General features: G+C 34.5%; 30 protein-coding genes, 2 long non-coding RNA genes and 1 other non-coding gene across 44 annotated transcripts; 26 read left to right on the forward strand and 7 right to left on the reverse strand.

Annotated features, from left to right (window-relative positions):
* Nucleotides 1–5,559: 5,559 nt before the first annotated feature.
* On the forward strand, nucleotides 5,560–11,827 carry LOC132164521 (splicing factor PWI domain-containing protein). Of its 5 annotated transcripts, XM_059575041.2 has the most exons (15): nucleotides 5,560–5,726; nucleotides 5,935–6,024; nucleotides 6,201–6,323; nucleotides 6,568–6,735; nucleotides 6,824–6,907; nucleotides 7,047–7,177; nucleotides 7,956–8,003; nucleotides 8,092–8,148; nucleotides 8,345–9,088; nucleotides 9,380–9,568; nucleotides 9,658–9,795; nucleotides 9,902–10,105; nucleotides 10,200–11,096; nucleotides 11,447–11,519; nucleotides 11,652–11,827. In XM_059575041.2, exons 1-13 carry the CDS (start codon nucleotides 5,706–5,708, stop codon nucleotides 10,840–10,842), a joined length of 2,640 nt encoding a protein of 879 aa, XP_059431024.2. In that variant the 5' UTR covers nucleotides 5,560–5,705; the 3' UTR covers nucleotides 10,843–11,096; nucleotides 11,447–11,519; nucleotides 11,652–11,827. The 5 variants fall into 5 exon arrangements, with proteins under 5 accessions (XP_059431024.2, XP_059431022.2, XP_059431026.2 ...); XM_059575039.2 differs by having other exon boundaries at nucleotides 11,447–11,827; XM_059575043.2 differs by having other exon boundaries at nucleotides 10,215–11,096; nucleotides 11,447–11,827.
* A 2,257-nt stretch (nucleotides 11,828–14,084) lies between these two features.
* On the forward strand, nucleotides 14,085–17,365 carry PTAC16 (plastid transcriptionally active 16). Its single transcript, XM_059575045.2, has 5 exons — nucleotides 14,085–14,722; nucleotides 15,215–15,667; nucleotides 15,793–15,861; nucleotides 16,178–16,236; nucleotides 16,420–17,365. Exons 1-5 carry the CDS (start codon nucleotides 14,294–14,296, stop codon nucleotides 17,114–17,116), a joined length of 1,707 nt encoding a protein of 568 aa, XP_059431028.2. The 5' UTR covers nucleotides 14,085–14,293; the 3' UTR covers nucleotides 17,117–17,365.
* Nucleotides 17,366–18,105: 740 nt separating this feature from the next.
* On the forward strand, nucleotides 18,106–21,569 carry LOC132164677 (uncharacterized). The gene is made up of 3 exons (XM_059575223.2): nucleotides 18,106–18,999; nucleotides 20,468–21,007; nucleotides 21,240–21,569. The coding sequence occupies exons 1-3, from the start codon at nucleotides 18,172–18,174 to the stop codon at nucleotides 21,348–21,350; spliced, it is 1,479 nt and encodes a 492-aa protein (XP_059431206.2). The 5' UTR covers nucleotides 18,106–18,171; the 3' UTR covers nucleotides 21,351–21,569.
* Nucleotides 21,570–24,547: 2,978 nt separating this feature from the next.
* LOC132163096 (uncharacterized) lies at nucleotides 24,548–25,063 on the reverse strand. Its single transcript, XM_059573293.2, has one exon. The coding sequence runs from the start codon at nucleotides 25,061–25,063 to the stop codon at nucleotides 24,548–24,550; it is 516 nt and encodes a 171-aa protein (XP_059429276.2).
* Nucleotides 25,064–30,218: 5,155 nt separating this feature from the next.
* Nucleotides 30,219–32,499, forward strand: LOC132164478 (tropinone reductase homolog At5g06060-like). Its single transcript, XM_088519300.1, has 5 exons — nucleotides 30,219–30,556; nucleotides 30,648–30,855; nucleotides 31,151–31,367; nucleotides 31,453–31,559; nucleotides 31,991–32,499. The coding sequence occupies exons 1-5, from the start codon at nucleotides 30,342–30,344 to the stop codon at nucleotides 32,177–32,179; spliced, it is 936 nt and encodes a 311-aa protein (XP_088375426.1). The 5' UTR covers nucleotides 30,219–30,341; the 3' UTR covers nucleotides 32,180–32,499.
* Nucleotides 32,500–33,459: 960 nt separating this feature from the next.
* Nucleotides 33,460–37,079, forward strand: LOC132163339 (tropinone reductase homolog At5g06060). The gene is made up of 5 exons (XM_059573590.2): nucleotides 33,460–34,661; nucleotides 34,824–35,031; nucleotides 36,111–36,327; nucleotides 36,431–36,537; nucleotides 36,689–37,079. The coding sequence occupies exons 1-5, from the start codon at nucleotides 34,573–34,575 to the stop codon at nucleotides 36,875–36,877; spliced, it is 810 nt and encodes a 269-aa protein (XP_059429573.2). The 5' UTR covers nucleotides 33,460–34,572; the 3' UTR covers nucleotides 36,878–37,079.
* Nucleotides 37,080–39,416: 2,337 nt separating this feature from the next.
* LOC148584253 (tropinone reductase homolog At5g06060-like) lies at nucleotides 39,417–41,287 on the forward strand. The gene is made up of 5 exons (XM_088518881.1): nucleotides 39,417–39,597; nucleotides 39,718–39,925; nucleotides 40,094–40,310; nucleotides 40,396–40,502; nucleotides 40,938–41,287. The coding sequence occupies exons 1-5, from the start codon at nucleotides 39,527–39,529 to the stop codon at nucleotides 41,124–41,126; spliced, it is 792 nt and encodes a 263-aa protein (XP_088375007.1). The 5' UTR covers nucleotides 39,417–39,526; the 3' UTR covers nucleotides 41,127–41,287.
* Nucleotides 41,288–43,513: 2,226 nt separating this feature from the next.
* LOC132163229 (tropinone reductase homolog At5g06060) lies at nucleotides 43,514–45,476 on the forward strand. The gene is made up of 5 exons (XM_059573437.2): nucleotides 43,514–43,650; nucleotides 43,779–43,986; nucleotides 44,449–44,665; nucleotides 44,872–44,978; nucleotides 45,172–45,476. Exons 1-5 carry the CDS (start codon nucleotides 43,574–43,576, stop codon nucleotides 45,346–45,348), a joined length of 786 nt encoding a protein of 261 aa, XP_059429420.2. The 5' UTR covers nucleotides 43,514–43,573; the 3' UTR covers nucleotides 45,349–45,476.
* A 6,332-nt stretch (nucleotides 45,477–51,808) lies between these two features.
* LOC132163230 (tropinone reductase homolog At5g06060) lies at nucleotides 51,809–53,793 on the forward strand. The gene is made up of 5 exons (XM_059573438.2): nucleotides 51,809–51,966; nucleotides 52,112–52,319; nucleotides 52,823–53,039; nucleotides 53,143–53,249; nucleotides 53,407–53,793. The coding sequence occupies exons 1-5, from the start codon at nucleotides 51,875–51,877 to the stop codon at nucleotides 53,584–53,586; spliced, it is 804 nt and encodes a 267-aa protein (XP_059429421.2). The 5' UTR covers nucleotides 51,809–51,874; the 3' UTR covers nucleotides 53,587–53,793.
* Nucleotides 53,794–56,418: 2,625 nt separating this feature from the next.
* LOC148584254 (tropinone reductase homolog At5g06060-like) lies at nucleotides 56,419–57,981 on the forward strand. The gene is made up of 5 exons (XM_088518820.1): nucleotides 56,419–56,507; nucleotides 56,739–56,946; nucleotides 57,115–57,331; nucleotides 57,427–57,533; nucleotides 57,793–57,981. The coding sequence occupies exons 1-5, from the start codon at nucleotides 56,419–56,421 to the stop codon at nucleotides 57,979–57,981; spliced, it is 810 nt and encodes a 269-aa protein (XP_088374946.1).
* Nucleotides 57,982–62,386: 4,405 nt separating this feature from the next.
* Nucleotides 62,387–64,974, forward strand: LOC132163231 (tropinone reductase homolog At5g06060). The gene is made up of 5 exons (XM_088518821.1): nucleotides 62,387–62,475; nucleotides 62,705–62,912; nucleotides 63,082–63,298; nucleotides 63,408–63,514; nucleotides 64,786–64,974. The coding sequence occupies exons 1-5, from the start codon at nucleotides 62,387–62,389 to the stop codon at nucleotides 64,972–64,974; spliced, it is 810 nt and encodes a 269-aa protein (XP_088374947.1).
* Nucleotides 64,975–66,787: 1,813 nt separating this feature from the next.
* LOC148584255 (uncharacterized) lies at nucleotides 66,788–68,049 on the reverse strand. Its single transcript, XR_015913034.1, has 3 exons — nucleotides 67,646–68,049; nucleotides 67,415–67,537; nucleotides 66,788–67,071 (listed from the first exon to the last, which is right to left on the reverse strand). It is a non-coding gene; the product is annotated as an uncharacterized LOC148584255 (long non-coding RNA).
* Nucleotides 68,050–73,852: 5,803 nt separating this feature from the next.
* Nucleotides 73,853–75,650, forward strand: LOC148584256 (tropinone reductase homolog At2g29290-like). The gene is made up of 5 exons (XM_088518882.1): nucleotides 73,853–74,002; nucleotides 74,187–74,394; nucleotides 74,556–74,772; nucleotides 74,867–74,973; nucleotides 75,283–75,650. Exons 1-5 carry the CDS (start codon nucleotides 73,914–73,916, stop codon nucleotides 75,475–75,477), a joined length of 816 nt encoding a protein of 271 aa, XP_088375008.1. The 5' UTR covers nucleotides 73,853–73,913; the 3' UTR covers nucleotides 75,478–75,650.
* A 17,715-nt stretch (nucleotides 75,651–93,365) lies between these two features.
* On the forward strand, nucleotides 93,366–95,502 carry LOC132163099 (tropinone reductase homolog At5g06060-like). Its single transcript, XM_088518822.1, has 5 exons — nucleotides 93,366–93,454; nucleotides 93,585–93,792; nucleotides 94,394–94,610; nucleotides 94,755–94,861; nucleotides 95,320–95,502. The coding sequence occupies exons 1-5, from the start codon at nucleotides 93,366–93,368 to the stop codon at nucleotides 95,500–95,502; spliced, it is 804 nt and encodes a 267-aa protein (XP_088374948.1).
* A 12,045-nt stretch (nucleotides 95,503–107,547) lies between these two features.
* LOC132163507 (tropinone reductase homolog At5g06060-like) lies at nucleotides 107,548–109,155 on the forward strand. The gene is made up of 5 exons (XM_059573817.2): nucleotides 107,548–107,700; nucleotides 107,863–108,070; nucleotides 108,289–108,505; nucleotides 108,614–108,720; nucleotides 108,932–109,155. Exons 1-5 carry the CDS (start codon nucleotides 107,597–107,599, stop codon nucleotides 109,106–109,108), a joined length of 813 nt encoding a protein of 270 aa, XP_059429800.2. The 5' UTR covers nucleotides 107,548–107,596; the 3' UTR covers nucleotides 109,109–109,155.
* A 5,428-nt stretch (nucleotides 109,156–114,583) lies between these two features.
* LOC132164654 (uncharacterized) lies at nucleotides 114,584–115,447 on the reverse strand. Its single transcript, XR_009438400.1, has 2 exons — nucleotides 114,978–115,447; nucleotides 114,584–114,752 (listed from the first exon to the last, which is right to left on the reverse strand). It is a non-coding gene; the product is annotated as an uncharacterized LOC132164654 (long non-coding RNA).
* Nucleotides 115,448–115,821: 374 nt separating this feature from the next.
* Nucleotides 115,822–117,856, forward strand: LOC132163508 (tropinone reductase homolog At5g06060-like). The gene is given in 6 exon segments (XM_088518894.1): nucleotides 115,822–115,910; nucleotides 116,044–116,113; nucleotides 116,116–116,253; nucleotides 116,822–117,038; nucleotides 117,154–117,264; nucleotides 117,678–117,856. Coding segments are annotated over 6 exon segments (804 nt in total).
* Nucleotides 117,857–125,695: 7,839 nt separating this feature from the next.
* LOC132163409 (tropinone reductase homolog At5g06060-like) lies at nucleotides 125,696–127,641 on the forward strand. 4 transcript variants are annotated; one of them, XM_088518886.1, is made up of 6 exons: nucleotides 125,696–125,777; nucleotides 125,855–125,957; nucleotides 126,190–126,397; nucleotides 126,578–126,619; nucleotides 126,708–126,794; nucleotides 127,262–127,641. In XM_088518886.1, the coding sequence occupies exons 1-6, from the start codon at nucleotides 125,717–125,719 to the stop codon at nucleotides 127,448–127,450; spliced, it is 690 nt and encodes a 229-aa protein (XP_088375012.1). In that variant the 5' UTR covers nucleotides 125,696–125,716; the 3' UTR covers nucleotides 127,451–127,641. The 4 variants fall into 4 exon arrangements, with proteins under 4 accessions (XP_088375012.1, XP_088375011.1, XP_088375009.1 ...); XM_088518883.1 differs by adding an exon at nucleotides 126,905–127,032 and having other exon boundaries at nucleotides 125,697–125,777; nucleotides 126,578–126,794; XM_088518884.1 differs by adding an exon at nucleotides 126,905–127,011 and having other exon boundaries at nucleotides 125,702–125,777; nucleotides 126,578–126,794.
* A 3,001-nt stretch (nucleotides 127,642–130,642) lies between these two features.
* On the forward strand, nucleotides 130,643–132,238 carry LOC132163410 (tropinone reductase homolog At5g06060-like). Its single transcript, XM_059573690.2, has 5 exons — nucleotides 130,643–130,731; nucleotides 131,005–131,212; nucleotides 131,382–131,598; nucleotides 131,693–131,799; nucleotides 132,050–132,238. The coding sequence occupies exons 1-5, from the start codon at nucleotides 130,643–130,645 to the stop codon at nucleotides 132,236–132,238; spliced, it is 810 nt and encodes a 269-aa protein (XP_059429673.1).
* Nucleotides 132,239–139,634: 7,396 nt separating this feature from the next.
* LOC132163359 (tropinone reductase homolog At5g06060) lies at nucleotides 139,635–142,560 on the forward strand. Of its 2 annotated transcripts, none has more exons than XM_059573621.2 (5): nucleotides 139,635–139,814; nucleotides 140,516–140,723; nucleotides 141,318–141,534; nucleotides 141,663–141,769; nucleotides 142,192–142,560. In XM_059573621.2, exons 1-5 carry the CDS (start codon nucleotides 139,732–139,734, stop codon nucleotides 142,375–142,377), a joined length of 801 nt encoding a protein of 266 aa, XP_059429604.2. In that variant the 5' UTR covers nucleotides 139,635–139,731; the 3' UTR covers nucleotides 142,378–142,560. The 2 variants fall into 2 exon arrangements, with proteins under 2 accessions (XP_059429604.2, XP_088375013.1); XM_088518887.1 differs by having other exon boundaries at nucleotides 139,726–139,814; nucleotides 140,349–140,723.
* A 6,369-nt stretch (nucleotides 142,561–148,929) lies between these two features.
* On the forward strand, nucleotides 148,930–152,034 carry LOC132163360 (senescence-associated protein 13). Of its 3 annotated transcripts, none has more exons than XM_088518857.1 (6): nucleotides 148,930–148,943; nucleotides 149,879–149,932; nucleotides 150,951–151,158; nucleotides 151,246–151,462; nucleotides 151,567–151,673; nucleotides 151,782–152,034. In XM_088518857.1, exons 2-6 carry the CDS (start codon nucleotides 149,895–149,897, stop codon nucleotides 151,962–151,964), a joined length of 753 nt encoding a protein of 250 aa, XP_088374983.1. In that variant the 5' UTR covers nucleotides 148,930–148,943; nucleotides 149,879–149,894; the 3' UTR covers nucleotides 151,965–152,034. The 3 variants fall into 3 exon arrangements, with proteins under 3 accessions (XP_088374983.1, XP_088374982.1, XP_088374981.1); XM_088518856.1 differs by lacking the exon at nucleotides 148,930–148,943 and adding an exon at nucleotides 149,442–149,451 and having other exon boundaries at nucleotides 149,854–149,932; XM_088518855.1 differs by lacking the exon at nucleotides 148,930–148,943 and having other exon boundaries at nucleotides 149,841–149,932.
* Nucleotides 152,035–153,668: 1,634 nt separating this feature from the next.
* LOC148584257 (tropinone reductase homolog At2g29150-like) lies at nucleotides 153,669–156,399 on the forward strand. Of its 2 annotated transcripts, XM_088518890.1 has the most exons (5): nucleotides 153,669–153,848; nucleotides 154,376–154,583; nucleotides 155,536–155,755; nucleotides 155,847–155,953; nucleotides 156,038–156,399. In XM_088518890.1, the coding sequence occupies exons 1-5, from the start codon at nucleotides 153,766–153,768 to the stop codon at nucleotides 156,218–156,220; spliced, it is 801 nt and encodes a 266-aa protein (XP_088375016.1). In that variant the 5' UTR covers nucleotides 153,669–153,765; the 3' UTR covers nucleotides 156,221–156,399. The 2 variants fall into 2 exon arrangements, with proteins under 2 accessions (XP_088375016.1, XP_088375015.1); XM_088518889.1 differs by lacking the exon at nucleotides 153,669–153,848 and having other exon boundaries at nucleotides 153,862–154,583.
* Nucleotides 156,400–159,659: 3,260 nt separating this feature from the next.
* Nucleotides 159,660–160,524, forward strand: LOC148584258 (tropinone reductase homolog At5g06060-like). The gene is made up of 3 exons (XM_088518888.1): nucleotides 159,660–159,879; nucleotides 159,992–160,098; nucleotides 160,185–160,524. The coding sequence occupies exons 1-3, from the start codon at nucleotides 159,729–159,731 to the stop codon at nucleotides 160,365–160,367; spliced, it is 441 nt and encodes a 146-aa protein (XP_088375014.1). The 5' UTR covers nucleotides 159,660–159,728; the 3' UTR covers nucleotides 160,368–160,524.
* A 3,179-nt stretch (nucleotides 160,525–163,703) lies between these two features.
* On the forward strand, nucleotides 163,704–168,826 carry LOC132163361 (tropinone reductase homolog At2g29170). The gene is made up of 5 exons (XM_059573623.2): nucleotides 163,704–163,866; nucleotides 167,197–167,404; nucleotides 167,490–167,709; nucleotides 167,782–167,888; nucleotides 168,404–168,826. The coding sequence occupies exons 1-5, from the start codon at nucleotides 163,775–163,777 to the stop codon at nucleotides 168,584–168,586; spliced, it is 810 nt and encodes a 269-aa protein (XP_059429606.2). The 5' UTR covers nucleotides 163,704–163,774; the 3' UTR covers nucleotides 168,587–168,826.
* Nucleotides 168,827–173,509: 4,683 nt separating this feature from the next.
* Nucleotides 173,510–175,652, forward strand: LOC132163544 (putative protein phosphatase 2C 24). The gene is made up of 4 exons (XM_059573864.2): nucleotides 173,510–174,192; nucleotides 174,298–174,603; nucleotides 174,951–175,056; nucleotides 175,147–175,652. The coding sequence occupies exons 1-4, from the start codon at nucleotides 173,686–173,688 to the stop codon at nucleotides 175,470–175,472; spliced, it is 1,245 nt and encodes a 414-aa protein (XP_059429847.1). The 5' UTR covers nucleotides 173,510–173,685; the 3' UTR covers nucleotides 175,473–175,652.
* A 4,150-nt stretch (nucleotides 175,653–179,802) lies between these two features.
* Nucleotides 179,803–185,309, reverse strand: LOC132164527 (methylsterol monooxygenase 2-2). Its single transcript, XM_059575049.2, has 7 exons — nucleotides 185,060–185,309; nucleotides 183,467–183,604; nucleotides 182,307–182,452; nucleotides 182,025–182,144; nucleotides 181,709–181,921; nucleotides 181,525–181,605; nucleotides 179,803–180,213 (listed from the first exon to the last, which is right to left on the reverse strand). Exons 1-7 carry the CDS (start codon nucleotides 185,273–185,275, stop codon nucleotides 180,132–180,134), a joined length of 996 nt encoding a protein of 331 aa, XP_059431032.2. The 5' UTR covers nucleotides 185,276–185,309; the 3' UTR covers nucleotides 179,803–180,131.
* A 7,229-nt stretch (nucleotides 185,310–192,538) lies between these two features.
* LOC132169092 (zinc finger BED domain-containing protein RICESLEEPER 2-like) lies at nucleotides 192,539–194,904 on the forward strand. The gene is made up of 2 exons (XM_059580177.2): nucleotides 192,539–194,755; nucleotides 194,857–194,904. Exons 1-2 carry the CDS (start codon nucleotides 192,539–192,541, stop codon nucleotides 194,902–194,904), a joined length of 2,265 nt encoding a protein of 754 aa, XP_059436160.2.
* A 3,740-nt stretch (nucleotides 194,905–198,644) lies between these two features.
* LOC132164413 (uncharacterized) lies at nucleotides 198,645–202,264 on the reverse strand. Its single transcript, XM_059574920.2, has 2 exons — nucleotides 201,832–202,264; nucleotides 198,645–199,294 (listed from the first exon to the last, which is right to left on the reverse strand). Exons 1-2 carry the CDS (start codon nucleotides 202,163–202,165, stop codon nucleotides 198,759–198,761), a joined length of 870 nt encoding a protein of 289 aa, XP_059430903.1. The 5' UTR covers nucleotides 202,166–202,264; the 3' UTR covers nucleotides 198,645–198,758.
* Nucleotides 202,265–204,051: 1,787 nt separating this feature from the next.
* LOC148584259 (disease resistance protein RUN1-like) lies at nucleotides 204,052–206,256 on the forward strand. Its single transcript, XM_088518823.1, has 3 exons — nucleotides 204,052–204,128; nucleotides 204,245–204,757; nucleotides 205,971–206,256. Exons 1-3 carry the CDS (start codon nucleotides 204,052–204,054, stop codon nucleotides 206,254–206,256), a joined length of 876 nt encoding a protein of 291 aa, XP_088374949.1.
* Nucleotides 206,257–208,975: 2,719 nt separating this feature from the next.
* LOC132164341 (myosin heavy chain-like protein) lies at nucleotides 208,976–215,801 on the reverse strand. The gene is made up of 15 exons (XM_059574838.2): nucleotides 215,630–215,801; nucleotides 215,398–215,485; nucleotides 215,260–215,306; nucleotides 214,578–214,667; nucleotides 214,399–214,452; nucleotides 213,859–213,936; nucleotides 213,699–213,767; nucleotides 213,471–213,623; nucleotides 213,263–213,389; nucleotides 212,405–212,445; nucleotides 211,688–211,777; nucleotides 211,500–211,604; nucleotides 209,731–209,880; nucleotides 209,394–209,503; nucleotides 208,976–209,287 (listed from the first exon to the last, which is right to left on the reverse strand). The coding sequence occupies exons 1-15, from the start codon at nucleotides 215,663–215,665 to the stop codon at nucleotides 209,212–209,214; spliced, it is 1,314 nt and encodes a 437-aa protein (XP_059430821.2). The 5' UTR covers nucleotides 215,666–215,801; the 3' UTR covers nucleotides 208,976–209,211.
* An 88-nt stretch (nucleotides 215,802–215,889) lies between these two features.
* On the forward strand, nucleotides 215,890–215,963 carry TRNAV-CAC (transfer RNA valine (anticodon CAC)). Its single transcript has one exon. It is a non-coding gene; the product is annotated as a tRNA-Val (tRNA).
* Nucleotides 215,964–216,372: 409 nt separating this feature from the next.
* Nucleotides 216,373–218,663, reverse strand: CRR2 (Tetratricopeptide repeat (TPR)-like superfamily protein). Its single transcript, XM_059574064.2, has one exon. It carries the CDS (start codon nucleotides 218,486–218,488, stop codon nucleotides 216,518–216,520), a length of 1,971 nt encoding a protein of 656 aa, XP_059430047.2. The 5' UTR covers nucleotides 218,489–218,663; the 3' UTR covers nucleotides 216,373–216,517.
* Nucleotides 218,664–249,469: 30,806 nt separating this feature from the next.
* LOC132163101 (uncharacterized) lies at nucleotides 249,470–252,766 on the forward strand. The gene has a single exon (XM_059573298.2). The coding sequence runs from the start codon at nucleotides 249,539–249,541 to the stop codon at nucleotides 252,587–252,589; it is 3,051 nt and encodes a 1,016-aa protein (XP_059429281.2). The 5' UTR covers nucleotides 249,470–249,538; the 3' UTR covers nucleotides 252,590–252,766.
* The last annotated feature ends 22,211 nt before the right edge of the window (nucleotides 252,767–274,977 follow it).

A 274,977-nucleotide genomic window follows, 5' to 3' on the forward strand; every position in this document is an offset into this window, starting at 1 on the left:
CACAGGGACCTCTTGTGATAAAAATGAAACCCTAAGGGGTAAAAACAAAGTTTCAAAACCCAGAGTATTTAGTATTTAACCCAAACAAAAAATATTAACAAATAATTTAAACACAAAATACTTTTCAAAATATATAAATAGTCCTTTTAAAAAAAAAAAAAAAAAAAGTAAGAAATGCATTCACAAACAAAACTAATATCTTTTTTTTTTTTTTTACAAAAAAAAAAATAGAAAAAGCGATGGTTAATTTGCTAGGGCGGTTCTTAGAATTAGGGGTGAAAATGCAGTTATGGTTAGTGGTTATTGGCCAAAACCGCTAAAGGCGGTTAGTAAAATCGATTAACCGCCTCTACTAACCGTCTAAGCGGTTAACCGGTGGTTAACTGTTAGTAACTCTAATAACTGCTAACCTTTTTTAAAAAAAACAAAAATTTAAAATTTAATTTTGAAATATATATATATATATTGTTTCTATAGTAATACAATAATATCATACTACATACGTACGACATCATTTCTATATATATATATAAAATTTTAAATACAAAAGCGATCATTTTCTCTCTCTCTCTCTCTCTCTCTCTATATATATATATATATATATATATATACTAATCACTTTCAAAAGCAGCTAGCAGATGATTATTAACCACTCGCATTTTTACCCCTAGTTAGAATTGGCCATTCCTTTTAGTTAAAGAAGAAGATCAACTATAAATTACAAGTTACTTTTCTTTCTCTTCATTTAAAATAAAAGAAATGCTATAAATATTCTCACTCTCATACTTTTAAGTAAATATAATATATATATTTTTAAGTAACTTCTAAAATTATTGTTAAATTTTAAATTAAATAATAATTTAAAATGCCTTGTCAGAACGTGGACATTTGAAAGTGTGAAAATATCATTTTTCTTAGAATAAACAGCCTAAATGTTCGACTGAATATCGTTATGTGTGAATTTACTCGACATCTGCTTGCTTATGCCGGAGGCAAATGATTCATGGTGGCATCTTTATGACGTAATAGAGACCATCTGGAAAAGACTTAATCTAAAAAGTGTGTAATATAAATAATTTATTGCAGAAGGCATGTTTCTTAAGGAAACCAAATCAACTCATGCACTAGCAAAATCAAATTAAGCAAACGGATAGAGAATTTAAGAAATGGGACATTTTATTCAATCGTGTAATTCTTTCCAAAACTGTAAATTCAAACACTTGTATATAAACCTAATGAACAACATCAATGGAAAAGTACTGTGCAACAGGATCAGTTCCTTATAAGCATGTCGATGTCCACGGTCCCTCTCTTGCCGTGCATCAAAACCATTGGCACCAACCTTGCCGCCGCGGGACAACTACTCAATGATTTTGAGTTCATCTTTGGCTTTTTTGTTAGTCTGGGGTTGAAGTATGAGAGCATTTTTAGCAGACTCCTTATATGAGGTTCTCTTTTCTAAGTTTCAGCAAAACATAAAAAAAATCGCAAAAAATTACTCACAGCCGACTCCCTAAATGAGCCACAAACATGAGGATCGCTACAATAGAACCCAAAATATAGGGTTCCACCGTAGCGATCCTTGTAATTATTAAAATAGAAAAAAATTATTCTCTCTCCTCAATCATTAAAGAAGTAAAAAAATAAAGAAGTTTAAAAAAAATAAAGAAAAGTAAAGAAATGATATTTAATTAGTATAGGAAATGATAAAGGAAAGCTACTGTGGAATATATTAAAATAGGGAAACAAAAAGTAATTTGAATCCTTAAATGTAGAAAAAATAACAAAAAAGCTGCTAGGAATGCTCTGACTTATTAATTATCACTAGTGACAATCTCTTTAGTCACCTCCTTGCCCACAAGATGAGGCTTGTGAGCATCATGCTTAGTTATGGGCAGATTCCACCACCATGGTGATAGAGGAAGATAGATCTTCTCCATTTCATTAAATAGAGAGATCAATTTAGTTGTTTTAAGATGGTATTTTTGTCTAAATAAAAAATAAGAAATTCAAAAATGACAAAATGATAAAATTACCCTAAAAAAATAATTAACTTGTTACTCTTCATTTCAAATGATCCGAGTCCCTGGCAGAGGAGACAACTGCGGCTTAAGCCACTCCTCCAACCAAAATTCTAGGCCACTGTGGCGTTGGTTTCCCACCCAACCCCCTTTCTCATTTGACTTTCCACTCCTAATAGGCATAGTACTCATTCGGGCTAAAGGCCCACATGCCAAGTCTATGACACTATTAGACAATATTTGACCACATATTGACCAATCCTACCAAGCTACGTACCTAATTTCACTTCTTACATTGTTGCCTCGCCAGTCGCCACACTCGGGGAAACTAAATTGGTATCCAGCCAGATATTTTATTCACCACCTCACTTCTGATCTCAGCAATTTGATTATTCACTCAGAGGCATTTGATGGCACTAACAAGATCTAAGTGGGCAATGGTACCCGCCTTCCCATCAACAGTACCGGCATCTCTAAAGTCTCTCGTAATTTTATTTATATGACATGTTCTAAAAATTACAAAAAAAAAAAAACTTTTTATTCAAAAATTTACTTATGATAACAATGTTTTTAGAAGTTTCACCCATCTTTTTGTTTTTTTTTTTAAAGAATCGCATGTTCAGGAAAATTTTGTACCACAACCCTGGTAGAAATGGAATGTATCATCGGTTCTCTCCCTCAACTGCACCACATAGTGTCTTCTCTAGTGAACGTGCCTCTCTTATGGACTAGCATGCACGTCTTATTCATCCCACTGATTGCATTGTTTGGCATGTTTTATCCAAATTTCAACTTCATGTCACATCCAATAAAAAATTGACTCGTTATCCTGCATGCTAGACTGCCAACGAGGAAAAAGTCCTTCGCTTCCTTTTTTCGCTGTCCGAAAACAAATCAAGTTCTCCACTTGAATCAATCTTTCCTGATGTTTGGGGAGCTTCCCTTATTGCCAAATAATGGTGCACAATATTATGTTGTTTTTGTTGATCATTTTAGTAAATTTACTTGGTTATATTGTATTTCCTGCAAATCTGATGTTTTCTTAATTTTTACAAAAGTTCAAGCTTATACCAAACACCTTTTTCACAATAAGATTAAATCTATCCAAACGAATCGAGGTGGTGAATATACAAAATTGTGTAACCTTTTTTGCGTCTCACGGAATTCACCATTATATTACGTGCCCCATACCAATAAGCAAGATAGGTTTGTAGAGAGAAAGCATTGCGATATTGTCAAAATGGGCCTCATATTTCTGGCACATTGCTCTGCTCCCCTCACATATTAGGTTGCGGCTTTCCAAACAGTCAACTTCCTTATAAACAGATTACACACACTTGTCTTAAACAATGATTCCATTTCAAACACATTTTAACCTCTACACAAATTATACCTTTATGCGAGTTTTTGGTTGTGCTTGTTGGCCCCATCTCCAGCCTACATCTTCATCAGATACAATTCTTCTCATTGTGGCCCACCGTCTTCCTACTAGACAAACTTACATTACGAGAATGTCATCTTTGATGAGTCTTTCTTTCGCTTTGCTACTAGACACACTGTAATGAAAGGTTTCATCAAGCTAAATAACTATAAAACAACACATGTTTTATAGGTGGAAAAACGCAAACGTAAGTCCATGACTTACTAAAATTAGAAAAAAAAAAAAAAAAAGTCCATGACTTACTAAGTAATAATATATGTGGTGTACTTGTTATCATGGATTGAACTCAGTTATTCAACAAAAGTTGGTAAATCACAAATAGTAATAAAGTGGGGTTCAGTTCAACGATGAAATAACATGATGATGCAGTATAGATATAATACATGATAGTTTAATCCCTTATGGCTTATTCGAGCCTTTAGCCTATTTTCAATAGAGTTAGCACTATCTTAAGAGACTTGTAGAATAATATCGATGCTCCAGATATTGATGCATATCATCATATAGTAGTAGTTTGATCGAGTCTGACCTTAGATGGTCTATGCTCCTAACAAAGCTGTCGTGGTGACCCATTTTTAAATGGTGCATCGATCACAAAAAACCATTGAATCAAAGGTCAAACAATAATATATAGTAAATATCTTTAATGATTGGGCCAACCCGTATAATAGTAGCTGTGGCCGTTATCTCGTTACACAGTGTATCATGTCATACGATGCAATTATTCATTATCTTTTTACACGCATGCATTTACAAAACTCATATATTTCATATTTTCATCATCCCATTGATCATTTTCACAATTATAGTTTGCATCATTCTAAAATGTATTTCATGTGAGTTATATGCATATACATTTGATACGTAAAATAATTATGTCATGAATAGTTGAAATAACAAGTAATCGCATGAGATATCTATTTATTTGTGGCAGTATTGCTATTTCGTGGGAATCTATAAAGCAAACAATACCATAGTTCCTCCTAATTTGTGGGTGGCCACTCTCCAGTCGCCCACAGCATAACCTGGGGTGGCTTGACATCCTCCTTCTTTTTTTTTTTCTTTTTTTTTTTTTTTTTTTTTTTAATTTATTTATTTTTAAGTTTAAAAGAAAATTTAAAAAAATGGGGTTTTTATTTTATTTTTTTTAAAAATTGTTTATTCTCTCAAAAATAGCTATTCATCTTATTTTTCAGACGAATAGGTATTCATTTCCATAAGAGAATAATTTTTTTTTTTTTTTGGACATATCCACATAAGGGAAGAGGGAGAGAGATTCGAACTAGTGACCTCTGCTTCATTAGACATGGTTCACAGCTGATTGAGCCCCCTTGAGGACGTAAGAGAATAGTTATTTCCATGGAATAAGTATTTACCAAATAAATAAATGACTATTTCATAAAAATACTCGTTATATTCCAAGGGTTTATTTCATAAATCAAACGAGACTTTAATGTATAATTATGAAAGGGGAAATGTTATAAATGCATTCATACATTAGGCGGATGAGCATTTAATTTCCATCTCTTGAGATTTGTACATGTAACCTCTTGATTCATGCAATAACCCTTTCATATTCCTATCATCCTATTGTGATTCTATTTTTGACCAATATTAGATACGCACAACAAAGGAGATAAATAATATAGAGAACTAGTTTCATATATTGCAATCGATCTAGAGTAATGTTAGGTACCATCTTTTTATTCTCCTAAAGTTGATGTGACTTTCAAAATCACCATTGGATCAAAATTCAAGTATGATTTATCTAAAATTTAATGGTGATTTTAAAAGGCACATTAGCTTTAGGAGAATTTTAGGAGAATAAAAAGATGATACCTAACATTACTCATCTATCTATGACCTTTTTTTTTTTTTTTTTTTTAATTATTATTTTTTATATTTCACAACATATTTCATCTTTTAAAATACTAAATAACTTACAGAAGAAAGAAAGAAAGACAAAAAAAGATAAATACAAGAAAACAAAAACGACACAGGGGGTAAAAAAGGAAATTTAATTGTACAACGGGTATGCATGTAATTGCCGCATATAACTAGGGCACACAAGTTCTTTCTCAATTCATTTTTAGCTGTAGAGAAGAATCCAGCAAAGTACTCTCGCACGCTAATCCATGGCCTAAGCGCAAAGTCTTCGAGGCCCCTCTCTATTTCATCGCAAAGATTTTTCCCATCACCGTCTCGGCTAAACGCTTCCTCCAGTCCCTCACAAACCCTAGAAAATGTCGGGCGGCTTCTTCCGGGTAAGTTTGTACGCAATAACCAGTCATTTACGCATATAACTTGCGCTTTCTTTCTCTTAGATCCAAACTTAACTGCCTGTGGATTACTCAGATCCTCGCAATTGAATGTGTTAATTACTGTTTCTTCTGGTAATTATTGTAGTTTAGGTATGTGTATATGTATGTGTATAGACGCACAGCGAAATCATAGTTTTGTGTGTGTGTTCAGGGCACGTCGGCGGACCAAGACACTCGGTTTTCGAACAAGCAAGCGAAGCTTATGAAATCGCAGAAGTTTGCTCCTGAATTGGAGCACCTGGTTCGTTTTCTTTTACTTTGATTGGATATCCGTCTCTTTTTGTTAAATGCTTAGAATTTTGCGACAACAGGAAGTGCACAATGCCAGGAATTGGCGGGTTTTTGGCTTTAAATGTGGTTGTTATATCGTTTTTTGTCATGGTGATTATGCATAGGTGACTGTGATTTGTGTTTTAGGTGGAAATGACGAAGGTGAAGATGGATGTTATCAGACCGTGGATTGCTAATAGGGTGACCGAGCTTCTTGGGTTCGAAGACGAAGTTCTTATTAACTTCATTAACAGTCTTTTGGAGAAAAAGGTAATCTTGTAGACTAGTATTGTTTTTTGTTAGCAATTTCATCTCAACAAGCGATTCAAGTTGTTTATTTATCATAAGCACTATACTACTTGCCATGGAGATGTAAACATCGAGATAGCTAGACCCATTACCCCGGTTACCAACTGAGCTAATAGTTTATCAGTAAGGTTTTGTTGATACGAGGGCTTCTTGTTAGTTTGCATGAGTATAGTGTTGGAATCACGTGTTGTTTGTTTGGATGCAGGTAGTGAATGGGAAGGAGGTTCAAATTTCACTTACTGGATTCATGGAGAAAAATACTGCGAAGTTTATGAAAGAGCTATGGACGCTTCTTCTCAGTGCACAGAAGAATGCAAGTGGTGTTCCTCAGCAGTTTTTGGATGCCAAAGAAGAAGAAACTAGGAAGAAGAAGGTAGAAATATTTGTCCAGTCATGACATGCTTGTTGTTTGTCCATGTGATGTCTCTTTCTTGACAAAGTTGTACAATGGCTGGTTGCAGGCGGAGGCAGATAGGATAGCCTTTGAGATTGAGAAGAAGAAAGATAAGGAAAGAGAACTTGAGCAAGAGAGGTCGAAGAAAATGGTAAGGCCTACATTTTTCATGCTGGAGTTGCATTTCTAGATCTAAGTGTTTGGTTTTAACTTTCGTTTGTGTTTTTCATGGCATTCAGCTAGCTTCTGCAATTATTTGGGTTCATGTCCTTTACCTCAAACTACTGTAGGACGGCATGGTTGATGCGAGGGCAACTAACTCTGGTTTGGAGCCAAACTCAAAGCCTAGGGCTTCGAGTCACCGTCCTGAGGATGAGGAAGAAGCTGGCAAGAGGAATAATGGCGTGAGAGGAAGGTACAGGTAAAGAATAGGAAAACATTTAAATACCAGCTCTTCCATCTGGCATTTTTTATTCTTCCTTTTTTCCCCTTTTCCAGTTTGTGGTTACAGTGTCATTTCTTGATATACACATCATATGTCTCGACACTTTATCCGCATGCACTCATATGTTTTGAGTAAGCATGTATTTAGTACATATCTGTTGTGCATACAAACATGCACACACATACACACACATATTTTCCCTAATTTTTTTTTTTTTGGTTTAACTTTCCTCTTGCCTTTCCTCCTATTGGTTTGCAGCTGGCTCCTTATTTTCCTTCAATATGCTACTTTCTTCACTAGCATTCATACTGAACTATCTTTTGGTGGTGTTTCTTGTCTTTTGCTTTCTTTGTTTTTTCTTCTAGGGAAGAGAGGTCAGAGTCAATTTTGCTTTGTCTTCAGCAGATTCCCTTAATACTTAACATGTTACTGTTTGTGCATATTGGAGTTTCTTATGTTAATGATGTAGCTCTATTACTTCTTTCCATGCATGATATAGGTCGATATAGGTGTTATTAAATATTGGAGTTTGTGAAACTGCAAATACAGACACCTACTATTTACCATGGTTAGCCTTAATTAAAAAAAAAAAAAAAAAGAGAAAGGGAAATATACTTCTTGTGATGGCTGACTATGATCGGTTGAAGATTAGTCTTCGATTTGTCGCTAAAATGGTTGCTAGGTAGAAAATAACTTCAGAACTGCTATATTGGATGAAGATGTGGAAGACTGTTGATGTATGAATCTCTTGCAGGGTTTCCAGATCTCCTCATTCAGCCAGACATTCCCCTTCATCCCCTCGGTATTTGTCCTCACTATCAGATGCTATCATTATTTGAATTGTGTTGCTTGGTGATAGAATTGTTTACATCATGGTTTTCTAAGTGCAGAGGTTCTCCATCTAGGTCAATGAGCAGGTCGTTATCTAATCCCAGAAGTTATTCAGGGTATTTTTCTATATTTACTATACTAGCAGCAGTAATACACTTCCATTATTCAGTTTGTCATAGCTAGACTACACTTTTTTGTTTTCCTGTTTAGTGGGGGCTTGCATGTATAACTTGATTATTTTCAATGATTATATTGTTAGTTTTCTCTTTCGTACTTGAAGTATAATTTCTGACTCAATTGTAATTTTCCTAGTGGCAGACACCAGTCAAGAAGTTTATCTAGGTCACCTGGAGCTCAAGGGCGCTCTGTTTCTTCAGAAAGGGTGTATCGCTCCCCACGAAGACGGTCTGTGACGCCTCGTCGAAGGAATTCGCCTTTGCATTCCCCATCTCCTTCTAGACGAAGATCATCTTATTCTAGGCGAAGATCTAGGTCACGCTCACCTTATAGATCACCTTCTCCGGTGAGGCGTCGGCCGCGTTCTCCTTTTCGTCGTAGGTCACCTTCTCCTGTGCGACGCCGTAGATCACCTTCTCCTTTTCGACGCCGTAGGTCACCTTCGCCTATCCGACGCCGTAGATCACCTTCGCCTGTGCGACGGCGAAGATCCCCATCACCTTTTCGACGCAGATCCCCACCTCTTGTGCACCGTGGATCACCCTCACATGTTCGGCGCAGATCACCCTCACTTATTCGGCGCAGATCACCTTCACCTATTCGACGTAGATCACCCTCTCCCTTACGAAAAGGACCACTGTCTCCTGTTCGACGGCGGTATAGGAGATCTCCAACTCCACGGCGCAGCTCTCCTTCACTTCTGCGGCATAGGTCACCTATTCCTAGTCGCAGGAGATCACCAATTCCTCCCCGGCGTAGGTCTCCACCCTATGGATCAAGTTCTCCATCCCCCATACAACATACATCTCCATCCCCAATTAGGAGGAAATCTCCAAAGCACCCGAGGAGCCCTGTCCGATCATCCAAAGAAAGGATCAGGTATTTAGGACAGATCCTTTCATAATTTTTTTTTTGGTCGGGTTATTGGAAAAAATTGGTTGCAAGTTGGTGGTGCTGTGTGGCTAGGTACAAGGAACTTGAATAGAGGTTGTGTATTTACACTTCAATTTTGCAAGTGGAAGAAATTGCGAAGCCTAACCACTTGTAGCATCTCCTATTGCATGTCAAATGGTTTCATTGCTTTCTGTTTGCCTTAATTGATTTTATACTGATACCTTGTAGTTTCAATGTGTGAGGCAGCTCAGTATTTTGTGTAAATATGCGTTTCAGGGCACAGGAAAAATTGTCTCCTTTGGCACAGCGATTATCTAGTTCTTTGAGATCACCGCAGAGAGATGCACGGAATCGGAGTGAAACCCGCAATAAAGTGTCAGTTTCGATGTCTTCACCAGAGAAGTCTCCAACTCCCTCAAAATCTCCACCACCGGCAAGGAAAAGGGTTCCCAGTGAAGATAGGAGGTATATGTCTCACCTGACTCTTATATTGTTATAATCTTTTGAATTTTCCATTTTATTTGTATATTTAGACCATTTTGGTGCTTGCAAAGGTCATTTAGTCCATACCAGAGTCCTGTGAGGCAAGCAGGGAAGCAAATGATTCGTGATGGAAGCTTCAGTCCTGCACGAAAACCTCGTCATGACAGTCTAGAAATTAGTGAAGAGGGGGAAGAACCTAAATATGCCAGGTTCAGTTTGAATTTAACTAGTTTCTGACTGTTTATTTTGTTTCTTACTATAATGGAATGGGTTGATTTTGTTAGTTAAATTACCCAAGTGATGCTGGTTTTGTAGGGAGGAGGATGTGGATCCTAAATCTAAGCCTTCGCATAAAAGGTCCATGCATTCATCTGCTGTCAACAAGCAGAAAGATTCACCTGTGAAGGTTCATCACAAGGAAGGACATTCTCCTAAAAGATTAGCAGATTATCGGGCTACTGAATCCCAGGCTCGTTCTGATAACATGGAATTGAGAAAGAAAGAAGAGGAGACAAAAAGGTATACTTTGTCTTTATAATGCATATTTTCATGTTAATCAGACACCCATACTTATGATGCATGAGGGTCTGACATCATGAAACATTTCTGACAGTGAGAAATCTTCTAGGAGGGGGGTTCGTCCTGAATCTCCTGGTCAACAAAAGTCACCCTCATTGTATAAAGAATCTTTAGTAGGTGATAGGCAACATCCAGCATACCCTGGAGATGGTAAAATATCTGATGAGAAGAACCGGTCTCGTTCAAATGATGTGGATAACAGTAGACGTCGCTCAGAAACTGTACAAGATTCTGTTGGAAAAGTTTATCATAATAAACAGGCTGCTCCAGACGATTCCAGTTCTGAGGAAAGTGATAAGCACAGAACTGAAGAGAAGAAAAGGAGAAAGCATAAAAGATCTGAGAGGAAAGAGCTTGCTTCAGATGATAGTTATGATTCTGAATTAGAGGATAGGAAGGAGGCTAAGAAGAGAAGGAAGGAGGAAAAGAAACTTCGGAAGGAGGAAAAACGTCGACGGCGTGAGGAAAGGCGTCGGAGAAGGGAAGAACGGCGTGCAGAGAAGCTGAAAGTGAAGAATCAGGATGGTGCTTATGCTTCTGATGGTGAACGTACTGCAAGGAGGGAGTCTCATCCAAGTGATGATGAAGACATGCAGACTGAGCAGACAAAGCTTGAGATTGAGTTACGGAAGAAGGCTCTCGAATCACTTAAAGCTAAGAAGGGCATCAGTCACTAAATTTTTTGCTGCCTCTGGGACCTTGAGCCGTTCCTTTACCTTAAATCAATTTTTTTTTTTTTATTAAATTCATGTTGAACGTTAGCAATGAAGTTTTATGGGATGTTTATGTCTTAAATGGAAGCATTTTTATATATTGGTTACTGTTTGATGTATTCTATGTTTACTGCTGGCAGCTGAAATGGATAAATGAGGATTTCCTGAGCTATTCTCTTGAGTGCAACTTTATGCAGGACTTGCTGCTAGATTTTCTGGTAATAATTGTCTTCCCTTAGTTGGGAATCTTTTTTTATTTTTTTTTGGTTTTTTAGGATATTGTTGTCATATGGATGAAAGAAATCTCACTTCTGTGACCAATGCTTGTTTTATTTGTTTGTTGCTTTAGAATTTAATTTTTTTTTATTTTAATATAAGCTTAAGTGATGCCAATTGTTATTTAAAGTAATTGCAAGCGAAATCTAACCATGTTGGTAGGATTCACAATCCTTTTTTATTCTCTTTTTCTTCCCTTGTGTGTGTTTTGAAGACAAGAGTTAAGCCTAAAGGTCCTGTATTTTCAATAATTTTAAGTTGATACTAAATTTGGTTTCTGGTCAATTGGTAGATGAAAATAATGTCAACTAGATGATTTGGTTGAGCAGACCATGTGCAGATCCACATTCTGAACATCAATTCAGGTGAAGTTTTTCATTCTTTTATGTTCTCTTTAAGTAGAGAACTCTGTAAATCACTATAGGTGAATCCTCTTTGTATGCGTGTAATAGTTCCTTTCTCACTGTATTTTGGTTTGACCTCTGTATGGTTGGCAGCTTGAGAGTTGTTCCTTGGACTTTGTTATCTGAAATACTTCATTGTTGTTGGACTCATCCTGACCTGATGATGTCTGCTGTAAAGTATAGAGATGGCATCGTGTATGTATATATATGATAATTAGTTCTGTATGAGAATATATGACTATCTTTATGGGCAGTTGTTTTCAGGCTTCTATGGCTTGTGCAGATATTTCATTTTAATAGAGATAGGAAAAGCTCAAGTACTTGTTTAATTGTGGCATGTATATGCATTTCATTTTGGGTCTATATAATATATAGGTCATTTTTAGCTGTTTCTTTCTCCTGTCTCATCAATGATTTCATAATTACCCAAACTGATGGACTGCAGTTTCTTGGTTTAGCTTTCTTAAACCTGATGTTGGTGGTATAAATTCCTATCTATACAGCTTTTTGTTTTACTAAACCTCCCTTTCTGTCTCTTCTTCCCCCCCACCTCCTAGTACTATTGATGCCATAGCCATTGGTGAGGGTTTACAGCTAACGAAGAAGTGTATCAGAATGAAGTTTAGCCGAACTCTTAAGATAGATTTCCAACTTATCTTTTTCCTGTACCTTCTGTTGTGGGTTATACATCTATGTGTCGTTTCTTATTAAACTTCTAGGTTATTCTTTTATGTCTCTTATGTAAAATGGCTCTCCCACAACTTCTTCAGTCCCAATCCCAGGTTTGAGGCCCAAGTATATGTAGAAACTAGAATCTAAATTTGCTGAATTCTTTTGGGAGGATATTGGAGGCGTGGAAGCCAAGGAATTAAGAGGTTGTGCTGAAGAGGATATACATGACGATATATTCTATGGGATTGCTGGCTAAGAGGTTTCTAGTCAGCTTCTCAAACTTTAGCTAAATTTGAGGTTCGCTTTTCCTATTTTAAGTAAACACTTTTTAAAAACATCAATCATTCAACTCTCTACAATATTTATTTATTTATTATTTTTTTAATTCTTTTTGTGAGTTGCACCACCGACGATAACCTCGTGGAGGTCAACGATGTTCGGGTGCTTCACTATCTCCACCAAAATCTCCCTCTTGATCTATTCCATCATGCCCACCTTTATCACCTTCTCTTTTCCTACCACCTTCATCACCTCCACGCTCCTCCCGGTCTGCAAGTTTTCGGCGTGGTAGACCTTAGCGAGAATAATGAGACCCAGAAGTGACCAAATATGTACTTTTTGTGGAGCAATGTGCAGTTGCCATCTTTGCCGTTCTCACCCATTTTTAGCTACGTCTACTTGCAAAAAACAAAAAAGCCAACAAAATTTGAACTTGGGCAGGTGAATTTACAGATTAGGGCTAGTCGAGATTGCTGCGCTGCCTTGGCAAACAATGGAAGGAAAAACAGAGATAAAGATCAGACGGTTATTTGTCTTCCACGTGTTTTTGGTGGCAGGTCTATGCCGAGGCACAGCTCGGCATTGTTAGCTAAGCTCTTGCCATCTCTCAGCTTGGCTATTTGACGAAGATACATGGGAGAGAGAACGAAATAACATACCTAAAATGGCTAAATGTTTTGGCTCTTGATATTTAGGGAGGGTTTCTAACAAAAACTAAAATGGAGAAAGAAAAAAAAAAAAAAAAAAAACTTGATAAATGATTGTTTCTGTGAGTTTCCTTTTAACTTAAGTTTTAAGAAAAATTTAGGGTTGAATTCACTTTATACCCATGAAGTTTTAGAGGGTTTTCAATTCGAACTTCAATGTTTAAAAATTGGCAATGTGCCCCCTTAATGTTTCAAAAAATTTCAATTAAGACCTTCCGTTACTAATTTTCGTCTAATTGGACAGAAATCACGTGAAATTTTGATGTTCTTTATTCTAATTTTGCCTTCATTAAAACCTATGAAATGATGTAATTACCTTCAATTTCATAGGTTTTAATTATGGTAATTACGTAATTTTATAGGTTTTAATTTGGGCAAAATTGGAATAGAGGGCATCAAAATCTCCCGTGAGACACACGTGAGATGATTTCCGTCCAATTAGACGAAAATTAGTAACAGATGGTCTGAATTAAAAATTTTTAAAACATTAGGCGAGTACATTGCCAATTTTTAAACATTGGGGTTTGAATTGAAAAACTCCTAAAACTTTAGGGGGATAAAAGTGAATTTTCCCCAAAAATCTAAAAACAAAGCGATCACTTGAAATGTTCTTCTATGTATAGTCTTACACTCCCATCTATTCAAAGAGTACATCGCATCTCATTCATGCCATGGTCTAATGGCAAATACTTGAAGAATCTTTTTTTATGTCCATGTTTTGGAGCAGTTGATTCATCCGTTCCTTACCATATCCTTTATTTGAAATCGTATTGGCTTCTCGTGGGCCATGCAAATTGAATTATGTGGTAACCTGGCGGATAGACTTCGATAGACTGGTCCTAGCAAAAGAGCGCCCATGTCATTTTCTGGCGCCCAAAAAACGTTTGGTTCCCGATTTCGTTTAGTAGATAAACTGATACTACGTGGCTCAATTCCATTCGCTAGCCTTCCCTTACCTCCCCCATCCAGATAATACCAACAACCAAACAAAAACTAATATTCTTTTAACAAAAACACCGAGTAATCGAATTGGAGCCAAAACGGTGGCCTTCGATAATTCCTCCTCCTTCTCCGTCGATGGCTCCTACGCTCACCTCCAATTCCTTTATTCTAACCCCTTCGCCGCACTCCTCCAGGCTAATTCTCAAGAACACGCGGCTCACAATCTTTGCCAAGCAGGCCGGCCCTTTCCCTTCGCTGCGCTTCGGCAAGAGCAACGATTCCTCCGCCGGAGAGCCCCAGCCAGATGATTCAGCTAACGGCAATCCTTTTCGTTTTGACTTTGGGAAGATCCCGGACGTCAAGTCTTTGATCCCGGCCGTGAGTAATCCCTCTTCCGGCTTGTCAAGGCGGAAGGACCCCAGCACAGTGTTCGTCGCCGGCGCAACCGGGCAGGCTGGTGTTCGCATTGCACAAACTTTGCTGCGTCAGGGTTTCAGTGTCAGGGCTGGTGTTCCCGAGCTTGGTTCTGCCCAAGAATTGGCTCGTCTTGCTGCCAAATACAAGGTTGGTTTCTTTAGCCTTATCAGTATGGGTTACATTTTAAAAAAAATATTTTTCTATTTTTTTTTTCTTTGATTTTTTTATTTATTAATTTGAACATTTTTTTTTTTTTTTAAATTTAAGGGTATAATTTTATAGAGTAATTTTAGGTGGCTTATTTATATTCTAGTAAGAATGATGTGGTTATTAAAATTACCATTGGACTTGTGATTGATCATTATTGAATTTTGATCGAATGGTGATTTTAATAGCCACATCATTCTTAGTTTTACTTGTGTCTCACTAAGAATGATGTGGCTATTAAAATTACCATTAAACTTGTAATTGATCATTATTAAATTTTGATCTAATAGTAATTTTAATAGATATGAAAAAATATATTTAGCCATGGAATAACCACATAATAACTAATTAAAATATTCTAAGAAATAATATTCCATTTGGTCATATCCAAAACAATAATTTTCCCTGCTAACAATTGCATCAACACCGTAGATCATATCCAACGAAGATTCGAAACGCCTCAACGCCGTTGAATCCACCTTCCAAGGTGCTGAATCAATCGCCAAGGCAATCGGGAATGCCAGCAAGGTAGTCGTCACGATCGGCCCCGCAGAAAACGGTCCCACATCCGCGGTCTCCACATCGGACGCCTTGCAAGTGATCAATGCTGCCCAGTTGGCTGGAGTTGGCCACGTGGCCATCATCTATGATGGGAATCCGGCAGGCGCATCCACATACAATGTACTGGATGGCATCTCCTCGTTCTTTGGCAACCTCTTCTCAGGATCACAGCCGTTGAGTGTTCCCGAGTTTTTGCAAAAAGTAGTGGAAACGGACGTCGGCTACACTTTCATAAAGACGAATTTGACCGAGGACTTTTCGCCTGAGAGTTCGTATAATGTTGTGGTGTCAGCCGAAAGAAGCCCAGGTGCAAACGACTACAAAGTAATGTAATGTATGCAATAGTATCTGCATTTTACTGTAAATTTCATTTTATTTTTGGGCATCAAATTTCTTTGCTATACTAAATTTGTTTTTCTTTTTTCTCTGTGTTTGAAAACTAATACTAGGTAGCCAAGTCTAAGATAGCATCTCTAGTGGCCGATGTTTTCTCTAACACAGCAGTGGCAGAAAATAAGGTACATTTTTACTCTACCTATATCTATATATATACATATATGCATGTTGATAGGAAAAGGGCAAAATGTATGTGAGTTTTTTAATGATCACGTACGTTTTTAATAGGGTGTGTAAGATTACTGGGTGTGAGAATTTTAAGGTGTGTTCAAAATGCATGCAAGAATATATAGAAGATGTAATTTTCACGTGTATTTTGGATGCATGTTAGTTAAATAGATTGAATTGGAAGAATTGGTTTGGAGGAAAAGAAAATTGACTTGTGAAGTTTTGTTAGTTGACATGCTGATTGAACATTTTATTCATTTGGGTATTTAGGTTGTGGAAGTGTTTACGAATCCTTCAGCCCCATCAAGGCGTGTAGTTGAGCTTTTCAGGTAATTTAAGTTGCAGGGGACTAGCCATATGAAATATTTAGAAGAATTTTTTTTGTTTGATATTTTTTTCCCTTCTTAAATAAATTGATATTTTGCTTGAGTACAAAATATGCTCATTCAGTTAGGTAAACAAAAAGAAAAGATTGATTTTCGTTTGACTAGTTTGAATGAAATTGCTTTTAGTGCCATTCCTGAGGATGGAAGAAGAAAAGCTTATGCAGAATCGCGTGCAAAGGCCAAAGCAGAGGAAGAGGCACTGGAAGCAGCTGAGAAAGCTCGCGCAGCCGCTGAAGCAACCAAGAAACTGGAAAAAGAGGTGAAGAAGCTGTCGGAGCAAGAGGCTCGAGCTACTAGTCTAGCCGAAGAAGCTCAAGAGAAGGCGGAGGTCGCCGGAGCTTCGGTGGAGACCCTTTTGAACAAAGCCAAAGACTTCGGCTCAGGGCTGTCTTGGGAAAAGCTTAGTTCCCAGGTCTCAACTGCAGTTCAAAATTCTGCAGAGAAACCGAAAGTGCAGGTTGCAACTGTCAGAGGACAGGCCAAGGCACGGTCTTTGCAACCAAAGAATGCTGTTGTTAATAAACAACCAAGCTTCAAGCTTCCTTCTTTCAAACCAAAGGAGGAGCCATTGCAACCAAAGAATGCTGTTGTTAATAAACAACCAAGCTTCAAGCTGCCTTCTTTCAAACCAAAGGAGGAGCCATTGCAACCAAAGAATGCTGTTGTTAATAAACAACCAAGCTTCAAGCTTCCTTCTTTCAAACCAAAGGAGGAGCCAAAGCCAAAGCCAAAAGGCAAACAACAGACAGAGGAGAAGCCAGAAGTCAGGAAGGTGTTTGGCGGGCTGTTTTCACAAGAAACTATATATGTTGATGATGAGTGATGATCATGAGATGATAATTTGTGACCCCTGTCGTCTCTTTGAGGCACTTTTGCTGCAGATCATGTGGTGTAATATTTGTAGTTTTATTATTGTTGAGAGGTGGTTTTATGAGTTTCAGCAAGAAGCATTTACTGGTTTAAGGCCTACATTAAACTTCTTTAATCTTGTTGAGTGCTGCATTTGCCCCGCAGTTCTGTCTCCCTTCTTTGTTTATTAGAATGAAATTGCTGATTTCTTTGGTTTCTCTTTTATCTTGTTGATATTGCCCTGCTTCATATGAAGAAAAACAAGGTTAAGTGGTGAATCGAGGCTTTATGCGGCCATCATGCTACTATTAGCTAGGAATAAGAAATGAAGGCCAAGAATTGGGTTTATGTAAACCGTTGCCTTAAATATGTTAAATCGTTAATTATCCCAAAAGCGTGAATTCATATATATAAAAAAAAAAGATAGGATTTTCCTCAACATGTCCCAACACGTAAAATGTTTAATTGAAATGAGAAGATGAAGACACAATTCAAACTTATAACCTTTACTCTATACTTAAATCATTAATTATTCAAAAAGCTTAATTATTTAAATTAATATAACTTTGTAGAGTGGAAAGAGAATCTCAACAGCTGCAGCAGAATATCAACATTTGAAAAGATGGTAATTTAAAACCTTTAAACTAAACCTCAAGCATGACATGACCTTTGTGTCACGAGGGCCAGAGGGCCACTCAACAGGCCAGACATCACTTTTCTCGTGCCCTTCATAATGATGAGCAGCATAGCATCTCTGATGCATGCAAGATGGCCCCAACTTAGAACGAAACTTTTGGATTAGGGTGCCAAACACCAAGAGTTATAGCCGTTAAAGCAATTCCAACATTGCATGTAAAACGCAATCCAAATGATTACCTGCACAACATAGTTCAAAAAGCAACTGAACATTCACATTAATTAGCAGCTTAAGGAAGAGAAATCCTACCACAGATTCCTCCTCCATGTCATTGAAAAACCAGAATTGAAAATTTTCTTTTGAGTTTCCTTCATTTTAGGCTATTTTTCACAATGCCATTAGTCATTTCTTCCAAGTCTGGTGTAATGCAGCAAAGATTAACATTTTTATGCAATAAATTTGCAGTAAGTTTATGCAAATCACTAGCCATTTCAGGAGTAGTCTTGTACTTATTCTACATTATCCTCTCCAACCATCCCTGCTGCCGGTCCTCTATGCTCATGGCAAACTTGAGATACACATCATGGCCTTCATCTTCATCTTCCATTGTAGATTCTCCAACCAACGTTACCCACCTTGTGTTTGGAATAGCAAGTTCTGCAAAAACATGGGAAAGTAAAAAACCCTACATGGAAGCCTGGTGGCTGCCAAACAAAACCAGGGGATTTGTCTATTTGGATAGAGCTCCCAAAGAGACACCCCATTGGCCTTCATCTTCTCCTCCTTTTCGTGTCTCACAAGATACCTCTAGATACAAAGAATACAACAAACACGCAAATCCACATGCAATTCGAATGGCACGAATAATTTTTGAATTATTTAGAGAGGAAAACAAAGGGGTTAGATGGTATATCTTGGCGGATGATGACACAATCTTTTTTTTGGATAATCTTGTTGAGGTTTTGGGAAGATATGATCATAATAAATACTTCTATATAGGGTCAAATTCAGAGTGTGTGGCATCGAATTTTGATCATTCTTTTGGAATGGCGTTTGGTGGGGCAGGGTATGCTTTGAGTTATCCTTTGGTAGAAGTGTTGGTGAAGAATTTAGATGTCTGCATAAAGACATATCCAGCATTGTATGGGAGTGATCATATTTTGCAGTCCTGTATTGCTGATTTGGGAGTCTCTTTGACCCAGGAAATGGGTTTTCATCAGGTAATTTTGTTTTCTAAATACTCTCATTTCCATATTTGGAGTATCTGATTGACCAAATGGAAGTTTACGTTAAATCATCATTCATCTCAAAAGCTTAAGTTGATAAAAAAATAGTGAATTTAATTATCTAATTAATGCCTTAATATTCCTCTTCACTTGTAAGCTTAAACTAGGGGTGTTAACCCGGTCCGGTTACCGGCCGGTTCCGGTAACCGGTTTTTTTAAAAAATTAGTTTTTGGGCTTATTTTAGGTATTGGGCCTAAAATAAGCCAATTTTTTTTTTCATAAGTTAGCCCATTTTTTTTAAAATCTATTAATTTCTTTGTATAAATTAAAAGGGCTTTGTTGTGATTGTTCCAAATAATTAAAAAATAAACTTAAAAAAGTCCAAAAATCCTAAAAAATCAATGTTTTTGCCTATTTGTGCCTTAGAAATAAAAATTTAATTTTTTAAAATACCCTAAACCTAAACCTAAGTGTGTATATATATATATATATATATATATATATATATATATATATATATATTATTAAATAAAATGGAAACCCGGTTCCGGTATTCTCGGTAAAAACCGGGTACCAAAAAACGGTACCGGAACCGGGGTACCTGGTTTTTGGACTTTTCAAACCGGAACCGGAACCGGGACCCCGGTTTCCCGGTTTTCAAGTTCCGGTTCCGGTTTTCCGGTAATTTTTGACACCCCTAGCTTAAACTCCCATTTAAGAACATCTCTAGCTAGCAATGTTATGCTTTTAGCTAATCAAAATGCACAAATTTCTACTTCACATACTACTTTTTCAATACAAAATCTAATAATTTTTTTTTATTTCATTCTCTATTTTCTTTAAATATTATTTCTTAATTTTTTTTTTTTCTTAAACCACCATGAGAGAAGAGAGAAAGATAATTGAAGCAAAAAGAGAGAGAGATAAGGGAGAAATAATTAAAAAAAAAAAAATACATAAGTTATTGTACTTACCTAAAAGTAGCTGATAAAAAAGCAAAATATATGTTTTAAATAGGCAGAACACAAGCCGCTCGACGTGATTTTTGGCTTATATTAACTAAATATACATAATATGGAGATTGGTGAAACCCAAAATATGAAATATTTAATTAATTAAAATAAAAGGTAAATGATAATGTTTTGATAAGAAGTAATGATTTTTTATTTTTTATTGTTCAACATTATTAAGAAAATATTTCTTCATGCCATGATCGTAGTGATCCATGGGCATTTAATGCTTAAACATTTGGCAGTGGTTTATAAAAGAAAAAATGAGTCGAATATTAATTTTTTATCAGATTAATCTTTGCCATATGGTCAACTTGAAAGTGAAAGATAGCAACGATGAAAGCAATGAAAACAATGTACAATTACAATCAACAAGACAACAAAAATTAACAGCCTTTTTTATTTTTTTATTTCTTTTTATGTATCTAAATATTTACATTTTCCATGACAGATTGATCTACACAGTGACATTTCCGGATTTCTATCAGCTCTTCCACAGTCTCCATTCGTTTCCCTTCATCACTTGGACGTAGTGGACCCAATTTTCCCTTCAATCACCAACCGCCACGAGTCACTGAAACACCTAATGGAAGCAGCAAAAGCTGACCAGTCACGACTACTGCAGCAGACCATTTGCTTTCACAAGCAAAGCAACTGGTCTCTTTCCATATCATGGGGCTACTCTGCTCATATCTATGAAAACCTTTATCCACCAAGCATTTTGCATAGACCCCTCCAAACATTTACGCCATGGAAGAAGACAGCTAAACCACCCTACATGTTTAACACTCGAGTTCCCTCAAATGATCCCTGTGAGGCTCCTCATGTTTTCTACTTTGACGCCATAGAAAAGACCAAGGGAAACCAAATTCTTACAAGTTATGTCAGAAGATCACCTCGTAGGTTAGCAGCTTGTTCATCAAGTGGGAATCACTCTGCTGATTTCATATCCAAAATTCAGGTCCTCTCAACCTTGAGGAGACATGGTGAGGTGAGTGGTTTGCATTTTCTGTGTCTTGTTTTCTTACCCGAAAAGTCCGTTTGGATTTTGCGATTTCAAAATGTCTGAATTAGAAAAAGAGTTTAAAACGTGTGATTTGAAAACGTAATTTTTAAAAACTCTTACCTTGCTCGCTATCGCAATTTAAAAAAAAAAAAATTGGGTTGTCCACAAAATATCTAAAATTATATCTTGATTCTATTGTTTATTTATTTATTCCCAGGCTGGTAATAGAAGAGAGTGCTGCGATGTTCTGCGTGTAGCTGACAATCTGAACTTCACGGAGGTCAAGATTAGGGCTTGCATGAAGGATGAAATAGTGGCCTATATGTAATACTAGATATTCAAATTGTTGTATGTTTATTTCTTTTTGGGTGGATTGTCATAGTCATTTTATTATTGGGTCCATAATGAGCTAAATCATTCTGTAAGGGGTGAGGGATGCACTCTTACCCTAAATATAAATGGAACGAGTCCATTTGACTTCATTCAAGGTTATAAGAGAAATTAGGACTAAGAGACAAGTCTCCTCTCCACACACTCATAAATAGGATGCGGCTATCAATATCATAGATGAAAAACTCGTCATCTAATAATGGAGGTACATACATTTATCTCTTTCATTTGTTCACCACATGTTATGCAGAAAGACTGATTTATTTAGCTAAATTCTAACAATTGGTATCAAAATCATGGTTAGCTAGTGCTATTAATACGAGCTTCTTGGAATGACGTGTTTGGTTTGACTCTGGTAAAATGAGTGTGGTGATGACTCTTGGAATATATATGACACTCTTGTATAAAGGACTTACACGTAAGTGTGAGTTGGGTCAATGTGAAAGAGATTTGTTATAAGTGTGTTCGTGAGTGTTGTGTCCCACGTTGATAAAGTATATATAAAAAGAGAAGTTAATATACTTAAATGGACTCAAGCCTAATATCTTAAGTTTTTGGGCTAGAGTGGTGTCTATATCTAAGATATTGGGCTAGAGTGGTGTATATGTATATATATATGTGTGTAGTATTTTTCTTTATACTTTAAACAATAGTCACAAGTGTACTCACAACACATAACACATATGAATATGAGTTGTATGGATATGTTGTTAATATAAGAATAATATTTTCACAGATATTACGATTTAAATTGGTATGCATGTCTGGCCCAATATTTGTTGGGAGGAATCCAATATTCAACTTTTGGGGAAGATTTCTTTTTGACTTTGTGGTCAATTAAGTTGATGCTTCCAGCAGCGGTACATCATTAAAAAAAGACACAAAATGCCCCCCTTTTTTTTTTGGTAGTGTGGTGGCAAGACGACATTGTTAATGTTCTATCTGATATCCTCTTCTGGGTTAAATCTAGGATCATTTCCTTGTCTAGTTTCCAGCTTTCTTCCCTAGCTAATAGATGGATGTTCAGGTCGTGATGATGAGGATTCTTCCGGGATGTAATTAATTAAGTATTGATTTCTTTTTTTCCTGTTGTTTGTTTGTTTAGGGTCAAGCGTGTGTGTTTTTTCTGTGTGCATGCTGTTTTTTTCCCATTGTTTGTAAGTTAGGGGTTAATTGTCTGGTGATCCCTTGTGTTTTGTATTTGTGTACGTTTTTATGCATGCTATCAATAAATTATTATTTATCCCCTCACGTATTTAATTTAAAATGGGGTAGGGGAATGATGAATTCTGAAGTTTCAATTCCTCCATCCAAACAGTATAACCTCGCACCGTTTGGCAAATAACTCTCTCTTAATCTCTTATTTCCATTTCTCTTAAAAAGAGTCAACATTATTTCAAAACTATTATCAAAATTTTCACTGTCTTCCTCACAAAAAAAAAAAAAAAAAAAAAAAAAAAAAAATTCAAAACTCATTTTTACTTTATATCACATCAATCACTTCTTATTATTATTCAAACAAAAAAAATTCACAACAAAACTCTTTACCAAATGATCCACTTATGTGAATCTAGGGTTTTGCAAATAAATAATTGCAAAAATTATAGGTCATAAGAAAAATTAGTGCTTATATCCCATTAATTTATTGAAATTCAAAAACTAGTAGCATTGATGAACCAAATAAAAATTTTCAAATTTCAAGTGCTAAGAACATGTATATATATATAGAAGAACGAAGTCATGAATTCAAGGCATGCAGTTATGTGTGTGTATATATATATATATATATATATATATATATATATATATATATATAGCCTTCGCTTTCTAAGTCACCTGTTTTATAAATACCTAAACAAGCCATTGGCATCCCAATTAATCATATCAAAACAGTAACTAAAATAATTAAGCTAACAATGATCATAACTTACTTTTACCCTTTCAACTGTCAGAATGATATTGGAAAAAGAACCACTCTTTCCCTAAGTAATTGTGAAATTAAGGAGACTGAAGTTAGATATCCATGCTATTTGGGTTCATAATTCAATCATGTACTTAATTTATCAAACGTTTATCAGCAATGTGAAGAAATCAAAGTTTGAAATGCATCTATTTAAAGTAATTCTGGTGGGAGCTTGTTTTCATAACATGAATTTTTTTTAGTGCAATGGTTAAAATTTCATGCCGGCAAGTATGTTACGTGAATAATTTCTTAAACATGTAATGGTATATATAATTATTAGGTTACGAGAAAACCTAAACTTTTTACAAACATAAGGTTTGTGGGATTAAACTTTTCATACTTTTAATTAGTCAATCGGGCTTAAATAAAAATACAATTAACCGGAAGGATATATATCAACTGAAATAGAAAAGATCGAAACAACTAACAAATAACAAAGTACAAGTTTGTGTACTTGATTGTCGAAGGTGGTCACTTCATGCAAACAACTTCCAAAATTATTTTCCTTCCTGGATTCTGCTTTCTGGAAAAAAAATGGTTCTTATAATCTACAATAATAGAAAATATTTACTTCCTCTTGGAGTTCTTGAGGCACTAGTGAAGCTAGTATTAGATGCAGCACAAAGATAGAAGAAAAAAACGTATATATAGAGATCATCTAATTAGGTCACCAAGAAGATTATCTTCGTTGGTTCTTGTGCATGGAAACGCGAAGGAGATAGAGGTAATCCAATTATAAATCCACGCTTCATTACTTTTAAATGCTATATATATATCTAGAGTTTTGTTTTGTTTTGTTTGTTTGTTTTTTTTTTGTGAATCTGCAATTGTATTGATTGAGAAGATTGAGATTTGTCTGTATAGCTTTGTTTGGTTATTGTTGTTGTTGTTTCAGCAGGTTCGTGCCGGAGGGATTTTGTAATCTTTGTCTTTTTATAAAAAAATTCACTATTCAAAAAAAAAAAAAAAAAAAGAAGGTATCTAGGGTTTGTGAACATATCCCTGTTCAACCCTAATCAGTACCGTACAATCTGGGCTTAAAATTACACCACCAAAATCCCATAAAACTATGAAAATTACATATGTGAACACTCAGAATTGGTTTAAATTAATGAGAAAACTTGAAAACAATATACCATGCAATTAGAGGAATATTAAATGTTGGAAATTGATCAGAAGAACTTTTTAGTACCCGTTGGTGCTGATGGGTCCTGAGGCTCAGGCCCAAGTCTAAGCTCAAGGTCTATCTCCGAACCAGACAGGTCAAAGGTAGATGATGACGACAAAACCTTTTCAGTTTTCTGATGAAGTTGACTGCTGCTGCTGCTGCTGCCTGGAGGGTTTTGATCTTTTTCTGATGGTGTTTCGACAAACAGACGAAGTTGGTTGACTTCACCGACATGGGTTTCCAGCAGCCATGAAGAAGTACTCCCAGGTGGTGTTGGAGGATACGAGGGAATTATGAGCCTTGGGATGTCCGAAGATGGTTGATGAGATTCATGATCTTTTTCTTTTCGGTGGATGTTCATGTGGCCACCTAAGGCTTGTGCATTAGAGAAGCCTCTCCTGCAATAGGTGCAGTCGTATGACCTGGCGGCTGTTTGGGTTGCCACGTGCTCATCTGATGAAGTCATGATCACCTGCTCGATATTTTCTTGGGGTGGTGGTGGCTGATGATCAGACTCCATTTTTGCAAGCAAATTAACCACAGAGAGAGAGAGAGAGAGAGAGAGAGAGAGAGGAATTGTGGAGTGGGCGGTAGTGGTAGTGATGATGGTTTTGTGGAGGGGGGAAAGAACTAGAAGGCCTGCTTTTAAGCTTCTAGATATATATATAGATATATATGATCTGTAACTTCCTGGATGTTATATATACAATTTAAATTGTATGAAAGGACAAACCTTCTAATTGGTCATGGTAGAGCTAGCTAGCTAGACTCGTAGTAATATTTTATGTATATATATATATATGTGTGTGTGTGTGTGTGTGTGGTGGGTATTAAGTAAGTAATTACATTGAAAGAACTTTCTTTCCATGCAAGCCTATATATAAACCAAAAAGGATTGAAGGGTAAATTCAGAAAACCTTCAAATTTAAAAAATTATAGATCTATTTATGTATGCATGCATGTATATATAATGGATATATAATTACATTGAAATCTCTCCCTTTTCTCCTCCCTCCCATTTTTCCTTTTTTTTTTTTTTTTTGTTGGGGTCTTTTTGACTCAAACACAGTGAAGGTATCTTATTTCAATCTGTTTCCTACTAGTTTTTTCTTCCTTGGTTAATATGTGTCCTGCCATTTATATGTACGACGAAGGATATATATTTGCAATATAATGTACAAATATATACCTTAAAAGATGACATCAATTTTGTTGATGAGAAAGATAAATAGGCCGTATTTTTTATTTGTTGATGGGGGTAGATTGACATTACGGGTAGCCATAAATGTTTGGAGTGGTTAATTCCAATTCCTTGTACTCATGAAAACGTTATTTTCAGAAATTGATATATATAATGCTTTTCCCCCAAGCATCAATAAAAAAACTAGAAAAATAGAGGTTTTTGGCGAAGAGTTTGATTAACATGATTATTAATATGTTCATATGTTGGCGGCAATGCTATAACTCATCCACATTGGTCGATCGTCACCCTTATGATATGAACAACGTTGTGTTGAATAAAAAACAACTATGAAGAGATGACTTCTTGTCAGCATTAAGTATTTATACAACTCTTAATTGAAAAGTTTCAAGTAGATCCAAGGCTTTGCTGTACTTAATTATTCTGAGTCCACTAGGGCATAGACTAATTTATATTAAAGAGATTCTTAATTATTATAATCGGAAATTGAGAATTAATTGACCCTAACCCAGATTTTTTCAATTCAAAAGATCGAGAATGAAATAAGAATTGTCTTTCATGCAATAAAAATAAGAAAAAAAAAAATTGTGTATTAATTCTTAATGACACATTCTATTATAGATGCGGGGGTCAAAAGCTAGTTAAGGTAACAACTTTTATAGGATTTCATTCTTAATGATGTGCCATCAAATGCCTCGCGAGGAAACCAAAAAGGATAATCCATATATATACATATATATACTACTAATATACAATGAGCTAAGATTTTTTTCTTTTTTTCTTAATTTCTTATAGCAATAAGAGGGGAAAGGGGGAGGGGACGATTACACCAAAATAGAACACAAAAAAAGAGTTGAGAAACCCAACAATAAGCTCCCAATAATATAAGCTAAGATTTATTGGAGATGAAGTCTAGAATATATGAAAAAGAAAATTATGACTTTTATTTTATTTTCTGGGTTATTGACTTCTTTGAATTTCACTACACGGAGAAAAATAAGACAACTTTTACAAGACAATTTTTTTTTTTTTTTTTTCCTTTGGTATTATTGTGATAATAATAATAATAAAAAAAAGAGAGTAATTTCAGCACATCTAAGAGCACTAGTAACAGATGCCCTATATGCCATTCTCTTTTTTATGTTTAGGAAAAATTTTTTTTAAAAAAAAACCACAAGAACCTACTCACATCAGATTCCCTATATTTAATCAACCCTCAATGGTTGCTACACTGTTTCCTAATGTGTAGGGAACCAAATGTGGTTCCCTATACATTACTTTAATATAAACATTTCTCTTTACTCTCTCATCTTTCATCTTTTTGTCTTTAATTAGGGATTGTATTGAAATTTTATGAAAAAAGTGAAGGTAAATAGGGAACTTGTATTTTGTAAAGAAATAATATTTTAATGTTACAGGAAAAATGTTGATACCGTGCATAGAGTCGAGACACAGATTTACGTAGTTCGACAATGTGCCTACGTCCACAGAGAGACGGCTATATTTTATTCTTAATAATTCAGGGTTACATCATAACATATATATAGGAAAAACCCTAAACCCTACTTGTACGGATGTATTAAGGAAATTTCCAAAATACCCCGTACCGTACCGTAAACTTAGGAAAATCCTGCTCCGTGAACGTTTACTCCGCTCCTGTCTACTTGGCCTTCCACCGGTGTTAATATGAGCCACCAATTCCAACAGAAAAGTGAGGAAAGCTATTGTAAAATATATTTTCATAGAGAAACAAAAAATAGTTTTGTGTCATAAACTTAGGAAAAATCAAAGAAAAACTGCTGCTAGTACTCTAACATGCATATAGCTCACAATGCTAGTCATGTCAAATTGAATATTTATTATCCATTTTATTTATCTTGCCCATTTCAATATATATTCTAATGCCATGATGTCCAACTTTCAAATTTTATTTCACCGGCACCATTTAAGTGAAATAAAAAAAAGATTCATTTTATAGTTTATATTTTGTTTTATTACATTTAATAATGTATATGCATGCTAATACCACAACATTATTTAAAACTTTTTAAAAGACATGACAATGTATTTATCATGCAAACGGAGAAAATCCCCTATTTCATTTTGTTGATAATCCCAACGTTCACATTCAACGTTTTCTTGCCAACGTTGGCCACCTTAGCAGCCAAGGCAGTCCTACAACAACTAAGAACCAAGTGACAGCCAAACCCTAGCTAGTTAAGAGTCACTCCCGACAGAGGGGTGTTTTCATCATCATATATATTTATATTAATTTATATATAATACGAAAACAACAAAGTACCAACTTGCACCATTTTATGATCTCTAGACGTCTGCCATGTGGAAGCTCAAGAGACATAGTGAAGATGTCATCCAGTGGGCTTATCTTATAAACTAAAGGGTTTATATATATATATATATATATACTCACAAAATCAAAATGTTTGTGTCAGCATTACCAGGAAGAGGAAAAAGAAAAAAGAGTATCTCTCTCCCCGACAAAAACGCGTGGACAGCTTAGTACTGGTCTTACTAGAAACTCATCACTTGTGCTAATTCTATGATTTGCCTGTTAACTCATCTTGGGAGACAGAGTCATTAATTAATTGCTTTCTTATGTCCATACGTGGAAATAGTCAAAAAAAAGTTTAAACTTCTGGAAATTATATATGCTTTTTCAGGTGATCATCAGTGTACGTGGTGATTCCGCCCCATTTTTATAGATATACTCTAACATTAATTAAAATTATTAGCTATTAATTAATAGTTAATCAAGCTTTATCCGTAGCTATGTCATTTGATATATATTGGAGATCATGCATTTGATGTCACTCGCGGTGCTTAGGGAACAGGAGACTCATACCCATAATTTATATACCACCGACTTCTCACCACTATACTCTGGATAGGGTTAGATTAGGTTATGGTTTGATCTTGTTTGAGGGAACATTTGTGTGTTTCCCTATGTTTCATATAAATACTCAAGGTAAATATAAGTTAAATTAAGAAAAATAGAAATTTTGAGATAATAATATAAAATAGTAAATTAAGCAGAATTAGGGATGTTCTAACATTTTAGGAGGAGAAAAGGGTGGATTTTGTCTTTTGGGCCTCTGAAAAACGACTTACACCGAGCATAGCTAGGTATGCATGCCGAAAAGAGCTTTTCGAATTAGACTCTTATATGTAATTATATCACATGCTCAAAATTATATGCCGGCCATCTTGTACTTCCATGTGTCAAAACCCTGTGTTATGCTGTCACGTGTCAATTATGATGCCACTCTTGCATCCACGTCAACACCTTGTGCCGTTATGTGTCAGCTGCTATATATGCCACCTTCTTTTTCCACATGTCAACACCTAGTGCTGCCAAGTATTAGATGCTATGCCATCTCGTGCTTTTACAACACCTTGTAAGATATAACTATAAGTATGATAAATATGCTAAAAATTTAAAGTTTGAGAAATGAACTAAGATAAAATCATTAATCATATTGCATAGCATTCAAAGTTGAAAAGAAGATAGAATCAAACTAATATTTGAAATAATATTAGCAAACGAAAAAAAAAAGCCTTATTAATAACGAGTATAACAATAAGTGCATCCCCAATTCTAAACAAAGTGACTTAAAGCCACAATAAGTTGCAGTTTGAGCAGCCAGCAAGGCTGCTTGAGCTTCACCTTTAGAAAGCATCACTTGATGACATAGAAGTGATTTTTTTTTTTTTTTTTTTTTTTTAAATTGAGAAAAAAAAAAACAAAAAACAAAACAAAAACGTTAAGGGTTAAATACTTAATACCCCATGGGTTTGATAACTTTATTTTTTCCCCCATGGGATTTGGTTTTTATCACAGGAGGTTCGTGTGGTTTTGATAAATGACCAAGTTAGTTATTCCGTTAGTTGACCTAACGGAATTCCATGTGTACCAATCAAATGTTGACACATGATATTTACTTAATTTTTTTTTAAAAATAAAAACAAAAAGAAAAGAAAAAAAAAAAGATCCAAGGGGGTGGCCGAAACCACCCCCAACGGTGGTTGGGGGTGGTTTCGGCCACCCCCTTGGGTCCAACGGGGTGGCTCGGTGCCCATGGGGGTGGTCGAAACCCACCCCCAATGGGCATTGGTGGTGGCCGAAACCCACCCCCAATGGGCATTGGGGGTGGCTCGGCCACCCCCAGTGGGTACTGGGGGGTGGTTTCGGCCACCCCCATTTTTTTTTTTCCTTTTTTTTTTTTTTAAATATTTTTTTAATTTTTTAAAAATTAAGTAGGTGCCACGTGTCAACATTTAATTGGTTAATGTTAAATTATGTTAGCTCAACTGATGAAATGACTAACTTAGTCATTTATTAAAATCACAAAAACCTCTTATAATAAAAACCGAACCCTAGAAAAGAAAAAAAAAAAAATTTATCAAACCCCAGGTATTTATTATTTAACCCAAACGTTAATTGGCAATGAAGAACAGCAACCTAAGAGGCGCGATTTCAAAAAGCGTTCTCTAAAATCGCGATTTCAGTCTCTCAACTTCTCTTGGAAATGACCGTCTCTAAACCTCAAACTCTCACCCTGCTCACTTGGCCACTGAAATGTCTCAGACCCTCGTTCCACCTCCACCATCACCGTCTTCTTCCTCTTCGCCAACCCTTTACTCGAAGCTCAAAATACGACAACCCACCAGCATAAGACCCGTCCGTAGCCAGCCCATGTTACATTCAGGCTCTAACAGTAGCCCAGTGGACAATCCTAGATGGTCTCTCCGCGGAATGACCGCTCTTGTCACCGGAGGCACTCGCGGAATTGGGTATGTAAACACATAAATTATTGGAAGTATATTTTGGATTTTGTTTCTCTCTTATGGTTTGTGAAAATTTGGAACTTGGTTTGATTTTCAGGCATGCAATTGTGGAGGAACTTGTGGGGCTTGGGGCGAGAGTGCACACGTGTTGTAGAAATGGGAGTGAGCTGGATGGGTGCTTGAGGGAATGGGATAGTTTAGGTTTTGGGGTTACTGGGTCGGTCTGTGATGTGTCGGTTCGAGCTCAGAGGGAGGAGCTAATGGGGGCTGTGTCCTCCGTGTTTGATGGGAAGCTCAACATCCTCGTAAGTAAGCTCCTGCATTAAACATATTGATCTGTGTGTTTGCATATGTATTATGTTCTGTTTGTGTCCCCCTCTTGGCCTTTTGGGTTTAAATATTGATCAAGTGATGAACTTCATATTTCCTATCAGTTTTGGCTGAGTTTGACTTGAAACCCTCTCTCCAAAGTTAATGTGCGAAGGGGGAGTGTTAGAATATCCATTTAAGCGATTGAATTTACCTTTTTTCTATTAGCGTCACTTTTGAACTGCTTTCCCTGTTTACTGAACTAGACAACTTACTTGTTTTGATCCGTAGATAAATAATGTTGGGACAAACATACGGAAACCAGTGGTGGATTTCACGGCTAAGGAATTTTCTACTCTCATGGCGACCAATTTTGAATCTGTTTTCCATATCTCCCAACTTGCTTATCAACCTTTGAAGGCATCGGGAGTGGGAAGTGTTGTGTTCATGTCCTCTGTATCGGGTTTTGTCTCACTGAAGTCTATGTCTGTTCAGAGTGCAACAAAAGGTAACATGAAAATATTCTTTCAAGTTGCTATAAAGTTTGAACTTGAGGAGCTTATCAAAAACAACTTATTGTATGTGATTCCCAGGAGCTATTAATCAACTCACAAAAAATTTGGCTTGTGAATGGGCAAAAGACAATATAAGAAGTAATGCTGTTGCACCTTGGTACATCAGAACCTCAATGGTGGAGCAGGTAATTCTTTTTTCACGGTTTTGATGTGATTATCGGTTGGATTGAGCTTCTCCAGATTGTTATTTAATCAATAATGTTTTGCGGCAACATGGCAGGAAGGGCTGTTAAACGACAAATTCTTTGTTTTCAAGTTGTTTGATCAATAACTTGAAAAGAAGCATTCTTTGTTAGATTTTTTTTTTTTTTTTTTTTTTTTTTTTTTTTTTTTCATCTAATGAGTTGCAAAAATGAAATTTCTCCGCTACTTTCCACATTTTAAAGTTTTGTTCAAACTCAAGCTTCTCTGTCATCATAGCAACATAGCTGCACCTTAATAAGTTCATAGTTTTAGAATGTTAGGATTTGCACCAGTTGATGTATGGCATGTAAAAGGTCGATATCTAATTCAGTATGAGAAGTCAAAGTTGATCTTGAATTTTTCTTTATTCTAGGTGCTCAGCAATGAAGAATACCTAGAAGAGGTGTATTCTCGAACTCCTCTTCGGCGTCTTGGAGAGCCCAAGGAGGTCTCATCTCTTGTGGCATTCCTTTGCTTACCTGCATCATCCTACATCACTGGCCAGATTATTTGTGTTGATGGAGGGATGTCTGTAAATGGTTTCTACCCAAGACATGACTAGAAGTGGCTACTCAGCCATATTCTCTATTTTCTCTTACTGTTCATTGACCCCTTTCCGTCTAATCTCCTCTCAAAACAACCTAGCCTTAGCATTACCCTCCTTGTCTTTTGTAGTATTGAAAGCAAACCTTTTATTTTTTAATTCTTGTACTTTGTATTCCTCAAAAAGTGGAATCTTTTCCTCCTATCTCTAAGCCTTCTAATGGTTTATGAGCCCATTGTATTACTTTTCAACCATTCCCAGTTGTTTCATCACAACATCTTGTTATCATGAAATGCTTCGAAATAAAAATGTTGTCTCAGATGTAATATTTGAAGACTTATGAAGAGCAATTCTTGGTCATGTTCTCATTTAATTTTAGAGCAATTCTTGCTAAATGGTGTGGTTCTGCAGTAGGTTAGTGTGATAGTGCAACGTAAGTTAAACTGCAGCTTAAGTCAAGCTTATTGTATATAGCGGCGAAGAGAGGGTCGACCAGGTTTCCTTGATTCAATAGATTAGTGCCCATTGATTGTTTACTAATCTTTATACGTATGTTCTTGAATTAATATTTGATCTCTGGGATGCACTTATCATATTCCTACCTTATCGGGAAAGTATAATCGAACAGAGTGGACATGGCTGTGAGTCTTCTTACTATCGGAGTTGCTTAATTGCTGCATTCCCAAACACAATCTGCACCCCTAACTTTCATCCTAAGATAGCTGATGCAAATAACTCGAAGCTTATGTACTTTTGTCTTTTATAAATCTTCAAGCCCCTGTGAATAACTTTAAAATTGTAATTGCTCGACATACTGGAGGTATATCAACATTTTAAATTAATTAATACCCAACTCCTTTGGATTTTGTTCTTATATTTATCAACAAACTCTCAAAGTCCAATGTGTTGGCACATGAGACCCTCATGGGACTTTGTTCTTATATTTATTATTGTCATCTTCCTCTTGTTTTTTGTTGTTGTCTAATTGCACATGCATCAAGCTAGGAGGCATCTCTTAGGTATATTTCAGCTCAAACAGGCAATGGAATAAGTATTGCTCTTTTCCTCAAATTTCACTGTCAGCAACTCCTATGTTTGAAGTAATGTTGTCTTATTAGACTACATAATGAATGGCTGGAAAAGCTCAGGAGAGTCTCATCATATTCTTCCCACTTTTCCTTTAATTACATTCGACTTATAAACCTTATTAAGTTATTATAGTGATCCTTCGTTTCTTGTATATGGCCGGCAGAGTGGTCTTATTTCTTATTTCATATTCCAGCCTATCATTTTTCCTCGGACAGATAGAACTTTAAATGAATTATTTTGAGTCAACCTTTGATTCTTTCGACTTGCCCACATTAAGTTATACACCAACTAATATAGTAAAAAGTGATGAAACATTAAAATCAATAGAGGTGGGAGAGATAGACAGAGTGAGTGGACATCATGGTACAGGCAGGGAGCATTTGTGGAGATGGCAGATGGTCGCTTCTGGGAATGACTGCTCTTGTAAATGGTGGAACAAAAGGAATCGGGTCTCTCTCTCTCTCAAGTTAATAAGTTTTATGGATAGCTGTTTATAAAGAAGTCTGCCATGGCGCCAGCAACTCTTCATACTTTTCTTTTTCTATTCTTTTAAGCACTGCGGCGCTAACTCTCCCAGCCACAAAAATTCATAACTCCTGCGGCGCCAACTCTCCTTAGTTATACATTGAAAGAACCCTTTTTGTTAGCGCCGCAGGAGATTGTTAATATATTTATTAACAAACTCTCAAAGTCCAATGTGTTGGCACATGAGACATTCAATATGGGACTTTGTTCTTATATTTATTATTGTCATCTTCCTCTTGTCTTTGTTGTTGTCTAATTGCACATGCAGCAAGCTAGGAAGCATTTCTTAGGTATATTTCAGCTCAAACAGGCAATGGAAAAAGTAATGCTCTTTTCCTCAAATTTCACTGTTAGCAACTCCTATGTTTGAACTAATGTTGTCTTATTAGACCACATTGAAATGGCTGGAAAAGCTCCATTGCTATTTTGTGAGGCAATCCATCTCAATGCAATGAAAATAAGGGCTTTGCAACAATAACAAAATGAACTGAATAATCAGCCTGTTTGCCATGGAGAGTTTCATCATATCTTCCCACTTTGCCTTTAATAACGTACGACCTATAAACCTTATTATAGTGGTCCTTTCTTGGTTTCTTGTAGGCAGCCGGCAGAGTGGCCTTATTTCTTAGTTCATGGTCCAGGCTATCATTTTCCCTCAGAAAGAAATATAGCTTTGAAGGAATTATTTTGAGTCAACCACATTGATTTTTTCGACTTGCCCACATTGAGTTATACACCAACTAATTATAGTTAAAAGTGATGAAACAGAGGTGGGAGAGATAGGCAGAGTGGACATCATGGCACAGGCAGGGAGCAGTTGTGGAGATGGCAGATGGTCGCTTCTGGGAATGACTGCTCTTGTAACTGGTGGAACAAAAGGAATCGGGTCTCTCTCTCTCTCTCTCTCTCTCTCTCTCTCTCTCTCAAGCTAATAAGTTTCGTGGATAGCTGTTTACAAAGAAGTCTGCCTCCATGGCTTAGGGATAAACAACACTAATCGTATAAAATCCAATAAAAGCTTTTTACAATGTTTTGTAATTGTTGTCAGGCATGCTGTTGTGGAGGAATTGGCAGCGCTAGGGGCAAGAGTACATACATGCTCAAGGAATGAATCCCAGCTCATTGAATGCTTGCATGATTGGGAGATGAAAGGTTTCCAAGTCACAGGTTCAGTTTGTGACATGATGCATCCGGGTCAGCGAGTCAAGCTGATGGACAAAGTCTCCTCAATGTTTAATAGGAAACTAAACATTCTTGTAAGTTGTGAATACATTCGGTTCATTGCGTTCTACATAGCATTTTAGCTTACACACAAGGTTGTACTGTAACTTTGAAACATCAATGCCATTCTGGGACTAGAATAGAAGTGAGGTTATACATACAATTCATCAACAGCCCTTGAATGGGTTTATCGGGATGAAACAGAAAACAAGCTTCAATAGATTGTGAGCACCTTTATGGTACTCCTTGTACTCCACATTAAGTGGGGAAGACATAGGAGAAAATAAAAAAGTTGGATCTTATAATAGGTTGGTTCTAGTTGGTTGTGATAAAAACGTTGTTCTCCTCCTATTTTCCTAAGGCAACTAAGCAGACTGAAAGAATTTGAAGGGAAAAGAAAATTTTGGATAACCGGTTCAAGAGAGGACTCATGATTCATACGGAAGTTACTTTTCTGAAAGATTAGAAATTTTTCCCTTGTGGATTCTTAGCTTGAACTTAGCAGGTTCTTAGCTAGGTACAATAAAACCCAATAAAACTAAGCTTATCTGTAACAATTTTCAAAGATTTGTTTCTGCAAATGAGGTTTCCACATATTAGAGCATTCAAATCTTCACTTGCTGCATTGAATCATTGTGGATTCCGACATGAAGTAGCAGCCAATTGTATGACTCCATGTTATGTTATTATTTGGGCTTTACCAAATTCTGTATGGTTTCATGTATTTTAGACATTGTTTAACCAGCCTCACTTTGTTAGATAACATGTAATCATATGACACAAATTGTGGTGGCATGTACCAAAAATATGACTGTTTCTGTTTGAGAAGATAATAGAAGGTTCACCCAAGGTTCTGGTGTAAACAAGTAGCATATACCACAGTCATCCTTTGCAACCTGATTCTTTGTAGACTGGAACAAGGAGCGGGGGAGTTCATTGTTTAGCTTCTTGCATAAGTTCTTAATTGAATTCGACAAATGTCGTATTTTTGAATCCTCCAGAGTTCCTGATTCTGATTTTGCTTCTAGAAAAGTTCGAAGTTAGTAGTTTTCATACTCTTGGAATGGTTTTCTTTTTCTTTAACTTTTAAATCCTGTTCTTCCTAACTTTCTAGATAAACAATGTGGGAACGAACATCTGGAAACCGACTGTAGATTACACAGCTGAAGAATTCTCTGCGCTTATGGCTACCAATTTTGAATCCATGTACCATTTGTGCCAGCTAGCACATCCTCTTCTGAAAGCATCAGGAGCAGCTAGCATCATTTTTATTTCTTCTGTTGCTGGTGTTGTGTCACTAAATGTTGGATCTATTTATGGAGCAAGTAAAGGTAATTACTTATGCAATCTGCATTTTATTCATAGCTTTCGGGTTGTAATCTCTACATAGTGACTCTAAAGGCAGTGAATTCTGTCTATTATTTCTCAATGTAGGAGCGATAAACCAGCTTGCTAAAAGTTTGGCATGTGAGTGGGCGAAAGACAATATTAGGAGTAATTCTGTGGCACCATGGTTCATCAGAACCCCCATGGTTGAACCGGTAAGGCCATGACATCCTTTCACCAAGCTTCTGCTTTTGGCTAGTTGGCATGACCATGATTGCATATATCCATTCATTTGTGCCACATGCAACTCTTGAGTTACATAAATATGAAACGAATCCTTAATGTGAGTTATTGTTACTATTGCAGTGTCTCAGTGACAAACAATTTTTGGAAGCTGTAAACTCAAGAACTCCTCTAGGATGGCCGGGAGAGCCGGAGGAGGTTTCCTCCTTGGTGGGATTCCTGTGCCTACCTGCATCCTCTTACATAACTGGGCAGATTATTTGTGTGGATGGAGGGTTCACAGTGTATGGCTTCGATCCAGAACTTGACTGAGAAACAAAACACCTGCCGAACTCCTTACTTATGGTTTTTCTAAATGAGACATTTCCATTTGCTCTCTTCTGTCTTTGTGTGTTTTTTCTTTGTTTAGACCCTCCATTTGTCTATCTTGCATGCTTAGAATAGAGTTCATTTTCTTTACTATCCTTGTATATATATATTTTTTTCACTGATAAATAATGTATATTCAAATAGCACAGAGGGGTGCAACCATTTACACAAGAAGTATACTCTTGTACTGTTTGATCATACTGCCCTTGTAATATATGATCATTCTATTCCAACTCATTCCTATTCCTAAAGGAATGACCATTCCTTTTATCGAACATGCCCCAGGGGCTTAACCCAGAAAGTATTTTCTAGAAAGTCTAGGCTTGTTTAGTTTGGACCAATGCTCGATTAGATTATTGCCGCTATTAGTTATGCCATCTCCACATGACCCTAACATGAAGTGTTCAGATAGCTTTAGGTGTGCAGCTCGTCTCTTTGAGTGGGTTGGCTCTATTGCCTCCTTTGTCGCCCAAATGGTACGTAATTTAAAAAATTAATTATAGAAAATATCAAATCTATTGAAGAATGATCAAATTGGGTTCTACAATAATCAACTGTCCAAATTACTAATAATTTGAACAATAATTATGAGAAAGCTTATACGAAATTCACTTATTTAAATAAGTTTTTAGTAGGCGAAGTCAACAATAAGTGATGCCAGCGACTTAACGATTTCAATGACTTTTGTCATCATAATCCAAGGAATTTGGCATCCCAATCTTTTAAAGATTTTATAGAGCAATTTGTTTGCATTTTGAGCGTTGACTTTCATGTAGCTACTAGACCAAATTGAAGTAAACAATCCCCAATAATGTATGTAATTGTACCTATTATTGGTGCCAAACAATATATTTTATAAATAAAAAAGAAAAAAGAAAAACGCACCTTATCTACAACATGTGTGAATGCCCAAAGGCCAGATAAGGGCCGGCCCCATAGGCCTATTAGGCGGCTACCTAGACTCTTTAATTTATAAAGGCATTTTATTGGCCAGAAAGGTCGAAGGCCGCCTCAAGGAAAGTAGAGTGTGAAGATGACATTTGATATGTTATATTTACTATCGGACACGGTTGATTTTTGTCGGTGGTCGTTGTTACAAGTTTCAATTGCGTGTAGTTTCTTTTAATATATAACTAATTAAATATCTTACTAGAAAAATAAAATCGATTAGTCATATTATCTATTGAAAATCATATATTAACATAATTTAAACATGACAATTTGATTAGTAATTTAGCATTTCAAAAGGTTAGATTTAATAAAAATTTATTATATTAATATTTTAAAATTAAAATGCCCCTATTTTAATGGTTTAAACTTCAATTTTTACTAAGCCGACCAAAAAAGAAAAAAAAATGAAAAAAGAAAGTACATCAGTATTATATTTCTGAAATTTTTGACTGTTTTATACATAAATTTAAGGGAAAACTTTATTTTAAATATCTGAATTTCTATGCGATTTGACATATACTCGAACTTAAAAATCTCTTAATTTGGACCCTAAACTTTCAATTGCTCTCAATGTGGACCACTCCATCAGATTTTAAACTACTAAAATTGACGGAGGGATTCACATTGAGAGCAATTGAAAGTTCAAGGTTCAAACTAAGATATTTTAAAGTTTGGAGGATTTGTTAAATTGAGTAAAAATTCAGGGGGCTAAAGCAAAGTTTTCCCTAAATTTAATTTAGAACAAGCAAAAATAAAAATACAATAACACCAACTTCCAACTTATCTAGTCAGAGCATTCTTAACAGTCTCACCGAATTAGTTTTTTTGGTTATTTTGTTGAGTCAAATCACTAAAAATTTCAACAAAAAACAAATATTTCCCAACAACCTCACTGAAATAGTGATTTTGGTTTGGTGAATAAATAATAGGGTTAAATACTATTTCAATACCTGTAGTTTGCATCAAAATCAAATAGCCATCTATGTTTTAAAAAATATCACAAATGGTACCAAATGTGCTTATTGGCTTACCACATATACCATTTGAGATACTTTTAAAAATTCAGGTGACTATTTAATTTTGGTGCAAACCACATGTACTATAATAGTATTTAACTGTAAATAATATCTACTAAAGATAATGAGTAATATTCACTCACTAAATAAATAAAAAATAATATAACTTTTCTCCTTCCCTTTCTATTGTTTGCAAAAACTTAAAAAATAAAAAAATAAAAAACTTTGAAAAAAAATATTCAAATAAAATAGTAAAGTTTAATAGTTAAAATAGTAAAATTGCTTAGATTCTTTTAAAAAAAAAATAGTAATTAAAATAAATAAAAGTGTTTTTTTTTTTTTCCGACTATTTTAACGAGTAAAATTTGACGAGATCCTAATAATACTCTTAACAGGTCTAAGGTGACGGGCGGAAAAGTCATCAACAACCAGCGCTCGGTGCAAAGGAGAATATGTTGACAGAACAGATCCCATGTGCTTACAAAAGACAAGAAAACTAAATTAATTTGCATTTCATCTTTATCTACCTACCACCTGCAGCCGGTGGGCAGTCCAGTATTACTCTATAATATAACCCATCTGGTAAACTTTGGTGGCAGACAGTTGTAGGAGACTAGCAGGAGAAATGGCACAAAACAGTAGATGGTCTCTTGAGGGAAAGACAGCTCTTGTTACCGGTGGAACCAAAGGAATCGGGTTCGTTTCTCTCTGCATGCTTTCTCTTTTCCTAGCTTTTATTTTCAAGAATTTTGCTGTTTTTATAGCTTCTGCTTCACTAGTTTTGAGACAAACGGATGGGTGTTTGTATATATATAGGTATGCTATTGTGGAGGAATTGGCAGGGCTTGGGGCCGCCGTGCACACGTGCTCCCGGAATGAAGCTGATCTGAATAAGTGCTTGCAAGAGTGGGAGGCGAAGGGCTTCCGAGTCACTGGTTCCGTCAGTGACCTTTTTTCTCGCCCCCAACGGGAGGAGCTTATAAACAAAGTTTCGGGTCAATTTCACGGCAAACTCGATATCCTTGTAAGTCCTCCATTTCCTGACTGAAATAATTTTGTTTAATTTCCCGTCAATTTCATGGTACCCAATCACCTTCTGTGCTTTCTCAGTAACATTCTGCTTAATTTCACAAGAGCTTTTATTAGTTGCTAAGCCTTTGTTGGGGTGGTTCTGCCCATTTTCTGCCTCTAGATAAACAATGTGGGAACCAACTTTATGAAACCAACTGTTGAGTACTCAGCTGAAGATTTCTCCTTCATCCTGGGCACCAATCTTGAATCTGCTTACCACCTGTCCCAACTTGTACATCCTCTTCTGAAAGAATCAGGGGCAGGAAGCATCATTTTCATTTCTTCTACTGCTGGATCTGTGGCAACGGGAAGTGGCTCTATTTATGAAGCAAGTAAAGGTAATTTGGTTATGCAATCTGTTTTTATTGACAGCCTAATGCTTTATTTGAATTAAGTTTCTGACTTTTGTCTTGTTTTATGCAGGAGCAATAAACCAACTTACTAGAAGTTTGGCATGTGAGTGGGCAAAGGACAATATTAGGACTAATTGCGTCTCACCCTGGTGGATCAGAACTCCCCTGCTTGAATTTGTAATATCCTCTCACCATTTGCTTCTGCTTTTGGCTTGTTGGCATGATTTCATCATTCTGCAGTATGCAATGAGTCTTTCACATGTTTCTCTTCCATAGGTGGATTTAGATGATAGCCAAAATGATGAGATCTGAATATGCTCTGTCTAAGCGTTTCACTGGAAATGAAGGGCTTTTTTAGCTCTGTAATGTTTAAAATTGGTCAAGATGGATGCCTAGATCAATACATCTCAGAAGCAAATTAGTTTGATGAATAATGTTAAGGCCATAACAAAATTTATATCTAGAGCAATTTCCAAATATTATAGTTCCCCGCCTGCCGGAGGTGGTAGGAGACTGCTTCCAAATTCACGGCGGGAAGTGGCCCATTTATTGTTTTTCTTAGTTGTATCTTTTAACTACTCAATCTTAATGTTTGCTGTGACTTCATTGCAGGTTTTTGCAAATGAATTTCTTGTGAAAACTTTAATTTCACAAAGTCCTCTTGGACGGTGTGGTGAGCCGAAGGAGGTGTCATCGATGGTTGCATTCCTCTGCCTACCGGCATCCTCTTACATAACCGGACAGACAATTAGTGTTGATGGTGGTCAGACCGCCAGTGGCTTCTTACCTCCACGCCCTTAGAAACAGCACAAAACCGATCTCTTTGCTTGTAATTGCCCTTCTAGTAAAGGGCCAGGCCATTTCCCAATTTTATTTTTCCCAGTATCGCAAATATGTGTTAAGTTGAAGACAGAGGAAGAAGTGTGTTGAAATCAATAACTAATAAGCAATGGCACTTCACACGTTTCTCGTTTTTCCTATAATGAGAGTTTTGACTCCAAGGCTCTGTTCTACGAATGGCAACTCTTAAATTCTCTTTGATTGTGGGGGTAAAATCACTCCTATCCACTTTGTCAGTGGGCATTTGTCATGTCACGTGTGTCCAAAAATCAACTGGTCCAATCATGTTGCATCACATGAACTATCTCCACATAAGCATTTTCAAATAATCACATGGTGCCAAATTAGTGCTCCACCTTGTTTAGCATGTCCACATCACCATAGCTGTGTTTGTCCAGGGAAAGCTTCGCACTGTAGCTGGAATGGTGCACTAGGTTGACACATGACTGACTTTTTTAGCTTAAATTTTTTTTTAAGAAAAATATTAAAAAAAAAAAAAAAAAAAAGTAGGAAAACGCTGAGGTGGTTCCAGCCACCCCTTGGCCAAAATGGGGTGGCTGAAACCACCCCCAGCCCCTTAGGGGTGGCCTACCCGTTCCCCTATTTTTTTTTTTTTTGGCCAAGGGGTGGTGGCCAAAAAATGTGGAGGAAGTTGATCAACGTAGATGATGGATCACGTTGTTGTGGCAGTGCAATAGACGATATTGCCCATTTCTTTTTCTACACCCTCCACAACCCACATTTTTTAATTGTTCTTAGACCATTGGTCGTCAACAAGGGTAGGTGAAGAAGTGTGATTTGGATGGATTGGAATCTCCAAAATTTGTTCTCATAAATTTGGACAATAAAATGCAACAAATTTTATTTAACTTTTGTTATTAAAAATTCATGTACATCTTACATGTTAAAGGAACACATGTCACTTTTATAAACTAAGTTGAAGGAAATTTCTCTAATCCAGTTTGAAGAAAAACTTTGTTCAATTTATATTGCTAGTAATTTGTTGTTAAAATTCATAGTAATTTAAGCAGCAAACACCAAATTTCTTAAAAAGCCCACCTATTACGAATCTATCTTTTTTATGGAACTCATTTGTCCAAATATGAGGTTCATTCATTCAAGTAGGTTCGAACACTTGTTAAGACAAGTAATTCAGCCTCGATGAGAATTTACAGCAATTGATTGTTTTAAATTGCTAGCAATTTGAGCTGGTATAATATATGGACAATTATTGTGAGACTCTGGTCAAATAAATTTTAAACTCCCCGACCACTTATTCAAACAATTGAGTATCACACAAACTATAGATGCCAATCAAAGCTTAAGAGCCTCTCACAATTATTTGTCGGATTACAAATAGACTCTCAGTCCTAAAAAGTATCTTAGACTATCAACTACAACACATAGTGGGCTGGTTCAATTTATTGACCCATTTCTACTGGTTACTCTGGTCTTTGCTTGCCGAACCGTTTTCTGATTATATCGCGACAAAGTTTTTCTCCAAACTGGGTTAAATGAACTTTCTTCAACTCAATCTATAAAAATGATATGTGTTCATTTTTTTACTAACATATGAGATACACATGAGTTTTTAATATTATTTATTCTAACTTTATTACTGCTATTAAAAAAATGTGCATATCCTATATTTAAATGACACATATCATTTTTATAGATTGAGTTGAAGGAAGTTTCTCCAACCCAACTTGAAGAAAAACTTTTTCCTTATATCGGGGCTGTTGTTTGGGTTTTCCACTAATTTTTTGCTTATTTCTTTGTAATTCTCCTTTTCTCTCTTTGAATAACAATAATAATAATAATAATAAAAACCTAAAGCACATTATATAAAAATCTAGTAGGAAAAAGTCAACAACATTAATTATTTGTAGAGCAGGCTGTCAATAGTAGATTATCACCTACTACCACCACTAACCTTATTTTTTAATTTAAAAAATAATAAAATAAAAAATAAAAAAATTTTGAAGCAATAATTTTTATTTTTATTATTCTTTTTTTGTATTTTTTTAAAAATAAAAACTGTATTTTCCTTAAAAAAAAACATTTTTCTTATTTTTTATTTTAAAATAGGACAGTCAAAATAAAATTTTTTATTTTCAGTTTGACTGTCCTATTTTCAGTATATGTCCTATTTATTTAAAACTGTATAATGTATATGTCCTATTTTCAGTATATAGAAACTTTTTCCTTTTTCCTTTCAGTCATAATAATAGACATCTATATACTAAAAATTGTAAATTAATTAATCCAAACGACTTGAAGGATTTTGGACAACATCGTGGCCGTTGGTGTATGATTGATTATTATATAACCCGCTTCCGCTTGGAAAGCTGAAAAATAAAGTAGCCACTAGCCAGAGGCGTCGGTCGTCATAGACTCATAGCAGCGATATGGCTCAGCTCAGAGATGGTAGATGGTCTCTTGAGGGGAAGACAGCTCTTGTTACCGGTGGAACCAAAGGAATCGGGTTCGTTTCTCTCTGCATGCTTTCTCTTTTCCTAGCTTTTATTTTCAAGAATTTTGCTGTTTTTATAGATTCGCCTTCACTGGTTTTGAGACAAACGGAGGGTTGTTTGTATATATACGTACATATAGGCATGCTATTGTAGAGGAATTAGCAGGGCTTGGAGCGACGGTGCATACATGCTCTCGAAATGAAGCCGATTTGAACAAGTGCCTGAGCGAGTGGGAGGCGAAGGGCTTTCGAGTCACTGGTTCGGTCTGTGACCTTGTGTCTCGGCCCCAACGGGAGGAGCTTATAAACAAAGTTTCCGGTCAATTTCACGACAAACTCGATATCCTTGTAAGTCATCCATTTCCTGACTGAATCCATCTATCGTTCTTCAAACTTGTAAGAGTTGAATTAGACTAGAGTGTACTTTTGTCACTCCAATTTTTAGGTGGTTCCAAAGTTCAATAAAATCAATTTAATTTATTAAATTGGAAGAAATTTCAGGAAAATTTTGTCCATTAAAGCAATTGTGGACCGATAATTTGGCATTTGTGTAATCATTTAGATGATGTTTTGATGTAATAGTATTTTCATCTCTCAATATTTATTATTATTTATTGAATTTCAAAGATCTGATTCCTTTTGAAGTTAATTCATATATAAGCATATCCCATGTTTTCATAGATCGTACAGGATATTCAAAATTTTACCATATTGATTCTTGAATCCCCTGTTTTTTTATTTTATTGTTGATTTTCTTGTTTCTTTCTTTCAAAGACTCATCGTTGAAGAATAAATGTTTCAACATTTCAGATAAACAATGTGGGAACCAACAAAAAGAAACCAACCATTGAGACAAAAGCCGAAGATTTCTCATTTGTCATGGCTACCAACCTTGAAGCTGCTTATCACCTTTGCCAACTTTCACATCCTCTTCTGAAAGCATCAGGAGCAGGAAGCATCGTTTTCATTTCTTCTGTTGGTGGATTGCAGTCAATATTTTGTGGATCTGTTTATGAAGCAAGTAAAGGTAATTTACTCTTTCAAGTTTATTTCCATGGACAGCTTTAACTATTGTAAATTTTAATGACCCAAAGGGAGTTTGAACCTACACCGTGAAGGAGAATATTAAAATATTGATTCAGTTATTAAATTTACATATTCTTACAAACTTAAGCTTTTAGAACAAGTAGTTGTTTAACAAATTGAGTGTAAAACTATCTTTGTTTTATGCAGGAGCCATAAACCAACTTACTAGGAGTTTGGCGTGTGAGTGGGCACGCGACAATATCAGGGTCAATTGCGCTGCACCTTGGGCGACAAGAACTCCTTTAATCGAAGATGTAATATTCTTAACAATTCTGCATGGTTATGTGCTTCGGTTGTTTATTAATGTTTTTTTTAGAACAGAAAACAAAAAAAGGAATCTCTTAACAAATGGATTATTTTAACAAAAAAACAAAAGACAATATAGAAAAAAATATGAGATTGGAGACCCTGCTAAATGGTTGATGTTAGTTCTTATTACTATTGCAGGAACTTAAAGGCGTACTTTTGGATACTATAAATGCACGGACTCCTCTGGGACGACCTGGAGAGGCAGAGGAGATGTCATCCTTGGCGGCTTTTCTCTGTCTGCCTGCAGCTTCTTACATAACAGGGCAGACAATCGCTATAGATGGAGGGATCACTGCGAATGGATTCTCAATGTAATGATGACAAATAACATGTAATAAAGCAAAGCTCAGATGCATTTCCAGTTCCAGTTGCTCCTGTAGTTTTTTTTTTGGTTTTTTGAAAAGAGAGTTCATTTATATAAGATGAATTGAGCTTGTTTGGAATTGTGTTAAAAAAACTTCAAAAGTAATTTTGATACATAAAAAAATTGTGTCAAGTAAAAAGTCAGGGTCAGGAATAATATTTGTACTTTGGTGATTGAAAAAAAAAAAAAAAAAAACATTTTACCCCATGAAGTATTCACCCATTTTTGTTTTGACCTCTAACGTTTAAAAAGTAACACTTGATCCCACAAAGTTTTAGACATTAACAAAAAAACCCATCAGTTTATTTTGGCCATCACTTTTGACGGAAACTAAGTCATGTGCATGGCACGTGACACTTTTCAATCAAAAAGTTCGAAAATGCCCTTGGGGTAAAGTGTAAACATAAATTATTTCGGGGGTAGTAAAGTGTTAAAAAAAAAAAAAACACTTTTGTTGGTCTTTTCCCATAAATCATGTACCACCTATTATATGATTTGTAATCTAAGTGAGAAACACAAAGAAGTGAGAATCTTAGTACTAAAAAAGTAATTAACCCGAGTTTTTTTGTATTTTATTGGCCAATTTAGAGTCAAAACATGGGATATGGGTTGTATATTTGTAGGTTATCCTGCTAGGCTTTTTTTATTGTTGGGTGTTGAGTTGGCCAAATTTAGAGTCAAAACATGGGATATGGGTTATATATTTGTAAGTTTTGGATTAAGGTTGAGTCGGTGTTATAAAATGCAGTTCAAGAGAAGGTTAAAATTGAAGATTTAAAAATTTTGATTGCAGTTGGACTCAATCGAAGAGGTGCATAAGTGTCTCATACAAATTCTTGAGAATTTTGAGCGTAGTTGGTTCGATCGAAATTAAAACCCAAGAGTTTCAATCGTAGTTCAATCGATCAAATCAATGTGATCTTTGAAACCCTAAAGTTTGATCGATCAAACTTAATTCTCCTTCGAATTGGTTGTAGACAGATTTAATTTTTTAACCGACTTAACTATTAAAACTCAGGTTTTGCCTTACCTATATAAGTCTAATGAGCTAGAATTTTCAGAAGGGGAGAGAGTGTGTTGCTCATTACTCTTGAAGACAATTCTAAACACATTTGAGCGTTGACAGATACAAACCTCCCCTTTGTTTGTTTACAGTTAAACTACAGATCGACAAATGTGCAACCACCACAGTTTTGGGTTGTAGTGAATGTGTTTGTTTTTTAAAGGATGCCAAAAGTTTTAAAGCCATTGTGGTGAGAGGTAAATAGGTCGTTTGTTGGAATTGATATAAGTCTTCTATACTGTATTCCTTAGGGTTGGGCGGACCCAGAGTAAATTATTATTATTTTTTTTTTGAAAAGTTCTTTTTCACTTTATTACTTAAAGGGAAAAATATAAAAAAGCTCCCTAAACTACCAGTCGTTTTTGATTTAGCCCCCTAATGTTCCAAAAGTGATAAAGTAGCCCACAAATTACCAAACTATTGCATTTTGGCCACTCCGTTAGTCAAAACCGTCAGTTTGGACGGAAACTGCAAAACAACGTCGTTTTGTTATGGGTAAGTTACTACAATGCCCTTTTATGAAAAAAAAAAAAATTGGAGAAAAATATAAAAAAAGCCCTGCAAACTGCCAGCTCTTTTTTATTTTAGCCCCCTAATGTTCAGAAAATGATAAAGTAGCCCTCCAACAAAACGACATCGTTTTGCAGTTTCCGTCCAAATTGACGGTTTTGACTAACGGAGTGGCCAAAATGCAATAGTTTGGCAGTTTGAAGGGCTACTTTATCACTTTTGAAACATTAGGGAGCTAAATAAAAAACAGCTGATAATTTGAGGGGCTTTTTTATATTTTTCCCTTTCTAAAATCCAGTGTTAATTTATTTTCTGCTTGCTTTAATATTGGTAAATTAATCTATAGTATTTGGCCAGCTTGACCCAACCAAGCCCAAATAACCTATACCACCAGTAGGGTAATAATACAGAATATACCGGCGTATATGAACAGTTATATACATCTGACTTTTTTTTTTTGTTTTAAAAATAATTATAATAATAAAATATTATATTTTATTATTTTTAAATATCACATCAGGCGTGATGTATAACATTACTCCCACCAGTAATGCCCCACTTCATGTCCCACCATTTAGCAGTCTACTTTTTGCTTTTCATTGCAATTTGCACACCTGATTTCGTACATCCATTATTAGCTGTCTTTTCCTTGTCATCGTTCTCACAAAGCCGAAACATTCACGTGAGTTGCGAGTATAATGTCCCAAATTTCTACACATAAAGATAACTTATTTGAAATAAAAAAAAAAAACTACTTATTTGATCCTATTTACACAAACTTTCGTGTACAAATTGTGCAAATTATTTTTTAGTAAGGCTCTGTTTGTTTTGGTATAAAATTATTTTTTTAAAATATTTTTATATTTTCAAGTGTTTGATTCGGTGGAAAATAACAAACGAAAAATATTTTCGGTTCGACAGAAAAAACTTCTTTAATTTCCGTAAAATGATTTATATTTTTAAAAATCGTAAATTATTTTTCAAGTTTAACTATTTCATTCTCAAATCAACGGACTCAATTAGGACGTCGCCAAAGCCCCGCTAGGACTTCACCGTGCCATCGTTGAGATCTCGTTGTGACACCGCCGAAACTCGACCAGGACACTGTCAAAATCTCTTTGGGACACTGCTACGACCTCTTTGGAACCTCGCTGGTACTCAGCTAGGCCATGACCAGAACTTGGTCAAGACCCCGTTAGGACCCGCCGGGACTTTATCAAAATCTGGTCAAAACACTATCAGGACTTGGTCGGGACACCTCCCCTCGCCTGGGCGGAAGACAGGAAGGTGCACCTAAAGATAGTGCCACTTGGGCCGAATGATAGGGTCGCTTAGGTATAATGATAGGGCCAACTTGGATTGAAAGACGAGGCCACTTGGGGCAAAGAACTGAGCTGACTTTGGCCAAAAACTACACCCATTCGAATTGGTTGTCGGATCAGGTAAACCGGGTCCGATGTATGCTTGGAGTGCGTGACAGATTATAGAGGTGTGTCGGCTGGGAGTGGAGGTTGCTGACGGCATGCAGAATCTTCGAACTGTGCGTGTTGTCGGTGGCGTTACGTAGATTAGCCTCCAAACAATCAATTGGTTTACTCATAGGATGCTTAGAAGACAGTGATTCGAAGCTAACATTGGCTGAACCGTAGTGAGAAACGCTGGGAGGGAGGCACCACCAAGAAAGAGTTTTGAGTCCACAAAAAAGTTGCTCTTATACCTTGTCGAAATTTGTGATATAATGTAAATGAGAAAGAATATAGCAGAAGTTGGTAAACAAAAAAAAAAAAGATTTGGGTGGTTTAGGGCACGTTTGAGATTTCGATTTTATATATAAAAAAATGCAATTTTAAATCAAATCTTAGAAAATAAATTGTTTAAAATTGCGTTTTTAAAAAATTATTATTTAAAAATGCAGATTTTAAAGGCTAAACTAAACCGTGATTTTTTCAAATACTTAACTAGGTTTTTAAAAATCACGTTTTTAAATCGTATTTTTTAAAATCACAAACCCAAACGAATCATTAGCCTTAGAGGCCTAAGTCCATTACTAATAAGAGCCGTAAATGCTACATCTTTATTACATTGAACTGTGTAATACATACAACTGAGTTGCATCCTCTATTATATGAAAATTGTAGTAGGTAAAACAGACTGAAAAATTAAAGATTTAGGGACAGACCTACAAGAAAACTAAATCCAAGCTTAACATGAAAATTTTTCTAACAATGCTAACAGACGATTAAAATCCTGGTGGTTTTGTTTCATATTTGTCTGAATTAGTTATCATAACACACAGGATATCTATACCCTCACCTACCACTATAAATATCATCATTGTGATATAATTATATTCGATTCAATATAATCAAAATGTAGCCCTAATGGACATAGCTTTCTAATTAGGCCAAACCACTACACCTTGATGGTGCTAGGGAGTTTTTAAGATCACACACGTGCTCCACGTGCCAATGTGAGTTTTTTCTCACGTGTCAACATGCACTGTTGTATATTCTTCTAGCATTAATCTTCCTGCTGCCCATGCTCGAGCTTCTCAATCCAAGCATCATAAGTGTTAGGGATGGACACACCCTTGAATCAATGATTGTGCAAACTCCACAGAATAATAATGGAATGATAAATGTAAGAGATCAACACACAATATTTACGTGGTTCGGCAGTGGGCCTACATTCACGGGACTAACTTCGATCAATCCACTATAAACAACTTGTTACAGTGGTGTTTACTCAAGTTATGCAACACATGAGTTAATACAGGAGTAAAATAATACAGAGATAAACAACATTTGTTGAAACTAATATACACTCTCAGTGGTGTATTAAAACACTATTTTCTTAACTCTTTTTCTGGAGTATAACTGAAGCTCTCTTTTCCTGGCTTCTCTTATTGTGTGTTATTGTTAATCTTCCTCAATCATCAATCATCATTTGAGGCATAAGGCCCCTTGGCTATTTATAGTCAAAGTTAGAACCATCTAGATGATGAACTTAGCCCCCAAGTTATAACCATCTAGATGAATGAACTTGGTCTCCAAGGTAGAACCATTTAGATGATGAAGATAAATTGAGAACCTTCTAGATGGATAGAGAACCATCTAGATAAATCTTTGAAGAGAACCTTTTAGATGAATTGATAACCATCTAGATAAATTTTTGAAGAGAACCTTTTAGATGGATTGAGAACCATCTAGATAAATCTTTGAAGAGAACTTTTTAGATGGAAGGAGAACCATCGGCAGCCAACAATAAGCACTTTGACGCTGCTTATGCCATCAAAAACTGCAATCCATTCCCTTCTCATCATCATTGAATTTGATCAGAGAGAGACAAATTTTCAAGGAAAAAGACTTTCCACCATTCCAAATTGGCTCCAAATATATGACTTCCAATTTTCTTTAGTTTTCTGAAGTACTTCTACAAATATTGCGGCTTATATCTGCCAATAGTTTTGCCTGGAGGGCATAACTGTTCAACAAAGGGCGGCTGTCTAACCAAACTGACCTTTTTCAAAAACTCTAAACTTCTTTCTAGAAGAGTCAACCTTTTCTTTCTAGAATATTTGACTCTCAACTCTCAAACTTCTATCGATTACTGCCACGTGTGATAGAAAAATTACATAGCTGTTGTACGAAAGATCAACGTACCGGATGTAACCAAATTCTTCTTTTGCTTTCTAATTTTCTAAAATCATACGTCATCATATACGTGCGTGATAAAAAGGTGTGCCAAAGGAAGAGTCCTCACAACAATTCCATCAATTGCTGCGACATTATATAAAAAAAAACTGGTGGGAGCTGCCTATTGATAAAAAGGTGGGAGCTGCCTGTTCGGGATTGGGATCCCCAGCAATGCATGGAAAATTGCTCATAAAAAATGCCTGAAATCCTAGTCATTGAATTTCATCTAATAGTTTATATACTGCAACATGTCAATTTAATTAAAAAATATTAAAATAATATTTAAGTTTTTTTAAAAAATATAAAACAAAATAATAAAAAAAATCAAAAATTATAAAAAAAAAGTATTGAGACTTGGGGGAGGCCGAAGCCTCCCCCAAGTGCCGGTTGGGGGTGGCCGGAGCCACTCCCATGGCCCTAGGGGGTGGTTCGGCCACCCCCTAGGGCCATGGGGGTGGCCGAAGCCACCCCCAAACCAAAAAAAAAAAAGAAAAAAAAAGGGGTTTGGCCTAGGGGGTGGTTCGGCCACCCCCTATGGCCATGAGCCACCCCCAACCGGCACTTGGGGGTGGCTTCGGCCTCCCCCAAGTCTCAGATGGGGTGGCCGGCCACCCCATACTTTTTTTATAATTTTTTGTAATTTTATTATTTTATTTTATATTTTCTTTTTAAAATTTAAATAATATTTTAATATTTTTTTAATTAAAAGGGTATGTAGCAAACTAGAGGCCATTATCGGATGAAATTCAATGGCTAGGATTTCAGGCATTTTTTATGGGCAATTTTCCATGCATTGTCGGGATCTGATCCTTGATAAAAAGGTGTGCGAAAGGAAGAGTCGTCACAGCAATTCCATCAATTGCTGCGACATGATATAAAAAAACAACTGGTGGGCGCTGCCTATTGACCTGAGACACGACAAATCAACCAGATAGTATACTGTATACGTACAATGTTCTTACAATTATCTATTTGTTGACTGGGATTTTAAGTGTCAAAATAAAGTACGAATTTTCTAGATTTAATCCTTGAATGTCAAACAAGAAATTGAAAAGAGTTTATTTATTTTTATTTTTTTATGGCCCCCTGCAAAGCTATAAATAGCTACACCGAGCAGTAGGAACTGCATGCAATCGAGCTAATTATATCATCATATATACAACCTGTTTGAAAAGCTACAAAAATTAGTGATACTCATTAAGTGGTGAAATGGCTCAGCTTGTAGGTAATGGTGGCAAAGATGGCAGGTGGTCACTTGAGGGAAAGACAGCCCTTGTTACCGGCGGAACCAGAGGAATCGGGTTAGTTTCTTTCTGCTTTGTATTAAAATATAAATTAAATAATTAAATTTATTTTTTCTTATCAACTTACTTTTTAGAATAAATAATTATTTAAGATTATAATTTTCACTAGTTTTGATACAAATGGACGAGTGCTTGTACATAGGTATGCTGTTGTGGAGGAATTGTCAAGGTTTGGGGCGACTGTGTACACGTGCTCTCGAAAAGAAGCTGATGTGAATAAATGCTTGCGGGAGTGGGAGGCAAAGGGCTTCCGAGTCAGTGGTTCAGTTTGTGACCTTTCTTCTCGTGCCCAAAGGGAAGAGCTTATGAACACAATTTCTCATGAGTTTAAAGGCAAGCTGGATATCCTTGTAAGTATACATTAGAATGATTTGCATGTTGTATCTTTAATGACCAAAGAAAAAGCGCTAGTCACATCTGCGCTATTACCTCAGAATGACTAGTAAATTTGGAGCTTTCCTAAAATTCATTATAAAGCCTAGTTTCACCTAGCAACTAGACAATGTGAGACTTAGCATACATGACTATCTTTATAAATCACCAACTCTATGTGAGTTTCTTCTCATCTTCCCAATATAAGACCGTAATGACCAAGAAAAAAATGCTAATTACATCTGCGCTATTACTCTAAAAAGACTAGTCAATTTGGAGCTTCTTTAGAATTCATTATAAAGCTTAGTTTCACCTAGTAACTAGGCAATATAGAACTTAGCACCCATGGCTATCTTTATAAACCATCCACTCTATGTAGACTTCTTCTCATTTTCTCAATATGAGATCAGGCTGTTAAAGTATCAAAAAAGGTTATATATATATTACGTATTTATTAAGCTTTTGTATGGGGTGATTTTAGATAAACAATGTGGGAACCAACGTTAAGAAACCAACCTTAGAGATGACAGCCGAAGATTTCTCATTCGTCATGAGTACTAACTTTGAATCGGCTTACCACATGAGCCAACTTGCACATCCTCTTCTAAAAGCATCAGGAGCAGGAAGTATTGTTTTCCTTTCTTCTGTTTCTGGACTGCGGGCAATAGGTTGTGGATCTGTTTATGAAGCCACTAAAGGTACAAATTTACTCATGCAATTTTATTTTCATTGACATGTAGCTTAATTATGAATTGTAAATTAATTTTAATTATGTGTGAATTCATGTCTTGTTTTATGCAGGAGCAATGGACCAACTTACTAGAAGTTTGGCACGTGAGTGGGCAAAAGACAATATCAGGACCAATTCTGTTGCACCTGGGGCGACAAGAACTAGTTTAATTGACGATGTAAGGTTCTTTTATGATGCCAGCTTGTCTATTTGGCTTGTTGCAATATATATAAGCTAATGATAAAATAAAGAGATGAGACAAGAAATTATATATGTAGTCATCAATTTCATAATATCAAATAAATCCCTGATATTACTTTTTATTCCTATTGCAGCTTACAAGCAATGAATTGGAAGCTATATACTTACAGACTCCTCTTCGACGACTCGGGGAACCAAATGAGATGTCAGCTTTGGTAGCATTTTTATGCCTTCCTGGAGCTTCTTACATAACCGGACAGACAATCTATGTTGATGGAGGGATGACTGTGAATGGATTGCCTACAAAATTCTGATCGAGAAACAGCATATAATAAAATGTTTTTAGGGTCTGCTGCAACTTGTTCTGCAGATGTTTGTCTGCTGGTTGGTTTTCTGTGTAGTTGCTGCTTCTTGTTTTGTAGTAGTGAAAATGTTAAGACACACGTGTAAGTGTGCTGTATGTGTATAGGTGCTCTGGCTTGGTGTTGATTTGATACTGGTTTGTAGTATCTTTGTGTTTCAGCTGATTTCCTAAAGGGTTGTACATGTGAAAATTCTAAAACGACTCCAAATGACACCTATTCAAATGCCTAAGTGATTCACAAATATTAAGCGAAATAAGATCTGACGTAATAACCAATAATCAACCAAATACAGATATGAAATAAACATTCAAGAACGACTCCAAACGACACCTATTCAAATGTCTAGGTGATTCATAAATATTAAGCGGAATAAGATCTGATGTAACAACCAATAATCAACCAAATACAAATATGAAATAAACATTCAAGAATACAGATATTTGGTTACGAAGAGGAAACCATTTAGAGAACTCTCTAAATGTAAAACCTTTCTAGGGCAGCTAAACCTAGGAAATCAATCCACTATAAGAAAAATAAGGATTACAAGAAGGATTACAAAACCTTTGTAATTGACACTTCCTTGCACACGACAAGCGACCCACTTGACTTTTACCGCAGTAGCCATTTCCAGAACATCTGGCACAATTCTTCTATATGATTTCCTTTTACCGGAACTCCGATAGACTTCTTAACCGTAGATTTATCATAAGAATAACTAAAACTCTAAGAGATTCAATTTAACGCTCACTACATATGATCTCTCTTAGTATAGCCTCCGACGAACTCTCTGGGGGTGAAAATTCGTGTCTCTCTCTTTTATAAAGATGTATATATACCCCCGACAAAACTCTAGATCTAACCCACTTAAAATCACGTTTTTTGGCCTAAAACTTACAGGGTGTCCGGACAGGTTGATGGGCTGTCCGGACACGGCCTTGCGGAGCAAAAATGTAGTTTCTGGAAATGCGGTCCGGACTTGGGGAAGGCCTGTCCGGACCGGGCATGCAATGGTGCTGTCCAGCTTTGATTAACAACTCCGATTGATGGACGTTTGTGGTTTGATTGAGCTGAAATTTTGCAGGGACGTTCATGACACATGAATCTACATTATGAACGGTGAAAATTTGATTCTGAGCATTCTAGATCAGTGTTTGAGTCTGTAAACAGTAACCTCTGTATTTTGGAACTGAATTAAGCTAACACAAGAACTAACAACATGTATTTGGTTGTTATGGTAATAAAGTACTTACTCATAAAATGTTGCCCAAAATATTTTGATGCAATTTTAATTTAATTAGACAAAATGTTTTTATGAATTTGTATTTACCCGTTCAAATGGGACTGTAAAAAGGGAAAAATCAAGTTTTTTAGAACCATTCCTTCCAAGTTCGTCCTAATTGCATTTGAATAAATTATATTTCAAGCTCAGACAAAAAGTCTCGTCTTAAGCGCATTACAATAGCATTGGAATAGAGAAGCATGAAGAACGTCCAAAGTAGTTCTAGTATAATGCTATGTGGTACTTGAGCACTACATAACGTGACCCTAATTGAGACGTCTGATTAGGGGTTTAAGAAGGAAGTTTGTAACACTCTGGTCCCACATTAAAATATGATGAATAGTTCACATAGAATGATTGGTTTATAAAGATAGTTATTAGTGTTAAGTCTTACATGGCTTAGTGTTTATGTGAAACTGAGCTTTATAAAGAATTTTAGGAAAGCTCTAAATTAACAAATCATTTTGGGGTAATAGCGCAAATGTATTTTATTTTATTTTTATTTATAGATTGTTACACGACACGTGATTGACCTGTTTATTAAACGGGTCAAGCATGCATGTTAGACCGTTTATAATCCTAACTCATTTATGTCAAAGCCAAATCCTTTAATGTTGTATCGGGTTCGCAAGTTGTATAAAAAATTGTCAGCCTTACCTAAAACATACTTTTCCCGGAAATTATTTATTTTTAGGAAAATTTCACTTTAGGCCCCTGAAGTACAACGTTAACGCATTTTAAGAAGACTCCCCAAATTTTAAACTCTTAATTTTACCATCTGAACTTTCAATTTGATGCAATGTACCCCTCTTCCATCAGTTTTTAAATGCATTGTGACTCACGGGTCCTTTGTGAAGTTTCTCCTTTATTTTTTTTAGTAGGGTTTTAACTAAGAAAATAATAGATACGATTGTATGAAACATAAAATTTTTAGACAATATAAAAAAGGGGAGACTTTTTAGGGGCATATGTATATTTAACCAAGAAATTAATCCTCGAATGTCCAGCAAGTTTAACTATTATAACATAATTACTAATTAAAGGATAAGAAGACTACACAAAAGTCCAAGGTCTATTACACTTTATCCGTTTCAACTGTTACCAAAGTCAATTTCACTTCACGTTCTAATGGTTACAGAAAATGAATAGTCTTTGGGGTTTTATTTAATTGTTATTTAATACACATGTAAGAATATCTCTATTTAAATTAATGGAGAAGTTTCCAATATATGAAATGTGAGAGACAGTTAGAAGCAGAGTTTGTTTGAGTTCTATTATTAACAACTTCCTTTGATAGGGGATGCATGGCCCCGTCAAACTATAATCTTGGATCTAGTAGCTATTTTCAAGGAATGTATGCTTAATTTGAAGTATACATCTACCATTTCTCAACTATAAGTATCTCCACCGAGCTATTATCATCGTATAACCATTTTAAAAATCTTTAAAAAACAAAGCAGTGATATTTAGTACGTAGCATTCGTTGTGGTCATTGTAGCGATATGGCTCAGGCAGATAATCGTGGCAAAGATGGCAGATGGTCTCTTGAGGGAACCACAGCTCTTGTCACTGGTGGATCCAAAGGAATTGGGTTCGATATATCTTTCTCTCTGCTTTCTCTTTTACTATCTTCTACTTTCAGATTATGGAAGATTTGATTGTGTGAGATGATGTAATATGGGTGTATCACACGACTTGACTGTTGTAAACTTCATTGCTCATCATAGTTTCCTGTTTATTAGTGAATTCTCTTGCATTATTCTATGTGATAGAAAGTTCTGCTAAGTTTTTTTATTCTCTATATATGTATTGTGATAATTAGGTATGCTATTGTGGAGGAATTGGCAGGGCTTGGGGCGACAGTGCACACGTGTTCTCGAAATGAAGCTGATATTAATAAGTGTGTGAGTGAGTGGAAGACGAAGGGCTTCAAAGTTACTGGTTCAGTCGCTGACCTTTCTTCTCGAGCCCAAAGAGAGGAGCTTATCAACACAGTTTCTCATGAATTTAATGGCAAACTGAATATCCTTGTAAGTCTTTGACGGTCTCCTTTACTCATTAAGAAAAAAGAACCTGTGCTTCTATTCAAATAATAATCAAATTTAAGACATTTGTGTTGTTCTTATGTTAAATTGTTAATTATTTCAAACAATTGCTTAACTTTTGTGGGGCGGTTCTGTCCTATTGATTGGTTTTAGATAAATAATGTGGGAACCCAAATTCCTAAAACAACCCTAGAGATGACAGCGGAAGATTTTTCATTCCTCATGACTACTAACTTTGACTCTGCTTACCACCTGAGCCAACTTGCACATCCTCTTCTAAAAGCATCGGGAGCAGGAAGTATTGTACTTATTTCTTCCATTGGTGGATTGTTGGCAATAAGAGGTGCATCCCTTTATGGAGCAACTAAAGGTAATATATATATTATGCAATTTTATTTTCATTATTGACAGGTTCTGGATTGTCAATTTGCTAACTATGTGTGTGAATTTTCATGTTTTATGTAGGAGCAATAAACCAACTTACTAGATGTTTGGCATGTGAGTGGGCAAACGACAATATCAGAACTAATTGCGTTGCACCAGGAGCGATAAAAACTCCTTTATTTGAGAAGGTAAATGCCTTTATCTTATCTCTTAAAATATTAATGAAATGATTAAATTTATCATTTTTTTATAAGCTTAATTTTTTGGGATAAATTAATGGTGCTTTAAGATAGTATTAGAGCCCAAGGTTTCAAACCTGGTCTCCATCAATTGATCTCTAATTTCAATTAAATATTCATTGTATTGGCTCTATCGATGCAGTCTGTTTGTATTTCTTTTTTTTTTTTGCTTTAAAATCCTTCCGCTTACTTCCTATTACTATTATAGGCAACCGAAACCAAAAGCTTGAAAGTTACAAATGCACGGACACCTCTTGGACGACCTGGGGAGGCGGACGAGACATCATCCTTAGTAGCATTTCTCTGCCTACCTTCAGCCTCTTTCATAACTGGACAGATAATCTATGTTGATGGAGGAATGTCTGCATTTGGATTTGATCCTCTTGCCTATAACTAGAACAATGACAGATGATCAGATAAAATAATACCAAGCATCTGAATAAATTTCCCAACTCCAAATGTTGTTCCTTCTATGTCGTCTTTTTTTTTTTTTTTTTTTTTTTTAAAAAAAAAATTTATCTTAATGTTTCTTTTGAAACATCATGCATGTATCGATATCTCATAATAAAAAGATTCACCAGAGCTTGTCTTTGATTTTATCCGACTTCGACATTATTGCATGTTCGACCGATATTAAGAGTAGGGGTGGAACTAAAATTTTTAACGGAGATCGAGGTAAAGTATAAATGAAAACATATTAAGATTGGAGGATAGGATCAAAGCTTGAATGATAAATATATTAAGATTGCGATTAAATTAAAATATAACATACAAAATTAGTGCTTATTTAGTGTTAGAAAAATATAAATAAAAGCAAAGACACAAAATAATTGTTTCTTAATATATTTTAATTTTCAACGCAATTACCTATGAAAATAGAATCCGACGTTTTAGATTCCGAAAATCATCTATAATTGAATTAGTACTAAATTCTGCATCTATAATATTCATGCCTAAAAATGCTCTTTATATAGTTGTTGTAGAAACGGGAGAGTAAACACAAGTACAATAATTCAAAAAGCAATTTGGTGGACAATTGATCTTCAGGTGCTTACTAAACCGTTAACACAAATTGAGAATCTATTGCGCCACAAAAATTGGAATATTCAAGATTGACGATGATGTATCACCAACATTGGCTTATGAACATTTTGAAAAAGTAAACTATTATAGTTAGTTTTTCCATCATGTACAAATAAATTTATATGGTAATAGTAGGGTCCCTTAAGTAAAGAATTCGGGCAAAAATAAACTTGTGGACATATAAAGAATTATATTCATTGTTTTATGAAACTTTGAAAGTCGCTAATTTTAAATATCATAAAGTACAATTTGTAACATAAAACTCATTTAACCAAACACCTATGAATGAAATATAAAGAGCATATGAATTTAGGATTGAGATCCCTAAGAATTTTCTTTAAATTTGAAATTTTGAAATTCATAAATTTCAACCGTCTATCTCATCTAAGCATTTAAAATAAGCAATGCTTCAGAATTTAATGAGGAATTAAGCTACCTTATTAAATTTTTGTCACTTAGTAGCTTCCTCACTAAATTCTGAAATATGACTTATTTTAGACTTTTAGATGAGATGGACGACAGAGATTTATGAATTTGAGAATCTCAAATTTAAAATGAATTTTAAGGAATCTCAATCCGTTAATTTAAGCCCTTGCAACCCCATATCAAACAATTGACAATCCTCCAAAGCTTCTTTAAATTTGAAGTTAGTTGGACCACGAATGAAGAGTGCATGGCGTGGAACCCAAATAGAATTGTCACAGGTGAAAACTCAATGACAAGAACCCAAATAAAATTGGACAATTCTTAGAGTGAAATTGACCAGATGGAGCTAAAAAAAAAAATTGGGAGATTCGAAGAAGTTCTTAAGGCGAAAACAAAATCTTTCGCATTAATTTTTCCTCAACTTTATTTTTAATAATTTAATTTTGTTAATTTGTTCACTCTATTGCTCCACTTCTTAGTGGAAAAACAACAACCAAGCCATTTTATTTTTCGGGACAATAATAGAATTTTTGTGTAGATCGACTTTGGTCTTATCCAAAACTTATCATTTACAATAGCCTGCAATTGAGTTTGCAATCTTTTTAATGCTGCAATGCACAACGTTGATTACTTAGAGGAAGGACAGGACCATAATTTTATCCAAAGGGCAAAGAATAAATGAAAAATATATTAAGATTGAAGGGCAAAAGCTTGATTCAATGAGAAATATATTAAGACTAATAATTAAATTAAGTATCCGTTTAGTGTTGACAAAATATAAACAAAATAATTATTTTTTATTATATTTCAATTTTCAACTCAATTACTTATTAAAATGAAATATGGACTAAATTTCATAATAATTCCTCTTTCGAGGAACACAGTTAGAAACTCATATTTAATTTTCTTGCAATGCATAGTTTTGATAACATTCATGTCATGGCTAAACATGCACTTTAACTTTATGTAGTGGATCCGGATCTCTTGAAATTCTTAGGGAAATTTTAGTTTCTAAAATTTGAAATCGAAGTCATTTATTTTTATCCAAGAGCCATTATCTAGCCGCGTGTCCCACTACTAATAAAATAATAATAAAATTTTAATAATGACTCTTGGATAAAAATGAATGGCTTCAATCTGAAATTTCAGAAATTAAAATTTTTCTAAGAATTTCAGGGGATCCAAATCCTTATGTAGTTGCTGTAGATTCAAGACGAGTAGGTATAAGTACAAAACAAGAGTTGATAGACAGTTGATTATCAAGTGATTACCAACCATTAGGACAATTAAAAATGTATTGCAGCATAAAAATTGGAATAATTTAGAGGTGGGCGATGATGCATCATTAGCATTGAATACTTACGAACTTGTGCATTTTTTCTTTTCTAAAAGTCAACAATTGTTGTTGGCCTTCTCATTCTCGATCTGAAGGCTAATGATGAATTAGAATTCCTTATGAACTACATCTCATACTTAAGAACTAGAATTTCCTTAGAATTTTTAGGGAAATTAGTTTCTGAAATTTTAGATCGAAGCTATTCATTTTTATTCAAGAGCCATTATCCAGCCACATGTCCCACTACTAATGAAATAATAATAAAATTTTAATAATGACTATTGGATAAAAATGAATGGCTTCGATCTGAAATTTCAGTAATTAGAATTCCCCTAGAAATTTCAGGGGATCCGAATCCTTATGTAATTGCAGTAAATTCAAGACGAGTAGCTACAAGTACAAAACAAGAGTTGATAGACAGGTGATTATCAAGTGATTACCAACCATTGGGACAATTGAAAATTTATTGCAGCATAAAAATTGGAATAATTTAGAGGTGGGCGATGATGCATCATTAGCATTGAATACTTATGAACTTGTGCATTTTTTTCTTTTCTAAAAGTCAACAATTGTTGTTGGCCTTCTCATTCTCTGAAATTAAATTTATGCATATGTCCATCATATTACTTAGGGTCTTTAAGTAAAGAATTCTAGCATTAATAAACTTATGGACATATAAAAAAATTATACTCATTGTTTTATGAAACTTGATATTCACTAATTTTAAATAAAAAAATGCTAGGTGTTTTCCTTGTCCTAAGTGAATATTATTTTCTAAAAACTAAGTGAGAGAAATAAGGACTAGTTTTTTTATTTTTTTTTTATTTTTTTTTTATTTTTTTTTTATTTTTAAATAATATCCCCCTAGAACCAGAAAAAACACTTGGCATAAATAGAGAAATGATCATAAAAATCATTCTCTCAACTATCTTTATATAATGAAAAAGTGAATTTACTATTAAATTTTTATGGGATCCATATTAGTCCATAAATCTAATGGTAGATCCATTAGATTTGCAAAAAAGAGATGGTTGAAAGAATGACATGTAGCATGCATCGCATAAATATGATGAGTTGCAATTTGTACCATAAAACTCATTTAACCAAACATCTATGAGTGAAACATAAATTTTCTAACCCAGTTTTTAATATCTTAACCCAATGGCCTATGAGTGAAACATAAACATAAACATATATATTCTAATCCAATGACCTTGCGGGTGCATGGTTCTACCACCTCCAGATATGGCCAAAAAGGGTGGCTTGATCATCCCCTCTTCGAGTCTCTTTTTCTCTTTACTTTTTTTTCTTTCTTTTTTAAATGACATTTTTGTCATTTGGAGTGCATTGCAAATTTTTGGTTGTTTGGAAACATTGATGCAATTTTTAGTTAATTTGAAGGAAGGAATTCTTCATTGTTCTTTAGATCTGTGGTCGTTTTTCTAGCGAATTATCTCTTAAGTGAGATCATATGTCAAGAAAAAAAGCGTCCTCCTTTTCTTCTTCGTCAATGAATGAGATTTTCGGTATATTCTAACAAATAGAATTAAGCGTCAACCCAACTTCTAACATTTAACGTCACACGTGATAGAAAAAACTGGTGGGAGCTGCGGACCTTGAATGTACGAAAGATCAACAATAGCACCATCATCTAAGGACCTTGAATGTAAAATTATTTTATTTGTCGAGTAGGAAATTCATTGTGTCATAATGGGAGATACGTATACGATTGCACCAAACGTGAAATTTTCAGGCCTTATAAAAATTGTCAAACTTTTTAGGGGCCAATGTATAAAATTAATTCTTTTTTGGGTTCTAACTAAAGAACATTCGTTGATTTGGGCACTATAAATATCTCCACCGAGCTGCTATCATCATATAACAGCTCTTGTTTAAAGTTCTAAAAAATTCAGTGATAGTTAGTAGCATTGGTGGTGGTCATTGTATTTGTAGTGATATGGCTCAGTCAGATAATTGTGGCAAAGATGGTAGATGGTCTCTTGAGGGAACCACAGCTCTTGTTACTGGTGGAACCAAAGGAATTGGGTTTGATCTTTCTCTCTGCTCTCTCTTTTACTAGCTTCTACTTTCAGATTTGAAAAAAAGAAAAGAAAAAGAAAAGACGTTCGCTTATTGATCACACGACTTCGCCGTTGTAAATTTGATTGTTCATCATATATAGTTTCCTGTTTATTAGTAAACTCTCTTGCGTTATGCTGTGTGATAGAAAGTTCTGCTAAGTTTTGTGATTCTCTATATATGTTTTTGTGATTAGGTATGCTATTGTGGAGGAATTGGCAGGGCTTGGGGCTACCGTGCACACGTGTTCTCGAAATGAAGCTGATGTTAATAAGTGCGTGAGCGAGTGGAAGAAGAAGGGCTTTAGAGTCACTGGTTCAGTCGCTGACCTTTCTTCTCGAGCCCAAAGAGAGGAGCTTATGAACACAGTTTCTCATGAATTTAATGGCAGATTGAACATCCTTGTAAGTCTTTGGTGGTCTCCTTTACTCATCAAGAAAAAAGTGTCTCTGCTTCTATTCGAATGATAATCAAATTTAAGAGTTTTGTTTGGTTATTATGTTAAATCATTAATTATTTCAAACGATTGCTTAACTTTTGTGGGGGCGGTTCTGTCCTGCTGACTCGTTTTAGATAAATAATGTGGGAACCCAAATTCCTAAAACAACCCTTGAGGTAACGGCTGAAGATTTTTCGTTCCTCATGGCTACCAACTTTGACTCTGCATATCACTTGAGCCAACTTGCGCATCCTCTTCTAAAAGCATCAGGAGTAGGAAGCATTGTTCTTATTTCTTCCATTGGTGGATTGTTGGCAATAAGTGGTGCAACCCTTTATGGAGCAACTAAAGGTAATATATGTATATTAATTATGCAATTTTATTTTGCATTATTGATAGGTTATGGATTGTGATCAATTTAATTACAAATTATGTGTGTGAATTTTCATGTTTTATGTAGGAGCAATAAACCAACTTACTAGATGTTTGGCATGTGAGTGGGCACGAGACAATATCAGGACCAACTGCGTTGCACCTGGGGCGATAAAAACTCCTTTATTTGAGAAGGTATATACATTTATCTTGTTTCTTAGAATATTAATTATGAAAAACTAAGAAGACTCCAATACACACTCAAATAGGAATAATCTAAGTGTTCAACCAATATATGGGGAAATAAAAATATGCAATCAATCGCCAAAATATGTAAAGCAGTAAATTAAGCAAACACAGATATTTTGATGACGAAGTGAAAACCTTTTAGAAATCGTTCTAAAAGTAAAATCTTTTCGGGGCAGCCAAACCCAGGAAATCACTATTAAGAAAATATTCCAAAAATTATAGACACATGGACACTTACAACTCTTTGCGAGTCCTTGGTTCTGTAAGATCGACAAACCTCCAACTTGTCTCTTAGCTCACAATCTTTTTCACGTGATTCTCTTTTACCGGACCCGGCTGATAGACTTCTCAACCCTAATTTATCAAAAAACTACTTCAATGTAACAATCACTCTAAGAGAGACATTTTCTAACTCATATACATAAAACTCTCTTAGCTTAGTCTCTCATGAACTTTAAGGCAGAAATTCGTCCCCTTGTAGCTCTATAGAGATGAATATATATATGCTACAAAACGCTAACCTTAAACCCACAAAATTTAAACGTATCGAACTTAAATTGTATGGGGTGTTCGGACGGGATATAGGCCCGTTTGGACGAAAACAAGGGAGAACACACTAAACCCTAGTTTTCTGGCGTGGTGCGTCTAGACAGCATGCAGATGGGCTTGCAGACGAAACTCTCTAGAAAGCAGGTTCGGATAGAACCACTTAGCGTCCGGATGGCCTTGCTTCTCGTTCGGATGGCATTGCTTCACGTTTGTATGGTCCAACATGGAGATGACTCTTGGCACTTCAATACAGAGAGATTTACATTTTGGTCACCGAATTTAGCCAAAAAAAAAATTCTAACAAATTAAATGATCAAATTTAACATTTTTTATAAGCTTAAGTTATTGGGATAAATTAATGATGCTTTAAGATAGTATTAGAGCCAAAGGTTGTTCCCAATGAGTAGTTTAATCGGCTGGGGATCACGCCTCATGAGGCGGAGGTCACTAGTTCGAATCACCTTCCGCCGGCCCCTCTTGTGCGGACATGTCCAAAAAAAAAAAAAAAAAAGCCAAAGGTTTCGAACCTTGTCTCTATCAATTCATCTCTAATTTCAATTAAATATTCAACGTATTGGGTCTATCCATGTAGTCTTTTTGTTTTGGTTCTGTTTGTAATTCTTTTTTAGCTTTAAAATCCTTCCGCTTACTTCCTATTACTATTATAGGCAACCGAACCCAAAAGCTTAAAAGTTTCAAATGCACGAACACCTCTTGGACGACCTGGGGAGCCAGATGAGACATCATCCTTGGTAGCATTTCTCTGCCTACCTTCAGCCTCTTTCATAACGGGACAGACAATTTATGTTGATGGAGGGATGTCTGCGTTTGGATTTGATCCTCTTGCCTATAACTAGAACAATGGCAGATGATCAGATATAATAAAACCAAACTTTGGAATAAATTTCCCAACTCCAAATATTGTTCCTTCTATGTCGGTTTTTTTTTTTTTTTTTTTTTTTTTTTTTTTTTTTTATATATATATATATATATTTCTATTGAGACATCATGCATGTATCGATATCTCATAATAAAAAGCTTCAACAGAGCTTGTCTTTTGATTTTATCTGACTTCGACGTTGTTGTTCCACCGATAAATTGGTAATAATAGGTTTTTTAAGTAAAGAATTCTGGCAAAAATAAACTTGTGGACATATAAAGAATTATATTAATTCTTTTATGATATTCACTGATTTTAAATATCATAAATTACAATTTGTACCATAAAACTTATTTAACCAAACACCTATGAATGAAACATAAAGAGCAAGTGAATTTAATTAGGCCCTTGCAACCCCATATCACACAATTGACAATCTTCCAAGGCTTCTTTAAATTTGTGTTAAATTATCAGTTATCTTAAAAGATTAAGCTGATAGGAAGAAGTAAATTTAATCGCTTAATCAATACTTTAACAGTACTCCTCATTACGTCATTACGTTTGGGCTCAAACTCGTTTTTAATAGGTGATGCCTAACACATGTAATATTTAATTTTAATGGGGGTGAGTTGACGGAATTAAGGTTTGATCTCAAGACCTTTGGCTCTGATACAATGTTAAACTACTAGTTATCCCAAAAGTTTAAGTTGATAATCTTTTAATCATTATTTTAATAATTTGAAGTTAACCGGACCACGAATGAAGAGTGCATTGAAAATATAGAGACGGCGTGGAACCCAAATAGAATTGTCACAGGTGAAAAATCAATGACCAGGACCCAAATAAAATTGGACAATTGTTAGCATGAATTGACCAGATGGAGCTAGAAAAAAAATTGGGAGATTCGAAGAAGTTCTTAAGGCGGGAAAAAAAAAAAAAAAAAAAATTCGTTGGTGGAATTGCAGATGAATGAGGGACGGGGTAAGAAATAAAAAAGGTCTAAGGAGGAATTGATATACCATTTGAAAGAAGATAGGCGGTAGAACACTACAAAAATTATGGTCATTAGCAGCGACCCAAAGTTGCCGCTAATGAGCAAAAAGTTGCCGCTATTTACAAATACTGACGACACGCGGCCGCTATTTGGTGGTTGGTAGTAAGTCGACGGTAAAACTAAATACCGGCGACTTTCAAAGTTGCCGCTATTGTCAAGGTAATAGCGGCCACTTTAAGTCGCCGCTAATACATTTTTTTTTGCTGGAAAAAATGATTCAAAATGGTTCCATGGTTGCCGCTATTATATATCATTAGCGGCGACCACCAAGTTGCCGCTAATTGTATGTCATTAGCGGTAACTTTAAGTTGCCGCTAATGATATAAGAAAATTAAAAAAAGTCAATAGCGGCAACTTGGAGTTGCCGCTATTCCTCTATCATTAGCGGCAACTTTAAAAGTTGCCCCTATTTTTGTAGTATTACCGGCAACTATTTGTCTGTCATTAGCGGCAACATATAGTCGCCGCTATTTATCTCATTAGCGGCAACCTCTAATGAATTAAAAAAATAAAAACTCAATAGCGGCGACTATAGAGTCGCCGCTATTGATTAAAAATATATATATATATATATATATATATATATATATATATATATATATATATATATATATATATATATATATTTTTTTTTTAAAAAAAAAAAAAGAAAAGAAAAGAAAAGAAAGAAGCATCTATATATATATATATATATATATATAGTTGGGATGGCACATGCAATGCACGTGCTTCATTCCCTATATTATGTATCACTATAATTGTTACCATTATAATTTTAATAATATACATATATTATCCTATAAATAGATTTAATGTCTAGATTATTGAACAAGTATACATAAAATTTTCTGAAAAGTAAGACTATAAAAATCACAATTTCATATTCTCAGCAATCAAACAGATCGTAGAACCCAAAAATTCACACTATTACAAGACAGTCATTAAAGTTTGTAATTTCTTAGCAACCAAAAAGCCGTCGGATCCAGTCTTTTCGTTTGAAAACAACACAAAGAACTATACCTGCACAAACAGCACTACAAGAGCATCAGATATTTGCTGCAGGCTACGATGAATGGTTTTTAAGGAATATTATAGCCAAGCAAAAACACAACTGGTGCCTAACATGGGAATTTCGGATCTAGACAACATTTAGAGAAAAATTAGCAGTATGGCAAGCAAAAATGGGAGGCAGCATAAAATTATTTTCCTTTGTTTGGTTCCTAGACACAGGTAAAAAAAAGAAAAGGAGAATCACTACTCCATAACAAGCTGCGCGTAATGTAATATTAGCAAGATGAGAAGATTTCAAGAACTTACAACAGAAAAATAATGTAAATAGACTGAAATATATGACCTCCCTTACCTAACCAACTTGCAAAAGCCAAATACTGCAGCCTTTGAGCATGAACTGGTATTTCATTAGCTATATCATGATGAATAATTGGGAAAAATGGAGGCCAATTTTTATCATCATCAGGGACGCCAGCTGATATACAAAATTGAAAGCAGAATTACCAATTTAGAGAACAGCAAGACAGGTAAAAAGAAAATGCATAATTTTTTACTGTAAAAGTTGTAGGTTGCGGCATCATACATCTAGAAACAGCATCTTCTCTCCGCTTTATATCCTGTAGACAGCAAGTTAAAAAGTACATTGAAACCACATTACTGGGAATATGTGATTCTCAAAAGTGCCGCATTGGTTCTTTCCTTGAATCCTCTGGAGGCTTTAAGTCAATAAATGGCTGCAAGCATTTGAAATCCACTAAAGTCAGAAATAATTAATATGTGAAATGGTACATCATATTGTAAAATCACCAATTAGCATAAAAACACAGCAACAAAATTTCTTCAGTTGAAAAAAGATGGTTTTGCCAGTAAAAATTTTCTGATGTCAAAAAGTTGCATTGTTTCCAAAAGTAATATCAAGCTATGACAGCATGATTATAACAAGTCAGATATACAAAACCTCTCTACCATAGCAGCACTTTTTCTCTAATCTGCACATCAAGTTGGACATTATGACCAATCAAGTACAGCAGTAAACATAATCCTGCTCAATGGGGAAAAGGATCAAATGGAGATATCAAGAAATCAAATGGGACTTAACCAACCCACACTAGCCATATAGACGTCACACCATGCAAGTGTACTGGCCGGTTGGCTCCAACATTATCTATCTCAGTAGTTAATGGTTGGTCATATTTGGTCCACTCTAAGCTATGAAAAAAGGCATTCTCCCTTTTAGCATCTGTCTAATCTCCTTGTGCTTCCTAATCCTATTAATGAAGACTCTACAACAATGATTCCAAACAAGTGTCTTTTTACATTTCATAAACCTATGATCATTCTGTTCAACAAAAATGTAATGAACTAATCAAAATTCTTTAAAGTTCTCATAGGAACATTCTGGCATATTTGCGTAAAATTTCATCATTCTAAAGCTATAAAATGCAAAGTGGTCTCCCCAAATGTCCATCATGTCTCACCTAGTCCCTTCACCACCCTTCTGTTGAAAAAACATGGCATGAGTAATGGTATGTCTATTGGATATCCAAAGCAATGGAAAATATCTCTGAAGAACAGAACAATCCAAACCCAACAACCCCACCTCACTCAACCCTTATAGACAATAACTCAAAGATTTTACCTCTCCAAATTAGGAGATCCGGGTTAAAAAGAGTTCCAAGATAATCTTCTGAAGGTTTAAAAGGACTTATCAAAACAATATAATTAAGACCATACACGATTTCCCCTTTATAAACCCAAAAAGAACTCCAAATCAAGGACCTTTAAGACCAGTTCAAAAGTAGTAAGTATCAAAGCAAAACCACAAGATATCCATAACCAATTAGATATTCCAATTCCGCACCCTGAAGTCTCCGAGTATTCTATAAAAAAAGCTAGCTAAAGTCAACATATGGACATAATCACCTTGGAAACATGCAAGGAGACCAATAAGTACCTTGGGTAAGTTATTATCTACTCAATTGTTAAAAAGAAACTATTTACATTGATCACTACAAATGAACATGCCTAAATTATGAAACATAACACCTAACAAACGAGTGAACTCCACTCACAAAGCTCACTCGAAAACCAGAGCTCCAAACGCAGCGTTTTCAGGCTTGAAAGCCATCGAATCCATCATGGGAGGGAGGGAGAGCAGCGGGAACGAAAGTTGGGAGAGCAACGAGAGAGAGATCGAGAGTGAGAGTGATGAGGGAGGTGAGTGAGAGGGGTGTTAGGGATTTTGGTGTTTTGAATGTTTGGGGAAAAAAAGATGCGGTTTATGAAATTTTTGGTCCGAAAATTTCAGAAACCCCTATACTGGATGGCGCTTTATTTTTCGCACTGCCTCAAATAGCGGCGACCCCAGAGTCGCCGCTATTGAGGGTAATTTTTTTTTAAAATTATATTTACAATTTTTTAATTTTTATTTATTTTATTTATTTTCTCTTGTAATTTGTTTTTTTATTATTATAATATTAACTAATAATTTCCATTTAATAAATTTTTATGATAAAGATCATTAAGTTGATATTTATCTTATAATTAATTATAAGATCAATACAAAATCCAAAGATAATATAAGATTAATATAACTAATGCACTAAGATAATATAAAAAGCTTATAGTTCAATTGAATATTCGATTGAACCTTCAATTGTATCCAGTTTGATCAATCAATTGATCTTATCATGATCAATATAACTAATTCACTAGGATCAATCGGATGTTTGATCGATCAATTGATTCTATTACGATCAATCGTACTAATTCACTAGGATCGATTGGATTTTCGATCAGATGTTTGATCTTATCACGATCAATCGAACTAACTCACTAGGATCGATTGGATGTTTGATCGATCGGATTTTCGATTCAACATTTGATTGATCATTTGATCCTATTACAATCAATCGAACTAATTCATTAGGATCGATCGGATGTTTGATCGATCATTTGATCCTATCACGATCAATCGAACTAATTCATTAAGATCGATCTCAATCGAACTAATTCATTAGGTTCGATCGAATGTTTGATCGATCACTTGATCCTATCATGATCAATCAAATTAATTCAGTAGGATCGATCGGATGTTTGATCGATCATTTGATCCTATCACGATCATTTGATCCTATCACGATCATTTGATCCTATCTCGATCAATCGAACTAATTCACTAGGATCGATCGGATGTTTAATCTATCATGATCAATCGAACTAATTCATTAGGATCGATCGGATGTTTAATCGATCATTTGATCCTATCACGATCAATCGAATTAATTCAGTAGGATCGATAGAATCTTTGATCGATCATTTGATCCTATCACGATCAATCAAATTAATTCAGTAGGATCGATCGGATGTTTGATCGATCATTTGATCCTATCACGATCAATCGAATTAATTCAGTAGGATCCATCGGATGTTCGATCGATCATTGATCCTATCTCGATCAATCAAACTAATTCACTAGGATCGATCGGATGTTTAATCTATCATGATCAATTAAACTAATTCATTAGGATCGATCGGATGTTTGATCATATCACGTTCAATCGAACTAATTCATTAGGATTGATCATATGTTTGATCGAACATTTGATCCTATCACAATCAATCAAACAAATTCACTAGGATCGATTGGATTTTTGATCGAATATTTGATCCTATCATGATCAATCAAACATTTAAATAGGAATAAGACATAGAAAACTTCAATAATATTTTAAAAAAAATTAATTTTTCTAAGTGTTTTAATTTAATAGGAAAATTTGTTTTATTTAAAAGAAAAAAAATAAATATTTATTTTTTATATAAAATAAGAATAGAAAAATAGAAAAAATTCACCAACAATTAATATAAAAGAAATAATGACATATTATCGAAGGTGAATTTTTGAGAAATAATTTTTTTCCTATTATATATGTAGGGTAAATAGCATCACCCCAATATTTATTTATTTTTTTAATTTTTAATTTTTTTTCAAGGGTCAATAGCGGCAACTATATGTTGCCGCTAATAAGGCCTATTTTTTTTTGTTGCTTAGGTCGATTAGCGGCAACATTAAAAGTTGCCGCTATTAAGTGCCTAATAGCAGCAACTTTTTAAAGTTGCCGCTATTGGGGGGTCAATAGCGGCAACATATAGTTGCCGCTAATAAGGCCTATTGTTTATTATTTTTTTAGCTCAAGTCCATTAGCGGCAACGTTTAAAGTTGCTATTAGGCACTTAATAGCGGCAACTTTTACAGTTGCCGCTATTGGGGGTTAATAGCGGCAACCATACGTTGCCGCTAATAAGGCCCTTTTTTTTTTTTTTTTTTTTGCTTAGGTCCATTAGCGGCACCATCTAAAGTTGCCGCTACTGGGGGGTCAATAGTGGCAACTATACGTTGCCGCTAATAAGGCCTTTTTTTTTTTTTTTTTTGGTTGTTGCTCAGGTCCATTAGCGGCAACTTTTAAAGTTGCCGCTATTATGTGCCTAATAGCGGCAGCATATAGTTGCCGCTAATAAGGCCTATTGTTTATTATTTTTTTAGCTCAAGTCCATTAGAAGTTGCCGCTATTAGGCACTTAATAGCGGCAACTTTTAAAGTGGCCGCCATTGGGGAGCCAATAGCGGCAACTATATGTTGCCGCTATTAAGGCCTATTGTTTATTATTTTTTTAGCTCAGGTCCATTAGCGGCAACTTCGAAAGTTGCCGCTATTGACCCCTAAATAGCGGCAACTTTTGGAAGTCGCCGCTGTTAAGCTCATAATAGCGGCAATTGGCCGATGCCGCTGATTGTGTTTAAATAGCGGCAACGTTTGTTGCCGCTATTGTATACCTAATAGCGGCAACATTAGGATGTCGCCGCTGATGAGTAGTAAATAGCGGCAACAATTCTATTGATGTTGTTGCTGAATATCAAATATAATGGTATTTAGCGTCCGCTAGTAGCGGCGACTTCAATGTTGCCGCTAATGAGAGGCGATTAGCGGCAACTTTTGGGTCGCCGCTAATAATTTGGTTGCTAATTACCAAATTTCTTGTAGTGGAAGCAAAGAGCAAAACAAAATTGGTATATGAAATTAAGGAGATCGTAACATAATTTTTTTTCATGTTAATTTGGGCGAATCACCGTAGGAAAATAAATACCATTTGAAGGGCTAAACGCTATCAACTCGGCCTTTACAGAATATTAATGAAATATTTTCACCACAACAGTCGCATTATAGAGGTGGAAGAGTGTACAACATGCATTGAAGAGCGAGCTACGTAAGCTATGAAGGATCAAATTTTGAGAAATTTTATAGAGGAAGAAGTTACATCAGCTTTAGCCCAGATGTAACCATTAAAGTCTTGATAAATATATTAAGATTGCCAATGGTGCTTAATCAACTTTGCTAATGGTGCATAATCGCCCCCCTCTAATATTCCAATTTTATGCCGCAATAAATTTTTAATTGTCCCAATGGTTGGTAATCACTTGATAATCAATTGTCTATCTACTTTTTTTTAAAAAAAAAAACTTGTACCTACTCGTCTTGAATCTACCACAACTACATAAAGTGCATGTTTAGCTATGAATGTTATTAAAACTAGGCTTTGCAAGAAAATTGAAGATGGGTTTTTAACTCATTCTTTGATCTTGTTTCTCGAAGAGGAATTATTATGAAATTTACTCCATATTTCATTTTAATAAGTGATTGAGGTTAAAATTGAAATATATTAAGAAATAATTATTTTGTATATTTTTTTTTGTTTATATTTAATTTGTCAGCACTAAAAGGATACTTAATTTAATTATTAATCTTAATATATTTATCATTGAATTCAATGATAAATATATTACAAAAATTATTATTATATATAAATGTACCCGGTTCCGGTTTTCCAGTTTTTACCGGGAGCCCAAAACTGGGACCGAAACCGGGGTTCCCGGTTTTTGATTTTTTTGCAACTGGAATTAGAACCAGCTCCCCGGTTTCCCAGTTTCCAGTTTCTTGGTTTTCCGGTTCCCCGGTAATTTTTGACACCCCTATATTTTTGTCATTTGGGGTATATTACAAATTTTTAATTGTTCGAAAACATTGATACAATTTTTAGTTCAGATGGACATTGCAAAAATTTGAAGGAATTTCTTCTTTCGTTTTAAAGCAAACATGCATATGGGCCAAATTGTAAAATAAAAGTAGCTGGAGGCTCGGGGGTCCAAGTGTCTTAAATGCAGTTTGGGACAAATGAAAATGAGGTGTGAATTCGAGATCGTTACAGTTCATTGAGTTCAACAAAGGCGGCCACCTGGATGGACGAAGTTGATCAACTTGCGCAACTCATTTGTTTTTCTATATCTGTCGTTTTTCTATCGAGTTGTCTCTCAAGAGGGATCATATGTCAAGAAAGGCAGCGTCCTCCTTTTCTTCTTCATTGAATGAATTGAATAATATTTTTTTTCGTATATTCTAACAAATATAATCAAGTCTCAACCCAACTTCTAACACGCGACAGAAAAATAAAGCTAGTGGGAGCTACGGACCATGAATGTAGGAAAAATCAACCATGTTCTTAGAAGGACCTTGAATGTAAAATTATTTTATTTGTCGAGTAGGATATTAATTGTGCCAAAATGGGAGGTACGATTTATCAAACATGAAATTTTCAGACCTTATAAAAATTGGCAAACTTTTTAGGGGCCTATTATAAAATTTATTCTTTTTTGGGTCTAACTAAAAACTTTCGTTGACTCGGGCACTATAAATATGTCCACTGAGCTGCTATCATCATATAACAGCTCTTGTTGAAGTTCTAAAAAATTCAGTGATAGTTAGTAGCATTGGTTGTGGTCATTCTATTTGTAGTGATATGGCTCAGTCAGATAATTGTGGCAGAGGTGGCAGATGGTCTCTTGAGGGAACCACAGCTCTTGTTACTGGAGGCTCCAAAGGAATTGGGTTCGATCTTTCTCTCTGCTCTCTCTTTTACTAGCTTCTACTTTCAGATTACGAAAAGAAAAAAACAAAAAACATGTTTGTTTACTGAAGATTTGGTTTAGTGAGATCATGTGATATAGGGTTAGAACCCGTTGCTTTATCCTCTGCTAAGTTTTGTTATTCTCTATATATGTGTTGTGATTAGGTATGCTATTGTGGAGGAATTGGCAGCACTTGGGGCCACCGTGCACACATGCTCTCGAAATGAAGCTGATGTTAATAAGTGCGTGCGTGAGTGGGAGGCGAAAGGCTTCCGAGTCACTGGTTCAGTGTGTGACCTCTCTTCTCGAGCTCAAAGGGAGGAGCTTATGAACACAATTTCTCATCAATTTAATGGAAAACTAAATATCCTTGTAAGTCTTGGTCCCCTTTACTCATTTAGAAAAAAACAGTGTTGTGTTTCTATTAGAATGCAGAATTAATTATTTCAAAATTTTAAATTGATAAAAAAAATGCTAAATTAATTATTTCTAACATTTACTTAACTTTTGTGGGATGGTTTGACTGGTTTTAGATAAATAATGTGGGAACCAACATTCTTAAACCAGCACTGGATGTGACAGCTCAAGATTTCTCATTTATGATGGCTACCAACTTTGAATCTGCTTACCACCTGAGCCAACTTGCGCATCCTCTTCTAAAAGAATCAGGAGCAGGAAGTATTGTTCTCATTTCTTCCATTGGTGGATTGTTGTCATTAGGCGGTGCATCCGTTTATGGAGCAACTAAAGGTAATATATATACTAATTATGCAATTTTATTTTCATAATTGACAAGTTATGGATTGTAAATTTTATGTGCGAATTGCTTGTTTTATATATACAGGAGCATTAAACCAACTTACTAGAAGTTTGGCATGTGAGTGGGCACGAGACCATATTCGGACTAATTGCGTTGCACCAGCGGCGATAAGAACCCCTTTAATGGATAAGGTAAATGCATTTGTCTTGTATGTTATAATATTAATTAAATGATCAAATTTATCATTTTGTATGAGTTTAAGTTATTTGGACAATTAATAATTGAAGATGGTACCAGAGTTTGTCTCCATCAATTCCCCTCTAATACCAATTTTTTATTTTTTATTTTTATTCATCCCCTCTAATGTCAATTAAGTCTCACTTGTTTTTAATGCTTACGGCACTGGTGGGGGGATCAATGTAGTCTTTTTGTTTTGGTTGTGTTTGTATTTTTTGTTCTCCTTTAAAATCGTTGTGCTGACTTCCTATTTACTATTATAGACAAGCAATTCCAAAGCTATGGAAGTTTCAAATGCAAGGACTCCTCTTGGACGACCTGGGGAGCCAGAGGAAGTATCATCCTTGGTGGCGTATCTCTGCCTACCTGGAGCCTCTTACATAACTGGACAGACAATCTGTATCGATGGAGGGATGTCTGCATTTGGATTAGACCCCCTAAGAGCAATGACAGAATGACAGAATGACAGATGATCAGATATAATAAAACCAAGCTTCTGAATAAATTTCCCAAGCACTCCAAATATTGTTCCTTCTATGTCATCTTTTTAATGTTTGTTTTGAGCCATCATGCATGTATCGAAATCTCATAATAATAAACTTCAGCAGGGCTTGTCTCTGATTTTATCCGACTTTTATATTGTTGTTCCACCGATATGACTGGTTCTAAGGTTGCTGGTATTCTAGAGTTGGCACACCGTAGAAAATATTTTTGTCCTGACAGACTCAAATAAATTTCAACCATTCCAAAAGAATTATTCTGAAAAAATTATCATGCTAAGAACACAATCCAATTAGAGCATTCTCAATGAAAAATTATCATGCTAAGAGCACATTCCAAATGTTACTTTTATCTAAAATAACTATTTAAATGTTTAAAAAACCTCATACGTTGGATTAGCTAAAAAAAATGTAAAATAAATATTTAATTGAAAGATTTAAGCTAAACATAGCAGCACTTTTTAAGGAAGCTATTTTATTTTTCATTGTTTTTCTCACCTGTTTTCTCTTTTTTCCAAATATTTTCCTACTTTTTTTTTTTTTTTTTTCTTCTGCATGTTCTATTTTTCCCAAAATTTTTTCCTATTTTTCCTCTCACATGTTCTCTTTTTCTCAAAACTTTTCTTACTTTTAATAATATTTTAATAAAATAAATAGAAATATAGCTAATCGGATGTAGAGACATTTAAAAATGGCTTAACTAAACTAGATAAAAGTGAGTTTTGAGAAGCAATTTTACATAAAAATATGGCTCTTCCATTGGAAATACTCTTATAAATGAAAAAATGAGTAACTTCATTTAGACCCCTGAATTATCACGCGATTTGATAAATTCTCCAAATTTCAAAATCTCTTAATTTGAACCCATAAACTTTCAATTGCAGTCAATTTGAACCAACGTTAAAAGTGAGACAATGACGTTTATACCCTTGACTTTTTTATAAAATTTCAAATTTATCCTTAATTCCAATTTTTTTTTATTTTTTTTATTTTTTATTTTTTAAAAGAAACTCAGAGATATTTTAGTCTTTTTAGGTATTGCCGTTATAAGTTAACGACGGAGGGATTTAAATTGACTGCAATTTAAAGTTCAGGGCCGGGGTTCAAATTGAGAGGTTTTGAAGTTTAGGAATGACTTATTAAATCGCGTAGTAATTCAAGAATCTAAAATGAAGTTACCAAAAAAAAAAAAAAATCAATCAATTAGAAAAGAATCAAGATTTATTTTGAGTTGAAAATTTTGGAGACAGCTAGCAACATCAGAAATCCACTATAATAAAATACGTAACAATATCTTCTCAATTGTTTATGCCCAATAGTTGAAATCTACAATCAACAACCATGGACATAATATATTGATTCTATTTTCTCAGAAAAAACAAAATCCAACGACGTCACTGAGCCACAAATTTCTTTGAGAAAATCCCAAAGTCGATCTCCATCGACTACATGTTTCGTAGAACATTATCCATTAAGTCCGCAAGTTTGAATATTGACTATTGAGAGAGTAGGTAGGGGTGGGGCTAAAATTTTCTAACGGAGGTTCAAAAGCAGCAATGAAAATATATTAAGATCGGAGGATCAAAGTTTGGATGAGAAATATATTCAGATGAAGATTAGAATTTATTTAGGCTTAGCAAAATATAAACAAAAGAAAAGGTAAAAAATAATTGTTTCTTAATTATTTTAATATTAAATTTCACAATAATTTCTCTTTCAATATACAACATCAAAGAATCAGTCAAAAATAAAGATAAAAAATAATTGTTTCTTAATTATTTTAATATTAAATTTCACAATAATTTTTCTTTTAATATACAACATCAAAGAATCAGTCAAATATAGAATATTCATGCTAAAGATGTTCTTTGTGTAGTTGCCGTATAGAAGGAGGAATTGGAAGAGTGAAGACAAGGACAACAATTTAAAAAGCAATTTCGTTGACAATTGATGGTGCTTACGGACAATAATAGTCTACTTTTTTTGAAAGATTAAACATGTGCAGAGTTGAAAAGAACTCATTGCTAGACTGCTAGCGCTGCGTCTTCGTCAACCTATAATATCCCAATTTTTGTGGAACAATAGATACTAAATTATCCTGACAGTTGGTTATCACTAGAAAATTAACTGTTTACTAATTATTATTATCATTATTATTATTTTTCGAGTTCTTGTAGTTGTACTTACTCTTTCCAGATTTACAATAACTACATAAAGTGCATTTTAAATTATGAATATTGTCAAAATTAAGTTCTAGGGTGCTAATTGTACTTTATTATATTTAAAATTGGGGAGGATCAAAGTTTCATAAAACAATGAATATAATTGTCTTTAAGGAGTAAAAAAAGAGTAGCTCAATCGGCTGTGGACCACGTCTCATAAAGCGGAGGTCACTAGTTTGAATCCTTCTTCCCCTTTTCTTTGTGTAGACATGTTAAAAAAAAAAAAAACAATGGAATATAATTCTTTATATGTCCACAAGTTTATTAGTGCCAAAATTCTTTACTTAAAGACATCCATTACCATATAAATATATTTGTAGATGATAGGAAAGCTATATATATATATATATATATATATATATATATATATATATATATATTGACATGTTCTTATATGAGGGGAGGCTCGGAGGGAGATTTGAACTAGTGACATCCGCTTTATAAGACGTATTTTTTCAGCCGATTGAGCTACCTATTGGGAACATAAAGAATTATATTCATTATTTTATGGAAATTGATATTCACTAATTTTAAATATCATGAAGTACAATTAGTACCATAAAAGTCACTCAACCAAACTCCTATGAGTGAAACATAAACTTCACCCAATGGCCTATGGGTGAAATGTAAACATAAATCTTCTAACCCATGGCTTTAGGATCTTTTTGTAACCCTTAGATATGGGTGGAGAAGGTGGCTGAACCACCTTTTAGCCATTTGGATGTGGTTTTGGCCACTCCATAGCCATTTGGGGGTGGCCAACCCCTTTTTGAACCGTCTTTTTCTATTTTTTTTAAGGGTGCTTTTGTGATTTTAGGTATATTACAAATTTTTGATAGCTTGGAAGTCATATATTGATGCAAATTTTAGTTTGGAGGACATTGCAAATTGACTATTAATTTAAAGGAGAAGTATGTATTTTCTTTCCCAAATAAAATATTTGTACATGTCAGTCACATGTGGCATTTTTCATTCATTTTAACTGCAACCATACGTGTTAACTGCAAAATAATGGTGGTTGGAGGGGTCCAAGTGTCATGTACGGTATGTAGTTTGGGATAAATGTAAATGAGGTGTCAATTGGAGAGTATTAAGAGTAGTTTTTCGTTTACAAAAAATATATGGGCTTCTAAAAAGGTTGCATATTCCAATTAACTGTTCAACAAAGGCGGCTAACTAGATACATATGGACTAAATTGATCAACTTTACAAGATGAATATAACCCAATTAATGTTCTTTTGTTTCTTTTAAGAAATATCATATATATGTCCAAAAAGGAAGCCTCTTCCTTTTCTTTCTCGTTGAATAGAAGCGTCAACCGGCCAACTTCTAACAATATTTTGTCACACGTGATAGAAAAAAACAAGTGGGAGCTATGTGCCTGTTGTACGAAAGATCAACCATAGCATCATGTTCTTAAAAGGACCTTGAATGTAAAATTATTTTATTTGTTGGTTGCTCTTGTTACGGTGGAGCCAAAAGGAATCGGTTCGTTTCTCTCTGCATGATTTCTCTTTCTCTAGCTTTTATTTTCAGCTTCACATAAAGATATTTGCTGTTTTTATAGCTCCACCTTCACTATTTTTTAGGCAAACGGAGAGGTATGCTATTGTGGAGAAATTGTCGGGGCTTGAGGAGACCATGACACATGCTCTACGAATGAAGCTGATCTAATTAAACAAGTGCTTGAGCGAGTAGGAGGCGAAGGGCTTTCGAGTTACTGGTTCAGTCTATAACTTTGTGTCTCGGCCCCAACAAGAGGAACTTATGAACACGGTTTTTCATCAATTTCATGGCAAACTCAATATATAATAATATATCCTTTTAGTTTGCCACTAAATTGATGAGAAACTGTGTTTATAAGCGAGTCTTTGATTTTCTCTACTCATTAATTAAGGAAAAAGTGTCGTGTGTACTCTCTTAAGATGATAATTAAATATTTAATCATTACTTTTGAGTTTCTTATATATATTAATCTAGTTTTATTTTTTTATTAGTTTAAAATCTTACGAATATGATATTAGAATCGTAATCCGGAATTTGAATGTTGGCTCTATTATATCTTGGCCTTACAAATTTAATGGTGAAATTTAAAAAATATGACAAGAGATATATAGAAATATAACACTAAATACATCTCTTTCCATATCAATTTATTCACTGCCCGCAATTTCTTTAATAGAATAAATAAGAAATTACAGTAAACACACTAACGAATTGCAAGAAGTGACTAATGTTTTTTGGACAGAAATTTTATTCAACTTCCAACCTAGTTTATAAACTTGTCACTTGTGATTGTCTTTTGAATATTTGAAAACACATGCATATTCTTTTTAATAATTCTATTGAAAAAACCATATATTCTTGCCTGCTTCAGTGACATGACTAAATTGGAAGTGTCAATTTTAGCCACTAATCGCTAACCTTGACTGTTATTTCACCCCTATATATGTATATATACCCTAAAACCGCTCTCCGCGATTTTTGCTAACCGCATCAAAAAATTATTTTCATGCTCTCTTCTTATTTGTTCCGCATAGGGCATAGGAGGATTTAAAAGACAATATTAGAGTAGAAAATAATAGAGACTTTAAAGGTTGCCCAATCTTTTGCACCGGAGATATATATAAGACTTCAATGAGAGTGAATTGATAATGCCTAGACCAACATCAGTTCATTAACTGTCCGATCCCAAAGTCTAGTTCCTCGATCTAAGGTCTTGTTTCCTCTGTGTTCGTCTAGTTTGGTCAATTAATGTAGTCTTTTTGTTTTGGTTCTGTATGCAAGGGTGGAACTAAAACATTTAGTTTGAGGGGCAAAAGTTAATTTTTAAAGACATTTAAAAAAATAAAAATAAAAATTTGAGGACCATCTTATGGCTTGGGGGCTGGGCCTCCTAAGCCAAGGGGTGGTCTCGCCTTTGTATGTGTGGACAGGCAATCTATATATGTAAATGGAGGGATATCTGTGCATGGATTTGATCCCTAGAATAATGATATATATATATATCATTTTAAACTTCTACAATGTAGTTCCACCGATATGCATGAGTGTTTCTAGGGTTGCTGGTTTTCTATATAAAATGAAAAATTTGATTAGCCCTTTTTGATATGCTAGATTTGGCACACTGTAGAAAGTATTTGCACTTTGGTACTTGAAGATATATTTATGTATTTTAAATAATTTAGTTTTGTTAATTTATTCATGTTAGTTTTTAGGTTGGCTAATTCGGTGTCTTAAATTGTAATTTTCTTCTTGGTTGAAGCTCCGTTCATTGGACTGTCAGAACGTGATATGTTCCATAGTAAAACCCGAAAGCTTCATTCGTAGGACGTTTGCAGTGCCATTTGCACGGTAGTTGCACCTAATGAATCTAGAGAGCTCTGTTCGTAATGCCGTTCGTTGAGGGTTTAGACAAGAGGTGTCAAAGAAGAAGTTTAACCTAGTCGCGTCCGAACGAGTATCAAGTCCCTCCGAACGAAAACTGTCTGTTGCCGCATTAGGATTTTCTAACTTCAGCTGGGATTTCTATAAAACCCTAGTTCCGTTCGAATGAGATCGTCTGTCATTCGAACGATATTGCGGATTTTCCATAATAAGGTTTTCTACTTCAACAAGGAAACCTAATTCTCAATTGTCTATCTATAAGACTTTATAGAGCACGATTTCTTCAAGCAACTGAGAGACAAAATTCCATATTATGCTAAGAGAGGATTATAAGTATTTAGAGCTTCAAAGCTATTTTCTCTTAGAGTGTTGCTGTGTTTGAGAAGCCAATTTGTTTATCAACGATAAGAAGTCCATTGGAGAATCCGATAAAGGAGAAACACTTCAAGAAAATTGTCAAGCTAGGAGACAAGCGGGAAGCTTGTTGATCTTATAGAGCCTAAGAGTTGCAAAGGGTTGTAAATGTCTTTATGTCTGTAATATGTATTTTCTTTTAGTGATTTTTTGGGTTTGGCTACTCCAAAAATGTTTTACTTTTAGAGAATTTTCTAAAAGGTTTCATTTTCGTCACCAAATTATCTGTGTCTCTATGATTTATTGCTTTACATATTTTTGTAATTGATTGTTGCGTGGCTTTTATTTTTAATTCCGCATTAACTTTTGTAAAACACATATTCACCCCTCTCTAGGTGTATTTTAGAGTCTAGTTTATATTTTCAATTCACTTTATTGCTCCACTTCTTAGTGGAAAAACAACAACTAAGCCATTTTATTTTTCTGGACATCAATAGAACTTTTAATTTAGTGCCTACCATTCCATGTAGATCGACTTTGGTCTCATTGAAATATTTGTGAGAAAGTTTATAGTAATAGGGCTAAGTTTTTAGTTGTAGACTCTCTTTGAAGAGTGTGTGATTCCTGAGTCTTTCTTCTTATGGAATGAGATAATTAGGATGCAAACCAAGGAGTTGAATGACAGCCAATTTCTTTTTTGCTGTTTTTTTTTTTTAAAAAAAAAAAAAAAAATCAACCTAACCAGACTAGGGGAACACCTAGCATAAATATGATGAGTTGCAATTTGTACTATAAAACTCGTTTAACCAAACTCCTTTGAGGAAACATAAATATTCTAACCCAGTTTTTAATATCTTAACCCAATGGCCTATGAGTGAAACATAAACGTAAACATAAATATTCTAATCTAATGGACTTGCAGGTGGTTCTAATTCAAGTATGATTCATTTACAAATTAATGGCAATTTTAAAAGCCACATCAACTTTAGGAGGATAAAAAGAGGATAAAAAGATGGTCCCTACGTTACTCGGGTATTTATTGGCTTGCCATATTGGACTGCACTTTTTTCATGTTTGCCTCCTACTAATTGTCAAAGAAAATGGAGACAAGATTTTTAAGCATTTTCCTTTTTATTTTTTTTTATATTTGGTCAAATATTTTGTAACTTTTGAGTACTCCACTCTGTATATATAGGGAACACACTCAGCATATATAAAATGTATTTATTTAAGTTCGTCCTCCCAAGTTGAAAATCCTGTTTCCGCCCCTACTTGCGGGTGGTTCTAACACCTCCAGATATGGCTGAAAAAGGTGGCTTGACCATCCCCTCTTCGAATCTCTTTTTCTTTTTTCTTTTTTCTTTTTTAAATGACATTTTTATCATTTGGGGGATACTACAAATTTTGGGTCGTTTGGGGATATCGATGCAATTTTTAGTTCAAAAGGACATTACAAATTGACTCTTAATTTGAAGGAATTCATTCTTCATTCGTTTCAAAGCAAACATATGGGCCAACTTGTAAAATAAAAGTAGCTGGAGGGGTCCAAGTGTCATAAATGGTAGTTTGGGACAAATGCAAATGAGGTGTCAACTCGAGGGCGTTAAAAGCAACTTTTCCTTGAAAAAGAATTCAAGGGCGTCTATGAATGTTGCTTACTCCAATTAAAGCTTTTTGTTGAACGACAACACAGGACAAAGGCGGCTACCTGGATGCATGGACGAAATTGATCAACTTGATGTAACCCAAATATTGTTCTTCTAGATCTGTCGTTTTTTCTAGTGAATTGTTCTTTTTTTTTTTTTTTTACATGTTCGCACAAGAAGATGAGGAAAATTCGAACTAGTGACCTCTACTTTATTAGGCATGGTTCTATCCAATTGAGTTACCTCTTGGAGACGGCGAATTGTCTCTTAAGAAAGAACAGTGTCAAGAAAAGAAGCGTCCAACTTTTCGTCTTTATCGATGAAATAAAATTTTCCTTCAACTCGTCTTCTAACATTTAACGTCACACGTGATAGAAAAAACAGGTGGGAGCCACTGACCATGGATGTACGAAAGATCAACCATATATAGCACCATCTGCTTAGAAGGACCTTGACTGTCAAATTATTTTATTTGTCGAGTAGGAAATCAATTGTCTCAAAATGGGAGATACGATTGTATCAAACATGAAATTTTCAGACCTTATAAAAATTGGCAAACTTTTTAGGGGCCTATGTTCGTATAAAATTTATTCTTTTTTGGGTTCTAGCTAACCAGGGGTGGACCCACATATACCATTGGTCCCCCAACCCCCCAAAGTTTTGAAATTCTTCCTAGAATATGTCATTTTTTTAAAAATTGTCCCTCCAAATTGCTATATTTGTCCCCCCCATAATTTTTCTTTTCACATTTTCCCTCCTCTTGCAACATAGAAAACCGGAAATACCCCCATCCAATTAGTTTCTTCCCGTTGGCTTTTGACCAAACTCCAGACCTGATTTGAGACTTGAAACTACTTTTTTTGTGAGACTTTGAGCTCTGCACTCTGCATAGCATCATGTCAACTTGTCAAGGCATCAAGTCATTACGCTCAAGAAATAGCATTTCTTTGTTGGGTCCAATACACTAGATTTGCCATTTTAGGTGATTTTTTTTTTTTTTTTGTTCAAAACTGAACCTACCATAATCAAGATGACACCAAGCTCACATCTGATTTTTGAGGGATCCAATCCAATGATATAGTTCCAGTCCCACAAAATTTTTAATTTTTATTTTTTTTAAAAAAATGCAAAATCAGTTGTTGTGGTTTACTTGATTTGCAATTAACTATATATGGTATCAAAATGAGTTCATAGGTCCTTAAGATATCCAAAAAATTGGGCATAAAAATCACTATTGAATCAAAATTCAAGTATGATTCATCTAAAAATTAATAGCAATTTTAAAAGTCGTATCAACTTTAGGAGGATAAAAAGATGATCCTTACATTACTTGGGTATTTATTGGCTTGCCATGTTGGACTGTATCTTTTTCATGTTTGCCTCCTACTAATTGTCAAAGAAAATGGAGAAAAGATTTTTAAGCATTTTCCTTTCTTTTTTTTTTTTGTTTGTTCTTTTATATATTTGGTCAAATATTTTGTAACTTTTGAGTACCCCACTATGTAGATATAGGGAACACACTTGCATATATAAAATGTATTTATTTAAGTTCGTCCCCTCAAGTCAAAAATCCTGGTTCCGCCTCTGTAGCTAACTAAAGAATTAACTTCGTTGATTCCGGAACTATAAATATCTCCACCGAGCTGCTATCATCATATCACAAATCTTTTTGAAGTTCTAAAAAATTCAGTGATAGTTAGTAGCATTGGTGGTGTTCATTGTATTTGTAGTGATATGGCTCATCAGGCAGATAATGGTGCGCATGGCAAAGATGGCAAATGGTCTCTTGAGGGAACCACTGCTCTTGCTACGGGTAGAACCAAAGGAATTGGGTTCGATCTTTCTCTCTGCTCTCTCTTTTACTAGCTTCTACTTTGATTTGGAAAAGAAAAAAAAGAATAGATGTTTGCTTATTGAAGATTTGGTTGAGTGAGATGATGTGATATGGGCGTATCACACGACTTCACTGTTGTAAATTTCATTGTTCATCATAGTTTCCTGTTTATTAGTAAAGTATCTTGCTTTATTATGTGTGATAGAAAGTTCTGCTAACTTTTGTTATTCTCTATATATGTGTCGTGATTAGGTATGCTATTGTGGACGAATTAGCAGTTCTTGGATTATGCAATTCTATTTTCATAATTTAAGGTTATGGATTGTAAATTTTATGTGCGAATTGTTTGTTTTATATATGCAGAGCAATAAACCAAGGTACTAGAAGTTTGGCATATGAGTGGTCACGAGACCATATCTAGACTAACTGCGTTGTACCAGCGATGATAAGAACTCTTTTAATGGAAAAGGTAAATGCATTTTGGTTGTGTTTAAATTATCATTTTTTATGAGTAAAAGTTATTTGGACAATTAATAATTGAAGATGGTATATATATGAGCTTGTCTCCATCAATTCTCCTATAACATCGATTAGGTCTCACTTGTTTTTAATGCTTATGGCAGTAGTGGGGGGATCGATGTAGTCTTTTTGTTTTGGTTGTGTTTGTATTTCTTGTTCTCCTTTAAAATCCTTGCACTTACCTCCTATTTACTATTATAGGCACTCCAATCCAAAACCTTGGATGATTCAAAATCAAGGACTCCTCTTGGACGACCTGGGGAGCTAGAGGAAGTATCATCGTTGGTGGAGTATCTTTGCCTACCTGCAGCCTCTTACATAACTGGACAGACAATCTATGTCGATGGAGGGATGTCTACATATGGATTCGACCCCCTAGAACAATGACAGATGATCAGATATAATAAAACCAAGCTTCTGAATAAATTTTTCAACTCCAAATATTGTTCCTTCTATGTCGTCTTTTTTCTGTTTCTTTGAGACATCATGCATGTATCAATATCTCATAATAATAAGCTTTAGCAATGACTTCTACATTGTTGTTCCACCGATATGACTGGGACCAAACAAACAATTTCAACCGTTAGAATAAATCAATAATAAATCTGTTCTTTTTCCATAGCATGTATAAATAAATTTAACAATGTCATACCTTCAATATTCTCATGACAAGCTTTCCATATCTACCTTCTTGAATCTCATGTAGATGCCCAAACATGTAGAATAAAACTGTGTTTTGTGTATGCAGAGAGACTATTACTTTCAATCCTAAGTTTCACATAATGATTTAGTGAAGCCTAATGGGCAAATTTCACTTATATATAGGGTAAGAGTAAATGGCTTCCTCATGTGTCCATAAAATTGGTTCATCCCATTATGGGCCAAAAACAAAACAAATGATTATGTTAGTCCACCCAAAATGAATAAATACAACATTTCAACCATTTCAAAAAAATTATTCTGAACAAAATTATCAGGCTCACAATCCAATCATAAAGAGAATCAATCAAGTTGAAAAGAATCAAGATTTATTTGGAGTTGAAAATTTTCGAGACAATTTTGAAGAAATCCACTATAATAAAATACGTTACAATATCTACTCAATTGTTTATACCCAAAAGTTGAAATCTACACTAACAACAACGGACATAATATAATCAATTACCTTTCTAGAAAATTACAATGCAATTTTCTCAGGAAAACCAAAATCCAACGACGTCGCAGAGCTACAAAAATCTTAGAGAAGATCCGAAAGTCTCCATCGGCCACATGTTTCGTGGGACATTATCCACGGATCTTTGTTTTTTTTTTGTTTTTTTTTTCTTTTTTAAGCGGTGCAATAATAACACCCGAGAAACCGCCAAGCTAAGTGCGCAAGTTTGAATATTGTTGTGTATGCATTTGTGAGGTTTGTGTCTCGCATTAAGAAAATATAAAGAACAATAGTACTTAATATACATAAGTGGATCCAAGCCCATTAACTTACGCTTTTGGACTAGAAGTGGTGTCTTAATTGTCCTCAAGAGATAGCTCAATCAGCTCGGGACAACGTCTCATAAAGCGGGAGTCTCTAGTTTGAATCTCTCTCCCCCTCTTGTGCGGACATGCCATAAAAAAAAAAAAAAAAAAAAAAAAAAAAGAACTGATGTCATAATATGTATATTAATTTACTCTTGTTTCACTCTCAGCTCCTTGGTGTTTCTCACCTCAACAAATATGGAGAACTAAATTTTTTTCAAGTTCAAAGCATAAATGAAAATATATTATTAAAATGGAGGATCAAAACTTGAATGAGAAATATATTAAGATGAAGATTAAGGATTCGTTTGGGTTTGAGATTTTAAATAGTGTGATTTAAAAATAACGATTTGAAAATGTGCTAAAGTGATTTTTTAAAAACACAGTTAAGTGCTTGGCAAAATCACAATTTAACCTTTAAAATTGCAATTTAGCCTTTTGTTGTGCAAAAAACACGATCACAATTACGGTTAAATAAGGCGAGAACAATCACACACAAGATAACACCAAGATTTAAGTGGTTCCCTCAATGTGAGGTATGTCCACTGGCAGAGGCAATCACGAAGAAATTTACTATAAAAGATGAAGTACAAAAATATAGTAAAGAGAAACTCACTCAGAACCTAAAACCTTAATATACCAAAATCCCACCCTCAAGCAGATCTCTAACTATAACACATAAAAGAGAACTTGAGAACAGAAAAAAGATTGCAACTCACACTGACAAACTGTGCGTGTGCAATTCAAAGTCTTCATCTTTCTCCTTCGTTGAGCGGCTTCTCTTCACTGGGTTTTCTCCTTGTACAATGACACAAATCTGAAGACAACTCCCAGTTTCTTCCTCTCTTGTGTTGCACCTCAAGAACAAGGGCTTCTAGCGTTATTCTCTACTATTTGGGTGCCCAACTCTTCAAAGAAACAATTTTCCTATTTTTCTTTGAACTAGTGGCTCACTCATGTGCTTATTTGACTTTGGCTACACCTAATAAGTTGAATGTCACATTGCATATATATATATATATATAAGTGATAGTCGGCTACTCTCCCAATACAAGTTGAAGGGGATTTCTTCTCCTACTCCAAGTAGGTTACGGAAGACCTAAACCAAAAGGAATGGGACAAAGCTTGTGGGGCCCATGATTACTTGATAGGTGAAAGACACACCCACACTTCAACAATCTCCACCTTGATTTGAAACCTATCAAGTGACAATAATACGAATCTCCTTCTGATGCCTCCGCCCAAGCCTCTAAGGGCTATCACAATCCACAAGTGACACTCAAGTCCAAGATCTTGAACTTGAGCATATGACCTGGTTTAGATAGACTACCATGCTTCTCTGCCAGTCCTCTTGGCCACACAACTTTCTCTGTTGGCTCTTTTTTTTTGTAGACTCATCTGCACCCTTTAACCTTCTTTCTCTTGAGCAATTCTGTTGATTCCCAAGCTTTACCTTTCTATAGTAACTCCACCTATCTCGGCATGCCATTCTAAACAGACGATAAGACTCCACTACCAGCTGTCAAAGCAAAGGAAACCATATCCTCAAATCTATACCTCTTCGGTGCTTTTCGATCACGTTTCTTTCTGCCTCTTGTTAAAGAATAAGGCTTTTCTCGATGCTCTGAATCTCTTGACGGTTCTTTGTCATCACATATGTTCGTGAGTGAACGTTGTTCATCAAGCTCGACCTCCACAACTTGTTTCCCTTTCTGGCTCTCAGTCAATGCTTCATTCTCACCCTTCCTTAACATATAGGCCTCATCAAACACCACGTCTCTGTTAACAATCTTCTTCTTTGAGACTGGATCCCAGAGCCTATAGCCTTCAACACTAAATTCCAAACCAAGACAAATACATTTTCTTGATTGGAATCTAATTTCTATCGTTCTCCACTCTGCACATGAACATATGTTGGACAACCAAATATTCTCAACATAGAATAATCAAACGGTTTACCTGACCATACTTCCTTTGGAACCTTGAAGTCAATCCTAGCGGCTGGAGATCGGTTGGTGATGAAACATGCATAATTAATTGCCTCAGCCCAAAAACTCTTTGGCAATCTTGCATTCAACCTCATACATCTCGCCTTTTCTAATGGTGTTCTGTTCATGCTTTCGGCAAGTCCGTTCTGCTGTAAAGTCCCTCTCACTGTGAAGTGACGAGTAATGCTCAGATACTTCACTTTTCTTTTAGTCTGATTTTTCACATGCGCCTTACACTGCTTGAAGATGGTGAAAACGTCTAACTTGTGCTTTATAAAATACACCCAAACCTTTCTTGAAAAATCATCGATAAAATTGACAAAATAATGTGCAGCTCCGTTTGATGGCACCGCCACTAGTCCCCAAACATCTGAGTGAACATAATCGAGAACACCTTTGCTTGTATGAGACGCCACCTTTAAGCTGACTTTTCGTTGCTTCCCATACAGACAGTACTTGCAGAAACCCAATTTACATGACTTCACACCTTTCATCAAATTCCTCTTGTGAAGCTCAAACATACTATGTACGCTCGCCTAAATGACCAAGCCGCATATGCCACAATACTATGTTATAATTATTTGGTTCTAGCGAGGTGGACATTGCCGCTCCACCTGTAATTGTGTCCCTGAGTAACTTATACAAATTGCCAATTTTCTTGCCCTTCATTATCACCATAGCACCTTTCATAATTCCATATTTGGTTGAATAACCAAATTTTCTTAAGATCGAGAACATATTTAACATTAGTGAGTATCCTAACAATCCCATCAAACATCTTGACTTTTATGGTACCTAGTCCAATGGCCTTTAGCACTGTACCCTCGTTACAGGATTTAAATGTGTCGAACCACATCCTATTCGGACAAATATGATATGAATAACCAGAATCCAAAACCCAACAGTCTATGAGAGAATTTTTACCTGAGGAAACTGAAAGAACATCTGCGCTAACCTCGTTGTCATCATACTCACCATCAGCCACACTAACTGAATCTGCGGAACCTTTATGATTCTTCTTATCTTCCAGGTCTTGTTTCATCAGCCTGCAAAATTTTATGTAGTACCCTTTCTTATGACAATAATAGCACTCCACAACTTTTGCATTTGACCAAGATTCTCCACCCTGTGCTAATCGTGACATAGACCGAGACTGCTTACTTCCACCATTCTTCCCCTTAAACTTATCTCTTCCGTGCTTTGGCTCAAACCGTGCCACAAGCCCATTAGCCTGATCATTGATAGGTTTTCTCTACGTCTTATGTGACAAGAGAGATCCTGTCACCTCTTCAAATGCCAGAGTCTCTTTCCCATATAACAATGTTGTAACTAAGTGATCATAAGAAGGGGGAAGTGATGCCAATAGAAGTATCGCTTTATCTTTTTTTTCAATCTTCACTACAAAATTCAACAACTGTGTATTCAACATGTTGAACTCGTTGAGGTGCTCCATCAAATCTATATTTTCCTCCATCTGTAAACCATTTAGCTGCTTCTTCATATACAGCTTATTTGTCAAATTCTTCGCCATATACAGACTCTCTAATTTTTGTCAAATTGATTATGTCTTTTCTTCATCAATCACATTGTGAATGACTTCATTTGGCAAATTAAGACGGATCACACTGGTAGCCTTCACATCCACCTCTTCCCAAACATCATACTCTATCTTCTCAGGTTTCTTTGCCTTTCCCAATAATGTCTTGTGGACTCCTTGCTGAATTAGCAAATCTTTTATCCTTCTCTGCCAGATAGAGAAATTATTCTTCCCATTAAACTTCTCCACTTCAAACTTGGTACTCGCCATATTTGCCAACAAGTTGATTTTCGAACCTGAGCTCTGATACCAAGTGTTATGCAAAAAACACAATCACAATTACGGTTAAATAAGACGTGAACAATCACACACAAGATAACACCAAGATTTAAGTGGTTCCCTTAATGTGATGTACGTCCACTAGTTGAGGCGATTACGAAGAAATTCAATATGAAAGATGAAGTACAAAAATATAGAAGAAAGAAAATCACTTAGAACCTAAAATCCTAATACACCAAAATCTCACCTTCACCCAGATCTCTAACTATAACATATAAAAGAGAACTTGAGAACATAAAAAAGATTGCAACTCACACCGACAAATTGTGCGTGTGCAATTCAAAGTCTTCTTCCTCCTTTGCTGATCGGCTTCTCTTCACTGGGTTTTTTCCTTGTACAACTACACAAATTTGAAGACAACTCTCAGTTTCTTCCTCTCTTATGTTGCACCTCAAGAACAAGGGCTTCTAGCTTTATTCTCTACTCCTTGGGCGCCCAACTCTTCAAAGAAACAATTTTCCTATTTTTCTTTTAACTAGTGGCTCACTCATGTGCTTGTGTGACTTTGGCTGCACCTAATAGATGTCACGTTGCATAGGGGGTAGATTGCCAATTTTTGAACTTTAAGGTTAAAATTAAAAAACCCCTGAAACTTCAGGGGGTAGATTGCCGATTTTTGAACTTTGGGGTTAAAATTGAAAAACCCCTAAAACTTCAAGGGGGTAAACTGCATTTTTCCATATATATATATATATATATATATAAATATGAGTGATAGTTAACTACTCTCCCAATACAAGTTGTAGAAGGGGATTTCTTCTCCTACTCCAAGTAGGTTACGGAAGACCTAAACCAAAAGGAATGGGACAGAGCTTGTGGGGCCCATGATTACTTGATAGGTGAAAGACACACCCACACGTCAACACCTTTAAAATTGTGCGTTTTAAAAAAAACACCCCTTGCCTACTTTCTGAAAACGCTATTTTGTATTCATTTAGGGTTAGCAATATATATATATATATATATACAAAATAATTGTTTCTTAATATATTTTAATATTCAATGCTATCACCTATTAAAATGGAACCCGACCTTGTTTAGATTCCAAAAATTATCTATGATTGAATTAATATTAAATTTCAGAACAATTTCTTTTTTGATGTAAAACATCAAAGAATCAGTCAAAAACTTATCTTCAATTTTGTTGCGAAGCCTAATTTTTAAAATATTCATGCTAAAAATGCTCTTAGTAGTTGCCATAGAAGCGGGAAGAATAAGCACAATTGCAACAATTCACAAAGCAATTTGTTTGACAATTGATCTTCAGGTGCTTACCAACCATTAACACAATTGAGAATCTATTACGCCACAAAAATTGGAATATTCAAGGTTGGCGATGATGCAGCAACGGCATTGACTTATGAATTCGTTTGAAAAGGCCAACTACTTTAATTAGCTTTCTCATCATTTACAAATAAATTTATATGATAATGGTAGGGTCTTTGAGTAAAGAATTATGGCATTAATAATCTTGTGGACATATAAAGAATTATATTCATTGTTTTATGAAACTTGATATTCACTAATTTTAAATATCATGAAATACGTACAAATATTATTATGTACCATAAATCTCATTCAACCAAACACCTATGAGTGAAACATAAACTTTCTAACCTAATGGCCTATGGGTGAAACATAAACATAATTATTCTAACCCATGACTTTGGGGTGGTTCTGTAACCCCTAGATATGGGCGAAAGGGTGGCTGAACCACCCTCTGGCCATTTGAGTGTGGTTTCAGCCACCCCATAGCCATTTGAGGGTGACCAACTTCTCTTTGAACCTTCATTTTCTATTTCTTAAGGGTATTTTTGTGATTTGGGATATATTACAAATTTTTGGTAGTTTAAGAAATATTGATGCAATATTTAGTTTGGATGACATTGCAAATTTACTTTTAATTTTAAGAGAACACGTGTACTTTTTCCAAATAAGACATTTGTACGCATGGGTCTCATGTAGCATTTTCATTCATTTTAACAACAAACATATGTGACAACTGCAAAATACTGGTAGTTGGAGATTTAAAGTGGCTCACATGTCATATATGTTATATATTATTTTATATTAAGAGAGTTTTTATTAAACCAAAACTTTTTGGATAATTAAATGCATAGATAACTACTTAAGGTGAAAGGTTATATCATTTCACCAAATGATGTATCCCTTGATGGAAGGAAGCAACATTAGATAAATTGGATAGGGTCATGGTCTATCTATAAATAAGTCTGCGATATCCATCAGTTACAAGATGAACATGAGAAACAGATAGGCCAAAAACTCTTATCTATCACTCTCCAACATATTGTGAGGGTTATAGGATTGATTCTGGAATTGCAAATAGAAGGTTTTAAGATTGCAAATTCAAGAAACGTTCAATTCTGAATTTTTGAATTATTCAATCCAAGTATTTAAGCAATAATGGCCAGAGTTAGTGATTTTATTTTGATGTTTATATGATAATCTTCTCCAAAATTCTTACAGGTCATTGTAGCGATATGGCTCAGGCATATAGTCGTGGCAAAGATGGCAGATGGTCTCTTGAGGGAACCACGGCTCTTGTTACTGGTGGAACCAAAGGAATCGGGTTCGTTTCTCTTTGCATGCTCTCTCTTTTCCTAGCTTTTATTTTCAGCTTCACAAAAAGAACTTTGCTGTTTTTATGGCTTCAGCTTCAGTTTTGAGACAAACCGAGGGCTGTTTTTGTATATATATAGGTATGCTATTGTGGAGGAATTGGCAGGGTTTGGGGCGACGGTGCACACATGCTCTCGCAATCAAGGTGATTTGAATAAGTGCTTGCTTGAGTGGGAGGCGAAGGGCTTTCGAGTCACTGGTTCAGTCTATGACCTTGTGTCTCGTCCCCAACGAGAGGAACTTATGAACACCGTTTCTCGTCAATTTCATGGCAAACTCAATATACTTGTAAGCCTTTGGTTTTTTGTGGTATTCATTAAGAAAAAAGTCATGCTATACCTAGGAGTTCTATCTTTCTTTTATCCTTAAAGATGATGTATTTTTTTTAAAATTATTACCATTGAATTTGATAGTCCAATAGTAATTTTAAAAGTCACATCACATTTTGAAAAATTAAAAGGGAATAGAACTAATAGTACCAACTAGTAAAAAATATAAAAAATAAAAAAAAAATATTTTTCAAAGAATATTTTACTTCGAAACAAATGGAGCATTAATCGTACTTTGATTTCTATTCATTTCCTTACTTTATAACTTTCAAATTAGAGAAATAACTGAGTGAGGATATTCACAAGAACCTTCAAATAAATATGCTTTATATATATATATATGACTAAAATTTGTTGTTGTTTGAAATTGCAAAATATATAAACGTCTTTTAGGATATTGACTAAAAATTAGCTCATGCATGTATTACATGCATTTACCATCATTTTGATTATTGTTTATAATAATGCATATTCACTAAAAATATTATAACAATAAGAGTGGTTTTAATAGAGCGAGGCATACATATATTTAAAAAGAATTGACCAATGACTGGTTTTAGATAAATAACGTGGGGACCATGCTTGCTAAACCAACCCCAGAGGTGACGGCTCAAGATTTCGCATTCATCATGACAACCAACGTTGAATCCACTTACCATATGAGCCAACTCGCTTATCCTCTTATGAAAGAATCAGGAGGAGGAAGTATTGTTCTCCTTTCTTCCATTAGTGGAATGTTGGGAATAGGTAGCACATCCATTTATGGAGCAAGTAAAGGTATGTAATATATATACTTATGCAATTTTATTTTCATAATTAACAGGTTATGGATATTATAAAAATTTACATTGGCTTGAATAATTGAATTGCATGTTATATATATATATATATATATATATATATATATATATACACATGCAGGAGCAGTAAACCAACTTACTAGAAGCTTGGCATGTGAGTGGGCACGAGACAATATCAGGACCAACTGCGTCGCACCTGGGGTGATAAGAACTCCTTTAACGGAGGAAGTAAGTGCATTAATTTGTCTTAAATGTTGGCATAATCATCATATTAAATATGTTTGCCCCATTTCTTTATTTTTTGCACTCTATTTTTCGTTTTGGGTTTGTTGTTGTTAAATCATACCCTTTTAATTCGGTTTTTTGAATATCCCTTGTAACATTTTCCCTATTTGTTTAGGGAGAGGAAAAAAAAAATTCTGCATGCAAAAAATATTTGCTTAGAGCATAGGTGATTTAGAAGACAACATGGTTGAAAATAGAGACTTAACTGAATGGTTGAAAATAGAGACTTAATTGAATGGTTAAATGGTTGAAAATAGAAGACAACATGGTTGAAATTTTTTTATTTTTTATTTCTTTGTTTCTGGTTATGGTACATATATGGTCAGGGGATGAAGTCTTTTTTGTTTTGGTTGTGTTTGTGTAATCCTTGTGCTTACTTCCTATTACTATTAATATTACAGTTAGTCAAAAGCAAAGCCATGGAAACTATAAATTTGCGAACACCTTTTGGACGACCAGGGGAGTCGGAAGAGATATCATCTTTGGTAGCATATCTCTGCCTACCTGCGGCTTCTTACATTACTGGACAGATTATCTATGTTGATGGAGGAATGACGGTGTATGGATTCAATCCCGGCCCCTAGAACAATGACAGATGATCAGATATGATAATGTCTTTTTTATTTATTTATTTTTTTTTATGTTTGTTTTAAAACTTCATGGATGTATTGGTATCTCATAGTAAACTTCATGGATGGCTTTAGCAGAGCTTGTCTGATTTTATTTGAGTTGGACAATATTGTTGTTCCTCCGATCGATATGAGTGGTTCTAGGGTTGTTCTACAATGTTGTTCATTCAGTGCATACCGTAGAAAATATTTGTACTTTGGTGCTTGAAGATAGATTTATGTCGACGGGCTGAAATAAATTTGTTTCCTCCTATTTATCATATTCTTGGTCACACCCCAGCTGTCTTTTGTGCATTTTAAAAAAAAGGAAGAAAAAAAAAATCCAAACAAATAAACAATTTCAACCATTACTAAATGTTGTGCAAAAACATGACCACAATTACGGTTAAATAAGGCGAGAACAATCATACACAAAATAACACCACGATTTAAGTAGTTCCCTCAATTTGAGGTACGTCTATTGGCTGAGGCGTTAGAGTACAAAAATATAGTATAAATAGAAAATCACTCAGACCCAAAACCTCAATACACCTAAATCTCACTATCACACAATAAAGATTATTCTACAAAGAGAATATAAAAGACAAGAATACAAACTCTTATTCTTTTGCTGGGATACTGATGTAGACTACAATGCTTGGGAGTATATGAGGAAGACCCGAATGGATGATTGTGTGAAGACGCCTCGAAAGATGGTGACACGATCCCAGACTCACGTGGTAACTGAAGTAGTTCCTGAAATTGCGATCGATCACACATTGACTGCGATCAAGCGCACTGCACCTGATATGGAAATGGCTGTCCCTGATACTGCGAACGATCTACCCCTGCATCAGTAATTGAGCGCACAAGTCCCTGGAAGTGCAACCGAGCCTACGAACGAGTGCACAAGTCCTTGGAAGTGCGATCAATCGCACTATACCTGCGATCGAGCGCAGATTGAGCGCACTTGGGATAATCTATTTTATTTTTCCGCTTTTATTTTTTTAAAACCGACTTTGTTTACTTGTTTTACCATGATTGGGGTTTTGGGATCCTTATTTCCATACTTTATTAGTATTAGGAGTTTTGGGGCTATAAATACATGATTATTGCCTCTTGAAAATACATTTTATGTTATTTGATCAGTTTTCTCTAAATAAGAATTACTCAGAGGGGTATTCTTCATATTTTTCTTTGAAACCTTAGATAGACTCTATAGTTTTAAAAAGAATTATCAGATCCTTGATAAACTCAAGATCTAAAAATTATTTATCCTTCTTGTACTGTTTTATACGCTTTCCACCTAGTCAGGTGGCATTAGATACGATGGTGACTGATCTCTTCTATTTTTTTTCTCCCTTTACAGTAATACCCTTTCTTTTTCTCTCTTATTTTGGCTCTTCCAAAATCAAAAAGAAAACGGTTGGCGTCCTCTCCTATCACATAGCCTTTGTGCGGCTCTATATTGTGATAGGTGGCTAGCTTTGATTGCACACCTCAACCAAAGAGAAGCTCTCTCTTTTATAGAAACCTAAGTCGGCTAAAGTGAGAAATACAAGTCCACCTTTGTACAGGATATCAACAAAGCCGTAAAACACTCCTTCTCCATGTAGAACTTGTAAAAGAGCACACTCAATAGGACAATGAAAAAGCAATGGTCCCCACCCATTGAAAAAGCAATGAAAGCTGAAAATTTCCTTTTAAAGTTTGTGTCTGATTTTATCTGACTTTTATATTGTTGTTTCCACCGATGTGAGTCATATGACTAGTATTCTAGATTTGGTGCAAACTGAAATAAATTTGTTCCTCCTATTTATTATATTCTTGGTCACACCTCAGCTGTCTCTGTGCATTAAAAAAAAAAAATTCCAAACAAACAATTTCAACCATTCCTAAAAAAATTATTCTGAACAAAATTATCGGGCTAAGAACACAATCCAATCATAAAGAAAATGAATCGAGTAGAAAAGAATCAAGATTTATTTGGAGTTGAAAATTTTCTAAACAACTATGAAGAAATCTACCATAATAAAATACGTAACAATATCTTCCCAATTGTTTATACCCAAAAGTTGAAATCTACACTAACGACAATGGACATAATAGAATCAATTACCTTTCTAGAAATTACAATGCAATTTTGTAAGAAAAACCAAAATCCAACGAAGTCGCTGAACAACAAAAATCTTATAGAGAATCCCAAGTCTCCATCGACCACATGTTTCGTGGGACATTATCCATTGATTTTTAGTTTTTTTAAGCGGTGCAATAACAACACTCGGGAAACCGCCAAGCTAAGTGCGCAAGTTTGAATATTGAGAGTACGTAAAATTGGATAATGAAGCTTGAATGAGAAATATATTAAGATGAAGATTAAAGATTCGTTTGGCGTTGAGATTTTAAAAAGTGTGATTTAAAAATAATGATTTGAAAAATATGATAACGTGATTTTTAAAAATACATTGAAGTGTTTAGTAAAATCACAATTTGACATTTAAAGTTACAGTTAGCCTTTAAAATTATGCGTTTTAAAAAAAGCGCCCCTTGAGTGCCTTTTGAAAATGCAGATTTTTTACGTTTTCAAATCGCAATTTTTTAAGAACGCAACCCCAATCAATCCATTTTTTACTATTTTGTTTAAAATCTCACTTTTTGCCTATGAAATCACAATCCTAAACACACCCTAAATTGAAATATAAAAAAATAAAATTAGTATTCATTTAGGGTTAGCAAAATATTTTTTTAAAAAAAACACACAAAATAATTGTTTCTTAATATATTTTTAATATTCAATGCTATCACCTATTAAAATGGAACCTGACATTGTTTAGATTCCAAAAATTATCTATGATTGAATTAATATTACAATTTCTTATTTGAAGTACAATATCAAAGAATCAGTCAAACTAATTTTCAATTTTGTTGCAAAGACTAAATTTTACAATATTTATGCTAAAAATGCTCTTTGTGTAGTTGTCGTAGAAACGAGAAAAGTAAGCACAAGTACAACAATTCAAAAAAAAATTTGGTAGACAATTGATCTTCAGGTGCTCATCAATTATTAACACAATTGAGAATCTATTACGCCACAAAAATTAGAATATTCAACGTTGGCGATGATGCAGCACCAACATTGGATTCTAAGCTTTGAACATTTTTTTGTTTGAAAAGGTCAAATACTATAATTAGCTTTCCCATAATCTACAAATAAATTTATATGGTAATGGCAGGGTCTTTGAGTAAAGAATTACGGCATTAATAAACTTGTGGACATATAAAGAATTATATTACTTGTTTTATGAAACTTGACATTTACTAATTTTAAATATCATGAAGTTTAGTACGTAAACATTTTTAGTGAAACATAAACATAAATTTTCTAACCCATGACTTTGAGGTGGTTCTATCACCCCTAAATATGGGTGAAGAACCACCCTCTGGCCATTTGGGTGTGGTTTTAGCCACCCCATAGCCATTTGAGGGTGGCTACCTTCTTTTTAAACCTTCATTTTCTATTTTTTAAGGATAATTTTGTGATTTATGATATATTACAAATTTTTGGTAGTTTGAAAAATATTGATGCAATTTTAGTTCCGATGACATTGCAAAGGGACTAATAATTTTAAGCGAATATGTGTACTATATGCTGTAAGTAAAAGATGGGTATTAATAATGCACCTATGCCCATTTGTTCTGTTATAATATTTTATATATTATTTTAGGGTTTATTGTCTTTCCTATTAGGGTTTATTGCCTACCTTAATTAGTTTAGGGTTACTTGTCTATCACGCATAGCCTCTTCATAAATAGAGGCCTCTGTATTCATTCATATAGAACATTAATTAATGCAATATAGTCCATTGTTAGCTTTCGCTATCTTTCTTCTCTCTCTCCTTTTTCTTCCGCTTCCAATATATTCACATATATTTAACATGGTATCAGAGCCACTTTCTTGTGGCCTCCAATAAACGTCTTTAATGTTTTTTAGCGCTCCCTCCGGTGACCTCCCAAATCAGGTCGTCGGCGCACCGCCAAGCGGTTTTACGCTCACAATGGTGCTCCCTCCGGAGACCTCCCAACTCCGGTTGTCTGTGCACAGCCGAGCGGTTTTTTGCTCCGCTCATAATCCGGCGCGCCCTCTGGTGACCTCTCAAGTTTGGTCGTCTGCGCGCCGTCAAGCGGTTTTCCGCTCAATATCTCCTTCGGTAGTTTATGCCCAAGCCAATTGCCCAGCCACCGTGACCCCTCTCGGCCAAATAACAACTAAAAGTGGTGTCTCGGCCCCAGATCGGTGGATCTGTGCAATCTTAGCCCATTCCGGCATTGCACACGCCTCCACGCTCCACCAACAGAGACTGCCATATCCTCCACGCGCCACCTACACCACTGCCGGAGCTACACCCTCCACTCCTAGCAATAGATCAAACGCCTCAACCGGTCCAATACGGGTTCCTAAACCGGATCAAACTCTCTAAACCGCTCTAAATTTGTCAACCTGATTCATTGGGTTAGACTCGGTTCATATAATTTCGGGTCAACCATTTTAGTGGTTTATGGGTTTTGGCCAAGTTTGGCCCATGTAACCGGCCTAATAAACTCAAGTCTCAAGCCCAAAGTATTGGGTCCAATCCATCCCAATGGATTCAAATCTCAAGCCCAACATTTTGGATCCAGCAGCCACCAGTTGCTGCTGCCGCCTTCCATTTACCACCTCCAGCCGCCCAACTCCAGCCACCACCGGCAACTTTTTCGACGGACCTAAAAAAAAAAAAAAATTCCCTTCTTTTTTCCAAACCTTGAGTTTGAGGGGGATATTAGAGTATTTTTGTGAAATCACCCGGATCCAAGCTTTTCAACCCGATCCAACGGGTTAGAACCAGGTACTGCCGCCGTCCATGCCACCACCTCCGACAGCCAAACTCCGGCCACGCTCCGGCGACCAAAAAATAAAGAAAAAAAAATCTTTTCCTTTATATTTCCAAGCTCAATTTTATACATTGAGTTTGAGGGGCGTGTTAGAATATTTTATATATTAGTCTAGGATTTATTGTCTTTCCTATTAGGGTTTATTCCCTACCTTAATTAGTTTAGGGTTACTTGTTTATCACTAATAGCATCTCTATAAATAAAGACCTTTATATTCATTCATATAGAACACTAATCAATACAATGTAGTCCACTGTTAGCTTCCGCTCTCTTTCTTTTCCCTCCTTCTCTTCCGCTTCCAACATATTCACAATATATTTAACATGTTCAATGTTTTCATCTCCGTCGTTTCAGATGGCAGATTTGTTTTTCTGCCATGCTAGTTTTCTATTTTAGGAAGCTTCCTCCGTGACCAATGAACGTTGTTTTTGTCTATGAAAAAAGTATGGAAGGCGACAAACATTCAATGAGATTCTATGTTTCTTGAATAAATTTCCCACCAAACAAAATAGAGAGCTTTCCATTTGCATGCTATTTTCGTGCATTGAAACTTTTGGGTTGTCAGCAACTTAAAAGGCAAAGTTATGTCAGCTAGCATGCACGTCAATTATATAATTGAGAGATTGAGAATTTCATTATCCCACCATGTCGGCTAAAGATCAGATTTTATAAGAAATGAAACTTTGGGATAATGCCTAGACCAACAGCAATTCATTATCCCAAAGTTTAGTTGCTCGAATATCGTAAGATCTTGTTTCCTCTGTGTTGGTCTTGTTTGGTCAATTAACGTAGTCATTTTTGTTTTGGTTCTGTATGTTTTTTTTGTTCTCCTTTCAAATCCTTGCGTTACTTCCTATTACTACTATAGGCACTCAAAGGCAAACTCTTGGAAATTACAAATTCACGCATGCCTCTTGGACGATATGCGCAGCCAGAGGAGATATCATCCATGGTAGCGTTTCTCTGTCTACCTGCAGCCTCTTACATAACTGGACAAACAATCTATGAAGGGATGTCTGTGTATGGAATTGATCTCTAGAATAATCACACATATTAATTAGATCAATAGAATGAAGCCAAGTTTTGAACAAATTTCCCCACTCCAATTCTTCCTTCTATAAGACTTCATGCATATATATATATAAAATAAACTTCAGCAGAGCTTGTATATGATTTTCTGTGACTTCTACAATGTTGTTCGACCGATATAAGTGGCTCTAGGGTTGTTGGTTTTCTATATAAAATCCAAAATTTGATTAGCCCTCTTTGATATGCTAAATTTGGCACACCTTAGAAAATATTTGCACTTTGGTGCATGCTTGAAGATATGTTTATCTATTTGAAAATAATTTAGTTTTGTTAATTTATTCACTCTACTGCTCCACTTTTTAGTGAAAGAACAACAGTCAAGCCATTTTATTGTTTTTGGACAATAATAAAATTTATACTTGAGTGTCTACTATTTCATGTAGATCGAGTACTTCAGTCTTATAACAAATTTATTTGTGAAAAAATTTATAGTAATATGACTAAATTTTTCGTTGTCTTTGAAGACTCTCTGTGTAGAGTGTATGATGCCTGAATCTTATTTCTATAACAAAAAGGAAGTGGGAAAATACTTTGACCATTTCAACCGTGGAACCAATTCAAAGAGAGGGATCACAAGAGACAAAACCAAGAAAAAAGAAAGGGGAAATTTCAATCCTCCGAACTACCGCGCGTTTTGAGAAAATTTTTCAAAATTTAAAAACTATCAATTTGCACCCTTAAACTTTTAATTTTAGTCAATTTACCCCTCCTTATGATTTTAGTTAAAAGTGATATATTGACGTTTATACTCCTAAATTTTTTATAAAATTCCAAATTTATCCTTAACTTCAAAATAAAAATTAAAAACAAGGAAAAATTATATTTTACCCCCCCGAAGTTTGGGGAGATTTGCAATTCAACCTCCAAAGTTTTAATTTTGGCAATCCATCCCCCCCCCCCCCCCCCTCCCTTAAAGTTTCAAATTTTTACAATTTGACCAATTGTATATAAAACTTCTCATATTGCCCATAATTTTTTTTTATATATATAAAATGAAAAAATAAAAAATAATTGGGGGCCATCTGGCATTTTTGCACCCCCCCCCCCCAATTTTTTTTATTTTTTTTATATATAAAAAATAAAAATTAGGGGCAATATAGAAATTTTTGGATAATATTGGTCGAATTGCAAAAATTTGGAACTTTGGGGGGGTGGATTGCCAAAATTGAAACTTTGGAGGTTGAATTGCAAATTGCCCCAAACTTTGGAGGGTGGGGGGTAAAAAGTAATTTTTCCTTAAAAAAAAAAAAAAAATTGAAGGGTAATTTGGTCTTTTTATGCATTTCCGTTAGAAGTTAACAGTTAAAACTAACGGATAAGGTAAATTGATTGAATTAAAAGTTCAAGAGTGTAAATTAAGAGTTTTTTAATTTTGGGAAGATTTTCTCAAAACGCGTAATACTTCATAGGTATAAAGTGAGGTTTCATAAAATAAGAATGTTTCTACAAAAGCCACAATTGCTTGGGCCCTTCGGGTTTTAAAAGAATCAACAGAATGTTTCTACAAAAGAATGGGCCCAGAAATTTTAAGAGAATGGGCCCATTCTTTTGTAGAAACATTCTCTTGATTCTTAAACAAAAAAAAAAATAAAAAAAACAACAAAGAGTGTGGGCCGGGGTCCAGAAATTTTCAAATCCGGGGCAGAGGTCTGCGGGCAGAAAAAAAAAAAAAAAAAAAAAACAGGTTTTCTTGCTTTATAAAAGCCAGAGATGCCCGAAGGCAAAGGGGGAGCCGTCAGAGTGGAATTTTTTAGGGTTTGCTCCCTATATCTGATTTGGTTTTATTTTTCAATTTCGTTCATTTTAGTTGAACTTTGATTTTTAGTACTTTGACTATGAGTTTTGTTCTCGTGGTTTCTAATTTAGTTCCTAACTTTTTATTTGATTTGGATTTAATTTTTAAGTTTTCAATTTTAAGAAGGTCATTAAGTTTTGTCTAAATTTTAAATTGATCCCACTATCAGTTTCTTGTCACGCCAGAGTCCATCTCAGCCTCAAAGTTAAATGCTTTTCCTCTAACACTACAAATTAATCTAGAATATGAGGATGAGAAGAACATTGTTTTTCTAGAGTGAGGACTTCAATTTTTTTATATTTATATTTTTATGGATGATTTAGCGCTTAATGATATGCCATTGATATTAGATGCTGGTATGAACTCGTGTGTCAATTGAGACACACGATATATGACAAACCATTTATTTAGATGAAAGAGTGATAGAGGTACCTATTTAAAATCCGGACAAATCGTAAGAGTCATATTCTTGAAATTAGAACCCAATGACTAAATTCAAATCGGATAAAAACTTAGCAGCTAAATATGATTTAGCCCTTATTTTTCTGAGAATATACTGTCTATTCTTTAAAGATTAATTATTGAATTTTGGGGATGATTTTTCATTTGAGAAAAATTTCTATCTAACAAGTTTACTTTTATTCCTTATGATTTTTGTTCATATCATATGCTTATTTTATTTGGTTTGTTATGAATTGAAAATATATTGAATGCTTAATTTATCTTAATTTCCGATTAGAATAATTGATTCTCTACTTAGTTAATTTAAAAATATGTAATAAAATGATAGGTGGATCCTTGAAGCCCTAGTGGTCTTTCCCATTAATTTTTCCTTAACTCGATTTTAAATAATTTAATTTTGTTAATTTATTCACTCTATTGCTCCACTTCTTAGTGGAAAAACAAAAAACGAGTAATTTTATCGTTCTGGACAATAATAGAATTTTTACTTGAGTGTCTATCATTTCTGGTAGATCGACTGCACTTTTGTTTGCAATCTTTTTGATGCAATAGTGCACAGCTTTGATTATTGAGAGGAGGGAGGGAATCATAAATTTTTATTGGAAGGACAAAACATAAATGAAAAATATATTAAGATTGGAGGGCCAAAGCTTAATTGAATAAGAAATATTTTAAGATTAATATACAAAAAATAAAATTAGCATCCATTGTGTTGACAAATATACAAAATAATTTTTTCTTAATATATTTCAATTTTCAACTCAATCACTTATCAAAATGAAATCTGGACTAAATTTCACAATAATTCATCTTTCGATGAACAACATCAAAGAACCAGTCATAAACTCATTTTCAATTTTGTTGTAAAGCATAGTTTTCGAAATATTGATGACTATACATGTACTTTTAAAATCATAATTTAATTAAAATTCAATAATGATCAATTACAAGCCCAATGATGATTTTAAGAGTCACATCAACATCCTTAGAGGAACACGAAAGTGATAAAAGAATGACTTATAGCATTACTCATCAATTCAAGTGTGTTGAGAGTAGCTTTCCCTTAGAAAAGAATTTATGGACTTCTAAGAATGTTGTTTATTCCAAATCCCTTGACGGTTTATTTGTAACGCTCCCAAAATTAGCATTGGCTAACTTGGCAGGGTTACTGGCAATTGCCTCAATTAAGCCAACTTGTGGCTAAATGAAGAATCGCCCCTCTAAGCACATTGGAAGTTGAATTACAATCTGAGAAGAATTATAAATCATTATGGGACAAGTATATTCATCGAAATTAAAGACATGGAGCAACTAATAATAATGTAAAACAAACCTGATAGCAATATGAAGATTCTAAAGTAAGGTCCGTAGTGGCAACCGTGCCACTCCTGGGTTCTAGTGACAAACTTCCTAAAAGGGTAATAACAGCGTAAGTTTAACAACTTAGTAAGTAAAGCTCACAATTAGGTATGATTGTGCCCATTTAAGCATAAATAAATGTGCAGTTTTAGTAATCATTTGAAAAGAGCTATTGTCTCCGTTAATACACCATAAAAGTATTGTTTGGTTAATAAAGAGGATGGTGTACTCCATGTGGCAATCGCCTAAGTATTTTAATGCAGGAAAAACTAATGGTTTATAGGTCATAACTTTCATGTATGGTCTGCCCTAAATATTACTCATTCTCAACAGGGTTAACACTGTCCTGAGGGACCTGTAATGCAATGCCGGTGCCACAACCATTGCACGGTCTATCGTACATAACATTAGTGGCATGACCGAGTCCAACCTCAGGTGGTCCACACCAATAATGATGTCTGTCCTATAGTAACAGAGTCATTTGGGAATGACTGTGCCTGGTCACGAAACCATTAGATCCAAAGCCCACATAACAACACACACATTTGACCATAAAATGAAGTCTATAAAGTAAGCTCATAGCCATTATACCGCACGTACTGGTGTACCATATCAGACAATGCATCTTGTTATTGAGTTAATAAAGCAATTACCAAGTAGTTACAAAAATGTTGACATGCTCATATCATACTCGTGGTCAGTCAACTGACATATCCACGTTTTTAAAAGAGTATTCGTAAGTATTTTCTTACCTCGAGGCTTGTACGCTCATTCGAATCCTCCGACATAGCTAAATCCTGCTATAACGAAATACGACATGTCGTCATGCACAGTTCTAGAGGACCCTTACGAGTAAGATACTAAGTTTTATCCATTAAAAGGATTGCTAGACTCGAAAATACACGAGAGTGAGGCTTAAGGACAGATACCTGGTTTCCTGACCGTACGTCCGGGTTCGAGAGCGTACGTCTAGTCAGTGAGTTAGGAAATTCGGCAATAAGCTTCAAACTATATTTTAGGGCTTCTATAAAATCTATAGGCTTCTACATCTCCTCCTAGGCTAATAAACAGACACATACAACGTAAGAAAACTCAACATCATGCAATACAAAGAATCAAAGAAGCTTTTGAAACTGTTTTGAAAACATTTATTGTTTTGTAAGGAAATGACATCTTTTAAAAACTCACAACATTAATAAAGCAATAAGAACGATATTGAGAATGTAAAACCGGCAAGAGTTTACCTCGGGAGGTGGCAAGAACACCAAGCTTCCTTCCTTCTCTCCCTCAAATCAAACTCACAAATCTCTCACACAGAAGTTTCTTAGAGAGTCTGGGGGCGTAACAATGGATTCAAGGGGGTCGGTATTTATAGGGTAGAAAAGCGGAGAGTGTTGCCAACTACTCGGAAAAGTAGCGGACGTCCGGTACTATTGGGGCGTACGTCCGGTACTGTTACACATTGGGTAAAAGGGTTTATCGTACGTCCAAGTATTATCCAGGAGTTTTCCAAAAAGTAGCGTACGTCCAAGTGGTCCCCATTGCACTATTGTCAGCGTACGTCCGGGTGGTCCCCCTGCGTACGTTCTCTACTAAAAATAATAGCGTACGTCCAGTAACCTTGGCGTATGTCCTCTACTAAAAACAAGAGCGTGCGTCCGGTTCCCTGTGAGTTCGTAGGGTCAGAAATGGTAGGTTTGGGTTTCACTTCAAAGGCTTCATGGCTAAGTGTGAGGGCTATGAGATGGCTTAAGGTTTTCTGTTTAGTGCTGATTTAGAAGGCTATTAGTTCGTTGAGTAAGAGATTAAAACTCTTTTTAAAACGATTTAAAAAGTCGGGGTATTACATTATTAGACCGATGGATTTGTCAGAGGAAATTTCCGTCCTTCCAATTAAAGGTATTTCTTAACCGACATAACAGTTCAACAAATGGGGCCAGCTACCCAGTCGTTCTTCGGTCGTTTTTCTAGCGAATTTTCTTTGAAGAGGGATCATATGTCAACAAAGGAAAGAACCAACAACCCGACTTCTAAAGTTTACCGTGACACGTGATAAAAAAAACTGGCAGAAGTAATTGTAGTCTCCACCGTCTTTTGAAAATTTTCCTTGCTCTTTAGAAAAGTAACTTTCACTACAACTGTTGAGGAAAGAAAATGACAAAAATGAAAATCCCTAGAATTATTCTTTTGACAAAGACAGAGACAAAGTATATCTACTATATCTACTTAGTGGATTTCCGAGGATGGCAGTGGGGACTCTCAGTACGATGTGTATATCCACAGCTTATTGGAGGATCGATTGCTCATCATAAATTAATTCGGGCACTATAAATATCTCCACCCAGCTGGTATCATCATATCACAGCTCTTGTTAAAGTTCTTAAAAATTGAGTGATAGTTAGTAGCATTGGTGGTGGTCATTGTATTTGTAGTGATATGGCTCATCAGGCAGATAATGGTGGCCATGTCAAAGATGGCAGATGCAGATGGTCTCTTGAGGGAACTACAGCTCTTGTTACTGGTGGAACCAAAGGAATTGGGTGAGTGAGATGATGTGATATGGGTGTATCACACGACTTCACTGTTGTAAATTTTATTGTTCATCATAGTTTCCTGTTTATTAGCAAACTCTCTTGCTTTATTATGTGTGATAGAAAGTTCTCCTAAGTTTTGTTATTCTCTATATATGCGTTTGTGACTAGGTATGCTATTGTGGAGGAATTGGCAGGGCTTGGGGCGACCGTGCACACGTGTTCTCGAAATGATGCTGATGTTAATAAGTGCGTGCGTGAGTGGGAGGCGAAGGGCTTCCGAGTCACTGGTTCAGTTTGTGACCTTTCTTCTCGTGCTCAAAGAGAGAAGCTTATGAACACAGTTTCTCATCAATTTAATGGCAAACTGAATATCCTTGTAAGTCTTTGGTGGTCTCCTTTACTCATAAAGAAAATATTGTTGTGCTTCTATTAATTTGAATGATAATCAAATTTAAGACATTTGTTTTGTTACTATGTTAAATATATCATTAGTTATTTTTAAAATTTAAATTGATAAAAAAAAAAAGCTGAATTAGTTATTTCTAACAATTACTTAACTTTTGTGGGATGGGTCTGTCCTATTGACTGGTTTAGATAAATAATGTGGGAACCAACGTTCTTAAACCAGCACTGGAGGTGACATCTCAAGATTTCTCATTTCTCATGACTACCAACTTTGAATCTGCTTACCACCTAAGCCAACTTGCGCAACCTCTTCTAAAAGGATCGGGAGGAGGAAGTATTGTTTTTATTTCTTCCCTTGCTGCATTGTTGTCATTAGGTGGTGCATCCGTTTATGGAGCAGCTAAAGGTAATATATATATATATATATATATATAAATTATGCAATTTTATTTTCATAATTTATAGGTTACAGATTGTAAATTTTATGTGCGAATTGTTTGTTTTATATATGTAGGAGCAATAAACCAACTTTCTAGAAGTTTGGCATGCGAATGGGCACGTGACAATATCAGGACCAACTGCGTTGCACCTGGGGCAACAAGAACTCCTTTAATGGAGAAGGTAGATAGATTTGTTTAGTTCATTAGAATATTAATTAAATAATCAAATTTATCATTTTCTATAAGTTTAAGTTTTAGGAATAAGTAGTGATTTAAGACATATAGTATCAAAGCGGAAGGTTTCTAAATTAAACTTATCTTTATCAATTCATTTCTAATCATTTCAATTAAATATTCAACATATTGAGTCTTCCTTCTAATTACTATTACAGGCAATCAAATCCGAAACCTTGGAACTTTCAAATTCACGTACTCCTCTCGGACGACCTGGGGAGCCAGAAGAGATATCATCCTTGGTGGCGTATCTCTGCCTACCTGCAGCCTCTTACATATCTGGACAGATAATCTATGTTGATGGAGGGATGTCTGCATATGGAATGGATCCCTAGAATAATCACAGATAGTCAGATATCATAAAACCAAGCTTCTAAATAAATTTCCGAACTCCAAATGTTGTTCCTTCTATGTCGGGTTTTTTTTTTTTTTTTAAATGTTTGTTTTAAGACTTAATGGATGTATCGATGGATATCTCATAATAGTAAGCTTCAGCAGAGCTTGTCTCTGATTTTATCTGACTTCTAAATTGTTATTCCACCTATATGATTGGTTATAGGGCTGCTGGTATTCTTCATTGGTGCTTGAATATATATTTATGCAGCTGACAGACTCCTATTTATCATATTCTTGGTCACACCCGAGCTGTCTTCTGTGCATTTAAAAGAAAAAACAAATCCAAACAAACAATTTCAGCCAATCCAAAACAATTATTCTGAACAAAATTCTCAAGCTAAGAACTCAATCCAATCATAAAGAAAATCAATCAAGTAGAAAAGAATCAAGATTTAATTGGAGTGAAAAATTTCGAGACACCTTTGAAAAAATCCACTATAATAAAATGAGAAATGTTATGTGCTCTCCCGATGTTCTCATTCGATTCTCGTAATCTTAGGTAGACATTATTTTTTAAAAAATCAAAATGAAAAATATAAGGACCACTTTTTTTTTAGAAAATAATTTATAGCTACAACCAAAAAAAACTACTCTCCACATGTTTTGTGGGGCATTATCCCAATTATCTTGGTTTTTTTAAGCCGTGCAATAATAACGCTCTCGGAAAACCGCCAAGCTAAGTGCGCAAATTTGAATATTGAGAGTGGGTACGGAACTGAAAAGTTTTAACGAATAAAAATAAAAATATATTAAGATCGGAGGAAAAAAGTTTGAAAGAGAAATATATTAAGATGAAAATTAAATGGAACCTATTGTTATTTTAAATTCAAAAAATCATCTAGGTTTGAATTAGTACTAAGTTTCGCAATAATTTATCTTTCGATGTACATATTAAAAAATCAAGTCAAAAACTTATTTTCAATTTTGTTGTAAAGCTTAATTTTTACAATATTCATAGCTAAAAATCCCCTTGATGCAGTTGTAGTAGAAATGGGAACAAATACAACAACTCAAAAAGCAATTTGGTTGACAATTAATCTTCGAGTACTTACCATGCAATTAACCATGAAAACAATAGAAAATTGGGCCACAAAAATTGGGATATTCAAGGTCAGTGATGATGCACCACTATATTAGAGAAATGATACAGCCCCAAATTGAGGACAACTCTTTTTTTTAAAAAAAATTTAATTAAAAAGAAATTAAAATTAAAAAAGTTTATGAAGCAATAACTTTTATTTTGGTCTTTTTTTATTTGGTATTTTTTAAAAATAAAAATAAAAATTGTACTTTTATTCATTATAATGATCAATTTCTCATATGAGATGAATGACTGAGATTTATAAATTTATAAATCTTAAATTTAAAGAAAATTTTGGGGCATCTCAATCTACCCTGAGAACCCTATATCAATCCTCCAAGGCTTCTCTAAATGTCTTCTTCATGTGCCTCGCATTGTGCAATGCAAGGCCACACCTTATTTTTCAGATTGGCGCACAATCTTGTTGAAAATTGAAATCCTCAAACAGCAAGCCACGAATATGGAGGAAAATATTTCAGCAATTTCCACGACTCACAATGTTTTTCTTTTTTGGGGTTGCCATAAAGTCCCGTAAATTTTCACTGCATCTCCCTCCTGTCATTGTACTGATTGCATTAATTCCAAGAGAATAATTTTGAATTCCCACTTCATTGTCACCCCTCCACAATAAAGCAAAACCTGCACTCCTAACAATTGGGTTCACTACAAGCCTTTATGGCTTTATAGGTGGTGACCTTTCTCTGAAGAAAAATATGGGGTGGTAGGTAGAAAAAAGAACTTTAAATTTGAAGTCAGCTCGACCACGGATGAGGAGTGCCATGAAAAAATAAAGATGGCGTGGAGTCATCTTGTCCATAAGGGGCTAAACAAATTGGGACATACGAAGAAATTCTTAAGGCGAAAACAAAATATTTGGCAAAAATTCAGATGAATGAGGTGGCCGTGGCTGCTAAGTCCAAAAAAAGGAAATCATTCATTGAAAAGCCTATGCCTGATTTTTTTTCTTTTATATTACGTCAATTATTTTTTATTACTATTTGAATTTAATAAAAATAAAAATAAAAACTCACTATAAAATAAATTTTTTTCAATTTTTCATGCAAAAAAATCAAAACTAGTTTTTTAAATTTTTTGCTGACATAAGTTTTTTGATGTGTCAGGTGGTCTAACACGTCAGAAAATCCTCATGACGGGGCATTTTTTTATGTATTTTGGGCGTTAAAATTATGGGTGTCAGAAACAAAAAATTTCTGACGTGTTAGATTTAACACGTCAGAATTTTTTGACCTGTCAGATGTAACATGTCAAAATTTTCTGACGTGTCAAAATTGGCGCGTCAAAAAAATTTTTTGACGTGTCAGAAAAATTTTCTGACGTGTCAAAATTGACAAGTCAGTAATTTAAAAATTATTAAAAAATAATAATTTTTCTTTTTTAAAATTTTTTCTGGATTTTTTTTTCAATTAAAAAATTTATTAATTTAAATTATTTTTCAATTAAAATAATATATATATTTTATAATTCTGGAATACAACCGTACGTTTCTCCCCAATGCCAGCTCTGAGTTCTCTCCTTGATCTCTTCTTTCCTCTATTTTCAAAAACTCAAATCCAAAAAATCTTCAAAAAATCATAAACCCAAATCAAAAAATAAACCTTATGCTTCTTCGATCTTCTTCTCTTCAAATTAAAAATCAAAAATCAAAAATCTCTCAAATTAAATCAAAATAAACCAAATCAGAGCTTTTTCAAATCAAAAATCTCTCTTCTTCGATCTTCTTCTTTTTTTTTCTTTTTTTTTTTATATTCTTCTTATGCTTCTTTTCTTCGATCTTCTCTTCTCCTTTTGTTTTTCTTCTTCTTGATCTGCTTTTCTTCTAGCTCTGCTGTCATGCAGAGAGATTGAGAGAGAAGAGGGAGATTCTAAGAGATTGAGAGAGATGAGTGAGCTTTTGCTGCATGCGTGCAGAGAGAAGAAGGAGATTGAGAGAGGGAAAGAAGATTTGGAATTAAATAAGAAAAGTAGATTTGGGGAAAGAATAAATAATAAAAGAGGGAAAGAAGAGGGAAAATTAAAGTTGAATGCCCCGCTATTTTTTTTCTGACGTGCAGAAATATATAATATATATTTATATTATATATATAATATAAATAAACCTAATATAAAATAAATAAAAAATACTAACGTGCAAGTTTTAATTTAGCACGTCAGAAATTTCTAACGTGCTAAATTAGCACGTCAGAAATTTCTAACATGCTAAATTAGCACGTTATATATATATATATATATATATATATATATATATATATATATATATATGTGGTCCATTTCTGACGTGCTAAAACGAGCATGTCAGTATTTTTTTTTTTTTTTATATCAGGTATATATATATATATATATTTTTTTAAAAAAAAAATTAAATTAATTTAAATTTCCTGACGTGTAAAATATTGACACGTCAGGATTTCCTGATGTGTTGAATGTAACACGTCAATAAATATTGACATGTCATCTTCAACACGTCAAAAAAAAAAATTGTTGACGTGCCATTTTGGCACGTCAATAATTACTGACGTGGCAAAATTTGGTTACTGTTTGCCACGTCAGTAGTCATCCTGTTTTTTGTAGTGACTTGTATCAATTTTATACCATATCAATCACTCTCTCTTTTCACTACCTTTTAGTAAAGGCATTTCAACAAATTTTCAAGAATGATGAAAGCCTTCCGCGGTTGTTAAGAGCACTTTCATCAATGATAATCATTTAGCTACTAATTTTTTATTGCAATCTCTAACATAAACATTTATTCAGTTCTTTACTTTCTTTAAATATTATATTATTATCCTTTACTTTGAGGTAAAGAGAGAAACTGAGTGAGAGAAATGAGAAAAAAAAACAAAAAAAAGTTTACAAGATGAGTTCACAACAAATTTTAGCAAAATTTTTATTTTTTAAATATATGCTAGAAAAGAAAAATATCTTATAATGACTATTTAATTATAAAGAGTCAATTAAAACATCAATAATGACTATTCTATCTTGACGCGATTATGGTAGTACCAACTCGCAAAGGACTGTTCAAGAACGACCTAGATTGCGAAAATCACAAGCACACCTTCAAGACTAACTAAATTATAGCTTAACTATCCGCCCCACCAAGTCATTGATGAGAGTCAAGGAGGATAATATAAATAAGCATGAAAATTCTAATTTTCGAGAGTCAAACACATGCCCTTTGCATTATTACCTTTGGTGGTAATAAGTTTAATACTTAAAACTGATTGATAGAGATTGAGACTAGATATCAGTGCACCAGCAGCCACACGCTCCACCTTTGTTATTAGGCTTTGGGGTCCCTCACGTGTTTAATCTTAAGACAAATTCATTAAATGGTCAAAATAGTAGCGTTGACTAATTACCAATTAGAATAATACATTACTAAAACTGCATTAATTAATTCCTGAGAGCGACAATTCAAAACTAAAAAATACCTCATAAATAAATGCTCGTTGTTTATAGCCTTCTTTCTCTAGATCAGTTTGAGATAAAATAAAAGTAAACAAACAAACAAAGAGTAAAGAAAAAACAATAGAGAAGAGAATTAGAAGAAATAGAGATGACAAAAAAGAAGAGAAAGAACAAAATAGAGATAAAAGGGGGTTTGAGACAGTAACAAGAGCATTGATAGATGCCCAGGCCAGAACTCGAGCATGGCAAATTTGGTGAAAGGTCTAATTCTTGATATACGTGGTTTGGGAACATAATGGACCACGTAGTATTAACTATATTATGCGCATGCATCAACGTAATAAAAGCATGGATTAGGCACAGCTCACCCAGACCAATATATATATATTGGTCTCTTTATTAAATGTTAACATATATGTTGTCATACTAGTGCTTCTTTGCCTAATTTTCTAATGTTTCTAGATTTGTAGATTGAGATTCAAGTAAAGCCAATGGAAAGAACACAATTCTATAATTTGTTTTCTTTCATGCTTAGAAACTAGAATAATTTTAAAACAAAAAGAAAAAACAATAATTTGAAAATTATCTTATAATACAAAGAATTAAAAAAAAAAAAAATATCCATAAAAAAAGAAACTCGCAAGGCTGCAACTCTGCAACTTTCAGTAATTAATTGTATTTAAGACTTTGGTACCGTATCGGTCTTTGTCTATTAAAAAAAACTAAAAAAAAATTAAAAAGAAAGTAAAATGGGACGCAACATTGAAAGAGAAGTTCATATATATATATATATATATATATATATGAATTGAATAAGGAAAAGGGCTACAGGAGAAGATTTTTCACATTCGATCTTGATCCAAAAGGAAAAGAGAATTGGTGATCCTAAAAACGAAAATGGGGTGGCTCCCAACAACAGACTCAAAACAAATTAAATCAGTGCAGAAATAATTACAAATGTTAGGAAATGGGTCAAACAAGTGACACGATCCTCTCAATGGGCCGCACAAAGCGGTTACAGAAGCAAAAGGAGCATAGATTAAGGCGAACCTATCTGAGCCCCCTCCTGGAACCTGCAAATGAAGCCGAAGATGCACTGTCAAAGTCTGAATCAGGGACTGTAAAAAAGAGAGGTACCAACACAAATTCGGTTACAAAAATCTCCACACCTGGATCTAACCAATATAGCACAAGGAGACAATAACCCAAAACAAAAACAACAGAAATATAAATGACAACAGAAATACAAATGAAATAAACAGAACACAACAAAACAACTAGCAAAAAGAAGCAGCAACCGGGGCATGGAAGATGGAGCTCACTGGACGGAATGATGTGAGGAGGACGGTGACAAGGAGCAGGGATGATGGCGAGCACAGTGGATGGGCGCTGGGCGGAAGAAGCTAGCTGAATAGGGTAGATCTAATTTTTAAAAAACTAGATCTAAAAACACCAACAGCTCCGAGAAGAGGACGAGCAGCGCAGCAGTGAGCATGGAGGACGGTGATGGAGCGACGGATGCTGAGCAAAGGGAATGGAGATGGCTAGAGCTTCTGGTCTGGTCGGGAAGAACTAAAAAAAGGGCAAAAAACTTGATAGAAAACAAATTAAGGAAGTAGAGAAGAAAGAGGGGAGGAGGAGACGAAAAAGATCCATTCCTCCTCCCTAAGAAACCCTCACAAGAAAGTGGAAAATTCCCACAGAGGAAGTGGAAAACCCTCACAAAGGAGGTGAAAAAAAAAGTTTTCTAGAGAGAAGGTAGAGTCAACCCTCGGCTGTTGTTGTAGGGAGATGTTCAAAGTCAACCGCCCTATCTACTCTATTAATGTAATTGTAACCTACGATTTTTTTTTTTAATATTTTAAACCATTTTTTAATTTTTTTTTTTTAATCAATATTTTAAACCATTTGAGTTTGAGAGGTTTGAGATGTAATAGCCATATCTATAATTTTTTTTTTTTTTTTTAATTTTCTAAAAAAAAAAAAAAAAAACTTTCGTAGGGGGTGCATGTCCCCGGCAAATTATATAACTACTATAAATATCTCCACCGAGCTACTATCATCATATAACCTTTTCAAAAATCTAAGAAAAAAAATCAGTGATAGTTAGTAGCATTCGTGGTGATCATTGTAACGATCGATATGGCTCAGCCAGATAATCGTGGCAAAGATGGCAGATGGTCTCTTGAGGGAACCACAGCTCTTGTTACCGGTGGAACCAAAGGAATCGGGTTCGTTTCTCTCTGCATGCTCTCTCTTTTCCTAGCTTTTATTTTCAGCTTGACAAAAAGAAATTTGCTGTTTTTATGGGTTCGGCTTCACTAGTTTTGAGACAAACGGAGGGGTGTTTGTGTATATATATAGGCATGCTATTGTGGAGGAATTGGGAGGATTTGGGGCAACAGTCCACGCATGCTCTCGCAATCAAGGTGATGAATATATAAGTGCTTGCTTGAATAGGAGGCAAAGGGCTTCCGAATCATTGGTTCAGTCTGTGACCTTGTGTCTCGTCCCCAACGAGAGGAACTTATGAACACTGTTTCTCGTCAATTTTATGGCAAGCTCAATATCCTTGTAAGTCCTTGGTTTTCTGTAGTATTCATTAAGAAAAAAGTCATGCTATACCTAGGAGTTCTATCTTTTTTTCATCCCCAAATATAATGTGTCTTTTAAAATTATTACCATTGAATTTAATAGTCTAATAGTAATTTTAAAAGTTACATCACATAGAACCAATAGTACCAAAACTACTGAAAAATAAAATAAAAAAATTCAAAAAATATTTTACTCCAAAAGAAATGAAGCATTAATTAGTCATACTTTGATTTCTATTCATTTCCTTAATTTATAACTTTCAAATTACAGGAATAACTTAGTGAGGATATTCACAATAACCTTTAAAAAAAATGCCTTATATATATATATATATACCAAAAATTTGTTTTTGTTTGGAATTGCAAAATATATAAACCGTCTTTTAGGATATTGACTAAAAATTAGCTCATGCATGTATTGCACCTACTATCATTATGATTATTGTTTATAATAATGCATATTCACTAAAAATATAACCAATAAGAGTGGTTTTAATAGAGCCAAGCGTACATATATTTAAAAAGAATTGACCAATGACTGGTTTTAGATAAATAATGTGGGGACCTACCTTGCTAAACCAACCATAAAGGTGACGGCTCAAGATTTTGCATTCATCATGGCTACCAACGTTGAATCCACTTACCACCTGAGCCAACTTGCTTATCCTCTTCTTAAAGAATCAGGAAGAGGAAGTATTTTTCTCCTTTCTTCCATTAGTGGAATGTTGGGAATAGGTGGCGCATCCATTTATGGCACAAGTAAAGGTACGTAATATATTTATATTTATTCAATTTTATTTTCAAAATTAACAGGTCATGGATATTGTAAGAATTTACATTGGCCTGAATAATTGAATTGCATGTTTATACATATATGCAGGGGCAGTAAACCAACTTACTAGATGCTTGGCATGTGAGTGGGCACGAGATAATATCAGGACCAATTGCATTGCACCTGGAGTGATAAAAACTCCTTTAGCGGAGGATGTAAGTGCATTAATTTGTCTTAATTGTTGACATGATCATCATATTAAATATGTTTGCCCCATTTCTTTATTTTTTGCACTCTATTTTTCAATTTGGATTTGTTGTTGGAAAAATCATACCCTTTTTTAATTCGGTTTTTTGAATATCCCTTGTAACATTTTCCCTATTTGTTTAGGGAGAGGGAAAAAAAAAATTCAGCATGCAAAAAATATTTGCTTAGAGCAAAGGTGATTTAGAAAACAACATGGTCAAAAAAAATAGATTTAATTGAATGGTCTTAAATTTTTTTTTTTTTTTTTAATTTTTTTTTATTATTATTATGGTACATATATGGTCGGCGGACGTAGTGTTTTTTGTTTTGGTTGTGTTTGTGTAATACTTGTGCTTACTTCCTATTACTATTAATTTTATAGTTAGTCAAAAGCAAAGCCATGGAAACTATAAATTTGCGAACACCTATTGGACGACCTGGGGAGTCGGAAGAGATATCATCTTTGGTAGCATATCTCTGCCTACCTGCGGCTTCTTACATTACTGGACAAATAATCTATGTTGATGGAGGAATGACTGTGTATGGATTCAATCCCGACCCCTAGAACAATGACGGATGATCAGATCATACGATAAAGTTTTTTTTATTTAAAAAAAAACCTTCATGGATGTATTGATATCTCATAATAATAGGCTTCAGCAGAGCCTTGTCTGATTTTATTTGACTTGGACAATATTGTTGTTCCACCGATATGAGTGATTCTAGGGTTGCTCTAACATTGTTGTTCATTCAGTGCATACCATAAAAAATATTTGTACTTTGGTGCTTGAAGATATATTTATGCCGACAGGCTGAAATAAATTTGTTTCCTCCTATTTATCATATTCTTGGTCACATGCACCCCAGCTGTCTTCTGTGCATTTTTTTTTTAAAAAAAAAAAATCCAAACAAATTAACAATTTCAACCATTCCTAAAAAATTATTTCTGAACAAAATTCGCAAGCTAATTAATAATAACACAGTCCAATCGATTTATTTGACATATACGCTAACAATATAACGGACATATATAACATAATCATTCACAATGCCGGAAGAAATTCGATGCCAAGCTGAGCCACAAAAATATTAGGGAAAATCCGAAAGTCTCCATCGACCACATGTTTCATGGGGGCATTATCCATTTATGTTATGAAACTTGTGGATATATAATGAATTATATTTATTATTTTATGAAACTTGTGGGTCCGTTGATCAGGTTATAAAGAGATGGTTGAGAAAATGATATGTAGCATACCTAAATTTATTAGAATTGCTTCTATGGGGTTGTGGCACAAATCACTACTTTTGTACCCTCCAATGAGAGATTGACATCACAACTTAGTACAAGTTAAGAACAAAAAAAAAAAAAAAAAAACAAACACACCAAATCACAACGGTGAGATTTTTTAAATTTTAGTAGATTTGGATGTGATTTATTATACTTGTTTTCTTTTCTTAAGTTGTACAAAGCTAAAGTGTCAATCTCTTATTGAAGTGCACAAAAAAATGTGTTTGTATCACAATCCCATAGAAGTTATTCTCTAAATTTTACATGGTAATAGTATTGATTAAGTGATTAAATTTACCTATTCTTGTCAGCTTAAGCTTTTTGGATAACTGGTGATTTAACATGGTATCAGAGCCAAAAGTCATGGGATCTAACCTTGACTCCATCAAATCACCCCCTATTTAAATTAAATATTTCATGTGTTGGGGCTCACCTATTAAAAGGAAGTTTGAACCCAGACGTAAGGGGGAGTGTTAAAGTATTGATTAAATGATTAAATTTATCTCTTTCTGTCAACTTAAACTTTTGAGATAACTAATGATTTAACAGGATCTTTGAGTAAAGAACTCTGGCATTAAAAAACTTGTGGACATATAAAGAATTGTATTCATTGTTTTATGGAACTTTGATATTTACTGATTTTAAATATCATAAATTAAGTACAATTAGTGCCCTAAAACTTATTTAACCAAACCCCTACAAGTGAAACATAAAGAGCAAATGAGTTTAGGCCTCTGGAACCCTATATCACACAATTAACAATCCTCCAAGGCTTCTCTAAATGTCTTCTTCATCTGCCTTGCATTGTGCAAGGCCACACTTTATTTTTCAGATTGGTGCACAATCTCGTTGAAATCCTCAAACAGCGAACCACGAATATGGAGAAAATTATTTCAGCAATTCCCCACGAGTCACAATGTTTTTCTTTTTCTGGATTGCCACAATTAAAGTCCCGTAAAATTTCACTGCATCTCCCCTCCTGTCATTGTACTGATTGCATTAATACGCCTAAGAGAATAATTTTAAATTCCCACTTCATTGTCACCCCTCCACAGTAAAGCCAATTGGGTTTTCTACAAGCCTTTATTGGTGGTGACTTTCTCTGAAGAAATATATGGGGTGGTAGGCAGAAAAAGAACTTTAAATTTGAAGTCAGCTGGACCACGGATGAGGAGTGCAGTGAAAAATAAAGATGGCGTGGAGTCATCTTGTCCACATGGGGCTAAACAAATTGGGAGATACGAAGAAATTCTTAAGGCGAAAACAAAATATTTGGCAAAAATTCAGATGAATGAGGGGGCCGTGACTCCTGCTCAAGTCCAAAAAAAAAAAGGAAATCATTCATTGAAGAGGCCATGAGAATAGATCCTCTCCAGCTATAATCGAGGAGAGGGGAGGGTATTCAGTTCATGACTGAAATTTCTTTTCAGAAATTCTAGAACCACTAATGAAACATCTGTCCCACTAATAAAAAATAATAATAAAATAATATTTAAGATAAAAAATAATAATAATAAATCAAACAATAAAAAAAAAGGTGATTGGCCACTCATCTTGGCCATAGGAGGTGGCCGGACCACCCCATGGCCCCGGACCACCCCCAACGGCCAAACAATTTTTTTTTTGTTTTTTTTCTTTCATCGTTTGGCCATTGGGAGTGTTCGGCCAACCCCAAAGGCCAAACAATATATATATATATATATATATATATATATATATATATATATATATATAAGTTTGACTGTTAGGGGTGGTTAGACCACTCCTTAGTTTTTTAAAAATATATTTTAATTTTTAATTATTTTTAAAGTATAAATAATATTTTTTATTATTTATATTAATAAAAAAAATGTCCTATTTATGACTCTAAAATCTCTCTAAAAAGATCATAACCAATTAACCATTAATAGGAGAAAATCTTATTCGAGCCTATGGCCCAGCCTGAATTTTTTTTACTTTTCAAAATGGTCCCACATTATCTAAAAAAGCAAAAATAAAAAACAAAATGGTCCCACACTCTTTTATTGAAATGTTGAAAATTTGACTATTTTAAATGAAAAGAGTGCCTAGAAAAATCAATGCCGCACTATTTGGTCCCACACTCTTTTATTTCTTTTTTTCTTTTTTTTTTTCTTTTTTTTTTTTTTTTTGATATACACTCTTTTATTTCTAATGGCACACTCTATTATTATTATTATTATTATTATTATTTTAACTCACCAATATCTTGTTTTTAGGGTAGCTTAATCGAGTAAAAATCATGTCTCATAAAACATAGGTTATTAATTAATTTGAATTTTCATTTTCACTCTCCTTGTGCAAACATGTAAAAAAAAAAAAAATTAAACATTTTAATTTTTTATATCACATCAATCACTTTTTATTATTATTTAAATAAAAAAAAAAAACTCACTATAAAATAAAACTTTTTCAATTTTTCATGCTAAAAATTTAAAATTTGTACCTATTTTATATCATATCAATCACTTGCCCTTTTCATTACCTTTTAGTAAAGGCATTTCAACAAATTTTCAAAGATGATGAAAGTCCTCATATTCAACGGTTGTTAAGAGCATCTTTAGCAATGATAATTATTTTAGCAACTAATTTTTTACTACAGTCTCTATCAGAAACATCTATTCAACTCTTTATTTTTATTATTTTTTATCCTTACTTTGAGGTAGAGAAGAAAAGAAAGGGAGAGAAATGAAACAAAAAAAAAAAAAAAAAAAAAAAAGTTAACAAGTTGAGTTCACAACAAATTTTAGCAAAATTTTTATTTCGAAATATCTGCTAGAAAAGAAAAATATCTTATAATAACTATTTAATTATAAAGAGTCAGTTAGAGCATCAGTTCTGGCTATTCTACATTAACGTGAAGCATTAACTCGCTAGGGACTGCTCAAGAATGTCACATATTTTAATTAAATAATTTTAAATGTCATCTCAATTTTTTTTTTTTTTTTTTTTGTGACATGTCCACGCAAGGGAAGGGGAAGAGGGGATTCGAACTAGTGACCTCCACTTCATAAGGCATGGTACACAGCCGATTGAGCTACTATTTGGGGACGAGTTACATCATTTTTAAAATAACATAAAAATAACACAAAAAAAATTTATAACATTATTATATATATATATGATTTTTTTCGCAAACATATACGCATTTAGAATTACTATTTAATTAAAATTTAATAATAATAAATCATAGGTTGAATAATACTTTTAAAACTCACATCGTCATTAAAGGTACATAAAAGTGACCTAAGTGGAACTTGAAACTTTAAGGGACAAATATAAAAAAGCCCTCCAAACTACCAGCCATTTTCGATTTAGCACCCTAATGTTCCAAAAGTGATAAAGTAGCCCCCTAAACTACCAAACTATTGCATTTTGGCCACTCCGTTAGTCAAAACCGTCAGTTTGGACGGAAACTGCAAAACGACGTCGTTTGTTACAGGTAAGTTACTACAATGCCCTTTTGGGAAAAATATAAAAAAGCCCCCTAAACTATCAGCCGTTTTCATTTTAGCCCCCTAATATTCAGAAAGTGATAAAGTAGCCCCCAAACTACCAAACAATTGCAATTTGGCCACTCCGTTATTCATTACCGTCAAATATGATGAAAAATTTAAAACTACATCGTTTTGGCAATGGTAAGTTACCAAAATGCCATTTTTGGAAAAAAAATATCATATTAAAACAAGCAAGCAAAACGGCGCCGTTTTGCTTGAAATTAGGGTTTCCTTACACTTACCAAAATGATGCCACTTTGGTAAGTGTTAGGAATTAAAAGAAAAAACCCTAGACCCCACGCAGGTGACCCACGAAAAAACCCCCAACCCCAGTTTATCTCTCTCCCCAAAATCGCCGGCCACCACGTCGTCTATCTCCAACAGCCTGTAAATCTTACCCATAACTCAATCTTTTTATTGTATTTCGTGGTATAGCTGTTGGATCGGTGTTGTTTATCTACGAACGTGATTTTTTTGTGTGATTTCTACAATGGGTAAGAATTTTTCGGTGGCGCTTCGTAGCTAGTGGATGGTGTGGCCGGCGGTGATGGATGGTGGTGGCAGGGGCAGTCGTTTTGAGAGAAAGAGAGAGAGGGGCGTTGCGTTTTTTTCACTTGAGGGAGAAGGTTGCCGGAGATAGAACGATGTGGTGGTCGGCGGTTTGGGGGAGAGAGATAAACTGGGGTTGGGGGTTTTTTCTGCGTGGTGTCTAAGGTTTTTTCTTTTTATTCCTAACACTTATCAAAACGGCGCCGTTTTGGTAAGTGTAAGGAAACCCTAATTTCAAGCAAAACGGCGCCGTTTAGCGTGCTTGTTTTAATATGATTTTTTTTTTCTAAAAGGGCATTTTAGTAACTTACCATTGTCAAAATGACGTAGTTTTGAATTTTCCATCATATTTGACAGTAATAACTAACAGAGTAGTCAAATTGCGACTGTTTGGTAGTTAGGGGGCTACTTTATCACTTTCTAAACATTAGGGGGCTAAAATAAAAACGGCTGGTAGTTTGGGGGGCTTTTTTATATTTTTCTCAAAAGGGCATTGTAGTAACTTACCTGTAACAAACGACGTCGTTTTGCAGTTTCCGTCCAAACTGACGGTTTTGACTAACGGAGTGGCCAAAATGCAATAATTTGGTAGTTTTGGGGGCTACTTTATCACTTTTGGAACATTAGGGGGCTAAATCGAAAACGGCTGGTAGTTTGTGGGGCTTTTTTATATTTTTCTCAAACTTTAATATATAGAGTAATGATACAATGCACGCCTGGCGTGCATCACTAAAAATTTTTTATTATTATTTTATTATTTTAATTTTTTTGAAAAAAAAAAAAAAAAATTTTTTGCCTGGCGTGCATCAACAGATCATTACTCTAATATATATATCACGTTTCTTTTTGCAAATACACACATCATCACCCTCTCATATCACATCAAATATCACACCATCGCCCTCTCATATCACACCTAATATTAACACTTTTGTCTTCTTGCAACGGGACAAAACTAGTTGGGACACTCTTTGACACCATCACGATTCACGTGGGACACTCAATCAGGAGGGAACCTGTATTTGGAGTTTTGGGAGAACAAAATTAAAAAAGTTTAGAAGTAAAATTTTAATTTTAAAAAAATTTTAAGAACTTTTTTTAAAAAAAAATTTTGAGTACTAAATGGCCCTTGGGTGGTTGGGCTCCCAAGGGCGAGGGACCATATAGTTCCGCCCTGACTCGAACTCTTGACTTGCTTCTTTTTTTTTCTTTTTTTCTTTTTAATTTTTTTTTTTTTAAGGAAAAAAAAAAAAGCTCCTTAATGTAATTAATTAACCCAATTTTTCTAGGGACTTTTCTTTTAAGAAAGATCATGTCAAAAAAGGAAAGAAGCGCCATCACATGCAGGGACAGAATTACATAGGAAGGAGTAGGGCTGCTCAACCGTTAACTGATTATGGCAGTTGCAATTAGTGATTTTAGGGGGTAAGGCAAGACGGTTATAGCCACTAACTGCCTTCATATATATATATATATATATATATATATATATAATATTAATTTTTTCATTTGTATTGGATTAATGGATTTGGACTATTTTATGATTATGTATGTGAAATATGTAATGTGGTATGTGATGTTTTGGGCAAAGCTTTATTGAAAAACATTGGCTGGCCCCAAAAACATGTTTTTTTTTTTCATCTTTTTTGGAATATTTTAGCCTCAAACCTTTAAAATAAGCCCAAAAAATAGGTCAATTAAAGGCCCAAAACACTTAAAAAGCCCATATAAAAAAAACGGTTATAAAACCGCCGGTTATTGGATTGAATAACTGCTAACTGCTTAGGCGGTTGCGGTTATTAAAAATCGATAACCGTCGAAGACGGTTGCGGTTGCAGTTATAGCCAATAACCATCAATTATAAACGCTTGAGCACCCCCTTAGAACCGTTTGAGCACCCCTAAGGAGTTTGGGCGGCATATTCTAATTCTAAGGCTCTATTTGCCAATGGCCTAAAAAAATACCTCATATTATTCATCTTAAAATGAATTCCCAACATTTTTACTTTTTACATCACAGCAATAACTTCTTATTAATATTCAAATAAAAAAATCACTAAAAAACAATTTTTTTTTTTTTTTTTTTTTTTCACTTTTTCATACAAAACATTCTTACTTCTTTTTTTTTTCACATTAATTAAATTTGCTACATTTTAAGGCCACTTCATTTTTTAAGTACCATGGCAAACATAGCCCAAGGGTTTTTTTTTCTAAAGGCATATTCTAATTCTAATCCATGTATGATGGAAACTTGTCAATCGTGGTTTCCTCTTGGCATAAGGCTGTATCTAGCTGTGAGTAACTGAGTATCCTTGAAATTAGGGTCTTGTTAGCCTTGAAGTCAATGATCTCTATGAGGCTTGTCTTGTCATGGCCGATTGAAATCAACGTTGAGAGCTTGTTAGCAACATTGGTTTGAGACAATGGTGAAAGCCAGAAAATTGTTGTTATAAGAACCAAATTAAAATATGATACACATAATTTAAAACAGAAATAAAGAGAAACTTATGAAAAGACAACCATTAAAAAAATAAATAAATAAATGAAAAAGGTGTGTAGAAAAGAAACTTAAGCACAATTGAACCCCCCAAAAAAAACAAAAAAAAAAAGCATATAGGGTTCAAAGGTGTGCAAATTATTTTATTATTAACTAGACACGTAGTGATTTGTAAATCCTTAAATAGATTGAAGGGTCAGGATTATAGAAATTTTTGATGGAGAATTTGTTGCCCATTGCTGGGGATCCCGGTACCCGAGAAGCATTTTAAGAAGAGACAAAAACACCTCATGGCAACCAATAGAAATAGCATGGACTGGGGCCACTGCCTGACTTGAGAACATCAAGTCACATACACTACAGTGAGTGTGATTGCTACCCGGACATCGAGCATGGCAAATTTGGTGAAAGGTCTAATTCTTGCTATAGGCTTTTAAAATCTACTTGCATCGTTGGGAAGATAATGGTCCACGTAGTATTAACTATTATTTATTTATTTATTTATTTCAAAAGACTCAAATAAATAATAAAAGCAGGAGATACATATCCAGTTTCTTTTGCGAAACATACACGCATGATCACCCTCTCTGCCTCTCATATCACATCAAATATAGACACTCGTCTTCTTTTTCCAAGTAATTAAACACAATGGACAAAGGTTAGTGATTATATTTTGATGTTTATAAGATAATCTTCTCCCAAACTCTTACAGGTCATTGTAGCAATATGGCTCAGGCAGATTGTCGTGGCAAAGATGGCAGATGGTCTCTTGAGGGAACCACAGCTCTTGTTACTGGTGGATCCAAAGGAATTGGGTTCGATATATCTTTCTCTCTGCTTTCTCTTTTACTAGTTTCTACTTTCAGATTATGGAAGATTTGGTTGAGTACTGAGATCTTGTGATATGGGTGCACCGCACGACTTCACTGTTGTAAATTTGATTGTTCATCATAGTTTCCTGTTTAATTATTAGAAAACTCTTGCTTTATTATGTGTGATAGAAAGTTCTGCTAAGTTTTGTTATTCTCTATATGTGTTTGTGATTAGGTATGCAATTGTGGAGGAATTGGCAGCTCTTGGGGCGACCGTGCACACATGCTCTCGAAATGAAGTTGAGGTTAATAATTGCGTGCGTGACTGGAATACGAAGGGCTTCCGAGTAACTGGTTCGGTCTATGACGTTTCTTCTCGAACCCAAAGAGAGGAGCTTATGAAGACTGTTTCTCATCAATTTAATGGCAAACTGAATATCCTTGTAAGGCTTTAGTGGTCTTCTTTACTTTACTCATTAAGAAAAAAATGTTGTGCTTCTATTAGAATGATAGTTAAATTTAATTATTGAAATTGATAAAAAAAAAAAAAAATGCTGAATTAATTATTTCTAGCAATTACTTAACTTTTGTTGGATTGTTTTGTCCTACCGATTGGTTTTTAGATAAATAATGTGGGAGCCAACATTTCCAAACCAACCCTAGAGGTGACAACTCAAGATTTCTCATTTCTCATTGCTACCAACTTTGAATCTGCTTACCACCTAAGCCAACTTGCACATCCTCTTTTGAAAGGATCGGGAGCAGGATGTATTGTTCTCCTTTCTTCCATCGGTGGATTGTTGGCATTTGGTGGTGCATCCGTTTATGGAGCAACTAAAGGTATTATATATATATATATACTAATTATGCAATTTTATTTTTATAATTTACAGGTTATAGATTGTAAATTTTATGCGTGATTTGCTTGTTTTATATATATATATATCCAGGAGCAATAAACCAACTTACTAGAAGTTTGGCATGTGAATGGGCACGAGATAATATCAGGACCAATTGCGTTGCACCTGGGGTAACAAGAACTCCTTTAATGGAGGAGGTAAATAGATTTGTCTTGTGGGTAATTAAAATATTAATTCAGTTTCTATATGTTCAAGTTTTCGGGACAAGTATGATTTAAAATGGTATCAGAACTAAAAGTCTCTAACCTTATCTCCATCAATTCACCTATGATCATTTCAATTAAATATTCAACATATCGGTTCTCACTTGATTTTGTTTTGGTTGCATTTGTATTTTTTTGTTTTCCTTTTAAATCATTGTGCTTACAATTCCTAATACTATTATAGGCTCTCAAATCCAAAAGCGCGGAATTTTCAAATTCACGGACTCCTCTCGGACGGCCTGCGGAGCCAGAGGAGATATCATCCTTGGTGGCATTTCTCTGTCTACCTGCAGCCTCTTACATAACTGGACAGACAATCTATGCAGATGGAGGGATGTCTGTGTATGGACTTGATCCCCTGAACAATATATGACAGGTGATGAGATATAATAAATAAACCTAAGCTTCTTACTTTGTCCAAGCAGTTCTGAATACATTTCCCAACTCCAAATGTTGTTCCTTCTATGTTGTCTTTCTTTTTCTTTTCTTTTTTTTATGTTTGTTTTAAAACTTCATGGATGTATCGATATCTCATAATAATAGGCTTCAGCCAAGCTTGTCTGATTTTATTTGACTTCGACAGTATTGTTGTTCCACCGATATGAGTGGTTCTAGGGTTGTTCTACAATGTTGTTAATTAATGCAGTGCATACGGTAGAAAATATTTGTACTTTGGTGCTTGAAGATATATTTATGCTGACAGGCTGAAATAAATTCGTTTCCTCCTATTTATCATATTCTTGGTCAGACCCCAGCTATCTTTCTATGCATTTAAAAGAAGAAAAAAAAAAAAAAATCCAAACAAACAATTTCAACCATTCCTAAAAAATTATTCTGAACAAAATTCTCAAGCTAATACATAACACAATCCAGTCATAATTAAAGAAGATCAATCAAGTAGAAAAGAATCAAGATTTATTTGGAGTTGAAAATTTTTTAGACAACTTTGAATAAATCCACTATATATAATAAAATGCGTAACAATATCTTCTGATTCTTCTCAGTTGACATATACGCTAACAATAATGAATACTGTTAGGGACCATCTTTTTATTCTTATTTTATCCTCTTATAGTTGATGTGGCATTTAAAATCACCATTAAATTTTAGATGAATTATACTAAATTTTGATTCAATGGTGATTTTGAAAGTCACATCAGCTTTAGAAAAATAAAAAGATGGTTCATAACATTACTCAAGAATAATGGACATATATAAATAATATAATCATTTACAATGCCGGAAGAAATTCGATGCCAAGCTGAGCCACAAAAATATTAGAGAAAATCCCAAAATCTCCATCGACCACATGTTTTGTGGGGGCATTATCCATTTACGGTTGTGTTATGAAACTTGTGGACATATAAAGAATTATATTTATTGTTTGATGAAACTTTTGGGCATATAAAGAATTATAATATTCATTGTTTTATGAAACTTGTTATACGTAGAAATTTTTAAGGTAAAAACAAAATCTTTGGCAAAAATTCAGATGAATGAGGGACGAGATAATTTAGAAGAATTGAAAAAGGTTCAAGGAGATATTGATATACTGCTGGAGAAAAAAGGTAGGAATCATGTCTCATGAAGTATGTTACTAGTTTGAATCCTTATTTCCCTTCTCGTGGACATATTAAAAAAAAAAAAAAAAAAAAAAAACTCTCAAATATTCTTATTTTTTTATATTACATCAAACATTTTTTATTACTATTCGAGTAAAAAATACAATATAAATAAATAAAACTTTTTCAATTTTTTATGCAAAAAAAAAAATCAAAATTTTTATCTATTTTATATCATGTGAATCACTTGCTCTTTTCACTAGCTTTTAGTAAAGGCATTTCAACAAATATATATTTCACATCAAATATAAACACTCTCGTCTTCTTGCAGCGGGACAAAACTAGTTGGGACACTCTTTTGACACCAGTACGATTCACGTGGGACCCTCAATCAGGAGGGAACCTGTATTTGGAGTTTTGGGAGAACAAAACTAAAAAAGTTCAGAAGTAAAATGTTAATTTTTAAAAAATTTGAATAACTTTTTAAAAATTTTTGGGTACTATATGGGCCCTTTTGGGGGATTGGACTCCCAAGGACCATATAGTTCTGCCCCTGAGTCGAACTCTTGACTTGCCTTTTTTTTTTTTTTACTTTTTTTTTTTTAAAGAAAAAAAAGGCTCGTTGATGTAATTAATTAACCCAATTTTTCTAGGGACTTTTCTTTTAAGAAAGATCATATGTCAAATATGGCGGTTATAACCACTCCACTAACTGCTAATTGTTTTGGTAGACGGTTATTAAAAATCGCTAACAGCTTAGGGCAATTGTGGTTAGCGGATAGGACAAGATGGTTATAACCGCTAACCACCTTCATTTATATATATATATATATATATATATATTAATTTTTTCATTTGTATTTGGATTAATTGATTTGAGCTATGTTATGACTATGTATGTGAAATATATAATGTAGTATGTGATGTTTTGGGTTAAGCCTTATTGAAAAACATTAACTGGCCCAAAAAACATGTTTCTTTTTTTGATATTTTTTGGAACATTTTGGCCTTAAACCCTTAAAATAAGCTAAAAAAAATACGCCAATCAAATAACCGCTGGTTATTGGATTGAATAATCGCTAACCGCTGATTATAAAATAACCACTAACCGCTAATGCATTTGCGGTCATTAAAAATCGATAACTGTCCAATGCGGTTTTGGTTGCGGTTATAGCCAATAACCGTTAGTTATAATTGCTTGAGCACCCCTTATCATCGTTTGAGGACCTCTAGGAAGGAGTTTTGGGGGCATATTCTAATTCTAAGGCTCTGTTTGCCAATGGCACAAAAAAATACCTCATATTATTCATCTCAAAATCAACCCCCATCATTTTTACTTTTTACATCACATTATCACTTTTTATTACTATTCAAATAAAAAAATCACTACAAAACATTTTTTTTTTTTCTTACATCAATTAAATCTACTATAGTTCCAAGACACTTCATTTTTTAAGTCCGATGGCAAACATAGGCCCAAGGGTTTTTTCTAAGGACATATTCTAATTCTAATCCATGTATGATGGAAACTTGTCAACCGTGGTTTCCTCTTGGCATGAGCTGGCTGTATCTAGCTGTGAGTATCCTTGAAATTAGGATCTTGTTGGCCTTGAAGTCAATGATCTCGATCTATGAGGCTTGTCTTATCATGGCCGATTGAAATCAACGTTGACTCGTTGAGAGTTTGTTAGCAACATTGGTTTGAGACAATGGAGAAAGTCAGAAAATTGTTGTTATAAGAACCAAATTAAAATATGATAAACATAATTTAAAACAGAAATAAAGAAAAACTTATGAAAAGAGAACCATTAAAATGAAAAAAAAAAAAAAATGCATATAGGGTTTAATTAAAGAATTTCGTAGGGGGTGCATGGCCCCGCCAAATGAACTAGTATAAATATCACCACCGAGCTACTATCATCATATAACCTTCTCAAAAATATAAGAAAAAAAAATCAGTGATAGTTAATAGCAGCAATATTGGTGGTGGTCATTGTAGCGATATGGCTCAGGCAGATAGTCGTGGCAAAGATGGCAGATGGTCTCTTGAGGGAACCACAGCTCTTGTTACTGGTGGCTCCAAAGGAATTGGGTTCGACCTTTCTCTCTGCTTTCTCTTTTCCTAGCTTCTACTTTCAGATTATGGAAGATTTGGTTGAGTGAGATCATGTGATATGGATGTATCACACGACTTCACTTTTGTTAATTTCATTGTTCATCATAGTTTCATGTTTATTTGCAAACTCTCTTGCTTTATTCTGTATTATAGAAAGTTCTGCTAATTTTTGTTATTCTATATATATATATATATATATATATATATGTGTGTGTGCGCGCGCGCGCGCGTGTGTGTGTTTGTGAATAGGTATGCTATTGTGGAGGAATTGGCAGCTCTTGGAGTGACCGTTCACACATGCTCTCGAAATAAAGCTGATGTTAATAATTGCCTACGTGTGTGGGAGACAAAGGGCTTCCGAGTCACTGGTTCAGTCTGTGACGTTTCTTCTCAAGCTCAAAGAGAGGAGCTTATGAAGACTGTTTCTCATCAATTTAATGGCAAACTCAATATCCTTGTAAGGCTTTGGTGGTCTCTTTTACTTTACTCATTAAGAAAAAAAAAATGTTGATATATTGTTAAATTTAATTATTGAAATTGATAAAAAAAAAAAAATGCTGAATTAATTATTTCTAACAATTACTTAACTTTTGCGGGATTGTTTTGTCCTACCGATTGGTTTTTAGATAAATAATGTGGGAACCAACATTCCCAAACCAACCCTAGAGGTGACAACTCAAGATTTCTCATTTCTCATCGCTACCAACTTTGAATCTGCTTACCACCTGAGCCAACTTGCGCATCCTCTTCTGAAAGGATCGGGAGCAGGAAGTATTGTTCTCCTTTCTTCCATTGGTGGATTGTTGTCATTAGGTGGTTCATCCGTTTATGGAGCAACTAAAGGTATTATATATACTAATTATACAATTTTATTTTTCATAATTTACAGGTTATGGATTGAAATTTTATGTGTGATTTGCTTGTTTTATATATGCAGGAGCAATAAACCAACTTACTAGAAGTTTGGCATGTGAATGGGCACGAGATAATATCAGGACCAATTGCGTTGCACCTGGGGCAACAAGAACTCCTTTAATGGAGGAGGTAAATAGATTTTTCTTGTGGGTAATTAGAATATTAATTCAATTTCTATAAGTTTAAGTTTTTAGGACAAATAATAATTTAAAATGGTATCAAAGGTAAAAGTTTCTAACCTCATCTCCATCAATTCACCTCCAATCATTTCAATTAAATATTCAACATATTGTTTCTCACTTGATTTTGTTTTGGTTGTGTTTGTTTTTTTTGTTTTCCTTTTAAATCATTGTGCTTACAATTCCAATTACTGTTATAGGCTCTCAATTCCAAAAACGCAGAACTTTCAAATTCACGGACCCCTCTCGGACGACCTGCGGAGCCAGAGGAGATATCATCCTTGGTGGCATTTCTCTGTCTACCTGCAGCCTCTTACATAACTGGACAAACAATCTATGCAGATGGAGGGATGTCTGCGTATGGATTTGATCCCCAGAACAATATATGACAGATGATCAAATATAATAAACCTAAACTTCTTACTTTGTCCAAGCTGTTCTTACATTTCCCAAACTCCAAATGTTGTTCCTTCTATGTTGTCTTTCTTTTCTTTTTTATGTTTGTTTTAAAACTTCATGGATGTATCGATATCTCATAATAATAGGCTTCAGCCGAGCTTGTCTGATTTTATTTGACTTCGTCATTGTTGTTCCACTGATATGAGTGGTTCTAGGGTTGTTCTACATTGTTGTTCATTGATCAGTGCATACCGTAGAAACGTTCGTGCTTGAAGATATATTTATGCTGACAGGCTGAAATAAATTTGCTTCCTCCTATTTATCATATTCTTGGTCACACCCCAAATGCCTTCTGTGCATTTAAAAGAAAAAAGAAAAAAAAATTTCCAAACAAACAATTTCAACCATTCCTAAAAAATTATTCTGAACAAAATTCTCAAGCTAATAACACAATCCAATCAATCAAGTAGAAAAGAATCAAGATCAGATTTATTTGGAGTTGAAAAATTTCGAGACAACTTGGAATAAATCCACTATATATAATAAAATACGTAACAATATCTTCTGATTCTTCTCAGTTGACATATACACTAACAATAAAGGACATAATATAATCATTTACAATGCCGTGAGAAATTCGATACCAAGCTGAGCCAATAAAATCGTAGAGAAAATCCCAAAGTCTCCATCGACCACGCACATGTTTGGTGGTGGCATTATCCATTTATGATTGTTTTATGAAACATGTGGACATATAAAAGAATTATTTTCATTGTTTTGTGAAACAAGTGGACATATAAAGAATTATATTCATTGTTTTATGAAACTTGGTATTCGCTGATTTTAAATATCACGGAGTACAATTAGAGTTGACCAATTTTGTATGGTCTACAAAATTCTAGTTGAAATAAAATAATATCAATATGAAAATTAACAAAAAAATAAATAAAATACAAAAAATAAAAAGTGGAGTATGTAAAGATCTTACAATGCAATAAAATCATGTAAAAGCGGTGTCCTTAAAGGTTGATTGGTGCCTCCCGGAGTATATAACTCGATGGATCGGATCTCTTGACACACAATCTCTTAGAATTATACCGTCTACTTTCATTAAGGACGCGTTTGCAAGAACGAAGATTAATTGAACAACCTATTAGTCTTGTCGATGAAAAACCGCACAGAGAAAAACACATAAAATTATTTGATTAAGGACCAAATTGGATGACAACAAAGGAAGCCAGATGGAATTTGCAATCAATTTTGCATGGCTCTAGGTGCTGTCTCTATTTATATATAGACGTGAGCTGCTAGTTTTCTAAAGGCCCTGATAAAATAAATTTATGACCAAATGATCATATATGGGTGGCTAGGGGTGGCCTAACCCTCTAAGGGTGGCTTGGCGGTTAGGGTGGCCTGCGAGCCTCCCCAAACTACCTAAGGATGGCTCGCGGCCAACCCTAAGCCCTTGGGTTGGCCGCAAGCCAACCCTTGGCCACCCTTGGGGTGGCTGCATGGGGTTGGGGGTGACAGCCCCACCAATGACTACTTCTTTAAATTTTGTTTTATTTAAATTTTTATATTTAAATTTTAAAATTAAATTAATAAAAAATTAATATTTTAAAGTGAGGTGAAACGTTAGCCATGGTCAAAATGTAGAAAACTAATTAAAGATGATTTCAGATTTTCTATAAAAACTGGTTTGGTCCACTAAGTACAGTTGGTTTCATTTTTCCATAAAATTTAGTATAATATCAAACGGTTAAAAAAATAAATAATGTTTGTAACATTACAACATGAATTATCCAAACACATCAATCAATTAAAAGTTCCTTTTAAACACGTGATCGAGCCTCAAAGCTATGAGTTGACCATCGGCAATTATAATATGTAGTTATAATGAATGTTAACTTCTATAATCATCTATCATTTCTTTATTTCAATTTATAGCAGATACATTTGCATGACCGCACACATACTAATAGAGAGGGATAATATCATTTCGATAGTTTTTTTTTTTTTTTAAGATACTTTATGGTTAGAAGTCATTTAATTTGATAGTTTTTTAATTGAAAAATTAAAATAAAAATTGTAATATATTAAGAGCACTCAGACTCAGCCACACAAGTTAAATTACTCTTTGCCCCATCATAATTCACAAAGTTACAAAACAGCCCAGAAGACATTGAATAGCTGTATCAAAAGTTAATATTGGTGCATTAATATGAGAAATAATGACGAGTTGTCGAGCGTACGTACAATTTAGAAGTCATTTAATTTGATAGTTTTTTCATTGACATACTTTAATGTTAGAGATTTAAAAAGTTGAATTTGAATAAATTAATAATAAAATAAGAAAATAAATAAATAACGGTAACGAAAATAAGAATAAAAGATTTTAAGTAGTTCGGTTTATAACCTGTATCTATAGATAAAGCCCTAAAGCTATAGTAATAGGGGATAGCAAATGGTGGAAGAAGGTAAAATAAAGTACATAGGTCTCTCCGAGGCCTCTGCTTCCACCATCAGAAGAGCACATTCGGTTCATCCAATAACAGCTGTGCAGCTGGAGTGGTCTTTGTGGTCTAGAGATGTCGAGCAAGAAATCATTCCTACTTGCAGCTGGTGAGGCATCAATTGCATTAATTCCTTTTTTTACGAGGTTATAGAATAATTAAAATCAAAATTATAATTTATCAGGGAACTGGGCAATGGGATTGTTGCATACAGACCTCTTGGACGAGGATTCTTTTCGTCGGGGCTTAAGTCTGCTGAAAATCTTTCCGACGGTGACTTCCGAAAGGTTTGTACATATATACCGCAAATGTGTGAGCTTCAAAAATGAAATACACAATCATTTAGAATAAGTAGCCTGACTCACAAGTAATTGTTGGTTCACATGTTACTTTATTAAAGAATTAATTTTTTTTATTAGTTTAATTGAACTTTTAAAACAATAATGATTTAACAGGCTTTTTTTTTTTTTTTTTTTTTGACATGTCCACACAAGAGGGGGGAGGGAAATTATTTAACAGGCTTTTTAAAAATAAATAGTGGGTCAGTGAAAATCTAATTGATAATTAGATTGATGTACGTAGTCTTATGTAAGGTGATTATTCTGCTTCCTCTGGTGGGCCAACATCACATCCATCTGTTCTTTCTGTGTAGCTAGTTGTGCCCTTTCAGCTTTAATTGCTCTTTTAATCATTTGTGAGACCGTCAAGTTTCTAGAGCTCTGTGACCGTGCTTGGGATGATGTATAATACGAATGGATGCTGCCGCACACAGGTAGAATATTTGGACCAACCCCTCGAACCCGACTAGCATATTCAGGCTTATTGCCATGTGCCTTGGCGTACACGTCATCACGGTTTTGCCCCAATCTCGCCCTCATGCTGGCAAGAGTATCGCCTCGCCGAATGTTAAGTTTCTTTTTTAATTTGTGTCCAACTCTTCAACTCAGCGCCATTGTCTCTGAATGCGTCATGTTTGATTGAGTCAATATTCAAGTCTGGACAGATGTAGAAGTGCGTCTACATAAGTTAAAATTGAAAAATTATTGACCATAAATTATATTTTCACCATCAGTGTCATTTTACAAAATAAAATATAGATGCTATCATAAATTAATAACATATAATTTACACATACCAAGGAGTTCCATAAATCCTCATTTGTATTCTGTGGTACTTTCGTCCAGTCGTCGCCGTCGCATATCCCGACAAAAGCCTCACTCCTAACAATCTTTACTGTCATCCGTCTAAATTTTGACCCGCTTAATCCTACGGGCTGCCATGCATTATTATATTCGCACACGACCCTTTGCCTGTCGAGGATATCCCACAACTTGTGCGAGTCATTAATGGTCAACACATCCAAATTATTGCTTCCATCTGCATTGATGTTTAACGTATAAATAAGTACCGATATTATTTGAAAGAACATGCATAAGTATATACGTATATATTGGTATGACTAGCATATATACATATCTATCGTTCAAAACCTGGTTGAGACCCAACACTTGCCGAGTACGGTCATCGGGTTGTATGGCACTAGTCCCATCATCCATATCCTTTAGGGCCTGTGTCTCACTATCATCAATGTCATCCATATTTGCGCTGCTATGTGATTGCCCATCAAAATGGCTGTGTGAGGCCAACCCTACTTCGCTCAGTGTTGGTGGCGGAGATTCCATAGGAATGGATGCCTTCGAGTCGAACGGTACTTGCCGATCAAAATGCCCGTGTGAGGCCAACCCTAGTTGGCTCAGTGACGTGGGCTCCAATAGCATAGGAGTGGACATGTTTACCCATCTTGGAATATGACATAATAGTGAAAATGATGACGTACCAAAGTGTCACTTTCGAACGTGTTACTTTTGGTGAAATGTCAAAGTGACACGTTACCAAAGGGTAACATTCCAAAGTAACATGACACCAAAGGGGTGATGTGTCACTTTGGCACGTTACCCTTTGGTAATGTGTCAATGTGACACATCATCATCCACGGATGACATGTTAAAAACGACATATCACAAATTATGTTAATTTCATTTTTTTTTTTTTCTGGTTTTCAAATTGGTAATGTTCCAATTTTTTACACATCACCATTTGGTGACACGTCAAAATTGACATGTCACTAAATGGAAGATAGTAACGTGTCACCAATTGCCACATCACCAATTGGTAACGTGTGAAAAAGCCTTGCATTGTAGACACGTCACTAATCCCACCTTTTTTTTTTTTTTTTTTGCTTGTAAGCTCTCTCATGAAGGTTCATGTTGATTCCTTTGTCTTATTCTCGAGGGAAATTTGAGAGTAAGATGGACTAAGAGATAATTACCAGTTAATTATTTCTTAAAGCGTTACACCTCCCGGCTCCCACCCTTCTTGACTACCTCGATCGTGTTGCTTGTCTCTGCTTAAGCTTAACGTGTTTCCTAATGTCCTCGCTCATTCAAAACAACATCATTGAAAGTAGGGGTGCAAATGCGGTTACGGTTAGCGGTTAGTGGCAATAACCGCTAACCGTAACCGCCTTAGCGGTTAGTTGATTTTATTAACCGCAACCGCTAACCGCCTAGCGGTTAACGGTTAGCGGTTAGCGAAATAGATAACCGCCCGCTAACCATTTTTTTAAAATTAGGCTTTTTTTTTAGTTTTCTTTAGGGCTTTTTGGGCTTATTTTTTTGGGCTTTTTTTACCCTCACTTTTTTTTTTCTTGTATTTTTAATATCTTCTTGGGCCCAATTGCTATAAAAATAGCCCATATTGAAAAATAAAAAATATTTGACCCAAAATTTACATTTACTTGTACTTTAAAAAAATTTATTTAAATATTAAATCATAACCGGTTAATTATTTAAATTCTTATCATATTTACTTATAATCTTTTTTCTTTGAATTGAACTTAATATCTAATGGTAAATGGTAATGTTCAAACTCTTAAATCCTAAATTCCTAAAGTATCTAATAATGCTTTAATTAAATTGTAGACTTGTAGTTATAAGTAATATATTGTTTAATTCAATTGAATCAATTGTGGTTATCATTGTACATGAATCATATGATTAACTTGTAGACTTATGACTTATGAGTTATGTCATATTATATATGTATTATTTATTATTATATAATCATATGATTTAATGATCAAATCATCATGTGATATAATCATATCAATTATAGTGATAATATATAAATTACTAAAATTATAATGATAATACATTAATACTTAAATTGTGTTTATAAGTAATACATTGTTCATTGTTTAATTCAATGTCAATTACTTAATTTGATATTATATGAATCATATCATCATTGTACATTAATAATATGATTCACTTGAAGTCTTGAATAAAGTATTTGAATTGTCATTGAATCATATGATTAAGTATTGATATTATACATTTATATTATTCATATATATATGTAGACTTATATAGACTTATAACATATATAGACTTATAAGTTTATAACATACATTGGAAATAAGTCTCTAAATATTTAATTGTTATATTAGTATGAATTGGTATACTTATGAGTTATGTCATATTATATATGTATAATTTGTTATTATATAATCAAATGATTTAATGATCAATCTCATATGATATAATCATATAAATTATAGTGATAATATATTAATACTCAAATTGTGATTTAATTATTTTTTAAAAAAATTGTGATTTAATGATCAAGTGATTATGTTATATCTATAAATATTTTTATAATTATAATTATAAAAATATATTATATAAAAAGGCGGTTAGCGGTTAGCGGTTACGATTAGTAGACCCAATAATCGCTAGGCGGTTATAGCGGTTAGGCGGTTAACGGTTAATGCGGTTAGACGGTTAACGGTTAATGCAGTTAGACGGTTAGGCGGTTAGTGGGCGGTTTTTAACCGCCCGCCTTTGCACCCCTACTTGAAAGGAAGAAAATAGAAAATCAAAAGATGCGCCACTTTCCATATGAGTCTCCTTGACCTTCGGCACTTGCCTTGGAGGACTGTTTGGGAACGTCCTCCATCTTTCTCTTTTCTAGATTTTCTTCATTTGTTAAACTTTATACCTTTTCAAAAGGACCTCTTCTATACATCTGCACACTTGACACCACTTCGATCTCGCTTCTTTCCTAATAAAACTATTCTTTACTTATGCAAAAAAACAGTGACCTAATTTATAAGAATGTTACATAATCACACGCACATGTTACATATATAATCGTTTGCTCGTACTCTTTTGAAGATGATTTTTACTTTTTTGTAATATAACGTAATAGTGAAAATAATTTTAAGTATTTTAGTACTGTTTTATGAAATGAATTATATGTTAAATATTTTTACTTTTCAACAAAACAAAAACAGAAAAAAAAAAAAAAAAAAAAAGAAAAGAAAAAGAAAAGAAAAGAAAAGAGCAAAAAGCAATCCTAAAAAACATTAGCAAACCAGCCCGTTGAACCCGCTTGCCAATCAAAGACGAAAAATCCCTATAAAAGATAAAGATACAAGTACACAAATTCTCTCATCTTTCTTGCTTTCATTATGTTCGTACACCTTATCAAATTCACTCTTGCTAGTATCCACCGTCATCTCACGATGAGCTACTTTGACCTTTGGTCTTTTCTGTAAGCCTCCTACAACAGACATTTGACGTGTCTGAGCACTGTATAAAAAAAAAAATAATAATAAAAAAAAAAAAATCACTTTTTAGCTAAAATCTTAACTAGAGAAAGCCCGGTGTGAATGTTTGATTCTTTTGGCCTTAACGTCGAAATAAGGATATTCAGATTCTTATCCAATGGATAGAGGAAACTATGTGTGGACAGGAAGTGTTGGCCTTTGCCAAGTTATATTGTCTGGGGGAAACAGACAAAGACACTTTAGTTTTACATAAGCATCTCAAGTTCTGCAAACCAACAACGTTACATTATCCATTGGGAGAAGCACAAGTTAAAGTAACAAAGAGTCAAAGAGGGATCAAATGGCTGAAATTGGTAGCAGAGAAAGCAGGTGGTCTCTTCAGGGAATGACAGCTCTTGTTACTGGTGGAACTAAAGGAATCGGGTTCTCTTCTCTCTCTCTTTCTCTCTCTGCCTACTACTCTTTTTCTGGTTTCTGTTTTCTGCTTCGAAAATCATTCTAATTACTGCAGATTTCTAAAAGATAATTAGATAAACTCTGTTTAGAAGTTTATTGTACATGTATAGCCATGTTTAGTTAGAGCATCAGTTGGTTTGTTTCATTGAACTCTTTTGCTCTTTGGGATTTGGATTTTATGGCTAAAAAAACTGTTTTGGGATTCAACCCTCTATTTATTCATTTTCTTTTTTAAAAAAATTTGGGGCAAAGAATTAAGAATCCATGGCTTGGCTTGACCTTTACCCCAAAAAATCTAATTTATTTTCTCATCAGAAAACAAAAAGGAAAATACTCTCTTGGTAATTGTTGTATCTGTAGTGTAGGAAAACATTTTGGAACTCTCTTGCTTGTTGTCATCATCATTCTACAGCTACGAAATTGTTGTTTTGTAATTAGGAAATATAACTTGTGCTTTTATTTTTGTTTTGTGAAAATTCGGTTACTATATGGTGTTTGTAGGTATGCTATTGTAGAGGAATTGGCAGGCCTTGGGGCAACCGAATTATTATCAGCTCTCTCTTTTACTGGCTTTTATTTCGAGCTTCACAAAAAGAAATTTTCTGTTTTTATGGCTTCGGCTTCATGAGTTTTGTGACAAACGGATGGATGTTTGTATGTATATATAGGTATGCGACTGTGGAGGAACTGGCAGGGCTTGGGGCGACCGTGCACACATGCTCTCGCAATCAAGGTGATTTGAATAAGTGCTTGCATGAGTGGGAGGCGAAGGGCTTCCGAGTTACTGGTTCAGTTTGTGACCTTGTGTCTCGTCCCCAACGAGAGGAACTTATGAACACAATTTCTCATCAATTTGACGGCAAACTTAATATCCTTGTAAGTCCTTGGTTTGCTATAGTATTCATTAAGAAAAAAAGTCATGTAATACCTAAGAGTTCTATCTTTCTTTTATCCCTCAAATGAGATGTATCTTTTAAAATTATTAGCATTGAATTTGATAATTCAACAGTAATTTTAAAAGTCACATTACATTTAATGAGATAAAAAGAGAATAAAACCAATGGTACCAACTACTAAAAATATTTTTCAAAAAATATTTTACTCCGAAACAATCAAGCATTAGTCATACTTTGATTTTTATTCATTTCCTTAATTTATAACTTTCAAATTAGAGGAATAACTTAGTGAGGATATTCACAATAACCTTTAAAAAAAATGCCTTTTATATATATATATATACATATATATATATATATATACCAAAAATTTGTTTTTGTTTGGAATTGCAAAATATATAAACGTCTTTTAGGATATTGACTAAAAGTTAGCTCATGCATGTATTGCATCTACTATCGTTATGATTATTGTTTATAATAATGCATATTCACTAAAAATATAACCAATAAGAGTGGTTTTAATAGAGCCAAGCGTACATATATTTAAAAAGAATTGACCAATGACTGGTTTTAGATAAATAACGTGGGGACCTACCTTGCTAAACCAACCATAGAGGTGACGGCTCAAGATTTTGCATTCATCATAGCAACCAACGTTGAATCCACTTACCACCTGAGCCAACTCGCTTATCCTCTTATGAAAGAATCAAGAGGAGGAAGTATTGTTCTCATTTCTTCCATTAGTGGAATGTTGGGAATAGATGGCATGTCGATTTATGGAGCAAGTAAAGGTACATAATATATGTATATTTATGCAATTTTATTTTCATAATTAACCGGTTCTGGATATTGTAAAAATTTACATAGTGGCCTGAATAATTGAATTGCATGTTTTATATATATATATATACACACACAGGAGCAATGAACCAACTTACTAGAAGCTTGGCATGTGAGTGGGCACGAGACAATATTAGGACCAACTGCGTCGCACCTGGGACGACAAGAACTCCTTTAACAGAGAATGTAAGTGCATTAATTTGTCTTAATTGTTGGCATAATCATCATTGAATATGTTTTCCACATTTCTTTCTTTCTTGTTTTATTTTTTGTACTATATTTTTCGTTTTGGATTTGTTGTTGATAAAAAGCATACCCTTTTTGGGTTTTTTGAAAATCCCTTATAACATTTTCCCTATTTGCATAGAGGGAGGGGAAAAAAAAAAAAAAAAAAAAATTCTGTATGAGCATATATAGGTGGATTTAGAAGACAATAGGGTCGAAAATAGAGACTTAATTGAATGGTTTAAAATGGGTCTTCTTTTTTTTTTTTTTTCTTTCTTGTGATGGTATATATTTTTGTTTTCGTTGTGCTTGTGTTTGTGTAAATTTTGTTCTCCTTTAAAATCCTTGCGCTTAATTCCTAATACTATTATATATTATTACAGTTACTCAAAAGCAAAGTCTTGGAAACTATAAATTCACGGACACCTATTGGACGACCTGGGGAGTCAGAGGAGGTATCATCTTTGGTAGCGTATCTCTGCCTACCTGCAGCCTCTTACATTACTGGACAGATAATCTATGTTGATGGAGGGATGACTGTGTACGGACTCAATGCCCTAGAACAATGACAGATGATCAGATATGATAAAATCAATCTCCTTAGTTGAAGCTGTTTTCAATAAATTTCCCGACTCCAATTGTTCCTTTTATGTCGTCTTTTTTATGTTTGTTTGTTTTAAGATCTAATTAATGCTTGTCACATGTATCGATCTCATAATATATAATAAGCTTCAACAGAGCCTGTTTGATTTTATCTGTCTTATGGGGTTGCTGGTTTTCTATATAAAATGAAAATTTTGATTTGACACACCGTAGAAAATATTTGTACTTTGGTGCTTGAAGATGTATATATTTGTGCTGCTAAACTTAATTTATGTGATTCCTTTGTGTTGACAGACTGAAATAAATTTGTTTCCTCCTGTAATCATCCTATTTATCATATATATTGTTCATCACACCGCAAGCGTCTTCTGTGAATATAAAAGAAAAAAAAAATACAAACAAATTAAACAATTTCAACCATTCCCAAAAAATTATTCTGAACAAATTTCTCAAGCACAGAACACATTGCAATCAGAATTCATAAAGCAAATCAATCATGTAGAAAAATCGAAATTTATTTGGAAAACCATTTGAAGTACTTGAAGGGAAAAATTCTGAGACAATTACTTCGAAGAAATCCACTATGATAAATATGTTACAATATCTTATCAATTGTTTATACCCAAAAGTTGAAATCTACACTAACAATGAACATAATATAAGCAATTACCTCTCTAGAAATTACAATACAATTTTCTCAGAAAAATCTAAATCCAACCAATTTTTCCCCCTAAACAAAACTTTTTTTTTTTTTTTTTCTTCCTAATAGAAAAAAATAATGTTACATACTACACAAGTACAACCCTATCTCACTGGTGCCACATTAGCCACCGAGATAAAGGTGGAATATATGGGGGTGTAGTATATATAGCATTATTCAAGAGAAAATACATCTTATTCAATAGAATAATGTTAGAAATTACTAGGAGCGGACCCAAGATTTAAAATGTGGGGGGACGAACTTACGTAAGCACATAAATATATATCAACTCTTTATATGTGTATTTTTAATCATAAATGATAAATTCATTTAACTTCTGATGCCAAAACAAATATTATGAACCCAAATAACCACAAAATAACCAAAGTTGTCCCCAAAGCTAAAGGTAAATGTAAATGTTAAATTCAAGTTTATGAACCCAGGGTTGTCCTCCAGGATTTGCATGAAGTAACTTATTAAATCTGTAGTGTCGGCCTGCAAGTTTACTGGTTACGTAGGCCTGCAAGGCTGCAAGTGCCGAGAGAGAAAGGATGAGAGAACACATTAACACACCAAAAGGGGAGCAAACATTTCAGGGGGACGGACACTTAAATTTTGGGGGACTTTTCTCATTATTTCTCATTGAAAGCCCCTGATAGCAAGGGCTTAAAAACTTTTGGGGGGACAGGCTGGACGTAGGTCTGCCTCTGTTCTAGGGTCTATAAAGTATGTATTTATAGGCCCACAAACCCTAAACCTAATAAAAGTACGAAACTAAATCGAATTGAAACCCTATGGCGCTCGTACGGATGGAACTTAAGCCCGCCCGGACGGCCACGGATATAAAACATAAAAACACGAAAATAACATAGGTGTTCGGACGGTCTCCGGACGAGGACTTCAGACGAGGCTCTCGGGTTTAGGCCCGTCCGGACGGGCTACAGACGAGCTTGTAGACGAGGCTTGTTGATCTACATCATTCTCCCCAGGTTGAAGAGAATTCGTCCTCGAATTCGGACGGATCTTTCCACGGTCCTTCGGGTACCCTGTCAATTCGTTTCATTCTCCCGTTCTCAAGGTCAAGATAAGGCAACACCCCACAAGAAACGTGATACTCTTAATCACTAGCAGACTATGATGATTATTTTGAAGGCTCAACACACCGCCTTGCAATACATCAAGCTTGCCGCACTTTCCTCGCATCTTTTCCCTTCCACATGCCATGAAAATACTCAAGAATGGGTTAGTCATTGTCTCCCTTGTGAACATATAATTCTCTTCAACCGCATAAAACTCATCACAATCATTGTTAAAAGAATCCGACAAAATATCGTCTACACCAAGGATATTAATATAACCTACTTCTTCATCATTAAAATTAGGCACTCCACCTGAAAGGTCTTTATCAACCTCATTATAATCTGCGATGCCATCCGTAGGTCCTTCTTCTTCCAAGGGGTCAACCTCTTTAGGGTAGAGGCGCCAAACGTAGGAGAAAACCTGTAACACCTCAAATTTAAAATCCTCATTTAAAGATATTAATTTGAAGATAATATTATTTTAATATTTATATTAAGTAATGAGATTTGTTCTTGAAGAATTTATGGATTATATGAGTATTATAAGAATGAATTTTATTTGAGATCATTACATCCTAAATTATAGCTTGATAATTTAATTGGTAACTTTAAGAGATATGATGGTGTAATGATACATATTATACATTTGAAGGAAAGTTAGCTTTGAGGGATAGCTGATTTGGTGTTAGCAAACGAAGAAGGGTGTGAGAATTTTTAGATGAGATTAGATATAATTTTAATAAGGATTGGGCCCAAGGTGTTGTTAATAATGCTCATCTCATATTATATAGGACCAGACCCCTTCATGCATAATGCACACCATTTTCTTTCTTTTCCTTTATTTATTCTTCTATTTTCACACTCCCCTCTCTTTTTCCATAAAGCCCCCACCCACTGTCTTTTCTTCCTTTCTTATTTTTCTACCAACACACCAACCCCTCTCTTCCCCCACTTTCCCCAAAGCCACTTACTACCACTCATTACTCCTTTCATTTTTCTTCATTCCTTCTTTTACCACGCGGCTTGGACTTTTCTTTTCATTTTCTTGACTTCACCTACTTTCATTGCTTTATTACTTAACGGAGAGCAAGAAACGAGAAGATAGAGAGAAGGAGCCTTACGGATGTAAGAAAGAGAAGACAAAGGGAGAGAGATGTTACAATAAAGTGAGAGATGGACAGAGAAGCATGAGAAAGAGAAAGAGGGTTAGATGTTGAAGGGGAGAACAGAGATTGAGAAGATGGCCAAGAGAGAGATTTTTGCAAAATAATAAAAATGGGTTCTTCAGATGTAAAATTCTTCTTCCTTTAGCTATGGGTATTCGATTTTAAGTTGAGTAATGGGTCTTAGATGAGAACCTTTTGATTTAATCAAGATGATATTGGGTGGTTTCACTCTTGAGAATTTTGAATTAGTTTTGGGAATTGATTCTCTATTTTTGGGCTGAGTTATAAGATGTTTTGGATTGAATTTTAATGGGTTAACTTTCCTAAAGGAGTAGACTGGAGTATTTGATTTTGGTAATTCCTGGTTAGATTTTTTAAGGCTTAGCCGAATGGGTTGTTCTTGATTGCTGTGTGTCAATTTCTGGAAGAACCCGTGACTGGTATTTTGGGAGTTTGATGTTTAAAGTCTTGTTCTTAGTTGACTATTGGGCAGTGGGGACTTAATTAATTTTCATGAATTGTTATTAATTTAGTTGTGAATAAACAGAACGAAACAACAAGATATTTTTTCAAGATGATTAATTAGCAGTTTAAAGACTGCTCATAGCTTCAGTCTAGAGGTAAATAAATTCACTACCCTTCTAAAATTACTTCATGTCATGCTATTTAAATATTCTTGTATTAAACTGTAAATAATTATTTTATTTACCATCATGGAGATATGTTGCATGCGTGAAAAATTTCTAAATGAATTATTTAGAAAGCTTCTATTTCTTTTAAATGCTTTCTAAATACAGTAAGTTTATATTTGGAAAAATTTCCATTTTAAGAAAAGAAACTTGAGAAATGATGATGATTATAAAAAAATAAAAATAAGAATGATGGTAAACCCTCTTACATGTTGCCCTAAGATGCATTAAGAGAAGTACAAGAGATGAGATAAATGTTTATAAAATGAGGGCACATGTATGGAGGAGAGTATTTTTGCCCCAAGATAAGTAAAAATGAGAGGAGTTTGGTACCGATACTCAGATGGAGACGAAACCACTGAAGGAGGTTATGCAAGAAGGTGATATTCCATTAATATGACCGTTGAGTGCACCAATAAGAGTTAATTGACGATCGGACATGGCTGAGGTCACAGTTCAGTACCATGGTCACAAGGACACACAACCCTCGTACACAGGAGTAACAGTATATATGGGCTCTATTATGAGATAATAACTAAAAATAAATGCATTGATGATTTATAAAGATGAATTATAATAATGTTTTATGATGATATTTTATAATGATGAATTACGACGATGATCTATTGCTAGATGTAATAGTATGCATATAATACAGGAGATACAACCGTACATATATGTATATTGTTATGACTGGTTGTATATTTATTAGTGAAAACATTTTTAAAACTAAGGACAATGAGAAAAACTATCTATGGTTGTGGATTTTGCATACTAGGCCCCTTTTAGGCTCATTCAATTTTATTTCTTATTCTTAGGTAAGGAGCAAGCTGGAATACAAGGCCGGAATGGGGGCAAAAATATATTATCCAATAATTTGTAATAAGTACTCTGGTAGACCTTATAGATCTTTGCAAAAAAAAAAAAAAAAATTTGAAAAAGAAGAAAAGTGGCAAACTTAACCTTAACGGGCTGGGGATGTTACAAAACCAGTCTTCTACGTACTCTCCCTCTAGGTCAGATGGCAAGGGCTTTTCCTTAGGATCTTCATCTGAGATCTTCATCATAGGTTGGTGGAGAATCCCAATCCCCGAATCCTTGTGAAGGATCTTCGTCATCATGATTGGAATCCTCATTAATGAACTCGAATTCCTGGAACTCCTCATCAACAGATTCACCTTCCTCTTCCTCATCATATGGATTTGGTAGATGGAATTGGGAATTGCGAATAACGGTCAAGTTGGCCTGTCGCGGAATCTCCGTCTCAATCCATGCCTTTTGCCGTTGAGATCGCGCCCTACTAAGGATAACCACGTTGTCCCTATCCATAAAACGTGGAGTTGGTTGTCGATGACAAACGTTAGGACCACTCATATTGTTCACTTGGTTAGTGAGGATCTCTATCTATCCCCTTAGAATCTCCATCATCTCCTCCAGGCGTTGTTGCCAACGAATTGCCGATTGACTCCTCCTCTCTACCGCCTCTCTAGGCACCTTCTTTTTCTCGTATTTTTCTATCTTTTCTTTAATAGGGGGCTTTTTGGGTTGCAAGCAACCTTGGAAGTCCGGGGTGTTGAACTTGACGCATGTGTCCCATGTAATAGCATAAGCTTGTGCCATAGGAAATTCGTTCCGCACCCCACGCTCTGCAAAATGATTAACAGGTTCACTCTCAATGATAAATTTGTCTTCCGGCCCCGCGTACCGCGGTCTTGGTTGACGACGACGAGCGTTCGGACCATCCATGCATGTCGGGCAAGTGATCGGTAGGGACTCTATGTTGGGTGCGCACCCGCTCCCTCTTCTGCACGGCTATGCCACCAAACCTCTCCGCCATGTGCCGCAAATGAATCGCCGATTGCTCCTTACATGACACCTCCATGCGCACAAGCACTTTGTTCATGTCTGCACAACGGTTGCCCCTCCCCCATTCATGGAAAGTAACTTGCGCTCTGATACCAACTGATGCAGCGTGACTTAATGGGCTGCATCGAATAACGACAATAAAGAACAAATAGGTATTTCTAGATCTTGATTCTATCAAAGATTTGAGAAATTTTCTCTAAAACGCTAAATACTCTCTAGGTTTTGAAGGAAAATCATGAATAAACTCAACTCTGAGTAATCTTATTGAACAAAACTCAATCATAAATAACAAGTGTCTTCTAGGGTCTATAAAGTATGTATTTATAAGCCCTCAAACCCTAAACCCAATAAAAGTACGAAACTAAATCGAATTGAAACCCTACGGCGCACGTCCGGACAGAACTTAAGCCCATTCGGACGGCCACAGATATAAAACATAAAAACACAAAAATAACATAGGCGTTTGGATGGTATCCGGACGAATTCTTCATACGAGGCTCTCGGGTTTAGGCCCGTTCGGATGGGCTGCAGACGAAGCTTGCCAATCTACATCAACTTGGCTCGGTAACACACAAAATTTTACTTTTTTTTAGACCGTTAAATGTAACAGGTCAGAATTCAAATTTTAAAATCTAAAAATCTTATATTTTAAAAAATCAAATGAGATCTGAATCTTTTTTCCTTACTGAGTAACATCCTCTCATCATTTAAAGTTAGAATATTAGACCAACTTAATTGACAAAGCACAGACTTTTTTTATTAAGATCAGCATGAAGCATCCAAATAATTCAAAGCCCTAGTGCTAGCAATCATCAATTATTAAGTTTTTTTCTTATCTCCTTAGATATGATCATATGAGTTGACTATATATGCAAAAAATAATTTCGAAAGCGCTGTAGTAGTAGGAGTTATTCAAAGCGTTGTCGGAACTTGGGAACAATATCTCCGGACATGAATTATTAATTTTTTTCATAATAATTAATAAATTCTTATGAGATCCAAGGAGATCAAAAAAAAAATAAATAAAAAAATGTAGTGGTAGTTTACTGAAGTGTATTTTTCCTAAAAATAAGAGAGGGCTCTCGTTTGATTCGCGAAATGTGTATTGCATTAAAAAAATAAATAATTATTACTGTGAATATATAGAGGAGAGTAGAATAATTATTTATATTCCTTAGTTTGGTAGCATCATACATGCTCTAACTGGAATAGAATCAAAATTACTAAAAATTAACCCCATATTTTTTTTTTCAACTCATATTAAAAAAAATAAAAATAAAATAAAAAACCTAGAAGACAAGGTTCGCCCACCTCCGGTCTCTTCTATGGGTGGGGGTGGTCGGCCACCCACTTTATTTTTCTTTTTTTTTTAATGGGAATAATTATTTTTAGGAATAAGCTCTTACGTACCAAACAAATGACTGGCTATTCATAAGTCATTCCATTCCAGTGGTCTATGCTGCAAACCAAACGGGCATCTTCCGATTTTTCATTGCATTTGCACTTATCCTATAAACTATAAAACTCTCAATGTCAAGTCGTCATCTTTAAAAAGACTTTGCAATGTCACCACTAGAAATAATGTTACATTTACTCTCACTTCTCTACACCCATTAATTTCTCTATATCCGTAGGTGGCTTTTAAAATCACAATTGGATTAAAATCCAATAAAGATGCATCGCATATCCAATTATGATTTAAAAGCCACCTTAAGTGTAGAAAAAAGTGAGAATAAATGTAGCATTATTCAAAAATAAATGGTTTCGGTTGGTCTTTGACATTTTCTTTGATTACGGCATCTAGGAGATCAATGATAACTCTTGACATATATATAAATGATAACTTTTGACATATATATATATATATATATATATATATATATATATAACAGGCACACCACGAATATTGCAGGAGTTTTCAAGAGAGAGATGGCTGAGGCAGCAGAGATGGGTAGTAGAGAAAGTAGATGGAGTCTTCGAGGAATGACAGCTCTTGTCACCGGCGGAACAAAAGGAATAGGGTTCGCTCTCTTTGCCTTGTCTTGCTATCTTCAAAGTAATCTGTCATACATCTTTAAAAAATCATCAATATATCCATGATGGGCAATACGATTAATGATAAATTTTCAGATCTGTTGGTATAGTATTAGCTAGGATTGCTAGCTTTGTTCCTAAGCTTCATGAGTGCCTGCGCGCATGTAATTAAAGTCTTTGTTCTATGGTTTGTTTATGGCTATAATGATCAAACTTTTCATTAAAGTAGAGCTATGCATGCATAGCTCTCATGAGTGTTATTCATTATTAATTTTAATGCAAAATCAATGATATAGAAGAGAAATTTGCATAAAAAAATGTAGAAATGATAGTTTTTTTTTTTTTTTAACAGGCCTGTGATTTTAAACGAAATACTCTATCAAAGTATAACTTTTCATGCCAAATTCTAGCGATGGATATTCTCGGACCGTAATAATGGAACCTCTTTGGCTTGGTTTCATTTTGTCTTCATTAATGATATATATATAGAGAGAGAAATGTTAAAATTCATAGTTTTGTGTCGCAATTATTCGACAATGTTGATGTGTCACTTTGAAATTATCACATCAACATTATAGAATAATTATGAAATAAAAACATAATTTCAAACATTACTCTTATAATCATTCATAGCTTCATTTCCATGATTTTCATTTACTTCTTTTTTTTAAAAAAATAAATAAATTTATACAATAATTGGGCTCTATAAATGTGTTGTTGTTTTTGGTACATGTGATTTTAAAACTTATTTGACTGAAAATGTTTGAGAATTATTAAGGATCACAGATAATATATATAAGACTGCCAATGTACACGTTTCATGTAAAAATTCATGATAAATACCAATAAATACACAAATAGTAAAAACAAACGGTGTCACCTTATTATCATCTAAGTGAACCATATAGCATATACATTAGCTTTCAGAATGTTTGTTCATGCGACCCTATCATAACTGCCTCATCTTCCTAATAAAACTGATCCACCTTAATTTGTGATCATCAGGCATGCTATTGTGGAGGAACTTGCAGGCTTAGGGGCGACTGTACATACATGCTCTCGAAACGAGGCGAACCTAAATGAATGTTTAAGTGAGTGGAGAAATAAGGGCTTTCAAGTCACGGGTTCAGTGTGCGATGCATCTTCTTCAGCTGAACGAAAGAAGCTAATAACCACTGTCTCCTCCATCTTTAATGGAAAACTCAACATCCTTGTAAGTCCCCCACCTCTTCCATTATGTGTAAGGTAACATTTTTAAGAGTTTTTCGTATTTCTTATTGTTCTGAATATTTGGCTCTAGATTAACAATGTCGGGACAAACATAGTGAAACCGACCACAGAGTACACAGCTGAAGATTTCTCGTTTATTATGGCCACGAATTTTGAATCTGCTTACCATTGGAGCCAACTTTCACATCCTCTTCTAAAAGCTTCATCAGCAGGAAGCATTGTATTTGTGTCTTCAGTTTGTGGTGTTGTATCAGTGACCTGCGGATCCATATATGCAGCAACTAAAGGTAATTCTATATGTATTATTATTGTTATCATTAATTGTTATTGTTATTATTATTGCTAATATGAAGGTTGTGTAAATGTGAATTTTTCATGTATATATACGCAGGGGCAATGAATCAGCTAACAAGAAGTTTGGCATGCGAGTGGGCAAAAGATAATATAAGGACTAATTCTGTTGCACCATGGTTTATCTGGACCCCCCTTACTAAACCCGTAACGAACCATTTCGTATCCTTTTGCTTTAAATTAATTGATAATGATTAATGACATCCTTAATAATTAATTATCATTTATGATTGTTTTATTTAAATGATATTGCAGTATCTTGCTGATGAAAACTTCTTAAAGGCTGTTATCTCTCCAACGCCAATGGGACGCGTTGGAGAGCCAAAAGAAGTGTCGTCTTTGGTGGCATTTCTATGCCTTCCGGCGGCCTCTTACATAACCGGGCAGACTATTTGCGTCGACGGAGGGATGACAGTGAATGGCTTATTGTTCCCATAACCATACCATGTATATGGTTCAGAATTAGAGTAAACAAATGCCATTTTCCCTAGTTTGAGTATTGCATAAGGCATCATTTGCTTGATCTCTTTGTGTGTACCCTTGAATGAATTTCTTATAAATGTTACTAGCTTTGTAGACTCGTTCGATGCACGGATGAGGTTTTTATGTATAAGTGAAGTTAGTTACTTACACATACTATATTTCTTTTGGACACAAATTTCTTTTAAATTGATTTGAAGAAAATTTTCTTTCAACCTAATCTATTAAGTGTTTGGAGAAAATTTCTGTTCATATTTTTTTTAATTTCCCAAGCTCGTACTATATACAACCTACATATTTTGTTTTATACTTTTACCAATTATCTGCCTAACAAAAATAAATTAATAAACATTAACAATTAAAGTTTTATGCACGGTGATAATATATATTAAGCCACATATTGCTTAAATTGTTTGTATATTGCAATAGTAAGCAATATATAATTCTTGGAAATTGACTTGGAAGAAGTGATTTGATTTGAATACCTAAACTCTCTTGAAGAGACGTAGTCAAGTAAGTTCTCAGTTTGTAAAAATACAATCCTGAACTCGCTCTCTCATCTCTTCCCAACCCTCTAAATACTTCATCTTTATAGAAACTAATCTAATAAAGTGACATGTGTCTTATATCTATTAAAAAAGCATGTGAAAAACACATATTAAAAAAAATATGTATTTTTCACATGATAAGAAACACATGTCACTTTATTAGATTGATTTGTAGGAATTAACTACAAACTATTTTGTAACAAATTTTTATCCCCACTTCTACCAGCTTATTATCCCCCTCGTCTCCACCATTCTGAGTGTCACCGCAAGCCATGGCCAACCAAACAATAGAGAACTGAGAGCCAAGGAGAAAGAGAACAGAGAGTACCCAAATGTTGAAAAGGCCTAGGGGAGCCAACTGAGGGCTCTTCTGCCCAAAAGCAGCCTTTGCTCCAGCCTCGGCCCAATTCTTCCCAAGCAGCATAAATATGCACATGGTACACTTGAACCTCCATCTTGCATATGCCCATAACGGTAACAATTTTATAAAGAATAATATCAGCCTATTTATTGACTTGTTTATCTAAAACTTATGGGATGTTTGGTTATGCGTTTGAGAGGTTTAAACGTGTGTTTAATACTAAGAAATTTTGTTTAATATAAAAAGTACTCGTTTATATAGTAAAAGAAATTGAAAGCGCTTTTAAGGGTCCAAAAAACTCAAAAATACCAAATCGCACAAACATCAAACATTTGACGTGTGTGGGCACTGTATTAAAAAAAATAAAAATTAAAAAAATACCATTTTTTTTTTTAGCTAAAATCTAACTAGAGAAAAACCGGTGTGATTGTTTGATTCTTTTGGTCTTAACGTTGAATTATGGATATTCTGATCCTTATCAAATGGATAGAGGAAAACATATATGTGTGGACAGGAAGTGTTGCCATTTGCCAAGTTTTACATTGTTGGGTTGCTTTCATTTCAAATTCAAATTTCAATATTTTTACTTTTTACAAGACATTAATTATCTTTTATTACTATTTATATAAAAATTTACTATAAAATAATTTTTTTTTACTTTTCATTTTGAATATATATATTATTTTTTTCACATCTATTAAATCTTAACAAACAAAGTCTAATGCGAAACGGCCCCTTTAGTTTTACGTAAGCATTACGTAGCCACCTATGTTCTGCCGGCCAACAACGTTATATAATCCAATGGGAGAAGCAGTTGTTAAAGTAACAAGAGCGTAAAAGAGTGGATCAAATGGCTGAAATTGGTAGCAGAGAAAGCAGGTGGTCTCTTCAGGGAATGACAGCTCTTGTTACTGGTGGAACTAAAGGAATCGGGTTCTCTTCTCTCTCTCTCTCTACTACGTTCTTTTTCTGGTTTCTGTTTTCTGCTTCAAAAATCATTCTAATTACTGCATATTTCTAAAAGATCGAGCATCGGTTGGTTTGTTTCATTGAACTCTTTTTCTTTTGGGATTTGGATTTTGTGGCTAAAAAATTTGTTTTGGGATTCAACCCTTTATTTATTCATTTTCTTTTTAAAAAATTTGGGGCAGAGAATTAAGAATATTTTTAATTCTTAATCCATGGATTAATTCTTAATTCTTAATTCTTAATCCATGGATTAATCCATGGCTTGGCTTGACCTTTACCCCAAAAAATCTAATTTATTTTCTCATCAGAAAACATAAAGGAAAATACTCTCTTGGTAATTGTTTTATGTGTAGTGTAGGAAAACACTTTGGAACTCTCTTGCTTGTTGTCATCATCATTCTACAGCTAGGAAATTGTTGTTTTGTAAGGAAATATAACTTGTGCTTTTACTTTTGTTTTGTGAAAATTCGGTTACTATATGTTGTTTTCAGGTATGCTATTGTAGAGGAATTGGCAGGCCTAGGGGCGACCGTCCATACATGCAGTCGAAATGAGGCCCATCTCAATGAATGCTTACATGAATGGAAGGCAAAGGGATTTCAAGTCACTGGTTCCGTGTGCGATGCATTGTCTCGAGCCCAACGAGAGGAACTAATTAGCACCGTCTCCTCACTATTTAATGGCAAACTCAACGTCCTTGTAAGTTGCAAGACCTCTGTTTCGTTATCATCGTCGCATTTTGCATGGCATTTTACAACATACCCAAAATGTGCTCAACCGTAAAAGATCATCCTATCTTCCGGCACCCAATTGTAGGGGTGTACATGGGCGGTTATTGAGGGTCGGCCATAGCAGAGAGTAACTGCCTCCGCCTCTGCCTACTTTAAGACTGCCATCCACCCATTATGGGTAGATAACAGGAAGGGTTTGTCGCCCGCCAGCCTGTGTTACATTCATAACATGGGCGGGTGGTGCCCACTTTGTTAGGCTATGTGGAGCTTGGTTTTGTGTCTGACTCGGTTCAACATTGGAAGCCTTATTGTTTAAACATAATTTTTTTTTTTTTTTTTTTTCTGAGGCTTAGTTCATGGAGGGAAGAATTTTTGGCCTTTTTTTGTGTTTTGACGAAGTTGGGGTCTTATTCTTAATCACTGCAGTATTTCGGGTATTGTGCCACTTTATATATCCCTAAATATTTATGCTTCCTGTATTGTTTTATCGAAAATATAGTAAAACCTTATTGAAACTCTTTGGACACGACTCTTAGTGGTGAACCACGTAAATCTTTATGTTATGTGATTGCTTGTTTTTTGCGACTTATTTTTTCGCATCTCACCGATTATGGGAAATATGATTAATTTCCTAACACACCTTAACTAGGAATCCTAGTTACGAATTTAAATCTTTAATGTTTTCTTTTCTATTTTAAAATCATTGACCCTTATTTGATCTAGAAAAGAATACTCATTTTTTCAAGATCCATCATAAAACAACCAAATTGATCAATGCAATAATCAGCAATACTGCATCAACTTCCTTTGTGCTTTTGCATTTAACACTTCCATATATTATACACACACACACAAAAAGCTTTTATTTATTAATTACTAAGCCTTAATGGTGCTGTTTGTACTCTGATGTCTGGTTCTAGATAAACAATGTGGGAACCAACATACCAAAAACGGCCGTAGAGTACACAGCTGAAGATTTCTCATTCCTCTTGTCTACCAATCTTGAATCTGCTTATCACATGTCCCAACTTGCTTATCCTCTTCTGAGAGCCTCGGGAGCAGGAAGCATTGTTTTCGTTTCTTCCGTTGCCAGTGTAGTAGCAGTAAATATTGGAAATAGTATATACAGTGCAACTAAAGGTAATTTCATTCTGCTGTTTGATTCTCATATAAGTTTAAGAGAAACATTATAAGATCCAATCAATTGTTGTCTAATATTATTAATCTTTAGGAGCCATGAATCAGCTAGCAAGAAGTTTGGCATGTGAGTGGGCAAAAGACAACATAAGGAGTAACTCTGTTGCACCTTGGTTTATCAGAACCCCCTTGGCTGAAATTGTAAGATTCTTTTCCTTGTCTGTGATCTTCATAGAGGGGGATTAATTAAGACATGACAAGAATCTATTCTCTCTTTTTTTGCAGTTTCTGAGGGATGAAAAAATTTCTGCGGCTGTTGACTCTCAAACCCCTCTTGGACGTGCTGGAGAGCCAAAGGAAGTTTCTTCCTTGGTGGCATTCCTATGCCTACCTGTGGCTTCTTACATAACTGGTCAGAATATTTGTGTTGATGGTGGAATTACAGTAAATGGCTTCGTAGTGCCCTAAGCATGCTTTGAAACAGCAAAAAATGATGTTCAACCACTCAACTAGAATGTGCTCTTATTGGTACAACATTTGTATCTAGGGATGTCTATAAACCATGCACTTTATTTTCAAGATCAAAAGCAATAAGTCGTGTAAAATCTAATTAGACAATAAAATTTCATATACGCACATCTTTTTTATCTCCTTTTCTTTTTTTTTTCCCATAAATAAATAGCATATTATTAACTCCTAATCCATGCCAAGCCATTTGGGGTCCCTGTACTACACTGCAGAAGGTCAAGGGAATCCGATATTGATGATGTATTTTAATGGATGATCACACCATAACAAGTGTGGTTATTCCCACACTCAATCATCTCCTTAGAATGTGATAACTTTTATAGAAGTTGGAAGAGAAGCAATGCAACTTTTGATGAAGAGTTGCATAATGGTCTATATATTATATATTAGGGGGTTGGAGGACAAAATTGACATTCATTCTCTTTGTTTTACTCCTGGATTGATCCTTCTATTTTCTATAGAGTTCTATTTTCTATATATAGAGTTCCTTCAATGGTATCAAAGCCAAGCTTTGGAATTAGACAGAGAATAGAACTAACTCTAAGATTGTTATACAACAGATAAACAAGACCATCAATTGACAAGTTTTGAATTTGGCTTCAACAGTGGCTTTTTACAATCTTCATCAATCGATAAGCAAACTGGAGAAAAAGCCATTAACAATCAGTACTATGGGTGTTCTAAAATGTACTAGGAATGTAGAGAACTTAAGGAGAAGGAATCTACTCAAACAAAATACGGGAAAGATTTCCTCTATTCTCCATTGACAAAATTAGAGATTTTTTCTTTAGAGAAAACTCTCACGAAAACAGAGGACATTTCTTCTCTTTCGGGCTTTTAGAGTAAAAATCACAAGAAGATCTACAAAGAATTAACCAGAACCAAAGGTATATTCCTCCTTTTTGGCTGTTGCCAAAGCATCACAAGGAGTTGGCATTCACAATTCCTATTTTCTTGCAATATGAGATCTCAAGTGACCGGCGCTTGTGAGACTTAACCCTCCGAGCCATACTCTCATGATCTGTGCAACATAATAGTGCGTCATCACCTCGTATTAACCAGAGATGGCAAGATGAATATAATAAATTAAATGTTACAAGTTGTTGCGTTTTAGAGTTGGTAAATTCAATGTCAGGACATGTTGTCTTGCAAAGTTTTAAGTTTGGTGGTGAATTGAGAGATTGAAGATCTAGTTCGTTTGAGATGATTGTAGTTCAAACGAGAGTGTGTATTTAGTTTTTACTAAGTGTTATAATACCTTGATTGCAATCATGATCAAATCTCGTTCGACCGGAGTATTAAAGGCACGTCCAGTAAGTGTCGGTAGTAGTCTTGTTCAAATGACAGGATCTCAGAATGCTTCGATTGAAGTGTTGCTTGAGCATGTTTAATCACTGATATGCGAAAATTATGAAACCCTAGATGTCGTTTGAATGAGACTGCGGCAAATTATTTTAACGTTAATGACTTAGCCTAAAAAATTTAGTCTTGTCGATCCCCTTCTTCATAAGCCTCATTAGCCACAAATTTCAAGGGACTTGGAGGCTATTTCTCATTGTTCTTGGAGAAGTTCCTAAACACCTTTGAACCTTAAACAGTTTATTCCAACCACTTGATTTTCATTGTTCAAACCACATAAAAGCCTATAGCTAGAGTTTTGGGTTGTAGTTGGTCATGAATGTGATTCCTATCGAAGAAGGTATGAGGTTCTAGAGCCACTACGAAAGGCGGTGAAAGAGTCATTTGTCAAGATTATACATTGAGTCTTGGGAGTTACAAAGATTTTATAAGTAATTAAGATATATTAATATGTAACACACATTTTATATGGTAGATGCCTTTAGGGTTGACTGGCCCACATAAGTTGTTTTACTTTTGAAGAGTTCGTAACTAAAATCTTTGTATCGACTTGTTTTATGTTTGCTTTGATTTTGGTATTAATATATGTGGTGTTTAGCCTTAAAAGTTGATAACTTCGTTAATCATTATTCTGATTTTCTTTCTTTCTATTGAGTCGATCTGCGTTTTCAGTTTGCAACTTTACATGTGTTACTTGTTTATATATATATATATATATATATATATATATATATATATATATATATATATATATGGAAGATTGACGTGCCGTGGTTTAACACTTGAGTCAAGCAATTTGGCACCTATTTCTTGAATCATGATCAACGGGGAGTGCGACATGGCTCATTAATGCCGTAAGTGGACCAAATAAAAAGCCTTAAAGTAAAGAGCAAGGAAGGTGTTCCTAATTAATTGCGTGCTGAACTTCTTTTCCATGATTGAAAAGTCCAAAAAAGAACAAGGAAAATGATTATTGCGAAAGATTAATGAACGGAAGTTTGTCAAAAAAAAAATGCATCCATCGTTGAAAACTGCAAGCAGAATAGTATCCACAGTGACACTGTCCAACAAGTCAATCCCCAGTTTGGTTTTAGGACAAATGGTGATTTAACACCAACAGATTACAGGTGGATTCAAACGAGAACATAGTGGATATTAACAAAAGACAAGAATCTATTTTCTCTTGTTTGCAGTTTCTTATTTTCTATTTTCTCTTGTCTCTCCAACCCCTCTTTGCGTAAGCATCTACGTACCCACATATATATGTTCTACCAGCCAACAACTTTATATAATCCATTGGGAGAAGTACAAGTTAAAGTAACAAAGAGGGATCAAATGGCAGAAATCGGTAGCAGAGAAAGCAGGTGGTCTCTTCAGGGAATGACAGCTCTTGTTACTGGTGGAACTAAAGGAATCGGGTTCTCTTCTCTAGCTCTCTGACTAATACTCTTTTTCTTCTTCAAAAATCATTCTAATTACTGCAAATTTCTAAAAGATACATAAATCAATACAAAGAATTAAGACTCCATGGCTTGGCTTTACCTTTACCCCAAAAAATTGTTGTTTTGTAAGGAAATATAATTAACTTGTGCGGCTATTATTTTTGTTTTGTGAAAATTCGGTTTACTTTCAGGTATGGTATTGTTGAGGAATTGGTAGGCCTAGGGGCGACCGTCCATACATGCAGTCGAAATGAGGCACAACTCAACGAATGCTTACATGAATGGAAGACAAAGGGATTTCGAGTCACTGGTTCTGTGTGCGATGCAATGTTTCGAGCCCAACGAGAGGAACTAATTAGCACCGTACGTCTCCTCTCTATTTAATGGCAAACTCAACATCCTTGTAAGTTGTAAGACCTCTATTTCGTTATCATCGTCGCATTTTGCGTGGCATTTTACAGCATACTCAAAATGTGCTCAACAGTAAAGAATCATCCTATCTTTCGGCACCCAACAAGCTTTCATTTATTAATTACTACGTCTTAATAGGGTTGTTGTACTCTGATGTCTGTTTCTAGATAAACAATGTGGGAAGCAACATACATAAAACGACCGCAGAGTACACAGCTGAAGATTTCTCATTCCTCATGTCTACCAATCTTGAATCTGCTTATCACATGTCCCAACTTGCTCATCCTCTTTTGAGATCTTCGGGAGCAGGAAGCATTGTTTTCGTTTCTTCCGTTGCCAGTGTAGTAGCAGTAAATATTGGAAACAGTATATACAGTGCAGCTAAAGGTAATTGCATTTTACTATTTGATTTTTCTATTAAACTCATGGGTTATAAGTTTGAGAGAGACATTAAAATTAAGCTCCGATCAAATTGTTGTCTAATATTATTAATCTTTAGGAGCCGTGAATCAACTAGCAAGAAGTTTGGCATGTGAGTGGGCAAAAGACAACATAAGGAGTAACTCTGTTGCACCTTGGTTTATCAGAACCCCCTTGGCTGAAATTGTAATATTTTTTTCCTTGTCTGTGATTTTCATAGAGGGGGATTAATTAAGGCATGACAAGAATCTATTTTCTCTCTTTTTTTGCAGTTTCTGAGGGATGAGAAAATGTCTGAGGCTGTTGTCTCTCAAACACCTCTTGGACGTGTTGGAGAGCCAAAGGAGGTTTCTTCCATGGTGGCATTCCTATGCCTACCTGCGGCTTCATACATAACTGGTCAGAATATTTGTGTTGATGGCGGAACTACAGTAAATGGCTTCTCAGTGCCCTGAGCATGCTTTGAATCAGCAGAAAATGATGTTTTTATTGGTACAACATTTGTATCGAGGGATGCCTATAAACCATGCACTTTATTTTCAAGATCAAAAGCAATAAGTCGTGTAAAATCTAATTACACAATAAAATTTCATATATGCACATCTTTTTTTTTATCTCCTTTTCTTTTTACCTCGGAATAAATAGCAAATTAACTCCTAATTCATCCCAAGCCATTCGGAGTCCCTGTACTACACTACAAAAGGTCAAGGAGATCCAATATTTATGACGTCTTTTAATGGACGGTCATCCCCACATTGAATCATCTTCTTAGAAAGTAATAACTTTTATGGGGGTTAAAAGAGAAACAATGCAACTCTTGATGAAAAGTTGCATGGCCGATCTATATCTATTAGGGGGTTGGAGGACAAATTTGGGTTATTCTCCGTGTAAATTACCAGTTATCTTAAAAGTTTAAGTTAATAAGAAGAGAAAAATTTAATTATTTAATCATTACTTTAACACTCCCCCTTACGTGTTGGTTCAAACTTCCTTTTAATAGGTGAGACCCAACATGTAGAATTAATATTTGATTTAAATTGAGAGTGAATTGACAGAGTCAATGTTTGATTCCAAGACCTTTGGTTTTGATATCATGTTAAACTACCAATTATCCTAAAACGATAAACAGATAGGAATAGGTAAATTTAATCACTTAATTATTAAGTTAACGCTCTACTTCGTGTATAGGCCCAAACTCCCTTTTAATAGGTGAGACTCAACACCTATTTTGATTTTTTCTTTTTTCTTTTTTGTTCTCAATGGCATTTCTTTTCAAATCATTTGTTCTTTATTTAGGAAAAAAAAATAAGGAGTTGGCCTTCACAATTCCTATCTTTTCTTCTCCTCTTGTTCGGCATCTATTTTTTTCAGCAGGGAATGCAACGCCAATAAAACATCGATCCCATGTTCTTTCTCTTACGTAATTGTAGATTGGAATATTGCATGTGGAAAAGTAATGTTAGAAGGTTTTCTTACCTAGGCGGAATTACTCGGTCCTTATGTTTTTTCAAATAAGTTTTATTTTGCCCTTATAGATTTTTTAAATTAGAATTTTACCTCTCTAAATTTTTTATTTTTTAATGTTGCCTCCCAAACTCTAAATCATGTTAATTCCGCTCCTGTTTTCTTATGTTTCTCAAATTAATGTTCTTCTTCAAAAATTAGAGCCGTGATATAAGCACGCCGTGAAGAAAAAGTTTTTTTAAAAATATTTTAATGCAAAAAAAAAAAAAAAAAAAAAAATTGCACTGGCATGCTTAGCGATTTTGCTTCACCCGAAAAATTAATATGACTTTAAAATTACAATTAAATTTATAATAAATTATTATTAAATTATGATCCAATAATATTTTTAAAAGTTACACAAATTTTAAAAGAACTTAATAAAATAAATAAAAAGATTGAAGATGTTTGTGATTCCTTGGGACAATTTATGCGTCCATTGCATGTTCAATTGTTTCGGTTTCACTTTTTCCACTAACATTGTCTTTTACGATTGGGTTTGTTGTTGAGGCACCCACCTCTTGATTTGGTGTTATGATGTAATCTGTTTATTATGTTATAAAAGTGTAATATTTAAAAAAATAAAATAAAATAAAAAAACACATCATTTTAGTTCATTGGATGCTTTGGACAATCATCATCACGTGGGACCCTGACTTTACTTTGGATGTAGCAAAATAGTTTGTCCTATTTTCTGTGTTCAGTGCCCGTGACTCCTGAGTTCCTTGATGGAGATGTATGAGGAAAAGATTGACGTACTAAAAATAAATAATAAATAACAATATTTATCGATAAAGTTATAAGGATTTAAATTAACTATTGTATTAACGTTGTATTTAGATTATATATGAATAAGAAATTCCACCAACATCTTTACACAACAGCAAATTCAGTTAATCCCCTTTCCCTCTAGCGTGAACATAAAAAAAATAAATAAATAAACAGTCAGCTTTCCCTTTGGACCAAATACAAGTTGAAAATTTATCTATATACAGACGATACTAAAATCGAGATTGCGCTTATAATTGCCTGCAACAAACTCTTTTCTCCCGTTGATCAATACTTTTTTTTTTCTTTTTTCCTTTAAAAAAAAAAGTTGGAAAAGGCTTGTGTGTGATATATATATATATATATATATATATATATATCTTTCATTTCTTTTAAAATATCAAGAGTTATACAGATAAATAATCCTAAAAGTCTCTCTTGTGTCACTTAAAGAATGAGGTGACTTTTAAAATTACCATTTAATCAAAATTCAATAATGATCGATCATAAGTCAAATAGTGATTTTAGAAGCCACATCATTCTTGGAGTAATACAAAAGAGTGACTTCTGTAATTATTCTATTAGCCTTAGGAGTCTTTCCAACTTATTAAATTAAAGGAAAATATGAATTACTCTATAAGACTATAAGTCATTCTTGTATCACTCCAAGAATGAGGTGTCTTTTAAAATTAGTAGATCAAAATTCAATAATGATTAATCAGAAGCTCAATCATAATTTTAGAAAGAAACATCATTCTTAGAGTGACACAAGCAGAACTTCTAGCATTACTCAAAAAAAAAAGAACCTTTATTGTGTGTCTTTTCTAATTTGCAAATTTAAAACTTGAGTTTACAATCATTTTAGATTTAACATTTTGTCATTTTCATCAAATAAATAATAAAAATGATATGAAAATATAATTATGCTTTTTCTATTAAAAAAAGAAAAAGAAAAAGAAAAAGAAAATTGGGGTGGTGACAACACCAGCCATGGTTGCTGGACGTCACCTAGTCACAGCACCCTGCCACACGGCCGGGGTTGGACATATCCTAGGCTCCTAGCCATGACCCAACCCTATTTTTGTTTTGTTTTGTTTTCTTTCTTCTTCTTCTTCTTTTTATTTATTTATTTTTTTTTTATAAGAGGGATATAATTGTATTTTTTATAATTTATCTGACAAAATTTTTGAACTTAAAATAATTATAAGTTTACAATGTCAAAATCGACAAAATACAAAGAGATCCCATTATATTTTTCCTTAAAACAACTTGAACAAAGAAAAATACATTTTATAGTAAAGTATATATTTTATTTTTGTAATTAAAAGAAATGATTGATTTTTTCTTTCATATTTTTTTTATTCTTTTAACTTTTGAAATTATCATTAAATCTTTAAATTCATGAGTGATCCATATAAAACCTCAAGTCTTTTTATAACCACTAGTTAATTTGAAATGATAAGAATTACGACCTTTAGAAGGGACATGATAACTCTTGTATATAAGATCGAAATGACAGCCAATCCACGAATATCCAGGACATTTCAAGACACTGATAGAGAGAGAGAGAGAAAGATATCTAGAGAGAGAGATGGCTGAGGCAGCAGACGTGGGTAGCAGAGAAAAGGCATGGAGCCTTGGGGGGATGACAGCTCTTGTCACGGGCGGAACAAAAGGAATAGGGTTCGCTCTCTTTGGCCTTCTCTTTCTATCTTCAAACTAATCTGTCATAGACTCATAGCTATATAGACTATCAATTTCATGATCGTTAATTGTTTTGTTTCAAAAGACGAAAGATGGAAAAAGAGAAACAGATGATCGATCAAGATCATAGTGTGTGTCAAATTAATTTACTGTCGATAAAACATTAATTAGGATTGCTAGCTCAGCTGTGTTCTTTAGCTAGCTAGCTAGCTAGCTTCCATGAGTGCCGGCATGCCCATGCATGCATGTAATTGCACTCTCTTGTTCTATGGGTTTTTATGGCTCTTTGAGCTAGAACCTAGAGGTGGGCATCGACCTGATCTGATTAAAAATATCCATCCTCTTCTTGCTTCCTGATCCAACATCATCAGTTGGAAATTAAGGATTAAGATCCGGTGTAATCTCGCGTCCGACCGCACTACAATCAAACAAGAATATGTGAGTGCGTGTTTTGAGTGGTCTCAACACTCGTTTAAGGGTTTATATAAGTTTGTGAATTCAAAAAGTACGATTAAAAATAGTAATTTTAAGATTTACGATTTAAAACATAATTTTTAAAAATAAAGTTAAAGTATTTGACAAAATTACAGTTTAGCCTTTAAAATTATAGTTTAAACTTTAAAATTGTGTGTTTTTTAAAAAAATACCTCCTTACTTGCAATGTAAAAACACATATTTTCTACGTTTTCAAATCACAATTTTTAAAAAATGCAATGCTAAATAATTCATTATCTATGAAATTACAATACAAAATGCACCCAAATTAAATTTGGGTAAATTCTTTGAAGACGAATTTTGTAATTAAGCAATTCATGGAAGCTAGTTGTGCCTTACACAGTACTTTTTGTATTTTTCTATGAGAAAAGATATCTTATTTTATATGATTTGGAAAGAGATAGTGTTATTTGCATACATTTTATGCATACTTTTGTTAACTACTAGTTTTAATTCAAAATCAATGGTATAGATAAAAACTAACATGGTTTACGTCTATTATCTTACACGAGTTACTGTCTCTATAATAGTATCAAAATGAAACTTATATGCCAAATTCTAGCGATATGCCCCCGCCAGTAATGAAAGTTCGTGGTGGGGTTGTTTGATAAACTTTTTTAATGTGAATTTTTCCTTAGAATAGTAATAATAAATAATTAATATGATATATAGTGAAATAAGAAATAAGATCAAAAGTAATATATATATATATATATATATTGGAGAAGTAAAAATAAAGAAATAACATTATCATTGATCTTAGGATTATGAGAAAAAGAGTAATGATATATATAGAGCACATCAGCGTGAGTGAACAGTACTCACACTAGTGTACTTTATAATATTACTGTTTCAATATTTTTTTTAATATTATTTTTTATTATAAAGTACACCAGCGTGAGTACTATTCACTCATGCTGGTGTGCTCTATATCACTACTCTAAGAAAAATCATGCCCTTAGTGGGTACTTTGAATATTGATAGGAACGCCTTGATTTGATAGAACACCATATCCCCTCTATATATATAGTAGAAGTCAATAATTTAGGCCATGTCTGAACCAATTTCGCTTGATTTTTTATATAGATATAACGATATTAAGAATTGTGTTTGAGAAATATAATTTTTAAATTAAAAAGCGTTTTTTGGCAAAAAGTTTTTAGCCAAAAGTGAATTTTCCCTATTTTTAGGCTTTTTGACTTTTAAAAGCACTTTTCATTTTTTTTTACCAAACATGTATTTTTTCTTTAAACGGGTTTTTTGAGTTTTTTTTTTTTTTTTTTTTAACATGTCCACATAAGGAGAAAGAGGGGAATTCGAGCTAGTGACATCCGCTTCATAAGACGTGATCCTTAACCGATTGACTTTTTGAGAGTTAAACGCACTTTTAAACCCTTCAAAAGCACACACAAACATACCCTTAGTATACCATTAAAACATCATCATCAAATTTTATAACACTAAATATCGGTAGTTGTTAGTAATTAGTGGTCAATAGAAAGGGGTCAGATGGAGGTAGCTAGCTTCTGTTTAGTTGTGATGAGTACAAATTCAAGATCTAATCAATACATAGTCCAAGATGACTCTTCAAGTGAATGATCATTATAATTGTTTTTTGTAGTTTGATTGAGAAAGTGAATCTATCTAGGCTCAGCATAGGTGTTTAGTGAACTCTCCAAGAATAATGAAATCTAGCCTCTAGGTCTTATGAAAATCTTAGGCCATTAAGCTTATATAGATAGGTACAGACAAAATAAAAATTAAAAAGTTCATATATTCCCTCTTATTACTATTCAATTGATAATGTCCTTTCTTAAATTACCAAAAAATTGACAATGTCCCTTAAGGCCCAAAAAAAGGACAAAAATAATCTTTTTTGTTTCTTGTTTTTTTTCAATAAAACAAAAATACCCCTGTAAATGCGTAAAATAATAATAATACTAATTTTTTTTCCTTTAACAAAAATACCTCTATGGATGCTGGCGGCCGACGATGATAGCTAGAGATGGGCATTTAATAACAATAGGCTGAAAATGGGCCATAATGGGCTAAAGCAAAGCCAATTATGGGCCAACTTGGGTAGATAATTGGGGCAACAAATAGGGCCAACAGATCGATGGGCCACATGGGTCAATTATAGGCATTGTTAGGCCTTTTTTTTTCTTTTTTTTTTTTAACTTATTTTGTTTTTGTTTTTTATTTAATTTGTTTTTGCAGGAGCTAACAACTTGTCGATTAGGTTCATGTCTGCCGAATCCCCTAAATGACTTCTTGTTTCGAACATATAATTTTTTTTTGGTGGTGAGAGTCCAGAGAGAGAAATGCCTCTGATATCATGAAAAAACTTAAAATAAAATGAAAAATAAAGTAAATAACAGAAGGAGAAAATAGAGGTAATATATTTGGGTATCCTTATCGTATATTCTAACATATATGACTTAAGTACAATTTTAATTATGTATATATAAGTTTTTGGACATCCTTATTTTACAAGTCAATTTTCAATGGCGAGTTATAAAAAAAAAAAAAAATTGCATCAAATAGCTTGAAATTGATTTTATGATTTAACAAATATGAGATACATTATCATGGCATGCACATGAAAGGGAGAACAATAAACGCACCATTATCATATATAGCTAGCTTTGTTAAGTGACCAAAAGTCAATGAATCGTGGAAAACACATCTGAGGTCGGTAAACAAGATTTAATAGAATAATGTTCTAAAAAAATTCCAATTAAGGTAGTTTACACGACGCTCTCAATTGCTTTATCTTCCTAATAAAACTAATCCACCTTATTTTGTGATCATCAGGCATGCTATTGTGGAGGAACTTGCAGGTTTTGGGGCGATTGTACATACATGCTCTAGGAATGAGGCCGACCTGAATGAATGTTTAAGTGAGTGGAGAAAGAAAGGCTTTCAAGTCACTGGTTCAGTGTGCAATGTATCCTCTCGAACTGAGCGAGAGAAGCTAATAACCATTGTCTCCTCCATCTTTAATGGAAAACTCAACATCCTTGTAAGTCCAGCCACCTCACTTATGTATAAGGCAGCATTTTGAAGAGTTTTTCTAATTTCTCATTGTTCCGAGTATTTGGCTCTAGGTTAACAATGTCGGGACAAACATAACAAAACCGACCACGGAGTACACAGTAGAAGACTTCTCATTTATCATGGCCACGAACTTCGAATCTGCCTACCATTTGAGCCAACTTTCACATCCTCTTCTGAAAGCTTCATCAGCTGGAAGCATAGTATTTGTATCTTCAGTTTGTGGTGTTATATCAGTAATGAATGTGGGATCAGTATATTCAGCAACTAAAGGTATTTTTATTCTTATTATTATTGCTAATACGAAGGCTGTGAAAGTGTGAATTTTCGTATATATTTGTGCAGGGGCAATGAATCAGCTAACGAGGAGTTTGGCATGCGAGTGGGCAAAAGATAATATAAGGATTAACTGTGTTGCACCATGGTTTATTTGGACCCCCCTTGCTGAGCCTGTAACACCCGTTTCGCATCCTTCTGCTTTAAATTAATTAAATTGGTAACTTTACTTTGAATCCCTGAATTACTACACGATTTGACAAGCCTCCAAACTTCAAAATCTCTCAATTTGAACCCATGAACTTTCAATTACAGTCAATTTGAATTCCCTCCATCAGATTTAGCCGTTAACTTCTAACAGAAATACCTAAAAACACCAAAATATTCTTGATTTTCGTTTCTATTTATTTTTTTAATTTGGAATTTTATAAAAAAATTAGGGGTATAAACGTCACTGTCTCATTTTTAACGTTTAAAATTTGACAAAATGGTTCAAATTGATTGCAATTGAAAGTTCAGGGGTTCAATTTGAGAGATTTTGAAGTTTGATGATAGCTTATCAAATCACGTGATAATTCAGAGGTTTAAAGTGAAGTTACCCCTTAATTAAATGATAATGACATTCTTAAAAATAATTATCTTAATATATCGAGATTTTCTCATTTCTGATTGTTTTATATAAATATTGCAGTATCTTACTGATGAAAACATGTTTAACTCGATTATCTCTCAAACGCCCATGGGACGTGTTGGGGAGCCAAAAGAAGTGTCGTCCTTGGTGGCATTCCTTTGTCTTCCGGCAGCCTCTTACATAACCGGGCAGACAATCTGCGTTGACGGAGGGGTCACAGTGAGTTGCTTATTGGTCCCATGACCATATATATATATATATGAGCAAACAAATGCATGCCAGTTTCCCTAGCTAGTAGCAGACTTTGCAGTATTGCATATAATAAGGCATCAGTTTGCTTGATATCTATGTGTGTGCGCCCTTGTGTAGCCCCGTTGTATATATGCATGCAAGGGGTTTTTATTGATACTAATATTATAACTTATGAATTTGGTTTTAAGCATTATTTTTTTTATGTGTTTTAAGTATATGAATTTGGAAGAAGTGACTTTTTTTTCTTTTTTTTTTTTAGTACATCAACATACTTAAATTGAGAATAGCCAAGTCATCCGAATTATTTGTTCTCTCTCAGGTAAATAAACTAAAATAATAAATATTTTTATAAATTGAAAAATGAGACAACTTCTTAGTATGAATTACATATCATGATATAGTAATCAAATTAATTAAATATTAATAGTAGAAACTACATTTTTATGTTAATGTGACTGTTACTAACCAATTATTAGATTTTATTTATTTATTTTTTTAAACAATGACTAATCTAATATTAATGGTTGTTTGTTGGTCACATCAGTATTATAAAATAATTATAGGGTAAAAATATAATTTCTAGCATTACTTCAAATTAAATAGCTAAGTTGTACTATTGTTATAATATCAAACCAATACATACAATTATCCAAAAAGTAAAAAATATGGGAAATAATTGGATCATAACTCTTTGAATTTTCCCCACTTCGCCCAATGCAACTAATTAATAATCTATTTACAAACATTCCTGGAAAACCTATATTGGCCTCCTATATACGACGTCGTTATTTTCCTGCACTTCCATATATTTTTCCTGATATTACTGACGACTTCAAATTAAACAATGTGGAAAAAAAGCATGGTGCGGCTACGACTGCTGCATGTCAAGAAAATAAAGAAGGGGAGAATAGCGACCAACGACAGCTGGGCCTCCGCATGAGCAAGTGCGGTGGCCTCCGGTGGTGGCAGCCACATGAATAGCGACCACTGTGTGTGTAAATGGAGTGGAGGGCTGTGAAAATTGGAGTCTGTTTGCTTTGGGTTTGCATATGTTTTTTTTAAACTTGAACGGCTTGACCCATTTGACAACTTTAAAAAAATAAAAATAAAAATAAAAATGAGGGGGTGTGGGGGGTGAGTACAGCTCTCTCATTATATGTTATTGCATGTTTTAAATACTTTTGTAGGCATTTTTTTTTTTTTCATTATGTATGAATACAAAAATTCTTAGATTATTTTGATTAATGGTTCGTTTGGGATTATAATTTCGTAAAAAATAATCTATGTTTTTTAAAGATATTGCAAATCATAAGGGATTTGACATTACGATTAAAAAACACTTAATTTAAAATAAGAAAAAAATATGTGATTTCTATAAGTAGGTTAGGGGTGCTTATTTTAAAAAACGCGAATTTAAACTAAAATTACAATTTCGCATAACAAATATTTTATAAAAAAAATTAAAAAAAAAAAAAAAAAAACTTTTTAACATGTTTTACCAAATGCTTGTACAATTTTAAAAAGTAGCGATTTCAAACTTATTAAAACCGCAATCCCAAACGGACCCTAAGTAGCTAGGTGTATGATTGGGTTGAATTTATTTTTTCGATCATACATAATTTTGCTCAAAGATTAAGTTAAATATTAATGGCTTGACACGTGGGGCGCAAGAGTTGATTAGGAAGCTTAACGAATTTTCCATCATGCTGCATCTTAATAATCTTTATCTTACTTTGACTAACGAGAAATTTTTTCTTTTTTTTGGATGTGCGTAGTATTTTTTTGCACAATTTTTTTGTAGTGAAATGATTTCGAAAGGCATTGTTGCCGATTTGAATAAGGAGTAAAAACTTGATGGGGAAAATTATGACATATGGTGGCGACCTTGACCAATTGATCACTACCTGAGCCTGAGAAGGGGCTGCTGAAAAACACAAAAGGGGTTTTGCAGCCTTTGAAAATTGGGGCAAAAAGGATGAATGTGTGTGTTTTACTATGTTGAGCAACATGCACAACAATCTAATTAGTTGGTTTTAGGTGATTAGAAAAAAAAAATAAAAAATAAAAAAAATAGTTAGTTTTAGGTGTATCCAGCAGTTCAAGATATGCGAAAAACACTAAAGTTGAAGTATGGAAGTACTTCTGTCAATAAATTGAGCGGATTGACTCCTACAAGATGTGCTCCTACAAGATGTGCTGATCGCATCTTAAGATAATGTCATCCATAATCCGTTGAGAGACTATGAGCCAAAATCTAACACACAATGAGAACATCAATAATATGGGGGCTATATATATATATATATTCCCTGATTTGACTTCAATACAATACTATCATATTAGTGAGGACAGATCGAGTGGTCGATAAGAAAGCTACCATTCTTAATGCTGAAAATAATGAAAAGGGTTTCTCAAACCTGGGAAAATATTGGGGGTGACTTTGCGTAAAGCATTAAGAGTGCAAGAGCTTAGTGATGGGGTACTGGTTTTGATGCATTATTTTAAGAGAATCTCTCACCTCAATAATCACTAAATTGATTAAGTAATACTTATGCTGTTGTTGAAACTAGCGTACCAAACATAAAAAGCTAATAGTATGTTTGATAATGACTTGTTGAAAAGTCCTACTACTCAAATTATTTTTTTCCTTGAAAGAAAATTAAACACGTAAAAAGCTAATAGTATGTTTGATAATGGTTTTATAAGTTTTTTTTTTTCTATTCAATGCAACCCAAATGAAAAATTATCTTTAGATCCGAAGATATTAATTCTGTGTCCAAAATCTAAATTAACAAGATTAATTAAAAAAAAAAAAAAAAGATTACTTGTAGACTATAACACTTTGACACGATAATAATAACTCTAAATGTGTCTGTTATTACAGCAAAACTCCCTAAACATTTTTATATGGGAAGAGAATAACTCTAAATATCTTCTGTCTGAGCAATAGATATTTGCTTTCATCTCATTGAGTGATACAATATTAAAGGAAGCAACCATATATATATATATATATATAAAACTCCCGTCTCTAGTCTATCCTCCCCGGCCGCCGCAAAAACAGTCGCATGTCATCCTCGTAACCCATGTTCCCTGTATGTAGACTTTCTGTTAAGCTCAGAATCAACAACTTCTCTACCTGTAACTTCCGATACATTAAAACTCCGGTAAATTCCAAGCTCAACGATCTCAGAAGTCAGAACCCCCCCTGTTTCTTTTCTCTCTCTCTCTTCCCAAAGAAAAATATCGAAGAAAGATGGGAAGTAAAAAATATAAAAAAATAGCAAAAGATCTCCTGAACAGAAATCCTGGATGCCGAAATCCCGGATTTCGGCTGCGAGATAAACAGCTTTGAAGCGGTTCAACAGTCGATGCGTCGAACCACTACTTCCCTGCATGCATGTGTATCTCACGGCGCCAATTGTAATTCAAACCCAGCTCTGAACACTACGCTCGCATGCAGGTGCTGCAGGTGCAGACCGTGCAGCCTTCTCACCATGCACCACCCCACAAAACCTCTACGCGTCTGCCACGTAACCCAACCCCCTCTTCTCCCTCACCTCAGAGCGCTAGAACCAACCAAACACGAGTCACTGATACAGTTCACACGTGTCTAGTGTCTCTCCACCAAGCACTCTTCTCAGCCTCACATCACAACACAAAGCCCTTTCCACGTGTCTCACATCCAAAGCTCATCCCACCGCACGTAAAAAGCCCTAAGTATGCTCAGAACACGTTAAAAAAAAAAATCTAAATCATGAGAGAGAGAGTTTTGGTGGGATTTCACTTTTTTTCTTTCTTTTTTTTTTTTTTTTCGGTAGGGTTTCAAATCAAAGACGAAGAAATGAGTGATGAGTGATTACCTATCCTAACCAAACCATACATTCCCGTAAGGCAAAGAAAAAGTAACCCCGGTTAGTCCAAGTTCGGAGACAAGGGTTAAAGCCGTGCAGGGTCTTGTTCGTCACGTGGCACTGACTTTGCCTCCTGTCAGTTTCGTGGACCCCATATAGTACAATTGCTTGCCAGCCAGATTTTCCACGTGGAGTTCTTCCTACGGTTTGAGTTATTCAGCCGTGGCCCCCACTCAACGTACTGTCCCGTCTGTCACTCTACACGTTACCCACTCTTTCAATACCACGTGTTTATGAAATCTAGTTTAGTGATTATGTTCCTGCCAACCTGAACCAAAGCTTTATTGTTGACGTGTACGGTTCAGGCTATTTTGGACATTTTAGCGACCGAATAAGGAGGGGCCCAATCAAAATTTTATTTCGTTGGGTCGTTCGATTAGTGTAGTTTCACAATTGTGAATGTGTTTGAAAGCTTTTTCTAGAGAAACCACCGGGTTCGGGTCAATGGAGGAAGTCTACGATTACGACACGTGTCAGAGGATGCGGTAACCGCCTTCAGATATTCTGTTTGGCGTCAACGATGTGGACACCTGGGCCCACAGTCAAAATCGGAGACTGATACGTAGAGATATTTGATTGGACCACAAGAGCCGAGAGGAATAAAGTCGGGAATTTTTAAATAATGAAAAGTCGTGGTTCAATATCGTACTCCATGATGGAGACACGTGGCACCAACTCTAAATCCGAAATGAGAAAAATTTAAACCCCGAACCACGCCTAATCAAGGACCACATGCGTGTCAGGAAAGGAGGTTCACCTAATCAAGGTGTTAAAGTTCTATTGGACCACGTACGTTCGTACCCCGCCGAAGTAGGTACACGTGTTTGATATTGACGGAGGAGAGGGAAGAGATGGGTGAAGATCAACGGTGGAGATCAGATTGTTTAGGCAGAGTCGCAGTGCGTCACGCACAACAGTACGTGTCCGGGCTGCCCGTGACAGTGACGGGCAGCTAAGCACCTCGCTTCCAACCAAATACCTACGTAAAAAGAAAGGCCATGGGAGTCTTTTTAAAGCTTCCTTGTGAGCGCGCGAGGCTTCTCTTTCATCTCGCTGTTTCCATTTGCTTTTCAGCTCACGCAATCGATCATCTTCGTCGCTAATTTCGAGATTTTGCAGCAGAGGCTTGATAGAGGTTTGTGGTATGAATTGAAGGGTTTTTTTTTTTTTCTAAGAATGGCGGATATCTGCTGCGGAGTGGTGAGTGAGAGCGAGGCATCGACACCGTGTGAACAGAGCTCGCGAGCGGCTAGGAGGAGGAGAATGGAGATCAGACGGTTTAAATTCGTCTCCGGCGTTTCTTCGCCGGAGACGGAGAACGGGCCGAAGCGGCAGAAGGTAGAGGTTTATTCTCGGGACTGCTGGAACGCGGTGGAGAACTCGGATTCGGAGGAGGAAAAGCAAGTGCTTGTGGCGGACACCGGAAGATCCGAGAGCAAAGACATTTCAATTTCGAATCAGTCTTCGAATAAATCAATTTCGACGGGGAGTCTCTCGCCGTCGACTCCTGTGGTTCCAGAGGCTTCCAGGGAGTACCCGAAGTTCGGCGTTGCGTCGGTGTGTGGAAGGCGGAGAGACATGGAAGACGCGGTGGCAATACACCCTTCGTTTTGTCGCCGAGACGCGGAAACCGCCACTGAATTGCATTACTTTGGAGTCTACGACGGCCACGGTTGCTCTCATGTACGAGTCTTGCTTTTCGATTCAATAAACCAAACAAAAAAAAAAAAAAATCGAATTTTTACTCTGATTTTGAATTTAGAGTTTTAAAAAAATTATTTGTTTTAGGTGGCGACGAAGTGTAAAGAGCGGTTGCACGAGCTGGTGAAGGAAGAGTTAGAGAGCAAGGAAGAATGGAAGAGCGCGATGGAGCAAAGCTTCTGGCGCATGGACAAGGAGGCGATTACATGGAACGATACCGTTTTGGGAGCCAAGTGCAGGTGTGAGCTCCAGTCTCCCGAGTGCGATGCGGTTGGATCCACTGCGGTCGTTGCCATCGTAACGTCCGACAAGATAATCGTCGCCAACTGCGGCGACTCCAGAGCCGTGCTTTGCCGGAACGGCAAGCCTGTTCCTCTCTCGTCTGATCACAAGGTTAGCTTCCCGCTCCCTCTATCTATTAACTTCAGCTTTTAGTATAACTGCTTTCTCAGAGAGAGAGCCAAGTAACCAAACGGTACTTAAGGCATATTACTTTTCCAGTTCTCTTCTACTTAAGCATTAGCCTAACGTTTTTAAAAAAGAAAAAATAAAAAAAAATAAAAGGAAACCCACTTCACCCGCGTCCGATGTGGTGTTGTGCGCTTCGCAACAGTGACCGTCGGATCGCCTGATCTGAGGATTCTGATTGTTGTAGCTCATTAGACGCATTTCTCTTCTATTTTAGTTACAATGAGAAGCATGCTAACTAAGCATTATTTTCTCGTGTTGCGTGCGAACAGCCGGATCGTCCAGACGAGCTGAACCGGATCCAGGCCGCCGGTGGCCGGGTTATATATTGGGACGGCCCACGGGTTCTCGGAGTTCTCGCCATGTCAAGAGCCATTGGTAAGCACCAACGCCAAAGCTATGTATTATATCTCTCCACACTCCGCGGCGTACAATAGCATTATTCATTAACGTTTTTTGTTACCGCAGGTGATAACTATCTGAAACCCTACGTGAGCTGCGAGCCGGAGGTGTCGGTCACGGATCGAACGGCGGAGGACGACTGTCTGATCCTGGCGAGTGACGGGCTGTGGGACGTGGTGTCCAATGAAACGGCGTGTGGGGTGGCGCGTATGTGTCTTCGAGGTAAGGCTCACGCGCCCCTGTGTTCGCCGATGGAGGATGAAGTAGCTACGTCGGAGACGTCCGACAAGGCGTGCTCGGACGCGTCGATGTTGCTGACGAAGCTGGCGTTGGCTAGGCACAGTACTGACAACGTTAGCGTGGTCGTGGTGGACCTTAGAAAGGCCACGTAACCAAACGCCATGGATTATTGTGGGTTTTTCTTTTTCTTTTTTATATAATGTATATTTTTTTAGTTTTATTTCAGGGGAGTGGGGTAGTGTTTTCACTGTTTTGTTGGGAAGGAGTTGAAATGGTAGAAAAGGAGTGAGGAATGGACTTGGAAAATCGATACCAATATTGGTTTTTTTTTTTTTCAATTGCATTTTCTTATGAGATCTTGCAATTTAATTATTGTTCATTAAATATTTACATATGAGAAAAAAGAAAAAGATAAATAGAAATAAGTCAATTACTCAAATACAAAACACTACTTAAAAATACAAAAACAAGTTTACTTTTAAATTGCAGTATTTTTTTTTTTATATAATTTTTAAAAAATAACACTCTTAACAAGAAATTAGGTCCAAATTTGTTTTGAAATAGAATAGTAGGGTTTAAGATTCGAATTAGTAATTTTTGTTTTATGAGACGTGGTCTACTGTTGATTGAGTTACTTCTTCAGTAATTTTTGATTTATGAGACGTGATTTACTGTTGATTGAGTTACTCCTTGAGAACTTTTATATATTGTAATTCTCAACTATAATGACCATTTCTATCATTGTGCTACTCTTTATTTGTTGCTTCATTAATAATTGATTATTTGTTCTGCAACCATGACCTTTTGAAACTACTAAAATACTTTGATTTTTTGAGTTTTTTTAGATGTTGGGTTTTAAATAGAAAAGACATGTGAGAGATGACACTCGACACTTATTAGACGAAAGTTACAAACAATTTATGCCCATCTTTTATAAAAGACTAAAAGTTCTTTTAACTTTTTAATGCAAACAGAGTGAGATACATAAAAGGGATGGTAAAGAATTTAAGAAAAAAGGGAAAAATTATTTTATTCAAACAATCTAACAGGTATGGGTGATATTTTAGTTTCATTCAAACAATGAAAATTCAAATTGTGATCGGAAAGGTGCGATGATCAAATACTTTATCTAGTTTAATTGGTTGTTCCCCTGAGATAGTCTGGGAGGGAGTATTAAATTGAAATGTAATTAAAGCCTTCCAGCAAAAAGATAGAGGAAGGAATGATTGAAGCCTTAGAACTTACTTTAAATCAACCACTACAACAAAAAAAATGATCCTCGTACGTCTCCAGAATATTGAATCTGGCTTGATGATTATGATTGGAACATTCTTTTGCTTCTATTTTGAGCCATTGTGAAGGATATGATAATCTAGCAATGGGAGTAGTAAATATGAGAAAGTTCTTATGAGATTCATCTACTAGACTAAGTCTTATATAACTTGTTGGCCTTTTGTATTCGGCAAGTAAGTTTCATAAGGGATTTTTCATACCCACATAGAACGGCATTATCTTTGATAAAATGTCATCAACCAAACAAGTTGATTGCCCTCTCATCATAACCTAGCACAAATTTCATACACAAAATGGAATGGGCAAGGGGATTGGATCCTCTCACAGCCCTCTATTTTATAAAGTACAACACACACACCATAAAAATAAAAATTAAAAATTAAAAATTAAAAAAATAAAAGGTTAAAAAATTAAAAAATCTCAGAAAGATGAGGATTTATTCAGTTTTTAGATTCATAAAAAATTATATTTCTCAAGAGTTAGATGTTGGTGTTGTATGAATATTGCTTAGAATGTGTGTTAAGTTTATGTTGTACTAAATTGAGATAATAGTATACAAGCAAGTTCTGTTGGCAACCCTGTAGGCTAAGGATCTGGGTTCCTCCAATGGGCAGGTATTCCTCAATGGTGGCTTCATGGAAGGAACCAGCTGTCAAACGTAGGTTTAATGATTATTTACCTAATTAATTATGATTCACCTAATTGTTGGATCCAACTACTATCCATCCATCATTTTTCACTTACAGCTTAACTAAGTAAGAGGATAAATCCAAGTAATCAAAGGAAATACCAATAAAAAATTTTTTTTTTTAAAAAAAAAAAAGAAGAGAAAAGAACGAAAGAAAAAAGAAAAAAGAAAAAGGCATGGAGCTGTCTTTAGCAATGGGGCACCTCTAGAGGAGGGAATATCATGTGTCATATCAGAAAATCACGATACTGGGCCCAAACGGAGATTTAGAAGTAAAAAAAAGTTAAAAAGGGATGCTAACACACGGATGAGGATCCCTCCCATTATGGGGAGGATCGGAGATTTTCCGGTTTTCAATCTTGGTCATTTATTTTTTAGGGTTAAGTACCTAATACCTTCTGAGGTTTAAGAACTTTATTTTTATCCTCTTGAGGTTTTATTTTTATCACAGGACTTTCCTGAAATTTTGATAAAAGACCAATTTAATTCATCTGGTAGTTGACCGTTATGACTGACACGTGAACTAATTATATGTTGACACGTGGCACCTATTTAATTTTTTTTTTTTAAAAAAGGAAAAGGAAAAATATTGGGGGTGGCTCGGCCACCCCCTTTGGCCATGGGGGTGGTCAAACCACCCACCACCCCCATCTGGCCGGATGGGGGCGGCCGAGCCACATAGATTTTTTTTTTTTAATTTAAAAAAATTAAATAGGTGCCACGTGTCAACATATGATTGGTCCACGTGTCAGGCCTAACGGTCAACTAACGGATGGACTAAGTTGGTCCTTTATCAAAACTCCAGGAAGGTCCTGTGATAAAAATGAAACCCCAGGGGGGTAAAAATAAAGTTCCTAAACCCAATGGGGTATTAGGTACTTAACTCTTATTTTTATCTGACGGCCCATATAATGCCACGTGTTCTGCTTAAATTAAATAATAAAATATTAAGTAATTTTTAAAAAGAAAATAATAAAAAATTAAAATCAAATAAAAAAAACTAAGGTAGTTGGCCACCCCAGTTGAGTCGATCCCACCCCAGACCGGCCCATAGCCCTTGGGGGTGGCCGGGGGGGTGGTCCGGCCACCCCCAAGGGCCAAAAAAATGTTAATTTTTTTTTTTTTATTTAGTCCTTGGGGGTGGCCGAAGCCACCCCCATGGCCCAGGTCCAAACTGAATTTATGAAAAAAAAAAAAAAAAAAAAAAATCTAAGGTTCCAAGGCCATCCCCAAGGGCCAAAAAAACTTTTCAATTTTTTTTTATTTTATTTGGCCCTTGGGGGTGGCCAAAGCCCACCCCGTAGCCCAGGTCCAAACCGAATTTATGAAAAAAAAAAAAAAAAATCTAAGGTTCCAATTATAGTCAATACTCTTTAATTAAACTTTCAATAATTGTAAAAAAAAAAAATTAATTAACATTTTAGATATATATAAAAAAAAATAATAAAAAATTTTTTTTGCTTAAATTAATTGTCTTAAACTTCAAAATAAAATTAATTAACTGTTAATGGTCATCACGGATATATCCTTGAAGGAGATGGGTGAAACAGACATGGGAAAAAAAATGTTGTTGTTTCGAACCCAAGGCAGTTGAAATTGTGTGGTGACTGGTGAGTCTGGTGACAGAGGAGTGACTGTCAATTGTCAAATCACCACACGAGAGAGGAATCCCAACATTTATTTACTGTCAGTTGATGCTGGTTGCCTTTCTCTTTCTCCCTAAAAGGGGTGACTGGTTATCTAAATTTTTTCCTTTTTTTGGGAAGAGTCACTGACATGACTTTTGGTTATTTTTTTTAAAAAATGTCATTAAAAGAGAATCTTAATTATAAATATTAATTTAATATAATATTAATTAAATATTTTACATGTTTAAAAAAAATTAATTTTTTAAAAAATATTAAAATATTAATTAAATAATTAAATTTACTATTTCTTATCTGATTAAAAGCTTCTAAAATAAAAGAAAAGATTCCCTTGTGTTGTCACTTTTTAATTCAATAAAAGAAAAGAAATCCACTTCATGAAATCCAATTGAGATGGCTTTTGAAGAGGAGAATCAAAGGAATTTTTTTTTCTTTCATGCACAGAAACCTGGCCTCCAAAGCTTTCAGAACCACAAGACAAGCCATCTCGAAGCCATTTTGAAAATTCCATAAAATCCCAAATAATAGTAAATGGTATTTTTCATTGTTGTCAACATTGCAAATCTTAATGGAAATAAATTTAGATTAACCCTAAAAGGAAAGAACATTCCCACCATTGGTGGGGCTTTGATAAAAGAGAAATCATGGAAGCATTTTTCACAACCAAACCTAAAAAATACCTTAGAACCAATATTTCAACATTCGCGAATAGATATCGCGATTCAGATTTTATTATAATCGCAAGGTATAAACACAAAGAATGTGAGATTCTTATATTACCACCTTTGGCATTGAATCCACCCCACCTGAAAACAAAAATTAAAGAAATGACTAATAAATAAATAAGCTTTCACAATCTAGGAAGTCCATGGTAATGGCGATTAAGAAGATTCCATGATCCTACATCAAATTATTATAAAATGGGTCACTTCTGGAGCAATCTATGTGGAATTGGCGTCCGGCTAGAGAAAAGAGAAGGGAACAAAGAGAGCTACTTCACTCATGTATGTAAGCAATAGCAGGACAAAAAATGTCTAAGGAAAAGCTTTCCACTGATTCCACATAACTGCTCTGTAAACAGAAATCAAATACAAAAAGGTGGTCGCACACAAGATGAGGAATGGACAGAACGAGACCTCTAGGATGGCCTTAAATGAAAAAAGCAATGTCTTGACGTCCGGTAGTTACATTTGCTTGCCAACATCTTCAACTCCGGATTTCTTCATAGCTTTCAACTTTCTATAACCTTTATCGGTTCCAAATACCCTGAAAATTCATGGAGAAGATGCAAGACACGTGGTTAGCATACTTTCATCCTACGCTCCAGCTGTTTCTTACTATGACCCAAAAGATTTAAGCACCAAAAGCATGTTACAATTTAAATAGGATGTGTCAAAACCTGCTCCTCAATTTCTATTGGAAACCAAGTTGGAATCACAAAGGAAAACAGAAATAAAAATAAACCAGAACAAAGTAATGATGTAAGATGTTCAAAAATCATGTCACTGTTCAAGTTTTCTTTAGTTCCATGCAGACACATTTTTCATTTGTAGTCATTGTTAACATTAAAGAGAAATGACAGTAACAATAAGCAACATTTGCAGCATCAGATTCTGCGAAAGCAATGCACATAAAAGATATGTGAAGACACTCTTTATCATGCACCATGAAAACTGTGAGGGACTTAATAGACCATTAACATGGCTAATCCAAGATATGGCCAGCAGGTAAAATCACTTATTGAGTGACTTATTAGTGACGTAATCATATAGTATTTATAAATAAATTTATTGGAGAAAACAGATCTTGGACCACCATCTGCACGCGTCTTTTAGTGCATATGTCCAAAAAAATAAGGGTTGTATAAAACCATATTCGGTAGTCGGACAGGATTTAGGTCTTCTCTGCCAAAGAATTTAGGCCTTCTCTACGTTTGCACAACTCTATGACAACAAAACTTGGACTACCATTTTTACGTGTATTTGCATGCATATATGCAAACAAAGGTCTGTACAAAAACCACATTTGGTAGGCAGACACTATTTAGGCCTTCTCTCTCTCTCTCTCCCTCTCTCTGCACAAACTCATAGAACTAAAAATCTGATGCCACAGGCCATATTCCAGCCACAACAACTTATTTGGTAGCCAGACACTATTTAGGCCTTCTTTGACTCTCTACAACTCTGCACAACTCATAGAACTAAAAATCAGATGCCAAAGACCATACTCCAGCCACAACAACTTATAATTGCAAATATTTAGAAAAATCCACAGTTAGCAAAATGGTCAAGGACTGGGGTTCATGTAAATCATTATAACATGCTCCATGTGACATTTCTTCTTTTCCCCTCCTTTTTGCCCTCTTTTCTCTTTCCTACTGACTACAAATAAAAAGAATTAACTAAAGTAGACACAAGGTTGATTTTATATCGACAAACAAAAAACGAAAAAGACTTCAACATCAAATCCATCTACTTTCTACAATCTTGGCATAGAGACATAGAGATGGTATACAGTCTAACCAAACAATAGAAACATGCTAATGCTTTAAGCAGTATGTGGGGGAAAAAAACTTACATGTCCATGTAAGTAAAAGTTGAAGAGTAGTTGCCGGATTTGGTATAAAGCAAACGGTGGTGATAGTCATGAAAATCAGCTCTGGAAAATAATAAAACAACCACTTCAGAACAACGAGTAAAATATTGACACTAACCACATACACAATGCTAGGTGAACCAACAAGGAAAACTGACACACTTACCCCCCATACAAAGGCAAGAAGTTTGAAAGGCTCCATGGAAAATGGTAACCACAATGTGCCTCAACTGTCTCTATGACTCTTAGTACCATCCATAACCACAATGTCATCAGATGAGGCCCAGTGATCGCAGGACCAATAATGGTAGCAAAGCCAAGGAACAGTATCTCAGCAGGGTGAGCATATTCAGAAGTCAGTCCAAAAGGTGTAGCATATCTGTATGTGTTAACAAGCCCATAAGAGCACCCAAAAAAGTGGCTAGCAAAAAAGATTATTATAAAACTAAACACTTGATCAAGCACTTAAAGCTCACACTTACTCATGATGGACACTGTGGACATGCTTGTACAACCATTTGGTATGCAGAACCCGGTGTCCCCAATAGAATACAAAGTCCTCAAGGATGAAGTAGAATATTATCTGCGTTAAAACTACTTTCCTGCAGAACCAAAAAGCAAAATCTCGCTGACTATGCTTTAGACGAGGTGGAAATTTTACATGTCCATGGAAATATGGACGGAGCATTCATATATAATATTATTAGCATTTTGTATATATATCTGAGAAAAAAAGATTTAGTATATAAAGAACCTGAAAATACCAGGACGGCAATGGAAGACTACTGCGCATGCCCATAAATTTGAAGACAGGATATGAGACGATCATAACTGGAAGATTGACACCAAAATGATACAGCAGTAGGCGAGTAATACATTTCTCCTGAGCTGCTGGGCTGTTATTTTTTGTCTGCATAAGAAACACAAACAAGTAATGACCCCCAATGATATAAATTCAGAAAATAGACATAAAAACCAATAATGTTAATTACAAGTGAGAAAGATGAACGTATATATTATATATACTGAATTGGTAGCAGCTATAAGAAATTACAAATGGAAAATTTTGGCTCTACCATAGCAGAAGACAAATTGGAGCATTTTTTCCTTAAAGCCACTCTTTACGCATTAATTGTGTCTGTTTTGCCATCACTAACAAGCATTATCACATACCAAGGGGCAGTGTTGGTAAGAGCCTAAATATAAAATAAATAAATAAAACCCTTGTGCAAGTACCAACAAATGCAAAAAGCCCATTCCAGTGAAACATACAAACATACATAAATATACACTGTATGCAAGCACCAAAAAGTGACAAGATTATTTTCAATAGAGGGGTTACTCCTTATGATAAGACCCTAAATAGAAATCTACAACAGCTTGAAATTCCAGAGATAATGTTGAACTCTGGCTAAAACCAAGAGTGTAGGAAAAGGAAAAAGGATAGAAAAGGAAACAACTCATGCATACAATGTTGTGATCACTAACTAGTTATGCACCAAGGGAATGAAGAAGAAGCATCATAGAATTGATAAAAATAAAATTGTACTTGCAGAAAGCAATTACTCTCTCAGAAGACCTTTTAAATAGGATTGAAATAGAATTCTTGCCATGGTTGGAGCATGAGTTAGATCAGACAAGAGTGCCATTATAAAAGAGAAGCAAACATTGAAGTTTCATAACGATCTCCACAGAAGAAAAAGAATGTCAATAGCATCTATTGTCCAAATAAACACAGCCCAGCAGGGCAGCAAGCTATGTAATTAACAATTAATTGTGCACTGGAATACTTTGCTAGTGTCCGCTGCCATATACCACTGGCTCTGATGCTTAATAAGAGTATAAACTGGTCACCAATTCAGCTTGAAGAAGTAAAAAAATTTTGAACTACTTCAAGAATAATGGCACAGTAAAAGAGTTGAACCTGAATTTTGTATTTGCTCAGCCAACCTGCCCTCTCGAGAAATATAAAAGGAAGTCCGGAAAAGAAAAAGATACTTTCATGGAGAAAGAAACTTCCAAGACATGCCAGTTGAAAGTCACTGAAATGTGTGATCAGATACTGCATCATCAAAAGGAAATTCTACAAAGTTAAACAAATAGTACATAACAATTAAGACAATTCAGAGCGTGGAGAAACACAACTTAATGTTTGTAGCTTTAAAAATCATCATTGCACAAATCACATCAGTAAAATCAGACACAATTCCCTTTTTCCATTGGAAAATACTTAAAACGTATGCCGGCAGAATTAGTTCCATAGCCATTCATACTGATGAAGAAATGGTTCAACTTAAGACTATCTTCCTAATACCTTAACCCAAAAAACATACACACACACACACACACACACACACACACAACTTGAAAAGAAAGGGGAAGTACAAAGAATAATTTCATCATCCTTAAAGCCGATAGAATAAAATGGCACCCATGCAACTCACAGATTCTTGTGTCTAAGCCTCAGACCAAGTCCTCATAGGTCTGAGAAACAAAAAGAACGCATTTGGCATATTCAGAAAATTGTAACATCCAAGAAAGGCCAATATTTTGAATATTTTCATGCATTCTTCTAAGAAGGAACAAACATATGATTGATAATGTAATGATTTCCAGTCATATCATTTGATTAGAAACTACTTCTATGCCTAAAGGGACAAATGAGTTTGTGTGATCTAGTTCAGCTAAAGCCTATCAGGTTCGAATCTCTACTAGAGCTCAACAACCTAAATACCCAATCCCAAAAAAAAAAGAAAAAAAAAAAAAAGCAAAAGCAAACAACACATATTTCAATTTCAAATTCTGGGGTCGAAGAGATCTTCAGAACAGATTTCACAGTTCAAGAGCATCTGAATCGCGGGACCATAAATCCTCCATTATCAGGGTTCTTGATTCAACGAGTATCCATTTCTCTGTCCCAAAACAGATTTCACAGTTCAAGAGCATCTCAACCGTAGGATCATAAATCCCCCATTATCAGGGTTCTTGATTCTAGATTCTTCCATACAAGTATCCATTTCCCTGTTCCAAATACCATTAGGTACAGTAGTTCCCACCAAAATCTAAAAAAAATAAAAAAGAAAAAGAAAAACATTGCTTCACATCCAATCGACGCATTCTATGATTACCAGCGTTGACCTAAAAGGTATATATATACACTTTCAAATAAACCGCGCTCCCATTGTCACGATCCTTGACCAAACAAGGGCCCAGAGAAAAAAAGAGAAGCGAATGAGTAAAACCCATAAACCCAAATCGTGGAAAAGATGATTAGAATTTCCAAAAGCACTGCCAAAATCAAATCTTTACCTCACACACTTAACAAAACAAAAAATCAAGAAACCCCCATAATTGGACCTGCATTACTATACACAAAACACACATACAAGTTCCAAAACAAACAATGCCCCCACAAAGAAATAAATCTAGCTTAAGACTTAGACTATCAAATAGAACTAAAGACGAACAGAAAAAGCGACAAAAAAAAAATGTCACAGAAATGGTATAAAAGCAGTACCAGCCACCCAGATTCGATGATCGAAGCCATTGAAAGCCTGGTGACTAAAAACTTGATCTGCTTAACACAGAGCAATGCAAATATAATACTCACAGAGAGAGAGAGAGAGAATTTTTCAGTAAGGAAGCTATGGAGAAGAGAGGGGCAACCCACGAGAAGAGACAGACTGTCTAATGGAATCTGGGCCCTTGTTTGGTTTATATATATGTATAGCATAGAAAACGAAGATTGGGGTGGCAAAAGGAGAGGATCTGAATTCACGTCGTTGCTATCTATGTAGCGCTTGTGCCTATATATAATAAATGCACCCCAACCAATGAGCTGCACATCTTTTTGACCCCCACGTGGGGTCACTCCAAAAGACTATTTCTTTTTTATTCCCACCGAAAGATTAATTAAGCAAACCGAAACAAAAATGTTCACGTTTTTTAGGGTAATATTACTTTAATAGTCATGAATAATGATATAAAATATTTTCTCTCGTTATTAATTCATTACATTAAAATAAAGAAAAAAATTCACATACTCTCTCAAATACCTAATTAATAATGTCCCATCAAATTTTTAATTATGACAATGTCTTCTAAACTACTAAAGTATTGTCAATATCCTCCTTAATGATGAAACTATCCTTAATAAAATAAAATAAAAATTAAAAAAACTAAAACTTTAGAAAAAACATAAAACTAAAAAATATATATATAAAATCCAAGGGTTGGCTAATATATATATATATATATATAACCATTTTTATAAGAAAATAATTTTAAAAAAATTGATTATTTTTAATAAAATTGAACATTTTTATTTAAAAAATATATTTTTTATAAATTAAAAAAAAAAACTAAAAATTTTCGTTTTAAAAAATAATTTTTTTTAAAAAAAATCGTTTAAAAAAATAATTTTTTATTTTTTTCAAATTTATAGGAGTATTTTTGTCTGATTGAGAAATTTATAGGGCCATATTTATCTTTTTGTTAACTTTGGGGAGATATGGACAATATTTTGGCAGTTTTGGAGAAAATTATTATAATTGAAAGTTTGAAGGACATTGTCAATTAAGTGGTAGTTTGAAGGGCACGTGAACTTTACCCTAAAATAAAATTAAAATATTATTTTTAATATTATTTTACTAATTATCCAAATTATCTACCCATAAAAGAAATATTTTTGTTGACTAGATCTAACACGAGTTTGAGCAAGGGAGGACGGTTTCTTCCGGCGAGATTTTTGGGGTTATCATATTTTTTTTGAGGATTTTTCTCCAAATACGGTTGTTTGGGCACTTTATGATTTTGTCATGTAAATAGTATTAATAGATATGGTCGAAAATAGATATGGACAACTAGTAAATGTCCAAGGGCGACCATTTTTTCACTTGCTTGGTGGCAGATTATACGCACCCACCGGCAAGCAAATTTTGTACCACATGGTTTAGTTAAGGCCGCCGTTAAACACGTTATACGTAATATTTCACCAGAAGAAATAAACTACACGAAACCATATTATGTATGTACGGTGGCGGAGTCAGGATTTCAGTTTAGGTGGTTAAGATTTTATTTTTTCGTGAATAAAAAAATAAATTTAAAGAGAATATAACTAATGCAGTAAATAAATAATTCAACAATGTTGTATTTCAACCAATTAGCATATTAACCATACAAGTTTAAAACGACGCAATGTTTTTCCAACTTGTGTTTCTAAAAGATCATGTTTAACTCGTTGAAAATGTCTAGATTTTTTTTTTTTTTCTTAAGGAAGGGTTTACTTACAAATTTACTTAATCTACCTCGACTCAAGCTCATTTGAAATTTAATTGGAGTTCAATAGAATATTGTTATTCTCCGTAATATCAAGTAACTATAATTATATATTTCATATAATTAAAATGTGTAACAAATTATATATATATATATATATATATATATATATATAATTAATTAATTAATTTAAAAGAGATATAAATATAAAAGCTTAATTAATGTAAAATTTTAATTACATACCCCTCTCCCGCTTCTTTAACAAAAGACAAAGACAAAAAAAAAAAAAAAAAAAGAAAAAAAAAAAGGAAGGTAAAGTTTTAGACTTAAGTCCCATCATCCCATACTCCCAAGTCCTATCCGTAAACCAAGGCGATGCTTTCAGATGCGTCCCATCCTTGGTTTTTATTTTTATTTTTTTGAGCTATATTTGTCAAAGATAAATACATCTATGGTCATCAACTCATCTTCAACCTGGTGACCTGGTTCGACCTAACTAAGAAACCACATGAAATGGTAACAGAACGTAGGCGTTATTCATAGGCCTGTAAATGAGCCGACACACTCGACAGATCGCTCGATACCCGCTCGACTTAGCTCGACCCGAGTTCGAGCTCGACACTGTATTAGCTCGCTCGTTACTGCTGAAACTCGCTCGATTAGCTAGTGACACATGCCCGACTCGCTCGAGTAAGCTCGATGGGGGCTCGTGAGTTCGACTCGTTTAAGTCGAGATCGCCCGGCTCGCCCGTGCTCGTTAAGGGATCGTGAGCTCGAATCGTTTAACTCGATAATCGCCCGGCTCGCCCGAACTCGTTAAGGGATCGTGAGCTTGACTCGTGTAGCTCGAGAATTACCCGGCTCGCCCGACTTGTTTAGGGCTCGTGAGCTCGACCCGTTTTGTCATCCGACCCGACCCGACCCGACCCGACCCACACGACAATGTAACTAACAAAATAATTAAACATGTTATTAATCAATAATAATCATAACTTCAATATGTATACAATTAACTAATTAAGATGTAAGGCTATAGTGTAACTAATATTATATGGACTATGTTATTATTTATAGCCTTATAGGTTTAATGTCCATTGCCCAATTCCAAAATAATAATAATAATAATAATAATAATAATAATAATCATATGTTCAATGTGTGTACAATTAACTAATTAAGAGATAAGGCTATAGTATAAGTGTATAACTAACATTGTATATAGTATAGACTATGTTATTATTTATAGGTTATTTATAGGTTTAATGTCCAATGTCCAATTAATTAGTTAAAAATAATAATAATAATTATCATCTCATAGGTTCAATTAATGTGTGTACAATTAATTTGATTAAGATCAAGGGTATAGTATAAGTATATAACTAAGTTAGTGTAGAGTATAGACTATATTATTATTTATAGGTTTAATGTCCAATGTCTAATTCATAAGTTAATAATAATAATAATAATCATATTAATGTGTGTACATAGCCTAGGTTCAATTAAGATCAAGGGTTACAAGGGTATAGTATAATATTCATAATCATATTCATAATAATCAATTAATCATATTAATAATAATAATAATCATATTAATGTGTGTACATAGCCTAGGTTCAATTAAGATCAAGGGTTACAAGGGTGAAGGGTATAGTATAATAATAATAATCATATTCATAATAATCAATTAATCATATTAATAATAATAATAATCATATTAATGTGTGTACATAGCCTAGGTTCAATTAAGATCAAGGGTTACAAGGGTATAGTATAATAATAATAATCATATTAATGTGTGTACATAGCCTAGGTTCAATTAAGATCAAGGGTTACAAGGGTATAGTATAATATTCATAATCATATTCATAATAATCAATTAATCATATTAATAATAATAATAATCATATTAATGTGTGTACATAGCCTAGGTTCAATTAAGATCAAGGGTTACAAGGGTATAGTATAATAATCAATTAATCATATTAATAATATTAATAATCATATTAATCTCAAGATTCTCAACCGTTTAGTATTAATAATAATAATTAGTATTAATAATAATAATAAATTAATAATCTCAACTCTCAAGATTCTCAACCGTTTAGTATTAATAATAATGACTTAATTAGTATTAATAATAATAATAATTTCAACTCTCAAGAATCTCATTATCTCAACCGTTTAGTATTAATAATTTAAATGACTTAATTAGTATTAATAATAATAATAATCTCAACTATTGAGAAACTCAACCGTTAGGCGTTAGGTAAATTAGTATTAAATTATTAATGATAAGAATAACTATGTAGTACTACACTACTATGCACACACGGTTTCTTTAACACTGTAGTTAATTGAACGGTTAAGATTTAATTTATATAAATTTGTATTTAATTTTAACGGTTTAGATGATTTATTGGATAACTAAAGAGACGAGCTCACCTGAAATTACCCACACTAGATTTTTATGATTATTTGAATTTTTGAAATTTTAGATATTTAATCATAGCCGTCCGATTCAATGTGATTTAATTTGAGCCGTTGGATTTAGTTAATGGAATACAGCTGTAATCCATTACGAAGGTGAGAGTTATATAGTGTTGCACATAACACTATAAGCCCACTAATCTAACGGCTTTGATTGAATGATAAAATAATGATTAACATAAATGGTCAAGATTATTTATTGGGTAATGTATCAAACCGGTTTCACCAACACACACACGCGGACGATACACTCACTCTCGAAATCTCCCCCACGCACGCACGGTCTACGGGTCTGACAACATTTATGAGAGTCTTGGTTTGCACGCAATGGACGACAGCCGTCCAATTGTTTTTGATTTAATTTCAGCCATTGGATGATTGTAGTGGACGCCAGCTGTTGGCCATTTCTCGCGTGGGATTTATTGGGTGCATCCAAATTTTCGTAAGCTTCCCCTGGATGAGATGATCGAACGACTTAAAACCCCCCATCGCACTCGAGGAATTCATCAACGGTTGTAATCTCGCACGCACGCACGGTCATCGAGACTGACAGTGTACCAGTCGTCTCGGTATGACCACAAGCCATCTCAGCCATCCAAAATTTTTGATGAAATATTGGCCGTTGGATGGGTTTAATGGAAGCCAGCTATAATCAACTTAATTGTGTGGGAATTATATGGTGTATCGCAAGCTCCGTAGGCATGGCATGAGTGCTTTGATCTAACGAGTGAAATAAAATCTTGATGATTTTTATAGAATCGACGGACTGTACTAAATAAGCACACCAGATCCAAATACAAACGGTAGCATGTGAATAATTTTTTGGTAAACTAAAGGTCTCGACACGTGGCACGCCCAAATCGAATTAAATAATTCTCTCTCCAAATCCAGCCGTTCATTTATTAAAATTTTTGATATTTTCGCAAATCTAACGGCTGGGATGTTGGGATTGAAACGGAGCGTTTCTAAAATCTAAACAAAACTAGAAACCACTAAGACACTAACCATTATTCATTAACCAGTCAAACACTCAAACTTCAAAGTTCAAACCATCAGTTTCGCAAGTCGCAGCCTCGAGTCCTCAACAGTCGACCCTCGTCACTCTCGTCTCTCACAGTCTCACTGACTCACCCAGTCACGCTCGTCGCTCTCCCTCTCTATCTCTCTCTTCATTCCAGTCTTTCCAGACTTCGAGAGTTCGAGTTACCAGTTTAGTTACCACTACGAGTCTACGGCAATACCAGAGAGTTGTTTCTGGTTTGACGGACTGGTTTTAGGGCTAGGTTACTAGGGTGATGGCGAGAGAGATGATCCATTGAATGCAGCCTGCTGTGAGCATTCAATGCATCTCCCATCATCGTTGGGGAGTTGAATGCACGCATTCAATCCTTCTCAACCCCCTCCCAACAACCCGTTCCTTTCAGATTCTCAATCGAGCCGTTGATGGATCATCTGATATTGATCTAATGGCGTTCTAAGCAGTCGTACTAGTTTTGTGAGAGAAACTCTCTTCAGATATCGCGTGACTCAAACCAGAAGAGGATACTAATTTTTCTCCTATACCGTCTAATCTCGCAGCCGAATCCCCCCTTTTTTTTGTGTTCTTTCAATTTTTAATTTCTGTAAGTCTATTCATTCAACTGTTTGGTGACATTTTCAATTTTTCAGGTTATCTTCTCCAAGCCCTAGCTCATACCGACGGCAGAGACAAACATGATGGCTCTTGATCTGACTGTGACAGAAATGGCAATTGAGTATTGGGCTTTCTGTCATCATAGGTTTATTTTTTTATTCATTCCCAAGTCCCAACCCGGCAACCCCCCCCCCCCCAATCGCCCTTTTATACTCCGATATGAACCTATGATGCCTGCAAGTCACTCTGGTTGTTTAGTTGAATAACTTTGAACTTGTTTGCTCTGGCTTCTTGCTAAGTGCTAACAAGAGAAAAAGTTCTGACTTCTGAGAATCTGAAGAGCCTCTCTTAGTCTCTTCAGACTTCTGCAGTTCTGCATTTAAGTTATGTAACTTATGTTTTTCTCCTGAACCCTAGTTCCTAACTAGTTAAATTTTGGCAAGTTTTTTTTTATTTATTCCGTTTATTATGTTTTGGCTGTTTCAAAATTTGTATTTGGTAAACTAATGTTTCTAATATCTTAATTTCAGGGAGGAAGGTCTATCGAATTTGCAAGTTACAATCCGAATTGGATTTTGGAAATTGCTTGAGCCGTGAGGTTTTTAAAAAAACTTGCTATGTTAAATTTTTCTGTTTTCTGTTTATGGTTTGAACAACTATGGATACAAATGCATTCTGTTTTCTGTTTAGGGTTAGAAGTTAGAACAACTATTTCAACTTATTTTTTCTGTTTTCTGTTTAGGGTTTGAACAACTTTGAATTATGGTTTGAATTCTGTTTAGGGTTAGAACAACTATTTCAACTTATTTTTTCTGTTTTCTGTTTATGGTTTGAATGTCTATGGATACAAATGCATTATGTTTTCTGTTTAGGGTTAGAAGTTAGAACAACTATTTCCAACTTATTTTTTCTGTTTTCTGTTTAGGGTTTGAACAACTTTGAATTATGGTTTGAATTCTGTTTAGGGTTAGAACAACTATTTCAACTTATTTTTTCTGTTTTCTGTTTATGGTTTGAATGTCTATGGATACAAATGCATTATGTTTTCTGTTTAGGGTTAGAAGTTAGAACAACTATTTCCAACTTATTTTTTCTGTTTTCTGTTTAGGGTTTGAACAACTTTGAATTATGGTTTGAATTCTGTTTAGGGTTAGAACAACTATTTCCAACTTATCTTTTCTGTTTTCTGTTTAGGGTTTGAACAACTATGGATACAAATGCATTCTGTTTTCTGTTTAGGGTTAGAAGTTAGAACAACTATTTCCAACTTATCTTTTCTGTTTTCTGTTTAGGGTTTGAACAACTATGGATACAAATGCATTCTGTTTTCTGTTTAGGGTTAGAACTTAGAACAACTATTTCCAACTTATCTTTTCTGTTTTCTGTTTAGGGTTTGAACAACTATGGATACAAATGCATTCTGTTTTCTGTTTAGGGTTAGAACTTAGAACAACTATTTCCAACTTATCTTTTCTGTTTTCTGTTTAGGGTTTGAACAACTTTGAATTATGGTTTGAATTCTGTTTAGGGTTAGAACAACTAAATTTGAACATAGAAAGGTTGAAGTTGCTCATCAATTAAATTTTTTAATTAACAGTTATGGAGATTACGAGTCAGTCTATGGAATTGGAAGGTATTGAAGTTGATGTACTTGATGATACACGTACTGTGATCCCTACACCTGTATCTGTTGAGTCTGGTAGCACTGAAAATAACCCAAGCCAACCTATTAACACTGGTTGTCCTGCTGTTGTTGGTGATGGGGCTGGGGCTGGTGATGGGGCTGGGGCTGCGGCTGCGGCTGCGGCTGGGGATGGGGGCCAAGGGGCTGGGGATGGGGATGGGGATGGAAGTGGCCTGAGTGAGAATGGACAATATCAAAAGAGGGAAAGGCAAAAGACTTCCAAAATCTGGAATGACTTTGTTTCAGTTACAATAGGGGGGGTTAAAAAATCACAATGCAATTGGTGTAAGAGATTGTTTGCTGTTGGAAAATCTAGTACTACCTCAACCCTAAATAGGCATTTGACTTCATGTGTAAGATATGTTGAGTTTAGTAGTTCAAAAAAGCAAAGTACTTTGTCATTTGAGCCTAGCAGTGAGAATGATGTTGTGGGAAGTTTGACAAGTTTTAGTTACAAAGAGAGTAGGGTTAGGGAACTTGCTTCTCATATGGTGCTACTTCACGAGTACCCTTTTAATATGATGGAGCATGAACTTTTTAATAAGTTCATGAGGGCCTGCACACCCCACTGGAAAAAAATAAGCCGTGCAACCGTTAGGAATGATTGCATTACCACTTACCAAAATGAAAAAAGGAAGCTGAGAACACTTTTGAAATTGGTTGACAAGGTGAACATCACCACCGATATGTGGACCTCTTGTCAAAGAGTGTCATATATGGTGGTGACTTGCCATTTTGTGGATTCAACTTGGTGCCTCCAAAAAAGAATTTTAAATTTTTGCAATGTACCTCCTCCACATTCTGGTGTTGTGATTGCTGATGCATTAAGGGATTGTTTTTCTGATTGGGGGATAGAGGATAAAATTCATACCATTACTGTTGATAATGCTTCAGCTAATGATTCTGCAATTAGAATTATAAAAGATGATTTTGAGTTGAAGAATGCTTTGTTGGTTGGGGGTAGGTTGTTTCATGTTAGGTGTTGTGCACACATTACAAACTTGTTGGTGCAATCTGGGCTTGCTGAAATTAGGGGTATTATAGATGATGTTAGGCAGGGGATAAAATATATTGTGGCATCTGAAAGTAGGTTGAATGTGTTTAGTGAGATAGCAAAGAGATTGCATTTACCCTGTAAGAAGCTGATTTTAGATGTCCCGACACGTTGGAACAGCACCTATTTGATGTTGGACACTGCAATTAAGTTTAAAGAAGTGTTCCCTAGGTACCATAGAGTTGAGCAAGCATTTCAGTGGGTTGTAACTCCAGAACAGTGGGAAATGGTGGGTAATGTGAACCAGGTTTTGTCAGTTTTCAATGATGTAACCAATGTTGTTTCTGGTAGTGAGTACCCTACTGCAAATCTGTATTTACCTGAGGTTTGGAGGATGAAAGAAGTTTTGATGATCAAGTGTGATGATAGGAATGAGTACATGAGGTCAATGGCAAGTAGGATGATTGACAAATTTGATAAGTATTGGGGTGATAGCAATTTGTTGATGTCCATTGCTGCTGTCTTGGATCCTAGATACAAGATGAAGTTGATCAATTTTTGTTTCCCTATCATCTATCCTTTGACCGAAGCTTGTAGTCACATTAAAAATGTGTTGGCAGTTCTGAAAGAGTTATTTGAGTCATATGTTTCTGCCCATACGGCTTGTATATTGCAAGAAACTGCCCAACTTGCCCAAGTAAATGTTCCTTCTTGTTCTTCCTCAAGTGCAATTGTTGGAGATGTGGTGTCCCAAATTTCTGAAGGTCGATCAAGGTTTGCTGACCATATAAGAAGTAGTGACATCATCCGGCCCATTAAAACAGATTTGGATGTTTATCTTGAAGAGGATGTTTACATTTGTGGTAGGAATGAGAATGGAGTATATATGGAAACAAATTTTGATGCTTTGGCATGGTGGAAATGTAATGCCTTGAAGTACCGTATATTGTCTAGAATGGCAAAGGATATCTTGGCTGTTCCCATAAGTACAGTTGCTTCTGAATCCTCCTTCAGTGCTGGTGGTAGGGTTATTGAACCTCATAGAGCATCATTATCCCCTGACACTGTTCAGATGCTCTTATGTGGTTCAGATTGGGTGAGAGCACTTCATGGCATCAAGAGAAAATCTGCTAGTGATGTAAGTTTTGTTTCCAATTTATGTATTTAGACTATTTAGAGTTTTACTAAATTTTATTTATGTATGAATTCGCCATATTAAATTTGTGTTTGTTTTTGTAGAAATTTGTTGAAGTGGAGTTGCCTACAACTACAACTTCAACTACCTGAATGTGATGTGATGCAGAATTTCAGACAGGGGAGTGTATTACTATTACAATTTACAATCTATTCCAGTCCTTTACTTCTTTAAGTCTGTAATTTGAACACTTCATTTTTGGTTTCAGTCTCCATTTGCTTATTAAGTCTGTATTTTGATAACTATGTTTTATTTTGAATTGTTTGGATTCGGTCTCCCTTTGCTTATTAAGTCTGTATTTTGTTAACTATGTTTTATTTTGAAATGTTTAAGTGCCAATGTGCCATATTGTACTTTTGTTGGAAACTCTCTTGATCATTTGAGCATGTTGAGGTAATATCTTTCTTCCTTGTTCATTTAATTGTTTTCATTTTGCAGCAAAAATTTTATTTGAAAATTTGATTATTTGGACCTCCCTTGACTCGTTTATTAAAGGTCAAAGACTTTGTGTCTTTGACTAACTAGATGCAAGGGAGTAAAAATTTGCTAACAATATTTTTGGTTTGTTTGTGTTTGCAGTGATTATTCATTCATTGGCTCCTTGTCTCCGCTTTTAAGAAACTTCGTTAAAAGCTGCCACATTTGCATATGATTGTTACTACTACTAGTTTGGTATTTTTAAGTTGTTGCATTTTATATACCTGAAAATATCTAAAAAATGTGCTTATAAATATCATATTTATTTCTTTATGCTACTGAGTTGTGATTAGTTGGATAGACATCATACACTGGTTTATGCAATTATGCAATTATGCTTATGATTCTGTGGTTGCTATCTGTTGAGAATAGTTGTGATGTACTCGTTTATAAGGCCCTAAACAGAAATAAACAGAAAAATTAGTTGAAATATTTCTGTTTATTTCTGTTTATGATTCTGTGGTTGCTATCTGTTGAGATTAGTTGTGGCTTGTCACTTGTGACTCAATTTCTAATTTGTTTTATGCTGCTGCTATCTGTTGAGATTACTTGTTTTTTTCAATTTGAAGTTTGATTTGTAAGGCCCTAATATAATTGTCTAAGCTTGTAATTTTAGGTGTTTTTAATTTCTGCTTTAATGCTATTGTAATTTTTAAGTTATATTTGTCCTGAATTTTACATTGGTGCTATTTGACAATTTGTCTTGGATAACTTGTTATAGATTTACCAGTGAATCTTACCTGATTTGTAATTGGCATTTGGAATTACCTGATTTGTAATTGGCAGTTGGAATTAACTTGGAAAATTACCTGATGCACTGGTTTATGTTACTGCTTCTGCTATATGTTTGTGGCTTGTGACTCAATTTCTAATTTGTTTTATGCTGCTGCTATCTGTTGAGATTACTTGTTTTTTTTTCAATTTGAAGTTGTTTGATTTGTAAGCCCCGAATATAATTGTCTAAGCTTGTAATTTTAGGTGTTTTTAATTTCTGCTTTAATGCTATTGTAATTTCTAAGTTATATTTGTCCTGAATTTTACATTGGTACTAGTTGACAATTTGTCTTGGATATAACTTGTTATAGACTTATAGTGAATCTTACCTGATTTGTAATTGGCAGTTGGAATTAACTTGGAAAATTACCTGATGCACTGGTTTATGTTACTGCTTCTGCTATATGTTTTTGTCTTGTGACTCAATATCTAATTTGTTTTATGCTGCTGCTATCTATTGGGATTACTTGTTTTCTTCAATTTTAAGTTGCTAGATTTGTAAGGCCCTAATATAATTGTCTAAGCTTGTAATTTTAGGTGTTTTTAATTTCTGCTTTAATGCTATTGTAATTTGTAAGTTATATTTGTCCTGAATTTTACATTGGTACTATTTTACCTGGATTGCAGTGTGGGTGTGGGTCACGGCCAGGCTGGTCAGTGTAAACTGCAAGTGGAACACATCACACATACTGTTTCCTGATATCCTCATTTTCCATTGTTTAATTTTTATGTGCATTTACTCATCTCAGTTTTGAATACTTACTAATTACTCCAATCTTAAGTGATAAAACTCCCTTGACATCTTGCAAGGGAGTTAAAAACATCTAACCATTTTTTTTCTTCATTGAATGCAGTGTGGACAGTGGACTGGTGTGGATAGTTGGTGGCCAGGATGAAGAGTAGTCTCTTTAGATGAATTTTTGCTTTTGGTCATTTGACTCATTTCAGTCATTTATAATTTTTTCATTTTGATTTGTAATTCTTCTATTTGTAGATTAATTGGTTTTCTTCAATTTAAAGTTGCTTGATTTGTAAGGCCCTAATATAATTGTCTAAGCTTGTAATTTTAGGTGTTTTTAATTTCTGCTTTAATGCTATTGTAATTTGTAAGTTATATTTGTCCTAAATTTTGCATTGATACTATTTGACAATTTGTCTTGGATATAACTTGTTAAGTTGTTATAGTGAATCTTACCTGATTTGTAATTGGCATTTTGGAATTACCTGATTTGTAATTGGCAGTTGGAATTAACTTAGAAAATTTAAGTCTGTAAATGTGTTTTAATACAATTCTTAATTGTAGTAACGAGCCTTAAACGGGCCGAGCTACCCGTTTAAGGCTCAAAAGGCTTTCTAAACGAGCTCGAGTTCAGGCTCGGGCTCGATTTGCCATCATCAAATTTATGTCTCTATCTCGAGCTCGAGCCGAGTCGAGCTAATCGAGGGCTCGACTCGGCTCGCATATTCCCATTACCGATCCCGAGTGCGATCCCGAGCGTGCCAAATACCCTAACGAGTCGGTCTTGAGCCGGGGTTTACAAGCTCGGCTCGAGCTCGAGATCGGCTCGATTCTAGGTCTGATTAAATGAGCCGGTCCGAGTTTGCCAAAGCTCGGACCGGCTCGGCTCATTTACAGGCCTAGTTATTCATGAAGCTGGAGGGTGGGCAATTAGGACTTTCAAAGATATTCTTCTAGGAATAGAGGAAATTTTTTTATCAACTTTGTCTTTTAATTTTATCCCGACACTTTTAAGCCACTGGCCCACTGCTGATGCTGCGCCATACACGAATCTTCCTGACAGTTCAGGAGACATAAAATTGACAGGAACCCAACTTTTCTTCCCGAATTTGTTCTGTCTTCATCTTCTAGTGGAAAATCCTCCACAATGGACTATAAGAGCTGGCGAATAAATAGAGGTAAACTAAATTACCATGAATTCTCTGGAAAATTAAAAAAACTAACGGCGCCGCTCGAAAATGCTAATCTATTAAAAAGATGTTGGTGTTTTTTTTTTTTTTTAATTATTATATATATATATATATAAAGAAGACGCATCATTTTTCAAGGATTGAACATTTGGCACAACTGTCGGTGCAAGTTGTGTCAGCAGTCAGTCCTGTAGTAACTCTTATGGTGAGTAATGCTACGAGTATATTTTGTGTCACTTTTATATTCTTTTAAGAATGATGTGACTCTTAAAATCATCATTAAATTTGTAATTAATCATTATTATATTTTAATCAAATGGTAGTTTTAAAAGCTAACTCATTTTTTTAGAAATACAAAAGTGACACGAGTGACTAATAGAATTACTCTCTTCTCGCACACACAACGTAAAATCAAAGGCATTTTTATCAACCATGTTTCCCTCAACTTCTTTACTTACTACCTTTTGGTCAAATATTTGCATAGCGGTCCTTTTTTTGTGAGACAAATTTAGAGCATACCATCTTCTAAATGCTTAATCTTAGATCATCCAAGAAACAACTCTCGAGAAAAAAAAAAAACACCAACGGATCATGTAAATAACTTATCAATTATAATGCACATGAATATTAAATACCAAAAGGCACAAGAATCTTGAGCAAACATTGATTCAGCATAAAACATCTGAACAGAGATTGAAAAGGAGTAACTTACAGCCAAAAGTCTTATTATGAGGCTAGGTAAATATTATCCTCATTTATTGATGACCTAGTTTGTTCTTGGCGTGGCCCACTCGACTCTAAGTATTAAACTGTCATAACCATACCCATTGAGTTTGTTGATGGCTCTCTGAGCATCTTCTCTGTTCACAAAGTTGACAAAACCAAATCCCCTACTCATGCCAGTCTTTTGATCAACAGCAACATAAACACGGCTTACAGCACCAAAAGGCCGGAAGAGCTCAAGCAAGTCAGGCTCCCGTGTATCCTCTGAAAGGTTGGTGACCCTAACAGAGTTTTCATCATTCCTGCGTCTCATATCAGATCCGGTGGTCCTTTCTGCCCCTGCTCTCATGCCTGGAGGAACATATGTTCCCTTGCTTGGCCCAGAAGCAGCAGCTCCGGCTTCTGATGCAGTAGGCTTATCAACAAATCCCTCAGACGGTTGGGCAAGATCCTTGTAAGGGCATCTTGAAGTCCAGTGGTCACCTTTCTTACCACAAGTTCTGCAAAGCATGAGGGTAGCACCTCCTTTCCCAAGTTGAGCCAAGTCTCCTCCAACCTTTTGCTCTTCTTGTTTACTACCTGTTCGCAGTTTCAAAGTTGTCAATAGACTTGACAAAAACCTTATCCATTTAATTAAGAATGGATAAAAAAAATCTTAAGAACAACATTTCATCAATAACAAAACTTAAGGCATATAGGGCAATAAGAAAGATTAAAGTTGATGAACCCAAAAGAAATAACAATAACAACAATAGTAATATATTAACAGGGAAAAATACTTGCCCAGTTTGGACTACTTGAGCAATATAATATACTTATTCATACCCACATCAGGTTGTGCCCAAAAACAAATAGCTTATACATTTTGAAGTGTAAATGTGGCATACAACAAATTGTTTCTAAATACACTTGGTGTACACAGTGCACTAGCGATCAATATTAAATTCATCATGTACATTTGTGTACTAATAGCACCATTGTTAGAATAATCTCTAAACCTTTAAGCAAAATGGCAGGTTGTTCAACATACTAAAGGACACATGATCGTAGCTGAGCCATACCCAATTGAATGCAATAGACAAGGAAATCTCAAGGAAAACCATAAACTAGACCCATTTGAATAAAAATAGAAAACCATAAACTAGACCCATTTGAATAAAAATATCTTGTAGAGGTTAAATTTGAATTACAAACCTTTCAGCATATCTCTTTAGAGTGGATTCAACTAGCTTATTGACAGTCATTCACTTACAGATATAAAAACCCATATGTTGTATACAACTCAGTCATCCAAAAGTAGTTTAATGAGTCAAGATTGCAAACTTCTTCCTCTCTCTTCTTATTTCTCTTCTGACGCACTCTACTTTATTTTCTCTGTTATTACTAACTGTTTTGCTCTCTAAACAACAGTTCTAATAATCGTGTAAACAGCCCCATATATCCCCAATTCTGCTTCTGAACTCTATTTTGTAGTGAACCCTAAGTACTCATAAGATCCTTCTCTCACTAAAGATTAGTAATCATGTTTCAGAAGTTTGTAACAATAAACTTTCCTAGATGCTACTAATTGTATGTGATGGCCTAGACCTACACAAGAACGAATAGAGAAGTATGCCATGAGCTTATGTGTTGACCAACAAAAGAAAAAGGAAAAAATGTGACAAAGACCATAGAAAACTTGAGCTTAAGGCATTAGGCAGTTGAATCTGACAATGGTTTACAATATATTGGACATTCAAATGAAGAAACTGAAGCAATATGTAACAAGATAATGTAAAATAGTAAATGTCACACCAGATTTTTCTTAGACAAGAAAATCTTACACCCAAATTTTAGTGCAGCAAAGGAATCATTGAAATTCCCAATACAGTCAAATCTTATGGTTTGTCATTGCAACAACAGATGAAACACAACCATCAGTAAAGTGCATCAGCATGGTCCCAATGTGGCATAAAACAAAGCTTTAAAATCAAATAACTATAAAAATAAATGACAGATTCAACACTCAAGATGCTCTATTCATTCTGAATCCAATCTAACACCTATACATTCAACTTGACAATGATATAATTTTTTCAGCCATTTGGTTGAGCGGAAAAGCAGTGAAACTAACCTTGTAGTTTGCTCATGAACACAAAGTGCGGAAAATTAATTGTGGGAAATAAATAAGGCATTTAGTTTGCTTATGAAAACAAAATAAAGAATTGTGGTTTCTTCTTTTATTTTTGGGATACCAATTTTGGATAACTAGATTAGACTTCCCAGCTAGCTTCATATGTACATTTTGACAAATATTAGCTAAGGTAGAGAACAATCAAAAAGATGATTGGCCACTTTCACCAGCAATGCACTTCATCCCCTCTACCAAAAAAAATCCTCCGACAAAACTACCAAGAAATCATATTTAGGAAATCATAACAAAAAAAAAAGAAGTGGAGCTCCATTTTGAACTAAACGGCTCCATTAAAAACTGGAAAGAATGAGGGAAAGGAAAGGAAAATGCTTCCTAATGTGCTTTTACATTTACATTTCCTACGCATTTTACTCTCCTTTCCCCCATTCTCGCCAAGAGCAAAACAAGGAAATTTTTTCCCCTGACATGTATACAAACAAGGAATAAAAGAGCCAGTACTGGAGCTCCATCTGTTATGAAAAATAACAATCCCACTTGAAACACTCCCAGCCAAATATTTCCGGAGAGTTAACCAACCCCATCAATTTGGAGTCTCAAAGAACTTCACCCTGATAATATTGTCCAAAAAACAAAAACTTCTGTCCACCAAAACAAACAGAACCTAAGAAAATTCCACATAATTTTCCCTAAAAGACTAAAGCAAAAGTCATAACTTTGTAATTCACCCACCTTCAAATGAAATTCTCCTTTTCCAGAAACTCTATTAACTTCGCCTAAGCAGTTCCATAACAAAATTCTGTAAGCAATTCACCAACCCCTCAATCTTCTATCAAAGCTTCTCATATTTAACACTAATTCACTATCCACACAAACATACCCTAGAGCACAAAAAATCAAACATATAAAATAAACCACTTCCAGAAAAGCGTGCACACGTGTATGTGTCCGCGTGAGAGAGAGAGAGAGAGAGAGAGAGAGAGACCTGGAGCTCTAGGGCGCTCGAGGAGGATCTCCTCGGTGGAGACCATGGTGAGGCGGCTACCGACGTCCTCGTGGACGGCGTCGCCGAACTTGGGCCAGGAGCGACGCTCGATGGCGCGCTTGCTGAGGCGCGCGTTGGCGAGTTTGCGCGTGCGCGTGGTTGTGGTGATCTTGACCTTGTTGCCCTCGTCGTTGAACCTGTACTCCACCACCTTCTTGATCCCGTTCTCGTCTGGCCCGATCACCTGCCTCGGCGGCAGCAGGAAGTCCAGGTCCTCCGCGTCGTCCTCCTCTAGCTCCCCCCACCGGAGCTTTGTTTGCTGCGCCGGAGCCATGACCTTCGATTGAGAGAGAGTGTGTGTGTGAGAGAGAGAGAGAGAGAGACAGAGAGTTAGAGATTTGGGGCTGGAGCTAGCTAGGGTTTCTTTGAGCTATGGGACTGCAAATTTGCAGACGTGGTGGAATACTATTGGCTGTAGTTGATCAAGAGGCTGTGACGGTCACACCGGATAAATTACGTTTGGGCCTATTGCCAGTTTGGGCTGAATATGGCTTTAGCTTAAGGCCCAAAATTTAAGGGAAATTATACTTGAAAAATGCTAAGGTTGTGTTTGGCAAAGGGCAGGACTGGACCGGACCTAAAAACTCAAAAAATTCTTCCCAAAATCAACCCTAATATTCTTACTTTTTATATCACATCAATTATTTTTTATTACTATTCAAATAAAAAAATCACTACAAAACAATATATATATTCACTTTTTTATACAAAACATTCTTACTTTTTTCTCTCATATCAATCAAATCTGCTACAGTACCGATCCACTCTCTTTTTCCATTCCATTTCCAAACACAACCTAAACATCCCAAATTTTTGTTTCAAAAGTTAGTTTTCAAATGATGTGTCGTCAACCCATGAGTTGGTGACACATTTTTTTTTAAATAATAAATCTCATGAGATTGTGACACATACATCATTTGAGAACCAACTTTTAAGAAGAAAATTTTGGATATATAGGACTTCTCATTATACTTCGCTTACACGTTAACATGTGAACTGTGAAGTGTTTTAAGGAGTAAATGCTAGCTACACATGTTCTCAAATGTTCATTCTTAATTGTCACAGAAAGTGGCAATGAAAATAATTATTACATATTACATGTATTTTTATTTGTTATTTTATCTAATAATGAGTTTTATTGTCACGTTAGCAAGTAAACACTTGAAAGTATATGTAACACTCCTCATTTTTAAATTTTAAATTTTGTTTAACCAAGCAATTATAAGGTCATATTGAAGGCAAAACCAAATTTTGTATACAATGGAGGCTAAGGGTTAGGGATAAATTTAATTTCACTAATAATACATTTGTTTTATCCTAGATATAGAAACATACATTTTATTTAAAAGACTAATATTAAATACTATGGGCCCGTTTGGTTTCCATAATAGGCTCTTAGAATGTCATTCTTTTGTTTGGTAAGAATCTATTCATATGAGTAGTTATTTTCGTGAGAATCACTAATCCATTACACACAGGAATAACTATTCCTCTAAAAAGTTAGAGGAGTAGCTATTCCTAAGGGAATGGATAAGGTTTTCCAAAAAAAAACTTTTTTTATTTTTTTTTTATTTTCTCTTAAACTTAATTTTTTTTTTTTTTTTTTTTTTTAAAAAAAAACAAAACAAAAAAAATCATGTGGGTGGCCTGCCACCACACATTCAACAATTTTTTATTTTATTTTTTAAAAAATTGAGTTTTAGAAAAATTAGAAATCAAATGGAGTTTTTTAGTAATTCTGGTTCAATTCCAATTATGACATGTGTCGCTACCAAACTAAAGAATTGTAATAATTATTTCATTTCAATCTCTTTTATTTCCGGTAGTACTTATTCATTTTCTTAATGGAATATCTCATTTGCAAACCAAATAGAGCCTAGATCTTTGTCTCACTTCTATTCTATTAGACTAATGTGACCGTGTTTATAGGCCATTACCACATTTCGTGGCATTGTTGATTAATCTTATTTTTCAATGGGTGGTGATTCTAGATAACATTGACCCTTTATTCTTTTTTTTTTTTTTTAATTTTTTTTAAAAAATTTTATTTTAGTGAGATGACCTTGACCTTGTGGAGTTTAGAAGTCCCAAAACTATGGGGTGACCGTGACTCGCTCGCCAATCACCACCACTACCATGCACTTGACCGTATGGACTACGATGACTCTTGATTGCTTCCGGAAAATTCAAAGCAGCGAACACGGCAACCGCGTTGTGGAGGAGAGGCTTCTGGGAAAGTAACCCCGTTGATCGAAAAAGGGTTCCAATGAGCTTAAAATCCTTCTGTTTTCATCCTCCCCTCTTAGGCACAAACTTTCTTCCTCCTTCTGATCTGTTGGTCCGTGGTGATCAGCCCTTCCATGGTTGCTGCAAACCTTTCAATAGCTTCCAAAAAATCCAAACCTCGTTGGAAACACGATGTCTTCTTAAGTTTCAGAGGTGAAGACACACGTAAGAATTTCACTGATCATCTCTACTCTGCTTTGGTACGACGCAAAATTTGCACCTTTCGAGATGACCAAGGCCTGGAAAGAGGAGAGAACATATCTTCTGGACTACTCAATGCCATCTGTGGATCAAGGATTTCTATTGTGATTTTCTCTCAAGGATATGCTTCTTCTAGTTGGTGCCTTGATGAGCTTGTGCATATCGTGCACTATAAGAATGTCATAGGTAGCACTCTTTTTCCGATATTTTATCATGTTAACCCATCCGATGTTCGAAGACAAACCGGAACTTTTGCTGAAGCATTCGCTAAGCATGAAAGGCGGCTTCAATTGGAAACAGAGAGGGTGCAGAGGTGGAAAGCAGCTCTTACTGAAGCTGCCAACTGTTCCGGTCGTGATCTCCAGAGTGGTGCAAATGGGTATTATGCTATGTGCTTTTTCATGAATCTCTTCATTTGTTTTGTTTTTGTTTTTTTGTTTTTTTTTTTTTCAAATAGAAAAATTGATAAATTATATATATAAAGAATAATGCTATATATATATATATATATATATATATATATATATATATATATATATATCTAGTATATGGTTATCCATATGTAATGCAATTGGAAAAATCAGTGTTTGGATTAACAAGGGCATGTTAAAAAAAAAAAAATTAATGACTGATTTTTATTATCACCTCAATTGTATTGCAGTTGTATAGTAGTCTACTAAATAGTATTTCTCAAAATTAAAGTTGACCTAAAAAGGGATTTGACACCTAAGTCTGAAACACTAAAAAATTATATAACCCTTCACACCAAATAATTTTCTTTCTATTGACAAAATACCTCATAGACAAAAAAACTTATTGACAAAACCACCGGAGGCACCATCTTGGTTGGTTTTGAAGACTATGGTGTTGAAGGCTCGGAGGTAAGTGAGAGGTTTGGTGGTAGGTCAAGGCTTTTGGTTAGAATGAATAAAAAAGTACATAAAATTGATTTGAATTAAAAATACAGTATTTTTATCTCTATTGTATTCGATGGTTTTACATAATGTGTAAAATTTCTATGAAAGACTGTAAAACCCATCTGTTGTGCTACTTCCGCTTTGAAACCTATTTAACCAAGGCGTTTAACCGTCTGTGCTTTGAGTAAGTATAAAGATTGCCTAGGTAATTTTTTCATTTGCGGAAGCTGCTTTATTACATATTAAAAAAAAAAAAAAAAAAAAAAAAAGTAGATGCTAGCGTGGTGGCCACCTTACCCATGATGGTGGCAGCCACCTCAATGGTCATTGGTCCGATTATAATAATAGTTTTAAACAAGTTTCAATTTTTTTTTTTTTTTAGAAATACTCCTCAAAATTTTACAACACCAAATCAATTCTTAATTTTTACATTTTTCAAAATTGAAATTTCAAATCATTTCTCAAAACTTTATAAACCCAGTTCTTTTTTTTTATTTTTTATTTTTTATGAATAAACCTTTTACTAAACAATAAACACAATACAAAAACACTTCATTTCATTAGGATAATATGAAAGTGCTCATCGGTCATTGAATTTTTATTTTTATTTTTTTCTTCTTTCTTTTTTATGATTACTTTATGTTTTTATATTTTTCTTTTTAATATAATGATCAGGTATGAATCAGAGTTCTTCAATACAATTGTTGAAGAAGTTTACCAAAAGGTTGCATCTGATGAGCTTTCTGAATCTATGGATTTTATAGAAGATGTGGTCTCTGAATCTGTGGATGTTATAGAAGATGTGGCCTCTGAATCTGTTGATGTTATAGAAGATGTGGCCTCTGAATCTGTGGATGCTATAGAAGATGTGTTTTCTATATTTGTTGCTGCTATAGAAGATGAGATCTCTGAAGATGATGAGGTCTCTGACTCTGATGAAGAGGACTCTGATGAATGGTGAAGTCCCTAAAGTGTTAGAATATTTTTTAATTGAAATTCCATTGATTGCGAATTTTAATTTGCTAAAATGGCTTGTAGATATAACTAAGTGATATATAGGTAAGCCCAATATTAATGAGTGATTTCTTAGCCCATTAAGGTTTCATTTGTTTAGAAAAATAATTTTTGGCGTTTGGGCGTATGAAAAATCATAAATATTTTTATATTTTTCGTTCAATCATATTAATCTATAAAAATCAATTTTTATTCACAATATACTAATGCAAAATAATTTTTTTAAATAGAATCTTAAACTTGGAAGTGGTTCATGGGTTTAAATAAAGGGAAATCATTTTCCATAAATTAAAAATGGTTTTTCTAGTCAGCCGAAAATGTTTTGGATTTGAGTACAATTTTCCACTATACCAAACACTAAAAAATAGGAAAAACGATTTGCTTAAAACATTTTACAACGAAACAATCGGAAGATTTATACACTTTAGCTGTAGAGAAATGTTAAGGGTATCAAATTTTTTACCAAGAAATAAGTAGCAAAATGATGTAAAACTTATTTATTAGAAAAGATCAAAACAATTAATTAAAATAAATGCTACGAAAACTAATGAGCGATAAGAAACGGTGCATTTACTAGTAAATTTATTTTAAATTTACACTAAAAAAAAAAAAAACGCCAGAGTAAAGAGGACAAAAATTTCACAACTGCAAAAACTTTATCTTATAATTCTAGGAAATTCAAAGTATAAATCCAGATTCACATCCTCTCTTATTACACAATCTGTCACACATCAAACAAAATCATGGTTCCTGATCTATCCCCACCACCTTACAGAATCCACTCTCTCACAAACACCAAAAGCAAAAGAAAAGAAAAAGGAGGAAAAGTAAAAGAAAACCAACATGCCCTCCCCTCCTCTCAGGAAAAATCAATAAACATAATTGACAATAATATTGAACCAAAAAGGCAAAAGCTATACCACTTTCATTATAGCATCAACTGCAGCCATCACCACCACCACCACCATGACCACTACCATCACCACAAGCATCAGTGCTGGCAATTGTAGACACATGGGCTGCACCCATCATAGCAACAGCCATGCCGGCATCGGCACCGCCAGCATTGGCGGCTCCATTATGGCTGCCAACATCATCGCCGGGAGCCGTAGAAGCATGTCCTCGGCGTTTGCCGCCTTTCCGAGGTTTGTCATGGGAGGATTTTTGCCGGGAGGAACTATCTGAGTCTCCTTGTATGCTTTCTTTGTGCTTGCGGCTTGGGATGCAGAAGCATATGGTTTTGCTCTTCATGACTGGAATATTGTCAGCAACAACTCAATGCAGTACTTGTTTCTCATGTCTTTGGTCTATATAACAAGCACTTTAAAAGGTTCCAAAACTTTAATTATTAGTATGATTGCTTGGTTAATAAGTGTTGTTGGCATAAACCAAGGAATTTGTTAAAAAAACACAAAAGAATTGCTTGGGGAACTTTTTCTTTATATGTTTTTCCTTTTCTATTGTTCAGTACAAAGCTTTTTCACCCACTGATTTCCATCATGTATTATATGAAAATCAACGGTTACATGCCAGCCAGCAATGCAAGAAAAAACAAATGTTTTTATGACACATCTTCTTTTAGTGAACTATAGTAATTAGCCAGGGGTTGAGCATAAATCCTGTGCTATAAAGCTTCTGCAATAATACTAATAAAGCCAAAGATTCCTTAAAAAAAAGTTGAAAACCACAGAAGGATTTGGGTTTAATCTTACAAAAGCAGAGCAATATGAGGCATATTTTTCTCTGATTAATGACAGGATGTACACGTTTCACCACTAATTGACAGGCTGTTGACAAACTTAACATTTCATTGTCTATTACTAAATGATTTTGTCATTTTCTTTTCTTCTTTCCCCCTTTAAACCTTCATGTTAGTTCTGTAAATATTTACACTTCATACATTTCAAATTCTTTTTCCTTCTGATTGATTGGTCAAATTTACACTTCAGATCTACCCCCTTCCACGGTTCCACCCCTATATATTACCCAGCCACCATTATCCCACCTGAGCTAGAGCTTAGATCCAATAATGTTAACATGACACTCCAAATCAAGCATCTGATCTTCAATTTTTTTTATTTTATTTTATTTTATTTTTTTTAAATAAGAATTAATCCAATGATTAATTGAGAGCGCCAGTAAGCTTTGTTGGATGAATGTTAGATAAAAGTATAGTATCTAGCATTACACTACCTCAATTAGCATTCGGGTATGAGGTCATAATCATGTCCAAGCATAGATATAAGAATATATAAATCAATCATAATTCAATCCATTTAATTCAATGAATCAAATCACTCAACTTAACTTGCTAATTTCATGTGGTTTTCGTGTCGAGTTTATAGGTTATGTTAAAAATTGCCACTTCTTATATCGAGCTCAAGTCATATTAGAGTATATATGAATAAACAACTATATAAGTTAACTCTAACCTTAACACGACCTATTTAAGTAAACTGGTCAAATCCCTCAATTTTAACACTTTAATTTTGTATTAGGTTCGTGCCGAGTTCCCAGATTGTATCGAAAATTGACAACCCAAAATCTGAAAATCTATGATACAAAAATCAACTAAAACACATTTACCAGCCAAATCTCGACTTTTTCTTTACAGTCACATGAACTCACTTCATTCGAAATTTCAGTGCACACTGCAGAGTGCAGAATAAGAAGAAACCAAACCCACTAATTGTGGTTTCTACATTTTTTTTTTTCGTTTAATAGGGTATTGTCATACAAAATCATCTCATCAATATCCTTTTAAATAGCCATGTCAACAATCATTATGGTATTATTTCTTTATGGAAAAAATGCTCGGCCCAACTCTAAAACCCTTTACAAATGAATGTTCTTGTTTGACGAGCTCACACAAAAATATCACCACAAAACTGCTTTTCTGCATTCACCGCACGGTCATAGATCCATCTTGCTTCATTTTGATGAGACTGCTTTCAATGTTCCGTAAAACCGGTTTATAGCTGCAAATGTTTTTGAAAGAAATCAACAACAGATCATCTTTGCTTCAATATCGGAATGAATTGACCGCAACAGAGAGAGAGAGAGAGAGAGAGAGTTGGATCTTACAGATATGCAAGACCATTATATGCTTGCGTGACTTGTTGAAGCCGTGCTGAGAGCTGCATAACCTCTGCTGACAGTGCTTCTGCTCTGCTCTGTTCTTTTGCAAGTTGGCCCTATGAACACAAAACAATACAGACAAGCAGTTTTACACAAGTGTAGAAGGGCCCTAAAAAACCAAAGTGGTATTCAAAATCTTCAACAGATTATTGAATGGTTCATCCTGATAATCGCATCGATCAGATTTATGAGTTTGTTGTGTAGTAATTGGACTTGCCCTGCCTCAGTTCACGTCCACATAACAAAAGGAATTAGACACCTTGTCCTTAAATCAACCACTAACCTTGAGGGAGAAAACTTCAGTAGTAGATGCTATGGAAGTGGTCTCATTTACCCCATCTCTATACATTGATTCAGGCAAGCCAGCTTGTTCTGTTCTCAACTTATCGAGAGTTTCACGGAGCTCTTCATTTTGCTTAAGACAGTCTTTCACCTGCAAAGCCATGTGTCAGGCAGGTTAAAATTATTAGAAATAGAATTGATGATGTCAACTCTTGGAAAGAGTAAGCATATTTAGCAAATGCCACCCAGCCTTGTGGCTCGGTGGCATCAGGGGCCCCCATTTAATGGTTGTTCCGAGACCTATGAGAGTTATTTCTCGAGTTCAATCCACGAGACCTTCACCAGATGTTACTAAAGGTTTGGTGGGGTGAAGTCAGGCTATTGTAAATTCATCTTGAGGGAGAACCTGTGGACCACCTTACCATCTAGGCCCCTCTTGACTGATTTCCCACGAACAGATGCCACATATGGCTGCCCCCCTGTGTCCTTTTTTGTTTAGTAGAAATGAAAAAAGTAGACTAAACAAATACGAGAACCAATGCTCAATGAGATGTATCAACCAACATATGAATGAAAGGTGGTGGCAAAAACATTGCACAACTTCAAGGATCAAGATATTGATTCATTCTGCTGATAGATTTTCAAGACACTAAACAGGTTATGCAGTCAGCTAGAAGCCTTCATAGTTAACATCTCTTTGGTGTAGACATGATCATAATTTAACCATTTGCCATCATTTTACAACATCGAGTTCAAAGATCTAATATAGTTACAATCTTGGTACTTCTGCTTTCTTCTCTATTTCTTCAAGTAGTTTTGTTATCAGAATTATCATAACTCACCACTACTCCAGATCTTCACAAAGACGTTCAGTGTACCATACAAGATCACATAGACACATGAGACATACATGTGTTATTTCTACAACTTCTACACTGGCTAAGAAAAATCTTAGTAATCAAAACATAAAATGTTCACTCAATCATGGTGGAAGACATGTTCAAGGGAAAACTCAACTTTGTGGTTTGTGTTCAATAAACCAGGTCAACATAATTGAGTACCAATAAGCAATAAATTTATATCCGTTGATAGAAGCATACATATATTCACATAAGTCATAATGAACTTTTTGTCACAAGAAGATTCCCATATGCTTTTACGGCCCAAAATGCAAAAGAATAAATCATAATAATGCAAAAATGACTAAGAAAGGAAAATTATACTCTACACTGGGATATCAGACCTTCCAACACTTTCAGTGGGAAACTTCTTCACTCAGTCGATCAAACCTTCCCCCACCCTCTCTCTCCTCAATTCATTCAAAAAAGATTTAAAGGAAAGACATGTAATAACAAATTAATCATGTTATGATGAGTTTTGTTTTGTTTTGTTTTTTTTTTGAGTTCCGTACTGTAGGCATATTGAACGATAGAATATAAACAGGGGCCAAAGAAGAAAAAAAAGGAAAAGTAAACTGGATCATATTTAAAGCCTCCATACGAGTTGTTTTAAATTCTGCAGACATTACATACATGGGCCTCACTTACTAGTCCAGCACAAACGGAAAGTGCATGTTCATAACCGAAGCCTCACTGTGCCACATATACTGATGACTAACTCTTTAGTCTAATCTATATAAAAAACCAGTTTAACTGTTTTATTGTAGATGAAGAGAAAAATATACCATGCTCTTTGAATAAGATATGCAGACAGGAATCAGAAAAGTCCTAATTTCACAAACCAGATTCCATAGGGCCTTCTGGCCAGTACCTGATTCTCCCAGCGCACAGCTATGCCCACTGACTCTTGATAGGAACTTGAGAGATTAGTATTTTCCTCAAAAAGACGTTCTATCTCTGAAGATTGAGAATCAATCTGCCAAAACATAGTGAAGCATCTTGGCCATCAGATGGAGTGTACATTTTTACTGAAGGATAATAGAGAAGGCTAAGACCAACCTCCATTAGCAGTTTCTGTCTGCTACTTTCTAATCGCTCAACCACTACAGCCATGTCATGCAACTGCTTCTCAAGTTTTTCCTTGTCTTCCTGCAGTTTCAAAATAAAAATAAGCAATAAAGATTATAACAACAGAACACAAACCTCCCAAATACTAACCCTCAACTTAGATGCAACAATCAATAAACTAAATATCATGAACAAATCAAATAAGCAACACGCAAAAAGAAAAATAAAATAAGGAGATAAGTTCATATGCTATAGTAATGGTAAACTGTGTTCCCTGCATACTAAAGCTGCCGCATGCAAGATCGGCCCTAACACTAAAAATGGCACATGACGTATTGCGCTACATCCATATAAACTTGCCAAAAGAGCAGTAGCAGACATATTAATTAATAACAATCGATTTATTCGTAAAAAAAATTGATTAACATTTTCACCCAATTATTATGAGAGAACTTGGGAGTAAAGCTATAAGTAAAACTTTTATCCCCATTTTATCCCGCAAAGGTGACGTGATTTTTAAAATCACCATTGGATCAAAATCCAATAGTGATCCAACCCAAATACAATGGTAATTTTAAAAGTCACATCACTTTTGGGGCATAAAAGTCCTACTTATAGCATTACTTGAGAACTTGGTATGTTGATCATCATGACATTGCACCTGTATAGTTTCATAAACAAGGTAATCAAGCTTAGAAATTCTCTTACCAGTGAAAACCCCTTCTGAGCTGCTTTTTCTGAGACTTCTTCTGCATGGCACAAATGGTTCAATGACTTGGGGAAAAAACATAACAATAATTAAACAGAAAACTACTCACAAAACACTAGTAGAAAAGATCTTTTAAAGATTTTTCACACATTAAAAGGAAATGAAAACTGCAGATAACATAATCATCAAAGAATCTAGGCAATCATAACCATGCTGAAGGCATTCAAGGTATATGATTATAATACAACATGGCTCTAACACAAAAACAAATGGCAAAAAGGAATTCCAACAGCCAACTCGTCATCTACATACTATACAAAACAAAATATGAACAAGTATCTTAAAATTCCTCTCATCCTTGAAGGGTGGAATACAAAACAGCATTCTCAAGACTCAGTACCAGCTTTCAGGGAGATTTGGAAGCATGGAGACATCATTGAGGTGATATTTTGCACCTAGGACGTCATATGAGGTTTCATAATAATCCTCCCAATTTGGCAGCTAGGCTGTAATTAGATATGTTCTTTTATTATTATTATTATTGGTAAAAGACTCCCCACAACTAATGAGACTTGAAGCAGTGACCTCAACCACCACCCCATTCTTATGGGAGGTTGAAGTGCCGTTTAGCCCTAATGCCACTGGAATCTGTCATTAGAGATTTTCTCGATTCCAGTAGATGTCATAATGAAAATTGTTATAAACCAATTTCTGGTTTAGTGTGTCCTTATGTACTCTTGCAAATCTAGGGCCAATGTTCAAACAAATACCAGGTACAACAGTAAATACCATCCAATACAAATCTTGAAGCCATTATATATCCAACAGTAAATCTACAAAATTTTCAGGAATGGTACCTGAAGCCCTTCTAGATAAAGCTGTCAGTTTCTCTTCCAACTCCTGCTTTTCAGACACAAGAGCTAAAGTTCGGGCTTGCTCTTCTGCTAATCGCTGTTGCTCCTGCTGCCTCAATACTGACACTTGCTATAAATTTCAAACCATCACGAGACCCTCATAAACAAACACTTCGAAGAAAGATAAGAAGATCAAATAAACAATTCTAACCTGCAACTCAGATTTTAAGCTAGCTAGCTCCTTTTCTAAGGTTCTTATATGATCTGGGAAATTTTCCATTGAGCTGATTCCACCAGGTTGATTCATTGCTTGTTGCTGTATCAAGTTCAGCTCTGCTCTCAAGGCTGCAGCATCTTCCTCAGCCTATTGAAAGAGAACTAGTAAGAACAAGAAATAAACATGATTATGCCTTCGTATACATAGAAACTGATTGCATACTCGATACTGTTCCTCCTCTGCTTCCTTTATCCGTTTCTTGAGCATACGAAGCTGTGCAGACAGATCCTCCTACACTAATAGATGAGACTTTGTGGGTACAGGATGGGAGGAAATTAATAAGTAACATGAGAGGACAACATCTAGTGCACATGGTCCATACCCGTGCAACGACTGCTGCATCTTTCTCCATTGCCACATCCTTTAGAGCTTTTCTCAAAGAGGGTACAGTGTTTTGTTCCTGCAATTGATTGCAAAAATAAAACAAGCTCAGTTTAAAAAATTAAACCAAGACATCTAGAACAGTTTTGCATGACAAAAACTTTAGATGTAAAATCAAAGTATGGGCAAAAAAAAGAACAAATCTTAACATCAAAAAAATTTAGAAGGCCTAGAAAAGGAAGACAGAAAATTTTTTTGCTCTATAAACATCTAGCTGGATGGTTCATCATTTTTCGAGTTTCTAAATAGGTTTCTAGTCCAGAAATTACTATTGTGGATCCCTCCCAGGACTTTCCCAACCAAAAGAATGCAAAATAATAGGTGGGTGGAAAAACATAAACTTGAGTAATTTACTCTTTTGCCAAGAATTTGTAATGTGCTTGTCCACCAATAACAAACACAACTGACAATGCACAAAAGGACATTAATCAACACTCTTCTCTGCAAAACAAAGTAAAGAATAAGAAGGCCTTTCAATTACCAGCTCAGTCCAACGCTTCTGTAGCATGTCATTCTCGGCTTCCCTTGTTTGAAGCTGGAACAGACAAATATAAAACTCATCAGTGTAATTGATCATAATTTGTTACCAAAAAGCCTCCTTAGCTGTACATCATAAACAAGTTACAAAATACATAAAGATATATAATTTCGTAGTCTTACCCTTGAAGTCAATGTCCTATTCTCTTCCTCCAACTCCACATTCTTCTTAAGTAGGTCTTGTATCTGAGATACCAAACCACTAACATCTGCCTGCAACAGTAACTCTGAAGCGTTGAGAATCTAAATCGAAACTACACAAAATACAACCGAAAATATGACCATAACTTAGCCGTTCAAATAAAACTTCTCCATAGCTTCCAGCCTAGTTCACCCTTAGGAAAAAATGGTACCAAACGCCCCATTTGATTAGCCAACAATATGTAACGTAACAAAAAGAAATAAACAATTTTGTCTTCTTATTATTGTTAACACCAAGTAGGTTTTTAGCCAACGACTTCACCTTCTTATGCGCGGAAAAGGTGTGATTTGAGCCAGAGCTCATCGGCAAAAAGAAAAACTTCCAATCTTAAATGCTTCGTCAGAAATCTTAAGTTACCAAAGCCCCGTCTTCCAGAAACCAAAAACATGGCACACAAAATTACAAATTCTCTTTAATTTCTTTTCCTAAACTATCGCAGCAACTAAACAGGACGTAACGCTTAAAAATTGAAATTTTTTCCATGTTTAAGAATCTTTACAAATAGGAAAAATAAAAACTTTTTAAAAAACTATTACACTATCAAAATCATAATAATAGAAAAATAAAGAATTTAGATTTAAACTAAGGAAACTCAGTTCCTACCTCCATGAGTCGATTTGCGCTCTCCGATTTTTTCATCCCAACAATATCTGAAGACAAAAAATAATATTATTAAAAAAAAGTAATAACATACGATTAAAATTAATAAAAAAAAAAAAGAAAAAAAAAAAAGAAAAAGACCATGTTGAATGGAGGCTGTGCTGAGATCTGGCCCCGAAGAAGTTTTGCTAATTCTCTCGGCAGCTCTCTTTTGCCGAATGTCTTCCAACTGCCAAAAAAATTGGGATTAAAGTGGCGCGCACACAAGGAAAAATACGAAATCCAAGAAACAAATTTTCGAAATTGAAGAAAATGAAAAAAAAATGCGAAGACAAGCATGGTGGACGGTGAAGATGAGCGATGACATCTGTACCGTTCGTCGGCCTAAGGATGCGTGGCGGGCGTCCATGGTGATGGCGGCAAGCGAGGACGAATCGCAGAGAACGATTTTTCGTTCCTCGGCCGAGATCTCGGCGTTTCGTTAACAACTCTTCCGAAACCGAAATAGATTTCCAGAGGAAACGAAACGAATTGACCCCTGTAACTTTTAACGGCTTTTTCTTTCTTTTTTTTTGCAAGAAAACTAATTATATAAATATGTTTTTCCTTAACCGTCATCAACAAGAATATGTCGTCTGGGTGGTGTAGTCGGTTATCACGCTAGTCTCACACACTAGAGGTCCCCGGTTCGAACCCGGGCTCAGACAAATCTCTCATATCTTGCTTTTTTTTAACTCTCTATCAGTGTTGTCAGATTGTAAATTCCCCCAATTTCAAAGAAAGTAAAAGTTTTCTCCGGTTAATGATCATAAATTTTTCTTTTTCGTCTTAATCATTGGTACACACCATTAAGTTACCGATTCAACTTTGCCTTGGCACATAGCCAAGTTTCTATAATGAGTAATGTTATCATATGCACTCATTTATCACGCGTTCATGTAACATGGCTAACATAACACAAAAAAGGTTGACATTGTAAACTACTTCAAACACGTCATATCAACCAATGTGATGTGAGTATGATCAATAGGTGTAAAAAATACCATTATTCTTCTGTAATCAAACAAATGGTAATGGGTATAGAAGATAAAAGGACCATTCAGGAAAGAGTCTGCAAGAGAAACTTATATAAATGTGAAAAGAACTTGGTATTGTCAGTATACATTTGAGAGCATCTGAGGACGCTCAAATCTCTGACGACAATTTCTCACCTCAAATTATTGGGAAAAATGAAATAAATTAGCAAACATTTGGCATTCAACTACCAATAATCCCCACATGAACAAATCCCATCTTTGAAGTGGTGGAATCGATTCACGTCTCGAACCAGAATCTCTCTATCTGCAAACTTGGAAATGAACTTGGTAACGGAATGACAGTCTTCACATAACCTCAAGTTTTTGGTAATCCGAATAGTTTCCCCTCTACTTGTGTTGATGAGTCCAAATGCAACAGCAAGCTTTTCGCTATGGCCTAATACGATTCTTTCCTTCTCCTCTGGCTCAAGATCATAGAGAACAGCTTTAGTTTGAGGCATGTAGCCCCGCTCCTTCATCTCTGTCGACAATCTGACCAACAAAGCATGGAGTTGTTCCATCTGTGGGTTAGGCTCATCAACAGAAGTAAACGAGTAGATCTTCCTTTTAGCTTCTATCCAACTGCGACCTTGAATCTTTTGAAGTCCACGAGCATCTAAAAGCTTCTTCACTCTTTTCACCTCATCCCACATATTAGCTTCTGCATAAATATCAGCTAGGAGTACATAGTTCCCAGCATTCATAGGCTCAAGCTCAAAAAGCCTTCTGCTTGCTCTTTCCGCAAGCTCCACATTGCAGTGGATCCTGCATGAGCCAAGAAGAGAACCCCACACCTTTTGTCCTGGTTCAATCCGCATCTCTTCAATGATCCTGGCTGCTTCATCCAACTGATTGGCACGGCCAAGAAGGTCCACCATACAAGCATAGTGCTCCACACTAGGATATATCCCATGTTCTTTAACCATAGATGCAAACAACATCTTCCCCTCCTCCACAAGCCCAGCATGACTACATGCTCCCAAGACACTAACAAATGATACGTGACTTGGTGAGACTCCATGGCTGACCATCTCTTTAAAAATTTGAATTGCCCTCTTTCCAAACCCATGAATCCCATAACTTGAAATCAAGGAATTCCAGGAAACAACATCCCTCTTTTCCATCTGATCAAAAACCAGTTGCCCCAATTCAAGCTTACCACATCTCGCATACATTGTCACAAGGGCACTAATCACAGGCAGGATTGAGTCAAGACCCCTTCTAAGGATATAGCCATGAATCAGCTTCCCTTGCTCCAAAGCAGCAAGAGCTGCACAGGCTTGAAGCACACTAACCATTGTCACTGAATTTGGAATAGAATCGTGGGTCTCAAGAATCATTTCACGGAATAGTTCCAAAGCTTCAAAGGGCCTCCCATTCTTTGCATAACACGCAATCATAGCACTCCATGAAACAACATTTCTCACTGGCATCGAATCAAACACACAACCTGCATACGAAACACACCCAAACCTTGCGTACATGTCCACCAAAGTCGTCATAATATGAACAAGCGCGTCATACCCATGTCGCAAAATATGCGCGTGTATCTCCTTTCCCTTATGGATAAGCGAAACCAAAGACTCGGAAGCAACACAAGCCTTGAGCACATACGTATACGTGAACCTATCAGACGGAATCCCAATCTGATTCATCTGGTGATACAAATCCAAGACCTCTTGGCCATAACCCGCCAACGTAAGCGCTCTAAAGAGAGCATTCCAAACATATATCGTTCTCTTATGAGTTCTATCAAACACCTTCCGTGCGTTGTCAATGGAGTCCAACTCCGAGTACATATTAATGAGTTTGGTGGCCAGGAAAGGGTCCTGATCGAACCCAGCATCGGCGAGGTGGCGATGAACGTCGAGGCCATCAGAGAGGGAGTTCAGGCGGGAGCATGAGAGGATAAGAAGCTCATAGGTGTGTTGGGTTGGGTCGGGCTCATGAGGGAGGACTTGAAGGGCTTGCTTGAGACTGCCTTGTTTGCATAAAGACTGAATTAACTGGTTGTAGTTTGCGTCTGTTTTGGTGGGGTTTGAAGGGTTTAAGGTGAGGGAGCAAATGGGTTGTCTTGAAGAAGTGCGAGTTGGGAAGCGGAAGTGAGTGGAGGCGGAAGATGATTGGAAATTGTGGGGAGTGTGAAGCGCCCACATCACATGAGAATTCTGCTGTCGTCTGCTTCTCTCGTTTCTAAGGTCCTCAAATGCTGCTCCTCCTCCTAGTTGATGGCAAATCTAGTTGGCCAGAGGGCTTCTGTTGGACCTTCAATAGAAAGGGTTGGAGAGCTTTACGTATTTGATAATTCTAATCATGTGAACAAAATCGACATTGAAAAATATGGTCGTTGAAAAACTTATCCTATTCGTTTGAAGGATTTTTTTTTTGTTGAAAATTTGAAGGAATTTATTTGAAACAAAACTAATTATAAAATTATTGATTTCCAAAAAAAAAAAATATAAAATTATTAATTACTCAAAAAAATAAAATAATTAATTAAGTATTATAATAATTTAATTAATTAATTAATTATTATAATAATTTTAATAATTAATAAAATTATTAATTACTCATAAAAATATCCAACTTACTTAAAAAGCATTAATTAGAGCATTGACAAATAAGCAAGTTAAAACAACTTGTTAACCAAATTTTAGCTAGTCCCCTTTAACTACCTCCTACATTTTTATTATGCTACAATAAACACAAAAAGAAAATGTGCTTCTCAATATTCTTACATACTTAAAGAACACATGTCACTTTTAAATATTTATTGGTCCATAATTTTACATGTTGGCAGTCTTCCTCGCTGCCTATGGCGAGCAAATCTAGCTAGCCAAATGCTTTTTGAAAATTAGGAGATAAGAGGAAGAGAAAGAGAAAAGTTTCTATTGTTCTAAACAAAGAAAAAAAAAAAAAGTTACTCGAATGTTTCTTTGGGTGGCTTAAAGTGTTGAGTTGTCTTTAAAGATCAACGGAATAGTGAAGCAAAAGGAAAATTAGAAAGATAAAATTCTATTATTCTAAAAATATTCTCGTCACCCAATTCATATTTCCTTCCACCAACCTCCTTGCAACTCACCAGCATTAACAACCACTATATAGGATGGAGATATTCATTAATTTTGTCTTTTTAATTATTAATAATTCGAATAATGAATATGAGAGAGTTATATAATACTCATTTATTCCAATATATCTTGAACAACCGGCTCTTGCTCGAACATGTGAATCCATAAAGATTCTCTAACAAAATTATTAGAGATTCGAATCCTACTGTATACCTTTCCTATAGCTATCTTTTTCTTTCAATAAGATATTTTTGAGTTTTGTTTCTTAAACCGTATGAACACTTTTTGTAAATAGTATTTGTCCTGAAATTACATTAATTACCTATGTCAGACCGGAACACATGTCAATTACATTAGTGTCAAAGTTGGTGTTAACTTTAACTCTGCATTAATTAACTCCTAAATACCTGATTGACCTCCATTGGGTTTGTTCCTCCTGGATCAAATCCATGTCTTAATTAGCTTTCACTATCAATGGAAAACCACCAAAAAGAAAAGAAAAGAAAAGAAAATGTATGATAATTAAAGATTCTATTTGTAAGTAATCAAATTATCTTAATTTGATTACAATTTCAATATATGATTACAATCAACCCATAAATAGAGAATATTTCAATATTAACCATAATTATAAAATATACGAAAAATATTATATATTTTTCATATATTCTAACAAGTAGATCGAGATGTGTAATAGGTAATTAATTTTGTTTTGATCAGTTTATCAATAAGAATATTCAAAGATTGGGTTTTCTTTTATATTTACCTTGAATTCTTGATAAACTCACTCTTGGTTTCGAAAAAAATTGTGAATTACTTGTTGTTCGTCTTTGCAACCCATGACCTCACGCTACATCATCGAGTTACGCCCTAACTAAGATAGCTTTGTCCTCACTGTTTCACCTACATTTTCCTATTATACATAAATTTAGAGGCTACACTTTTTTTTTTCTTTTCTTGAATCTCACCTTGAGGTGTATTTTGGGTGCTAGCATGGTCAGCCACCAGTGACCGCTAAAGCGTTAAGAAGACATGTCCCCAAAGAGGAAAATGGAAAGATAATTGGGGGTCATTTCGACACTAGATCGGGAGCTAAAGGTGACGTGTCCGGTCATTATTCACAAGGTTCTCGCAGAGCAAGTTCCGATCGCTAATCCTAGATCGGAGAAAAACAAATCCCCCGAGAGAGGGGCTTCCAAGGAAGTGGCTATTAGGAGGATTGTACTTACGGACGACTCCATCGAGTCTTCTGAAAAATTGCCTCAAATAGTGCACCTCGAGAAGAGTCCTCTCTTGAAAGAAAGACAAGGAAGGCTTCTAAATAAATTTCATCTAAACTGGGTTTAGAGGAAATTTCCTCTAAACCCTAAATTCCTCCAACCCTATATAGTAATTGACTATGTCTCTTTAACATGTGAGAATGCATATGTTTTTTTTTTTTTTTTAAATGCTTAATAGAGTCAACTCATTTATTTCTAATGTCTAAAATTTCTCTCTATTCTCCTTCTCAAACATGATATGTCACCAAAGCTGTTATTGTGGGCATATAAATGGGATGAATTGACAAAATCAATGTTCAATTCTAGAACCTTTGGCTCTGATATACCAATTATCCCAAAAGCTTAAACTAATAAGAAGAGATACATTTAATAACTTAATAATTACTTTAACACTTCTCTTCATGTGTGGGCTCAAACTCACTTTTAATAAGTAAGACCCAACACGTAGAATATTTTATTTAAAATGGAGGGTAAATTAACGGAGTCAAGGTTCGATCTTAGGATCTTTGACTTTTATATTTTACCATGAAGAAATTATACCATGAATAAATTCATAACTAAATAGAAAAGGACACAAATTTTCTCCAAACCATAATTTCTTTTAACCCACTCCAATAAGTGACAAGTGTTATTCAACATTATTGGGTTTCTAAAAAATTAATGTTAAAGTTCCTAGATTAATGGAAGAGATATGCTAGAATCTAATAAAACCTCCGCATTTTGCCCATCAAAATCTTAGGTGGCAAAGTGTCATTTGCATATTCAGCACAACTTTTTTTTCAAAAATGCTAGATTTCATGTGCAACAAATATAAATCGTTAGAATTGCAAATATGCATATTTTTGGTACACAAAATAATCGTGCAGTGCATGAAAAATAACAGCGAGCATTATGTAAGTTAAAACTTACCTAGGTCGTATAACGTTCCAAGTATTCCAAATGATTCGGGTTCTCTAAATCTGTGGAAAACCTTCTATTAATCCTATATCTATCAAAACAACTTTAAAACAAGAAAACATGAGTTATCGGACGGCTGATTAAAACAACGTTTCCTGGAACACTTCGGACCGTACGTCCGAGCTTGGGGCCATACGTCCGCTATGATACTTCGGACCGTACGTCCGCTTTGAGGTTTTTAGGGAGAACCTCATTTTGACCATTCATCCTCTTATTCTCTAGAACCAAATTCTAAGGCTATCAAAGGGCTTCCTAAGATTTCCTAACTCAAAATGAAACCTCCACGCAAACGCGATCATGCTAAGTCAAAACAACGTTATTCTAAACAAGATTTAAAGCATAATCTAAGTAAAGCTAAACTAACAACTCAAACAACAACTAAGACAACATTTAAGCAACATAACGACGTAAAAATGAACTAGGCTTAAGAGTGTTACCTCCTTGAAGCAAAACTTCAAGAACTTCCCTTCTATTAGCACCAAACACTCACAATCTCACAAAATACACTCACAAAGGTTGATTTTCACAACCTGGGGGCGAGAGATGTGTGAAAACTGAAGGGGGTAGGGGGTATTTATAATTGAGGGGTTTTACCAATTCTCTAGAAAAGCAACGGACGTCCGCCAACCCTAGCATATGTCCTATACTATTTACATAATGGTCTAAAGGCTGCCTCGTACGTCCAGACATTATCCAAATGGTATTTCAAAAAGTAGCGTAAGTCCATGTGGTCCCGCATATGTTCGTGTACTGTTTGCAAAGTGTACGTACAATGATCCCCCCACGTACGTCTGCATTACAAACAGAAGTGTACGTCCAGTCCAAAAGTCCAAATTACCCTTTTAGTGTCCTTAGTGACCCAAAGCCCCAAATTAACCCCTAACTAAACTAGCTACGCGTAGTTAATTATTTGGGTCACTACATTTTCCATTCCTTATAAGAATTTCATCATCGAAATTTCTAGACAAAAATACCAAAAGAACAGCACTTAAAAGAGGAGTAGAATGTTACCTTTCGTCCGTAGAGTCATTGGTATCGTGGTTAGTAGGTTCTTGGGCTATCTCCTCTCATCCATTAATTGGCAGTACATCGTCCTCAAACAACTGCAAAAAATCACCTTGTAAATCGTGCGTCATACTCAATGTTGCCAACGCTATCCCACAAAGCACCAACGTAAACTTTATTGCTCAATTTGTCCGAATCTAGGAATGAAGATCTTTGAGTTTCCTCTTCTAATTTTTGAATTACCTTGCAAACACGTAACAACAGACCTAGCCGTGTATATATATATATATATATAGATAGATAGATAGATAGATAGATAGATAGAGGGTTCCTTCCTCTACCATGCAAAACTCAAACCGCCTTTCTCTGTAAATAAATGCCATGGCAGCCTTAGTCGTACGGTCCCCAACAACCCTTCTGTGGAGCCAAGGCAGATCCAAACCGTCGCCAGCGGAAGACAGATTGAAACCAAGTCACGTTCGTTACCCGAAACGCCTTGGTTATTTCCCGGCTCTGGCTTTATCTTTAAGCAAGAATTCTGATTCAATATTCCAATTGGGTCCTTCCTTCCGCGGGTTGCGTACAAGGTGGGTATGATTTTATATATGTTTATTGTAGATGAGTTTGGATGCGTTGGATTAATTAATTGTGAAGATTTGATTGAATTAATGTTGCATTCGATTCAGGTACTTCATGGCGCGTACGGTGAGTCTGTTGTGAAGAAGTTGTACCCAAATTGCGAAGCAGTGCCTTGCCAGCAATTTCATCATGTTTTTGAAGTGATTTCCTTTTTACATAAATCTTCATTCGTTAATTGTATAAATATATGTTTTCTAATTCCTCTATATATATATATATATATATATATATATATGTGGGTTTGGATATTATATATATATATATATATATATGGATCACATGATAATCATAACTGCATTGTGAAAAATACATCTATATATATAAGTCCATTAATTTGATTTCACTACCACATCATCATAATTGTATCGTATAAGAGTATTAGATACGGTTTATATATATATATGCGTTTGAAAGGCGTGTTGCGGGCGTAGCAGTTTTACCAATTGATCCGATGAACCACTATGACCCTCTACTCAACCAAGGTTTGCATATGGTAGGTGAAGCTAATGTTACAATTAAGGGTCATATTGAGTGTGAGTTGACAGTTATCAGGATGGGATTGGACGACCCTGCAGCTGGAATTGCAAAGGTAGTATATATATATACATACTCTTCCAAGTTTTTCTTCACTTTTTTAATGGTACGTGCTAAAGATATATATGATTTGGGAAAATTGAGTTTTGTTTTATATATTCTCTTTCATTTGGTTGGGTAGAATCATAACAAACCAACAGATGTGTTAGTACTGGTCGATGAGTATAGAACTAAAAAGGGCGAAAGAATGGGACAATATTTCCGAAAGAAAAGAGAAGATATTGTTGCTCCATTTCTAATGCTCGCGAAGGAACCAATTTTTCCAGTCATAGATAGGCCATTAAAGGTCAGCCCTTTGAATTACTATTTCCTTTTGTTCTCTTTTGCAACTGCTCTCTTACTATTCACTATTTACTATTTTTTTTTTTTTTTTTATATATATTCTTTTTTCGGACTGCGTGTGGTATTGATTAATTTCTCAGACAACTATCGTTTTCTCACTGTATTGTCATCCTGATGAAGCATTTGCCCGGGCATGCCGGTTCGCGGCAAATCAAATTTACTCGTGTATGTTCTCTTGTCCTGTAATTGTAATTGTACTTGTATGGTGCCTTGAATTTGCAAGTATATTTGTTGTTAAATTATTAATTATCCCAAAAGCTTAAGTTGATATATAGGTATAGGTACATTTAATTATTTAATTAATATTTTAACGCTTTTCTTTACGTGTGGGCTAAAACTCTATTTTAATAGGTGAGACCCAATACCAAGCAACACGTGAAATATTTGAATTGAATGAGCCAATGTTCGATTATATGACCTTTAAATATGATACCATGTTAAATTATCAGTTATCCCAAAAGTTTAAGTGAATATGCATATATAAATTTAATTACGTAATCAATACTTTAACGTATGTATTTGAGCTCTCCTTGTTTCTCTCTACAGATTGAAAGTCGTCATCGACATGACTGACAAGTATCGCTGAGAGATTCAATACGTAACAATCGGATCCCAGAGTAAATCTTTTTTTTTTGTATTTTTTGTTCTTTTACAAAGATGTTGGTGTGTGTGTATTTCCATTATTAGAACTTCAGCAACAAAGCTTTCATGTCTTCTCTAACAGAGACGTCCACAATCTTATGTACATGGACTTTGAAGCGTCAGTGGTTGACCACGATTTACAGAATACCCTAAGTGATATGAAAAGTGTGTTTGTTTTAACCTTTCCTCCTAAAAAAAAAAAAAAAGACTAGACTAATTAAATTAAATTAATTATACACTTTTCTTGGCAGGTGTTTGGTAGATTCTTGCGAGTGCTAGGGAGTTATAATATTGTGGATACCATAACTTTAAATGTGGTAAGAATCCAACTTTTCAAAACAAAAGTGGTAGTGTATATATATAGTCAAAATGGTACGTAGTATTAATTCAATATATCTGAAAAACATTTTGGTGCACATGTTGCTGCAGGATAAGACTGAGCCAGCTAGCTAGATGCTTGCGTAGCAATATTGGAGTCCTTCAAGATTGTTAGAAGTTATTCCCTATCATTTCTTTGCTTTCAAGTTTTCGTATTAATTATTATAAATACCGTAGATCGAGATGTGTAAAAGGTAATTAATTTTGTTTTGATCAGTTTATCAATAAGAAATATTAAAAATATTGTGATAGATTGACTTTTGGTTTCGAAAAAAAAATTGTGAATTACTTGTTGTTTGTCTTTGCAACCCATGATCTCACGCTGCATTAGAATTTCATCCATACTAAAAAAATTAAGTACTAATTTTGAAGTTCTTACTAAAGAATTTATTCTTATAATCTTGATTTTGTGAAGAAAAAAAAAATTGAAGTGCTTGGTTGATTAAATGGTAAAACTTCCATATAAGATAACATTAAATAAATGAATAATGAATTTAATATTATTTAATTCAAACCAACTTAACTCAATTTCAAGTTAAAATTTTATCTCAACATGATATAGTACTCCTTCGTAGAAAGTCTAAGTTGTAATATTTTATTAATGTCGTGATATGAGAAAATGAATAAGAACTTTTTGAGTATCCACATTTAAGCGATTGAGATATTCCCAAAAAGACAATAAGAAGTGATCACATTTGGTATACTGGTCCGTCCACTTCATGTTGTGAAGCTTATCTCAATGCAAAGACAATAAACCATGAGAAACACAATGCAAAAACTCCATTCGATATGGTCTCCCATGATGTCAATTATTTGCAACTAATAATCAAGAAGGCTTTTATAAGGATGACATAAAGTCGATCTTTACATAAATTTCACAAAAGCAAATTAGGCAACAAATATTAGTGACGATTAAGGTGGCACGTTAAAGCCATTATAGGCTACATTTTTTCTTGATATATGATTTTCGGTATATAACACATACCTTCAACACAGAGGAAGAGATACTAGATTTTCAACTTATGTTTGAAGGAGTTTATGATCCAGCCTTTCCATCTTCACATCGCTTTGTTCAGAATTAGAGTAAATGCATTCTGCAAGCAAGGTGTCAACATAAGAATGATGAGAATTAAGTGATGACACAAAATAAAATATGAAAAACGCTATGCCGACTCCAAAAACTTGTTTATCACAATTTATGCGGAATTAATATTATGAAGCAATAAACAATTCAATCACCCAAAATATATAAAGCAATAAAAAGGCAGACACAGATATTTTGGTTACGAAGAGGAAACCTTTTAGAAAACGTTCTAAAAGTAAAACCTCTCCGGGGCAGCCAAACCCAGGAAATCACTATCAAAAGATTATCTAGAGATTACAGACACTAGGAACACTTACAACCCTTTGCAAGACCTTGACTCTGTAAGATCGACAAGCCTACAACTCGTCTCCGCGCTTACAATCTTCTTCAACGTGATTCTCTTTTACCGGACCCTTCCGATAGACTTCTCAACCGTAGATTTATCAAAGGAATAACTAAAACTCTAAGAGATTCAATTTAACGCTCACCACATATGATCTCTCTTAGCACAGCCTCCGACGAACTCTCTGGGGGTGAAAATTCGTACTTCTATCTTCTATAATGATGTATATATACCCCCGACAAAACCCTAGACTTAAACCACTTAAAATCATGTTTTTGGGCCTCAAACTTACGGGGTGTCCGGACATGTTAATGGGCTGTCCGGACACAGCTTTGCGGAGCAAAATTTGAGTTTCTGGAAATGAGGTCCGGACCCGGGGAAGGCATGTCCGGACATGGGTGAAACAGCATTCTGGAAATGCTGTCCAGTCTTGATCAACAGCCCCGATCGATGGGCGTTTGTTGTCCGATTGAGCTGAAATTTTGCAGGGACGTTCATAACACATGAATCTACATTATGAACGGTGGAGATTGGATTCTGAGCATTCTATATCAGTGTTTGAGCTCGTGAACAGTAGCCTCTGCATTTTAGAACTGAATTAAGCTAACACAAGAACTAACAAACTCCCCCTTTGGCAATTCAGTGACAAAACCAAAATGTCGAGCCAATCCCATCATCTCCCCATATTTACTCCCCCTTTTTGTCACAGAATGACAAAAGGTCTTCATGTTTCCTGAAACACTTCACAAAATACATCAAGGCATATGTGGAACAAGAAGACATAAATAAAACTCATGATAAAAAAATGACGTAGAATGCGTGATTATAAATAAACATCAGCAAAACTCTCCCTCAATGTATGACTCAATTAACAACTGGAAACTGGAAATGTAAAACATGTTTCTCCCCCTTAAAAGTTAAAAGAACACACATGATAACACATCAATGACTCATGTATTGCACAATGAATATCCAAACATGCTCCAAATATGCAAAATATACATGAGACTAGAAATGGCTAGAAACTCATATTGCTTAACCCAAGCCAAGAAAATGTTTCATTCAACCTATGCTTGTGTGGTGTGTGGGTAAGCCATCCAAAGAGAAAAATTTTTAATTTATAAAATGAGGAGAAAGTTTCACCACCACGAGGTTTTGACAAGTATATCAAATCAAAAGTCAAACCTTATCATACTAGGGCCTAGCCACTCTCATCCTATACAATTCTCTTTGTAAAATATTTTGCACAAGTTTGACATAGTGAAATAAATTCCTTTTGGAATATGATCTTTTGATTTTATTTGTTTCACTATTTTGTTTATTTTTCTCTTTGAGAAAGTGTCATTAAACTTTTGGTGCTTATCACAACAGAGAAAGCAGGAATTTTTAAGCCCTAGGTTCAACTCGCATATGGTCAATTTGAAAAATATGACTAGTCAAAAACCTCATATGGTTACCTAACAGACCTCACAAATAAAGTGAAACAAAACCTCAATTTAAGCTTAAATGTGCACAAAAGATAAAACATAGGCAAAATGTACCACATAAGCTTAGGCTTTAGGTAACCACAAAAACAAGTCCATTGACACAAATTTTCATCTCATGCATATTAAGAACATTCCAAGATGTAAGGAATTAAATCCATAAAAAGCAACATGAGAAATTAATGGACTATCTAGGTGCATAAGACAAAAGAAAGAAAAGGAAACAATCAAAGTAACATATTTTTTTCTTTTTGAAATTTTTCACAAAAGAAATGCACACAAAAGAAAAACAAATGCAAAACAAAGAAAAATGCAATGCAAAACAAGACAACATGCTTGAATTGAGATTACAACAGGCAAGACATGAATGTCCTTTAGCATTAAACTTTCATCACATCTTATAGGTCCCACTACAAAATAATGATTTGGTTTAATAACTACTTCTAGGTCTTCACAAGACATTACACATTTCTGAACATTTGATTAGCAAGTAGACAAAAATCTTGGTGGTCCGCACACAACATCTCATCTATAAGCTTTTCAAAGATCATGATATATGAATTTCTTGAAAAATCCTTTATGAATATGCCTCAAAACATGAATCTCAAAACAATCATGTATATACTCTTCATACAGAAAGTGTAACAACAAAAACAATGCAGTGCATAAACAATAAAGCAAAAAACGAAAAAAAAAAAAAAAATGCAATGAAAAAAAAACAACATGCTCTAGGATATTACAAAATAAGCAAAACAATCAATCCTAGGCATGTTATTGACTCACCTAACTTTAGGTGAGATCACTACCACTCCCCCTCAATGGGTGAATGGTATCATTCTTTCTAACCCACACTTGAGAAATCTTAGGTCTAGACTTATGACTTTGCTCAAACTTATCTAGCCTAGATAACACTTCTCTAATCATTATGACCAAACCCTCACTTTCTTTCCTAGAATAGGAATTTTCACTTTTATGCTTATGGGATTTCAAATCAAAACACTTTGGTCGAATATGACCAACCTTTCCACAATGATGAAAAGTGGGCACAAACCTTTTAGAAGGTAATTTTCTATGAGGATGCATGACTCTAAGCTTAGGGTAAGATGCATGATGCTTAACATAAATTTTCTTACCTTTCTTACCATGGAGAGTCGGAACAGCTGCATGATTTTCTTTCTTTGGAGCAGCTTTGAATTTCCAACAGTTTGGTCTAATGTGACCAACAATCCCACAATGATGGCATGTAGGAAAAAACTTACCTTGAGTTTGTTTAACTGAAGGAGTCTTAGAAAAATTAGCCTTGGTTTCTTTAACATTCACAGGCTCAACATTCAAGGACTCATTAGAAACATGTGAAGTAGATGCACCAACATTATCAACAATCATACTAGGCTTGTTAGGAACAAATTCTTTAGTACAAAGAAAACTTTTCAAATTATTATTAGAGAAATTTCGTGAGAGTTCCTTAGAAACATTCAATTCATTCTCAAGTGATAAAGACTTTTCAACAAGCACAGAAATCTCAGATTTCAAAGAATCAATCAAGATATGTGATTTAGACAAATCATTCGCCAAAGATTCTTTATCAGATTTCAAAGAATCAATTAGGACATGTGATTCAGACAATTCATTAACAATAGATTCATTCACATGTTTAAGATCTTGAAAATCCCCCAAACAATTTGTGTATTGATGTCTCAAAAGAGTGAATTTTTCCAACAAATTGTTGAAGGAATTTATAAGATCATATTCCCCTTGAGAAGTATTCATAGCAAACAGGAGTCAACAGATCTCACTCAAGAATTTAATCCAAACAGAGTGAACCCGCTCTGATACCAATTGAAAAACGCTATGCCGACTCCAAAAACTTGTTTATCACAATTTATGCGGAATTAATATTATGAAGCAATAAACAATTCAATCACCCAAAATATATAAAGCAATAAAAAGGCAGACACAGATATTTTGGTTACGAAGAGGAAACCTTTTAGAAAACGTTCTAAAAGTAAAACCTCTCCGGGGCAGCCAAACCCAGGAAATTACTATCAAAAGATTATCTAGAGATTACAGACACTAGGAACACTTACAACCCTTTGCAAGACCTTGACTCTGTAAGATCGACAAGCCTACAACTCGTCTCCGCGCTCACAATCTTCTTCAACGTGATTCTCTTTTACCGGACCCTTCCGATAGACTTCTCAACCGTAGATTTATCAAAGGAATAACTAAAACTCTAAGAGATTCAATTTAACGCTCACCACATATGATCTCTCTTAGCACAGCCTCCGACGAACTCTCTGGGGGTGAAAATTCGTACTTCTATCTTCTATAATGATGTATATATACCCCCGACAAAACCCTAGACTTAAACCACTTAAAATCACGTTTTTGGGCCTCAAACTTACGGGGTGTCCGGACATGTTAATGGGCTGTCCGGACACAGCTTTGCGGAGCAAAATTTGAGTTTCTGGAAATGAAGTCCGGACCTGGGGAAGGCATGTCCGGACATGGGTGAAACAGCATTCTGGAAATGCTGTCCAGTCTTGATCAACAGCCCCGATCGATGGGCGTTTGTGGTCCGATTGAGTTGAAATTTTGCAGGGACGTTCATAACACATGAATCTACATTATGAACGGTGGAGATTGGATTATGAGCATTCTATATCAGTGTTTGAGCTCGTGAACAGTAGCCTCTGCATTTTAGAACTGAATTAAGCCAACACAAGAACTAACAAAATAGAACTGAAGAATAATTGTGGCAAGCCCATTACTAATTAAGCACATGCCATTCATCATAGTTGTAGCTTTTCATATTAACATAAATTGAAACACGAAGATGTTTCAGAAATGACCAAGTTTACAAGACAAAGGTGGTAGCAAGAAACTCACATTAGCAAGTCTAAGGTGCAATGCACACTGCAGTGTAAGTTCACAGATTTGTTCAAATGAACTTTGACCTTTTGTCTCCTGGTTTAAGAATTTGGAAAGAACACATTAAGGTTTCATCAACACTCATCATTGCACCAGCATTAATTATGAAATTCGGCAAAATAGTTAGGAGCAGATAATATTGTTACGAGCTGCCTCTCAGCAAAGAATTCATACCCCTCCTCAACAACGTGGAACAATATGCATCCTGGTAAGCTACTTGAGTACAAAAGACACGGGCAAATAAGGGAATGTCACTAACCTGATGTCCTCGACAAAAAAATAATCCTATTGGTTTGAAGTAATTTATTTGAAACACTACTATTATGAAATTATTAGAATAATTAATTGCTCCCCAAAAAAAAAAAAAAAAATTGTAATCAGGCAAGCAATTGTTAATCCGTCCAGGAAACAGAGCCAAATGCCAAAATGGTCATATTTGTGGGACTTTACCCACTTCATTCTCAGCACACACCATAAATTCCCTTATTTTTTATGGCTCTTCTCGGTGCCCTTGTGCACACTTTTCCTCAACTTCTATGTTTTTATGGTGTCTAGACAATGCTTTGAAGGTTCTTTACCATAATTTCCACCAAATAGATCTCTTAAAATGTTGTCACATAACAGTTTCAGTGGATCAATTCCAATTTTCAAAATGTGTGAGAATCTGGCTCAAGTAGAGCTTTATGATAATCATCTGTTTGGTCAAATTGATTCCACCCAGTGCATGGGAAGAATTTCATTTCCCCTGTAAAGAGAGTTACTTACAAAGTATGCGATGATCAGTCTAGCTAGGAAAGCATAAGCATAAGAACAATATTTTTTCCTTTTGAAAGTTTGAGACTTCTTTTCACTGGATAATTTAATCATGTTAATTGACCAAATTAGAAGTCTTTGAGAATCATATTAAATCAATTCTGACTTTGCCCCTAAAAAGCAATTGGCTGCAAAATGACAAGTTACAAAGCTCCTTCTCAAGACAATATTTTCGGTATATATATATATAACTCATACCTTCAACATGAACACCAGCCGAAGAAATTCATAAATAAATGCAAAAATAAAATAAAATAGACAAAAGATTTTTACGTGGTTCAGTCTATAACCTACATCTACAAATAAAGTCCTAAAGGCTATATTATGCTTTTATTCAATGAATATCTTTTACAATACATGGCGCTCCTATTGATAGGAGAATTGGGGTATATAAATTTGGTAATCAAATCAAAGTAATTTGATTACCATCAAATCTAATTACAATAAAATCAATAAGATTTTATGATACAACAAATTTGATTATAGGAGATTGCAATCAATTACAATAAAATCAAATCCCTTAATATTCTCTAACACCTGCAACCAACCCTGGTATCTTGATAGATTAAATTATTCAATTATTTTGTAAAGCGCCAAAAAAAATATATATATTTCCACCAATCAAAAGCATAACATATATGTCGTTTTTGAATTAGTTTGTTTAATGCTATTTTACTATTTTATGAGTTTCATATTGTTGGACCATTTTCCCTTATGAGAATTGCTATATTTCTTTTTTACTTTCTGAACAACATGCATGGTTATTGGTTAGGAATATTGACCTCTTTATACAATAAAAAAGAAATTTTATTTGAAGATTAGTTCCGGGCTGTATATCGAAAGAAAAATTGATTCGAGGTTTACTACAGATTCATTCATAGCTGATTTTTGGGATATAAAAAGATTTTGGGTTCCATTTTAATAGGCTTTTGCGTTAAAAATTGAAATATATTAAGAAAAATTATTTAGAGTCTCCTATATCTTAATAAAATTTTTTTTTTGAATAAAATCTGATCTCATTCAAAAATTCTGAAATAAGTACAAAACATCTAGAGTCAAAACTCTAAATATCAAGAGCACGAGGCTCTAAAACTCCAAGAGACGATTGCTCTAAGAGAACAATATGTTGAACAATATCAGGGACTTCTTCCATCCAGATTCTAGAGACCCCTGTAATCCCTGCTGCCCACGCCAAACCATGAGCTGCTTCATTTACTTTTCTTTTAACATGCTCCGCCCTCCAGCGCCTAAATCCCGTCATTATAACATGGATATCTTCAATCACTTGACCGAATTTGCACCAATGATTTCTCCCAACAATAGCTTGGATCACTGTTTTTGAATCCCCTTCCAATATAATATTTTGAAAACCCAAATCTCTACCAAATTTCAATGCACACCTGGCTCCCATCGCTTCTGCTACGGTAGGGTCTGGACTGCCCTCTAAACACAGGCAAGATGCTGCACATACATTCCCCATATAATCCCTGATTATGATACCAACTCCCACCTTCCTCGCATCCGATTTCACAGCCAAGTCCCAATTACATTTGTACGTGTCCATAAAAGGAGCTTTCCACCTCACATACGCCTCAGACTCGGAAGCTGGACTCACATCCGTTTCCTCTTGTTGCACCGAAGTCTATTCCCACATCTTCCACATCTGCATTGCTCCCTTAGCCAGCGCACTAGGATGTTGAAATTGCTCACCGTGAACAACCGCATTTCTTCTCTTCCAAATCTCACGGGTTGTCGTCGCAAAAATACCCATCACCTCCGAGTTGCACCTGCGAAGGAAAAATTCAAATATTCCCAGGAAGTCCTCATCCAAGCAGACACTTTTCTGTAAAATTCGTTCACTAACACTCCATACGTCTTGAGTCGATGGATAATGCCATAAAGCATGTGCAGTATTTTCAATGGCTCTATTACAGAAAATGCAATTAGCTTCCTTCAATACCCCCTTATTTTTTAGATTTGCTTTTGTATGGAGAATATTATTACACGCCCTCCACATGAAAACCTTTGTAGCATTGGGTACTCTCAGCTCCCATATTTGTTTCCAGACTACTTTGAAACCCGACCTTGTAGAGCATTCACCCCTATTCCCGGCGTTTCTCTCCAACTCCAGGTAATAAACACTTCGGACCGAGAATTCGCCTGTGCTTGTGAAATTCCAGATCAGTCTGTCTTGTCTACTATATCTGCTTAGCGGGAGTCCACCAATCAGGTTTGCTTCATCATCCCAAAAAATTTCTCGGATAAGGGGCATATTCCACCGTGAAGATGTTGTTTCAATTAACTCACAGACCTTTGCTCTTGGAGATAGATTTCGACAAGGTGACTGAACAGTGAAAGAAGATGGATTTGGAATCCATTTATCTCCCCAGATTGAAATAGTTTTTCCATCTCCTACTCGCCAAATTAGACCTGCAAACAGTAATTCTCTAGCTGCAAGAATACTTTTCTAAGCCAGTGATGGTCGACTCCCCACTTTTGCCTCCCGTAAATTGCTTGATGGAAAATATTTGGCCTTAATGATTTGTGAAGGCAAATTGTCGGGCTGTTGTAGTAACTTCCAACTTTGTTTTGCTAGGAGAGCTTTGTTAAAAGCATGAAGATCCCGAAAATCCAATCCCCCTTGAGTTTTTGCACGTCCCATTTTTTCCCAACTCATCCAGTGTATTTTCTTCTCATTCTCTTTTTGCCCCCACCAGAATTTTTGCATAAGGCCATTAATTTCATTACAGAGTGTTTTTGGGAGTAAAAAAATACTCATGCTATACGTGGGGATAGCTTAGATCACGGCTTTTAAGAGTATCTCTTTTCCAGCTAGTGAGAGGAATTTTGCCTTCAAATCCGTCACCTTTGCCCTTACTCTTTTTGTTAAATTCTAGAATTCTCTAACTCGAGACTTACCGACTAGAGCTGGGAGCCCCAGGTATTTTTCATATCTTTGTGTAGCAGGAACTCCGGATAAGCGAAGAATGAGATCTTTCACCTCTCGCCTGGTATTACGAATGAAAAAAATGGATGTTTTTATCCCTATTCAGCTGTTGGCCAGATGCTTGTTCACACCCCTCCAAAATCATTGACAACCGCTGCCAATCCTGTGCCGTGGCCTTACAAAACAGAAGGCTATCATCCGCAAAAATTAAATGGTTGAGTTGCGGACCCCTCGGTGAGGTTGGGACTCCTCGGAGACTTCTAGAATGTTCAGCATTTAGGAGTTGGGAGCTCAATGCCTCAGCACACAAAATAAACAAATACGGGGAGAGTGGGTCCCCTTGAATGCTCCCTTCCGGAATTCCGTTAATAATAACGGAATATCTCACTGTGGAAATAAACTTCATTATTAGGCCAATCCATCTAGCTCCAAACCCCATTTTTTCCATAACCGCCTCCAAAAACTGCCACTTTAGCCGGTCGTCAGCCTTACTCATATCCAATTTAAGGGCCATGTATCCCACCTTTCCCCACATCCGTGAATGCATGGAGTGCAAAGTTTCATAAGCTGCCAGCACGTTATCCGATATGAGTCTTCCCAAGATAAACGCACTTTGGTTTTGGGAAATAATTTCAGGCAAGATTACCTTCAATCCGTTAGCCAAAGTCTTTGAAACAATTTTATACAAAACGTTACAAAGACTAGTAGGCCGAAAATCTGAGACCTTTGAAGGATTAGGCTTTTTTGGTATCAATGCAATATGGGTACAATTTACTTCAGCATTAAGGTTACCTGAAGTAAAAAATTTTTTAACAACATTGCATACCTCCTCTCCAATGGTGGTCCAATTGTCATGGTAGAAACACGCTGGCAGACCGTCGGGGCCCGGCGCTTTTTGAGCTCACATTTGGGAAATAGCACAACTGATTTCATCCACCAATAGTTCTCTGATAAATTTTTTATTCATGCTTTTGCCTCATAAGAAGTTTTAGTTTTCCCTCCTTAATTAAATGCAAAGAATCCTTCGTAGCTTTGAAATCTTTGCATGCTTGATAATTCTAATGGTGTGAACAAAATCAATGGTGAAAAATATGGTCGTAGAAAATATTATCCTATTGGGTAGAAAGAATTTATTTGAAACAGTACTAATTTTAAATTATTATAATAATTAATTATACGAAATGAACAATTAGCGGCAAGTTCTTTACTTTTAAATGAGTGCTTATTAACATAGCAAAATATTGTTAGGTGGTTGTAGTTAGTTAGACTCGAGGAATTAGTTTGTCAATTGAGTTGTTTTAAAATCTTTATAAATTGAAGCGTACCTATTGTATCTTTAAAAAAAAAAAGCATATTGTAGTAGGGTTGTCAATTTTTGATTCAACTCGCAAACTCGAGACGAACTCAATATTAAATTAAAGGGTTAGGCTTGAATAGTCTGATTCGTTTAATTAAATGGGTCTGGTTATGGTTAACTTATATATTCTTATACTTATGTCTCGACACAACCCGAACTCAACACGCAACATAAGGGCTGACACTTTTTTATATAATCGACAAACTTGACACAAACTTACTACAAAATTAAAGAGTTATGATTGACCTATATAATCTTATAACTTATGACTTGCCACGACTCGAATCATACACGCGAACATGAATTGTCACCTCTAATTATAGAAGTCATTAAATTTCAATTGAAAATTCTATCTCAACAAGTTACGGTACCCCTAGGTAGAAATTAAGCTTGAGTAATAAAACTTTAGTCATGCCGTGACATAAGGAGTAAGGACTTTTTGAATAATCACTCTTAGTTGACTGACTGATAATAAATGCAAAGACAATAAAAAGTCCTGTTTGGTATGCTGATCCATCTACTTTGGGTATTAAATCTTATCTCAATTCAAAAGCGACAGACTAAGAGAAATAGATTTTATCTCCATGCAAAGACTGTAAGCTTTGAGTCTCAATCATACATGTAAATTGGCTTTTAAGTTGGATAGGGCCCATGATGTCAATTATTTGTGATTAATAAATGAGAATGACTTAAAGTCAATCATTATATAAATTCTCTCAAAACCAAATTAGGCGACAAATACTGGTGAGTGGTGACATAAATTATTTGGATAGATGTGGAAAATTTTCCACAAAAAGCATGGAGTAATGATATAAGGAGGATTAGAGTCTTCTTAAAGTCATCACAAATGTGATGTAACATTTAAAATTACCAATAAATTAAAATTCAATAATGATCATCTCAAATTCAATGGTGATTTTAAATGTCTAATCACATTTGTGATGACTCTAGTCCTCCTTATATCATTACTCAGAAGCATGATATCGAGTAGTCTTTATGACTCCCGTCCGGACACCTGTAGCATATAAAACATGCAACAAAACATCAATACAAAAACATTGGAAAATATTAGGGATATCTATCGGAGCCCTTTTTTTATTTTTTTATTTTTTATTTTTTATCACATTTTGATAGTTTGATGTATTAGACGGCCGCCTTTATCACATTATGAGATTTTAATGAAATTGGCTACTTGAGAGTTTTTTTTTTTTTTCATAATTAATTAGCAGCAAGTTCTTTTCTTGTAATTGTAAATGAGTGCTTATTACATAGCCAGAGGAATTAATTTGTCAATTGAGTTGTAGACTTGTAGTTGCCAAATCTGTATAAGAAGGCACTGCAGCATTTTGTACAAGTGGAAGAAAATAACAAACCCTTTTCTTCGAGATTTCAAGTAGAAGGCCGTTTTCTCATTATTTCCCTTCCATTTTTATACCTTAAAGATCAACAATCACATTACAATTCTTACAATTCCATCCCTACTCACAAAATTAAGTACTAATTTTGAAGCACTTACTAAAGAATTTATTCTTAAAATCTTGATTTTGTGAAAAAAAAAAAAAAAACAAAAAATTAGTAATTAAGTGGTTGATTAAATAGTAAAAGTTTCATATAAGATAATATTAGATAAATGAATAATGAATTTAATATCATTCAATTCAAACCAACCAAATCAATTTCAACTTAGAATTCTATCTCAATAGTTATGGTATCCTTTCATAAAAAGCCCAAGTCGTAATACTTTATTGATGTTGTGCGTAAGAAAACGAGTAAGGACTTTGTGAGTCTACTCTTAACTGACTGATAATAAATTCAAAGACAGAAAATAAATTGTCACAATTAATATGTTGGTACATGCACTTTGAGTTTTGAAGCTTATCACAATGCAAAAACGATAGACCCTGAGAAATAAATTTGGTGTCCATGCAAAGACTCCATGCTTAAGTCTCGACCACACATGTCCCCAAGAAGTAGCTCAATCAGTTGGGACCATACTTAATGAAGTGGAGGTCACTAGTTCGAATCTCCCTCCCCCCACTTGTGCGGACATGCCAAAAAAAAAAAAAAAGTCTCGACCATACATATAAATTGCCGTGTTAATTTGATAGGGCCCCATGATGTCAATTAGTTGCGACAAATAATCAAGAAGATTTTATTTTATTTTATTTTATTTTTTTGACATGTCCACACGAGGGAAGGAGCATGGGGTATTCGAACTAGTGACCTCCGCTTCATGAGGCGTGGTCTATAGCCGATTGAGCTACCCCTTGAGGACATCAAGAAAGCTTTTATAAGGATGATATGAAGTCAATTCTTATATTGTTTTAGCCAAAAATTCAAGATTTTTCAATATTTTTCTTTTTATTAAACAAAAAAGAAATGTAGGAGTGTTACGGAAGTAGAATTAACAGTAGGCAGACGACGTTGGCATGACACGAGATCACTTACAAGCACTTATCTTATGAAGCTCATGAAGTTATCTTAAAGTTATCTTTGCAATAGCTTAATTAAATATCCTAGAGTAATAGTAGTTTAATTAAGGGGTAACTTCACTAAAGACTCCTGAACTTGCACTCGATTTCACAAACTCCCCATAAACTTCAAAATTTTTCAATTTAGTCTCTTGAACTTTCAATTGCTCTCAATTTGAACCCCTCCATCAAATTTAACCGTTACACTACCAAAAAAAGACCAAAATATTCTTGATTTTCGTTTTTTTAAATAAAAAAACGTTTTGAAATTAAGGGTAAAGTTGAAATTTTATTAAAAAATTCAAGGGTATAAACGTCATTTAATGTTTAAAATCTGACGGAGTGATCCAAATTGATTGCAATTGAAAGTTCAGGGAACTAAATTGAGAGATTTTAAAGTTTAGGGGGTTTGTCAAATCGGGTAAAAGTTCAGAAATTTTTAGTGAAGTTACTCCTTTTATTTATTTATTTTTTTTTGACATGTCTGCACAAGAGGGGGGGGAGAGAGATTCAAACTAATGACCTCAGCTTCATGAGGTGTGATCCTAACCGATTAAGCTACATCTTGAGAACAGTTACCCCTTTAATTAAATAATGAGACTTATTTTCACTTGTTATCTATTAGTTAGTGTTTCGACTTTCAATTAATAAAGATTGAAGCAGAATTAATCTCAAACCTTGTGTTTGCAAAATATCGAAAGTCTCTCAAAATATAAGTTTGAGGAAATTCTTCCAAAACATTGGGGAATTTATCTTCACAGAAATATCTCTTATTAGTAGAGGCCAATTAGTTTAGTTTCGTATGTAAGACCATTCACATTGAGGTGTTTACTTTTCGCTTTTCTATAAAATTCTAACAAAACCCACAAAACATGTTATTTAACAAACTCTTCACTTCAATTTTGAACTTCATGTTTTAATACTCTTCAAATACAGAGATCCCAAAAGTGACAGTTATTCATTTTTTTACTGTTCTTTCTCTTTCATACTTTTTTCTTTCTTTCATTAATTAAAATTTGTTTCATTAACAAAATATAGTATTTAGTTGAAGTAAAGAAATATTTAGAGAGTTTGGTATTTAATAATTTTGAAATCCGGCAAGCTAAATCAACTAAATAAATTAAAAAAAAAAAAGAAAAAGAAAAAGGTCAATGTGAATGCTGTAATACCTCCACCATATTATGGGCCCTTGAAAATGTCTTGAATTAAACTTGACATCGAAATCTCCCACCGGCAATAAATTGGGAGTAGGAAAGTCACGAGGAATATAAATATAGGGGACAGATAGGAAGCATGGTAGGTGATTTACAAGACTTGACCTTTCCTCTGATTAACACCTCAGCTCCCCCACATTCATCGAGAATCTTCAAATTAATTATAGGGGTAATTTTACCGTAAACCTTTAAACTTTCATTTAATTTGATAAATTTTTTCAAATTTTAAAATTTTTTAATTTAGTCTTTTAAACTTTTAATTGTAATATATTTGAACCATTCCGTCAGATTTTAAACGTTAAATGACGTTTTTACCCGACTTTTTTTTATAAAATTTTAACTTTACCCTTAATTTCAAAACCTTTTTCTTTTCTTTTTTTTTTTAATTTTTAATTTTTTTTTTTTTTTTTTTTATACTTACTAAAAATGCGAAAATCAGTGATATTTTGGTCTTTTTTGGTATTTTAATGGCTAAATTTGAGGGAGAGATTCAAATTGAGAGCAATTGAAAATTCAAATGACTAAATTGAAAGATTTTGAAGTTTATGGGGAGTTTGTCAAATCGAGTAAAAGTTCAGGGACCTTCAGTAAAAGTACTCCAAAATTTTATTTGTAGATGAGTTCTTGGTTGGTTCTTTGATGTTGTATATCTAAAGAAAAATTGCTGCGATGTTTACTACATATTCATTCATACATAGTTGATTTTTGGGATATAAAAAAATACTGGGTTCCATTTTGATAGGTACTTTTTTATATAACCGACAAACCCGACACAAACTCACTACAAAATTAAAGAGTTATGATTAACCTATATAATCTTATAACTTATGATTTGACATGACTCGAATCTGACACGCGAACACGAATTGTCACCTCTAATTATAGAAGTCATTAAATTTCAATTGAAAATTCTATCTCAACAAGTTACAGTACCCCTAGGTAGAAATTAAGCTTGAGTAATAAAACTTTAGTCATGCCGTGAGAGAAGGAGTAATGACTTTTTGAGTAGTCACTCTTAGCTGGCTGATAATAAATGCAAATACAATAAAAAGTCATGTTTGGTATGCTGATCCATCTAATTTGGGTTTTGAATCTTATCTCAATTCAAAAGCGACAGACTAAGAGAAATAGATTTTATCTCCATGCAAAGACTGTAAGCTTTGAGTCTCAATCATACATGTAAATTGGCTTTTAAGTTGGATAGGGGCCCATGATGTCAATTATTTTTGACTAATAAATAAGAATGACTTAAAGTCAATCATTATATAAATTCTCACAAAACCAAATTAGGCGACAAATACTAGTGAGTGGTGAACTAAATTATTTGGATAGATGTGGAAAATTTTCCACAAGAAGCATGGGGTAATGATATAAGGAGGATTATAGTCTTTTTAAAGTCATCCTAAATGTGATGTGACATTTAAAATTACCTAATAAATTAAAATTCAATAATGATCATCTCAAATTCAATGGTAATTTTAAATGTCACATCACATTTGAGATGACTCTAAGATGACTCTAGTCTTCCTTATATCTTTACTCAGAAGCATGATATCGGGTAGTCTTTATGACTCCCGTCCGGACGCCTGTAGCATATAAAACAAGCAACAAAACATGAATACAAAAACATTGGAAAATATTAGGGATATCTAACGGAGGCCTTTTTTATCACATTTTGATAGTTTGATGGATTAGACGGCCACCTTTATCACTTTATGAGATTTGAATGAAATTGGCTACTTGAGAGTTTTTTTTTTTTCATAATTAATTAGCGGCAAGTTCTTTTCTTGTAATTGTAAATGAGTGCTTATTACATAGCCAGAGGAATTAATTTGTCAATTGAGTTGTAGACTTGTAGTTGCCAAATCTGTATAAGAAGGCACTGCAGCATTTTGTACAAGTGGAAGAAAATAACAAACCCTTTTCTTCGAGGTTTCAAGTAGAAGGCCGTTTTCTCATTATTTCCCTTCCATTTTTATACCATAAAGATCAACAATCACATTACAATTCTTACAATTCCATCCCTACTCACAAAATTAAGTACTAATTTTGAAGCACTTACTAAAGAATTTATTCTTAAAATCTTGATTTTGTGAAAAAAAAAAAAACAAAAAATTAGTAATTAAGTGGTTGATTAAATAGTAAAAGTTTCATATAAGATAATATTAGATAAATGAATAATGAATTTAATATCATTCAATTCAAACCAACCAAATCAATTTCAACTTAGAATTCTATCTCAATAGTTATGGTATCCTTTCATAAAAAGCCCAAGTCGTAATACTTTATTGATGTTGTGCGTAAGAAAACGAGTAAGGACTTTGTGAGTTTACTCTTAACTGACTGATAATAAATTCAAAGACAGAAAATAAATTGTCACATTTAATATGTTGGTACATGCACTTTGAGTTTTGAAGCTTATCACAATGCAAAAACGATAGACCATGAGAAATAAATTTGGTGTCCATGCAAAGACTCCATGCTTAAGTCTCGACCATACATGTCCCCAAGAAATAGCTCAATCAGTTGGGACCATACTTAATGAAGTGGAGGTCACTAGTTCGAATCTCCCTCCCCCCACTTGTGCGGACATGCCAAAAAAAAAAAAGTCTTGACCATACATATAAATTGCCGTGTTAATTTGATAGGGCCCCATGATGTCAATTAGTTGCGACAAATAATCAAGAAGATTTTATTTTATTTTATTTTATTTTTTTGACATGTCCACACGAGGGAAGGAGCATGGGGTATTCGAACTAGTGATCTCCGCTTCATGAGGCGTGGTCTATAACTGATTGAGCTACCCCTTGAGGACATCAAGAAAGCTTTTATAAGGATGATATGAAGTCAATTCTTATATTGCTTTAGCCAAAAATTCAAGATTTTTCAATATTTTTCTTTTTATTAAACAAAAAAGAAATGTAGGAGTGTTACGGAAGTAGAATTAACAGTAGGCAGACGACGTTGGCATGACACGAGATCACTTACAAGCACTTATCTTATGAAGCTCATGAAGTTATCTTAAAGTTATCTTTGCAATAGCTTAATTAAATATCCTAGAGTAATAGTAGTTTAATTAAGGGGTAACTTCACTAAAGACTCCTGAACTTGCACTCGATTTCACAAACTCCCCATAAACTTTAAAATTTCTCAATTTAGTCTCTTGAACTTTCAATTGCTCTCAATTTGAACCCCTCCATCAAATTTAACCGTTACAACTACCAAAAAAAGACCAAAATATTCATGATTTTCGTTTTTTTAAATAAAAAAACGTTTTGAAATTAAGGGTAAAGTTGAAATTTTATAAAAAAATTCAAGGGTATAAACGTCATTTAATGTTTAAAATCTGACGGAGTGATCCAAATTGATTGCAATTGAAAGTTCAGGGAACTAAATTGAGAGATTTTAAAGTTTAGGGGGTTTGTCAAATCGGGTAAAAGTTCAGAAATTTTTAGTGAAGTTACTCCTTTTATTTATTTTATTTTTTTTTGACATGTCCGTACAAGAGGGGGGGAGAGAGATTCAAACTAATGACCTCAGCTTCATGAGGTGTGATCCTAACCGATTGAGCTACATCTTGAGAACAGTTACCCCTTTAATTAAATAATTAATGAGACTTATTTTCACTTGTTATCTATTAGTTAGTGTTTCGACTTTCAATTAATAAAGATGGAAGCAGAATTAATCTCAAACCTTGTGTTTGCAAAATATCGAAAGTCTCTCAAAATATAAGTTTGAGGAAATTCTTCCAAAACATTGGGGAATTTATCTTCACAGAAATATCTCTTATTAGTAGAGGCCAATTAGTTTAGTTTCGTATGTAAGACCATTCACATTGAGGTGTTTACTTTTCGCTTTTCTATAAAATTCTAACAAAACCCACAAAACATGTTATTTAACAAACTCTTCACTTCAATTTTGAACTTCATGTTTTAATACTCTTCAAATACAGAGATCCCAAAAGTGACAGTTATTCATTTTTTTACTGTTCTTTCTCTTTCATACTTTTTTCTTTCTTTCATTAATTAAAATTTGTTTCATTAACAAAATATAGTATTTAGTTGAAGTAAAGAAATATTTAGAGAGTTTGGTATTTAATAATTTTGAAATCCGGCAAGCTAAATCAACTAAATAAATTAAAAAAAAAAAAGAAAAAGAAAAAGGTCAATGTGAATGCTGTAATACCTCCACCATATTATGGGCCCTTGAAAATGTCTTGAATTAAACTTGACATCGAAATCTCCCACCGGCAATAAATTGGGAGTAGGAAAGTCACGAGGAATATAAATATAGGGGACAGATAGGAAGCATGGTAGGTGATTTACAAGACTTGACCTTTCCTCTGATTAACACCTCAGCTCCCCCACATTCATCGAGAATCTTCAAATTAATTATAGGGGTAATTTTACCGTAAACCTTTAAACTTTCATTTAATTTGATAAATTTTTTCAAATTTTAAAATTTTTTAATTTAGTATTTTGAACTTTTAATTGCAATATATTTAGACCATTCTGTCAGATTTTAAACGTTAAATGATGTTTTTACCCGACTTTTTTTATAAAATTTTAACTTTACCCTTAATTCCAAAACCTTTTTTTTTTTTTTTTTTTTTTTTATTATTTTTTATTATTATTATTTTTTTATACTTTCTAAAAATGCGAAAATCAGTGATATTTTGGTCTTTTTTGGTATTTTTAATGGCTAAATTTGAGGGAGAGATTCAAATTGAGAGCAATTGAAAATTCAGATGACTAAATTGAAAGATTTTGAAGTTTATGGGGAGTTTGTCAAATTGAGTAAAAGTTCAGGGGTCTTCAGTAAAAGTACTCCAAAATTTTATTTGTAGATGAGTTCTTGGTTGGTTCTTTGATGTTGTATATCTAAAGAAAAATTGCTGCGATGTTTACTACAGATTCATTCATACATAGTTGATTTTTGGGATATAAAAAAATACTGGGTTCCATTTTGATAGGTACTTGCGTTAAAAATTGAAATATATCAAGAAACAATTATTTAGAGTCTCTTCTATTTAAATAAATTGTTCCCATAAGAAGTTTTAGTTTGCAGTCCTCAAATGCAAAGAATCCCTTGTAGCTTTGAAATCTTTGGCTACCTTGATAGTTGATTATTCGAATTGCGCGAACAAAATCAATGGCGACAAATATGGTCGTAGAAAATATTATCCTATTGGCATGAAGGAATTTATTTGAAACAGTACTAATTTTAAATTATTATAATAATTAATTATACGAAATGAACAGTTAGCGGCAAGTTCTTCACTTTTAAATGAGTGCTTATTAACATAGCAAAATATTGTTCGGTGGTTGTAGTTAGTTAGACTTGAGGAATTAGTCTGTCAATTGAGTTGTTTTAAAATCTTTATAAATTGAAGCGTACCTATTGTATCTTTAAAAAAAAAGAAAAAAAGAAAAAAAAAAGGAGCATATTGTAGTAGGGTTGTCAATTTTTGATACAACCCGCAAACTCGAGACGAACTCAATATTAAATTAAAGGATTAGGCTTGAAGAGTCTGACTCGTTTAATTAAATGTGTTTGGTTATGGTTAACTTATATATTCTTACACTTATGTCTCGACACAACTTGAACTCAACACGCGACATAAGGGCTGACACTTTTTTATATAACTGACAAACCTGACACAAACTCACTACAAAATTAAAGAGTTATGATTGACCTATATAATCTTATAACTGATGACTTGACACGACTTGAATCAGACACGCGAACACGAATTGTCACCTCTAATTATAAAAGTCATTAAATTTCAATTGAAAATTCTATCTCAACAAGTTACGGTACCCCTAGGTAGAAATTAAGCTTGAGTAATAAAACTTTAGTCATGCCGTGAGATAAGGAGTAAGGACTTTTTGAATAATCACTCTTAGTTGACTGACTAATAATAAATGCAAAGACAATAAAAAGTCATGTTTGGTATGCTGATCCATCTACTTTGGGTTTTAAATCTTATCTCAATTCAAAAGCGACAGACTAAGAGAAATAGATTTTATCTCCATGCAAAGACTGTAAGCTTTGAGTCTCAATCATACATGTAAATTGGCTTTAAGTTGGATAGGGCCCATGATGTCAATTATTTGTGATTAATAAATGAGAATGACTTAAAGTCAATCATTATATAAATTCTCTCAAAACCAAATTAGGCGACAAATACTGGTGAGTGGTGACATAAATTATTTGGATAGATGTGGAAAATTTTCCACAAGAAGCATGGGGTAATGATATAAGGAGGATTAGAGTCTTCTTAAAGTCATCCCAAATGTGATGTGACATTTAAAATCACCAATAAATAAAAATTCAATAATGATCATCTTAAATTCAATAGTGATTTTAAATGTCAAATCACATTTGTGATGATTCTAGTCCTCCTTATATCATTACTCAGAAGCATGATATCGGGTAGTCTTTATGACTCCCGTCTGGACGCCTGTAGCATATAAAACAAGCAACAAAACATCAATACAAAAACATTGGATAATATTAGGGATATCTAACGGAGGCCTTTTTTTTTTTTTTAATCACATTTTGATAGTTTGATGTATCAAACAGCCACCTCTATCACTTTATGAGATTTTTGAAATTGGCTACTCGAGAGTTTTTTTTTTTTTTTTAATTTATATTTTTTCCTTAATTAATTAGCGGCAATTTCTTTTCTTGTAATTGTAAATGAGTGCTTATTACATAGCCAGAGGAATTAATTTGTCAATTGAGTTGTAGACTTGTAGTTGCCAAATCTGTATAAGAAGGCACTGCAGCATTTTGTACAAGTGGAGGAAAATAACAAACCCTTTTCTTCGAGGTTTCAAGTAGAAGGCCGTTTTCTGATTATTTCCCTGCCTTTTTTATACCTTAAAGATCAACAATCACATTACAATTCTTACAATTCCATCCCTATTAATGATTTTTACTAACTTTCTATTAATGCTTTGATAATCACAATCCAAGTTTTCTTTTTGCTATTTTTTTTTTCTTTGTATTTTTCATTTTAAAATATAAATAGGAGAACAAAGATTTTATCATGTTTTAATTTATACCGATTAAGCTAATTAAAGTTAAAGGTCTTATGATAGTAAAATTTTATGCAACTTATACATTTATGCAATGTTCTGTGTATGATTGTGCCATTATGTTGAATAATATAACTTTTAGTATGTCTTTTTATTTAAAAGGGAGCGAGAATTGTTTTTTTTATTTTTTATTTTTTTTTTAAGTTTTTATTTTTTTTACAACCTATAATGAAACGTTCGGAAGAGATGTGTTTAAATTTTGAAATTAAACTATAACAAAAAATCTCGTGCATATTTTTTCTACAACCAAAGTACCTTTTTTTTTTTTTTTTTTTTTTTTTTTTTTGTAACAGCCCAAAGTAAGTTTTTGAATGTTCATAATTTTGAATTTTATATGTGTTGCAATCTAATAAGTATTACACCAACAATATTAGAGTTTCTTTCTAATTTTATATTAATGTTTTGATTAAGCAAAATTCAAGTTTTCATCTTGCAATTATGAAAAGTAAATTTTTTAATACTTTTGAGAAAAGTACAATTATATATTTTTAAATTTTATAATTAAATTGTACTGAAGAATCCCGCACATTGCGGGTTATAAGCTAATTTTTTATATAACGCGCAATTCCAACACAAACTCAATACAAAATTAAAGGGTTAAGGTTGAATTATATATATAGTTTTATAACCTATGCCTTGACACAATTCTAATCAGACAAGCGAACATGAATTTCCACCTCTAATTATAGAAGTCATTAAATTTCAATTGAAAATTCCATCTCAACATATTAAGGTACCGGTACCCCTTGGTAGAAAGCTTTAGTCATAATACTTTAGGTGAGAAAAGAAATAAAGATTTGTTGAGTGCTCACTTTTGATCGACTGAGATTAAATATAAAGAAAGACATTAAAATTAGTCTTTTTTTTTTTTCTAATTAAAATTAGTCAGATCCGTCCACTTTCACTTATCTCAAATCGAAATACTATGAGAAATAAATTTGATCTGCATGCAAATGCTAAGACTGTAAGCTTTGAGTGTCGATCATATCATACATGTAAATTGCATGTTAAGTTCGATAGGGCCCGTGATGTCAATTATTTCCAACCAATAAATTTTCACAGAAGCAAATCAACCTGATGTGCTCGACAAACAAGGTCCATATCATTCATCATTAAGAATTCTGACACTTTATCTGGACTAAAGGTGTAAGAAACTCCACGGTCATTCATTCCCCAGCCTTTGACATCTCTACTGGGATCCGACCAAAGTAAATCACAAAGCAAACCAGAATCTAGCACGTCAATTGGATGAGGTAAGTTCCTGGTTTGATCTAAATTTGTTAGATTAGGGGAGAGGCCACCATGCATGCACAATATTTTATGGAGATATTGTCAGTGTGTGGTAATTTGAAGGAAAAAAAAAAAAGTGTGGACTTTCCCGTCTATTAAAATATTTGAAAGTTGATAGCTTAAAATGTTTATTAAAATAGATGAGAAAACAACATTTTAAATGAACAATCATAGAGAAAAAGGTTGTTTTCTCATTATTTCCCTTCCATTTTCTTTTCTTATAAATCAACAATTACATTATAATTCCATCCATACTCACAAAATTAAGTACTAATTTTGAAGTACTTACCGAAGAATAAGAATTTATTCTTATAATATTGATTTTGTGAAACCAAAATAAAAATAAAAAAATAAAAAAAATAAAAAAAATTTGAAGCCCGTGGTTGATTAAATGGTAAAAATTTCATATATGGTAATATTAGATACAAATAATGAATTTAATATTATTCGATTCAAACCAACTAAATCAATTTCAAGTTAAAATTCTATCTCAACATGATTCGGTATTCCTTCGTAAAAATCTTAAGTTATAATACTTTATTAATCTAGTGATATGAAAAAATGAGTATGGACTTCTTGAGTATCCACTTTCGATTTACTGCGATAAATCCAAAGAAATACAGTAAGAAATCACATTTGATATGCTGGTCTGCCCAATGAGAATCCATGAGAAACCCAATGTGTCAATGCAAAGACAATAAACCATGAGAAACCCAATGGAAAGACTTCATTCTTTGAGGCTCCATCATACATGTGAATTGCCTGTTATGTTCGATATGGTCTCCCATGATGTCAATTATCTTTTATAAGGATGACATGAAGTTAGTGACATGAAATTATCTTTACATAAATTTCGCAAAAGCAAATTAGGCGACAAATGTTAGTGGCGATATATATATATATATATATATATATATATATATAAGAGGATGAAACTTGCACTAATTCGATGACTAAAGCAATTACACTCCCAAATATATATATATATTTGGGGGTGTAATTGCTTTAGTCATCGAATTAGTGCAAGTTTCATCCTCCCTCTTCGATCTGTTGACTCTCATTTTCATAATACACTTTTCAGAGTCTTCCACCAACCCCACATTTCTCGAAATAAATTTGTTTGACAGTGGCTGGAAACAGAGCCACGGGCCAAAATTGTAAGTCTTCCTGGGACTTCACCCCCTCCCCACGACACACTATAAATGGCATACCTCTTCAATTCTTTAATCTACGAGTGTCTCTTAATTACTACATCCTCGAAATGAGAATTCCCTTCTTTTCGTGGCTCGTCTTGGTGCCCATCTGCACACTTTTCCTCAACTTCTCTACTGTCTTTGTGGTGTCTCACCAATGTTTGGGCAATCAACGGTTCTTGTTGCTCGAATTGAAGAAGACCCTTATATTCGATTCTACTTTGTCCACAAAACTTGTTAAGTGGAACCAAAGTGTCGATTGCTGTTCTTGGGATGGCGTAACCTGCAACGAGGGACGTGTTATTGGTCTCGACCTGTCCTTTGAATTCATCTCGGGTGGACTTGATAATTCAAGCAGCCTCTTTAGTCTTGAGCATCTCCAGAGCCTGAGTTTTGCTGTTAACAACTTCAATTCTCAGATTCCATCAAAGTTTGACAAGCTAGCGAATTTGACTTTTTTAAGTCTATTCAACGCCGGCTTTGTAGGGCAGATTCCTATTGCGATTTCGCGCTTGACAAGGTTGGTTCATCTTGATTTATCTTCCTATTCATCTCCGCTGAAACTTCTGAATCCAAATTTAAATGTGCTTGTTCAAAACCTTCCGGAGCTTGTGGTACTTTATCTTGATGCTGTATTACTATCAGCACATGGTAAAGAGTGGTGTCAAGCTTTATCATCTTCAGTGCCAAATTTGAGAGAGTTGGACTTGTCATGGTCTAATCTTTTGGGCCCTATTGATTCCTCCTTACGGAATCTTCAGTTCCTCTCAATTATTAATTTGTCTGGTAACAATTTTTCTGCTCCAGTTCCAGAATTTTTTGCAGATTTCAAAAATTTGACGTCCTTGGATTTCTTTGATAGTCAGCTGAATGGAAAATTTCCAGAAAAGATATTCCAGGTTCCAACTCTACAAATGCTTGACATGTCATATAACTCTCGACTTGAAGTTTCTTTGCCAGAATTTCTCCCAAATGGATCTCTTCAAACCATGGTTTTTAGCTATACAAATTTTTCTTCGTCATTTCCACCTTCTATCGGTAAACTTAAAATGTTGTCAAGAATAGATTTTGTGGGATGCAATTTCCACGGATCAATTCCAGACTCAATTGCCAACCTCACACAATTGGCCTATTTGGACTTGTCAAACAACAATTTCAATGGATCAATTCCAGACTCAATTGCGAGTATCACCCAATTGTCCTATTTGGACCTGTCAAACAACAATTTCAGATCAATTCCAAACTCAATTGCAAGCCTCACACAATTGTCCCATTTGGACTTGTCAAACAACAATTTGAATGGATCAATTCCAAGCTCAATTGCGAGCCTCACACAATTGGCCTATTTGAACTTGTCAGACAACAGTCTCACTGGATCAATTCCAAATTTTGGAATGTTCAAGAATCTGACTTTCTTACTGCTTCCTAATAATCGTCTGTCTGGTCAAATTACTTCCACTCAATGGGAAGAACTTTTGAATATGAATTCTCTTGACTTGAGGAACAATTCATTGAATGGGAATATTCCAATTTCTCTATTTTCCCTTCCATCATTGCTAGAGTTATATCTTTCACACAACCAATTTTCTGGCACCTTGGACCTTAGTGTGATTCAAACGTTTCAAACTCCTTTGAAGCTTGAACTTTCATACAACAACTTGTTGGTTGAATTTAATGGTTTTAACATTTCGTTAACCTCATTTCCCCAATTTTCCTACTTAGGATTGGCTTCTTGCAAGTTGAAAGTATTTCCTGATTTCTTGAGAAACCAATTGAGTTTACAATTTCTTGACCTTTCAAACAACCAGATCTATGGAGAGATACCAGCAAGCATCAGTCAATCTCTTGCCACCACTAACTTCTTGTTTCTTTCAAGTAATAAATTGAATGGGAGCATCCCTAGATCAATATGCAATGCTACATATCTTCAACTTCTAGATCTATCTAATAATTCTTTAAGTGGCACAATTCCCCATTGCTTGATTGAGATGAGTGGAAGTCTTCTTGTGTTAGATCTAAGGACAAACAACCTCAATGGCACAATTCCTGATGCATTTCCAGATAATTGTGGTTTACAAACTTTATCTCTCAATAAAAACCAACTACAAGGGCGGCTACCAAAATCTTTGGCCAATTGCAATGAGTTGGAGGTCTTGGACATTGGAAACAACCACATCGAGGGTACCTTCCCATTTTACTTGAAGAATGCATCCATGTTGAGGATTCTTGTTTTGCGATCTAACAAATTTTACGGGCCCATTACTCATCCAGAGCCTAATGCCACCTGGCCGATGCTTCAAATTATAGACGTGGCTTCAAACAATTTTATTGGTAACCTTCCAATAATACCTCTTTCGACTTGGATGACAATGACGAATCGTTCACCTGAGGCCCAATCAAGGCTAAGTTACCTCGGAACTAGTGTGGATGGAATTTATTATCGAGATATGGTAACAGTTACTATCAAGGGTTTAACGGTGGAGTTGAAGAATATCCTACAAATCTTCACCACTATTGACTTTTCTTGCAACGGTTTTGATGGTCCAATACCTAAAGAAATGGGAGAAGTCAAAGTGCTTCATATTCTCAACTTGTCGCATAATGCTTTGACGGGCCAAATTCCAACATCTTTGGGGAAATTGAGGAATCTTGAGTCACTAGACCTGTCAAGCAACAAGCTTTCTGGTAAAATTCCTTTGCAACTTGCCGATGGTCTTATTTTCCTATCAGTTCTCAACCTTTCCTTCAATCAGTTGGAGGGGAAAATTCCATTCAGCAAGCAATTTGCTACATTTTCGGAAACTTCCTTCAAAGGGAATGAAAGATTATGTGGCATCCCTTTGAAATCACACTGCACGTATGAGGAGCCGCGATTGTCACCTCCAACATATGAAGAAAAACATTGGAATTCTGGGATTGAGTGGAATTTCATAAGTGCTGAACTGGGATTTGTTTTTGGCTTTGGAAATGTCATTGGGCCTCTTATGTTCTGGAAGAGGTGGAGGTTATGGTATTACAAACATGTTGATGACATTCTTTTCAAGATCTTCCCTCGATTGTATCTTGGAAAAGAATACCATCAAAGGCGCAGACATAGAAATCAGAGAGCAAGGCACTAGTCCTAGTTATGCAGTGCAATACCTCCAGGTTTATAATTATTAACTCTAGTTGTTTTGGTTTCGCAATTATGCAAAAATAAAAAACGATGCAAGTATTGTCTTTGTGGTATGATATTTGTAATTGGCACACTTATATTACTCAACTATGTACTTGTTTGATATTATTTTTTCGGACTACCTATGAGGCGTACATGTTATGTTTTTGGTTTTTCTCTCTGGTTTTGAGAGTTCGGTTTGTTGGTGTTGTAGTTGCTTCTGGCATCTGCAACTTGAGTTCTTGTGACTCATTTGGGTATGTTTGGTTCTTTAATTTAATAATTTCAGGAAATTTAACACTTTTTTCAGTTTAATGGTTGGAACTTGGTACGTATTTTATCGATTTATATCATTCTCACTTTTCCAAAAAAATAAATAAATAATATCCCCTGTAAGAGAGGTATTTAGAAAGTATATATGTGATTAGTCTAAGAAAACACAATTAATTAGGCACTTAGCAAAAGCACAATATATTGAAATCCGAGAAAATAAATATTTAAGAAGGATATGCTCTATTCTCCAAAGCAGAAGCTTGAATCTGTCATTGAGACTAAGCTTCCAGAGAGCTTTCCAATTTGAGAAGGTCTCTTTGGTTAATTTGGAGGTGGTAGGCTGATTTAGTGGAAAAGTTTCCAGGTGAGATATCGGATATGGACCCAAATGAGCTTGTCAGAGATGGCAAGGTGGGAATTCTGAGGTTAAGAATGTTTTAAGCACTCTTGGGGTTCGCAAAGGGAGTTGACTAAAGAGGGGAGCCAGGTTTTTGTGGAGGGGTTGATGAGGCTTGATACCAGGAGATTGGGTTGGGTGAGGTTACTGTCATTTAGTGGTTTGGGTTTAAAATTTGGGATATGGGGAACCCAAGAAGAGTCCCAAATTGGAAGGGGGGAATATGGATCTAATGCCTAGCCCACCTAGGGGTCGAGGTAAACAAATGCAATACCATGACTTGAAGGTGAGATCCCCCTCCAAGGATCTCAGAACCCAAAATAAAAAGGAATGGGGAAAGTGGCCAAAAGAAGAACCATTAATGAGGATGGAAAAAGAATCCTAGTTTCTCCATAACAATAAGTATGAAAGCCCCATTCTATTTTGTCAAAAGTCTTCTTCATATCGATTTTTATGTCCATGAGTCCTCTGCCTTTTTTGTATTTCAAAGTGTAAAGCAACTCACGAGCAGGGAGTCCCCTTTTAGGAGTTTTCCATCCCTAAAAAAACCTTATACCAAGTTAAGGACCTCTTGTTTCACCGTAGCCCAGTAGGATTTAATGAAAAAGGCTGTAAAACCATCAGATGCAATGGCTTTTGTGGAGCCTAAGTTGCAGACAGCTTGATAAATTTCCTCTTCAGATGGGATGGCACATAGGAGAAAGTTATCCTCCTCAGAGATGGCAGGTTCTAAGAGGTTGAGAGGTTTGGCAAATAACTCAAAATTTCCCTACAAATTTTCCTAAAAAGCCAACTTCAAAACATTCTTACTTTTTTATATTACGTCAATCACTTTTATTACTACTCGAATAAAAAACCCACTATAAAACATAACTTTTTACGTTTCTTACAAAAAAAATTTAAAACTTATTTCTACTTTATATCTTATCAATAATTTCTTATTATTATTCAAACAAAAAATCCAATTCGGAGAGGTCAGGGAAGGAAGAGGTGAAGAGGGTTTTGAAGTGTGATTAAGAGCAAGCTTCCACTTCTGTCTGAGAACCAAGTTTTGTTTGAGGCCTTGAGGAAGTCGATGGCATTTTGTATCCTTCTAATGATAGTGGAAGTGTGAAAGAAGTTTATATTAAGATCCTTACAGGCTAGCTAACAACACTCTCTGGATTTACTTTTCCAGAGGACTTCCTCTTTTTGAGAAGTTCATCTAGGTCAGTCTTGAGGGACAACTCAAAGGCCTGGTTTTGGACAGTGGGGGGCCGCTGTTTGATCCACTCAAGTTAGTCAGTAAGGGATTTGATTTGAGTTTCTGGTGAATGTTCCCAAAATGATTTTCTTCTTCCATACCTTTAAAGCAGATTTGACTGCTTTAAGGTTTTTATGGACAGTTTAAAGGCAGTGCAGCCAGAAACCTTTCAAGTGACCATCAAAAAGAAAAATCTACTATGGGAAGTCTGCAGATGCAGAGGTTGTGAAGTCTGACTAAAATGGAAGCTGCATAATAATACAAAGTTCCCATGTATTGAAACGTCGGATACTCGAATAATCACATTCCAGCAACAAGAATACAGCTTGACAATTTTTCAAGCATACTCGAATAATGACATTCGCATGTCTTACAGCATGCTACATACGTTTAAAAGCATAACATTTGTATGAAAAGCAGATTAACACTATAATCTTAGGATAGCAGAATCATGTCAAAAAGAAACATGAAGGAGAAGAAATAAAGAAAAGGAGGCAATAGAAACTCTAATTGCTTATACTAGCATTTGCTACCACCCAAGCAATCAACTTTTCCACAAGATGTCATGCGAGCAAGGCATCTTTGAAATGCCTTGCATGTGAGAAATGTGAGTGGTATTCCAACATTTCCAGTACTAATGCAGGGCTTATAAATATTCATCAACTCAAACAATTTCCCCGTGGAGTCTATGACGTGCAGCCATTTACAGAACCAAATGTATTTGCTCACCACAATTTGGGCGAAAGAGCTTTGACAACCGTTTTAAATCAAAGTTCTGACTTTTCCACCGCCCTAAGTAGCAATTGGCTGCAAAATGACAAGTCACAAAGCTTCTTCAGAAGACAGTATTTTTGGTATATAACTCATACCTTCAACACAGAGAAAGAGATGCTAGATTTTCAACTTATGTTTGAAGGAGCTTATGATCCAGCCTTTCCATCTTCTCAGCGCTTTGTTCAGAATTAGAGGAAAGGCATTCTGCTTTGTTCAGAATTAAGGTTTCATCAACACTCATCATCGCACCAGCATTATCAAATTCGCCACAATTGTTATGAGCAGATAATATTGTTACAAGCTGCCTCTGAGCAGAGAAATCATACCCCTCCTCAACAACCTGGAACAATATGCATCCTGGTAAACTACTTGAGTACAACAAATAGGGGCAACCAAAGGTGTAAGAGACTCCACGGTCATTCACTCCCCAGACTTTGACATCTCTACTAGGATCCGACCAAAGTAAATCACAAAGCAGACCAGAATCTGGCACGTCAGTCGGACGATCAGGTAAGTTCCTGATTTGATCTAAATTTGTTAGATCAGGGAAGAGGCCACCATGCACACACAATATTTAAGGGAAACATTATTAATTGAATGGTAGTTTGTGGAAAGTGTGAACTTTCCCGTCTTTTAAAATATTTGAAAGTTGATAATGCAAAATGTCTATTGAAATAGATGAGAAAACAACATTTTAAATGAATCATAGAGAAAAATGTAGTTTTCTCATTATTTCCCTTCCATTTTCCTTCGTTATAAATCAACAATTACATTACAATCCCATCCATACTCACAAAATTAAGTACTAATTTTGAAGTACTTAGTAAAGAATTTATTCTTATAATATTGATTTTGTGAAACAAAAAATTTTTGAAGTACGTGGTTGATTAAATGGTACAAATTTCATATATGATAATATTAGATAAATGAATAATGAATTTAATATTATTCAATTCAACCCAACGAAATCGATTTCAAGTTAAAATTCTATCTCAACACAATCCTGTATTCCTTCATAAAAAGTGTAAGTTGTAATACTTTATTAATGTGGTGATATGAGAAAATGATTAAAGACTTTTTTGAATACCTAGTTTTAAGTGATTGAGACAAATTCAAAGAAAGACAATAAAAAGTCACATTTGGTATACTGGTCCGTCCATTTCGGGTTGTGAAGCATATCTCAATGCAAAGACAATAAACCATGAGAAACTCAATGCAAAGACTCATCATACATCTTCTACTTCTAGATGTGTCTAATAATTTCTTTAGTGGCACAATTTCCCAATGCTTGATTGAGATGACTGGAAGTTTTTGTGTGTTAGATCTAAAGGACAAACAGCCTCAATGGCACCATTCCTGATGCATTTCTAGATAATTGTCGTTTATATACTTTTATCTCTCAATAAAAACCAACTAGAAGGGGGGCTAGCAAAATCTTTGGCCAATTGCACATGGTTGGAGGTCTTGGACTTTGGGAACAACCACATCGAGGGTACTTTTCCATTTTACTTGAAGAACATATCCATGTTGAGGATTCTTGTTTTGCGATCTAACAAATTTTACGAGCCAATTACTCGTCCACAGCCTGATGCCACCTGGCCGATGCTTCAAATTATAGATGTGGCTTCAAACAATTTTATTGATAACCTTCCAATAATACTTCTGTCAACTTCGTTGGCAATGGTGAATCGTTCACTTGAGGCCCAATTAGGGCTCAATTACCTCCAAATTGATGTGGATGAATTTGATTAGGATCTTCCCTCAATTGTATCTTGGAAAAGAATACTGTCAGAGGCGCATATGTAGAAATAAGAGGCCGAGAAACTAGTCATAGTTATGAAGCGCAATGCCTCTAGGTTTATCATAATTAACTCTTTTCATTTTGGTTTCGCTATTAAGCAAAATTAAAAATAAAATAAAAAAGGATCCATGTAATTGGATGCAAGTATTGTCTTTAAGGTATGGTATTAATTTGTGATGGGCAAACTACATAATTAGTGAAGTACTTGTTTGCATGACATTATTTTTTGGGGCTACTTATGAGGCGTACATGTCATGTGTAGCAAAAATTGGCCATGCTATGACATTTGCATCCGTCAGTACTGTTTCAAATTTGCACTCAACAAATATCGGTAGAGGACTACAAGATGAGTAGTACATATGAATTACATGACCATCCCTTTGACAGCTGAAGTTCGTTAACCGTTGGGAGTGCATGGTTGGATACAAACGTTGTTTGATCATGTATGTTTGGTTCTTTAATTTAATAATTTTAGGTAATTTAACAGTTTTTCAGTTTAATGTGTTGTGAGTGTTTTGTCGATTTATATGATCTCAGCTTTACCAATACCAAAAGAAGAATATCATTTCCCGGGTAAGAGAGGTATTTGGAGAGTATGTAATTAGTGTAGGAAAACATAACTAATTACTCTCTAAGAATTTTCATGCACCAAGTAGATTAAAGACCAGCTCTTACATAAAAAAAAATATATATAGGGTTGTTTAATGCCTATCACACAAACCTGATTCATCTTAGCCTATCAACTACTTTTAAGAGGTCTTCAAGGGGTAGCTCAATCGACAGTGCACCACACCTCATAAAGTGGAGGTCACTAGTTCAAATCTCCCCTCCCCCTTCTCTTGTGTGGACATATCAAAAAAAAAAAAAAAAAAAAAAACTACTTTTAAGAGTCTGAGTGGGCAACTACCAACTGCCCCCCTTCACCTTCACCTGAGCCAGTGCTTCCAGAAAATAGAAAGGTTTTGGTGGCAAACGAAATGCTGGTGAAGCATTCAAGCACACCCACTAGCAGCAAAATGTGAACACATAAAGCAAACGACTCATCTTTTGCATACAAGCGCACTCATTAGCAGAAATTCAGAATACAGTTTGACAATTTTTCAGGTAACTTATTATGTCTTCGAGCATGCTACAATTATGTTTAAAAGCATAACATTTGTATGAAAAGCTGATGAATACTTACTCTTGGGAGACCATAATCATGTCGGAAAGAAACATTTAAAGGAGGCAATAGAAACTCTAATTGCTTATACTAGCATTTTCCACAAGAAGCCATGCGAGCAAGGCATCTTTGAATGCCAACACCTCTGCCATTGCATGTGAGAAATGTGAGTGGTATTCCAAAATTTCCAGTACTAATGCAGGGCTTATAAATATTCATCAACTCAAACAATTTCCCGGTGGAGTCTATGACGTGCAGTCATTTACAGAACCAAATGTATTTGCTCTCCACAATTTCTGTGAGAGAGCTTTAACAATCATTTTAAATCAAAATTTTGACTTTGCCACCACCCTAAATAGCAATTGGCTGCAAAATGACAAGTCACAAAGCTCCTTCTGAAGACAGTATTTTCGGTATATATATAACTCATACCTTCAACACAGAGGAAGAGATACTAGATTTTCAACTTATGTTTGAAGGAGCTTATGATCCAGCCTTTCCATCTTCACATGCTCTTTGTTCAGAATTAGAGGAAAGGCATTCTGCAAGCAAGGTGTCACATAAGAATGATGAGAATCAAGTGATGACACAATATAAATTAGAATTGAAGAATAATTGAGGCAAGCCCATTACTAAGCACATGCCATTCATCATAGTTATAGCTTTTCATATTAACAAAAATTGAAACACAAAGACGTTTCAGAAATGGCCAAGTTTACAAGGCAAAGGTGGTAGCAAGAAACTCACATTAGCAGCAAGTCTAAGGTGCAATGCACACTGCAGTGTTCACAGATTTGTTCAAATGAAGTTTGTCTTTTTGTCTCCTGGCTTAAGAATTTGGAAAGAACACATTAAGGTTTCATCAACACTCATCATTGCACCAGCATTATCAAATTCGCCACAATAGTAATTAGGAGCAGAGAATATTGTTACAAGCTGCCTCTCAACAAAGAATTCATACCCCTCCTCAGCAACCTGGAACAATATGCATCCTGGTAATCTACTTGAGTACAACAAATAGGGGCAAATAAGGGAATGTCAGTAACTTGATGTCCTCGACAAAAAATAATCCTATTGGTTTGAAGTAATTCATTTGAAACACTACTATTATGACATTATTAGAATAATTAAATGCTCCCAAAAAAAAAATTGTAATCAGGCAAGCAATTGTTGATTCCAAAACTTGGCTCGAGCAAGAAACCTAATTACCTAAATAGGCATTCGGGTAAACCTACTCAAACAGGTGAGTCTTATGAAAAGCCTTATAAAATATTAGTGACAGTAACTCAAGGCCACATCTTTTTGAAATAATGAGCTTTTTAATCCTTTATTCAGAATCACTAACCTTCTCAATTCAATTTATCATGATGGTGGCAGTCCAGGAAACAGAGCCAAATGCCAAAATGGTCATCTTTGGGGGGCTTTACCCACCTCAACACACACCATAAATTCCCTTATTTTTTAGGGCTCTTTTCGGTGCCCTTGTGCACACTTTTCCTCAACTGCTATGTTTTTATGGTGTCTAGACAATGCTTTGAAGGTTCTTAGCCATAATTTCCTCCAAATAGATCTCTTAAAATGATGTCAACAATAGATCTTGTGGGATGCAACACAATTAGAATATTTGGACATGTGTAAGAATCTGGCTCAAGTAAAGCTTTATGATAATCATCTGTTTGGTCAAATTGCTTCCACTCAGTGGGAAGAATATCATTTCCCCTGTAAAGAGAGCTATTTACAAAGTATGCGATAATCAGTCGAGCTAGGAAAGCATAATTAGCATAAGAACAATATTTTTTCCTTTTGAAAGTTTGAGACTTCTTTTCACTGGATAATTTAATCATGTTAATTGACCAAATTAGAAGGCTTTGACAATCTTTTTAAATCAAAATTAATTCTGACTTTGCCACCGCCCTAAAAAGCAATTGGCTGCAAAATGACAAGTTACAAAGCTCCTTCTCAAGACAATATTTTCGGTATATATATAACTCATACCTTCAACATAAACACCAGCCGAAGAAATTCATAAATAAATGTGAAAATAAAATAAAATAGACAAAAGATTTTTACGTGGTTCGGTCTATGACCTACATCCACAGATAAAGTCCTAAGGGCTATATTATGCTTTTATTCAATGAATATCTTTTACAATACATGGTGCTCCTATTTATAGGAGAATTGGGGTATATAAATTTGGTAATCAAATCAATGTAATTTGATTACCATCAAATCTAATTACAATAAAATCATTCAGATTTTATGACACAACAAATTTGATTATAGGAGATTACAATCAATTACAATAAAATCAAATTAAACTATTCAATTATTTTGTAAAGCGCCAAAAAAAAAAAAATTTATTTCCACCAATCAAAAACATAACATATATGTCGTTTTTGAATTAGTTTGTTTAATGCTATTTTTCTATTTTATGAGTTTCATATTGTTGGACCATTTTCCCTTATGAGAATTGCTATATTTCTTTTTTACTTTCTGAACAACATGCATGGTTATTGGTTAGGAATATTGACCTCTTTATACAATAAAAAAGAAATTTTATTTGAAGATGAGTTCCGGGCTAGATCTTTGATGTTGTGTATTGAAAGAAAAATTGATTCGAAGTTTACTACAGATTCATTCATAGCTGATTTTTGGGATATAAAAAAAATGTTGGGTTCCATTTTAATAGGTGTTTGCGTTAAAAATTGAAATATATTAAGAAAAAATTATTTAGAGTCTCCTCTATCTTAATAAATTTTTTATTCATGCTTTTGCCTCATAAGAAATTTTAGTTTGCCCTCCTTAATTAAATGCAAAGAATCCTTTGCAGCTTTGAAATCTTTGCATGCTTGATAATTCTAATGGTGTGAACAAAATCAATGGTGAAAAATATGGTCGTAGAAAATATTATCCTATTGGGTAGCTAGAATGAATTTATTTGAAACAGTACTAACTTTAAATTATTATAATAATTAATTATACGAAATGAACAGTTAGCGGCAAGTTCTTTACTTTTAAATGAGTGCTTATTAACATAGCAAAATATTGTTCGGTTGTTGTAGTTAGTTAGACCTGAGGAATTAGTTTGTCAATTGAGTTGTTTTAAAATCATTATAAATTGAAGCGTACCTATTGTATCTAAAAAAAAAAAAAAAAAAAAAAAAAGAAGAAGCATATTGTAGTAGGGTTGTCAATTTTTGATACGACTCGCAAACTCGATACGAACTCAATATTAAATTAAAGGGTTAGGCTTGAAGAGTCTGACTCGTTTAATTAAATGGGTCTGGTTATGGTTAACTTATATATTCTTATACCTATGTCTCGACACAACCCGAACTCAACACGGGTCATAAGGGCTGACACTTTTTTATATAACCGACAAACCCAACAAAAACTCACTACAAAATTAAATAATTATGATTGACCTATATAGTCTTATAACTTAATACTTGACACGACTCGAATCCGACACGCGAACACGAATTGTTACCTCTAATTATAAAAGTCATTAAATTTCAATTGAAAATTCTATCTCAACAAGTTACAGTACCCCTAGGTAGAAATTAAGCTTGAGTAATAAAACTTTAGTCATACCGTGAGAGGAGGAGTAAGGACTTTTTGAGTAGTCCCTCTCAGCTGACTGACTGATAATAAATGCAAAGACAATAAAAAGTCATGTTTGGCATGCTGATCCATCTACTTTGGGTTTTAAATCTTATCTCAATTCAAAAGCGACGGACTAAGAGAAATAGATTTTATCTCCATGCAAAGACTGTAAGCTTTGAGTCTCGATCATACATGTAAATTGGCATTTAAGTTCGATAGGGCCCATGATGTCAACTATTTGTGACTAATAAATATGGATGACTTAAAGTCAATCATTATATAAATTCTCACAAAACCAAATTAGGCGACAAATACTGGTGAGTGGTGACCTAAATTATTTGGATAGATGTGGAAAATTTCCACAAGAAGCATGGGGTAATGATATAAAAAGGAGTAGAGTCTTCTTAAAATCATCTCAAATGTGATGTGACATTTAAAATCACCAATAAATTAAAATTCAATAATGATCTCAAATTAATGGTAATTTTAAATGTCACATCACCTTTTTTTTTTTTTTTTTGAGAAATAGCAGTTCCTATGTATTTATTGCATAACTTGCAAAGCAGAGAAATCTGCTTGCAAAAGGTTCCTTATACATTCCGGAGGGTTATAACCCTTCGGAGGGTCATAACTTGCAAAGCAAAGAAATCTGCTTGCAAAAGGTTCCTTATACATCACATTTGGAATGACTCTAATCCTCCTTATATCATTACTCAGAAGCATGATATTGGGTAGTCTTTATGACTCCCGTCTGGACGCCTGTAGCATATAAAACAAGCAACAAAACATCAATACAAAAACATTGGAAAATATTAGGGATATCTAACGGAGGCCTTTTTTTTTTATCACATTTTGGTAGTTTGATGTATTAAACAGCCACCTCTATCACTTTATGAGATTATATTGAAATTGGCAACTTGAGAGTTTTTTTTTTTTCTTTTTTTTTTTAATTTATATTTTTTTCCATAATTAATTAGCGGCAAGTTCATTTCTTGTAATTGTAAATGAGTGCTTATTACATAGCCAGAGGAATTAATTTGTCAATTGAGTTGTAGACTTGTAGTTGCCAAATCTGTATAAGAAGGCACTGCAGTACTTTGTACAAGTGGAAGAAAATAACAAACCCTTTTCTTCGAGGTTTCAAGTAGAAGGCCGTTTTCTCATTATTTCCCTTCCATTTTTATACCTTAAAGATCAACAATCACATTTCAATTCTTACAATTCCATCCCTACACACAAAATTAAGTACTAATTTTGAAGCACTTACTAAAGAATTTATTCTTATAATCTTGATTTTGTGAAAAAAAAATAATAATAATAATTAAGTGGTTGATTAAATAGTAAAAGTTTCATATAAGATAATATTAGATAAATGAATAATGAATTTAATATCATTCAATTCAAACCAACCAAATCAATTTCAACTTAGAATTCTATCTCAATAGTTATGGTATCCTTTCATAGAAAGCCCAAGTCGTAATACTTTGTTGATGTTGTGCGTAAGAAAACGAGTAAGGACTTTGTGAGTCTACTCTTAACTCACTGACAATAAATCCAAAGACAGAAAATGAAAGGTCACATTTAATATGTTGGTACACGCACTTTGGGTTTCAACGCTTATCACAATGCAAAAACGATAGACCATGAGAAATAAATTTGATGTCCATGCAAAGACTCCATGCTTAAGTCTCAACCATACATATAAATTGCCGTGTTAGTTCGATAGGCCCCATGATGTCAATTAGTTGCGACAAATAATCAAGAAGATTTTATTTATTTTATTTTTTTTGACATGTCCACACGAGGGAAGGAGGATGGGGTATTCGAACTAGTGACCTCCGTTTTATGAGGCGTGGTCCACAGCCGATTGAGCTACCCCTTGAGGACATCGTGAAAGCTTTTATAAGGATGATATGAAGTCAATTCTTATATTGCTTTAGCCAAAAATTCAAGATTTTTCAATATTTTTCGTTTTATCAAACAAAAAGGAAATGTAGGAGTGTTACGGAAGTAGAATTAACAGTAGGCAGACGACGTTGGCACGACACGAGATCACTTACAAGCACTTATCTTATGAAGCTCATGAAGTTGTCTTAAAGTTATCTTTGCAATAGCTTAATTAAATATCCTAGAGTAATAGTAGTTTAATTAATGGGTAACTTCACTAAAGACTCCTGAACTTGCACTCAATTTGACAAACCCCTCATAAACTTCAAAATCTCTCAATTTAGTCCCTTGAACTTTCAATTGCTCTCAATTTGAACCCCTCCATCAAATTTAGCCGTTACAAATACTAAAAAAGACCAAAATATTCCTGATTTTCGTTTTTTTTAAATAAAAAAACGTTTTGAAATTAAGGGTAAAGTTGAATTTTATAAAAAAATTCAAGGGTATAAACGTCATTTAATATTTAAAATCTGACGGAGTGGTCCAAATTGATTGCAATTGAAAGTTCAAAAGACTAAATTGAGATATTTTAAAGTTTAGGAGGTTTGTCAAATCTGTAAAAGTTCAGAAGTTCTTAGTGAAGTTACCCCTTTATTTTATTTTATTTATTTATTTATTTTTGACATGTCCACACAAGAGGAGGGAGGGAGATTCGAACTAGTGACATCAGCTTCATGAGGCGTGGTCCTAGCCAATTTAGCTACATCTTGGAGACAGTTACCCCTTTAATTAAATAATGAGAGTTATCTTCACTTGTTATCTATTAGTTAGTGTTTTGACTTTCAATTAATAAAGATGGAAGCAGAATTAATCTCAAACCTTGTGTTTGCAAAATATCGAAAGTCTCTCAAAATACAAGTTTGAGGAAATTCTTCCAAAACATCGGGGAATTTATCTTCATAGAAATATCTCTTATTAGTAGAGTCCAATTAGTTTAGTTTTGTATATAAGAGCATTCACATTGAGGTCTTTACTTTTTGCTTCTCTAAAATTCTAACAAAACCCACAAAACATGTTATTTAACAAACTCTTCACTCAATGTTAAATTTAACTTCATGTTTTAATACTCTTCAAATACAGAGATCCCAAAAGTGACAGTTATTCATTTTTTTACGGTTCTTTCTCTTTCAAACCTTTTTCTTTCTTTCATTAATAAAATTTGTTTCATTAACAAAATATAATATTTAGTTGAAATAAAGAAATATTTAGAGAGTTTGATGTTTACTAATTTTGAAATCTGGCAAGCTAAATCAACTAAATAAATTTTTTTAAAAAAATGAAAAAGGTCAATGTGAATGCTGTAATACCTCCACCATATTATGGGCACTTGAAAATGTCTTGAATAAAACTTGACATCGAAATCTCGCACCGGCAATAAATTGGGAGTAGGAAAGTCATGAGGAATAAATATGGGGGACAGATAGGAAGAATGGTAGGTGATTTACAGGACTTGACCTTTCCTCTAATTAATTAACCCCTCAGCTCCCCCACATTCATTGATAATATTCAAATAAAGTTTAGGGGTAATTTTATTGAAGACCCTAAACTTTCATTCGATTTGATAAATTCATTCAAATTTTAAAATCTCTCAATTTAGTTCCCTGAATTTTTAATTGCGATTTATTTAGACTCCTCTGTCAGATTTTAAACGTTAAATGATATTTATACCTCTGACTTTTTTATATCAGTGATTTTTTAGTCTTTTTTTGGTATTTCTAATGGCTAAATTTGACGGAGAAGTTCAAAATGAGAACAATTGAAAGTTCAGAGAACTAAATTGAGAGATTTTAAAGTTTATGAGAAGTTTGTCAAATTGATTGAAAGTTCAGGAGTCTTTAGTGAAGTTACCCCTAAATTTTATTTAAAGATGAGTTCTTGGTTGGTTCTTTGATGTTGTATATCTAAAGAAAAATTGATGTGATGTTTACTACAGATTCATTCATGCATAGTTGATTTTTGGGATATAAAAAAATGTTGGGTTCCATTTTGATAGGTACTTGCGTTAAAAATTGAAATATATTAAGAAACAATTATTTAGAATCTCCTCTATTTAAATAAATTGTTCCCATAAGAAGTTTTAGTTTGCAGTCCTTAAATGCAAAGAATCCCTTGTAGCTTTGAAATCTTTGCCTACCTTGATAGTTGATAATTCTAATTGCGTGAACAAAATCAATGGTGGCAAATGTGGTCGTAGAAAATATTATTCTATTGGCTAGAAGGAATTTACTTGAAACAGTACTAATTTTAAATTATTATAATAATTAATCACTCAAAAAAATAATTAATTATACGAAATGAACAGTTAGCGGCAAGTTCTTTAGAGGAATTAATTTGTCAATTGATCGAGTTGTTTTAAAATCTGTATAAATTGAAGCGTATTGTATCTTTAAAATATATATTGTAGCTGGGCTATCAATTTTTGATACGTTCTGTAAACTCTACACGAACTCAACATGAAAATTTAAGAGTTAGGCATGAAGAATCTAACCCGTTTAATTAAATGGGTCTAGTTATGGTTAACTTGTATATTTTTATACCTATGTCTCGACACAACCCGAACCCAGCACGCAACATAAAGGCTGACAATTTTTTATATAACCTACATACCTGACACAAACTTACTACAAAATTAAAGGGTTATAGTTGACCTATATTGTCTTATAACCTATGACTTGACGCGACTCGATTCCGACACGCGAACACAAATTGTCACCCCTAATTATAGAAGTCATTAAATTTCAATTGAAAATTTTATCTTAACAAGTTACGGTACCCCTAGGTAGAAAGCTTGAGTAAATTGAAAATTCTATCTCAACAAGTTAGGGTACCCCTAGGTAGAAAGCTTGAGTAAAAATACTTTAGTCTGTTGGGTGGTTTTGAGCCTCTCTCAATCCCAAAAGCTAGTTCAAGAGGTGGGGTTTTCTCTCACACTTATAAAGTGACCACCAACCCTTTCCACAACCGATGTGGGATAACCCCAACAATCTCCCCCTCACACATCAGACCCTAGGTCGGAGTAGAGATAATCTATTTCTCCCGTAGATTGTTGGGTCGTGGCTTGTTGGTTGAACCTAGGCTCTAATACCAATGTTGGGTGGTCTTGGGCATCTCTCAACCTCAAAAGATAGCTCAAGATGTGAGGTTTTCTCTCATACTTATAAACTGACCACCAGTCTCTTTCACAACCGATGTGGAATAACCCCAACATAGTTGAGAATATGAGTAAGAACTTTTTGAATAGTCACTCTTGACTGACTGACTGAGAATAAATCCAAAGACAATAAAAAGTCAAGTTTGGTATGCTGATCCGTCTACTTTGAGTTTTAAATCTTATCTCAATGCAAAAGTGACAGACTTTGAGAAATAAATTTTATCTCCATACAAAAACTCTAAGCTTAGAGTCTCAATCATACATGTAAATTGCCTTTTAAGTTCGATAGGGGCCCATGATGTCAATCATTTGCGATTAATAATCAATAAACGAAGCTTATATAAGAATGACATAAAGTCAATCCTTATATAAATTCTCGCAATAGCAAATTAAGCGACAAATACTGTTGGCCTAAATAATTTGGATCGATGTGGAAAAATTTTCCACAAGAAGCATGATACCGGGTAGTCTTTGTGGCTCCATCCGGAAGCCTGTAGTATATAAAACAAGCAACGAAACATCAATACAAAAACTTAGGAAAATATTAGGGATATCTAACAGACGCCTTTTTTTATCACATTTTGGTAGTTTGATGTATTAAACGGCCACGTCTTATTACTATATGAGATTTTATTGAAATTGGCTACTTGAGATTTTGTTTTTTTTTTTTTTTAATTTATATTTTTTCCATAATTAATTAGCGGCAAGTTCTTTAGCTAGAGGAATTAATATGTTAATTGAGTTGTAGTTGTCAAATCTGTATAAGAAGGCACTGAAGCGTATTGTACAAGTCATTCATTGGAAGAAAATAACAAACCCTTTTCTTCGAGTTTCAAGTAGAAGGCCGTTTTCTCATTATTTCCCTTCCATTTTTATTCCTTAAAAATCAAACAATCACATTACAATTCTTACAATTCCATCCATACTCACAAAATTAAGCACTAATTTTGAAGAACTTACTAAAGAGTTTATTCTTATAATCTTGATTTTGTGAAAAAACAAAAATTGATAATTAAGTAGTTGATTAAATAGTAAAAGTTTCATATAAGATAATATTAGATAAATGATAATGAATTTAATATCATTCAATTCAAACCAACTAAATCAATTTCAACTTAAAATTCTATCCCAACACGTTAATGTTATGGTATCATTTCATAGAAAGCCTGAGTCAATACTTTATTGATGTTGTGACGTGAGAAAAGGAGTAAGAACTTTTTGAATACCCACTCTTAATTGACTGAGAATAAATCCAAAAAGAAAATAAAAAATCACATTTAATATGTTGGTCCGTGCATTTTGGGTTTTGAAGTTTTATCTCATTAATGCAAAAACGATAGAACATGAGAAGTACATTTGATCTCCATGCAAAGACTCCATGCTTGAGTCTGGACCATACATGTAAATTGCCTTGTTACTTCCCTAGGGCCCCATGATGTCAATTATTTGCCACAAATAATCAAGAAAGCTTTTATAAGGATGACATGAAGTCAATCCTTATAATATTGCTTTAGCCAAAAATTGAAACTTTTTCAATATTTTTCTTTTTATCAAACAAAAAGGAAATGTAGAAGTAGAATTAACAGTACGTATATAGACGACGTTGGCATGACACGGCCGGATCACTTACAAGTACTTATCCTATGAAAATCTTGAGTTTGTACGTAAAAGATTTAAATTCTCTCATAATATAAGGTCGAGGAAATTCTTCCAAACCATGTTATTTAACAAACTCTTCCCTCAATGTTGAATTTAACTTTATGTTTCAATACTCTTCAAATACATAGAGCCAAAAAGTTAAAGTTATTTATCCCATGGGGGTGGCCGAAACCACCCCCAGTACTGGGGGTGGTTTCGGCCACCCCCTTGGAGCCAAGGGACTGGCCACCCCCAAGGCCAAAGGGGGTGGCTCCAAATGGCCAAGAGCCACCCCAAATTTTTTTTTTTTTCTTAAAAAAAAAAAAAATATATATATATATATATATATATATATATATATATATACATTTTTTTAATTTTTTTAAAAAAAATTAAGTAGGTGCCACGTGTTAACATTTGATTGGTCAACGTGAATTTTCATTAAGTCAACTAACGGTCAACTGACAGAATGACTAATTTGATCTATTATCAAAATCACAGGAATTTCGTATGATAAAAATCAAATCCTAGAGGGAAAAAAATAAAGCAATAAAACCCTAGGGAGGGTATTTAGTATTTAACTCTACTTTTATATATATATAAGGATACAGTTATTGTAATTGCAAAAATACTAGAAACTAAGTGCTCATTACAATCAACATAAATTTGGGTGTCGATAAATCAACACAAATTATATGTACTTAATTATTGATTATGCCTTTTAAGTGTTGTGAACCGGACAAATTCAATTAAGCTATTGTCTAACCTAGTCTGATTAAAACATCAATAAGACCTAAAATGACTCATATTAATCGGTTTAAAAAGTTTTCATTACGAGAGTTGAATATGTTTTTGTCTTGTCCAAATGAATAGTACTATATATATATGGAATATTATCAATAAAATCTAAAGTAGTCACGTGAGAGTCATGTGATCAATTTTCCATCCAAACTTACAGGAATATCTAACATAGTAGCTTTTTTTTTTTTAATCACATTTTGGTTGTTTGATGTATTAAACCGTCATGTCTATCATTTTATAAAATTTTATTGAAATCAACTAGTTGAGGGGTTATATATATATTGCATACTTAATTACTCAAAAAATATTAGAATAATTAATTAGCGGCAAGTTCTTTACTTGTAAATATTGTAAATGAGTGCTTATTACATAGCCAGAGGAATTAATTTGTTAATTGAGTTGTAGTTGTAAAATATGACGTATAAGAAGGTACTGAAGCGTATTGGACAAGTCATTCATTGGAAGAAAATAACAAAACCCTTTTCTTCGAGGTTTCAAGTAGAAGGTCATTTTTCTCATTATTTTCCTTCCATTTTTATTCCTTAAAAAAAAAAATCATATTACAATTCTTAAAATTCCGCCCATACTCACAAAATTAAGTACAAACTTTGAAGCACCTACTAAAGAATTTATTCTTATAATCTTGATTTAGTGAAAAAAATAATAAATAATTAAGTGGTTGATTAATTAAATAGTAAATGTTTCATGTAAGATAATATTAGATAAATGAATAATGAATTTAATATCATTCAACTCAAACCAACTAACTCATTTTCATCTTAGAATTCTATCTCAACACGTTATGATATCCTTTCATAGAAAGTTTGAGTCAAAATACTTAATTTATTGATGTTGTGACGTGAAACAAGCAGTAAAAAAATTTTGAGTACCCACTTTTAACTGATCGAGAATAAATTCAAAAAAATAAAAAAATGAAAAGTCACATTTGATATGTTGGTCCGTGCACCTAGAGTTTTGAAGCTTATCTCAATGCAGAAATATAGACTATGAAAAGTAAATTTGATCTCCATGCAAAGACTTCATGCTTGAGTCTCGACCAAACATGTAAATTTCCTTGTTAGTTCGATAGGGCCCATGATGTCAATTATTTGCAATTAATAATCAGGAAAGCTTTTATAAGGATGACCTGAAGTCAAGCTTTAGCAAAAAAATTGAAGGTTTTTCAATATTTTCCTTTTCATCAAACAAAAAGGAAATGTAGGAGTGTTATCCACGTAGAACTAACACGAGATCACTCACAAGCACGTATCTCATGAAGCTCATGGAGTTATCTTAAGTTATCTTTGCAGTAGCTTATCTTAAAGCAGTAGTAGTTTAATTAAATAAAGAGAGTTATCTTCAATTGTTATCAATTAATTAGCTGTATCGTTTTGTATCTTTAACTTTTCATTGTATTATTATTTGAGAACGTTCAATTAATAAAGATGGAAGCATAATTGATCTCAAATCTTGTGTTTGTAAAATATCTAAATTCTCTCACAATATAAGGTGGAGAAAATTCTTCCCAACCATTGGGAAATTTATCTTCATAGAAATATCTCTTAGGGTTGTTTGGGTGTGCCTTTAAGAAGCCTAAAAATGGGTTTAACACTTGTAGAGGTGAAAAGGCGGGCGGTTATTGACCGCATTAATCGTTAACCGCTAACTACTTTTGAAGGCGGTTATGGCGTTACGGTTAGTGGTTTTAAAAACCGCTAACGGTTAACCACTAACCGCCTATATATATATATATATGAAATGATCTCGTTTTCATGTTTAAAATTTTAAATGAGTGCTTATTTCATAGCAAAATATTGTTCTTTGTTGTAGTTAGTTAGGCTTAAGGAATTAGTTTGTCAATTGAGTTGTATAAGAAGGCTTTGAAGCGTATTGTATCTTTAAAAAAAAAAAAAAATTGTAGTAGGGATATCAATTTTTGATATAACCTGGAAACCTGACATGAAATGAACATAAAATTAAAGGGTTAAACTTGAAGAGTCTGACCCGTTTAATTAAATGAGTCAGGTTATGGTTAATTTATATATTCTTATACCTATGCATTGACATATTCGGCACGACACAAACCAAAAGTGCTGACAATTTTTTATATAACCTATGAACCCGACACATACTCAATACAAAATTAAAAGGGTTAGGATTGATCTGCATAGTCTTATAACTTATGATTTAACACGACTTAAATTTGATATGCGAACACGAATTACCACTCCTAATTGTAGAAGTCATTAAATTTCAATTGAAAATTTTATCTAAGCACATTATGATACCCCTTGGTAGAAAGCTTAAAGTAATATTACTTTGGTCATGCCGTGACGAGAAAAAAGGGGTGAGGATTTTTTGAGTAATGACGCTTGACTGACTGACCAAAGAAAACAATAAAAGTCGGCAACCCCATTGCTATGAAAAGGGAGCTCAGAAGACTTGGGTTTTCCACTCTTCCTCCCTCCTTAAAGTAATATTACTTTAGTCATGCCGTGACGAGAAAAAAGGGGTGAGGATTTTTTGAGTAATGATGCTTGAGTGACTGACCAAAGAAAAACAATAAAAGTCGATCGGCAACCCCATTGCTATGAAAATGGAGCTCAGAAGACTTGGGTCTTCCACACTTCCTCCCTCTGTCGACTCTCATTTTCATAATACACTTTTCAGAGTCTCCCATAACTCCATTGGTAGTTTTTGTAAAAGTTGTGTTGGTTTATAATTTTTTTTTTTTTTTTTTAAAAAAAAATCATTCATCCAAAAATAAATAAATTCATTCACCTTCAACATATGAGAATTTTTTTTTTTTTTTTAGAAAAAAAAAAAAAAGAAAAAACTCAGGTATGTTTGGTTCTTTAATTTAATATTTTCAGGAAATTTAACACTTTTTCAGTCTAATGGTTGTAAGCTAGGGGTCTCGATCAATGATCATACATGTAAATTGCATGTTAAGTTGGATAGGGGCCCATGATGTCAATTATTTCCAACTAATAATCAATAAAGCTTTTATAAGGATGACATAAAGTTAATCCTTTTATAAATTTTATAAAAGCAAATTAAGCGAGAAATACAATTTGGATCGATGTGGAAAATTTGCAGAGAGAAAAAGGTTACCTATGAAAAAAAAGGTATGCTATGAAAAGGAATCTCAGAAGACTTGGGTTCTTCCTCCTCTATTGACTCTCTTTTTCGTAGTACACTTTTCAGAGTCTTCTACCAAGGCCAGGGCTTGTCGGCCATTTCACCAAATAAATTGGGTGTTGATAAATCAACACAAATTAGACTTATTGACCATACCTTTTTAGCCTTGTGTACAAGGCAAAGTGTCCCTATTCACACTGTTCAATTTAGATAAATTTACAGACCGATCATGTAAATTAATCACTTTAATTACTTCAGTTTCTTTCTAATTACTTGGAGCATGGCTTATGATACCCATAAAATTAGTGTATATAGACAGAAAATGGTCATTCGGAACTTTATGCAAAGGATGTTTCAATTGATCTGGGCGTCCACATGATTACCATCTCCTTTGTTTTTTTTTTCTTTGTTGAGACTTTAAATACTTATCCACGAACTTTTGCTTATTGGTTTTGTTACTTTTACTATTTCATCACAGTCTCTCGTAGAAAATAAACAAGCAAGAACTATAGCACAAATAAAAGCAAGTAAAAGGTAATGGAGGTACAAAAAGGTAATTAGAGTGACTACTATGTCTAGACGTAATTATGATAACATTTTTCTGTTGGAAACTACATATGAGGGATCTAAATAATAAGAACCGCAGATGATTAATCAAATTCACTTGAGTTATTGTCTAACCCAATACGATCAAGACATCAATAAGACCTAAAATGACTCATATTAATCAGTTTAAAAAGTACTCATTACGAGAGTTGAATATGTTTTTATCTTGTTCAAATGAATAGTATTATATTTATTTTTTTTTATCTATATTTTTTATGGTTATATAAATGGAATATTATCAATAAAATTCAAAGTGGACATGGGCAAGTCATGTGATCAATTTTTTATCCAAACTTACACGGATATTAACATAGTGGCTTTTTTGTCACATTTTGGTAGTTTGATGTATCAAACGATCACGTCTATCACTTTATGAGATTCTATTGAAATCAAGTAGTTGAGGCTTTTATATATATATATATATATATATATATATATTGCATACTTAATTACTCAAAAAAAATATAAGAATAATTAATTAGCGGCAAGTTCTTTTCTTGTAATTGTAAATGAGTGCTTATTACATAGGCAGAGGAATTAATTTGTTTGTAGTTGTAAAATCCGTATAAGAAGTAAGAAGGCACTGGAGCGTTTTGTACAAGTCATTCATTGGAACAAAATAAAACAGAGAACAGATCCTGTTCAAGTAGAAGGTCGTTTTCTCATTATTTTCCTTCCATTTTTATTCCTTAAAAATCAACAATCACATTACAATTCTTACAATTCCATCCATACTCACAAAATTAAGCACTAATTTTGAAGAACTTACTAAAGAATTTATTCTTATAATCTTGACTTTGTGGAAAAAATTAATAATTAAGTGGTTGATTAAATAGTAAAACTTTCATATAAGATAATATTAGATAAATAATAATGAATTTAATATTATTCAATTCAAACCAACTAAATCAATTTCAACTTAGAATTCTATTTCAACACATTATGGTATCCTTTCATAGAAAGCCTGAGTCATAATACTTTATTGATGTTAAGATGCGAGAAAATGAGTAAGGACTTTTTGAGTTTCCACTCTTAATTAACTAAGAATAAATCTAAAGAAAGAAAATAAATGACCACATTTAATATGTTGGTCCGTGCACTTTGGGTTTTGAAGCTTTATCTCATTAATTAATGCAAAAACGATAGACCATGAGAAATAAATTTGATCTCCATGCAAAGACTCCATACTCGAGTGAGTCTCGATCATACATGTAAATTGCCCTGTTACTTCTTCCATAGGGCCCCATGATGTCAATTATCTGCGATAAATAATCAAGAAAGCTTTTATAAGGATGGCATGAAGTCAATCCTTATAATATTGCTTTAGCCAAAAATAAAAGGTTTTTCAATATTTTTCTTTTTATTAAACAAAAAGGAAATGTAGGAGTGTTATGCAAGTAGAATTAACAGTAGGTAGCTAGACGACGTTGGCATGACATGAGATCACTTACAAGTACTTATCCTATGAAATTTTGTGTTTGTAAAAGATTTAAATTCTCTCATAATATAAGGTATTCTTCCAAACCATCGGAAAATTGATCTTCATAGAAATATCTCTTAGTAGAGTACAATTAGTTTAGTTTCTTATATAAGAGCATTCACATTGAGGTTTTTATTTTTGGCTTTTTCACTAAAATTCTAACAAAACTCACAAAATATGTTATTTAACAAACTCTTCACTCAATGTCAAATTTAGTATTCTTCACTCAATGTCCCCCCATGGTTAGGAAAAAGATAAAAATGCCCTTATATATATATTTTTCTAATAAGACAAAAACACCCCTATAAATTCAAAAAAAAATTATTCTTAATT

This window comes from Corylus avellana, chromosome 8, assembly GCF_965113065.1.
Source record: "Corylus avellana chromosome 8, dhCorAvel1.hap1.2, whole genome shotgun sequence".
NCBI classification, from domain to species: domain Eukaryota; kingdom Viridiplantae; phylum Streptophyta; class Magnoliopsida; order Fagales; family Betulaceae; genus Corylus; species Corylus avellana.

Coding starts and splice junctions, on each gene's coding strand:
- LOC132164521 (XM_059575039.2), top strand. CDS start 5,706: ATGTCGGGCGGCTTCTTCCGG. Junction 6,324..6,567: donor ACAGTCTTTTGGAGAAAAAG/GTAATCTTGTAG, acceptor GTTTGGATGCAG/GTAGTGAATGGGAAGGAGGT. Junction 6,908..7,046: donor AAGAGAGGTCGAAGAAAATG/GTAAGGCCTACA, acceptor AAACTACTGTAG/GACGGCATGGTTGATGCGAG.
- PTAC16 (XM_059575045.2), top strand. CDS start 14,294: ATGGCTCCTACGCTCACCTCCAATTCCTTTATTCTAACCCCTTCGCCG. Junction 15,862..16,177: donor CAGCAGTGGCAGAAAATAAG/GTACATTTTTAC, acceptor TTGGGTATTTAG/GTTGTGGAAGTGTTTACGAA. Junction 16,237..16,419: donor CGTGTAGTTGAGCTTTTCAG/GTAATTTAAGTT, acceptor AATTGCTTTTAG/TGCCATTCCTGAGGATGGAA.
- LOC132164677 (XM_059575223.2), top strand. CDS start 18,172: ATGCCATTAGTCATTTCTTCCAAGTCTGGTGTAATGCAGCAAAGATTA. Junction 19,000..20,467: donor AGGAAATGGGTTTTCATCAG/GTAATTTTGTTT, acceptor TTTCCATGACAG/ATTGATCTACACAGTGACAT. Junction 21,008..21,239: donor CCTTGAGGAGACATGGTGAG/GTGAGTGGTTTG, acceptor ATTTATTCCCAG/GCTGGTAATAGAAGAGAGTG.
- LOC132163096 (XM_059573293.2), bottom strand. CDS start 25,063: ATGGAGTCTGATCATCAGCCACCACCACCCCAAGAAAATATCGAGCAG.
- LOC132164478 (XM_088519300.1), top strand. CDS start 30,342: ATGTCTCAGACCCTCGTTCCACCTCCACCATCACCGTCTTCTTCCTCT. Junction 31,368..31,452: donor TGTTCAGAGTGCAACAAAAG/GTAACATGAAAA, acceptor TGTGATTCCCAG/GAGCTATTAATCAACTCACA. Junction 31,560..31,990: donor GAACCTCAATGGTGGAGCAG/GTAATTCTTTTT, acceptor TCTTTATTCTAG/GTGCTCAGCAATGAAGAATA.
- LOC132163339 (XM_059573590.2), top strand. CDS start 34,573: ATGGCACAGGCAGGGAGCAGTTGTGGAGATGGCAGATGGTCGCTTCTG. Junction 34,662..34,823: donor GGTGGAACAAAAGGAATCGG/GTCTCTCTCTCT, acceptor AATTGTTGTCAG/GCATGCTGTTGTGGAGGAAT. Junction 36,538..36,688: donor GAACCCCCATGGTTGAACCG/GTAAGGCCATGA, acceptor TTACTATTGCAG/TGTCTCAGTGACAAACAATT.
- LOC148584253 (XM_088518881.1), top strand. CDS start 39,527: ATGGCACAAAACAGTAGATGGTCTCTTGAGGGAAAGACAGCTCTTGTT. Junction 39,598..39,717: donor GGTGGAACCAAAGGAATCGG/GTTCGTTTCTCT, acceptor GTATATATATAG/GTATGCTATTGTGGAGGAAT. Junction 40,503..40,937: donor GAACTCCCCTGCTTGAATTT/GTAATATCCTCT, acceptor ACTTCATTGCAG/GTTTTTGCAAATGAATTTCT.
- LOC132163229 (XM_059573437.2), top strand. CDS start 43,574: ATGGCTCAGCTCAGAGATGGTAGATGGTCTCTTGAGGGGAAGACAGCT. Junction 44,666..44,871: donor TGTTTATGAAGCAAGTAAAG/GTAATTTACTCT, acceptor TGTTTTATGCAG/GAGCCATAAACCAACTTACT. Junction 44,979..45,171: donor GAACTCCTTTAATCGAAGAT/GTAATATTCTTA, acceptor TTACTATTGCAG/GAACTTAAAGGCGTACTTTT.
- LOC132163230 (XM_059573438.2), top strand. CDS start 51,875: ATGGCTCAGCTTGTAGGTAATGGTGGCAAAGATGGCAGGTGGTCACTT. Junction 52,320..52,822: donor AAGGCAAGCTGGATATCCTT/GTAAGTATACAT, acceptor GGGTGATTTTAG/ATAAACAATGTGGGAACCAA. Junction 53,250..53,406: donor GAACTAGTTTAATTGACGAT/GTAAGGTTCTTT, acceptor TTCCTATTGCAG/CTTACAAGCAATGAATTGGA.
- LOC148584254 (XM_088518820.1), top strand. CDS start 56,419: ATGGCTCAGGCAGATAATCGTGGCAAAGATGGCAGATGGTCTCTTGAG. Junction 56,508..56,738: donor GGTGGATCCAAAGGAATTGG/GTTCGATATATC, acceptor TGTGATAATTAG/GTATGCTATTGTGGAGGAAT. Junction 57,534..57,792: donor AAACTCCTTTATTTGAGAAG/GTAAATGCCTTT, acceptor TTACTATTATAG/GCAACCGAAACCAAAAGCTT.
- LOC132163231 (XM_088518821.1), top strand. CDS start 62,387: ATGGCTCAGTCAGATAATTGTGGCAAAGATGGTAGATGGTCTCTTGAG. Junction 62,476..62,704: donor GGTGGAACCAAAGGAATTGG/GTTTGATCTTTC, acceptor TTTTGTGATTAG/GTATGCTATTGTGGAGGAAT. Junction 63,515..64,785: donor AAACTCCTTTATTTGAGAAG/GTATATACATTT, acceptor TTACTATTATAG/GCAACCGAACCCAAAAGCTT.
- LOC148584256 (XM_088518882.1), top strand. CDS start 73,914: ATGGCTCAGTCAGATAATTGTGGCAGAGGTGGCAGATGGTCTCTTGAG. Junction 74,773..74,866: donor CGTTTATGGAGCAACTAAAG/GTAATATATATA, acceptor TTATATATACAG/GAGCATTAAACCAACTTACT. Junction 74,974..75,282: donor GAACCCCTTTAATGGATAAG/GTAAATGCATTT, acceptor TTACTATTATAG/ACAAGCAATTCCAAAGCTAT.
- LOC132163099 (XM_088518822.1), top strand. CDS start 93,366: ATGGCTCAGGCATATAGTCGTGGCAAAGATGGCAGATGGTCTCTTGAG. Junction 93,793..94,393: donor ATGGCAAACTCAATATACTT/GTAAGCCTTTGG, acceptor GACTGGTTTTAG/ATAAATAACGTGGGGACCAT. Junction 94,611..94,754: donor CATTTATGGAGCAAGTAAAG/GTATGTAATATA, acceptor ATACACATGCAG/GAGCAGTAAACCAACTTACT.
- LOC132163507 (XM_059573817.2), top strand. CDS start 107,597: ATGGCTCATCAGGCAGATAATGGTGGCCATGTCAAAGATGGCAGATGC. Junction 108,506..108,613: donor CGTTTATGGAGCAGCTAAAG/GTAATATATATA, acceptor TTATATATGTAG/GAGCAATAAACCAACTTTCT. Junction 108,721..108,931: donor GAACTCCTTTAATGGAGAAG/GTAGATAGATTT, acceptor TTACTATTACAG/GCAATCAAATCCGAAACCTT.
- LOC132163409 (XM_088518883.1), top strand. CDS start 125,717: ATGATCACCCTCTCTGCCTCTCATATCACATCAAATATAGACACTCGT. Junction 126,795..126,904: donor CGTTTATGGAGCAACTAAAG/GTATTATATATA, acceptor ATATATATCCAG/GAGCAATAAACCAACTTACT. Junction 127,033..127,261: donor TAAATAGATTTGTCTTGTGG/GTAATTAAAATA, acceptor ATACTATTATAG/GCTCTCAAATCCAAAAGCGC.
- LOC132163410 (XM_059573690.2), top strand. CDS start 130,643: ATGGCTCAGGCAGATAGTCGTGGCAAAGATGGCAGATGGTCTCTTGAG. Junction 130,732..131,004: donor GGTGGCTCCAAAGGAATTGG/GTTCGACCTTTC, acceptor GTTTGTGAATAG/GTATGCTATTGTGGAGGAAT. Junction 131,800..132,049: donor GAACTCCTTTAATGGAGGAG/GTAAATAGATTT, acceptor TTACTGTTATAG/GCTCTCAATTCCAAAAACGC.
- LOC132163359 (XM_059573621.2), top strand. CDS start 139,732: ATGGCTGAAATTGGTAGCAGAGAAAGCAGGTGGTCTCTTCAGGGAATG. Junction 140,724..141,317: donor ACGGCAAACTTAATATCCTT/GTAAGTCCTTGG, acceptor GACTGGTTTTAG/ATAAATAACGTGGGGACCTA. Junction 141,770..142,191: donor GAACTCCTTTAACAGAGAAT/GTAAGTGCATTA, acceptor ATATTATTACAG/TTACTCAAAAGCAAAGTCTT.
- LOC132163360 (XM_088518855.1), top strand. CDS start 149,841: ATGGCTGAGGCAGCAGAGATGGGTAGTAGAGAAAGTAGATGGAGTCTT. Junction 149,933..150,950: donor GGCGGAACAAAAGGAATAGG/GTTCGCTCTCTT, acceptor TGTGATCATCAG/GCATGCTATTGTGGAGGAAC. Junction 151,463..151,566: donor CATATATGCAGCAACTAAAG/GTAATTCTATAT, acceptor ATATATACGCAG/GGGCAATGAATCAGCTAACA.
- LOC148584257 (XM_088518889.1), top strand. CDS start 154,230: ATGTGTAGTGTAGGAAAACACTTTGGAACTCTCTTGCTTGTTGTCATC. Junction 154,584..155,535: donor ATGGCAAACTCAACGTCCTT/GTAAGTTGCAAG, acceptor GTCTGGTTCTAG/ATAAACAATGTGGGAACCAA. Junction 155,756..155,846: donor TATATACAGTGCAACTAAAG/GTAATTTCATTC, acceptor ATTAATCTTTAG/GAGCCATGAATCAGCTAGCA.
- LOC148584258 (XM_088518888.1), top strand. CDS start 159,729: ATGTCTACCAATCTTGAATCTGCTTATCACATGTCCCAACTTGCTCAT. Junction 159,880..159,991: donor TATATACAGTGCAGCTAAAG/GTAATTGCATTT, acceptor ATTAATCTTTAG/GAGCCGTGAATCAACTAGCA. Junction 160,099..160,184: donor GAACCCCCTTGGCTGAAATT/GTAATATTTTTT, acceptor CTTTTTTTGCAG/TTTCTGAGGGATGAGAAAAT.
- LOC132163361 (XM_059573623.2), top strand. CDS start 163,775: ATGGCTGAGGCAGCAGACGTGGGTAGCAGAGAAAAGGCATGGAGCCTT. Junction 167,405..167,489: donor ATGGAAAACTCAACATCCTT/GTAAGTCCAGCC, acceptor ATTTGGCTCTAG/GTTAACAATGTCGGGACAAA. Junction 167,889..168,403: donor GGACCCCCCTTGCTGAGCCT/GTAACACCCGTT, acceptor TAAATATTGCAG/TATCTTACTGATGAAAACAT.
- LOC132163544 (XM_059573864.2), top strand. CDS start 173,686: ATGGCGGATATCTGCTGCGGAGTGGTGAGTGAGAGCGAGGCATCGACA. Junction 174,604..174,950: donor CTCTCTCGTCTGATCACAAG/GTTAGCTTCCCG, acceptor GCGTGCGAACAG/CCGGATCGTCCAGACGAGCT. Junction 175,057..175,146: donor CGCCATGTCAAGAGCCATTG/GTAAGCACCAAC, acceptor TTGTTACCGCAG/GTGATAACTATCTGAAACCC.
- LOC132164527 (XM_059575049.2), bottom strand. CDS start 185,275: ATGCTATACATATATATAAACCAAACAAGGGCCCAGATTCCATTAGAC. Junction 181,606..181,708: donor TTCTTGCCTTTGTATGGGGG/GTAAGTGTGTCA, acceptor ATTATTTTCCAG/AGCTGATTTTCATGACTATC. Junction 180,214..181,524: donor ACTTTTACTTACATGGACAT/GTAAGTTTTTTT, acceptor ATGAATTTTCAG/GGTATTTGGAACCGATAAAG.
- LOC132169092 (XM_059580177.2), top strand. CDS start 192,539: ATGGAGATTACGAGTCAGTCTATGGAATTGGAAGGTATTGAAGTTGAT. Junction 194,756..194,856: donor AGAGAAAATCTGCTAGTGAT/GTAAGTTTTGTT, acceptor TTGTTTTTGTAG/AAATTTGTTGAAGTGGAGTT.
- LOC132164413 (XM_059574920.2), bottom strand. CDS start 202,165: ATGGCTCCGGCGCAGCAAACAAAGCTCCGGTGGGGGGAGCTAGAGGAG. Junction 199,295..201,831: donor CGAGCGCCCTAGAGCTCCAG/GTCTCTCTCTCT, acceptor AACTGCGAACAG/GTAGTAAACAAGAAGAGCAA.
- LOC148584259 (XM_088518823.1), top strand. CDS start 204,052: ATGACTCTTGATTGCTTCCGGAAAATTCAAAGCAGCGAACACGGCAAC. Junction 204,129..204,244: donor GAGGAGAGGCTTCTGGGAAA/GTAACCCCGTTG, acceptor CGTGGTGATCAG/CCCTTCCATGGTTGCTGCAA. Junction 204,758..205,970: donor CTCCAGAGTGGTGCAAATGG/GTATTATGCTAT, acceptor TATAATGATCAG/GTATGAATCAGAGTTCTTCA.
- LOC132164341 (XM_059574838.2), bottom strand. CDS start 215,665: ATGGACGCCCGCCACGCATCCTTAGGCCGACGAACG. Junction 213,768..213,858: donor ATGCAGCAGTCGTTGCACGG/GTATGGACCATG, acceptor CTATTAGTGTAG/GAGGATCTGTCTGCACAGCT. Junction 213,390..213,470: donor GCTTAAAATCTGAGTTGCAG/GTTAGAATTGTT, acceptor TGAAATTTATAG/CAAGTGTCAGTATTGAGGCA.
- CRR2 (XM_059574064.2), bottom strand. CDS start 218,488: ATGTGGGCGCTTCACACTCCCCACAATTTCCAATCATCTTCCGCCTCC.
- LOC132163101 (XM_059573298.2), top strand. CDS start 249,539: ATGAGAATTCCCTTCTTTTCGTGGCTCGTCTTGGTGCCCATCTGCACA.